The 243,793-nt window shown below is 40.7% G+C and overlaps 32 protein-coding genes and 1 long non-coding RNA gene across 40 annotated transcripts; 15 read left to right on the top strand and 18 right to left on the bottom strand.

Annotated features, from left to right (window-relative positions):
• Nucleotides 1-369: 369 nt before the first annotated feature.
• On the bottom strand, nucleotides 370-5,225 carry LOC135935649 (F-box only protein 33). The gene is made up of 6 exons (XM_065478135.1): nucleotides 4,744-5,225; nucleotides 4,065-4,457; nucleotides 3,409-3,529; nucleotides 3,164-3,347; nucleotides 2,977-3,113; nucleotides 370-2,880 (listed from the first exon to the last, which is right to left on the bottom strand). The coding sequence occupies exons 1-6, from the start codon at nucleotides 5,169-5,171 to the stop codon at nucleotides 2,746-2,748; spliced, it is 1,398 nt and encodes a 465-aa protein (XP_065334207.1). The 5' UTR covers nucleotides 5,172-5,225; the 3' UTR covers nucleotides 370-2,745.
• A 2,579-nt stretch (nucleotides 5,226-7,804) lies between these two features.
• Coq8 (ubiquinone biosynthesis protein COQ8, mitochondrial) lies at nucleotides 7,805-10,424 on the bottom strand. The gene is made up of 8 exons (XM_065479372.1): nucleotides 10,139-10,424; nucleotides 9,989-10,085; nucleotides 9,694-9,929; nucleotides 9,415-9,634; nucleotides 9,236-9,360; nucleotides 8,735-9,098; nucleotides 8,477-8,679; nucleotides 7,805-8,331 (listed from the first exon to the last, which is right to left on the bottom strand). Exons 1-8 carry the CDS (start codon nucleotides 10,325-10,327, stop codon nucleotides 7,906-7,908), a joined length of 1,860 nt encoding a protein of 619 aa, XP_065335444.1. The 5' UTR covers nucleotides 10,328-10,424; the 3' UTR covers nucleotides 7,805-7,905.
• A 616-nt stretch (nucleotides 10,425-11,040) lies between these two features.
• Nucleotides 11,041-29,481, bottom strand: CCHa2 (CCHamide-2). The gene is made up of 3 exons (XM_065480087.1): nucleotides 29,392-29,481; nucleotides 13,061-13,287; nucleotides 11,041-12,705 (listed from the first exon to the last, which is right to left on the bottom strand). Exons 1-3 carry the CDS (start codon nucleotides 29,465-29,467, stop codon nucleotides 12,643-12,645), a joined length of 366 nt encoding a protein of 121 aa, XP_065336159.1. The 5' UTR covers nucleotides 29,468-29,481; the 3' UTR covers nucleotides 11,041-12,642.
• Nucleotides 29,482-33,970: 4,489 nt separating this feature from the next.
• On the bottom strand, nucleotides 33,971-94,717 carry LOC135936244 (uncharacterized). The gene is made up of 3 exons (XR_010574298.1): nucleotides 94,591-94,717; nucleotides 36,051-36,156; nucleotides 33,971-35,963 (listed from the first exon to the last, which is right to left on the bottom strand). It is a non-coding gene; the product is annotated as an uncharacterized LOC135936244 (long non-coding RNA).
• Nucleotides 94,718-109,416: 14,699 nt separating this feature from the next.
• On the top strand, nucleotides 109,417-114,950 carry LOC135937323 (macrophage mannose receptor 1-like). The gene is made up of 27 exons (XM_065480474.1): nucleotides 109,417-109,458; nucleotides 109,511-109,632; nucleotides 109,690-109,732; nucleotides 109,793-110,340; nucleotides 110,396-110,429; nucleotides 110,489-110,556; nucleotides 110,612-110,714; nucleotides 110,768-111,006; nucleotides 111,063-111,119; nucleotides 111,172-111,205; nucleotides 111,260-111,327; nucleotides 111,727-111,829; nucleotides 111,885-112,141; nucleotides 112,199-112,292; nucleotides 112,346-112,510; nucleotides 112,563-112,807; nucleotides 112,881-112,937; nucleotides 112,997-113,030; nucleotides 113,085-113,152; nucleotides 113,210-113,318; nucleotides 113,375-113,486; nucleotides 113,539-113,677; nucleotides 113,728-113,778; nucleotides 113,921-113,954; nucleotides 114,011-114,069; nucleotides 114,129-114,231; nucleotides 114,284-114,950. The coding sequence occupies exons 2-27, from the start codon at nucleotides 109,588-109,590 to the stop codon at nucleotides 114,529-114,531; spliced, it is 3,117 nt and encodes a 1,038-aa protein (XP_065336546.1). The 5' UTR covers nucleotides 109,417-109,458; nucleotides 109,511-109,587; the 3' UTR covers nucleotides 114,532-114,950.
• A 5,614-nt stretch (nucleotides 114,951-120,564) lies between these two features.
• On the bottom strand, nucleotides 120,565-121,575 carry RpL23A (ribosomal protein L23A). The gene is made up of 3 exons (XM_065479537.1): nucleotides 121,251-121,575; nucleotides 121,067-121,194; nucleotides 120,565-120,878 (listed from the first exon to the last, which is right to left on the bottom strand). Exons 1-3 carry the CDS (start codon nucleotides 121,521-121,523, stop codon nucleotides 120,617-120,619), a joined length of 663 nt encoding a protein of 220 aa, XP_065335609.1. The 5' UTR covers nucleotides 121,524-121,575; the 3' UTR covers nucleotides 120,565-120,616.
• Nucleotides 121,576-122,136: 561 nt separating this feature from the next.
• Nucleotides 122,137-122,547, top strand: LOC135937558 (protein POLR1D-like). The gene is made up of 2 exons (XM_065480714.1): nucleotides 122,137-122,165; nucleotides 122,226-122,547. The coding sequence occupies exons 1-2, from the start codon at nucleotides 122,137-122,139 to the stop codon at nucleotides 122,545-122,547; spliced, it is 351 nt and encodes a 116-aa protein (XP_065336786.1).
• A 379-nt stretch (nucleotides 122,548-122,926) lies between these two features.
• LOC135937864 (uncharacterized abhydrolase domain-containing protein DDB_G0269086-like) lies at nucleotides 122,927-125,949 on the bottom strand. The gene is made up of 7 exons (XM_065481168.1): nucleotides 125,481-125,949; nucleotides 125,162-125,417; nucleotides 124,654-125,098; nucleotides 124,506-124,593; nucleotides 124,288-124,453; nucleotides 123,649-123,890; nucleotides 122,927-123,600 (listed from the first exon to the last, which is right to left on the bottom strand). The coding sequence occupies exons 1-7, from the start codon at nucleotides 125,606-125,608 to the stop codon at nucleotides 123,258-123,260; spliced, it is 1,668 nt and encodes a 555-aa protein (XP_065337240.1). The 5' UTR covers nucleotides 125,609-125,949; the 3' UTR covers nucleotides 122,927-123,257.
• A 333-nt stretch (nucleotides 125,950-126,282) lies between these two features.
• On the top strand, nucleotides 126,283-128,947 carry Vps45 (vacuolar protein sorting 45). Its single transcript, XM_065481166.1, has 11 exons — nucleotides 126,283-126,545; nucleotides 126,612-126,810; nucleotides 126,860-127,009; nucleotides 127,059-127,309; nucleotides 127,362-127,496; nucleotides 127,553-127,693; nucleotides 127,745-127,882; nucleotides 127,943-128,101; nucleotides 128,274-128,393; nucleotides 128,449-128,576; nucleotides 128,634-128,947. Exons 1-11 carry the CDS (start codon nucleotides 126,453-126,455, stop codon nucleotides 128,833-128,835), a joined length of 1,716 nt encoding a protein of 571 aa, XP_065337238.1. The 5' UTR covers nucleotides 126,283-126,452; the 3' UTR covers nucleotides 128,836-128,947.
• On the bottom strand, nucleotides 128,934-131,734 carry AsnRS (asparagine--tRNA ligase). Its single transcript, XM_065481167.1, has 11 exons — nucleotides 131,575-131,734; nucleotides 131,374-131,522; nucleotides 131,049-131,310; nucleotides 130,838-130,995; nucleotides 130,641-130,784; nucleotides 130,437-130,585; nucleotides 130,255-130,383; nucleotides 129,575-129,824; nucleotides 129,390-129,521; nucleotides 129,204-129,335; nucleotides 128,934-129,152 (listed from the first exon to the last, which is right to left on the bottom strand). Exons 1-11 carry the CDS (start codon nucleotides 131,609-131,611, stop codon nucleotides 129,021-129,023), a joined length of 1,674 nt encoding a protein of 557 aa, XP_065337239.1. The 5' UTR covers nucleotides 131,612-131,734; the 3' UTR covers nucleotides 128,934-129,020.
• Nucleotides 131,735-132,040: 306 nt separating this feature from the next.
• Strump (WASH complex subunit strump) lies at nucleotides 132,041-137,835 on the top strand. Its single transcript, XM_065481165.1, has 18 exons — nucleotides 132,041-132,194; nucleotides 132,432-132,599; nucleotides 132,653-132,758; nucleotides 132,811-133,002; nucleotides 133,062-133,261; nucleotides 133,317-133,542; nucleotides 133,595-133,735; nucleotides 134,374-134,661; nucleotides 134,716-134,833; nucleotides 134,889-135,005; nucleotides 135,053-135,288; nucleotides 135,343-135,594; nucleotides 135,643-135,825; nucleotides 135,935-136,191; nucleotides 136,244-136,506; nucleotides 136,559-136,742; nucleotides 136,792-137,169; nucleotides 137,467-137,835. The coding sequence occupies exons 2-18, from the start codon at nucleotides 132,478-132,480 to the stop codon at nucleotides 137,594-137,596; spliced, it is 3,393 nt and encodes a 1,130-aa protein (XP_065337237.1). The 5' UTR covers nucleotides 132,041-132,194; nucleotides 132,432-132,477; the 3' UTR covers nucleotides 137,597-137,835.
• LOC135937866 (retinal homeobox protein Rx-B-like) lies at nucleotides 137,743-141,963 on the bottom strand. 2 transcript variants are annotated; one of them, XM_065481169.1, is made up of 4 exons: nucleotides 141,463-141,963; nucleotides 140,904-141,096; nucleotides 140,642-140,841; nucleotides 137,743-139,424 (listed from the first exon to the last, which is right to left on the bottom strand). In XM_065481169.1, exons 1-4 carry the CDS (start codon nucleotides 141,737-141,739, stop codon nucleotides 138,937-138,939), a joined length of 1,158 nt encoding a protein of 385 aa, XP_065337241.1. In that variant the 5' UTR covers nucleotides 141,740-141,963; the 3' UTR covers nucleotides 137,743-138,936. The 2 variants fall into 2 exon arrangements, with proteins under 2 accessions (XP_065337241.1, XP_065337242.1); XM_065481170.1 differs by having other exon boundaries at nucleotides 140,904-141,006; nucleotides 141,463-141,959.
• Nucleotides 141,964-145,853: 3,890 nt separating this feature from the next.
• On the bottom strand, nucleotides 145,854-148,507 carry Rad17 (Rad17 checkpoint clamp loader component). 2 transcript variants are annotated; one of them, XM_065477955.1, is made up of 12 exons: nucleotides 148,309-148,507; nucleotides 148,036-148,251; nucleotides 147,826-147,982; nucleotides 147,591-147,774; nucleotides 147,428-147,541; nucleotides 147,035-147,375; nucleotides 146,805-146,983; nucleotides 146,397-146,542; nucleotides 146,231-146,340; nucleotides 146,124-146,175; nucleotides 146,027-146,071; nucleotides 145,854-145,965 (listed from the first exon to the last, which is right to left on the bottom strand). In XM_065477955.1, the coding sequence occupies exons 1-12, from the start codon at nucleotides 148,336-148,338 to the stop codon at nucleotides 145,923-145,925; spliced, it is 1,617 nt and encodes a 538-aa protein (XP_065334027.1). In that variant the 5' UTR covers nucleotides 148,339-148,507; the 3' UTR covers nucleotides 145,854-145,922. The 2 variants fall into 2 exon arrangements, with proteins under 2 accessions (XP_065334027.1, XP_065334028.1); XM_065477956.1 differs by having other exon boundaries at nucleotides 147,829-147,982; nucleotides 148,309-148,505.
• A 286-nt stretch (nucleotides 148,508-148,793) lies between these two features.
• Nucleotides 148,794-149,951, top strand: LOC135935543 (dnaJ homolog subfamily C member 30, mitochondrial). Its single transcript, XM_065477961.1, has 4 exons — nucleotides 148,794-149,009; nucleotides 149,075-149,349; nucleotides 149,404-149,634; nucleotides 149,689-149,951. The coding sequence occupies exons 2-4, from the start codon at nucleotides 149,086-149,088 to the stop codon at nucleotides 149,848-149,850; spliced, it is 657 nt and encodes a 218-aa protein (XP_065334033.1). The 5' UTR covers nucleotides 148,794-149,009; nucleotides 149,075-149,085; the 3' UTR covers nucleotides 149,851-149,951.
• A 142-nt stretch (nucleotides 149,952-150,093) lies between these two features.
• On the bottom strand, nucleotides 150,094-152,001 carry emei (transmembrane protein 161-like emei). The gene is made up of 6 exons (XM_065477958.1): nucleotides 151,823-152,001; nucleotides 151,344-151,763; nucleotides 151,069-151,280; nucleotides 150,900-151,016; nucleotides 150,461-150,849; nucleotides 150,094-150,348 (listed from the first exon to the last, which is right to left on the bottom strand). The coding sequence occupies exons 1-6, from the start codon at nucleotides 151,823-151,825 to the stop codon at nucleotides 150,158-150,160; spliced, it is 1,332 nt and encodes a 443-aa protein (XP_065334030.1). The 5' UTR covers nucleotides 151,826-152,001; the 3' UTR covers nucleotides 150,094-150,157.
• A 415-nt stretch (nucleotides 152,002-152,416) lies between these two features.
• Nucleotides 152,417-154,292, top strand: YL-1 (Vacuolar protein sorting-associated protein YL-1). Of its 2 annotated transcripts, none has more exons than XM_065477960.1 (7): nucleotides 152,417-152,675; nucleotides 152,740-152,866; nucleotides 152,926-153,076; nucleotides 153,130-153,321; nucleotides 153,381-153,545; nucleotides 153,606-153,750; nucleotides 153,808-154,292. In XM_065477960.1, the coding sequence occupies exons 1-7, from the start codon at nucleotides 152,542-152,544 to the stop codon at nucleotides 154,157-154,159; spliced, it is 1,266 nt and encodes a 421-aa protein (XP_065334032.1). In that variant the 5' UTR covers nucleotides 152,417-152,541; the 3' UTR covers nucleotides 154,160-154,292. The 2 variants fall into 2 exon arrangements, with proteins under 2 accessions (XP_065334032.1, XP_065334031.1); XM_065477959.1 differs by having other exon boundaries at nucleotides 152,418-152,675; nucleotides 153,796-154,292.
• A 682-nt stretch (nucleotides 154,293-154,974) lies between these two features.
• Nucleotides 154,975-162,443, top strand: drosha (ribonuclease 3 drosha). Its single transcript, XM_065477680.1, has 21 exons — nucleotides 154,975-155,141; nucleotides 155,574-155,991; nucleotides 156,103-156,213; nucleotides 156,265-156,483; nucleotides 156,537-156,763; nucleotides 156,814-156,971; nucleotides 157,293-157,460; nucleotides 157,519-157,708; nucleotides 157,769-157,885; nucleotides 157,942-158,085; nucleotides 158,140-158,290; nucleotides 158,342-158,683; nucleotides 159,495-159,607; nucleotides 159,670-160,022; nucleotides 160,079-160,222; nucleotides 160,572-160,784; nucleotides 160,839-161,000; nucleotides 161,287-161,447; nucleotides 161,505-161,650; nucleotides 161,703-161,811; nucleotides 162,167-162,443. The coding sequence occupies exons 2-21, from the start codon at nucleotides 155,576-155,578 to the stop codon at nucleotides 162,441-162,443; spliced, it is 3,921 nt and encodes a 1,306-aa protein (XP_065333752.1). The 5' UTR covers nucleotides 154,975-155,141; nucleotides 155,574-155,575.
• A 64-nt stretch (nucleotides 162,444-162,507) lies between these two features.
• On the bottom strand, nucleotides 162,508-163,629 carry LOC135935402 (uncharacterized). The gene is made up of 4 exons (XM_065477682.1): nucleotides 163,471-163,629; nucleotides 163,241-163,358; nucleotides 162,877-163,172; nucleotides 162,508-162,822 (listed from the first exon to the last, which is right to left on the bottom strand). The coding sequence occupies exons 1-4, from the start codon at nucleotides 163,472-163,474 to the stop codon at nucleotides 162,545-162,547; spliced, it is 696 nt and encodes a 231-aa protein (XP_065333754.1). The 5' UTR covers nucleotides 163,475-163,629; the 3' UTR covers nucleotides 162,508-162,544.
• A 264-nt stretch (nucleotides 163,630-163,893) lies between these two features.
• On the top strand, nucleotides 163,894-169,017 carry LOC135935400 (zinc finger protein with KRAB and SCAN domains 5-like). Its single transcript, XM_065477681.1, has 4 exons — nucleotides 163,894-164,039; nucleotides 165,122-165,346; nucleotides 166,962-167,431; nucleotides 168,205-169,017. Exons 1-4 carry the CDS (start codon nucleotides 164,031-164,033, stop codon nucleotides 168,617-168,619), a joined length of 1,119 nt encoding a protein of 372 aa, XP_065333753.1. The 5' UTR covers nucleotides 163,894-164,030; the 3' UTR covers nucleotides 168,620-169,017.
• Nucleotides 169,018-170,774: 1,757 nt separating this feature from the next.
• On the bottom strand, nucleotides 170,775-173,484 carry LOC135936407 (E3 ubiquitin-protein ligase MARCHF8-like). Its single transcript, XM_065479205.1, has 2 exons — nucleotides 173,262-173,484; nucleotides 170,775-173,189 (listed from the first exon to the last, which is right to left on the bottom strand). The coding sequence occupies exon 2, from the start codon at nucleotides 173,138-173,140 to the stop codon at nucleotides 172,448-172,450; it is 693 nt and encodes a 230-aa protein (XP_065335277.1). The 5' UTR covers nucleotides 173,141-173,189; nucleotides 173,262-173,484; the 3' UTR covers nucleotides 170,775-172,447.
• A 517-nt stretch (nucleotides 173,485-174,001) lies between these two features.
• Nucleotides 174,002-176,200, bottom strand: cbc (crowded by cid). Its single transcript, XM_065479688.1, has 7 exons — nucleotides 175,932-176,200; nucleotides 175,718-175,879; nucleotides 175,443-175,662; nucleotides 175,219-175,389; nucleotides 174,711-174,901; nucleotides 174,345-174,658; nucleotides 174,002-174,278 (listed from the first exon to the last, which is right to left on the bottom strand). The coding sequence occupies exons 1-7, from the start codon at nucleotides 176,046-176,048 to the stop codon at nucleotides 174,167-174,169; spliced, it is 1,287 nt and encodes a 428-aa protein (XP_065335760.1). The 5' UTR covers nucleotides 176,049-176,200; the 3' UTR covers nucleotides 174,002-174,166.
• Nucleotides 176,201-176,331: 131 nt separating this feature from the next.
• On the top strand, nucleotides 176,332-178,182 carry LOC135935662 (dynein axonemal assembly factor 1-like). Of its 3 annotated transcripts, none has more exons than XM_065478151.1 (9): nucleotides 176,332-176,491; nucleotides 176,589-176,689; nucleotides 176,783-177,004; nucleotides 177,055-177,197; nucleotides 177,263-177,343; nucleotides 177,394-177,458; nucleotides 177,523-177,608; nucleotides 177,662-177,756; nucleotides 177,806-178,182. In XM_065478151.1, the coding sequence occupies exons 1-9, from the start codon at nucleotides 176,457-176,459 to the stop codon at nucleotides 178,160-178,162; spliced, it is 1,185 nt and encodes a 394-aa protein (XP_065334223.1). In that variant the 5' UTR covers nucleotides 176,332-176,456; the 3' UTR covers nucleotides 178,163-178,182. The 3 variants fall into 3 exon arrangements, with proteins under 3 accessions (XP_065334223.1, XP_065334222.1, XP_065334221.1); XM_065478150.1 differs by having other exon boundaries at nucleotides 176,333-176,491; nucleotides 177,245-177,343; nucleotides 177,809-178,182; XM_065478149.1 differs by having other exon boundaries at nucleotides 176,333-176,491; nucleotides 177,245-177,343.
• Nucleotides 178,183-178,830: 648 nt separating this feature from the next.
• On the bottom strand, nucleotides 178,831-191,029 carry LOC135935661 (polyamine-transporting ATPase 13A3-like). Its single transcript, XM_065478148.1, has 16 exons — nucleotides 190,797-191,029; nucleotides 186,054-186,151; nucleotides 185,704-185,871; nucleotides 184,157-184,301; nucleotides 183,946-184,105; nucleotides 183,689-183,893; nucleotides 183,130-183,328; nucleotides 182,770-183,071; nucleotides 182,336-182,536; nucleotides 182,093-182,281; nucleotides 181,597-181,701; nucleotides 181,388-181,541; nucleotides 181,062-181,304; nucleotides 180,865-181,004; nucleotides 180,509-180,707; nucleotides 178,831-180,032 (listed from the first exon to the last, which is right to left on the bottom strand). Exons 1-16 carry the CDS (start codon nucleotides 190,843-190,845, stop codon nucleotides 179,032-179,034), a joined length of 3,558 nt encoding a protein of 1,185 aa, XP_065334220.1. The 5' UTR covers nucleotides 190,846-191,029; the 3' UTR covers nucleotides 178,831-179,031.
• A 2,449-nt stretch (nucleotides 191,030-193,478) lies between these two features.
• On the bottom strand, nucleotides 193,479-198,855 carry P5CDh1 (delta-1-Pyrroline-5-carboxylate dehydrogenase 1). The gene is made up of 10 exons (XM_065477631.1): nucleotides 198,642-198,855; nucleotides 197,958-198,037; nucleotides 197,763-197,896; nucleotides 197,447-197,709; nucleotides 197,223-197,394; nucleotides 196,980-197,167; nucleotides 195,541-195,763; nucleotides 195,115-195,482; nucleotides 194,521-194,639; nucleotides 193,479-194,455 (listed from the first exon to the last, which is right to left on the bottom strand). Exons 1-10 carry the CDS (start codon nucleotides 198,683-198,685, stop codon nucleotides 194,343-194,345), a joined length of 1,704 nt encoding a protein of 567 aa, XP_065333703.1. The 5' UTR covers nucleotides 198,686-198,855; the 3' UTR covers nucleotides 193,479-194,342.
• A 369-nt stretch (nucleotides 198,856-199,224) lies between these two features.
• Sec6 (Exocyst complex component Sec6) lies at nucleotides 199,225-202,461 on the top strand. Its single transcript, XM_065477630.1, has 11 exons — nucleotides 199,225-199,425; nucleotides 199,496-199,644; nucleotides 199,703-199,898; nucleotides 199,960-200,214; nucleotides 200,263-200,418; nucleotides 200,800-200,925; nucleotides 200,978-201,160; nucleotides 201,213-201,385; nucleotides 201,437-201,554; nucleotides 201,606-201,758; nucleotides 201,804-202,461. Exons 1-11 carry the CDS (start codon nucleotides 199,336-199,338, stop codon nucleotides 202,434-202,436), a joined length of 2,232 nt encoding a protein of 743 aa, XP_065333702.1. The 5' UTR covers nucleotides 199,225-199,335; the 3' UTR covers nucleotides 202,437-202,461.
• Nucleotides 202,462-203,363: 902 nt separating this feature from the next.
• On the top strand, nucleotides 203,364-205,171 carry LOC135936702 (gamma-aminobutyric acid receptor-associated protein). Its single transcript, XM_065479617.1, has 3 exons — nucleotides 203,364-203,578; nucleotides 204,075-204,272; nucleotides 204,624-205,171. Exons 1-3 carry the CDS (start codon nucleotides 203,489-203,491, stop codon nucleotides 204,687-204,689), a joined length of 354 nt encoding a protein of 117 aa, XP_065335689.1. The 5' UTR covers nucleotides 203,364-203,488; the 3' UTR covers nucleotides 204,690-205,171.
• Nucleotides 205,172-205,685: 514 nt separating this feature from the next.
• Nucleotides 205,686-206,864, top strand: Prosbeta3 (proteasome subunit beta type-3). The gene is made up of 5 exons (XM_065477909.1): nucleotides 205,686-205,796; nucleotides 205,984-206,100; nucleotides 206,158-206,333; nucleotides 206,389-206,661; nucleotides 206,722-206,864. Exons 1-5 carry the CDS (start codon nucleotides 205,794-205,796, stop codon nucleotides 206,768-206,770), a joined length of 618 nt encoding a protein of 205 aa, XP_065333981.1. The 5' UTR covers nucleotides 205,686-205,793; the 3' UTR covers nucleotides 206,771-206,864.
• A 205-nt stretch (nucleotides 206,865-207,069) lies between these two features.
• LOC135936107 (probable ATP-dependent RNA helicase DDX23) lies at nucleotides 207,070-210,781 on the bottom strand. Its single transcript, XM_065478798.1, has 10 exons — nucleotides 210,051-210,781; nucleotides 209,755-209,989; nucleotides 209,577-209,701; nucleotides 209,381-209,517; nucleotides 209,195-209,328; nucleotides 208,540-208,818; nucleotides 208,248-208,487; nucleotides 207,619-207,879; nucleotides 207,387-207,561; nucleotides 207,070-207,336 (listed from the first exon to the last, which is right to left on the bottom strand). The coding sequence occupies exons 1-10, from the start codon at nucleotides 210,605-210,607 to the stop codon at nucleotides 207,113-207,115; spliced, it is 2,367 nt and encodes a 788-aa protein (XP_065334870.1). The 5' UTR covers nucleotides 210,608-210,781; the 3' UTR covers nucleotides 207,070-207,112.
• A 1,614-nt stretch (nucleotides 210,782-212,395) lies between these two features.
• On the bottom strand, nucleotides 212,396-217,442 carry Cul2 (cullin 2). The gene is made up of 12 exons (XM_065478502.1): nucleotides 217,259-217,442; nucleotides 216,740-216,865; nucleotides 216,160-216,360; nucleotides 215,820-216,108; nucleotides 215,601-215,767; nucleotides 214,474-214,876; nucleotides 214,203-214,418; nucleotides 214,005-214,151; nucleotides 213,273-213,417; nucleotides 213,017-213,216; nucleotides 212,749-212,964; nucleotides 212,396-212,694 (listed from the first exon to the last, which is right to left on the bottom strand). The coding sequence occupies exons 2-12, from the start codon at nucleotides 216,856-216,858 to the stop codon at nucleotides 212,563-212,565; spliced, it is 2,235 nt and encodes a 744-aa protein (XP_065334574.1). The 5' UTR covers nucleotides 216,859-216,865; nucleotides 217,259-217,442; the 3' UTR covers nucleotides 212,396-212,562.
• Nucleotides 217,443-217,651: 209 nt separating this feature from the next.
• PolZ2 (DNA polymerase zeta subunit 2) lies at nucleotides 217,652-218,762 on the top strand. The gene is made up of 5 exons (XM_065478503.1): nucleotides 217,652-217,827; nucleotides 217,886-218,007; nucleotides 218,061-218,239; nucleotides 218,297-218,468; nucleotides 218,529-218,762. The coding sequence occupies exons 1-5, from the start codon at nucleotides 217,797-217,799 to the stop codon at nucleotides 218,727-218,729; spliced, it is 705 nt and encodes a 234-aa protein (XP_065334575.1). The 5' UTR covers nucleotides 217,652-217,796; the 3' UTR covers nucleotides 218,730-218,762.
• Nucleotides 218,763-219,531: 769 nt separating this feature from the next.
• Nucleotides 219,532-221,273, top strand: thoc7 (THO complex 7). The gene is made up of 4 exons (XM_065479119.1): nucleotides 219,532-219,709; nucleotides 220,260-220,386; nucleotides 220,446-220,752; nucleotides 220,803-221,273. Exons 1-4 carry the CDS (start codon nucleotides 219,697-219,699, stop codon nucleotides 221,025-221,027), a joined length of 672 nt encoding a protein of 223 aa, XP_065335191.1. The 5' UTR covers nucleotides 219,532-219,696; the 3' UTR covers nucleotides 221,028-221,273.
• LOC135936342 (alkaline phosphatase-like) lies at nucleotides 221,089-225,933 on the bottom strand. Of its 3 annotated transcripts, none has more exons than XM_065479114.1 (8): nucleotides 225,820-225,933; nucleotides 224,596-224,837; nucleotides 223,432-223,624; nucleotides 223,164-223,327; nucleotides 222,768-223,109; nucleotides 222,501-222,699; nucleotides 222,230-222,445; nucleotides 221,089-221,255 (listed from the first exon to the last, which is right to left on the bottom strand). In XM_065479114.1, the coding sequence occupies exons 1-8, from the start codon at nucleotides 225,878-225,880 to the stop codon at nucleotides 221,089-221,091; spliced, it is 1,584 nt and encodes a 527-aa protein (XP_065335186.1). In that variant the 5' UTR covers nucleotides 225,881-225,933. The 3 variants fall into 3 exon arrangements, with proteins under 3 accessions (XP_065335186.1, XP_065335188.1, XP_065335187.1); XM_065479116.1 differs by lacking the exon at nucleotides 221,089-221,255 and adding an exon at nucleotides 222,031-222,172; XM_065479115.1 differs by lacking the exon at nucleotides 221,089-221,255 and adding an exon at nucleotides 222,043-222,167.
• Nucleotides 225,934-231,539: 5,606 nt separating this feature from the next.
• LOC135937225 (uncharacterized) lies at nucleotides 231,540-241,448 on the top strand. The gene is made up of 5 exons (XM_065480335.1): nucleotides 231,540-231,995; nucleotides 238,914-239,230; nucleotides 239,804-240,115; nucleotides 240,507-240,764; nucleotides 240,921-241,448. Exons 1-5 carry the CDS (start codon nucleotides 231,575-231,577, stop codon nucleotides 241,101-241,103), a joined length of 1,491 nt encoding a protein of 496 aa, XP_065336407.1. The 5' UTR covers nucleotides 231,540-231,574; the 3' UTR covers nucleotides 241,104-241,448.
• The last annotated feature ends 2,345 nt before the right edge of the window (nucleotides 241,449-243,793 follow it).

Here is a 243,793-nt window from a genome sequence, read left to right as displayed (position 1 = left end):
AATTTTATTAGACCAACGGAATCGGCTATCTGGCATGATTCAACTTTGAAAGTACTGATTTTGGCACATCATGAAATTCCATTGCTATTTTAATTAGTTAAAATTCGGAGCCGATTTTCACACGGCGACATTGGTTAACTTGAGCTGTGTCACAATTTTCAAATAATTTTTTAAAAATACGATACAACAATTTTACAGCAAATTTATTTTGAGGACCAATAATAACAAAAGTAAAACAATTTATTGCGTTATAACCTTTTGTAACTTTGTGGATAATACCTTTTATTTCGTAAACTAGACACGCCGCAAAAGGTAAAAAATGATACCATATCAATTGAGGGTGTTTCTGCAATTAAAAAATACTTTCAGTACGCATCAGTTTACAAATTTTTTACCACTTCGAACAAAATTCGTTGAAGAAAAATACTACACGCCTTAATTGAACAAATTTACGATTTAAAGTTGCAACCAAATTTTTTGGCCTAAATCCAAGAGTCAAACTGGTCATCAAAAACAGTTCCTGACAGTCGACCTTTTGCTAACATTTTTGTGGATTTCAATTTTTCGAACTATCGATTTACAACTTTGCTTTACAACATATATATATATATATCAGTATGCGCGTAAGTAACTACATGAATTATTATACACTTTCCTGCTACAACAATAACATCTGCATTCCGTTAAATGTATTTTACAATTTCATTTCGTGTCGGAGACGAGTCGAAAGCATTTTTCACAACGTTTTCTCAGAACATGTGACGCTTTTCCAGAAATTTTCAATCTAGCCACACTTATTCGGTTACGTATTTTCTGCGAAAAACAAAAAGATAGCTCGCATATAAGTATCTTCAGAAAATCGTAATTTCAAGTTTTCGTTAGTTAAAAATATCAGAATATTTCCTTCCGAGCGGTCACAAATTTCCTCTATAAATTCTCAAATGTCATAAGCAGCGGCAATAAAATTGCAAGATTTTAAAAATTCTCCGCCTCGAAGATGACTCTCTCTGATTTCAAAAATAGTCGATTTCAATTTAGCGCGGTGTATTATTCAGCTATTAATTATTATTTGGTCTTATCACACACTTGATTTTTGTGTCAGGGGACTTGAATTCCTGCGCGTTCAAATGCTGGCTCGATCTTAAAATTACTTGTTATCTCAGTCGAGTTTTTATTTTTCCTAGCTGGTTGGTTTTCGCACAAACGACAACTCGCTTAAAACAGATACAGCACAACAAAGTCTTATGATAAAAAAGGCGTATGTATGTAACAGAGCTAGTGCGTAGAACGAATGTAACAGTAGCAGCACGGCTCATCTCCAAGTCTTGTAAAGTAAGATTGCAATATCACAGTGCGGTTCACAAAGATGGAATGGTTGAGGCTGCCTTGAGAGCCACGAAAAGCTGTGGGAGATGACCCGCGCTCGATAATTTGAGGTTACATAGTTTAAAATTAAACATACGCCGTTTGAGAGTGTGTGTTGTGTTGTGTGTAACAATTAATAAAACCAGACTGGCGACTGTGTCAGTTGTTGTGCAGCTTTTTCGGCCAGCAGTCCAGGCCAACTAGAACAGGAATGGCTCTACGAATCAGTCCCTCGCTTGTTCGCGTTCGCGCGCAGATTTCTGCGGTCGTAACATTCCCTTTGCTAGGAACATGTCTTGTTCTTCGACGACAAAAGGGCTTTGAAGTAGCATTGGAATTGTATTTTTGACAGTTTCAATCGATTCCTGAGGCTTGAATCAGGTCAGGACGTGCCGAAAATAATTTATAATGCTACTTTGGCGGGTATTGGTTTGAACCTAGCCAGCGACCAATCAGACCAGGGAGTTGCCCTCTCTGATTGGTTCCTGTGACCAGGTTCAAAAGAAAAACCGCCAAAGTAAAATAGGGTTTTAACATTTTCGTCGATTTTCGGCTTGTTTTGTTGACTTTCCGACCCGATTCGATCCTCAGGAATCGATTGACAGTGTCATTCCAAGTTTCATCACATTTTCAGCTTGAGTGTCTTGGCGAATCTCGATATTTGTGCAGAGATTTCTCGCTTCTAAATAGCTAATAAACGCAGGTCTAATTTTCTGCCTCCCCAAAAAGGATAAAATATTGATCACCTGATGTCGAGTTTGTTTAAAAATTAGAAGCAATCGAACAAGTTAAGAATAGATTAATAAAATAGATGAGCTATTTTGTGAATGTTTTTGCACCGTTTCTCTTTCTCATCTGGAATGTGAAAACTGGTTGACTCCAGCCGGGTTTAGTGTGTGCGCTGGCAACACGGTTTCTTTGTATAATTAAACTCTGTTAAATCGTTCTCAATCTTCACACCGACGGCCGGCGAGTACAATCGACTGACTATTTACCCTACGAAGTGTGCGCCTGGCTCGTGGTAATAAGTACCTTGAAAGTGACTAAGTTGGCAAGTCAGGGCGACGCAAATGTAAATTTCGCTCGGTGGTTGCAGTCTCTTTTAGCTCTCTCGCGCGTTACAAAACTAGGCTTCGCTTATTCTGAGCGGTTTGTATGTTAACTTAATCGTTGGGAGAGCCTCAGATATCACAGCTGGTGTTACTATCTTCACAATGGTTTGTTTCTTAGAGTTGTTGGCAATTTGCTTAGTGCGAACGCGACTAATAAAATCTCCGACGACCGCTTCTCTCTTGTTGCTCGTAGTTAGAAAAATAATTTGGCTTGATTCGTAAAACAACTAACGGCCTGATTCGCAAAGAGGTAATTCGAAAAGCTGTGTTAGTGCGGCTGCGTGCAGGCCAGCGCAAACTCGATGGCACTTTCCAGCGACGGGTTGACCAGAGCTGCCGGCATGTCTTTGTTTGACAGCGGCGCCCATTTTCGCTGCAACGAATCACTCACTTCCTCAACCAGCTGGAACAAAATAAAAAAATTATTCTTTCTGGCTTCAAAATGTAAACCAATCATCCTTTTTTAACTTCTTAAAATCAAGGAAGTAAAAATGAATACCTTGACTTTCGCATCATGCGGCGAGCCATCTGGAATTTCGTCAAAGAAAATGTTGCTCTCAGGAATGTCAAGGCGTTTCAAAAGTGCGCCTCTGAGTCGGGAGATAGCGATAATGTTGTCATCCAACAGATCATAACCTATAAACAAGCGATGAAATGCGTGCCTTTGACAATGCGAGCTTGAGTACCGATAACAACGAGCTCGCGCAAGTTGACACAACGCCAAGCGACCATAACCAGAGGATGCGGCTGCCCAAAGGAAATTTCAAGCGCGTCGAGAGGAGCATTTTCGTCCGCCACGTCGATCCACCAGAGGCTGGTCAGTTTTGACCAGTACCAGTCGTACAACAGATGCAACGCTTCTACACTGATCTGATGAATTAATTTTAAAAATTATTATTTTAAAATATATTAAATTCTCTAAGATACGCACCATCTCACAAAATAGAACTTTCAACTGGGTCAGTGGCATTGAAGGTTGCAGAAGACCAGAGGAAAGGAATTCAACCGCTTCGCAGGAGAATAACAAGCACAGCCGGAGTTCACAGTTTTCACTGTCAAATTTTGAATATTAAAGGAAATGTAGGTTTAAATAAAATAATTTTTTTGAGGGGAGTAGAATATTCTGAAAATCAGAATGCCGTTGGAATTTTTGAAGCAAGTCTTCCCGTTAAGCAGTCAAGCGCTATCAAAGAAAGCGGCAAACTTTGTTCACAACAATTCCAACGCCACCCTGACATTCAGCATTTGTATAACAAATTTAAAGGTTTTCCGACATTCATGAAAGCCATTAAAAATGAGTTTTGAAATTTTTGGAATCAGTCTCAGCGCTGGTCATCATGTGACGTCATCATTCCTCAGGGATGCGTCAATTTTACTAACTCAGCCATCATGCTTTTAAAACCTGAATGAACATCAGCGGCCATGACACTGATGACGTCACAACATGGCCGCTCCCTTAGTCTAGTGTTTAATGGCTCAACGCGGAGACCGATTCAAAAAATTCACACGTCACTCAGACTTTCAGAATTTTTAGCTTAAAATATCCAATTAAAATTTTTTCGACGCACATATCCTTTAAAAACTCACTTTTGTTTGCTGAAAGCTGTCCAGCTTTGGTTCGAAGGCGGCAGCAAGTCCTCGTCGACGCCATGCACGAACACATTCAGCACCCTGAGGTCCTTGCCCTGACCTGAGAGAGTTTGCAGCATCTTATCGGTCAAGTAGTCGTAGTCAAGACTAAGTTCGGTCAGGGCGGTGAACCTGGAGAAGTGACCTGGATCCAGGTCGTATATCTTGTAGACTTGAGGAATCGCTTTCAGGGTGTTGGCATGCAGGGTTCGCAGGTGTTTGCCGTGGCACACGGCCAGCACTTGCAACAGCTCGCTCAGGTACGGTGCCAGGTCCTCGAGACCGCCTAGGTTGACTAATTCGAGCCGCTTACTTTTTGAAATTATGCTTCGCAGAGGTTCCATTATTCGCCTGTTCAGAGCAGAAATAAACAGGAAATTACCGGAAAGTGTGCCACTCATTCTTTCTTTTTAATTAGTTTCACATCCATAAATAATTCTGCAACGCAAATACAGCGGTGTAACTCGATGACAAGCAGGAGAAAGTGCATACAACGTGTATCTATGTGCGCGAAATGAAATTCGCACCGCGCAGCAGATTTCTCCGAGAACAATGTTACAACTTTAAAAGATAACGCGTCATTGGCTAAAAAACGCAAAAACCACCCTGGAATGTCAATGTCGCGGCGAGAACGTACCTGTCGAGGAAGGTGGGCTGTCGATGGGGCACGAGTAGGCGACAGTACGAGGGGCGCAGGGCGATCGAGCGGAGTTGACAGCCCTTTTCAGCGAGCAGCAGCAGCAGGTCGGCCACAATTTCGGCCACGCCGTCCTTGGCCGAGTCGAATTCGGTGACTGCGTGGCGCAGTTTGTTGCCCCAGCAGCTGGCCAGGAAGATGCTGCGCTCGCAGCTATTCTGGTCGCCCGCGCGCACCCTGAGGGTGACCTTGGAGGGCGAGAACGACTGGTAAAACACCTGACGCCAGTGTCGACATGTCGCCGACGCACGCAGCTGGTCCGCCGTCGGCAACAGCAGGTAAATCTCGTGCAAAACGACGCTGGGCACCCGTTCCCATTGCCCAGCCATTTGTTTGTTGCCCAACTCCGCCGATTCTCGCCTGCTCATCTGCTGCTGGTGCTGACTGTCACTCGCAGAGTGACGTCACTAGCGAAACGAAAGCAGCGAGCGACGGTGCTGCTGCTGCACTTCTGCAACAGCTCGACTCAACTATTTTTGCATTCTGCATACCAATGCAGCGTGTTGAGACTAGTTCAGATGACGTTCAGAGCATGGACAAAATGCAGGTTATTTTATTTAAAAAATTTTAGCTCAGGTTTTTACTCTGTTAAATGATATAATGTGATGAGAACAATAAAAAATATAAAATAAGATTAAACAAGCTGATTTATCTTTTTCGTTTTTTCACTTTTTATCAATATTTTTTTCCATTTGGTTTTTGCGCTTGCGCTAACAGTATTCAAATTTAAAATTCTGTCAAGCCGTCCGCCAACCAGTCCCTCCTCCCTCCAGCCAGCTGGAGTAGTGTGAAGAGCGGAGAAACGCAGAAAGGTTGCCCCTTACGAGTGGAGGGAGAAGAGTGAATGATATATCGCCCACTCTTTCCCCCTCCAATTGCCTATTCCGCATGCAATCACATTAGAGTCCTTTAGGACTCTAAATTAAGGAGACTCTCCTTACTCTACTCTAAATCACATAAACATAACCAAGCAGCACACGTTGCATGGTTATGACGATTTTCGCGATAGAATTAAGGCTAATTGTCAATTTTTCCCGACTTTATTTGCCCATCCTGAATTTTACATATGTTGTTAGGGATGTTTCATAGTGTGTAACCTGAAATTTTGAGCAAAAAATTCGGGGGCATTTGTTGGGAAATCGCGATTTTCGAAAATTGAAAACTTCAGATAGTAAATCCGAAATATCAAGGTATCTTCGGTCCAGATTGGAATTTCGATGTGGTTTTTTCACCTCCAGGCGTAACTTTTCGAGTAGAACATGTTTGCCATTGATCAAAAATTTGTAGGTCAAAGGTCAAGGTCACAAATTCGCATGCCAAATGTTTGGTTAAAAATATCGCAAAATACGCCCCCTCGGATTTTTTTCATGAAAACGTAAAAAATGTAGCCCTGAATGCGTAGAATTGAATGGTGAAGAGAAATCGATGGGCACTCTCATAGATCGCGAGATATATTGAAATTAAGGATTCGTGTCGAGCGTCCGGCACGACGACAACATCATCCGCCGATTTTACTTTCGTAATTTACGTCGCAATTTGATCTGTAACCCCACATGTTATGCATATGATTACTTAGAAAAATAAACGAGCTTTCCAGTGGTGTGTTTAAAATTTTTCTTGGTCTCAAACTTTTCAAGTAATAGCGGCGCGCGAAAAGAAAATATAAAATTTTCAAATATTGACATTTTTGCAAATCTCAAAACTCGGGTTCTAATCATCAGAATTGCAAAAACTACCCACCGTTGAACTCGTCTCGACCTACCCTAACCAGCTAAAAGGTTTAGGAGTGCTTTTACCCCCTACCCCTAAGATGCTACACTTTTTTTACTTTTTTTTAAGGGGGGTTTAAGTATATAAACTTAGGGGTAGGGGGTAAAAGCACCCCTAAACCTTTTAGCTGGTTAGGGAAGGTCGAGACGAGTCCAACGGTGGGTAGTTTTTGCAATTCTGATTATTAGAACCCGAGTTTTGAGATTTGCAAAAATGTCAATATTTGAAAATTTTATATTTTCTTTTCGCGCGCCGCTATTACTTGAAAAGTTTGAGACCAAGAAAAATTTTAAACACACCACTGGAAAGCTCGTTTATTTTTCTAGGTAATCATATGCATAACATGTGGGGTTACAGATCAAATTGCGACGTAAATTACGAAAGTAAAATCGGCGGATGATGTTGTCGTCGTGCCGGACGCTCGACACGAATCCTTAAATTCAATATATCTCGCGATCTATGAGAGTGCCCATCGATTTCTCTTCACCATTCAATTCTACGCATTCAGGGCTACATTTTTTACGTTTTCATGAAAAAAATCCGAGGGGGCGTATTTTGCGATATTTTTAACCAAACATTTGGCATGCGAATTTGTGACCTTGACCTTTGACCTACAAATTTTTGATCAATGGCAAACATGTTCTACTCAAAAAGTTACGCCTGGAGGTGAAAAAACCACATCGAAATTCCAATCTGGACCGAAGATACCTTGATATTTCGGATTTACTATCTGAAGTTTTCAATTTTCGAAAATCGCGATTTCCCAACAAAAGCCCCCGAATTTTTTGCTCAAAATTTCAGGTTACACACTATGAAACATCCCTAACAACATATGTAAAATTCAGGATGGGCAAATAAAGTCGGAAAAAATTGACAATTAGCCTTAATCCTATCGCGAAAATCGTCTTATGTCAGATGGGGAATTCCTCCACTCTTCCAAGACAATCACTGCTATACTGTCTTCAGAATTCGCCGGCATCTCTGATTGTGAGGGATTTAACGTAGTAAAATATATTCAAAATGAACTTATAAATCTAATTTTCATGATATTTGTGATGACACACTTTTACTCTGCGTACTCTATATAATACTGGATGGTATACAAATTTTATTTTTACTACGAGAAAGTCCCAGAATTTAGGAATCAGGCGGGAAAATAGAAAAATGGTTCTAGATTTTCAACAAAATGTATCAGAGTATAAAAGAAATTCATAATAAAACGGTAAGAAAATGATTTTTATACAAATTTTTTTAATAAATCTACAGCACCAGTTTATCTCTATAATAAATTAAATATTATCACATATTATCGAAGCAAAACAAGTGGCTAAACTAGCCAAATCTGTAATCAAGCCAGACTCTCTGGAGCATTGGCCTGCAGGAAATAGCTACATTCAGTTTGGCGCACAGTAAAAACACACCAGACAGCTTTCTATGCAGCGAATAAATCTGCTCTGGCGGCGGACAGAGGCGGTGCGCCAACATGGTCGGCACTTGCGACTGAACTCGCCGGGTCGTGTTCTGCCGGCCGAAGTTGAAAGGCTCGTCCGACCGGAAAGTCTCCCCGAGAATCATGACCGTGTCCACGTGAGCGTTCTCCATGGCCTTCGACTCGTAGCCGGTGAGGAATCCCATCGCCTGGGACATTTTCAGCACGCCCTCGCGGTCTCCATCGGCTGCCGATTTGATAACCTGGATGTACATATCCATGAAGGCTTTGTCGTATTCTCTCGTGGCGCCAAAATCCAAGAGACACAGCTGGAAATTAATTATTGATTTAATCAGACAGGAGGAAATTCGATTTTTTTTTAAATTATCGAAAGGAGAGCAAGAAAATTATTAAATTTAAAATTGTATCTGCATATAATATGATAATATTAAAATAAACTGAGATTTTGATTACCCTTCCTGTGTCAGGATCATAGAAAAAGTTGGACCAGTTCGGGTCGGTCTGCATGTATCGAAACTCAAAGAGCTCCTTCAGGGTGAGTTCCATAATGAGCATTGCAATCCTCTTTCTCGTCTCTTCGTCCATATTTACGCACTGGTCAACCGGCACTCCACTTATCAGCTCACTGGTGAAAATTTGCTTCGTGCAGAGCTCATCTAAACCAATTGAACAATAAAAAACTGTTTAACATAATTTTAACAAACTCCCTACCAACAACATTCGGCACGACGTATTCAGGGTAAGGGGCCATCATTTCTCTGTAGCGCTTGGTGCACTGCGCCTCCCGCTCGTAGTCGACCTCCCAGGCCAGCTCCCTTTTAGCCACTTCCACCAAATTGTCAATGAACAAGCCTTCAGGGAAAATCTTCCACACTTTGAGAAGGGACACCAGGTTGTCGATGTCGCTTTCAATTCCCTTTGCTACGCCTGGATACTGGATTTTCATGGCCACGTCCGTGCCGTCGTGCAGGGTCGCCAGGTGCACTTGCCCAATAGAGGCGGCCGCGAAAGGTTTTGTTTCAAATGAGGCCACCTTAGAGCGCCAGTCAGACCCAAACTCAGACGCTAGCACTTTCTGCAAGGAAAAACAGGGCGTCGAAAGGATTCTGTGTTACTTTGTTTATAGAAAAATTAAAATTTGAACTATATATATTTATACCAAATTTTAACAAATGCGTAATTACAATTTTAATCTCTTAAAAATGTACTCACTTCAACTTGCCAGGTCGGCATGAAATCTGCAGACTGACGAACCCTTTCGAAGGCCTTTTGCAGTTGAGGGCTGATGATACTGTTGTCCTGAATGCTAAGAATTTGTCCAATCTTCAGAGCGGCTCCTGTTTAGTTAGCAAAATGATCCAATGATATTAATAGGAAATTTTCAAGGTCACCTCTGACTTTGCACAAAGTGTTGACGATTCTCTCAGCATTCGCCTCGCTGAGAAAGGAGCTGGCATCCAATACTGGACCACTTTTTTCAGCCAGGCCCAGAGCTCTTCTCGAAGCCTCAGCCACAGTGCCAACACCAAGACCGGCCGCCAGACTTCCAAAGGATATCAAGCGGCCGATGCGAGTCGACGGGACGGCTCGTTGTTTTGCGTTTTCACTCAGCTGCGAAAGAGGAAACTTTATTTTTTAACCACATTCAAAAATGAACCGAGTGTGTTTACCGTTGTTTTCACTTTTGGTTTAGTTTTGACCGATTGCTTTTGAATATTTGGAACTTTTGGTTCTTCCTCGACCGGTTTTGGTGGTGTTCTTTTCACAATTCGCTCATCTTTCTTGACTTCATTTTTCACTGGCGTAATTTTTTCAAACGACTCTTGAAACGTCCCAAACGGGTCATCCGGAATTTTAAAACCCTGCAGAGATTCCAAACTTTGAGCTGCACCCCCTGATGCAGTGTCTAAAATTTAATTTTTTGTTTTAGATTTATTTTGTAGTTCATTCCTGAAGAAAACCTACAAGGTTTTCCTGCGTAGTGCGAGGCCATCGCTCGGAGTCCTTCCACAACCATTTGAGACCTCTCTGCAGTCTCAACTGCAGCCTTGCCGATTCGATCCTGCATTGAATTTAAAATTATTTAGTGTCAATAAATTATGTAGATGTACATACCTGTAAATTTGGTGTTGAAACTGCCTCGGCCAGACATTGGCTCAGCTTCTTACCCTCCGTGTTCAAGAGGGCCCGAATGCTCGAGTTTTCCAGCCGGCGTGCACATTCGGCCTCTCCCAACTTGGCCGCCTCTTTGGCCACCAGCTGCAGGCCGCGCATCAAGGCGGCCACGTCTTTCCCCAACGCCATTGTCGCAGATTTCAGTCAATCTAAACCGCCGACCGCATTTTATTGTATCTTACGTAACAGAGTGCGACTGAACTCGACCTCGAAACTCGAAAGGCAGCCGTCAACACATTAACACATACAAGAAGAATACAGCTGATGACACGCCCCCCACGTGGGTCTAGGATTTTTATTAACTGTTGGACAGGGCTGCGCAGTCGGATTGTGTCTTTCCCATTAGGCTATATTAGCCCTGGTTTGCAGATTAATTGTTCTTAAACAGGTCTTTGGTGCTGGCATAAATAGAGCCACCGCCAAAAATCGTGCTCGATTTTTCAATTCTAAATTAGATTGCATAAGGGCCAAAAAAATATCAGTTTAGAAAAATAGGTGCATAATAATTATGATATTATATTAATTAAAATCAAATCTTGTTAATTAAAGCCTATATCTTCTTTCATATGTTAGAATTAATTTTAAATTTTTTTTGTATTTCTCTCTCTTTTTTTTAATTTACTTACCAGATGTCCCTGAGGCTGTTTTTCTACAGTTTTCAAAAGTTGTACTTAATTATCTTTTTCTATTTATTCCTTGTATATTATTAGATTAATTATTTGAGTGCAAAAAAGCTTTGAACTTATTATGCAACCTGAGCTACTGAGTCATCCCTTGAATTTATAAGTCAAAAGTTAAGAGAATAATTAAGGTATGAAGAAATCAATAAAACTTCAGATTGATTCACATCCACAATGAAGTTTAATATGATAAAGAATGACCAACCTCGATTTTATTTTGCGCTATTTAACATTATTATCCTGGACTATTTCAACATATTACACTATCATCATAATCACTATTTATTTATGTACGTTTATATCACGGGGTGTTTCTAAGGCTCTAAAAGAAGTGGCTACACTATTCCTCGACCAAACGCAACAAAAACGAAATCTCGTTCGGGAGCCGCGCACAGCGAGCAAAACAACGTCGGAATTTTGATCTGTAACCCCACTTATCATCATCATTTTCTTGGAAATTAAACCAGCTTTCCAGTAGTGTGCTTAACAAATTTTGTTGGCCTCAAACTTTCCAAATAATAGCGATCTCCGCGCAGAAAAATGTTAGATAAAAGGAATTTTTCAAATATCGTTATTATTGCAACGATTAAACTCGACCTCCCCTGACGAACTGGAAGGTTTAGGGGTGCCGACCCTCCACCCCTAAGTTGCTATACTTCGTCAACCCCAGCGATAAAAGTAAAAAAGCGGCGGAGGGCAAGCACCCCTTCAGCTCGTCAGGGGTGATCGCGTAGGTTTTGCAATTCTGATGGTTAATAGAACCCGAGACTTGGAGTTGAAAAAATATCGATATTTGAAAAAACTATTTTCAAAATTTTTTAATCACATCACTGGAAAGCTCGTTTAATTTTCCCAAACCAGCTCGTTGGCTCGCATTGCAAAAGTGGTTAGTTTAGTGACTCGAAATGCTCAAATTGCTCGACAGGCTGGGAGGCGCACCGGCGCCGACTCGCTACTTGCTGGTTTGCACCTTTCCAGCATGCGTGATTTGGCTTCACGGGACGAATGTCTAGATAGCGTTTCAATGCAGTCCTCGGTGCGGAGGCAAGTGGCCCTTGAGTGGGCCCTGCGCGCCCATGTTATCCGTTCGCGGTGTTATTGGCACCCGGGTTTCAGCATTCGTGCCAGTGCAGTGCGCGCCCTTCCCGGTCCTCGGACAGGGATAAAAAGAGCAAAAAAAATCACTGGAAAGCTCGTTTAATTTCCCAGAGCAGAAAATGATATTCATGGCATGTGGGATTACAGATCAAATTCCGACGTCGTTTTGCTCGCTGTGTGCGCGGCTCCTGAACGAGAACGGAATGTCGTTTTTGTTGCGTTTGGTCGAGGAAGAGCGTAGCTTTTGAATGCTACTAAATTCATGCAATTTCCGACGCCCAGCCGACCAATAATAAAGGATTTGACACCTTTGGCTCATTGGCCGAGTCTCCGTTGCTGATGTCACAGGCGGCACGCGTGGAAGGGAGAATAAAGTGCGACCCCTTTTAGAGCCTTACCCCGTGACGTTTATATATATCCAAGCAATACTTTGAATTTCAAATTTTGTGTGTGTATGTGTCGAACTACGAAACGATGAAAGGAATTTCGCATAGAGAGTGAAGGTAAACTCAATCCAAAGTCCCAGCCTTCATGGAAGCGATGTTTTGATTTTTCACTATAGGGGTTGATGAGAACGAACGGCAGACGCGTGGCCCGGATGGAAATCATGAGATGAGGTGTTGGGGTCACTCAAATAGAGTCGGTATGGTTTCTAGCGAGGGTTGATTATTTCTTGCGACGCTCCAGCACCGGAAGGCCGTCGGCTGACCGGGCTGCCACTGATTCAAACTGAAAAGAAAAATCTATTAGAAATTGAACAATTTCACGCAGTGCGAGGGACAGTAATTTTTATGCACGCATTATTGTGCAATATCGGCAGGAGAAAAAGCAATTTCCTACGCAAGACATGAGAGCAAAAGCCATTTCCACTGCACTGCTCTCCTTTGAACGGCGCAATTTCCTCGCAATGAATTTAGAACTCGGATTCCAGATTTGCCACTCCCAACGAAAGAGTAGTTTTCATGGATGCAGATCAAATATTAAAAAACATCCCTTGAAATTAATGTTTTAATTTTTGTCAAAACAAAAATTTAGATTGTTTAATTTTTCTTAACCAAGAGATTTTAATGCAAAAATTGTTTACCCATTGTCTGAGAGCAGGGGGCAACCTGTCGATGGCGATCAGAGGCTGCGCCCTTCGGAGGGTGGGCTCGCCGCGAGGTGGAAGTAAAGGTTGGAAGGAGTCAGGTCCAGCCGGATAGACGAACGTCTCGAGAGCGGGCAGCTCTGGCGGCATCTGCTCTCCGCCGCCGCCGTCTGAGCGCTTTCCGTGCCCGCCGAAGCATGAGTGACCAAAGGCAGAACAGCCTCCTGCAATCACAGAGATAAAAAATAAATTAATACAGAGGAATTTTAATTTATGAGTTGATTCTGATACATAAAATCGTGAAGGAAAAAAACAATTTGCAATAATCAAATTAGGATTGAGATAAACAATTAAATTTCAGATTTTGCTAATTAAATATCTCAAAAATTACACGGTTTTTATGTCAGTGATTTTCGCTTAATTTCAATTCTCCTTATCGCGAATATCCAATGGTGTGCGAATTATGAGCTTAAGTTCCCTATTTACTTGGCGAATTAAAAGTGGATCGATACAGGGCGACAGTTGACATATATTTGAATTGATCGATGCAATAAGCAGTTGATCGATAAACAATTTGTTCCACAATTTGCAATATTAAAAAAGGACCTTGCACACAGAGCACAAATTCAACTGTTTCAAATTTTCTCATAAATTTCCAGCGCTTGACCACATTTTCTTGGCAGATTTCGATTCCTCTTGTCGAGATCTGTCCAACGTTGTCCAAATGAAAATTTTTGGGGAAACTCTTTGTTTTGAAATAAAATCAAAATCATATTTCAAAAGTAGGGTGACAGTCCTTACCATTTGAAGAGTATGTGCTGACTTTTTTTTATTTTTAAAAAATATTTGAGGAAAAATGTATTAATCAGAATTTTTCAGTACTAATCAACTTTTTAATCTAAAAATTACTAGATACGAACTGGCCTTGAAAATTTTGAATGAAAATATAGCATCCAGCAGCACTTCAAATAAATGAGTGAAAATTTCAGTTTTCGGAGTTTTCGCAAAAATATATGTGTGGGAAGAAGGACAATGAAATAATAAACTCGTGCTGTAAAGTGCGCGCAAACAAAAACGACTATTTTTGGTTTTCATGGAGATGCGCACCGCACACACTCCATACAAAAAAGAAAGGCGAGTCATGCCGGGCCGGTTGCATACACGGATTAAAGGCAGGCGTTCTCCCCCCCCCCTCTCATATAAGAAACTTTTTGCTATCGCTAGCTTCAATTTTTGCTGTCAGCACCATTCTCTGTGGGCACAAAACGTAGCACAATCGATTGCAAACGTTTGCTTTTCTAAAAGCACACGCGTCTAATTGAAATGTCGGCTAATTGAACACAGAACACGCCGCGTTTCATTTATCAGACACAGATAAACAACTCGCGCGACGAGCGTTTGAATTTTTCACTGAGCAACAACAATAAAAGGCTGTGGGCGTTTGGCGTTTATTGCCAATGTGTTCTCTGCGTTATTTACTAATTCACTCACCGAAACGCTTCCTGTGCTGTGCGCTCTTCTGGTTCGCAAAATAATTAAAGGATTTATTAGTATCAATTCCCACGGAACTTACGAGGGCCAGCCAAACGCGGAAAGGTTAACAGCTCCAAAGGGGCCAAAGCTGAGCTCTTTTTCCTTGTACCGATAGAAATGCTTTCAAGGGCCTAACCTTGACAGAGGAGCCTCCTTTTTTCAATTTATTCAGGATATATGGAATATTAATGCTAATTTCACAGTTTGTGAATTTCAAACGATCGACTGTATTTTTGTTATTCAATGAGCACGAATTATGCAATCTTTATAAAGCCTAATAATACTCTTGAAACCATCTAAAACCACCTTAAAGTGATTAAAAATCCGTCCAACTTGTTCAGTTTGGCATCAACTTTGTCTTTTTACACGTTTTTTCATTAAAAATTAGGTATATTGACTATTTCACCATGGCAGCGATGAATTCCAGCAATCTTTTTTCCAATAATTGCTGTTCATTTTCTCCTTTGAGCCATGACCTAAGTCTAGACAATATTTTAGACCAATTGAAGGCGCAGAACCATATATTTGGCCAACTGTTGGCTTCATCCGAATTTGCACAGAAAAAAGTTTCATTTTTGCCAATATTGTGAGCACCAAATCTCGGGTTCTAAGAGCAAGAATTGCAAAAACTAGTAGTCGATCATCCCCATCCCCAAAACCCATCGGCTCTCTAGGGGAGGTGGAGTCGAGTCCAAAGAAGTTCAGTTTTTGTAATTCTGATGGTTTAAACCCGACATTTGGCGTTGACAATGTTGGTAAAAAATGTATAGTTTTTTGGTAATAAAGATTGAATACGAATATTCAAATTGAATTTTAAAGTTTTAGTTTAGCTCTTTATTCTCACAATTTGTCAAAGTACATTCATGTTATCACAGGTCAGTTTACAAATAGGAAAAAAGCATGTGAGAAAGGGCGACACTTCTGGGAAACAAGTTTCTAAGACTTTGTCCAGGAGGACATAGCCGAAGTGAGCCCAAAGTTTACCCTAACAATTATTCCAGTCCGTAACTAGTAAATAATGCTAGATTAAAGCTTAGGACTTGAGGTCCATATAAACATCCAAAGAGTGATCGCATTTGAGGGAAAAAATTGCATTCCCTGGTAAATAAAATCAGCAGGTCCGTTTTAATTGTTCTGTCCGCCTTTTAACTATGAGTTAACTATGAATTTTGATTATTTTTACTTTTAAAATAGAATCCCTTGAGGCTGCTTTTAATCCGCCGGCACTGCACGCCCCTTTTAGCTTTCAGCATAATTTATGTATTGCGCTGGGATTTATTACACTCCTCGGATGCTCTTTCCGACTGACTGACAGCAGGATATGTAATACATCGCTTTCCAATCTCTGGAGTTATTTTCATATCTATTCCGATCCAATCGCAAGTTCCGCCGCGCGAGAGCAAATGATGTAAAATATTAATTATTTTTTATGAAGGCGGCGTTTCAGCCGACGTATCTGATTTAGTGCAAACCGTGCTGAAAAATTCATCGCGCGCAAAGTGTGCCCCGACGTCAAGTGGGGCAAAGGACGGTGTTTTTTTTTTTAATGTTTCAACAAGCCAAGGCGTGCTCTTGTCTCTGATGGACAGACAAGGTACACCCGCCCGCGTTTCCAGCAGATGACCTTTTCTCTTTCTCTTTTGCTCTCATCGTCGCGAATTCTTGCGTTATAATTGCACGCTGCCAGCTTGCCAGGCAAAAAGTGGCAGGGCGGTGCAGGTTTGACAAGGAAAATAAAAATTATTACAAAAATAAATGCGTTAATTAGATCGAAATTTGGCCAAATTAAAATCTCTGCGATGAGAAAATGATAAATGACAAATTTTCGTCTAATTTCAAGATGGTAGAAAGGGAAATTTAATCTTTCCTCGGTTTTTCTTGAAACAATAATAAATATTTTTTTCAAGGAAACTCACAATTAATTTTTAAGGACCTCAAGAAAGTTTGTATTTAAAAATGTTTGCTCCAAGTTTGACTTTATAAATTCATCAACCACGCACAAGCATTTATAAACTGTTGCAAATAATAATAAGCACAGCCTCGAGTCAATTTTGAACTCCCCATATAGCTTGATTTTATTTTGCGTGTGTGCTGAATAATATTTAAGGTTTGCGCGTCCAAAAATATTATTTCGCCGACGAGCCCTTTGTTTGCGTTTCCCAATTTAGCCCTGCGGCTCTCTTTTGCACGCCGCGATTACATTCAGCGACGACGCGGAGGTAAATAATAATTCTCTGCTGTGATGAGGCAGAACGGCAGCCGCGAATTCTAATTGCAAAAGCGCGTGCGAGAAATTGTATATATATTTGCAACCTCATTATTTGATTAAAAAGGCTTTACTCTTCTACCTGGTGTGCGGAAAATTTGTTCGTTCAGCCAGAAAAGAGTAAATTGCACGGCTGACCACCCAGTGAGCGCCGTGAAAATGGAAACACGTCCCACAAGCTAAACATTTGCTTTTGAACCTCAGCATCCTCTTGCCCTGAGGCGAGTCGAAATGAAAAAATTTCATATTGCACATATATGCAGACCGCAAAAAAGAGAAGCGAGATCGATCCAGAATGTCCGTGGTCGTCCACACTCGCTCTGACTCCAGTTGCACACCAGGATTTTCTTTAAATGGAGCTTTAAAACTGCACAATGTCATTTTTTTAATTTTATAAATTCAAATTTTACTTTGGGAACCTTTTACCATTCGCATTGTTTTCAAAGGGATGAAATGAAGTCCAGAAATGAGTTTCTCGTGGTGAAAAACATATAAAACGACACCAAGAACACTCAGTTGAAACACCAAGTTAATCTATTCAAAATTTCCACCCCCAGGGGGCAGGGGTAGGTCTCACCCCCGACCACGACACTATTTTCATTCAAATTTGTGTTAAATCCGCTAAAAAATTGCCAAATAAAAATTCTCGATTTTTCAGGGCTCAAAAAACACGTTTTTTCTAATTTAACACAGATTTTCTCAAAAAAGACACTACAAATTTTAATCCATGTTTTCTCACGGGAGAAAATTTTAGTTAAAGTTTTCGAAACGTAAGAAGAGGAGCCTCCTTGCTCCTTGCTCGATTCTCGAGAGAAAATCTTGTTGGACTATCCGCAAGAGGTGAAAGGGGGGCTAATTACGCCTAACCACTTTTCACCCTCGTTGCCGACGACGCTCGAGTGACTCTCGCCTCTCGGATGCGCCGATTGTCGCGCGTAGGTGCACGCGCGCAGGGATGACCGCAGCAATTTGCCTTGATTGGCGGCTTCAACTCGATTACCCTCCGATTTCAAGCAGGTTTTTTACCTTTGGCAGAAGATTAGGAAAATAGGCCGAATAGAGTGCGTTTAAAAAAATACACTGGCTTCTTCCAGACAATAGATGTTTTTTTTAATATTTTGCTATAGATCAAGAAAAATTAATGAAAATTTGCAGGTCAATATCACAGAAGGGAACAGATATTTCCTAAATTGATAAAAATAAAAATCGTCCCATTTCTGGACACAACAATTACTCATTTTAAGGCCATCGAAAAATTAAAATATGTAGTCATATTTTAAATAATTTTTATCGGTTTTATCGGACTAATTTATGTTGTATCTTTTGCTCGACTTCGTGCAAATATTTTGTTCTCCAGCCCGTGACATTTTGCGAGAAATTACAAAATAACGAGTTTTCCTAATTAAACCTTTGGAACAATTATAGAAAAAAGCGTTCAATATTTGTTCGGAAAAACCAGTGCCCTAGGGGAGACTGAATCATCCACACGATGATCGCCCGCATAAATTGCGCGCTAATTGCGATTGGAAACTCATTCGCGTAAAAATACTCCCCCGCGCGCGTTTTGCCAAAAGTGTCGTTTTGCTCACTCTGCCGGACATTTCAATCAAAAGCCACCGCATGTATCTCGTATCTGCAACAATAATTAGGCATGGCCTTTTACGCGAGCGATCGCAAATAGAAATTGTCGGCGGGGCTTTTCGAGTCACGAGGCGCGGTGGCGGTTTTGGACCGCCCGTCGTGACTCGTGACATGCAAAGCAGAGCGAGAGACTTGATTATTTGCACGCGATTATTGTTTCCATCTCTGCACTCGCTGGTAATTGCGAACAAACATCAAGTGGCTCTGCGTGTTTGCACAAACTTGACGAGACCGTGGTCTATTTCTGCTGTTTTACGCTTTCATCTGTTTGCTCAGCGAGGGATTTCGACATATTGCAGATTGCATTTCAGTTTTTCGCTCCCGCTTTCCTGGTTTGCATTTGTTTTTCAGGAAAAGCCATTTCGTGAATAGTTAATCAAAGATACGAGCTAAGCACTTTTTTCTGCAGTGAACGCCGCTGAATCAATTTTTTTATAAGTGGAAAAGAAAAATGCCTGCACTTAATGTTCATAAATGTGTAAGCAGGCCACGAAAAAAGCTCTAATGAGATCAGGCAAATTTGAACGGTCAGCTAATTTTTCCGATCTCTGTTATCTTTTGGATCAGCATGCACTTAACAGTTTTACATTTTTTAGACCACACTTAAACGCATCGAAGTGAGTACAATGTTGGTGTAATATAAGAAGAGGTTAGTGCTTGGTACCTTTAAATAAAAATATTTTAAGTATTTTTTAAAGGTTTTAAGTTAATTATAAATCTAAATTATAACGCCATTCCTTAACTCTAAATTAATTTTTTAAATTGCAAAGTAAAAAAAAACATCATTTAAAAATGTTCCCAAGCATTTTTTGTTGTTTAGTAAGTTTAAAGGTGCATAATAAAGGACAACTAAAATAAAATTGGAAACTAAATTTTATAATATTACCTATTGTAAAATACATATAGTTTGCATTTTAATCAGTCTGAAAAAAAGAAATAGGTTCTTTGTTATTTCCGGGAAAAAAAATGAAAACACTTATCGTCAGTTATTGTTAAACCATTTTTTGAAAAATAATATGTAAAAAACACAGATTAATTTGCATATAATGTTTTAATAACCCTAATCGAGCATTATGTGTTGATGTGCATGGTGCTTCTTTTAATAAATAACAATACATTTGCCACGCGCTGGAATTATTCAGACTACACACAGTTTCATGTATCAAATTTCTGATGAGTGAGGCTATTCATTACCTTACAAGCCGGAAAAGTGCACGCGCGGCAGTTGATTAAACGCAGCCAATCGCGGGTTTTGCGGCTGAACGAGGGCATTTTGCGGCTTAGCCTCCGAACCGCAAATCTCAAATCATTTTGATAATGTTCTGCCTACTCTCATTCCGTTCGGAACACACGCAGCTATTTGCGAAAGTACAGGGGCAAATCACAAAGGTATACATATATATAAATAATTAATGGCTAATGGCCGCCAGCATTATCCTTTTGCGCGGTAGTTAAGTGAGCACGGGTGGATGCATATTCCGAAACGATTTACATCTCGTGTATCCAGCGAGTGCATCATCAAGTACGGAAAAGCGGCACAACTCAATGGCAGCTCGAATCAATCAAATCAAATTATACGCGCTCAACGATTTAAAGAGAGCGTGTGGATCACGAATTGCCCAAAACTGGCTAAAAATAGGTACGATTTGGTTTAAATGATATTAATAAACGTTTCTATTTATTTATATTGACTTATAAATAGGGTAGTTAATTTAAGTTGATCATCATCTTTTTTTCTGAGCCAAATCTAAATTGTTCCATTTTTGCCAATATTGTCAGCCCCAAATCTCGGGTTATAAGAATCAGAAATGCAAAAACTGCACACCGTTCGACTCGTCTCAACATTCCCTAGATAGCCAAATGGTTTTGAGGGTGATCAACCCTCATCCCCCTCTCACCCTGTGCATTGAAGTATCGATAAAAATCGCGTCGTTAGCACTTTCACAAACATACTCACTTAAATTAATAAAAACCTACCCCGAACTACCCCATTTTACCCTTTGTAGAGAAAGAGAGAAAAGGTAAAACCTAAAACACATGGGCTGTCTAAGGGAGCACATGAATTGTTATAGAATTACATAGATTTGAACGTCAAATAAAGTTATTATTATAATCACATTATTTTTTCTAAATTATGCATCCCTTGCTTAATTTTTTTATTAGTTTTTTTTTGCATTGCATACCTCTATTGTTTAAATTATTATCTATGCCCGGCATTGCTGCTGCGCACATACAGCCACAGGAGCACCGGCCTGTAACTCCACTAAAAGTAAGCCGGACTTGCATTAAACTTCATAAAATAAATATTATTTTTTGTTTAAAATATTTTTCTTTCTTCAGATCAGATTCCCCGGGGGTCGACTCCAAAGGCGAGAGTTATTAAAAAACCCGACTAAATTGCTCTGGAAAACAGTCCAAAAATAGTTGACTTTTTACAGAAACGCAAAAAGAGCGGGTTATTTGACTTAAGAGTTAAAGCTCTTCTATCGCAAAATACCAACACCAGTTTTTTATTGTAACTCGTGTGAAAACACCGGGCATATATATATAGGTTAACGATATGCGCAGTTTAGAACAGAATTTAACTTTCAATTCACGCTAAAAACGTTTGACTCCCAGTGGTCTTTAAAGCAGAAACGCTTTCAAAAATCCACAAAGTGTTGCCATTTGAGCCCATTAAAAATTCTGTCTCTTAATCACATTTTTAACATTTGAAAAGCTGTGGGCGCATTGCGTCAGTGTCCGGCGAAATAGCGCCCGCCGCGAGGGGAGGGATTACGCAAAAGTCGCAAAATCGACACTGCAGCCGCGGCAAGAAGAAGTTTTCTAATTACAAAGTTAACAAAAGTGACAAACAAACGCGGCGAGCCGGAAAAATCAAAAACACGACGAGAGAGAAAGAGAAATAATTATTACGAGAACGCCGCGCGAGTGCAATTACAAATTAATGGCTCATAAAGGGTGGCGGCGCCGCAATAATGCTTTCGATCGAGTGAGTGCCGATCAAATCTGAATGTTGTGAGCGAGCGAGTGACGTGTGTGTCGAATTTGCACTTTGCTTGGCGCCAATTTAAATGAACGGTGACGCGCGTAGGCGAGAAAGCAAGTTACCTCGTTCGCGCATGAAGACAATCAAAACTTCGCCCACAATTGAATGAAATCCGACTTAACTTGATTTCCAAAAGATATAAGCTCACTAACTAACACGAAATTGCTAGTTTGGAGACGTGGATTTGCAATATAGTTTCGATTTTCTTGCTGGATATGAAACACATTGCCAAAATTTAATTCATTACGTAGAGATAAAATCTTTAAGTCCTTCAAATGGATCGATACAGGACAAGCATTGAAAATTATTTGGATTGTTAGATGTAATAAGCAGTTGATCGATAAACAATTTGCGATATTCAAAAAAGGACCTTGCTACAGTAACAATTCCAATTTTTCAAACTTTATCCAAAATTTACAACACTTATGTTGACCACTATTTCTTGGCAGATTTCGATTTCTCTCGTCGAGATCTATTCAAAAATGTATGACACCTTTTGGGGAAACTCTTCGTTGAGAAATTAAATAGGATTTAGAATAAGGAGACAGTCCTGGCCATTTGAAAAGCATGCTAACTTTGCAGCCACTTTTCTCAAAAATTTACTCTGTAATTAACTTAAGTAAATTTTAGCTTCAACAATACTAAGGGATGAGTTCATACATTCGCAACAAGCATTTTCCGGGATTTAGCGGGATTCCTCTTTAAAAGCATGCCATTTCTGGAATTGCGACAAACTCATCAAGCAATTCTCCAAGTGATAAACCTTTGAAAAATGATGTGCCGTCTTTCCACTCTTCTTGGTGTTACAGTCGAGCAACAAAAGTACTCATACTTTATCACTTTAAAAATCCAGATAAACTTCAACAAATTGATATTTTTGTTAAAATTTTTAGAGAATTAATAAAGATAACTTCACACCTTCATCCAGAAGTCATTCGCTTGATTTTTATAATAACTATCTGAATTTCTGTAATAATTTTTTCCCTTTTTTTGCTGGCACCGTTCAAAAGAATCATTCGAGAAAATTAAAGATAGAGAATTAACACCACAATCATTCTCCCCTTTCGGGAATCCCGGCTGTTTGAATTGTCGCGCACTCAAGAAAAGGAGCACGACACGTGTATAGTGCGTTGCGAAACATCAAGTTTCTTGGTCTGAAATCTGCTCTCTCCGAAATGTTTGCACTACACTCTGCAGTTAGTGTTTTTTCCGAGAAGAGAAAGAAGCCGGCTAATGGAAAATGGAAAAAAGGAAGGCGGGGGTGCGAAGACTGACAGCACCGCTCGTTTTCGCCGTGACCGCGCCTTTGAAATATGAAAAATGGCCACTAAAAGACCGAATTTAACACACATCAACTGCACGCACGCAAAATTCAACCCCCGATATATTTCTGACAATTTTTAAAAGATTATGTCAAAATCAGAACAAATGAAATGTTTAAAATGTGATAAAACGGTGAAATATAATTATGCCACAAAAAAGCAGCTGCAAGTATTTAATTCCAATTTCTTTAGGAAATTCACGTATACTTAGGGCCGTGAAGATTCTATTTTTATTAAACAAAGAAACTATAAATTAAAAATAAATGTATTCCAAAACAATCGGCAACATTAGAAAAAACGATTAACACTGAAAATCCTAAAATAGCTTTCATTTTCAAGAAGGTTATGCAATTGAAATGTTGCTTATTTTCAGAAAATATCCTGATATTTTTATTTAAACTTAGTTTAGATGAATTTTCACAAGAAAATGTAGAACTATTTATAAAAATGCTACAGTTAATTTTTGTGGACAGTTGAATTATTTCTAATTTCATTTTTAGCGAAAATCACGGGTCGTAGGTTGACGGTTTCGGTGGTGTTAAGATAATCTGAAGTAATTAAAACCATCGATCAGTCTTAACTCAAAGAAACATTGTCAAAACTTTCATTTTTACGGGTTTTACGGAACATTTTGGGCGAATAACTCATATCAAAAGTTAAGGTGTGCTTTAAACTCCTCTCGTCAAGCCCGATCGAATGAACACCAACTCTGAGGTCACCGATCGAGGTCAAAGGTCATCAAGGCTCATTTTCCAAAAATTTTGGGTGTTTTTTACCAACCCCATAATTTTAAAAATCCGAAATGTCATTCAAAATTAATCTCAGGGTACGTGTGACCTTGTGTAAAAATTCGAGGTGGTTTTTGGTTTCATTTTCAAAAAATTAAATTTGAATCTCGAAAACTCAAATTTTGCAAATGTTGCGATCGCCAAATCTCGGGTTCAGAAGATCAGAAATGCAAAACTTGCCCACCGTTCGACTTGGCTTGACTTCCCCTAGCGATCTGTATAGTTTTTGGGATGCTCGCCCCTCAACCCTAAACCCCTATCGGCCATAATTTCATTGTTATTATTTTTTTATTATTCAACCGCACTAATGAACTGTTTTTCCTCTCTTCGCAAGGTGGTAGAGTCTCACAACGCAACCCGTCGGATGTATTTTTAGTCGAGACCCTTTTCAACGTCGTTTGCCTTGCCTTTTTGACAAAATTGCGGTGGTGTATTCTCCAAGGTGAGAGCATAAACAAGCAGTGAACTTCAAACACTGCGATATATTTCCATTGAGGTGGAGCGCTGAGCCCACACGAGAATCGACGAAGAAGAAGTTTCCGTTTAGTTCTAATTGTTGACCTTTGGATCAGCAGAGGACAACTTTCTAACTTGGCAAAGGGCTGTGAGCTATTTTCATCAATCACTTCACTATATATCGCTTTTGATTGGAATTGAATAACGACGCCTGTCGGAGTATCAATTTGTGCTAATTGGTGGTTTCGGGCGCGGAAGAACTCATGCCGGTGGGTTTGATTAGGAAAGGTGTATGTAGAAAGACCGCAAATCGGAATTCCGATCCGACTCCCTACGCGCTTTGTGAACTTCTCAATGGCAAATGTTTGCATCAGGAGACACCCATATAGCACACGTATTGTGTGCCGCTCGTTCCATTTGCCGCAGCTCGTGTATTTATTCACGCTCGCTTGCTCGCACGTTTCCAATCGCGCATTTATATCGCACGCACGGTCGCAAAGTGGTGGCGGGAAAAGCAGAAAAGACCGCGCCGAATTAATATTCTCGGCCGGCCCCTCGCTCCACCGGATCGCCTCATTTTATCTGAACGGAATTTGCCCAAAATTGGTCATGTGCAAAAATAATATATTTTGATGAGAGTTTAGTTCTTCTGCTGACAACCATCAGTGCTTTTTTCCACTCGAAAGAGTAAATAATCAATTTGCACGTGTCAACCGTTGGAAGGAAAAGTGTGACGGATTAAAAAAATCAGATAGGGGGTGAAATTATGGCCCGTGGGGGTGAGCACCCCGAAAATTATACAGCTCGCCAGGGGAAGTCAAGCCAAGTCGAACGGTGTGCAGTTTTTTAATTTCTGACCATTAGAACCCGAGATTTGGCGATCGCAACATTTGCAAAAATTTTAAAATTTGGGTTTTTCAAAATTTTAAACGACGCAAAATACCACCTAGAAATTTTTACACAAGTTCACACGTACCCTGAGACAACTTTTAAGGGGCGTTTCGGATTTTTAAAGTATGGCACTGATTTTCAAAATCCTAAAAAAACAAATGTTGGAAAATTACCTTTGACCTTGACCGATGACCTCAAATTTGGTGTGCATTCGATCGGACATGACGAGAGGAGTTCAGCGCACACCTTATTACTTTTAAATTTAGTTATTGTATTCTCAAAATTTAGTAAAAATATCCCGCAAAGCCCTCAGAAATGAAAGTCTTCGTCAGATTATCTTGACACTCCCGAAACCATCTTACGACCCGTGATTTACACTCTACTTGTTTATTTTTTAATTTGAAAATAATCGACTTTTCCACAGAAAACATAAAAAATGTGCGCAATTTTAATTCATCACAAAATTGCGAAGTAAGCGTTCCCGCTGGATTGCCTTCCGCCCTTCTGAAACGGGAGACAGTCCTGCTCTTTCAGTTTCAGACGCGAAAATACAAAATAAAAAGTGCGAGCGCGCGAGGAGGGGCTGCTCAATTGAGATTTATAGCGGGCAGGGGGCAGGTTGAGTCGATTGTTGAAATTGGCGTGGGATTTTCGGGCACAAAAGCGCTGCCGCTTTTTGTTTCGCCCTGCCGGTGTGCTGCCGCTGTCATTTTGCAATTTATGAAATGAGACTCAATTCAACAAATGGTGCCTGCCACCTGTTTGGCCTGCTTCTCTGTCTTTCAAACCTTGCAGCTTTTTCCCTCGCTCGTATAATATACTCTTTTTTGCTCGGATCTATCGCATGCTCTCGGGCGCTCGAGCATGGCTTGGGAAAACTCGGAAACGTATATGGGCATGAAAAAAGCATTGTATGCGCGTGCTGGCAGGTAAAAGGTGATAAAAAATTCCCACTCTTCATCTGTGGCGCTTCCATTAGGACGTATGGGCAATATTAACGATGTGCTGCATTTACAAAAGGGTATTGTTTTAATCTGTGATGATGCGCGCTTATCTACAATTTAACATCATGAATGCTGTGGTTACAGACTAAAAATATAGTGTGTGTTTTTATGAGTCTTTTAATGCCAATTGCTAATAGTTGTCGGGAATTAGGGGGATTTTTGCAAATCTCGAGTCGCTGTTAGAAATTTTGAAGTATCGAGAATTTATGAGTTGAAAGTTTAAATTCACTAATTGGCACGTAATTTCTTGAATCAAAAGTATCTCAAAATGTGCAGCCTCAGATTCTTTCTTGAAATAGCGTAAAATTTAGCCTCTAGTGTGCTGAACAAATGGTGAAAATATATCGGCGGGGCTCTTTAATTCAAGTTGCAAGTTCACACTGTCTCTTTATTGTAAAATTGCGATTTAAATCACAGTTTAGGGACTTTTACCTCAAAATTCACCAACTATTGAATAGATCGCGACGGGAGAATAATCGAAATCAAGCGAAAAAATCATTTAATTTTTCGACAAATTTGGCAAAATTTGAAATTTAACTGTTTCTTTGTTCCTGACTTCATTGTAGAGGTAAATTGTCCCTAAATTTCACAAAACAAAAGCTCAACGAACCACTTCTTGCTATTGCCAACAATGCAAAATTTCCGTAATTGTTGGCTTTACTTTAAAATTGAACATTTTGCGCAAAATTTGATTTTTTTCGACAGAGTCGAATTATTTAATCACACATAGACTCCAGTTTTTTCATCTACGGAATGTTTGTTAACAATAATAGACATATATGAATATAAATTTATTCCTATGGAGCTAATATTTTCCAGGAGATCAAATTCTATAATCTAATTAAAAATAATTGGTTAGGTTAATTTTTCCATTTTGTCCATATATTTGTTTTAATTTTAGTTGAAATTGTACTGATTCAAAAAGTTCGTAGTAAAGATTTTGGCCAAACTTGTTGATTTGAAGACTTCTTTTAATTATCAAATTAGTTATTTTAAACTGTAAAAATTGTCATGTCTTCCCAGTTATCAAAATTTGGTCCATTACAGGTCCAAAACTTTTAAAACTGCAATTTATGTTACAGTTTGGCATTGATTTAGAGCATTTATTGATAGAAAATGACCGCTGAAATTTGAAAGTTGTTATTTGCTAAATTAAAATCGTGTTTGGTTTATTGATTTGAGTCTATTTCTTAACTAAAGCGCACGTCAGTTATTTTCAGCTTTATATTAATTGTGCAATCTCAATCAATCCTCAAGATCGACATAAGCGTCCTTGCTAAAGTGGGATAGAAATAATATAATGCAATTTACAAATGTGATTCGTCTTGTTTTCGTCGCTTTGTTTTAAAATTAGGATAGACGAGATGATTAATTATAGTTGAAATGTCGACACTCGGGGTTAGTTGTTCCAAATTGTAATTAAAACGGACTTTATCCTCGTTTAATATTTCCCTCTGACAAGTTTCAGCGGTAAAGTTTTATTTGGTGGTCTGTCCAAATATTAAATAATTAAAAACAAAACTTTTCGGATTGAAATACCAAAGGAAGAAGTTTTTAACGCAACGAGACTAACTTAAAATCCGAAATTTTTCGTTTTGAATGTTGTATTAATATTATTATCAAATGATTAAAATTAATTGATGACGAAAGTTAAGATATTTGGGCTAATTTAAGCTTTTTTCTGCTCTAATAATTGGTTTTAATTTCCGGGCTTACATTCCGTACCAAAAAAATGTACTTCGAACTTCGAACTATCCGCACAAATTGGTTTCTAGCGCGTAGGCTCAGTTATCAGGTAAAATTATGACGAAACTTCAAAGTGCTCAGTTAGAGTTTGACCGCAATTATGTTTAACGATTTCAATCCAGAACGTGGTTTCCGAACGCTCAGTGGCAATCAAAATAAGGAAAATAGCATACCGCTTTTACGCCAAGCACAATTTGCCTGGTGAACAAACAAAAGCTGTATGCAAATTTTAGCAACACACACTTCTCTCGCCTGACGCGTTCATTAATCGAGCGAAATGTGTCGCATTTGTCCTTTTAAGGAGCTCTCCGGTTTGATTAAAATTTTGCGGAGAGCCAATTGATTTGAATAATATCGCGCGCGGGCAGAGTGAGTGTGTGTCGCGCTAATCAAATCACGCGCTTAGTAGCTGCACACTCATTCCCCGGCCGTCAGAGCTGTTTAACTGTCGAAATATTTGATGCGTTTTACGCACTACTTTGCCACCAGAGAATTTATTCAATCCAAAATGTGAATTTGCTGTTTGCAACAGGCGCGATTAACGTCACTTTTCCAATCGCTGGTCATTTGATTCAAAATCATTTTGAAAACAATTTTTTTTTTAAAATGTTGAATTCGAGTGCAAAAATTTAGGCAAATTCTAATTTTTAACAAGTTCTGGAGGAATATTCCTCTCCCAATTTCCCAGAAAATATTTAATTGTCCAAAATGAAGCTTGAGTTAATGCAACCCATCTTAGAAAAAATTAAAACTCTGCTTCTATTTGGAAAATTGTCATAATTTTGGTAGCAAAAAAACGATATTATTTTGCATGAATTTCCGGTAGTAAAAACCCTAATCTGGAAAAATGCCCTAATTGCTGGAGAAGAGCTGTGAGAGGATTGCAAATTAAGGCATATTATGATACTGTTCAGTTTCTCATTTTTCCCCACAAACTCTCTAATCTGTAGACAATATAGAACAAGCAGATCAGGAATGACGATCTCAAAGCATTAAAATTCGCTGCACGTGCTCTATGCAGAAGTAGAAACAAAAAAAGTTGTTCATACTTCGCTCTCGTATTTCTGATTATGTAACTTACAATAACGTGTCTAGAGGGTATTATTTACCCTACACCTACTCCGTCTCTAGTTACGCTTCATTGAATTCTCATCACATTATAGAAATATAAATCGTATGAGTGTGATTGTTGAATGCGCCTAGAAATAGCTTTACAATTTTCTACGAAATAGACTTATTCTCGATGCGTTTCTTTGGCACAGCAGCAGTCACCCTCCAAAATGCAAAACAAAAAATGATGCGTGGTATTTTTGTCCTGTTTCTGACGCAAATTGATAATACAATAGTCAATATTCGAATAGAAAGCGTCATGACTCATGACAAACGCTGGCAGACCTTTTTTTAAAATTAAAAAGGGTCGAAAGCAGATTGGATCGGTTTTTCATGCAACAGTTGAGAGCAAACTGAAAAAAATACCATTCACTAAAGAACCAATAATTTTTTTTTTATATATATTTTTTTAGTTCGTTTTTAACTCTCAATCGGAGGAAATATAATTTACATCAGGTAATGCCTTTTTCGGTGCATAAAGGTGCAATTTTTCAAATTGGAGAGGCAAAAATGTTCACTTACTTTTGGCAGTGGCCAAGGCGGCCACGGCCGCCAGCACCAGGAGAACGCGTGCGGCTAGACTGCTGGTGGAAGCCATCGGAGCAAGTGAGACCGCACGGCCGCCGGCGCTGCCTTAAAAGCCGCCTCCACCGCCCCCGAGCGCATGTCTCCACCGCCCCCGACGCACGCACGCCTCCTCACGCTCACTCATTCGTGATGAGCCGAGATCGCTGCTCTCAACCAACCTAATTGGGCATTTTGGAATGATCTGTTCCTTTGTCTACTATTGTTCTTGGTCAAAATATTTTGGCCGTTTCGGGAGAAGCATTATCTTCGGTTATATTTGGGAAAACACTCATCACAACCGTCAAGTGTGTTCAGTTTTTCCTCGGATAAAGCTTAGATTTTTTTAACAATTGAAATCTTGCCTTTTTTAAAATTAAAAAGCCAGACATTTTTATAATTTGCGGTAAATTAATAAATTAAACACTCACAAACACTTGAAAAATTGCTCGCACAGGGATGGGAATTTTGATGCGTCACAGTCCTCTAAACTTGGTAGCAGGCGGTCGTTCCAGGGCTTGCATACCCTGTATAAAAAGGGGCTTCGGCCGCAAAAGCGGTTCTCGCCGGGGGCAGCTGGAGGCGGGGATGAGCTGTGTTGTCCCCTCGCATCCAAGTAATAATGCCTATAGTTTCATATTGTATTAAAGGTGTAATAATTGCTAATTTATCTAATTCCCATTTATGAACTAAACTTCTACAACTTTAATATCCATATTTTGGAAAAAATGCATTCAAAATGCGCAAAATTTCGGAAACCAGCTAAAACAGTTTCTATGCGATGTAATTGGTTTGCCGAAAAAATGCGGGTTTTGCGATCCCTGTGTTCGTGTGGGTTTGCTATATAAGCATAAAATTTTAATTATTATGTTTGTTTATTCTCACCATATATAAATGTACATACATGTTAAAAAACAGTTTGCCAACAAATAAAAAAAGCAATATTTAATCCAAATTAAGAAAGTTAAGTTAGAGCCGAGAGAGGTGGTAACCACGGTAATAAAAGTTAAAAGTGCTTAAAAAAATTTTAAACATTGGTGGTTAGTGATTTCAAATTACTAGGCTAATTAACAAGTCTCAGATTTTTTTGTTTGGTTGTATTTTGAAAAAAATCGACTGCAAAATCTGTGTGTTTCGGTTTTTAATAAATATTTGCACTTCCAAATCTCAGCTTCCAGTTTTCAGATTTTCAAAACCCGCACAATGCTAGACTCGTCTCAACCTCCCCTAGATAGCCTGAGAAGTCTAAGGGTGCCAACCGTTCAACCCCCCTTTGTACCCTAAAAAACGTTTGTTTGCACCGTACATGAAGTTTATCCCCCTGGAACTCCTTCATTGCAACATGGAACGTGAAAATGATAGTCGAGCAAGATGCAGTTTCCGTAAATATTGCGGCTCTTGTAGACTGTGATTTTTGTTAGCTGTCGCACCTGTTATTGATTATGCTTATCTCCAAAAAAACACTTACTCAGCTTTTAATCATCAGATTTACAAACATTGCACAGGATCTCCCACAGATTTCGAAAACAATCAAAATATGTCAACCCATTTTCAACCCCATGAAGGTTACAGTTTATGGGGTGCAAAAAGGGGGTTGAAGGGTAGGCCCCCTCAGCCTTCTTCAGCTATCTAGGAAAGGAAAATAATATTCTAATGCTGTGCAGTTTTCGAAAATCTGATCGGTACAAGCTGAGATTTGAGCGTGAAAACATTTTTTTTTAAATCCTAAAAATTTTGTAGTTTTTATTTTTTTAATAAAAATTAGATCAAAACTCTCCAGATTTCCCAATTTTGACTTATCCAGCCCACAAGATGGCAATCTCAAAATTAAAAAATATTTTATTATTGTCAAATTTGAGTTCTATAACGAAAAATCGATTTCAGTGACCTTGACCTTTGGCCTACCACTTTGAGGTCGACAGGAATGTTGTCCTATTGATGAGACGAGCTCAACGGTGTCAAATTTTACGACCAACTTGAACCTATTTACAGAAAACTTTTAAATTCCAAAAATCGAAATTTAAGTGCCCGTAAAACCCGCAAATATGGAAAATTCAAGGATTTCTCAACGGCGATTTCGGTGAAATAGAGAATAGTGTGAGCAAAATAATTTTAATAAATTAATTCCCCTGCCAGAACTTTCCTGGAAATAATTTATTAAGACCGAGTATTTTAAATTTTACAATTGAACGAAACAATTGTACAGAATAAATAAAACTACTTTCTCTGTGTGCAAAAAGTTAACTGCGTATTTAGAAGTAAACCACTGGAAACGCCATTGAATTTCTCGCACAGCTTTCAACTGTCCCCTTGGGTCGGTGTGCGACTCGAATTCTCGCCGGCTTTAAAATGTGCTGTGCAGTGGTGGCTCAGTCCAATCACAAAAGGTCCAGGCAAAGTGGCCCTTCAGCGCGACTCCTGTTGCTCTCTTGGCGAGTGTCACAATGCCCATCAGCAACGTTGACCTGCCGAAAAAAAACTAAGAATTTCCCACCAGTGATTCCGTTTCAATCCCCCTGCTACAGTTTTTAGCAGAGTAAAAAATCCTCAGGGATTCAAAATATTTAAAATTTACAAAAACTCATACTCAAAAAATTATCTTGTTTCAAAAGTGAATTAAACAAAAAAGATATAAAATAAAATCCAGCGTTGTAAAAAGTTATTAATTTGTCAAGGGGGTAAACGTACCATTTTGGGAGTGGAGGGTAATCAACCCTCTTATAAACCCTTCAGCTGGTCAGAGGAGGTTAAGACGAGTCTAATGGTGGGTGGTTTTTGAAATTCTGACAGTTTGGACCCATATTCCGAATTTCAAATATTTGCAAAAGACATAAAGTCGAACAAATCGTGTTTTTCGAGTTTTGATAGCTCGAAAACAGGAAAAGAACTCAAATCAGAAATGCTCACGCATGTCGTAGGACAACTTTAATGCACACAAAAAATTCAAAATCCGAGCATATTTACGAAATTAAAAATTGAAACAAAAATTAACAGTGACCTTTGACCTTGACCTAAAAGGACATTAAATTTTGTGTTAGTTTAATCGGGCTCGGTGAGAGGAATCCAAAGCACACTATGTTTTTTGAAATCGCACCACGGGGAGATGAGTTACTGAGGTTTTTAAAACAACATTTTCCCGTAAAACCCGTAAAAATGAACAATTTGTCGAAATATATTTTTATGGCGCAAACCTATTAAAAAAACAAAATTTCTGGTGTACATTTCGTTTAGTTTGCTTGACCTCATGCCAATTTCATGAACTCAAAATGTAGAAAATAAATCTTTAACCTTTCAGCAAATCAAAATTAATTAATTTCCCCCCAGCATAAAGCGCCAGAAAATAAAATTTTATGTTTGTTCCGGCGAGCGTATTCATTCTCATCTGGTCGGAAATAATGTCTATTTTGTAATTTATGAGCGCGAGCTCAAATTTCCCGTGCTGTCTCTCTGTGTTATTGGCACACTCCAGTCGAGTGGGCAGACGAACAACAAACTTTCCTACCAAATAAAGCGAAAGAGGAAGACAAAAGTGTGTGAGCGGCTGCTTTGTCGATTGCAAATGCCACCGAGTGAACGCGTGCGGCGGCGTGCCGTAAATCCAGTCGGCTTTTTCTTGCCAAATTTGAATTCTAGAGCTGCTCGGGTATTACCTACTACGCACACTGGGCACATAAATAAAAACTTATATCCGCGTTCTAACGTCTCCCGATATACTGACACACATGTATTTTTAGGATAAATAAGTCGCTGTGACAGTTTTCGTTAAATAGGCGGTGTCTGAACAAACTTCAATTTATTAGCAGAATTGTTTCTTAATCTTGAAACCTCTGTTGAACAAATTGTTAGAAAATTTGTAACTGCCTTAATCGAATGATATGCCATTTTCATACTTTCAAAAGAGTTCGGAACATTCCCCATTTTCTCTCTGGGAAAATCAAATATACAGAAATATTATTTTTTAAGTTTGAATCAACATTTCAAACAGCTTTCCCGATAAATTGGGCAGGGGAAAATATGAAAAATGGCTCCCAGAATTTGAAAAGATTTTTGCTAAATAATAAAGCCAAACTCGTACCCCTGATGTAATTCTTCATTATACTTAAGGCCGAAAATATTTTCAGACTCTTGTTCGGAGGAAACTAGACGGTTTTTGAGACGTAATCAACACGTTTTCGGCTTCAATTTTATATTTTACCGATGTTCTCTCCTAAACGTTATTATTAATGTTATTTCCTTGACGAGCAGGGAGGCTCCAAAGGTACAAAAAATTAACGATTTAAAAAATACATTGTTGAGCTTACAGTGGATCATTTACCCTTTACTGGCAGGGACTTGAGTCAAAAGTTATAATAAGAACAATCTTTATTTTTGTCTTTTGGCATGTAAATAACTTAACAAAATAAATGTATCAAATCAAATACATATATCCAATTGCAAAACACAAACACATACATAGTTACATTTGCACAAGAAGAAAAACAGTAGTTGCTACAACTAGTTGTTGTTTATTGTTCATGACTCATTACATTTCCCCTAGTAACCACTCAATGCTGATTCAAAATTGAATCAAGGCTGACATTCAAGGGCGTCAAATCTGATTCAAGGTTGACGTCAAGATTGATTCAATATCTGGAATGGTCCTTTTTTTCTTTGATCCAGACTTGAATCAATCTTGAATTTCAAAGTCAGCCAAAAATTCCCCTTGCGGGTATTTCACTTTTTTCGCATTGTTTTTCGGTTAATCACGTTTTTAACTTAAGTTTGTTTTCCTTGACGTCAAGACCAAATCAACAAAGAATCAAGGCTGAATTTCAAAATTAAATCCATTGGTTCTATTCTTTCAAAATTCAATAAATATTTTATTCATTTCAAAACATAACATACATTTTAACTATAAATACACAGTTTTCTTTTTCATTGACCAGTTTTATTAACCGTTAGTGTTCGAAGCCGCCTATTGATGGCGAAACCAGAGACTTAAATATTAGTTTTTAGGCACTTCCGCTGCAATTTCAGACTCAATCTAGCTACCGTGCGTTCTTAATTAAATAAATGCTTTCTTTTGACGCGCTCAAAACGAAAATCGGTTAAGCCAATCGCCGTAGAAACGTGAAAAACTATTTTTTGAAATAAAAAAATGTTTTCTAACGTTCCTACGACGAACGGCTAGACTGATTTTAGTTTTCAGCACATCAAAAGTGAGCATAATTAATTAAGAATGCACGGTAGCTAGATTGAGTCTGAAATCGCAACGGATGTGCCTTAAAAATTAAAGTTTTAAGAAAGTCTATGGTTGCGCCATCCGTTGACGGCTTCGAACACCGGGTTTATACAACTAGTCAATTGAGATCTGCCAATTAAATTGAAGTATATAGCTACAATACTTTATATCACACCAAGTAAGCGTAATTAGCTTGAAAATGTTCCCTACAATTTTAACAGTTGCGAAAGTCTCATACAAATAGTTTTTAAGCTGTAAATAAATGGCACCAACAGTTAATTTTCATTTGAAAACACTTATTAGAATTATTCCTGCTATCATATGCATCCTGCTATTTAGATTTCTTTGGATGTATGCTGAAAGAAAATTCAGCCCAGCCAATCGCCGCAAACAGAATTGCCGGGAATGACTTTTTCATGGCAAAATATGTTTCTCGCGATGCTGTGTTGATTGGCTGGACTTATTTTGAGTTTCAACACTTACAAATAATTCATTTTACGAGCAGAATGCATAAGCAGCAGGATTGAGAACTTTATATCAGAAGTACACGGTTTTAGACAGTGGCGCGATCCGTTTACAGCTTCAAACACTTAATCTTTCGCAATTGGTTAATTCTTTAACAATAATTCACAGTAAAACAAAATTAAAAACACAATGATGAGATGTAATCATGAATATAATGAAATCTGAATGGCTCTAGCGTGGGAAACTAAGTCTGGATTATTTCATCTTGTAGTGATAATTAAAATATTTATGAAATATAAAAAGATTTTATGTTCATGTACAGTGAAGCAGCTGTTTCGGCTACCCAAATCAATATGGTAATGCGTATATTTGAATGTGTTTTAGAGGTGAAGTATACATGTTGAGAAGGAAGGCTGAAACTGCTGCTGTACAGTGTACGAGAAAACACTTCTTTCCTCACAGCATAGCTATTTGATTTACCTTATAAATTTCTTCAATTTGAACTGAACAATTTTACAAAATTGGGAAGCGAAAATTCACCATTTGCGGATGCCCTTGGTGTTCAAAGCCACCAGAGAGAGGATTGCTCCAGCATGTTTTTTTAAATGCTTTAATTATGCTTTGACTTGAGACTCAAGTCCTACTACTGTGCAATGTCCAACTGGCTGCTTAGAACACCAAGGGCTTACATAAATGGTGAACGTTCTTTTTCTTTTGCTCTTCCTGGCCTCGCTTCTGCATTCTTGTTCGGAAGACGAGCAGACCGCGCAGAAACATCTGTATTGGCTTCGGCTGCAACTCGTAGTGTCGTGCAGTGCCCTTGTGTCTCAGCATGCACTTGGTACTGTGGAGATAAAACATTTTAACCATCTAAATTATATTTCAATCTTAAAATTGCAAAATTATTACAATTTTACTGTGAAACACTTACCCATGACGTGCTGTCCTGCTTGTTAAATCTGGCCAAGTAGTAGATCTAGCTGCCCGGTGAACGTCCCTTGTTAAATTATTTATCTCTAGTTGTAGTTACATCAGACCTGTTAAAAAATTAATTAAAATTCAATTAAGCAGTTTTGTGATATTGGAGGTCGATTGGACGCGATTTTACAGCGTTGAAATTTTTAGGTGGCAGTCATATTATTTGCTTAAAGTGCTTGTTCTAAAAGATGGTGAAATTCCAAATTTGAAGCTCGGGAATGGGGGCGTTCCCTATTTTTTCGGTATCTAAAAAATACCCGAAAAACGAATTGTGTTAATGAATTCTAAACTGCAACTCTTGACTGCGTTAAGTTATCACCTTGAAATTTTCACTGCCCAACCTAGTTTTTGATCCTGAACAACTTTTGCATTCACAAAAAATTCGCAGGTGGAAGGTCAAGGTCACCTTTTGCGACCTTTTTTTGAAAATTCAAAATTAAGGGATGATAGCCCCTTCGATTTTTTTGGGGTTCAGGGCTGAAAAGTAGCCCGTGAAATTCTGCACAAGCACACCAAGTTTCATAGGTGCAATCGCGATAGTTTTGCTGCAATTCGAATTTGAAGTTTGAAAACCTGCTCGATGCCGCTTGACCGCGCATGCACTCATTGCACTCTGAGCGCCGAGTTCGCCTCTCGTTCGTCAAGATGATTTTTTTCGCATTTCTCTTGCTTAGAAACAGCAAGAGGGCCTAGGGTAGACCAAGGAAGGTTGAAATCGACCTTCAGGATTTATCCCTGACGTGACCCTGAGATTAAAAATTTCGAAAATTTCCAATTTCATCGAACTTGGTGTCTTTTTATAGGTTTTCACCACTATACAGCTCAAATTTACAGCCAAAACTGCCGAATGTAAATCCTGAAACCAGTTCTTGAAATAATTGTTGTATTAGCCATAAATCCAGACGTTAAAAATGGTCAAATTTTGAAATCTTTAATTTATTATAAGACTCTTCTTTTTTGTACACATTAAGTTCATATATTGAGTGTTAAAATTTAATTATCGTTTTTTTAATAAGTTAAAAAAATTTATTTAGAGCAATACCAAATAAATTAAATATTTAAAAAAATTTAAAAAGTAAGGAAACAAAATTTTTTAGTTTTTAAAATTAGCGTATTTGCCAGTGCATTTAATAACATTTTTTCATAGTATTAAGCATAAGATCCTTAATTATCAACACATATCATGAACATCATGTTTGCAAAATTGAAGTAATTTTCATAAATATAAGACTAAAAAATTTTGACCATTTTAACTCATTCACGTCTGGATTAATTGCTACCACAATTATTTCAAGAACCGGTTTCAGGATTTTCACTCGGCAGTTTTGGCTGTAAATTTGAGCTGTACAGTGGTGAAAACCTATAAAAAGACACCAAGTTCGATGAAATTGGAAATTTTCGATATTTCGGATCTCAGGGTCACGTCAGGGACAGATCCTAAAGGTCGATTTAAACCTTCCTTGGTCTACCCTAGGCCCTCTTGCTGTTTCTAAGCAAGAGAAATGCGAAAACAACTTGACGAACAAGAGGCGCACTCGCCGCTCAGAGTGCATGCGCGGTCAAGCGGCATCGAGCAGATTTTCAAACTTCAAATTCGAATTGCAGCAAAAACTATCGCGATTGCACCTATGAAACTTGATGTGCTAGTGCAGAATTTTACGGGCTACATTTCAGCCCTGAACCCCAAAAAAATCTAAAGGTTCTATCATCTCTCAATTTTGAATTTTCAAAAACAGGTCGCAAAAAGTGACCTTGACCTTTGACCTGCGAATTTTTTGTAAAAGCAAAAGTTGTTTAGGATCAAAAACTAGGTTGGGCAGTGAAAATTTCAAGGTGATAACTCAACGCAGTCAAGAGTTGCAGTTTACAATTCATTTCGTTTTTGGGGTATTTTTTAGATACCGAAAAAATAGTGAACGCCCCCATTCCCGAGCTTCAAATTTGGAATTTCACCATCTATTAGAACAACTACTTTAAGCAAATAATATGACTGCCACCTAATAATTTCAACGCTGAAAAATCGCGTCCAATCGACCTCCATTCTCACAAATAACTGCTGTTTTCTTTTTTTCACACATGTATGTGGGATAAAGCATGATAAAGGAAAACTCCTTATAAATTAAGTTAAATTTCTAAATATGCAGAAAAGCAGGAAACTGGTTGAAATGCTGGCACCCTATATGAAATATATTTTGTGGGAAAGAAAAAGGTTTCTTTAACAAATACTTCAAAAGTAATTATTATTTGATAAAAAATTATATTTTTTTAACTAATTTGCGAAAACTTTATCTCATATTTGGAATATTATATAGGATAGAATATTAAAGTTCATTGTACGTTAAAACATTAAATACTAACTCTACAAGATGGTACAATCAACATTAAAAATTTGTAATGATTCTATTTTTTAATTTCGAATTCAATTTCAAAAATTAAAAAAAATGAACTAATTTTATGAACCTGTCATTTTTGGGTCTTCAGGAAAGTTGTTCAATTTATAGTCCAGGCTCCAGACTGTGGACAAGTTGGTGTTTTCTCAAGAGGAGTTTTTAAGTCTAATTTAAGTCAGTCATAATTTAAAACCATACTGAAAAATATTAAATATTATTTAATTCAATCAGAAAATTTTCGAATAAGAATGAAAAATTAAAATTTAATGCTGATCGACCGATGAGATATCCTAATATCAATTAATATTTTATATAAAATAATCAACATTTTTTGAAATGTGAAATGGTCTGAAACCTGTCACTTAAGTAGGGGAAAAAATTAAATAATTTTTTCTAAGTGGTAACATAATTTTCAAAATTGTTTGTGAGGTATTATAGAAATAATAATAATAAAAACTTAACTTCAGTCGGTTGGCCAAACATGCAGTATCGATTAGTATGGAATATTATGATTCATGCACTCAATTCTATCAATTTTCAATGATCTTGTGACCTGTGACACTCCGAAAGCAAGTTTCGAAAGTGTTGGTTTTTTAAATTAATTTTTAGCAAGCCGGTTAGATCCAGATTTTGACCAGCTAAATTGGCAAAAAAATATCGGCTATTATTAGAAACTTAATTGCTAAAATTCTGGTAAGTTAAAAAGTTTCACCTGAAATTTTAAAAATTAAAGGCTATATTATTTGTTGCTTCTTGTAGCGAAATAATGGAAATTGAAGAAATTATTTACTTAACTATACTGCCATTTTCAATTCGGGTAGGGCGTTACGCGTAACGGGTTGGGCGTTACGCGTAACGGGTTGGGCGTTACGCGTAACGGGTTGGGCGTTACGCGTAATGGGTGGGGCGTTACGCGTAACGGGCTGGGCGTTACGCGTAACGGGTAGGGCGTTACGCGTAACGGGTAGGGCGTTACGCGTAACGGGTAGGGCGTTACGGACTGATTTAATGTCAAAGGTCTTAATGACGGATTTATTATGTTTAAAATCGATAAAATATTATGTATTTTTTCCATTTCTAAGCTAATTTTATTTAATTCTACTTGGTAATATGATGCGAATGACATGCGGTTAAATTTCTGATGAGATAAATATATTAGTTGTTGCTTCTTGTAGCGAAATAATGGAAATTGAAGAAATTATTTACTTAACAATACTGCCATTTTTAATTCGGGTAGGGCGTTACGCGTAACGGGTGGGGCGTTACGCGTAACGGGCTGGGCGTTACGCGTAACGGGTAGGGCGTTACGCGTAACGGGTAGGGCGTTACGCGTAACGGAATGGGCGTTACGCGTAACGGGCTGGGCGTTACGCGTAACGGGTAGGGCGTTACGCGTAACGGGTAGGGCGTTACGGACTGATTTAATGTCAAAAAGTCTTAATGACGGATTTATTATGTTTAAAATCGATAAAATATTATGTATTTTTTCCATTTCTAAGCTAATTTTATTTAATTCTACTTGGTAATATGATGCGAATGACATGCGGTTAAATTTCTGATGAGATAAATATATTAGTTGTTGCTTCTTGTAGCGAAATAATGGAAATTGAAGAAATTGTTTACTTAACAATACTGCCATTTTTAATTCGGGTAGGGCGTTACGCGTAACGGGTGGGGCGTTACGCGTAACGGGTAGGGCGTTACGCGTAACGGGTAGGGCGTTACGCGTAACGGGTAGGGCGTTACGCGTAACGGGTAGGGCGTTACGCGTAACGGGTAGGGCGTTACGCGTAACGGGTAGGGCGTTACGCGTAACGGGTTGGGCGTTACGGACTGATTTAATGTCAAAAAGTCTTAATGACGGATTTATTATGTTTAAAATCGATAAAATATTATGTATTTTTTCCATTTCTGAGCTTATTTTAATTAATTCTACTTGGTAATATGATGCGAATGACATGCGGTTAAATTTCTGATGAGATAAATATATTATTTGTTGCTTCTTGTAGCGAAATAATGGAAATTGAAGAAATTATTTACTTAACTATACTGCCATTTTCAATTCGGGTAGGGCGTTACGCGTAACGGGTTGGGCGTTACGCGTAACGGGTAGGGCGTTACGCGTAACGGGTAGGGCGTTACGGACTGATTTAATGTCAAAAAGTCTTAATGACGGATTTATTATGTTTAAAATCGATAAAATATTATGTATTTTTTCCATTTCTGAGCTTATTTTAATTAATTCTACTTGGTAATATGATGCGAATGACATGCGGTTAAATTTCTGATGAGATAAATATATTATTTGTTGCTTCTTGTAGCGAAATAATGGAAATTGAAGAAATTATTTACTTAACTATACTGCCATTTTCAATTCGGGTAGGGCGTTACGCGTAACGGGTTGGGCGTTACGCGTAACGGGTAGGGCGTTACGCGTAACGGGTAGGGCGTTACGGACTGATTTAATGTCAAAAAGTCTTAATGACGGATTTATTATGTTTAAAATCGATAAAATATTATGTATTTTTTCCATTTCTGAGCTTATTTTAATTAATTCTACTTGGTAATATGATGCGAATGACATGCGGTTAAATTTCTGATGAGATAAATATATTATTTGTTGCTTCTTGTAGCGAAATAATGGAAATTGAAGAAATTATTTACTTAACTATACTGCCATTTTCAATTCGGGTAGGGCGTTACGCGTAACGGGTTGGGCGTTACGCGTAACGGGTAGGGCGTTACGCGTAACGGGTAGGGCGTTACGGACTGATTTAATGTCAAAAAGTCTTAATGACGGATTTATTATGTTTAAAATCGATAAAATATTATGTATTTTTTCCATTTCTAAGCTAATTTTATTTAATTCTACTTGGTAATATGATGCGAATGACATGCGGTTAAATTTCTGATGAGATAAATATATTAGTTGTTGCTTCTTGTAGCGAAATAATGGAAATTGAAGAAATTATTTACTTAACAATACTGCCATTTTTAATTCGGGTAGGGCGTTACGCGTAACGGGTGGGGCGTTACGCGTAACGGGTAGGGCGTTACGCGTAACGGGTAGGGCGTTACGCGTAACGGGTAGGGCGTTACGCGTAACGGGTAGGGCGTTACGCGTAACGGGTAGGGCGTTACGCGTAACGGGTAGGGCGTTACGCGTAACGGGTTGGGCGTTACGGACTGATTTAATGTCAAAAAGTCTTAATGACGGATTTATTATGTTTAAAATCGATAAAATATTATGTATTTTTTCCATTTCTGAGCTTATTTTAATTAATTCTACTTGGTAATATGATGCGAATGACATGCGGTTAAATTTCTGATGAGATAAATATATTAGTTGTTGCTTCTTGTAGCGAAATAATGGAAATTGAAGAAATTATTTACTTAACTATACTGCCATTTTTCATTCGGGTAGGGCGTTACGCGTAACGGGTAGGGCGTTACGGACTGATTTAATGTCAAAAAGTCTTAATGACGGATTTATTATGTTTAAAATCGATAAAATATTATGTATTTTTTCCATTTCTGAGCTTATTTTAATTAATTCTACTTGGTAATATGATGCGAATGACATGCGGTTAAATTTCTGATGAGATAAATATATTATTTGTTGCTTCTTGTAGCGAAATAATGGAAATTGAAGAAATTATTTACTTAACTATACTGCCATTTTCAATTCGGGTAGGGCGTTACGCGTAACGGGTTGGGCGTTACGCGTAACGGGTTGGGCGTTACGCGTAATGGGTGGGGCGTTACGCGTAACGGGCTGGGCGTTACGCGTAACGGGTAGGGCGTTACGCGTAACGGGTAGGGCGTTACGCGTAACGGGTAGGGCGTTACGGACTGATTTAATGTCAAAAAGTCTTAATGACGGATTTATTATGTTTAAAATCGATAAAATATTATGTATTTTTTCCATTTCTAAGCTAATTTTATTTAATTCTACTTGGTAATATGATGCGAATGACATGCGGTTAAATTTCTGATGAGATAAATATATTAGTTGTTGCTTCTTGTAGCGAAATAATGGAAATTGAAGAAATTATTTACTTAACAATACTGCCATTTTTAATTCGGGTAGGGCGTTACGCGTAACGGGTGGGGCGTTACGCGTAACGGGTAGGGCGTTACGCGTAACGGGTAGGGCGTTACGCGTAACGGGTAGGGCGTTACGCGTAACGGGTAGGGCGTTACGCGTAACGGGTAGGGCGTTACGCGTAACGGGTAGGGCGTTACGCGTAACGGGTAGGGCGTTACGCGTAACGGGTAGGGCGTTACGCGTAACGGGTAGGGCGTTACGCGTAACGGGTTGGGCGTTACGGACTGATTTAATGTCAAAAAGTCTTAATGACGGATTTATTATGTTTAAAATCGATAAAATATTATGTATTTTTTCCATTTCTGAGATTATTTTAATTAATTCTACTTGGTAATATGATGCGAATGACATGCGGTTAAATTTCTGATGAGATAAATATATTATTTGTTGCTTCTTGTAGCGAAATATAGGAAATTGAAGAAATTATTTACTTAACTATACTGCCATTTTCAATTCGGGTAGGGCGTTACGCGTAACGGGTAGGGCGTTACGCGTAACGGGTTGGGCGTTACGCGTAACGGGTGGAGCGTTACGCGTAACGGGTGGGGCGTTACGCGTAACGGGTAGGGCGTTACGCGTAACGGGTAGGGCGTTACGCGTAACGGGTAGGGCGTTACGCGTAACGGGTAGGGCGTTACGCGTAACGGGTAGGGCGTTACGCGTAACGGGTAGGGCGTTACGCGTAACGGGTAGGGCGTTACGCGTAACGGGTAGGGCGTTACGGACTGATTTAATGTCAAAAAGTCTTATTGACGGATTTATTCTGATTAAAATCGATAAAATATTATGTATTTTTTCCATTTCTGGGCTTATTTTATTTAATTCTACTTGGTAATATTATGCAAATGACATGCGGTTAAATTTCTGATGAGATAAATATATTAGTTGTTGCTTCTTGTAGCGAAATAATGGAAATTGAAGAAATTATTTACTTAACTATACTGCCATTTTCAATTCGGGTAGGGCGTTACGCGTAACGGGTAGGGCGTTACGCGTAACGGGTAGAGCGTTACGCGTAACGGGTGGGGCGTTACGCGTAACGGGCTGGGCGTTACGCGTAACGGGTAGGGCGTTACGCGTAACGGGTAGGGCGTTACGCGTAACGGGTAGGGCGTTACGCGTAACGGGTAGGGCGTTACGCGTAACGGGTAGGGCGTTACGCGTAACGGGTAGGGCGTTACGGACTGATTTAATGTCAAAAAGTCTTAATGATGGATTTATTATGTTTAAAATCGATAAAATATTATGTATTTTTTCCATTTCTGGGCTTATTTTATTTTATTCTACTTGGTAATATTATGCGAATGACATGCGGTTAAATTTCTGATGAGATAAATATATTAGTTGTTGCTTCTTGTAGCGAAATAATGGAAATTGAAGATATTATTTACTTAACTATACTGCCATTTTTAATTCGGATAGGGCGTTACGCGTAACGGGTAGGGCGTTACGCGTAACGGGTAGGGCGTTACGCGTAACGGGTAGGGCGTTACGCGTAACGGGTAGGGCGTTACGGACTTATTTAATGTCAAAAAGTCTTAATGACGGATTTATTATGTTTAAAATCGATAAAATATTATGTATTTTTTCCATTTCTGAGCTTATTTTAATTAATTCTACTTGGTAATATGATGCGAATGACATGCGGTTAAATTTCTGATGAGATAAATATATTATTTGTTGCTTCTTGTAGCGAAATAATGGAAATTGAAGAAATTATTTACTTAACTATACTGCCATTTTCAATTCGGGTAGGGCGTTACGCGTAACGGGTTGGGCGTTACGCGTAACGGGTTGGGCGTTACGCGTAATGGGTGGGGCGTTACGCGTAACGGGCTGGGCGTTACGCGTAACGGGTAGGGCGTTACGCGTAACGGGTAGGGCGTTACGCGTAACGGGTAGGGCGTTACGGACTGATTTAATGTCAAAAAGTCTTAATGACGGATTTATTATGTTTAAAATCGATAAAATATTATGTATTTTTTCCATTTCTAAGCTAATTTTATTTAATTCTACTTGGTAATATGATGCGAATGACATGCGGTTAAATTTCTGATGAGATAAATATATTAGTTGTTGCTTCTTGTAGCGAAATAATGGAAATTGAAGAAATTATTTACTTAACAATACTGCCATTTTTAATTCGGGTAGGGCGTTACGCGTAACGGGTGGGGCGTTACGCGTAACGGGTAGGGCGTTACGCGTAACGGGTGGGGCGTTACGCGTAACGGGTAGGGCGTTACGCGTAACGGGTAGGGCGTTACGCGTAACGGGTAGGGCGTTACGCGTAACGGGTAGGGCGTTACGCGTAACGGGTAGGGCGTTACGCGTAACGGGTAGGGCGTTACGCGTAACGGGTAGGGCGTTACGCGTAACGGGTAGGGCGTTACGCGTAACGGGTAGGGCGTTACGCGTAACGGGTAGGGCGTTACGCGTAACGGGTTGGGCGTTACGGACTGATTTAATGTCAAAAAGTCTTAATGACGGATTTATTATGTTTAAAATCGATAAAATATTATGTATTTTTTCCATTTCTGAGCTTATTTTAATTAATTCTACTTGGTAATATGATGCGAATGACATGCGGTTAAATTTCTGATGAGATAAATATATTATTTGTTGCTTCTTGTAGCGAAATATAGGAAATTGAAGAAATTATTTACTTAACTATACTGCCATTTTCAATTCGGGTAGGGCGTTACGCGTAACGGGTAGGGCGTTACGCGTAACGGGTTGGGCGTTACGCGTAACGGGTGGAGCGTTACGCGTAACGGGTGGGGCGTTACGCGTAACGGGTAGGGCGTTACGCGTAACGGGTAGGGCGTTACGCGTAACGGGTAGGGCGTTACGCGTAACGGGTAGGGCGTTACGCGTAACGGGTAGGGCGTTACGCGTAACGGGTAGGGCGTTACGCGTAACGGGTAGGGCGTTACGCGTAACGGGTAGGGCGTTACGGACTGATTTAATGTCAAAAAGTCTTATTGACGGATTTATTCTGATTAAAATCGATAAAATATTATGTATTTTTTCCATTTCTGGGCTTATTTTATTTAATTCTACTTGGTAATATTATGCAAATGACATGCGGTTAAATTTCTGATGAGATAAATATATTAGTTGTTGCTTCTTGTAGCGAAATAATGGAAATTGAAGAAATTATTTACTTAACTATACTGCCATTTTCAATTCGGGTAGGGCGTTACGCGTAACGGGTAGGGCGTTACGCGTAACGGGTAGAGCGTTACGCGTAACGGGTGGGGCGTTACGCGTAACGGGCTGGGCGTTACGCGTAACGGGTAGGGCGTTACGCGTAACGGGTAGGGCGTTACGCGTAACGGGTAGGGCGTTACGCGTAACGGGTAGGGCGTTACGCGTAACGGGTAGGGCGTTACGCGTAACGGGTAGGGCGTTACGGACTGATTTAATGTCAAAAAGTCTTAATGATGGATTTATTATGTTTAAAATCGATAAAATATTATGTATTTTTTCCATTTCTGGGCTTATTTTATTTTATTCTACTTGGTAATATTATGCGAATGACATGCGGTTAAATTTCTGATGAGATAAATATATTAGTTGTTGCTTCTTGTAGCGAAATAATGGAAATTGAAGATATTATTTACTTAACTATACTGCCATTTTTAATTCGGATAGGGCGTTACGCGTAACGGGTAGGGCGTTACGCGTAACGGGTAGGGCGTTACGCGTAACGGGTAGGGCGTTACGCGTAACGGGTAGGGCGTTACGGACTTATTTAATGTCAAAAAGTCTTAATGACGGATTTATTATGTTTAAAATCGATAAAATATTATGTATTTTTTCCATTTCTGGGCTAATTTTATTTAATTCTACTTGGTAATATGATGCGAATGACATGCGGTTAAATTTCTGATGAGATAAATATATTAGTTGTTGCTTCTTGTAGCGAAATAATGGAAATTGAAGAAATTATTTACTTAACTATACTGCCATTTTTAATTCGGGTAGGGCGTTACGCGTAACGGGTGGGGCGTTACGCGTAACGGTTAGGGCGTTACGCGTAACGGGTAGGGCGTTACGCGTAACGGGTAGGGCGTTACGCGTAACGGGTAGGGCGTTACGCGTAACGGGTTGGGCGTTACGCGTAACGGGTAGGGCGTTACGCGTAACGGGTAGGGCGTTACGCGTAACGGGTAGGGCGTTACGCGTAACGGGTAGGGCGTTACGCGTATCGGGTAGGGCGTTACGCGTAACGGGTAGGGCGTTACGCGTAACGGGTTGGGCGTTACGCGTAACGGGTAGGGCGTTACGCGTAACGGGTAGGGCGTTACGCGTAACGGGTAGGGCGTTACGCGTAACGGGTAGGGCGTTACGCGTAACGGGTTGGGCGTTACGCGTAACGGGTAGGGCGTTACGCGTAACGGGTAGGGCGTTACGCGTAACGGGTAGGGCGTTACGCGTAACGGGTAGGGCGTTACGGACTGATTTAATGTCAAAAAGTCTTATTGACGGATTTATTCTGATTAAAATCGATAAAATATTATGTATTTTTTCCATTTCTGGGCTTATTTTATTTAATTCTACTTGGTAATATTATGCGAATGACATGCGGTTAAATTTCTGATGAGATAAATATATTAGTTGTTGCTTCTTGTAGCGAAATAATGGAAATTGAAGAAATTATTTACTTAACTATACTGCCATTTTTCATTCGGGTAGGGCGTTACGCGTAACGGGTAGGGCGTTACGGACTGATTTAATGTCAAAAAGTCTTAATGACGGATTTATTATGTTTAAAATCGATAAAATATTATGTATTTTTTCCATTTCTGAGCTTATTTTAATTAATTCTACTTGGTAATATGATGCGAATGACATGCGGTTAAATTTCTGATGAGATAAATATATTATTTGTTGCTTCTTGTAGCGAAATAATGGAAATTGAAGAAATTATTTACTTAACTATACTGCCATTTTAAATTCGGGTAGGGCGTTACGCGTAACGGGTGGGGCGTTACGCGTAACGGGTAGGGCGTTACGCGTAACGGGTAGGGCGTTACGCGTAACGGGTAGGGCGTTACGCGTAACGGGTAGAGCGTTACGCGTAACGGGTAGGGCGTTACGCGTAACGGGTAGGGCGTTACGGACTGATTTAATGTCAAAAAGTCTTAATGACGGATTTATTATGTTTAAAATCGATAAAATATTATGTATTTTTTCCATTTCTGGGCTAATTTTATTTAATTCTACTTGGTAATATAATGCGAATGACATGCGGTTAAATTTCTGATGAGATAAATATATTAGTTGTTGCTTCTTGTGGCGAAATAATGGAAATTGAAGAAATTATTTACTTAACTATACTGCCATTTTTAATTCGGGTAGGGCGTTATGCGTAACGGGTTGGGCGTTACGCGTAACGGGTGGGGCGTTACGCGTAACGGGTTGGGCGTTACGCGTAACGGGTTGAGCGTTACGCGTAGCGGGTGGGGCGTTACGGGTAACGGGCTGGCCGTTACGCGTAACGGGTAGGGCGTTACGCGTAACGGGTAGGGCGTTACGCGTAACGGGTAGGGCGTAACGGACTGATTAAATGTCAAAAAGTCTTAATGACGGATTTATTATGTTTAAAATCGATAAAATATTATGTATTTTTTCCATTTCTGGGCTAATTTTATTTAATTCTACTTGGTAATATAATGCGAATGACATGCGGTTAAATTTCTGATGAGATAAATATATTAGTTGTTGCTTCTTGTGGCGAAATAATGGAAATTGAAGAAATTATTTACTTAACTATACTGCCATTTTTCATTCGGGTAGGGCGTTACGCGTAACGGGTTGGGCGTTACGCGTAACGGGAAGGGCGTTACGCGTAACGGGTTGGGCGTTACGCGTAACGGGTGGGGCGTTACGCGTAACGGGTTGGGCGTTACGCGTAACGGGTTGGGCGTTACGCGTAACGGGTGGGGCGTTACGCGTAACGGGTTGGGCGTTACGCGTAACGGGTGGGGCGTTACGCGTAACGGGCTGGGCGTTACGCGTAACGGGTTGGGCGTTACGCGTAACGGGTGGGGCGTTACGCGTAACGGGTTGGGCGTTACGCGTAACGGGTTGGGCGTTACGCGTAACGAGTTGGGCGTTACGCGTAACGGGTGGGGCGTTACGCGTAACGGGCTGGGCGTTACGCGTAACGGGTTGGGCGTTACGCGTAACGGGTAGGGCGTTACGCGTAACGGGTAGGGCGTTACGCGTAACGGGTAGGGCGTTACGCGTAACGGGTAGGGCGTTACGCGTAACGGGTAGGGCGTTACGCGTAACGGGTAGGGCGTTACGGACTGATTTAATGTCAAAAAGTTATAATGACGGATTTATTATGTTTAAAATCGATAAAATATTATGTATTTTTTCCATTTCTGGGCTAATTTTATTTAATTCTACTTGGTAATATAATGCGAATGACATGCGGTTAAATTTCTGATGAGATAAATATATTAGTTGTTGCTTCTTGTGGCGAAATAATGGAAATTGAAGAAATTATTTACTTAACTATACTGCCATTTTTAATTCGGGTAGGGCGTTACGCGTAACGGGTTGGGCGTTACGCGTAACGGGTGGGGCGTTACGCGTAACGGGTGGGGCGTTACGCGTAACGGGTGGGGCGTTACGCGTAACGGGTTGGGCGTTACGCGTAACGGGTTGGGCGTTACGCGTAACGGGTGGGGCGTTACGCGTAACGGGCTGGGCGTTACGCGTAACGGGTAGGGCGTTACGGACTGATTTAATGTCAAAAAGTCTTAATGATGGATTTATTATGTTTAAAATCGATAAAATATTATGTATTTTTTCCATTTCTGGGCTTATTTTATTTAATTCTACTTGGTAATATTATGCGAATGACATGCGGTTAAATTTCTGATGAGATAAATATATTAGTTGTTGCTTCTTGTAGCGAAATAATGGAAATTGAAGATATTATTTACTTAACTATACTGCCATTTTTAATTCGGATAGGGCGTTACGCGTAACGGGTAGGGCGTTACGGACTGATTTAATGTCAAAAAGTCTTAATGACGGATTTATTATGTTTAAAATCGATAAAATATTATGTATTTTTTCCATTTCTGGGCTAATTTTTTATTAATTCTACTTGGTAATATGATGCGAATGACATGCGGTTAAATTTCTGATGAGATAAATATATTAGTTGTTGCTTCTTGTAGCGAAATAATGGAAATTGAAGAAATTATTTACTTAACTATACTGCCATTTTTCATTCGGATAGGGCGTTACGCGTAACGGGTTGGGCGTTACGCGTAATGGGTGGGGCGTTACGCGTAACGGGCTGGGCGTTACGCGTAACGGGTAGGGCGTTACGCGTAACGGGTAGGGCGTTACGCGTAACGGGTAGGGCGTTACGGACTGATTTAATGTCAAAAAGTCTTAATGACGGATTTATTATGTTTAAAATCGATAAAATATTATGTATTTTTTCCATTTCTAAGCTAATTTTATTTAATTCTACTTGGTAATATGATGCGAATGACATGCGGTTAAATTTCTGATGAGATAAATATATTAGTTGTTGCTTCTTGTAGCGAAATAATGGAAATTGAAGAAATTATTTACTTAACAATACTGCCATTTTTAATTCGGGTAGGGCGTTACGCGTAACGGGTGGGGCGTTACGCGTAACGGGTAGGGCGTTACGCGTAACGGGTAGGGCGTTACGCGTAACGGGTAGGGCGTTACGCGTAACGGGTAGGGCGTTACGCGTAACGGGTAGGGCGTTACGCGTAACGGGTAGGGCGTTACGCGTAACGGGTAGGGTGTTACGCGTAACGGGTAGGGCGTTACGCGTAACGGGTAGGGCGTTACGCGTAACGGGTAGGGCGTTACGCGTAACGGGTAGGGCGTTACGCGTAACGGGTTGGGCGTTACGGACTGATTTAATGTCAAAAAGTCTTAATGACGGATTTATTATGTTTAAAATCGATAAAATATTATGTATTTTTTCCATTTCTGAGCTTATTTTAATTAATTCTACTTGGTAATATGATGCGAATGACATGCGGTTAAATTTCTGATGAGATAAATATATTATTTGTTGCTTCTTGTATCGAAATATAGGAAATTGAAGAAATTATTTACTTAACTATACTGCCATTTTCAATTCGGGTAGGGCGTTACGCGTAACGGGTAGGGCGTTACGCGTAACAGGTTGGGCGTTACGCGTAACGGGTGGGGCGTTACGCGTAACGGGCTGGGCGTTACGCGTAACGGGTAGGGCGTTACGCGTAACGGGTAGGGCGTTACGCGTAACGGGTGGGGCGTTACGCGTAACGGGCTGGGCGTTACGCGTAACGGGTAGGGCGTTACGCGTAACGGGTAGGGCGTTACGCGTAACGGGTAGGGCGTTACGCGTAACGGGTAGGGCGTTACGCGTAACGGGTAGGGCGTTACGCGTAACGGGTAGGGCGTTACGGACTGATTTAATGTCAAAAAGTCTTAATGATGGATTTATTATGTTTAAAATCGATAAAATATTATGTATTTTTTCCATTTCTGGGCTTATTTTATTTAATTCTACTTGGTAATATTATGCGAATGACATGCGGTTAAATTTCTGATGAGATAAATATATTAGTTGTTGCTTCTTGTAGCGAAATAATGGAAATTGAAGATATTATTTACTTAACTATACTGCCATTTTTAATTCGGATAGGGCGTTACGCGTAACGGGTAGGGCGTTACGCGTAACGGGTAGGGCGTTACGGACTGATTTAATGTCAAAAAGTCTTAATGACGGATTTATTATGTTTAAAATCGATAAAATATTATGTATTTTTTCCATTTCTGGGCTAATTTTATTTAATTCTACTTGGTAATATGATGCGAATGACATGCGGTTAAATTTCTGATGAGATAAATATATTAGTTGTTGCTTCTTGTAGCGAAATAATGGAAATTGAAGAAATTATTTACTTAACTATACTGCCATTTTTCATTCGGGTAGGGCGTTACGCGTAACGGGTGGGGCGTTACGCGTAACGGGTAGGGCGTTACGCGTAACGGGTAGGGCGTTACGCGTAACGGGTAGGGCGTTACGCGTAACGGGTAGGGCGTTACGCGTAACGGGTAGGGCGTTACGCGTAACGGGTAGAGCGTTACGCGTAACGGGTAGGGCGTTACGCGTAACGGGTAGGGCGTTACGGACTGATTTAATGTCAAAAAGTCTTAATGACGGATTTATTATGTTTAAAATCGATAAAATATTATGTATTTTTTCCATTTCTGGGCTAATTTTATTTAATTCTACTTGGTAATATGATGCGAATGACATGCGGTTAAATTTCTGATGAGATAAATATATTAGTTGTTGCTTCTTGTAGCGAAATAATGGAAATTGAAGAAATTATTTACTTAACTATACTGCCATTTTCAATTCGGGTAGGGCGTTACGCGTAACGGGTAGGGCGTTACGCGTAACAGGTTGGGCGTTACGCGTAACGGGTGGGGCGTTACGCGTAACGGGCTGGGCGTTACGCGTAACGGGTAGGGCGTTACGCGTAACGGGTAGGGCGTTACGCGTAACGGGTGGGGCGTTACGCGTAACGGGCTGGGCGTTACGCGTAACGGGTAGGGCGTTACGCGTAACGGGTAGGGCGTTACGCGTAACGGGTAGGGCGTTACGCGTAACGGGTAGGGCGTTACGCGTAACGGGTAGGGCGTTACGCGTAACGGGTAGGGCGTTACGGACTGATTTAATGTCAAAAAGTCTTAATGATGGATTTATTATGTTTAAAATCGATAAAATATTATGTATTTTTTCCATTTCTGGGCTTATTTTATTTAATTCTACTTGGTAATATTATGCGAATGACATGCGGTTAAATTTCTGATGAGATAAATATATTAGTTGTTGCTTCTTGTAGCGAAATAATGGAAATTGAAGATATTATTTACTTAACTATACTGCCATTTTTAATTCGGATAGGGCGTTACGCGTAACGGGTAGGGCGTTACGCGTAACGGGTAGGGCGTTACGGACTGATTTAATGTCAAAAAGTCTTAATGATGGATTTATTATGTTTAAAATCGATAAAATATTATGTATTTTTTCCATTTCTGGGCTTATTTTATTTAATTCTACTTGGTAATATTATGCGAATGACATGCGGTTAAATTTCTGATGAGATAAATATATTAGTTGTTGCTTCTTGTAGCGAAATAATGGAAATTGAAGATATTATTTACTTAACTATACTGCCATTTTTAATTCGGATAGGGCGTTACGCGTAACGGGTAGGGCGTTACGGACTGATTTAATGTCAAAAAGTCTTAATGACGGATTTATTATGTTTAAAATCGATAAAATATTATGTATTTTTTCCATTTCTGGGCTAATTTTTTATTAATTCTACTTGGTAATATGATGCGAATGACATGCGGTTAAATTTCTGATGAGATAAATATATTAGTTGTTGCTTCTTGTAGCGAAATAATGGAAATTGAAGAAATTATTTACTTAACTATACTGCCATTTTTCATTCGGATAGGGCGTTACGCGTAACGGGTTGGGCGTTACGCGTAATGGGTGGGGCGTTACGCGTAACGGGCTGGGCGTTACGCGTAACGGGTAGGGCGTTACGCGTAACGGGTAGGGCGTTACGCGTAACGGGTAGGGCGTTACGGACTGATTTAATGTCAAAAAGTCTTAATGACGGATTTATTATGTTTAAAATCGATAAAATATTATGTATTTTTTCCATTTCTAAGCTAATTTTATTTAATTCTACTTGGTAATATGATGCGAATGACATGCGGTTAAATTTCTGATGAGATAAATATATTAGTTGTTGCTTCTTGTAGCGAAATAATGGAAATTGAAGAAATTATTTACTTAACAATACTGCCATTTTTAATTCGGGTAGGGCGTTACGCGTAACGGGTGGGGCGTTACGCGTAACGGGTAGGGCGTTACGCGTAACGGGTAGGGCGTTACGCGTAACGGGTAGGGCGTTACGCGTAACGGGTAGGGCGTTACGCGTAACGGGTAGGGCGTTACGCGTAACGGGTAGGGCGTTACGCGTAACGGGTAGGGTGTTACGCGTAACGGGTAGGGCGTTACGCGTAACGGGTAGGGCGTTACGCGTAACGGGTAGGGCGTTACGCGTAACGGGTAGGGCGTTACGCGTAACGGGTTGGGCGTTACGGACTGATTTAATGTCAAAAAGTCTTAATGACGGATTTATTATGTTTAAAATCGATAAAATATTATGTATTTTTTCCATTTCTGAGCTTATTTTAATTAATTCTACTTGGTAATATGATGCGAATGACATGCGGTTAAATTTCTGATGAGATAAATATATTATTTGTTGCTTCTTGTATCGAAATATAGGAAATTGAAGAAATTATTTACTTAACTATACTGCCATTTTCAATTCGGGTAGGGCGTTACGCGTAACGGGTAGGGCGTTACGCGTAACAGGTTGGGCGTTACGCGTAACGGGTGGGGCGTTACGCGTAACGGGCTGGGCGTTACGCGTAACGGGTAGGGCGTTACGCGTAACGGGTAGGGCGTTACGCGTAACGGGTGGGGCGTTACGCGTAACGGGCTGGGCGTTACGCGTAACGGGTAGGGCGTTACGCGTAACGGGTAGGGCGTTACGCGTAACGGGTAGGGCGTTACGCGTAACGGGTAGGGCGTTACGCGTAACGGGTAGGGCGTTACGCGTAACGGGTAGGGCGTTACGGACTGATTTAATGTCAAAAAGTCTTAATGATGGATTTATTATGTTTAAAATCGATAAAATATTATGTATTTTTTCCATTTCTGGGCTTATTTTATTTAATTCTACTTGGTAATATTATGCGAATGACATGCGGTTAAATTTCTGATGAGATAAATATATTAGTTGTTGCTTCTTGTAGCGAAATAATGGAAATTGAAGATATTATTTACTTAACTATACTGCCATTTTTAATTCGGATAGGGCGTTACGCGTAACGGGTAGGGCGTTACGCGTAACGGGTAGGGCGTTACGGACTGATTTAATGTCAAAAAGTCTTAATGACGGATTTATTATGTTTAAAATCGATAAAATATTATGTATTTTTTCCATTTCTAAGCTAATTTTATTTAATTCTACTTGGTAATATGATGCGAATGACATGCGGTTAAATTTCTGATGAGATAAATATATTAGTTGTTGCTTCTTGTAGCGAAATAATGGAAATTGAAGAAATTATTTACTTAACTATACTGCCATTTTTCATTCGGGTAGGGCGTTACGCGTAACGGGTGGGGCGTTACGCGTAACGGGTAGGGCGTTACGCGTAACGGGTAGGGCGTTACGCGTAACGGGTAGGGCGTTACGCGTAACGGGTAGGGCGTTACGCGTAACGGGTAGGGCGTTACGCGTAACGGGTAGAGCGTTACGCGTAACGGGTAGGGCGTTACGCGTAACGGGTAGGGCGTTACGGACTGATTTAATGTCAAAAAGTCTTAATGACGGATTTATTATGTTTAAAATCGATAAAATATTATGTATTTTTTCCATTTCTGGGCTAATTTTATTTAATTCTACTTGGTAATATGATGCGAATGACATGCGGTTAAATTTCTGATGAGATAAATATATTAGTTGTTGCTTCTTGTAGCGAAATAATGGAAATTGAAGAAATTATTTACTTAACTATACTGCCATTTTTCATTCGGGTAGGGCGTTACGCGTAACGGGTAGGGCGTTACGGACTGATTTAATGTCAAAAAGTCTTAATGACGGATTTATTATGTTTAAAATCGATAAAATATTATGTATTTTTTCCATTTCTGAGCTTATTTTAATTAATTCTACTTGGTAATATGATGCGAATGACATGCGGTTAAATTTCTGATGAGATAAATATATTATTTGTTGCTTCTTGTAGCGAAATAATGGAAATTGAAGAAATTATTTACTTAACTATACTGCCATTTTAAATTCGGGTAGGGCGTTACGCGTGACGGGTGGGGCGTTACGCGTAACGGGTAGGGCGTTACGCGTAACGGGTAGGGCGTTACGCGTAACGGGTAGGGCGTTACGCGTAACGGGTAGGGCGTTACGCGTAACGGGTAGGGCGTTACGCGTAACGGGTAGGGCGTTACGCGTAACGGGTAGGGCGTTACGCGTAACGGGTAGGGCGTTACGCGTAACGGGTAGGGCGTTACGCGTAACGGGTAGTGCGTTACGCGTAACGGGTAGGGCGTTACGCGTAACGGGTAGGGCGTTACGGACTGATTTAATGTCAAAAAGTCTTAATGACGGATTTATTATGTTTAAAATCGATAAAATATTATGTATTTTTTCCATTTCTGGGCTAATTTTATTTAATTCTACTTGGTAATATGATGCGAATGACATGCGGTTAAATTTCTGATGAGATAAATATATTAGTTGTTGCTTCTTGTAGCGAAATAATGGAAATTGAAGAAATTATTTACTTAACTATACTGCCATTTTTAATTCGGGTAGGGCGTTACGCGTAACGGGTGGGGCGTTACGCGTAACGGGTAGGGCGTTACGCGTAACGGGTAGGGCGTTACGCGTAACGGGTAGGGCGTTACGCGTAACGGGTAGGGCGTTACGCGTAACGGGTAGGGCGTTACGCGTAACGGGTAGGGCGTTACGCGTAACGGGTAGGGCGTTACGCGTAACGGGTAGGGCGTTACGGACTGATTTAATGTCAAAAAGTCTTAATGATGGATTTATTATGTTTAAAATCGATAAAATATTATGTATTTTTTCCATTTCTGGGCTTATTTTATTTAATTCTACTTGGTAATATTATGCGAATGACATGCGGTTAAATTTCTGATGAGATAAATATATTAGTTGTTGCTTCTTGTAGCGAAATAATGGAAATTGAAGATATTATTTACTTAACTATACTGCCATTTTTAATTCGGATAGGGCGTTACGCGTAACGGGTAGGGCGTTACGCGTAACGGGTAGGGCGTTACGCGTAACGGGTAGGGCGTTACGCGTAACGGGTAGGGCGTTACGGACTGATTTAATGTCAAAAAGTCTTAATGACGGATTTATTATGTTTAAAATCGATAAAATATTATGTATTTTTTCCATTTCTGGGCTTATTTTATTTAATTCTTCTTGGTAATATTATGCGAATGACATGCGGTTAAATTTCTGATGAGATAAATATATTAGTTGTTGCTTCTTGTAGCGAAATAATGGAAATTGAAGAAATTATTTACTTAACTATACTGCCATTTTTAATTCGGGTAGGGCGTTACGCGTAACGGGTGAGGCGTTACGCGTAACGGGTGAGGCGTTACGCGTAACGGGTAGGGCGTTACGCGTAACGGGTAGGGCGTTACGCGTAACGGGTAGGGCGTTACGCGTAACGGGTAGGACGTTACGCGTAACGGGTTGGGCGTTACGCGTAACGGGTAGGGCGTTACGCGTAACGGGTAGGGCGTTACGCGTAACGGGTAGGGCGTTACGCGTAACGGGTAGGGCGTTACGCGTAACGGGTAGGGCGTTACGCGTAACGGGTAGGGCGTTACGCGTAACGGGTAGGGCGTTACGCGTAACGGGTAGGGCGTGACGCGTATCGGGTAGGGCGTTACGCGTAACGGGTAGGGCGTTACGCGTAACGGGTTGGGCGTTACGCGTAACGGGTAGGGCGTTACGCGTAACGGGTAGGGCGTTACGGACTGATTTAATGTCAAAAAGTCTTATTGACGGGTTTATTCTGATTAAAATCGATAAAATATTATGTATTTTTTCCATTTCTGAGCTTATTTTAATTAATTCTACTTGGTAATATGATGCGAATGACATGCGGTTAAATTTCTGATGAGATAAATATATTATTTGTTGCTTCTTGTAGCGAAATAATGGAAATTGAAGAAATTATTTACTTAACAATACTGCCATTTTTAATTCGGGTAGTGCGTTACGCGTAACGGGTGGGGCGGTACGCGTAACGGGTAGGGCGTTACGCGTAACGGGTAGGGCGTTACGCGTAACGGGTAGGGCGTTACGCGTAACGGGTAGGGCGTTACGCGTAACGGGTAGGGCGTTACGCGTAACGGGTAGGGCGTTACGCGTAACGGGTAGGGCGTTACGCGTAACGGGTAGGGCGTTACGCGTAACGGGTAGGGCGTTACGCGTAACGGGTAGGACGTTACGCGTAACGGGTTGGGCGTTACGCGTAACGGGTAGGGCGTTACGCGTAACGGGTAGGGCGTTGCGCGTAACGGGTAGGGCGTTACGCGTAACGGGTAGGGCGTTACGCGTAACGGGTAGGGCGTTACGCGTAACGGGTGGGGCGTTACGCGTAACGGGTAGGGCGTTACGCGTAACGGGTAGGGCGTTACGCGTAACGGGTAGGGCGTTACGCGTAACGGGTAGGGCGTTACGCGTAACGGGTAGGACGTTACGCGTAACGGGTAGGGCGTTACGCGTAACGGGTAGGGCGTTACGCGTAACGGGTAGGGCGTTACGCGTAACGGGTAGGGCGTTACGGACTGATTTAATGTCAAAAAGTCTTAATGACGGATTTATTATGTTTAAAATCGATAAAATATTATGTATTTTTTCCATTTCTGGGCTAATTTTATTTAATTCTACTTGGTAATATAATGCGAATGACATGCGGTTAAATTTCTGATGAGATAAATATATTAGTTGTTGCTTCTTGTGGCGAAATAATGGAAATTGAAGAAATTATTTACTTAACTATACTGCCATTTTTCATTCGGGTAGGGCGTTACGCGTAACGGGTTGGGCGTTACGCGTAACGGGAAGGGCGTTACGCGTAACGGGTTGGGCGTTACGCGTAACGGGTGGGGCGTTACGCGTAACGGGTTGGGCGTTACGCGTAACGGGTTGGGCGTTACGCGTAACGGGTGGGGCGTTACGCGTAACGGGCTGGGCGTTACGCGTAACGGGTTGGGCGTTACGCGTAACGGGTGGGGCGTTACGCGTAACGGGTTGGGCGTTACGCGTAACGGGTTGGGCGTTACGCGTAACGGGTGGGGCGTTACGCGTAACGGGTTGGGCGTTACGCGTAACGGGTTGGGCGTTACGCGTAACGGGTAGGGCGTTACGCGTAACGGGTAGGGCGTTACGGACTGATTTAATGTCAAAAAGTCTTATTGACGGATTTATTCTGATTAAAATCGATAAAATATTATGTATTTTTTCCATTTCTGGGCTTATTTTATTTAATTCTACTTGGTAATATTATGCGAATGACATGCGGTTAAATTTCTGATGAGATAAATATATTAGTTGTTGCTTCTTGTAGCGAAATAATGGAAATTGAAGAAATTATTTACTTAACTATACTGCCATTTTTCATTCGGGTAGGGCGTTACGCGTAACGGGTAGGGCGTTACGCGTAACGGGTAGGGCGTTACGGACTGATTTAATGTCAAAAAGTCTTAATGACGGATTTATTATGTTTAAAATCGATAAAATATTATGTATTTTTTCCATTTCTGGGCTAATTTTATTTAATTCTACTTGGTAATATAATGCGAATGACATGCGGTTAAATTTCTGATGAGATAAATATATTAGTTGTTGCTTCTTGTGGCGAAATAATGGAAATTGAAGAAATTATTTACTTAACTATACTGCCATTTTTAATTCGGGTAGGGCGTTACGCGTAACGGGTTGGGCGTTACGCGTAACGGGTGGGGCGTTACGCGTAACGGGTTGGGCGTTACGCGTAACGGGTTGGGCGTTACGCGTAACGGGTGGGGCGTTACGCGTAACGGGCTGGGCTTTACGCGTAACGGGTAGGGCTTTACGCGTAACGGGTAGGGCGTTACGCGTAACGGGTAGGGCGTTACGGACTGATTTAATGTCAAAAAGTCTTAATGATGGATTTATTATGTTTAAAATCGATAAAATATTATGTATTTTTTCCATTTCTGGGCTTATTTTATTTAATTCTAATTGGTAATATTATGCGAATGACATGCGGTTAAATTTCTGATGAGATAAATATATTAGTTGTTGCTTCTTGTAGCGAAATAATGGAAATTGAAGATATTATTTACTTAACTATACTGCCATTTTTAATTCGGATAGGGCGTTACGCGTAACGGGTAGGGCGTTACGCGTAACGGGTAGGGCGTTACGCGTAACGGGTAGGGCGTTACGCGTAACGGGTGGGGCGTTACGCGTAACGGGTAGGGCGTTACGGACTGATTTAATGTCAAAAAGTCTTAATGACGGATTTATTATGTTTAAAATCGATAAAATATTATGTATTTTTTCCATTTCTGGGCTAATTTTATTTAATTCTACTTGGTAATATGATGCGAATGACATGCGGTTAAATTTCTGATGAGATAAATATATTAGTTGTTGCTTCTTGTAGCGAAATAATGGAAATTGAAGAAATTATTTACTTAACTATACTGCCATTTTAAATTCGGGTAGGGCGTTACGCGTAACGGGTGGGGCGTTACGCGTAACGGGTAGGGCGTTACGCGTAACGGGTAGGGCGTTACGCGTAACGGGTAGGGCGTTACGCGTAACGGGTAGGGCGTTACGCGTAACGGGTAGGGCGTTACGCGTAACGGGTAGGGCGTTACGCGTAACGGGTAGGGCGTTACGCGTAACGGGTAGGGCGTTACGCGTAACGGGTAGGGCGTTACGCGTAACGGGTAGAGCGTTACGCGTAACGGGTAGGGCGTTACGCGTAACGGGTAGGGCGTTACGGACTGATTTAATGTCAAAAAGTCTTAATGACGGATTTATTATGTTTAAAATCGATAAAATATTATGTATTTTTTCCATTTCTGGGCTTATTTTATTTAATTCTTCTTGGTAATATTATGCGAATGACATGCGGTTAAATTTCTGATGAGATAAATATATTAGTTGTTGCTTCTTGTAGCGAAATAATGGAAATTGAAGAAATTATTTACTTAACTATACTGCCATTTTTAATTCGGGTAGGGCGTTACGCGTAACGGGTGAGGCGTTACGCGTAACGGGTGAGGCGTTACGCGTAACGGGTAGGGCGTTACGCGTAACGGGTAGGGCGTTACGCGTAACGGGTAGGGCGTTACGCGTAACGGGTAGGACGTTACGCGTAACGGGTTGGGCGTTACGCGTAACGGGTAGGGCGTTACGCGTAACGGGTAGGGCGTTACGCGTAACGGGTAGGGCGTTACGCGTAACGGGTAGGGCGTTACGCGTAACGGGTAGGGCGTTACGCGTAACGGGTAGGGCGTTACGCGTAACGGGTAGGGCGTTACGCGTAACGGGTAGGGCGTTACGCGTGACGGGTGGGGCGTTACGCGTAACGGGTAGGGCGTTACGCGTAACGGGTAGGGCGTTACGCGTAACGGGTAGGGCGTTACGCGTAACGGGTAGGGCGTTACGCGTAACGGGTAGGGCGTTACGCGTAACGGGTAGGGCGTTACGCGTAACGGGTAGGGCGTTACGCGTAACGGGTAGGGCGTTACGCGTAACGGGTAGGGCGTTACGCGTAACGGGTAGTGCGTTACGCGTAACGGGTAGGGCGTTACGCGTAACGGGTAGGGCGTTACGGACTGATTTAATGTCAAAAAGTCTTAATGACGGATTTATTATGTTTAAAATCGATAAAATATTATGTATTTTTTCCATTTCTGGGCTAATTTTATTTAATTCTACTTGGTAATATGATGCGAATGACATGCGGTTAAATTTCTGATGAGATAAATATATTAGTTGTTGCTTCTTGTAGCGAAATAATGGAAATTGAAGAAATTATTTACTTAACTATACTGCCATTTTTAATTCGGGTAGGGCGTTACGCGTAACGGGTGGGGCGTTACGCGTAACGGGTAGGGCGTTACGCGTAACGGGTAGGGCGTTACGCGTAACGGGTAGGGCGTTACGCGTAACGGGTAGGGCGTTACGCGTAACGGGTAGGGCGTTACGCGTAACGGGTAGGGCGTTACGCGTAACGGGTAGGGCGTTACGCGTAACGGGTAGGGCGTTACGGACTGATTTAATGTCAAAAAGTCTTAATGATGGATTTATTATGTTTAAAATCGATAAAATATTATGTATTTTTTCCATTTCTGGGCTTATTTTATTTAATTCTACTTGGTAATATTATGCGAATGACATGCGGTTAAATTTCTGATGAGATAAATATATTAGTTGTTGCTTCTTGTAGCGAAATAATGGAAATTGAAGATATTATTTACTTAACTATACTGCCATTTTTAATTCGGATAGGGCGTTACGCGTAACGGGTAGGGCGTTACGCGTAACGGGTAGGGCGTTACGCGTAACGGGTAGGGCGTTACGCGTAACGGGTAGGGCGTTACGGACTGATTTAATGTCAAAAAGTCTTAATGACGGATTTATTATGTTTAAAATCGATAAAATATTATGTATTTTTTCCATTTCTGGGCTTATTTTATTTAATTCTTCTTGGTAATATTATGCGAATGACATGCGGTTAAATTTCTGATGAGATAAATATATTAGTTGTTGCTTCTTGTAGCGAAATAATGGAAATTGAAGAAATTATTTACTTAACTATACTGCCATTTTTAATTCGGGTAGGGCGTTACGCGTAACGGGTGAGGCGTTACGCGTAACGGGTGAGGCGTTACGCGTAACGGGTAGGGCGTTACGCGTAACGGGTAGGGCGTTACGCGTAACGGGTAGGGCGTTACGCGTAACGGGTAGGACGTTACGCGTAACGGGTTGGGCGTTACGCGTAACGGGTAGGGCGTTACGCGTAACGGGTAGGGCGTTACGCGTAACGGGTAGGGCGTTACGCGTAACGGGTAGGGCGTTACGCGTAACGGGTAGGGCGTTACGCGTAACGGGTAGGGCGTTACGCGTAACGGGTAGGGCGTTACGCGTAACGGGTAGGGCGTGACGCGTATCGGGTAGGGCGTTACGCGTAACGGGTAGGGCGTTACGCGTAACGGGTTGGGCGTTACGCGTAACGGGTAGGGCGTTACGCGTAACGGGTAGGGCGTTACGGACTGATTTAATGTCAAAAAGTCTTATTGACGGGTTTATTCTGATTAAAATCGATAAAATATTATGTATTTTTTCCATTTCTGAGCTTATTTTAATTAATTCTACTTGGTAATATGATGCGAATGACATGCGGTTAAATTTCTGATGAGATAAATATATTATTTGTTGCTTCTTGTAGCGAAATAATGGAAATTGAAGAAATTATTTACTTAACAATACTGCCATTTTTAATTCGGGTAGGGCGTTACGCGTAACGGGTGGGGCGGTACGCGTAACGGGTAGGGCGTTACGCGTAACGGGTAGGGCGTTACGCGTAACGGGTAGGGCGTTACGCGTAACGGGTAGGGCGTTACGCGTAACGGGTAGGGCGTTACGCGTAACGGGTAGGGCGTTACGCGTAACGGGTAGGGCGTTACGCGTAACGGGTAGGGCGTTACGCGTAACGGGTAGGGCGTTACGCGTAACGGGTAGGACGTTACGCGTAACGGGTTGGGCGTTACGCGTAACGGGTAGGGCGTTACGCGTAACGGGTAGGGCGTTGCGCGTAACGGGTAGGGCGTTACGCGTAACGGGTAGGGCGTTACGCGTAACGGGTAGGGCGTTACGCGTAACGGGTGGGGCGTTACGCGTAACGGGTAGGGCGTTACGCGTAACGGGTAGGGCGTTACGCGTAACGGGTAGGGCGTTACGCGTAACGGGTAGGACGTTACGCGTAACGGGTAGGGCGTTACGCGTAACGGGTAGGGCGTTACGCGTAACGGGTAGGGCGTTACGCGTAACGGGTAGGGCGTTACGGACTGATTTAATGTCAAAAAGTCTTAATGACGGATTTATTATGTTTAAAATCGATAAAATATTATGTATTTTTTCCATTTCTGGGCTAATTTTATTTAATTCTACTTGGTAATATAATGCGAATGACATGCGGTTAAATTTCTGATGAGATAAATATATTAGTTGTTGCTTCTTGTGGCGAAATAATGGAAATTGAAGAAATTATTTACTTAACTATACTGCCATTTTTCATTCGGGTAGGGCGTTACGCGTAACGGGTTGGGCGTTACGCGTAACGGGAAGGGCGTTACGCGTAACGGGTTGGGCGTTACGCGTAACGGGTGGGGCGTTACGCGTAACGGGTTGGGCGTTACGCGTAACGGGTTGGGCGTTACGCGTAACGGGTGGGGCGTTACGCGTAACGGGCTGGGCGTTACGCGTAACGGGTTGGGCGTTACGCGTAACGGGTGGGGCGTTACGCGTAACGGGTTGGGCGTTACGCGTAACGGGTTGGGCGTTACGCGTAACGGGTGGGGCGTTACGCGTAACGGGTTGGGCGTTACGCGTAACGGGTTGGGCGTTACGCGTAACGGGTAGGGCGTTACGCGTAACGGGTAGGGCGTTACGGACTGATTTAATGTCAAAAAGTCTTATTGACGGATTTATTCTGATTAAAATCGATAAAATATTATGTATTTTTTCCATTTCTGGGCTTATTTTATTTAATTCTACTTGGTAATATTATGCGAATGACATGCGGTTAAATTTCTGATGAGATAAATATATTAGTTGTTGCTTCTTGTAGCGAAATAATGGAAATTGAAGAAATTATTTACTTAACTATACTGCCATTTTTCATTCGGGTAGGGCGTTACGCGTAACGGGTAGGGCGTTACGCGTAACGGGTAGGGCGTTACGGACTGATTTAATGTCAAAAAGTCTTAATGACGGATTTATTATGTTTAAAATCGATAAAATATTATGTATTTTTTCCATTTCTGGGCTAATTTTATTTAATTCTACTTGGTAATATAATGCGAATGACATGCGGTTAAATTTCTGATGAGATAAATATATTAGTTGTTGCTTCTTGTGGCGAAATAATGGAAATTGAAGAAATTATTTACTTAACTATACTGCCATTTTTAATTCGGGTAGGGCGTTACGCGTAACGGGTTGGGCGTTACGCGTAACGGGTGGGGCGTTACGCGTAACGGGTTGGGCGTTACGCGTAACGGGTTGGGCGTTACGCGTAACGGGTGGGGCGTTACGCGTAACGGGCTGGGCTTTACGCGTAACGGGTAGGGCTTTACGCGTAACGGGTAGGGCGTTACGCGTAACGGGTAGGGCGTTACGGACTGATTTAATGTCAAAAAGTCTTAATGATGGATTTATTATGTTTAAAATCGATAAAATATTATGTATTTTTTCCATTTCTGGGCTTATTTTATTTAATTCTAATTGGTAATATTATGCGAATGACATGCGGTTAAATTTCTGATGAGATAAATATATTAGTTGTTGCTTCTTGTAGCGAAATAATGGAAATTGAAGATATTATTTACTTAACTATACTGCCATTTTTAATTCGGATAGGGCGTTACGCGTAACGGGTAGGGCGTTACGCGTAACGGGTAGGGCGTTACGCGTAACGGGTAGGGCGTTACGCGTAACGGGTGGGGCGTTACGCGTAACGGGTAGGGCGTTACGGACTGATTTAATGTCAAAAAGTCTTAATGACGGATTTATTATGTTTAAAATCGATAAAATATTATGTATTTTTTCCATTTCTGGGCTAATTTTATTTAATTCTACTTGGTAATATGATGCGAATGACATGCGGTTAAATTTCTGATGAGATAAATATATTAGTTGTTGCTTCTTGTAGCGAAATAATGGAAATTGAAGAAATTATTTACTTAACTATACTGCCATTTTAAATTCGGGTAGGGCGTTACGCGTAACGGGTGGGGCGTTACGCGTAACGGGTAGGGCGTTACGCGTAACGGGTAGGGCGTTACGCGTAACGGGTAGGGCGTTACGCGTAACGGGTAGGGCGTTACGCGTAACGGGTAGGGCGTTACGCGTAACGGGTAGGGCGTTACGCGTAACGGGTAGGGCGTTACGCGTAACGGGTAGGGCGTTACGCGTAACGGGTAGGGCGTTACGCGTAACGGGTAGAGCGTTACGCGTAACGGGTAGGGCGTTACGCGTAACGGGTAGGGCGTTACGGACTGATTTAATGTCAAAAAGTCTTAATGACGGATTTATTATGTTTAAAATCGATAAAATATTATGTATTTTTTCCATTTCTGGGCTAATTTTATTTAATTCTACTTGGTAATATGATGCGAATGACATGCGGTTAAATTTCTGATGAGATAAATATATTAGTTGTTGCTTCTTGTAGCGAAATAATGGAAATTGAAGAAATTATTTACTTAACTATACTGCCATTTTTCATTCGGGTAGGGCGTTACGCGTAACGGGTAGGGCGTTACGGACTGATTTAATGTCAAAAAGTCTTAATGACGGATTTATTATGTTTAAAATCGATAAAATATTATGTATTTTTTCCATTTCTGAGCTTATTTTAATTAATTCTACTTGGTAATATGATGCGAATGACATGCGGTTAAATTTCTGATGAGATAAATATATTATTTGTTGCTTCTTGTAGCGAAATAATGGAAATTGAAGAAATTATTTACTTAACTATACTGCCATTTTAAATTCGGGTAGGGCGTTACGCGTAACGGTTGGGGCGTTACGCGTAACGGGTAGGGCGTTACGCGTAACGGGTAGGGCGTTACGCGTAACGGGTAGGGCGTTACGCGTAACGGGTAGGGCGTTACGCGTAACGGGTAGGGCGTTACGCGTAACGGGTAGGGCGTTACGCGTAACGGGTAGGGCGTTACGCGTAACGGGTAGGGCGTTACGCGTAACGGGTAGTGCGTTACGCGTAACGGGTAGGGCGTTACGCGTAACGGGTAGGGCGTTACGGACTGATTTAATGTCAAAAAGTCTTAATGACGGATTTATTATGTTTAAAATCGATAAAATATTATGTATTTTTTCCATTTCTGGGCTAATTTTATTTAATTCTACTTGGTAATATGATGCGAATGACATGCGGTTAAATTTCTGATGAGATAAATATATTAGTTGTTGCTTCTTGTAGCGAAATAATGGAAATTGAAGAAATTATTTACTTAACTATACTGCCATTTTTAATTCGGGTAGGGCGTTACGCGTAACGGGTGGGGCGTTACGCGTAACGGGTAGGGCGTTACGCGTAACGGGTAGGGCGTTACGCGTAACGGGTAGGGCGTTACGCGTAACGGGTAGGGCGTTACGCGTAACGGGTAGGGCGTTACGCGTAACGGGTAGGGCGTTACGCGTAACGGGTAGGGCGTTACGCGTAACGGGTAGGGCGTTACGGACTGATTTAATGTCAAAAAGTCTTAATGACGGATTTATTATGTTTAAAATCGATAAAATATTATGTATTTTTTCCATTTCTGGGCTTATTTTATTTAATTCTACTTGGTAATATTATGCGAATGACATGCGGTTAAATTTCTGATGAGATAAATATATTAGTTGTTGCTTCTTGTAGCGAAATAATGGAAATTGAAGAAATTATTTACTTAACTATACTGCCATTTTTCATTCGGGTAGGGCGTTACGCGTAACGGGTAGGGCGTTACGGACTGATTTAATGTCAAAAAGTCTTAATGACGGATTTATTATGTTTAAAATCGATAAAATATTATGTATTTTTTCCATTTCTGAGCTTATTTTAATTAATTCTACTTGGTAATATGATGCGAATGACATGCGGTTAAATTTCTGATGAGATAAATATATTATTTGTTGCTTCTTGTAGCGAAATAATGGAAATTGAAGAAATTATTTACTTAACTATACTGCCATTTTAAATTCGGGTAGGGCGTTACGCGTAACGGTTGGGGCGTTACGCGTAACGGGTAGGGCGTTACGCGTAACGGGTAGGGCGTTACGCGTAACGGGTAGGGCGTTACGCGTAACGGGTAGGGCGTTACGCGTAACGGGTAGGGCGTTACGCGTAACGGGTAGGGCGTTACGCGTAACGGGTAGGGCGTTACGCGTAACGGGTAGGGCGTTACGCGTAACGGGTAGTGCGTTACGCGTAACGGGTAGGGCGTTACGCGTAACGGGTAGGGCGTTACGGACTGATTTAATGTCAAAAAGTCTTAATGACGGATTTATTATGTTTAAAATCGATAAAATATTATGTATTTTTTCCATTTCTGGGCTAATTTTATTTAATTCTACTTGGTAATATGATGCGAATGACATGCGGTTAAATTTCTGATGAGATAAATATATTAGTTGTTGCTTCTTGTAGCGAAATAATGGAAATTGAAGAAATTATTTACTTAACTATACTGCCATTTTTAATTCGGGTAGGGCGTTACGCGTAACGGGTGGGGCGTTACGCGTAACGGGTAGGGCGTTACGCGTAACGGGTAGGGCGTTACGCGTAACGGGTAGGGCGTTACGCGTAACGGGTAGGGCGTTACGCGTAACGGGTAGGGCGTTACGCGTAACGGGTAGGGCGTTACGCGTAACGGGTAGGGCGTTACGCGTAACGGGTAGGGCGTTACGGACTGATTTAATGTCAAAAAGTCTTAATGACGGATTTATTATGTTTAAAATCGATAAAATATTATGTATTTTTTCCATTTCTGGGCTTATTTTATTTAATTCTACTTGGTAATATTATGCGAATGACATGCGGTTAAATTTCTGATGAGATAAATATATTAGTTGTTGCTTCTTGTAGCGAAATAATGGAAATTGAAGAAATTATTTACTTTACTATACTGCCATTTTTAATTCGGGTAGGGCGTTACGCGTAACGGGTGAGGCGTTACGCGTAACGGGTAGGGCGTTACGCGTAACGGGTAGGGCGTTACGCGTAACGGGTAGGGCGTTACGCGTAACGGGTAGGGCGTTACGCGTAACGGGTAGGGCGTTACGCGTAACGGGTAGGGCGTTACGCGTAACGGGTAGGGCGTGACGCGTATCGGGTAGGGCGTTACGCGTAACGGGTAGGGCGTTACGCGTAACGGGTTGGGCGTTACGCGTAACGGGTAGGGCGTTACGCGTAACGGGTGGGGCGTTACGCGTAACGGGTGGGGCGTTACGCGTAACGGGTAGGGCGTTACGGACTGATTTAATGTCAAAAAGTCTTATTGACGGATTTATTCTGATTAAAATCGATAAAATATTATGTATTTTTTCCATTTCTGGGCTTATTTTATTTAATTCTACTTGGTAATATTATGCGAATGACATGCGGTTAAATTTCTGATGAGATAAATATATTAGTTGTTGCTTCTTGTAGCGAAATAATGGAAATTGAAGAAATTATTTACTTAACTATACTGCCATTTTTCATTCGGGTAGGGCGTTACGCGTAACGGGTAGGGCGTTACGGACTGATTTAATGTCAAAAAGTCTTAATGACGGATTTATTATGTTTAAAATCGATAAAATATTATGTATTTTTTCCATTTCTGAGCTTATTTTAATTAATTCTACTTGGTAATAATATGCGAATGACATGCGGTTAAATTTCTGATGAGATAAATATATTAGTTGTTGCTTCTTGTAGCGAAATAATGGAAATTGAAGAAATAATTTACTTAACTATACTGCCATTTTTAATTCGGGTAGGGCGTTACGCGTAACGGGTGGGGCGTTACGCGTAACGGGTAGGGCGTTACGCGTAACAGGTAGGGCGTTACGCGTAACGGGTAGGGCTTTACGCGTAACGGGTAGGGCGTTACGCGTAACGGGTAGGGCGTTACGCGTAACGGATAGAGCGTTACGCGTAACGGGTAGGGCGTTACGCGTAACGGGTAGGGCGTTACGCGTAACGGGTAGGGCGTTACGCGTAACGGGTAGGGCGTTACGCGTAACGGGTAGGGCGTTACGCGTAACGGGTAGGGCGTGACGCGTATCGGGTAGGGCGTTACGCGTAACGGGTAGGGCGTTACGCGTAACGGGCTGGGCGGTACGCGTAACGGGTAGGGCGTTACGCGTAACGGGTAGGGCGTTACGCGTAACGGGTAGGGCGTTACGCGTAACGGGTAGGGCGTTACGCGTAACGGGTAGGGCGTTACGGACTGATTTAATGTCAAAAAGTCTTAATGACGGATTTATTATGTTTAAAATCGATAAAATATTATGTATTTTTTCCATTTCTGGGCTAATTTTATTTAATTCTACTTGGTAATATAATGCGAATGACATGCGGTTAAATTTCTGATGAGATAAATATATTAGTTGTTGCTTCTTGTGGCGAAATAATGGAAATTGAAGAAATTATTTACTTAACTATACTGCCATTTTTAATTCGGGTAGGGCGTTACGCGTAACGGGTTGGGCGTTACGCGTAACGGGTGGGGCGTTACGCGTAACGGGTTGGGCGTTACGCGTAACGGGTTGGGCGTTACGCGTAACGGGTTGGGCGTTACGCGTAACGGGTGGGGCGTTACGCGTAACGGGCTGGGCGTTACGCGTAACGGGTAGGGCGTTACGCGTAACGGGTAGGGCGTTACGCGTAACGGGTAGGGCGTTACGCGTAACGGGTAGGGCGTTACGGACTGATTTAATGTCAAAAAGTCTTAATGACGGATTTATTATGTTTAAAATCGATAAAATATTATGTATTTTTTCCATTTCTGGGCTAATTTTATTTAATTCTACTTGGTAATATAATTCGAATGACATGCGGTTAAATTTCTGATGAGATAAATATATTAGTTGTTGCTTCTTGTGGCGAAATAATGGAAATTGAAGAAATTATTTACTTAACTATACTGCCATTTTTAATTCGGGTAGGGCGTTACGCGTAACGGGTGGAGCGTTACGCGTAACGGGTAGGGCGTTACGCGTAACGGGTAGGGCGTTACGCTTAACGGGTAGGGCGTTACGCGTAACGGGTAGGGCGTTACGCGTAACGGGTAGGGCGTTACGCGTAACGGGTTGGGCGTTACGCGTAACGGGTAGGGCGTTACGGACTGATTTAATGTCAAAAAGTCTTAATGACGGATTTATTATGTTTAAAATCGATAAAATATTATGTATTTTTTCCATTTCTGGGCTAATTTTATTTAATTCTACTTGGTAATATAATGCGAATGACATGCGGTTAAATTTCTGATGAGATAAATATATTAGTTGTTGCTTCTTGTGGCGAAATAATGGAAATTGAAGAAATTATTTACTTAACTATACTGCCATTTTTAATTCGGGTAGGGCGTTACGCGTAACGGGCTGGGCGTTACGCGTAACGGGTAGGGCGTTACGCGTAACGGGTAGGGCTTTACGCGTAACGGGTAGGGCGTTACGCGTAACGGGTAGGGCGTTACGCGTAACGGATAGAGCGTTACGCGTAACGGGTAGGGCGTTACGCGTAACGGGTAGGGCGTTACGCGTAACGGGTAGGGCGTTACGCGTAACGGGTAGGGCGTTACGCGTAACGGGTAGGGCGTTACGCGTAACGGGTAGGGCGTGACGCGTATCGGGTAGGGCGTTACGCGTAACGGGTAGGGCGTTACGCGTAACGGGCTGGGCGGTACGCGTAACGGGTAGGGCGTTACGCGTAACGGGTAGGGCGTTACTTGTAACGGGTAGGGCGTTACGCGTAACGGGTAGGGCGTTACGGACTGATTTAATGTCAAAAAGTCTTAATGACGGATTTATTATGTTTAAAATCGATAAAATATTATGTATTTTTTCCATTTCTGGGCTAATTTTATTTAATTCTACTTGGTAATATAATGCGAATGACATGCGGTTAAATTTCTGATGAGATAAATATATTAGTTGTTGCTTCTTGTGGCGAAATAATGGAAATTGAAGAAATTATTTACTTAACTATACTGCCATTTTTAATTCGGGTAGGGCGTTACGCGTAACGGGTTGGGCGTTACGCGTAACGGGTGGGGCGTTACGCGTAACGGGTTGGGCGTTACGCGTAACGGGTTGGGCGTTACGCGTAACGGGTTGGGCGTTACGCGTAACGGGTGGGGCGTTACGCGTAACGGGCTGGGCGTTACGCGTAACGGGTAGGGCGTTACGCGTAACGGGTAGGGCGTTACGCGTAACGGGTAGGGCGTTACGCGTAACGGGTAGGGCGTTACGGACTGATTTAATGTCAAAAAGTCTTAATGACGGATTTATTATGTTTAAAATCGATAACGCGTAACGGGTTGGGCGTTACGCGTAACGGGTGGGGCGTTACGCGTAACGGGTTGGGCGTTACGCGTAACGGGTTGGGCGTTACGCGTAACGGGTTGGGCGTTACGCGTAACGGGTGGGGCGTTACGCGTAACGGGTAGGGCGTTACGGACTGATTTAATGTCAAAAAGTCTTAATGACGGATTTATTATGTTTAAAATCGATAAAATATTATGTATTTTTTCCATTTCTGGGCTAATTTTATTTAATTCTACTTGGTAATATAATGCGAATGACATGCGGTTAAATTTCTGGTGAGATAAATATATTAGTTGTTGCTTCTTGTGGCGAAATAATGGAAATTGAAGAAATTATTTACTTAACTATACTGCCATTTTTAATTCGGGTAGGGCGTTACGCGTAACGGGTTGGGCGTTACGCGTAACGGGTGGGGCGTTACGCGTAACGGGTTGGGCGTTACGCGTAACGGGTTGAGCGTTACGCGTAGCGGGTGGGGCGTTACGCGTAACGGGCTGGGCGTTACGCGTAACGGGTGGGGCGTTACGCGTAACGGGTTGGGCGTTACGCGTAACGGGTGGGGCGTTACGCGTAACGGGTTGGGCGTTACGCGTAACGGGTTGAGCGTTACGCGTAGCGGGTGGGGCGTTACGCGTAACGGGCTGGGCGTTACGCGTAACGGGTAGGGCGTTACGCGTAACGGGTAGGGCGTTACGCGTAACGGGTAGGGCGTTACGCGTAACGGGTAGGGCGTTACGCGTAACGGGTAGGGCGTTACGGACTGATTTAATGTCAAAAAGTCTTAATGACGGATTTATTATGTTTAAAATCGATAAAATATTATGTATTTTTTCCGTTTCTGGGCTAATTTTATTTAATTCTACTTGGTAATATAATGCGAATGACATGCGGTTAAATTTCTGATTAGATAAATATATTAGTTGTTGCTTCTTGTAGCGAAATAATGGAAATTGAAGAAATTATTTACTTAACTATACTGCCATTTTTAATTCGGGTAGGGCGTTACGCGTAACGGGTTGGGCGTTACGCGTAACGGGTGGAGCGTTACGCGTAACGGGTTGGGCGTTACGCGTAACGGGTTGGGCGTTACGCGTAACGGGTAGGGCGCTTCGCGTAACGGGAAGGGCGTTACGCGTAACGGGTTGGGCGTTACGCGTAACGGGTGGGGCGTTACGCGTAACGGGTTTGGCGTTACGCGTAACGGGTTGGGCGTTACGCGTAATGGGTGGGGCGTTACGCGTAACGGGCTGGGCGTTACGCGTAACGGGTAGGGCGTTACGCGTAACGGGTAGGGCGTTACGCGTAACGGGTAGGGCGTTACGCGTAACGGGTAGGACGTTACGGACTGATTTAATGTCAAAAAGTCTTAATGATGGATTTATTATGTTTAAAATCGATAATATATTATGTATTTTTTCCATTTCTGAGCTTATTTTAATTAATTCTACTTGGTAATATGATGCGAATGACATGCGGTTAAATTTCTGATGAGATAAATATATTATTTGTTGCTTCTTGTAGCGAAATAATGGAAATTGAAGAAATTATTTACTTAACTATACTGCCATTTTTAATTCGGGTAGGGCGTTACGCGTGACGGGTGGGGCGTTACGCGTAACGGGTAGGGCGTTACGCGTAACGGGTAGGGCGTTACGCGTAACAGGTAGGGCGTTACGCGTAACGGGTAGGGCTTTACGCGTAACGGATAGAGCGTTACGCGTAACGGGTAGGGCGTTACGCGTAACGGGTAGGGCGTTACGCGTAACGGGTTGGGCGTTACGCGTAACGGGTTGGGCGTTACGCGTAACGGGTTGGGCGTTACGCGTAACGGGTTGGGCGTTACGCGTAACGGGTGGGGCGTTACGCGTAACGGGCTGGGCGTTACGCGTAATTGGTAGGGCGTTACGCGTAACGGGTAGGGCGTTACGCGTAACGGGTAGGGCGTTACGGACTGATTTAATGTCAAAAAGTCTTAATGACGGATTTATTATGTTTAAAATCGATAAAATATTATGTATTTTTTCCATTTCTGGTCTAATTTTATTTAATTCTACTTGGTAATATAATGCGAATGACATGCGGTTAAATTTCTGATGAGATAAATATATTAGTTGTTGCTTCTTGTGGCGAAATAATGGAAATTGAAGAAATTATTTACTTAACTATACTGCCATTTTTAATTCGGGTAGGGCGTTACGCGTAACGGGTGGGGCGTTACGCGTAACGGGTAGGGCGTTACGCGTAACGGGTAGGGCGTTACGCTTAACGGGTAGGGCGTTACGCGTAACGGGTAGGGCGTTACGCGTAACGGGTAGGGCGTTACGCGTAACGGGTTGGGCGTTACGCGTAACGGGTAGGGCGTTACGGACTGATTTAATGTCAAAAAGTCTTAATGACGGATTTATTATGTTTAAAATCGATAAAATATTATGTATTTTTTCCATTTCTGGGCTAATTTTATTTAATTCTACTTGGTAATATAATGCGAATGACATGCGGTTAAATTTCTGATGAGATAAATATATTAGTTGTTGCTTCTTGTGGCGAAATAATGGAAATTGAAGAAATTATTTACTTAACTATACTGCCATTTTTAATTCGGGTAGGGCGTTACGCGTAACGGGTTGGGCGTTACGCGTAACGGGTGGGGCGTTACGCGTAACGGGTTGGGCGTTACGCGTAACGGGTTGAGCGTTACGCGTAGCGGGTGGGGCGTTACGCGTAACGGGCTGGGCGTTACGCGTAACGGGTGGGGCGTTACGCGTAACGGGTTGGGCGTTACGCGTAACGGGTGGGGCGTTACGCGTAACGGGTTGGGCGTTACGCTTAACGGGTTGAGCGTTACGCGTAGCGGGTGGGGCGTTACGCGTAACGGGCTGGGCGTTACGCGTAACGGGTAGGGCGTTACGCGTAACGGGTAGGGCGTTACGCGTAACGGGTAGGGCGTTACGGACTGATTTAATGTCAAAAAGTCTTAATGATGGATTTATTATGTTTAAAATCGATAAAATATTATGTATTTTTTCCATTTCTGGGCTTATTTTATTTAATTCTACTTGGTAATATTATGCGAATGACATGCGGTTAAATTTCTGATGAGATAAATATATTAGTTGTTGCTTCTTGTAGCGAAATAATGGAAATTGAAGATATTATTTACTTAACTATACTGCCATTTTTAATTCGGATAGGGCGTTACGCGTAACGGGTAGGGCGTTACGCGTAACGGGTAGGGCGTTACGCGTAACGGGTAGGGCGTTACGCGTAACGGGTAGGGCGTTACGCGTAACGGGTAGGGCGTTACGCGTAACGGGTAGGGCGTTACGCGTAACGGGTTGGGCGTTACGCGTAACGTGTAGGGCGTTACGCGTAACGGGTAGGGCGTTACGGACTGATTTAATGTCAGAAAGTCTTAATGACGGATTTATTCTGATTAAAATCGATAAAATATTATGTATTTTTTCCATTTCTGGGCTTATTTTATTTAATTCTACTTGGTAATAATATGCGAATGACATGCGGTTAAATTTCTGATGAGATAAATATATTAGTTGTTGCTTCTTGTAGCGAAATAATGGAAATTGAAGAAATAATTTACTTAACTATACTGCCATTTTTAATTCGGGTAGGGCGTTACGCGTAACGGGTGGGGCGTTACGCGTAACGGGTAGGGCGTTACGCGTAACAGGTGGGGCGTTACGCGTAACGGGTAGGGCTTTACGCGTAACGGGTAGGGCGTTACGCGTAACGGGTAGGGCGTTACGCGTAACGGATAGAGCGTTACGCGTAACGGGTAGGGCGTTACGCGTAACGGGTAGGGCGTTACGCGTAACGGGTTGGGCGTTACGCGTAACGGGTGGGGCGTTACGCGTAACGGGTTGGGCGTTACGCGTAACGGGTTGGGCGTTACGCGTAACGGGTGGGGCGTTACGCGTAACGGGCTGGGCGGTACGCGTAACGGGTAGGGCGTTACGCGTAACGGGTAGGGCGTTACGCGTAACGGGTAGGGCGTTACGCGTAACGGGTAGGGCGTTACGGACTGATTTAATGTCAAAAAGTCTTAATGACGGATTTATTATGTTTAAAATCGATAAAATATTATGTATTTTTTCCATTTCTGGGCTAATTTTATTTAATTCTACTTGGTAATATAATGCGAATGACATGCGGTTAAATTTCTGATGAGATAAATATATTAGTTGTTGCTTCTTGTGGCGAAATAATGGAAATTGAAGAAATTATTTACTTAACTATACTGCCATTTTTAATTCGGGTAGGGCATTACGCGTAACGGGTTGGGCGTTACGCGTAACGGGTGGGGCGTTACGCGTAACGGGTTGGGCGTTACGCGTAACGGGTTGGGCGTTACGCGTAACGGGTGGGGCGTTACGCGTAACGGGCTGGGCGTTACGCGTAACGGGTTGGGCGTTACGCGTAACGGGTAGGGCGTTACGCGTAACGGGTAGGGCGTTACGGACTGATTTAATGTCAAAAAGTCTTAATGACGGATTTATTATGTTTAAAATCGATAAAATATTATGTATTTTTTCCATTTCTGGGCTAATTTTATTTAATTCTACTTGGTAATATAATGCGAATGACATGCGGTTAAATTTCTGATGAGATAAATATATTAGTTGTTGCTTCTTGTGGCGAAATAATGGAAATTGAAGAAATTATTTACTTAACTATACTGCCATTTTTAATTCGGGTAGGGCGTTACGCGTAACGGGTTGGGCGTTACGCGTAACGGGTTGGGCGTTACGCGTAACGGGTAGGGCGCTTCGCGTAACGGGAAGGGCGTTACGCGTAACGGGTTGGGCGTTACGCGTAACGGGTGGGGCGTTACGCGTAACGGGTTGGGCGTTACGCGTAACGGGTTGGGCGTTACGCGTAACGGGTGGGGCGTTACGCGTAACGGGCTGGGCGTTACGCGTAACGGGTAGGGCGTTACGCGTAACGGGTAGGGCGTTACGCGTAACGGGTAGGGCGTTACGCGTAACGGGTAGGACGTTACGGACTGATTTAATGTCAAAAAGTCTTAATGATGGATTTATTATGTTTAAAATCGATAATATATTATGTATTTTTTCCATTTCTGAGCTTATTTTAATTAATTCTACTTGGTAATATGATGCGAATGACATGCGGTTAAATTTCTGATGAGATAAATATATTATTTGTTGCTTCTTGTAGCGAAATAATGGAAATTGAAGAAATTATTTACTTAACTATACTGCCATTTTTAATTCGGGTAGGGCGTTACGCGTGACGGGTGGGGCGTTACGCGTAACGGGTAGGGCGTTACGCGTAACGGGTAGGGCGTTACGCGTAACAGGTAGGGCGTTACGCGTAACGGGTAGGGCTTTACGCGTAACGGATAGAGCGTTACGCGTAACGGGTAGGGCGTTACGCGTAACGGGTAGGGCGTTACGCGTAACGGGTTGGGCGTTACGCGTAACGGGTTGGGCGTTACGCGTAACGGGTGGGGCGTTACGCGTAACGGGCTGGGCGTTACGCGTAACGGGTAGGGCGTTACGCGTGACGGGTGGGGCGTTACGCGTAACGGGTAGGGCGTTACGCGTAACGGGTAGGGCGTTACGCGTAACAGGTTGGGCGTTACGCGTAACGGGTAGGGCTTTACGCGTAACGGATAGAGCGTTACGCGTAACGGGTAGGGCGTTACGCGTAACGGGTAGGGCGTTACGCGTAACGGGTTGGGCGTTACGCGTAACGGGTTGGGCGTTACGCGTAACGGGTTGGGCGTTACGCGTAACGGGTTGGGCGTTACGCGTAACGGGTGGGGCGTTACGCGTAACGGGCTGGGCGTTACGCGTAACGGGTAGGGCGTTACGCGTAACGGGTAGGGCGTTACGCGTAACGGGTAGGGCGTTACGGACTGATTTAATGTCAAAAAGTCTTAATGACGGATTTATTATGTTTAAAATCGATAAAATATTATGTATTTTTTCCGTTTCTGGGCTAATTTTATTTAATTCTACTTGGTAATATAATGCGAATGACATGCGGTTAAATTTCTGATTAGATAAATATATTAGTTGTTGCTTCTTGTAGCGAAATAATGGAAATTGAAGAAATTATTTACTTAACTATACTGCCATTTTTAATTCGGGTAGGGCGTTACGCGTAACAGGTAGGGCGTTACGCGTAACGGGTAGGGCTTTACGCGTAACGGATAGAGCGTTACGCGTAACGGGTAGGGCGTTACGCGTAACGGGTAGGGCGTTACGCGTAACGGGTTGGGCGTTACGCGTAACGGGTTGGGCGTTACGCGTAACGGGTGGGGCGTTACGCGTAACGGGCTGGGCGTTACGCGTAACGGGTAGGGCGTTACGCGTGACGGGTGGGGCGTTACGCGTAACGGGTAGGGCGTTACGCGTAACGGGTAGGGCGTTACGCGTAACAGGTAGGGCGTTACGCGTAACGGGTAGGGCTTTACGCGTAACGGATAGAGCGTTACGCGTAACGGGTAGGGCGTTACGCGTAACGGGTAGGGCGTTACGCGTAACGGGTTGGGCGTTACGCGTAACGGGTTGGGCGTTACGCGTAACGGGTTGGGCGTTACGCGTAACGGGTTGGGCGTTACGCGTAACGGGTGGGGCGTTACGCGTAACGGGCTGGGCGTTACGCGTAACGGGTAGGGCGTTACGCGTAACGGGTAGGGCGTTACGCGTAACGGGTAGGGCGTTACGGACTGATTTAATGTCAAAAAGTCTTAATGACGGATTTATTATGTTTAAAATCGATAAAATATTATGTATTTTTTCCATTTCTGGGCTAATTTTATTTAATTCTACTTGGTAATATAATGCGAATGACATGCGGTTAAATTTCTGATGAGATAAATATATTAGTTGTTGCTTCTTGTGGCGAAATAATGGAAATTGAAGAAATTATTTACTTAACTATACTGCCATTTTTAATTCGGGTAGGGCGTTACGCGTAACGGGTGGGGCGTTACGCGTAACGGGTAGGGCGTTACGCGTAACGGGTAGGGCGTTACGCTTAACGGGTAGGGCGTTACGCGTAACGGGTAGGGCGTTACGCGTAACGGGTAGGGCGTTACGCGTAACGGGTAGGGCGTTACGCGTAACGGGTTGGGCGTTACGCGTAACGGGTAGGGCGTTACGGACTGATTTAATGTCAAAAAGTCTTAATGACGGATTTATTATGTTTAAAATCGATAAAATATTATGTATTTTTTCCATTTCTGGGCTAATTTTATTTAATTCTACTTGGTAATATAATGCGAATGACATGCGGTTAAATTTCTGATGAGATAAATATATTAGTTGTTGCTTCTTGTGGCGAAATAATGGAAATTGAAGAATTTATTTACTTAACTATACTGCCATTTTTAATTCGGGTAGGGCGTTACGCGTAACGGGTTGGGCGTTACGCGTAACGGGTGGGGCGTTACGCGTAACGGGTTGGGCGTTACGCGTAACGGGTTGAGCGTTACGCTTAGCGGGTGGGGCGTTACGCGTAACGGGCTGGGCGTTACGCGTAACGGGTGGGGCGTTACGCGTAACGGGTTGGGCGTTACGCGTAACGGGTGGGGCGTTACGCGTAACGGGTTGGGCGTTACGCGTAACGGGTTGAGCGTTACGCGTAGCGGGTGGGGCGTTACGCGTAACGGGCTGGGCGTTACGCGTAACGGGTAGGGCGTTACGCGTAACGGGTAGGGCGTTACGCGTAACGGGTAGGGCGTTACGGACTGATTTAATGTCAAAAAGTCTTAATGACGGATTTATTATGTTTAAAATCGATAAAATATTATGTATTTTTTCCGTTTCTGGGCTAATTTTATTTAATTCTACTTGGTAATATAATGCGAATGACATGCGGTTAAATTTCTGATTAGATAAATATATTAGTTGTTGCTTCTTGTAGCGAAATAATGGAAATTGAAGAAATTATTTACTTAACTATACTGCCATTTTTAATTCGGGTAGGGCGTTACGCGTAACGGGTTGGGCGTTACGCGTAACGGGTGGGGCGTTACGCGTAACGGGTTGGGCGTTACGCGTAACGGGTTGGGCGTTACGCGTAACGGGTGGGGCGTTACGCGTAACGGGCTGGGCGTTACGCGTAACGGGTAGGGCGTTACGCGTAACGGGTAGGGCGTTACGCGTAACGGGTAGGGCGTTACGGACTGATTTAATGTCAAAAAGTCTTAATGACGGATTTATTATGTTTAAAATCGATAAAATATTATGTATTTTTTCCATTTCCAGAAATAATTTACTTAACTATACTGCCATTTTTAATTCGGGTAGGGCGTTACGCGTAACGGGTGGAGCGTTACGCGTAACGGGTAGGGCGTTACGCGTAACAGGTAGGGCGTTACGCGTAACGGGTAGGGCTTTACGCGTAACGGGTAGGGCGTTACGCGTAACGGGTAGGGCGTTACGCGTAACGGATAGAGCGTTACGCGTAACGGGTAGGGCGTTACGCGTAACGGGTAGGGCGTTACGCGTAACGGGTTGGGCGTTACGCGTAACGGGTGGGGCGTTACGCGTAACGGGTTGGGCGTTACGCGTAACGGGTGGGGCGTTACGCGTAACGGGTTGGGCGTTACGCGTAACGGGTGGGGCGTTACGCGTAACGGGCTGGGCGGTACGCGTAACGGGTAGGGCGTTACGCGTAACGGGTAGAGCGTTACGCGTAACGGGTAGGGCGTTACGCGTAACGGGTAGGGCGTTACGGACTGATTTAATGTCAAAAAGTCTTAATGACGGATTTATTATGTTTAAAATCGATAAAATATTATGTATTTTTTTCATTTCTGAGCTTATTTTAATTAATTCTACTTGGTAATATGATGCGAATGACATGCGGTTAAATTTCTGATGAGATAAATATATTAGTTGTTGCTTCTTGTGGCGAAATAATGGAAATTGAAGAAATTCTTTACTTAACTATACTGCCATTTTTAATTCGGGTAGGGCGATACGCGTAACGGGTAGGGCGTTACGCGTAACGGGTTGGGCGTTACGCGTAACGGGTGGGGCGTTACGCGTAACGGGTTGGGCGTTACGCGTAACAGGTTGGGCGTTACGCGTAACGGGTGGGGCGTTACGCGTAACGGGCTGGGCGTTACGCGTAACGGGTAGGGCGTTACGCGTAACGGGTAGGGCGTTACGCGTAACGGGTAGGGCGTTACGGACTGATTTAATGTCAAAAAGTCTTAATGATGGATTTATTATGTTTAAAATCGATAAAATATTATGTATTTTTTCCATTTCTGGGCTTATTTTATTTAATTCTACTTGGTAATATTATGCGAATGACATGCGGTTAAATTTCTGATGAGATAAATATATTAGTTGTTGCTTCTTGTAGCGAAATAATGGAAATTGAAGATATTATTTACTTAACTATACTGCCATTTTTAATTCGGAAAGGGCGTTACGCGTAACGGGTAGGGCGTTACGCGTAACGGGTAGGGCGTTACGCGTAACGGGTAGGGCGTTACGCGTAACGGGTAGGGCGTTACGCGTAACGGGTACAGCGTTACGCGTAACGGGTGGGGCGTTACGCGTAACGGGTAGGGCGTTACGGACTGATTTAATGTCAAAAAGTCTTAATGACGGATTTATTATGTTTAAAATCGATAAAATATTATGTATTTTTTCCATTTCTGAGCTTATTTTAATTAATTCTACTTGGTAATATGATGCGAATGACATGCGGTTAAATTTCTGATGAGATAAATATATTAGTTGTTGCTTCTTGTGGCGAAATAATGGAAATTGAAGAAATTCTTTACTTAACTATACTGCCATTTTTAATTCGGGTAGGGCGATACGCGTAACGGGTAGGGCGTTACGCGTAACGGGTTGGGCGTTACGCGTAACGGGTGGGGCGTTACGCGTAACGGGTTGGGCGTTACACGTAACAGGTTGAGCGTTACGCGTAACGGGTGGGGCGTTACGCGTAACGGGCTGGGCGTTACGCGTAACGGGTAGGGCGTTACGCGTAACAGGTAGGGCGTTACGCGTAACGGGTAGGGCAGTACGGACTGATTTAATGTCAAAAAGTCTTCATGACGGATTTATTATGTTTAAAATCGATAAAATATTATGTATTTTTTCCATTTCTGGGCTTATTTTATTTAATTCTACTTGGTAATATTATGCGAATGACATGCGGTTAAATTTCTGATGAGATAAATATATTAGTTGTTGCTTCTTGTAGCGAAATAATGGAAATTGAAGATATTATTTACTTAACTATACTGCCATTTTTAATTCGGATAGGGCGTTACGCGTAACGGGTAGGGCGTTACGCGTAACGGGTAGGGCGTTACGCGTAACGGGTAGGGCGTTGCGCGTAACGGGTAGGGCGTTACGCGTAACGGGTAGGGCGTTACGCGTAACGGGTAAGGCGTTACGCGTAACGGGTAGGGCGTTACGGACTGATTTAATGTCAAAAAGTCTTAATGACGGATTTATTCTGATTAAAATCGATAAAATATTATGTATTTTTTCCATTTCTGGGCTTATTTTATTTAATTCTACTTGGTAATATTATGCGAATGACATGCGGTTAAATTTCTGATGAGATAAATATATTAGTTGTTGCTTCTTGTGGCGAAATAATGGAAATTGAAGAAATTCTTTACTTAACTATACTGCCATTTTTAATTCGGGTAGGGCGTTACGCGTAACGGGTGGGGCGTTACGCGTAACGGGTAGGGCGTTACGCGTAACGGGAAGGGCGTTACGCGTAACGGGTTGGGCGTTACTTGTAACGGGTGGGGCGTTACGCGTAACGGGTTGGGCGTTACGCGTAACGGGTTGGGCGTTACGCGTAACGGGTGGGGCGTTACGCGTAACGGGCTGGGCGTTACGCGTAACGGGTAGGGCGTTACGCGTAACGGGTAGGGCGTTACGCGTAACGGGTAGGGCGTTACGCGTAACGGGTAGGGCGTTACGGACTGATTTAATGTCAAAAAGTCTTAATGATGGATTTATTATGTTTAAAATCGATAAAATATTATGTATTTTTTCCATTTCTGGGCTTATTTTATTTAATTCTACTTGGTAATATTATGCGAATGACATGCGGTTAAATTTCTGATGAGATAAATATATTAGTTGTTGCTTCTTGTAGCGAAATAATGGAAATTGAAGATATTATTTACTTAACTATACTGCCATTTTTAATTCGGATAGGGCGTTTCGCGTAACGGGTAGGGCGTTACGCGTAACGGGTAGGGCGTTACGCGTAACGGGTAGGGCGTTACGCGTAACGGGTTGGGCGTTACGGACTGATTTAATGTCAAAAAGTCTTAATGACGGATTTATTCTGATTAAAATCGATAAAATATTATGTATTTTTTCCATTTCTGGGCTTATTTTATTTTATTCTACTTGGTAATATTATGCGAATGACATGCGGTTAAATTTCTGATGAGATAAATATATTAGTTGTTGCTTCTTGTAGCGAAATAATGGAAATTGAAGATATTATTTACTTAACTATACTGCCATTTTTAATTCGGAAAGGGCGTTACGCGTAACGGGTAGGGCGTTACGCGTAACGGGTAGGGCGTTACGCGTAACGGGTAGGGCGTTACGCGTAACGGGTAGAGCGTTACGCGTAACGGGTAGGGCGTTACGCGTAACGGGTAGGGCGTTACGGACTGATTTAATGTCAAAAAGTCTTAATGACGGATTTATTATGTTTAAAATCGTTAAAATATTATGTATTTTTTCCATTTCTGAGCTTATTTTAATTAATTCTACTTGGTAATATGATGCGAATGACATGCGGTTAAATTTCTGATGAGATAAATATATTAGTTGTTGCTTCTTGTGGCGAAATAATGGAAATTGAAGAAATTCTTTACTTAACTATACTGCCATTTTTAATTCGGGTAGGGCGATACGCGTAACGGGTAGGGCGTTACGCGTAACGGGTTGGGCGTTAAGCGTAACGGGTGGGGCGTTACGCGTAACGGGTTGGGCGTTACGCGTAACAGGTTGGGCGTTACGCGTAACGGTTAGGGGGTTACGCGTAACGGGTAGGGCGTTACGCGTAACGGTTAGGGCGTTACGCGTAACGGTTAGGGCGTTACGCGTAACGGGTAGAGCGTTACGCGTAACGGGTAGGGCGTTACGCGTAACGGGTAGGGCGTTACGCGTAACGGGTAGAGCGTTACGCGTAACGGGTAGGGCGTTACGGACTGATTTAATGTCAAAAAGTCTTAATGACGGATTTATTATGTTTAAAATCGATAAAATATTATGTATTTTTTCCATTTCTGAGCTTATTTTAATTAATTCTACTTGGTAATATGATGCGAATGACATGCGGTTAAATTTCTGATGAGATAAATATATTATTTGTTGCTTCTTGTAGCGAAATATTGGAAATTGAAGAAATTATTTACTTAACTATACTGCCATTTTTAATTCGAGTAGGGCGTTACGCGTAACGGGTGGGGCGTTACGCGTAACGGGTAGGGCGTTACGCGTAACGGGTAGGGCGTTTCGCGAAACGGGTAGGGCGTTACGCGTAACGGGTAGAGCGTTACGCGTAACGGGTAGGGCGTTACGCGTAACGGGTAGGGCGTTACGCGTAACGGGCTGGGCGTTACGCGTAACGGGTAGGGCGTTACGCGTAACGGGTAGGGCGTTACGGACTGATTTAATGTCAAAAAGTCTTAATGACGGATTTATTCTGATTAAAATCGATAAAATATTATGTATTTTTTCCATTTCTGGGCTTATTTTATTTAATTCTACTTGGTAATATTATGTGAATGACATGCGGTTAAGTTTCTGATGAGATAAATATATTAGTTGTTGCTTCTTGTGGCGAAATAATGGAAATTGAAGAAATTATTTACTTAACTATACTGCCATTTTTAATTCGGGTAGGGCGTTACGCGTAACGGGTATGGCGTTACGCGTAACGGGTTGGGCGTTACGCGTAACGGGTAGGGCGTTACGCGTAACGGGTAGGGCGTTACGCGTAACGGGTAGGGCGTTACGCGTAACGGGTAGGGCGTTACGCGTAACGGGTAGGGCGTTACGCGTAACGGGTTGGGCGTTACGCGTAACGGGTAGGGCGTTACGCGTAACGGGTAGGGCGTTACGCGTAACGGGTAGGGCGTTACGCGTAACGGGTAGCTCGTTACGGACTGATTTAATGTCAAAAAGTCTTAATGACGGATTTATTCTGATTAAAATCGATAAAATATTATGTATTTTTTCCATTTCTGGGCTTATTTTATTTAATTCTACTTGGTAATATTATGCGAATGACATGCGGTTAAATTTCTGATGAGATAAATATATTAGTTGTTGCTTCTTGTAGCGAAATAATGGAAATTGAAGAAATTATTTACTTAACTATACTGCCATTTTTCATTCGGGTAGGGCGTTACGCGTAACGGGTAGGGCGTTACGCGTAACGGGTAGGGCGTTACGCGTAACAGGTAGGGCGTTACGCGTAACGGGTAGGGCGTTACGGACTGATTTAATGTCAAAAAGTCTTAATGACGGATTTATTATGTTTAAAATCGATAAAATATTATGTATTTTTTCCATTTCTGAGCTTATTTTAATTAATTCTACTTGGTAATATGATGCGAATGACATGCGGTTAAATTTCTGATGAGATAAATATATTATTTGTTGCTTCTTGTAGCGAAATAATGGAAATTGAAGAAATTATTTACTTAACTATACTGCCATTTTTAATTCGGGTAGGGCGTTACGCGTAACGGGTGGGGCGTTACGCGTAACGGGTGGGGCGTTACGCGTAACGGGTAGGGCGTTACGCGTAACGGGTAGGGCGTTACGCGTAACGGGTAGGGCGTTACGCGTAACGGGTAGGGCGTTACGCGTAACGGTTAGGGCGTTACGCGTAACGGTTAAGGGGTTACGCGTAACGGGTAGGGCGTTACGCGTAACGGTTAGGGCGTTACGCGTAACGGTTAGGGCGTTACGCGTAACGGGTAGAGCGTTACGCGTAACGGGTAGGGCGTTACGCGTAACGGGTAGGGCGTTACGCGTAACGGGTAGAGCGTTACGCGTAACGGGTAGGGCGTTACGGACTGATTTAATGTCAAAAAGTCTTAATGACGGATTTATTATGTTTAAAATCGATAAAATATTATGTATTTTTTCCATTTCTGAGCTTATTTTAATTAATTCTACTTGGTAATATGATGCGAATGACATGCGGTTAAATTTCTGATGAGATAAATATATTATTTGTTGCTTCTTGTAGCGAAATATTGGAAATTGAAGAAATTATTTACTTAACTATACTGCCATTTTTAATTCGAGTAGGGCGTTACGCGTAACGGGTGGGGCGTTACGCGTAACGGGTAGGGCGTTACGCGTAACGGGTAGGGCGTTTCGCGAAACGGGTAGGGCGTTACGCGTAACGGGTAGAGCGTTACGCGTAACGGGTAGGGCGTTACGCGTAACGGGTAGGGCGTTACGCGTAACGGGCTGGGCGTTACGCGTAACGGGTAGGGCGTTACGCGTAACGGGTAGGGCGTTACGCGTAACGGGTAGGGCGTTACGGACTGATTTAATGTCAAAAAGTCTTAATGACGGATTTATTCTGATTAAAATCGATAAAATATTATGTATTTTTTCCATTTCTGGGCTTATTTTATTTAATTCTACTTGGTAATATTATGTGAATGACATGCGGTTAAGTTTCTGATGAGATAAATATATTAGTTGTTGCTTCTTGTGGCGAAATAATGGAAATTGAAGAAATTATTTACTTAACTATACTGCCATTTTTAATTCGGGTAGGGCGTTACGCGTAACGGGTATGGCGTTACGCGTAACGGGTTGGGCGTTACGCGTAACGGGTAGGGCGTTACGCGTAACGGGTAGGGCGTTACGCGTAACGGGTAGGGCGTTACGCGTAACGGGTAGGGCGTTACGCGTAACGGGTTGGGCGTTACGCGTAACGGGTAGGGCGTTACGCGTAACGGGTAGGGCGTTACGCGTAACGGGTAGGGCGTTACGCGTAACGGGTAGCTCGTTACGGACTGATTTAATGTCAAAAAGTCTTAATGACGGATTTATTCTGATTAAAATCGATAAAATATTATGTATTTTTTCCATTTCTGGGCTTATTTTATTTAATTCTACTTGGTAATATTATGCGAATGACATGCGGTTAAATTTCTGATGAGATAAATATATTAGTTGTTGCTTCTTGTAGCGAAATAATGGAAATTGAAGAAATTATTTACTTAACTATACTGCCATTTTTCATTCGGGTAGGGCGTTACGCGTAACGGGTAGGGCGTTACGCGTAACGGGTAGGGCGTTACGCGTAACGGGTAGGGCGTTACGCGTAACGGGTAGGGCGTTACGCGTATCGGGTAGGGCGTTACGCGTAACGGGTAGGGCGTTACGGACTGATTTAATGTCAAAAAGTCTTAATGACGGAATTATTATGTTTAAAATCGATAAAATATTATGTATTTTTTCCATTTCTGAGCTTATTTTAATTAATTCTACTTGGTAATATGATGCGAATGACATGCGGTTAAATTTCTGATGAGATAAATATATTATTTGTTGCTTCTTGTAGCGAAATATTGGAAATTGAAGAAATTATTTACTTAACTATACTGCCATTTTTAATTCGAGTAGGGCGTTACGCGTAACGGGTGGGGCGTTACGCGTAACGGGTAGGGCGTTACGCGTAACGGGTAGGGCGTTTCGCGAAACGGGTAGGGCGTTACGCGTAACGGGTAGAGCGTTACGCGTAACGGGTAGGGCGTTACGCGTAACGGGTAGGGCGTTACGCGTAACGGGCTGGGCGTTACGCGTAACGGGTAGGGCGTTACGCGTAACGGGTAGGGCGTTACGGACTGATTTAATGTCAAAAAGTCTTAATGACGGATTTATTCTGATTAAAATCGATAAAATATTATGTATTTTTTCCATTTCTGGGCTTATTTTATTTAATTCTACTTGGTAATATTATGTGAATGACATGCGGTTAAGTTTCTGATGAGATAAATATATTAGTTGTTGCTTCTTGTGGCGAAATAATGGAAATTGAAGAAATTATTTACTTAACTATACTGCCATTTTTAATTCGGGTAGGGCGTTACGCGTAACGGGTATGGCGTTACGCGTAACGGGTTGGGCGTTACGCGTAACGGGTAGGGCGTTACGCGTAACGGGTAGGGCGTTACGCGTAACGGGTAGGGCGTTACGCGTAACGGGTAGGGCGTTACGCGTAACGGGTAGGGCGTTACGCGTAACGGGTTGGGCGTTACGCGTAACGGGTAGGGCGTTACGCGTAACGGGTAGGGCGTTACGCGTAACGGGTAGGGCGTTACGCGTAACGGGTAGCTCGTTACGGACTGATTTAATGTCAAAAAGTCTTAATGACGGATTTATTCTGATTAAAATCGATAAAATATTATGTATTTTTTCCATTTCTGGGCTTATTTTATTTAATTCTACTTGGTAATATTATGCGAATGACATGCGGTTAAATTTCTGATGAGATAAATATATTAGTTGTTGCTTCTTGTAGCGAAATAATGGAAATTGAAGAAATTATTTACTTAACTATACTGCCATTTTTCATTCGGGTAGGGCGTTACGCGTAACGGGTAGGGCGTTACGCGTAACGGGTAGGGCGTTACGCGTAACGGGTAGGGCGTTACGGACTGATTTAATGTCAAAAAGTCTTAATGACGGATTTATTATGTTTAAAATCGATAAAATATTATGTATTTTTTCCATTTCTGAGCTTATTTTAATTAATTCTACTTGGTAATATGATGCGAATGACATGCGGTTAAATTTCTGATGAGATAAATATATTATTTGTTGCTTCTTGTAGCGAAATAATGGAAATTGAAGAAATTATTTACTTAACTATACTGCCATTTTTAATTCGGGTAGGGCGTTACGCGTAACGGGTGGGGCGTTACGCGTAACGGGTGGGGCGTTACGCGTAATGGGTAGGGCGTTACGCGTAACGGGTAGGGCGTTACGCGTAACGGGTAGGGCGTTACGCGTAACGGTTAGGGCGTAACGCGTAACGGTTAAGGGGTTACGCGTAACGGGTAGGGCGTTACGCGTAACGGTTAGGGCGTTACGCGTAACGGTTAGGGCGTTACGCGTAACGGGTAGAGCGTTACGCGTAACGGGTAGGGCGTTACGCGTAACGGGTAGGGCGTTACGCGTAACGGGTAGAGCGTTACGCGTAACGGGTAGGGCGTTACGGACTGATTTAATGTCAAAAAGTCTTAATGACGGATTTATTATGTTTAAAATCGATAAAATATTATGTATTTTTTCCATTTCTGAGCTTATTTTAATTAATTCTACTTGGTAATATGATGCGAATGACATGCGGTTAAATTTCTGATGAGATAAATATATTATTTGTTGCTTCTTGTAGCGAAATATTGGAAATTGAAGAAATTATTTACTTAACTATACTGCCATTTTTAATTCGAGTAGGGCGTTACGCGTAACGGGTGGGGCGTTACGCGTAACGGGTAGGGCGTTACGCGTAACGGGTAGGGCGTTTCGCGAAACGGGTAGGGCGTTACGCGTAACGGGTAGAGCGTTACGCGTAACGGGTAGGGCGTTACGCGTAACGGGTAGGGCGTTACGCGTAACGGGCTGGGCGTTACGCGTAACGGGTAGGGCGTTACGCGTAACGGGTAGGGCGTTACGCGTAACGGGTAGGGCGTTACGGACTGATTTAATGTCAAAAAGTCTTAATGACGGATTTATTCTGATTAAAATCGATAAAATATTATGTATTTTTTCCATTTCTGGGCTTATTTTATTTAATTCTACTTGGTAATATTATGTGAATGACATGCGGTTAAGTTTCTGATGAGATAAATATATTAGTTGTTGCTTCTTGTGGCGAAATAATGGAAATTGAAGAAATTATTTACTTAACTATACTGCCATTTTTAATTCGGGTAGGGCGTTACGCGTAACGGGTATGGCGTTACGCGTAACGGGTTGGGCGTTACGCGTAACGGGTAGGGCGTTACGCGTAACGGGTAGGGCGTTACGCGTAACGGGTAGGGCGTTACGCGTAACGGGTAGGGCGTTACGCGTAACGGGTTGGGCGTTACGCGTAACGGGTGGGGCGTTACGCGTAACGGGTAGGGCGTTACGCGTAACGGGTAGGGCGTTACGCGTAACGGGTAGCTCGTTACGGACTGATTTAATGTCAAAAAGTCTTAATGACGGATTTATTCTGATTAAAATCGATAAAATATTATGTATTTTTTCCATTTCTGGGCTTATTTTATTTAATTCTACTTGGTAATATTATGCGAATGACATGCGGTTAAATTTCTGATGAGATAAATATATTAGTTGTTGCTTCTTGTAGCGAAATAATGGAAATTGAAGAAATTATTTACTTAACTATACTGCCATTTTTCATTCGGGTAGGGCGTTACGCGTAACGGGTAGGGCGTTACGCGTAACGGGTAGGGCGTTACGCGTAACGGGTAGGGCGTTACGCGTAACGGGTAGGGCGTTACGCGTATCGGGTAGGGCGTTACGCGTAACGGGTAGGGCGTTACGGACTGATTTAATGTCAAAAAGTCTTAATGATGGATTTATTATGTTTAAAATCGATAAAATATTATGTATTTTTTCCATTTCTGGGCTTATTTTATTTAATTCTACTTGGTAATATTATGCGAATGACATGCGGTTAAATTTCTGATGAGATAAATATATTAGTTGTTGCTTCTTGTAGCGAAATAATGGAAATTGAAGATATTATTTACTTAACTATACTGCCATTTTTAATTCGGATAGGGCGTTACGCGTAACGGGTAGGGCGTTACGCGTAACGGGTAGGGCGTTACGCGTAACGGGTAGGGCGTTACGCGTAACAGGTTGGGCGTTACGCGTAACGGGTAGGGCGTTACGCGTAACGGGTAGGGCGTTACGCGTAACGGGTAGGGCGTTACGCGTAACGGGTAGGGCGTTACGCGTAACGGGTAGGGCGTTACGCGTAACGGGTAGGGCGTTACGGACTGATTTAATGTCAAAAAGTCTTAATGACGGATTTATTATGTTTAAAATCGATAAAATATTATGTATTTTTTCCATTTCTGAGCTTATTTTAATTAATTCTACTTGGTAATATGATGCGAATGACATGCGGTTAAATTTCTGATGAGATAAATATATTATTTGTTGCTTCTTGTAGCGAAATAATGGAAATTGAAGAAATTATTTACTTAACTATACTGCCATTTTTAATTCGGGTAGGGCGTTACGCGTAACGGGTGGGGCGTTACGCGTAACGGGTAGGGCGTGACGCGTAACGGGTAGGGCGTTACGCGTAACGGGTAGGGCGTTACGCGTAACGGTTAGGGCGTTACGCGTAACGGTTAGGGCGTTACGCGTAACGGGTAGAGCGTTACGCGTAACGGGTAGGGCGTTACGCGTAACGGGTAGGGCGTTACGCGTAACGGGTAGAGCGTTACGCGTAACGGGTAGGGCGTTGCGCGTAACGGGTAGGGCGTTACGCGTAACGGGTAGGGCGTTACGCGTAACGGGTAGGGCGTTACGCGTAACGGGTAGGGCGTTACGCGTAACGGTTAGGGCGTTACGCGTAACGGGTAGGGCGTTACGGACTGATTTAATGTCAAAAAGTCTTAATGACGGATTTATTATGTTTAAAATCGATAAAATATTATGTATTTTTTCCATTTTTGAGCTTATTTTAATTAATTCTACTTGGTAATATGATGCGAATGACATGCGGTTAAATTTCTGATGAGATAAATATATTATTTGTTGCTTCTTGTAGCGAAATAATGGAAATTGAAGAAATTATTTACTTAACTATACTGCCATTTTTAATTCGGGTAGGGCGTTACGCGTAACGGGTGGGGCGTTACGCGTAACGGGTAGGGCGTTACGCGTAACGGGTAGGGCGTTACGCGAAACGGGTAGGGCGTTACGCGTAACGGGTAGAGCGTTACGCGTAACGGGTAGGGCGTTACGCGTAACGGGTAGGGCGTTACGCGTAACGGGCTGGGCGTTACGCGTAACGGGTAGGGCGTTACGCGTAACGGGTAGGGCGTTACGGACTGATTTAATGTCAAAAAGTCTTAATGACGGATTTATTCTGATTAAAATCGATAAAATATTATGTATTTTTTCCATTTCTGGGCTTATTTTATTTAATTCTACTTGGTAATATTATGCGAATGACATGCGGTTAAATTTCTGATGAGATAAATATATTAGTTGTTGCTTCTTGTAGCGAAATAATGGAAATTGAAGAAATTATTTACTTAACTATACTGCCATTTTTCATTCGGGTAGGGCGTTACGCGTAACGGGTAGGGCGTTACGCGTAACGGGTAGGGCGTTACGCGTAACGGGTAGGGCGTTACGCGTAACGGGTAGGGCGTTACGCGTATCGGGTAGGGCGTTACGCGTAACGGGTAGGGCGTTACGGACTGATTTAATGTCAAAAAGTCTTAATGATGGATTTATTATGTTTAAAATCGATAAAATATTATGTATTTTTTCCATTTCTGGGCTTATTTTATTTAATTCTACTTGGTAATATTATGCGAATGACATGCGGTTAAATTTCTGATGAGATAAATATATTAGTTGTTGCTTCTTGTAGCGAAATAATGGAAATTGAAGATATTATTTACTTAACTATACTGCCATTTTTAATTCGGATAGGGCGTTACGCGTAACGGGTAGGGCGTTACGCGTAACGGGTAGGGCGTTACGCGTAACGGGTAGGGCGTTACGCGTAACAGGTTGGGCGTTACGCGTAACGGGTAGGGCGTTACGCGTAACGGGTAGGGCGTTACGCGTAACGGGTAGGGCGTTACGCGTAACGGGTAGGGCGTTACGCGTAACGGGTAGGGCGTTACGCGTAACGGGTAGGGCGTTACGGACTGATTTAATGTCAAAAAGTCTTAATGACGGATTTATTATGTTTAAAATCGATAAAATATTATGTATTTTTTCCATTTCTGAGCTTATTTTAATTAATTCTACTTGGTAATATGATGCGAATGACATGCGGTTAAATTTCTGATGAGATAAATATATTATTTGTTGCTTCTTGTAGCGAAATAATGGAAATTGAAGAAATTATTTACTTAACTATACTGCCATTTTTAATTCGGGTAGGGCGTTACGCGTAACGGGTGGGGCGTTACGCGTAACGGGTAGGGCGTGACGCGTAACGAGTAGGGCGTTACGCGTAACGGGTAGGGCGTTACGCGTAACGGTTAGGGCGTTACGCGTAACGGTTAGGGCGTTACGCGTAACGGGTAGAGCGTTACGCGTAACGGGTAGGGCGTTACGCGTAACGGGTAGGGCGTTACGCGTAACGGGTAGAGCGTTACGCGTAACGGGTAGGGCGTTACGCGTAACGGGTAGGGCGTTACGCGTAACGGGTAGGGCGTTACGCGTAACGGGTAGGGCGTTACGCGTAACGGGTAGGGCGTTACGCGTAACGGTTAGGGCGTTACGCGTAACGGGTAGGGCGTTACGGACTGATTTAATGTCAAAAAGTCTTAATGACGGATTTATTATGTTTAAAATCGATAAAATATTATGTATTTTTTCCATTTTTGAGCTTATTTTAATTAATTCTACTTGGTAATATGATGCGAATGACATGCGGTTAAATTTCTGATGAGATAAATATATTATTTGTTGCTTCTTGTAGCGAAATAATGGAAATTGAAGAAATTATTTACTTAACTATACTGCCATTTTTAATTCGGGTAGGGCGTTACGCGTAACGGGTGGGGCGTTACGCGTAACGGGTAGGGCGTTACGCGTAACGGGTAGGGCGTTACGCGAAACGGGTAGGGCGTTACGCGTAACGGGTAGAGCGTTACGCGTAACGGGTAGGGCGTTACGCGTAACGGGTAGGGCGTTACGCGTAACGGGCTGGGCGTTACGCGTAACGGGTAGGGCGTTACGCGTAACGGGTAGGGCGTTACGGACTGATTTAATGTCAAAAAGTCTTAATGACGGATTTATTCTGATTAAAATCGATAAAATATTATGTATTTTTTCCATTTCTGGGCTTATTTTATTTAATTCTACTTGGTAATATTATGTGAATGACATGCGGTTAAGTTTCTGATGAGATAAATATATTAGTTGTTGCTTCTTGTGGCGAAATAATGGAAATTGAAGAAATTATTTACTTAACTATACTGCCATTTTTAATTCGGGTAGGGCGTTACGCGTAACGGGTTGGGCGTTACGCGTAACGGGTAGGGCGTTACGCGTAACGGGTAGGGCGTTACGCGTAACGGGTAGGGCGTTACGCGTAACGGGTAGGGCGTTACGCGTAACGGGTTGGGCGTTACGCGTAACGGGTAGGGCGTTACGCGTAACGGGTAGGGCGTTACGCGTAAAGGGTAGGGCGTTACGCGTAACGGGTAGCTCGTTACGGACTGATTTAATGTCAAAAAGTCTTAATGACGGATTTATTCTGATTAAAATCGATAAAATATTATGTATTTTTTCCATTTCTGGGCTTATTTTATTTAATTCTACTTGGTAATATTATGCGAATGACATGCGGTTAAATTTCTGATGAGATAAATATATTAGTTGTTGCTTCTTGTAGCGAAATAATGGAAATTGAAGAAATTATTTACTTATTTCCAACTTAAAAAATTTTTAAATTGAACTGTTTTTGCAGGAAAAAATTTATCATAGCCATAAATACATCCAACTTAGAAAAGCCGAAAATTTAAGCTAGTAAAATATCTGGTTTTAACTTTTAGAAACACATCAAGAACTGGCTGGTCAACCAGTGTCCAAAAAGTTCCAAATTTTGATTAAAATCTGGAACTCTGGGAACTGGCTGATGTTCGCTGTTAAGGAAAATTAATTTTATTATTAAATATATTACCTTATTGAAGGCTGCACAGCAAACATTTTCTTTCCAGCCGTCCATCTGGGTGCCCGAAAACAGATCAAAGCTGATGCAATCAGCATCAAAAGGATTCTTCTTTTCCTCTTGGAAAAAGGCTCCTCCTATAACGGAAAAACAACAACAACAAATTATATCATGCATGTATACATTTTACAAAAATTCATTATGAATAAACAACCGACACAAATAAGAGTAAAAACTACAAACATTAAATGTACGTGTCTTAAAAATGAACTCTTTAGCCAAAATTATGGACAAAAACTAATTTTTGAGACGTGATGCAACACCAGAACGAATGATATTGGAAAATTACATCGCCTATTTAATGTTTAAGTTGATAAAAACGACAAAAACAAGCAGAAATTGAAATTTTTGAGCTTGTGTTTTTTGGTACTAAACCAAAACAAACCAAACTCTGCGCGTATTACCCGTATACCCCCGCGACCAAATTCATGTAAAATCAAAGCCCTTACCTTGTACGACATCCATCATCCGATTTAGGGTCTGTTATGCAGTTGATCTGTCACAAAAACCACTTAAAACAAAGGAGATAAACATCCGCGGCCGCCAGACATGAAGATGATGCAATCCAAACCAGCTGTTGCGTTGGCTGGCAGCGCGAGCGACAGTGGCGACAGTGCGACGAGCGCGCGAGGCAATAAGCGAGAGCGCGCGATGGCGCTAAGTCCACACACTTTACACACACTCAAGGGAGAAATAATTACAAGTCCGCGGAAAAATTAAATTCACCTCGAATTAATTGGAAATGTGTTTACATTTGATTTTTTGCTCACGTGAACAGATTATTTAACATCGCAAAAATATTTCAAGACTGATTCAAGCCTAAAGCAGATCTGAATCAGACTTGAATAAGTTGAATAAATTGGGGTAGCAAACCCTTCTCCCCCCAATTTTTGATTTGGGCAATTTCAACGATTTTAAGAAATTTTCTTGAAAATAATTTTTCTTCTATTTTAAATCAACCTTGATCAAATTTGATTCAGTCTTGACGTGTCAAGAGTGCTATTATCAGCAAAGCACTTCATTTAACTTAGTTAGTGATAATGAATTCGGTCATTTTGAAGCTCATTAAATAATTTCCAAACATGAGTTTTTTCAAAAAGACCATAATATCACGATTGTTGAAGTTCAAGACCAATTCAAGAATGCTTCAAAATCGCACTTGCCGTTACCTGACCAAAACAAAAATTGTCAAATTTGGTAGCCATGAACGAGATTTTAACTTCCCAAAAAGAATTTCATCAAAATGAGCAACTTTTACCCTTCTTGAATTTCAACAGCAAATCAAATGACTCTTGATCAACCTTGATGGTTACTAGGGTCGTACAATTAAAGCAATAATTAAATTACATGAACAAAGGCAAAAAACTCTTGTATACAAAAAAGTTCTCATTGTCAGCAGTCAGCACAGTAAAATTCCAATTATTGTTACTCTCGCAATCAACCCTTCAACCATTTGATCCTATCAATAAAAAGTGTAAAAAATCAATGTGCAGGAGATTACAAAAGAAGATGAAAAATTCATGATAGATAGCGAATATTTTGAGATGCAATTTATAAAAATTTTCAGTTTAAGTTGAAGGGTTGGTTAGGGAGACGTCTGAACTGGGACCCACCCAACCCACTGAAAACGGGTGACAAAGAAAGCATCATTTTTATTCTTTTTGCATGACAAATTTCTTTAAAAATTAAAACTGGCCTAAATTTCCACCAGCGAAGCAAAATCATGCATTAATTTACAGATTTTGAGTTAATTTAGACGATTTATACTGTTTTTAGATGCTTTAGACGATTTTAAGTTTGGTTCAAATGGCTTAAAATTGCATAATTCGTGCTCATAAGATGGTCCCGCAACGATTGGAAGCTCTGGATCTGGACAGATATCTGGAAAACTGTAACAAATAACGGAAAGATTTCCTATTTTACTAATATCTTATTTTAAACTCTGTATAATCCTATAATAAGGAAATAACATTTTTCGGATTAAAAGGTGGTATAGTGTGTTCTCTTTTATGAAGCGTGGAATTCTTCAATCGGAAAAAACGGATTTTTTCAATGTGATCACTGGATTTCCTGGAGAGCATCGCAAAAGCTATTTATATTGCCAGCCTGGAACGAAGTAGATGTCAATAACTCTCCTGCATTCAATGCTAACAGGTTCAAAGGCGTGACGCTCGAGTGATTAGTGTCAAATATGCGCCTCGTTTAGAAATAAGTCAATTACAGCAGCGATCGGTGATCGGTGCTTTGCAAAAGCAGGATTAATTAAAGAGGACGCGAAGGAAACAAGGCCGGGGCGCATTCCTCGCCCCTTTGTGCGCTTTGCGAATCCCAGAGGCGTCATGCCAAGCGTAAAAAATCGTGTCGGCCGAAGCCACTTTTTAATTTCTCTGCCTGTGTATTTGCATAAAAAAGCCTTTCCTCTCGCTCTCTCGGGCGCAGATTCAAATTCAATTAAGCGTATAGCTAAAACACCAGCGGGTCGTGGGCGACCCTTCAATGCAACCCGCAGAGCCAGCTTTTAATTTTTGCCCACAATGCGTGCCGTGTACCCCCCCCCCCCCGAACTGATCATTTCTCTCCCTACGTCACCATCAAACTTTAATTCCCTCGCAACCATTCATCTCCGCACGTATTCTTATATTTTTAGCTGCTTTCACTCTTCACTCCCTGTAATCCACGTCCGACCCACTGCCCACTACACTATGACGCAAGAAAATCTGCAGGGTCGTTAATTATAAACGAGTTTGCTTCGCCCTCATATCTTCATGGTGTTCATGAAATTTTGGAACCACCTAACAGTGGTTAAAAACCGTCTAAAGTTCAGTTTGGCATTTAAAACTTGAATTTCTATTTAAAAATAAATAATAAAAGACTCTTTGTGTTTTTTCCTATGAACCATAGCCTAGGTAAAATTTTTTTGACCAATTGAACTCCCTGAATCATTACTATTAATAGCTTTTCAATATTTTTAGACTCAACCTATGGTGACAAAATCTGTTGCATTTTTGCCAATATTGTGAGCACCAAATCTCGGGTTCTAACTATCAGATTTGCACATACTGCACACTTTTCAACTTGTCCCAACCTCCCAAAGACATTAGAAGGGTTTTTAGGGTGGTCACTCTCATCCCCCCTTCCTCTATTCCTTTTGTAAAAACGATAAAAATCACGTTGCTTTGCACTTTCAACAAACTTACTTACTGCGATCACATAAATCTCTTAAATTCTTACAAATCTACCTCAAACTACCCCTTTTTTCCATTTTTAGAGACGGAAAAGGTTAAATATCGAAAAATCCGAGAAGATTTGTGCCAATCAATTTTTACTACTAATATATTGTCACTGCCTAATCTCGGGTTCTAACAGTCAGAACTGCAAAAACTGCAAACCTTTCGACTCGTCACATTCTCCCCTAGATAGCCAAAGGGTGATTAACCCCCCTTTCACCCCATGCATTGCAGTATAACGATTAAAATCGCGTCGCTTTTGGCACTTTCAGCAAAAATTTTCACTGATCACCAAACTCTCTTAAATTAACAAAAATCTTCCCCAAACCACCACCTTTTACCTTTTACTTTGGCTCAGCATATGCGCTATTTTTATCTGAACGAGCAGCTAACTGCAAGTGAAAATTTTAAGAAAAAGTTATTCAAGCGCGTTCTCGCTCCAGTACATTTTCGCCCCTCGGGCCTCATCAGCTTTGACGGCTGCAAAACAAAATCCATTTTAATTTATCATTTCTTCTGTTTTTCAACCGAATGCCATATTTAGCAAACAGATTTGTTGAGCCGAATGCAGCCTTTTTTGAAAAACATTTTAGCTAAAACTTGTTTTCCAAAATAAAATTAAAGGTATCAGAGTCCAACAAATAGAATGCCTGTTACGCCGAGCGGCTAGACTTTTTTCAAGATATCCTTCCAAGCACTTGCATTCTGGGGTTGAGAGAGAGGGATGATAGGGTGATTGATCAGATTAAATTTGAGTCATTTTTAATTGCATGCACGCTCCATTAGTCACGTCATTATTTATTTTGCTTCCAACATGCAAAAAAAGACATTTTTTCCAATTTTGATGGGGCTGCAATAAGGGGTTAACACTCTTTTAAGCTATCAAGTAATCAACAAAAAATTAATGTTATTACCGTTTGAGTGTGCAAAAAGGGGATTGCAAAAGGTTGGCACCATTTGACTATTTTTGTTATCTATATGTGAGGTTGAGAAGAGTGGTTTTTGAAAATCTGACCGCTGATATTTAGGCGTCAGAGCATTTTCTTAAACCTTAAATGCACTTTTTTATATATAAAAAAATCTAAGGCAGATTTTGACGTGTACTATTTTGTTGAGTTCTACAAATTTTTAGTTGGTATAAACCTCTTCTCATGATTTACAGATTTCTTTAAATTGATATTGTATTATAACCAATCTTGACGACAGTTCAAAAGTCAACTGTAAATATTACGGCCTTATGAATTAAAGAAATTATTGAAATTGAAATTGGATCGTTTTACTACATAATTATGCGAGGTTTGCAATATCTTAAATAAAAAATAAATTCAATGCACATATATTTTTTTAAAAGTATATATTTATTTAGAAAACTTTATGACGAAAAAAATTTTCTGTGCTCATATGATGGCTTAAATAATGAACATAAACTCAACTAAAAATCGTCAGCGAAATGATTCCCAGAACAAAACTTCCGGTTAATCCAGTGAATTCATTTCCGCAGCGTTGTGATGCTTCTGTGGCTTCCATATTTGAAAAAGTTCTCCTGGTTTCAACTGGCAATTTTCACAATTGTTGAATTTATCTGGAAAAGTAGTTGAGGTATGGTAACATAGATTATTTGTTCGTTAAAAATGTGTGATTGCAGCTACCATCTTTACCTATTTAAAAATTATCGTTTTCCGTTGTATAAATAAAATTTGTTTAATGACAAAATTCAATACCAATAAAATTAATTAAGAAAAATACATTTGAAATAATTCTTAATCGACATAAGCAGTCCACAACCTCCCGCGCGAATTTAGCCTTCAAGCATAAAAAATTAGAGAAAAATTTCCTAGTTGGACTAGAAAATTTTGCATTTAGTTGCATGGTCAAGCGAAATTTAAAAATTTATAGGAGATCAAAAATTTCACTTCCATTATTATAGCTTAAATATAATCCAAGTAAATATTTCAGAATTATAACAAAAGGTATGCAATGGCCCACCAAGAAATTGGACAGGTTGGGCCGAGTCAGACGAGTCGAGTCAAGTTGGACCAGTTGTGGACGGTTCCAATCCGGTAATAAAACTCGCGTACTTGTCCTGTCCTTCATAAGGACGAGTCAAGTCGAGACGAGTGTAGGACATTTGAAAACATTGATGGTTTTAATTCAAGATTTTTGTAATTTGAGGGTGGCAAAGTGGTCCTTTTGAATAGTAGTTTAAATTTCAACTATTGAAAAGGTGGATATCCTTAAACTTAAAAGTGGTTGGGACGAACGCGTCGAGTCGAGTCAAGTCCAGTTTAGGACATTTTGAGCGATACCACTTTGGGACGAGTCAAGTCGAGACCAGTTTTAGACATTTGTAAAAAATTAATGGTTTTAATTCAAGATTTTTTAATTTGGGGGTGGCAAAGTGGTCCTTTTGAGTAGTAATTTAAATTTCAATTATTGAAAAGGTGGATATCCTTAAATTTAAAAGTGGTTGGGACGAACGCGTCGAGTCGAGTCAAGTCCAGTTTAGGACATTTTGAGCGATACCACTTCGGGACGAGTCAAGTCGAGACCAGTTTCAGACATTTCAAAAATTTAGTGGTTTAAAATTTAAAATTTTAAAATCTGAGGGTAACAATGTGGTCCTTATTATTTTTACTTTAAAAACTGCGTTTGACATTGAAATATGAATTCTATTTTGGTAACTTTCCCTTGTTTTCAAACTGGTTCATATACATATTTTAAAACTTTATTGACGAAAGGACAAATCCCTTTATTGACAATAATCGACATATTTGAAACTACCAATCTTTAAAGAGGAATGGTTGTGAATTTCCCCGGAAAATCCTTTAACCCTTTAATCGATTTTTAGCAGTTCGGTACGCGGACGGCGGTCGCGCGGGTGCCGTTTTGCGACCTCCTGCGTCGAGCGCCGACCCTCGCAACCATCCGCGACCCCTCGGGGGTTGTTGACATGTGTGCCAGGATGCTTGCGGAGGTAATCAGCGCCGCACCGTAGCGTCGTGCGACGCGCACGCGGTGCCCGAAGTGGCGTGCGCGCGTCGTTATAGTGCAGCACTTGGAAAATTTCGAGCCGTATGCCGCGGTCGCGCGCACGCACTTTCACGACCTCCTGCGTCGAGCGCCAACCCTCGCAACCACCCGCGATCTCTCGGAGGTTGTTTATATGTGTGCTAGGAAGCTTGCGGAGGTAATCAGCGCCGCACCGTAGCGTCTTGCGACGCGCACGCGGTGCTCAAAGTTGCGTGCGCGCGTCGTTATAGTGCGGCACTTGGAAAATTTCGAGCCGTGTGCCGCGGTCGCGCGCACGCACTTTCGCGACCTCCTGCGTCGAGCGTCGACCCTTTCAACCACCCGCGACCCCTCGGGGGTGGGTTCACATGTGTGCCAGGATGATCGCGGACGCGGTCGGCGCCGCACCGAAGCGTCGTGCGACGCGCACGCGGTGCCCGAAGTGGCGTGCGCGCGTCGTTATAGTGCGGCACTTAATAAATTTCGAGCTGCATCTTCGCATTGGGCCCATAGCAAAAGGTCGTCTCACGCGGTTATTGTTATTAAATTTTCAAAATAAATTCACGCATGGAATCTTCAGTAATTTTAGATCTAACAAAATCGTGCTCGCAAATAATATTCCTTTATTAATTCCATGAATTTAATTAAGAGCTATTAAAACCAAACAAATTGTTTACTATACAACTAACACCTTTTTTGCTTTTTAAGCCCCAGAATTAAACGGTATAGAACTAATTCCAATAAATTCAATTTAAAATCATAATTACTTATAACAAAATATAAATTGTTTAATCTTATTTTATCCTACCGAGAAACGGGCCAATTTGTAAAAGGTCTGGTTATAAAGGACAAAAAGGGGCTAAAAATAGGATTTTTAGGAATTTTCAGCCTGCTCGCGGTTGCGGCGGCTGCACACCATGCACATGCATGCACGCGCTTGCATGGTATGCCTGCAGTGTGCTGCTGCCTGCCTCTGTTATGGAGCGGGGGAGAGGGCGGCAGGCAGCAACCCAACGGCCAACGGCAGGACTGGCGAAGAATTCCTTCATCGCCTTACGCGTCAACGGCCGTTCGACCGTTCAAAGTTTAATCAATTAGTAATGGACAACGGACGCCGCAACTCGAGAGGACAGTGGACAAAGTCAAGGATAGGGCGTCCCGTGGTTCGAACGGATTGCCTGGATCCTGCGATCAATTGGGTAAGTGTTGTTCATGTTTGTTAATTTATCTATCTACATAAAATAGATTATCGTCAAAAGAAATCCAACAAGATTATGCGCTATTGCTTATGAAAGAATAATTACAGTTTCCGGGTTTCCGCCGCGTTACACACATTATTATCTAGCCCGTTCTAATGAGAATCCCATTAATATAAAAATATGGCTGGCGAAAACTGTGCAAGTCGCAGCGAAAAGTGTAATTCTTCCACAACCTTTTAGCCCTTTTAGTACATTATGCTGACGATAATTTTTTGTAGTAAATTCTTAAATAATTATAATGCACAGTTATGTATTATTATTTGCTCGCGTTTACGTACACAATGTATGTAAGGCAAAGTTACAGATTCTGCCGGGTTACAAATCTCGCCAGTTCTTATGAAAATCCAAATATTTAATTAAAGTTATGGGTGGCAAAAACTGTAACTCGGCGGTTGGTAAATGTAATTTTTCCATACATACAAAACCTTTTACCGATTTCACACTCGACGTGAGAAACTATTCCACCAAGCGTGTGATACTCGTCTCCGACAGTTTTCTCAATAATTTGAACCCTCCCAAGGGTTCAAGTGCGGAGTGAATAAATCTCCAATTCGGAAAGCTGAGCATCATACTGGTAAGATACGCACGCACTTTTCAGAGTCCCGCAGATTTCTTACGATTCCATCGAGTCTGTTAAAGCTACCCAGACGACGCGGGCCCAGGGGGTACATGAGTTGCACCCCCAAACCCTTCTGGGGCGACTTAACCCTTGGTCACCCCTGAACTCGAAAAACGTGCCAAATTCCAGTATGAGAAGACGAGGCCTGCTGCTACTCACCCTGATCTGCGCGGCGCTTTTTCGTCTACCAAAACACGACTTCCTGCGGCGCCAACAACGACTGCAGGACCCGAGGACAATCGCCAACCCCTACACTATCCACTTCGCCTCCATCGGAGTTACCCAGGGTGTAAGGTTGTCCAGTTGGGTGAGTGTTACCCTGGTACACGGAAGGAATAACCACTGCCACATTTTGAACATTTGCCGCTTTCTCACAACGCGTGATAAGTGCAGCATTCGCTCAGCAGTGGCAGCCGTAGGCAGAAGTCTCACGATTTTCGCCCTCCTCTGCGGTGACATAAATGTCCTGCCTGGCCCTCTGCAGGTGCAATGCATTTACTGCAACAGAGTCGGCCGAAGAAATGCGGTAAAAATTTCTTGCGGTAGCTGCCAGAACAAATTCCATCGGACATGTCTCGCCAAGCACGCCAAGTTGAGCGACAAAGAGCTGAATTCCTATCGCAAAAAAAATAACTTTATATGTTGGAGCTGCACACTGCCTGATCTAAATGACTCATATTGGAGCCTCCCTCCGCCACCCCCAAATCCCCCTCGAGTTCAAATTTTGCCGCGCCGAGCCGACAAGAACGCCATCTCGTTTCTGACCTTCAATGCTCGCAGCCTGAAAGACCGCAATAAAGCCGCCGATATTCTCGCCCTGCTCGACACTCATTCCCCCGATCTTTGCGCGGTAAACGAGTCATGGCTCACCCCCGACGTCCACAACCATGAGGTGCTGCCACGCGAGTTCGTTGTACTGCGCAAGGACCGCTTGGGGGGTCGGCGCCCTGCGGGAGGCGTTTTGCTTGCGATTCGCCCTTTTCTGCAGCCAAAAAGGCTCGAACATCTCGAGGGGCGCGCGGAGGTGGTGTGGGCCCAAATAAGAGTCAATGATTTAAAGCTGCTTGTGGGGTCGGGATATCGACGCCCGAATGCTGACGATGCCTACAACAACGACCTGATGCACTCCCTTGACCTTGCAGCAGCTGTAAAAAACAATTTTGATGGCAGTTTTTTAATGGGTGATTTTAACTTGGACGTCAACTGGGAATCAACGCCGCCTCTTGCTCGAACCGCCGTCGCCGTAAATTTCGTCGATGCTTTTGCCAGCATGGGGTTGTCCCAGCTAGTTAAATCCCCCACAAGAACGACTGCCACAACGTCTACGACTCTTGACCTTTTCCTTTCCGACGTTCCACCAATAGTTGCGTCCACCGAGGTTGTCCCCGGCGTCAGTGATCACGAAGCAGTAAAATCAACCCTTTCACTCGCGACTATTCGCCCCCTCTCTGCACCCCGCGAGGTCTACGACTTTCGCAAAGCAAACTGGACAGCGATGAACGACGCCCTCCTGCAGCGCCTGCAGGTCGTCTTAGCTTTTAATGACGTTACAGAGAGCTGGGAAAACTGGAAAAGGATCGTTTTTGAGTGTGCCGGGGAACACATTCCAAAAAAGCGGGTCGGAGGCAGAACCAAGAAATGTCTTCAACCGTGGATGAATAAACAAATTAAGATGCTGATTCGAATTCGCGAACATATGTTTAGGCAGTGGTTAAATAATAAAAGTGACAATACGAGGCAGGTTTTCCTTGCGGCGAGGCGAGCAGCGCAAGCAGCGCTGAGAGCAGCAAGGGATAGTTGGCTGTGGAAACTAGGTAAAGGGCGCGACGGCAGCAAAGATTTCTGGCGCTACATTCACTCAAAAACAAAAATCCCCCTCGACGGTGCGAGCTTCGAGTGCAATGGTCGAACTATCACCGACCCTCAAGAGGTGGCAGGCAAATTTAGTGATGTGTTCAAGACAAATTTCTCCAACGCCAGAAATATTTTTCCATTCCTGAGGCGGGCGGCACACGACTCGAATTCCACAGCCAAGAAACTATGCGATACAAACTGCACACCGGCTGTAATACACAATCTCTTGCAGCAGACAAAAGCAAATGCGGCGCCGGGCCCAGACCAAGTGCCGGCCGCAATATTGCGTAACTGTGCGGCATCACTCAGCGTTAGCCTAAGTTACATCTTCAATAAGTCTCTCGAGCAAGCTATCCTTCCCATTGACTGGAAAACTGCTGCAGTTACCCCGATCCCAAAAGACGGCTCAAAAGATGACATGGAGAACTATCGCCCGATAAGCATTACTTCGTTAGTGGGAAAGACACTCGAGAGATTTGTTCGCAACGAAATGGTCAAGTTTTTGGACGAGGAAAAAATTATTCCAAATTGCCAGCACGGCTTTAGAGCGAAGCGCAGCTGCAACACTTTGCTCACAGGCACGATCGAGGACTGGACGGCGACCCTCGACGAGAAAAGTGGCGATCACATCATCGCTGCTTTCTTAGACTGGAGCAAAGCCTTTGACAAAGTAAACCACGTGCGGCTGACTTCGAAGCTTCAGCATTATCGCATCCAAGGGCGGTTGCTAAACTGGCTCGAAAATTTCTTAACAGGCCGAACGCAGTGTGTGCAGTACCGCGGTGCGCGCTCCGGGCCAACGGAAGTCACCTCGGGCGTCATCCAGGGCAGCGTTCTTGGTCCGTTGCTTTTCAACGTCTTTGTCGCAGACCTGCCCGACGCCATGCGAAGCTGCACCCTGGTGCAATACGCCGACGACGCGACCATCTACAAGAAGATAGCAAGCCAAGAAGATGCGGACGAGTTTCAGGATGATTTAAATAACATTGACATTTGGTGTGCAAATAATGGCATGGAGATGAATTCAAGAAAGTGCAAAGTCATGGATATTACGCGAGCGCGGCTTCCCCTGCATTTCGAATACACTCTCGGTGACGCGCCCCTCCAGTATGTGGAATCCCATCGGCTACTCGGCGTGTACATTGCGCGCGACCTCCGCTGGAGCGTACACTCGGACATCGTGCGAGCGAAAGCAGCGCAGCGGCTCAGTTTCGCGGCGCGAAATCTACGTGGGTGCACGCCGCGCGTAAAAAGAATTGCGTACTTGACTATGGTGAGGCCAGTGATGACCTTTGGCCTCCCCGCCTGGCACCCGACGACGCAGGAAAACATCAACAAATTGAGCAGAGTGCAAAACAGGGCGATGCACTTTGCGTACGGCAAAATCCTGCCGGAACCAAGGCTGCAAAACGTGATGCCTTTCAACATGTACCTGCGGCACACAGACCTCGTCTTCTTCCAAAGGTGCCAGAGCGGCCAGACAGACTTTGACGCGAGAGCGAGAATCATCCAAGGGCGCGCACTGCGAGGCGACAGCATGGCGCATCCCCGCCTCCAGCCGCCCCCAGCAAGAACCGCTTTCGGCCGAAGCGCCTTTTCTTACAGGGTGTGTAAGCCCTGGAACGACCTGCCACCGAGTTTAAAGGACTGCGACGCACCGAAATTCCCCTCGTTGTGTGAGCAGTTCTTGTGGTGCAATTTTTAAAGTGTTAGTGATCGTAACAATATTAATTTAACGGCACGTGACATCGACGGATCAATATTTTGTTTCGGGCGATTATGCAGTTACTGCTTGTCACTTTATGCCATTGTTCACAAAATTTTTAAATTGACTGTAATTGATATACGTAGAACAATAAACAACTATAATAATAACTCACTCCTTCATACACATATGTAATCATAAATAAAAATTTAATGATTGATTGTTGTTTTATGTATCATGCAATTATGAACTTGATAAAATAATATGAAAATGAACAGGTTTGCATTTTGCATTTGCTTACCACCAACATTATAATATTCGTAATATTAGTTTTTTTTCTTAAATGTAAAATTGCAGTCAAAATAAATTAATGTTCCTTGGACTATTTTTAATTGCTCACATATATGGCCCTTCCTCTGTTACGAATTGACATTATTTTAAATAAATGTTTTCCATTTAAACTAAACCCTATTGATTTATTTATCGATACTTTTCCATTTTTCAGTTGTTAAATAACCAGAATGATGAGGAGCAGCAACCTGTTGCGGTAGGTGGACCCTTAGGAATTGGGCTTGGCCTTCAGGAAGCTGACCAAATCGCTCGAGACCAGACGCACAGAAGACCTCAACCCTCATCCCTCATCAAAGACTAATTATTGTAAGCTGCAAGAAGTGAAGTGAGTGCGACGCAGGTGTGAGTTTCAAAAATTAGAGGTCCATCGTATTTGGGAAATATTTGGTTTCCTGTGAATTCCCAGGAAATTAATTTAGACAATGCCATTGGTAGAACATGACATAAAGAATTGAAGGTGGTATTAGGAGAATAATTTTAGCCTGGGTGAACATAACTATTTGTATGTTTATTTTTATATGTATGGTTTTAAATAATTTTTTAGGTTTATTATCCTATATTTTCAAGTATGAGTCTTTTAAGTTTTACCTGGAGTCTATCTTTACCTGTATGAAAAGCTTTAATATTTTATGGCTGCATTAATAATACTCAACACATATTCCCACATTTCATGCCTCAGGGCACTCCGGGAGTGCTAATACCATTATTTATGGTTTTGTATTGAAACAATTAGTAAAATGTAATTCAACCACAAACATTAGCTGTTCAATTTTCTGCTAATATAATTATAGGACATTTATTGATAATTTTAATGGGTAATACTGGCCTTAGAAGTTTCATAGTATCTCTTTTGATTTTGGGTCAGATTGGTTAATTAATTCCCTGGAAATTCGGATCCCGAGCTGAAGTATAAGCGGTTATATGAGAATCGGGCCAGGCTCAGGTATTATTTTCGGGACAGGAATCCCGATGAGCAGCTCCAGGGCTGAAGCAAAGCCGCCGTGGATATAAGGGATATAAACAATCATAAACATATCCGACATATCCATGAAAATATGCGGATTCGATCTCCAAATTTTGGATGTCTATTTAAGGGTTTTTTTGGCATCAAATTTTTAAGGAGAAACTTATGTTTGCCTAAAAGTACTTGTAAAATAGATCGAGAAATGCCAGGTTTGAAACTCAGGAATGGTGGACGCGGTCTAAGAGCTACAGTCCACCTTTCATTCACAGATAACTCGATTTTCGGGGATTTTAGAAATAACGAATAAATTATAGGGATTCTCGAGCTTCAAACCTGGAATTTCACCATCTTTTTAAGCAATCAGTTTTTTCCAATTTATTAAGCAACTTTAAGTGGCAAGAAAAATTCCCCCGCCAAGAAATAATCAAAATTTTATTGATTCCCTCCCCTGGTGCATGTTATCAAATTTAGCCATCTTGCAGGCAGTTTCATGCGAATTTTGAAATTTGATGGGCGATAAGTACATTGGACGGGATTTTCAGCGTGGAAATATTTTCTTGCCACTAATAGTTGCTTAATAAATTGGAAAAAACCTGATGGTTTATAAAAATGGTGAAATTTCAGGTTTGATGCTCGATTGCTCGGGAATCCCTATTTATTCGTTATTTAAAAATCCCCGAAAATCGAGTTATCTATGAATGAAAGGTGGACTGTAACTCTTAGACTGCGTCCCCCATTCCTGAGTTTCAAACCTGGAATTTCTCGATCCATTTTATAAGTACTTTTAAGCAAACATAATTGTCACCTTAAAATTTTGATGCCAAAATATCCCGTCCTATCGACTTTAAAAATTTGAAGTTCGAATTCGCCTGGAACTGCTCATCGGGATTCCTGTCCCGAAAAAAATACCCGATCCTAGCCCGATTCTCATATGACTGCTTAATATTTCTGCTCAGGATCCAAATTTCCTGGGAATTCCCGGATAACCAAAAATTTCTCGATCTCAATGGACGCTCTATTAAGTGTCATACAGTAGAATGTTACCCCTGGCGCCAGTGTATTGCCGGCGTCGAAATCTAAGGACTGATGAATTTAAAACCGTTTTATAACGAATGAGGAATTTAAAAGAATTGTTTTAAGAATAATCCAGTGATGATATGCGATGACACACGATAACTTAATATATAAATAATATTTATGTAGGGCTGTGGTATGAACCTGCTGATGGGTCTTTGAAAACAGTAAGAAATAAATATGATGAAATTTCAGTAATACTAATGAGCTCATTTCATTTTGCTATTTTACCTAATTTTTTTTAAGGTTGGGCGAAATTTGTGCAAAGACCAAGCTTAAGAAAGGCATTTTTTCTGGCTAGGTCTTTGGACAAGTTACATCCGTTCCCAGATAAGAGCCTAAAATAGGCCTAGCAGGGCTGCAAGGCCCAGCTGGGCCGCGGGGGGCCGTGCGGTCCCAAAGGGTGTAAAACCCGTCCCACTCGTCTCGACCAAATCCCGTCCCACTCGTCTCGACCAAATCCCGTCCCACTCGTCTCGGCCAAAACTTGACTCGTCCGTCTCGACGGTAATAAAAGACGTCATAAAAGCGGTCAGAATAGAAGTCTCCAGGACCAGTGGACGAGTCACGTCTATGACGTCCAAAGGACGTCTCTTTTCTTGGTGGGGGATATCTTTGATTGCTCCATTGATAGCGCTATGCACTTTAATAGTCACAGTCAGTAATTAATATTCTTTAAAAATTGCGGGTTTCAAAATGTCCTTTTTAGGCAGAGACGACTGCCAATCCTTCTAGGGTGCAAATTAAAATCATTAGAGGTCATTTTTATTCGTGAAGTTTTTTCCTGATGATTTTCAAGATTTATTTCAGTCCGAAAAACTCGGCCCCGCAGAATACTAATTAAGAAATGCTGTTCATCTTTTCTTCATCGGTGCAATGTAACAACAATGGCAATAACTCAACCCGACACAAAATCAACTGCAGAATCACGTGTAACGTTTTCTGAAATGTTAAATTTTATATTTTAACTGAATTTTCCTTTGGAACAGACAACTAATGCCATTCAATTATCTTCCTCTGTTCAAGACACAAGTGATATCATGCTTTATATAAATTGATTAAGAACTAAACTTAACAAAATTGAAATCTCAGTTCCACCAACCATTCCCGAAGAAAGAACGACAGCAGGCGTGGTGGAAGAGGTCACCACGCTTTCGTCTGGAGCCGATACTCTACAATCAGAGCCTTTAACTTTTCAAAAATTAACAACAGCTACAACTACCAATGGTGTTGAATCCTCAACAGATCCAACCAAAATTCTACAAACAACTCTTGGGCTGGCATCTACTGATACTACCACCACAGTAGAATCCGTAGAATCCATCGTAACAACAGCCAACACTCAAACGCCAAGTGTGGCATTGCCGACAGCCCCATCAGTTGAATTGCAATCAACTACAAAAGTGGCGACGACGCTAACAACAACCCTTAATATGATATCCACCGCGACAGCCACTAGAACGACAACAAAAACCCCTATGACATCATCCACGGTGACGGCCACGACTATAATATCGAAAACAACCAATACGCCGACTACAACTACGACAGCCACTGTAATGTCAATAACAACTACGACAACGACGACGACAACAACTACAACAGTGCCACCATGCATACCTTTCACCTGCAAACCAGACGTCAGACTTAAATGTTAGAAAAATTTCCTTTCCATATATTTTGTTGCAATTCTAGGCTGCGAAACTTGACGCAAAAGGACTGGTGGCATGTAAGTTTAAATTTTAAATGCAGCAAAACATGTTTTATTTCATTTTTTTAACTTTAAAGCAAACGCGGTGACCAACGGAGTTTTAAGACCTGCATGCGATCGTCTTTACCTGTTCAGCACAGATAAAGTTAACTTTCTAAATTAATTTTTAAATACACAAATTTATAATTTCAAATTAAAAGAAAGCATGGGCCGACGCGGCGAGCCAATGTTGCACTTATGGTATGTCATTAATTACTGTAGAATCGTGGCAACGTCTCTCTTGCATTTCCGACCTGATGAATAGTGAGTGTCCAAACATATAATCATGCCATCCGGTTTCTAGTTTAAAAAATTAGGTGGCGATGGCTTCGGACTGGCGGGGGAGTATCTGACTTCCTTGAGTGATTACCAGAAAGAAGGTTCGTACGTTTGGTGCAACGGAAACAACACGGTGCTTGGGAACCTGACGTGGAACACTGGCGAACCGAGCGGACAAGAGGAAGATTGTGGATCAGTCAAAATCGGGCCTGGTCCATTGAAAAGCAACGTCATCAATGATGTTAACTGTGCCTCCACTGTAAATTATATCTGCGAAGTAAATTTGATTTTTTTTTCTAAACAAAAAAGGTCAGATAAAACGAATGAATTTAGGTGCCTGTAACAACAACAACCAAGCCACCTTGCCTCAACTACACGTGCGAGAAAAAGGTATATTTTGGTGCCCCGCTTTTATAACTGAAACCTTATACGGATCTAACAGGCCACTTATCTCGACACAAACGACTTCATCGACCGTAAAATAATTTATTATAAAAATATATTATATAGCATTATACTTCTGCTCGCAGCATCTAAGCCTATCGAAGGAAAATTACGACTTGCGTGTGATAGAATGTATTTCTTTAGTGACACTCAGGTAATTTCAATCAACATCAAAACTAATTTAATCTGGAGCGTTGAGAAAAATGTCTCTACTGTAGGTTTCTTCCCAGACATAAAAGGGAACTTTTCGAACGCGAATTTCTCTGTTGTTTTATTTCCCGCGTTCATGGTTTCGACTTATTGTTGTAAATCAACTCGTGCGCTTTCGTTTGACCCCAATTGAGACGCGGATGGCTTCAGTAATTTTGACACAGAGCCACTAACGAAAACTTATTTAACATGGGAAAAGATAGGGGAGCGTGGATCTGCGCAGTGCGAACGCGCGTCGGTCCGCTAATAAACGTGACTGTGAATACAAGGACTTTATTTGAAATGACTGCTTATGCGTATTTTCAGTTGGATGAATATGATATTCAAAATCATAATTTTACAGAAAAACTGGCAGGAAGCCGCTTCAGAATGCTGTTCGCGTAACATGCAGCTGTTGAGCATTGAAGACGCGAGGGAAATTATGTGCTTGGGCACAATGCTAGCCAGTAAGAACAATCCAAAGTAAAACCTATACTTGCGTGGATATACAATTTAAAATAGGATCAAATTATGGCGGATTTGGTGGCACGTGGTGGACGGCGGGCAGTGACGAGTTCCACGAAGGCCACTTTACCTGGTGCACGGCAAACACGGCAAAGAATGTATCCTCGGATTTTAAATTTGGTGCAGGCGAGCCTAACAACGCGGGCGGAAATGAAAATTGCATAGAGATGGTCGTGGGTGGAGGCACGCCACCAGCAAATATTTATTTTAATGATAGACCGTGTGTCACCTACCGCGCCAAATATGTTTGCGAGGTAAAGCAAAAGAGTCTGAATCAAACTTGTAACCATTTTTAATGGTTATAATTCAAGACTTTCTCTCCGTCTTGTCCCTTCCCTCAATGTCCGACGTCTGTTCCTTGTCAAACTGACGCTGCAAAACTCGAAAACTCCAAAAAGTGGAAAAGTATAGGATTACAGTAGTTTTGAAGAACTCATTTAAAAATATCGATTAAAAAGGCAACTCCGACGGCGTATTTAGATCAGCCTGCGGCTCTCAGTATTTCATTTCCAAGGTAGGAAAAAGCAGAAATGATGCCGAGACTGAATGTTGCAAGTACGGCATGAAGCTGATGAGCATAGAGTCATTTCAAGAATTGGCATGCATTGCTGATATGAACAAAGGTATCAATTTTCAATTATTTCATCAACACATCACTCGCAAAGGTATTTCTAGCCGAGTTCAAGAACACCGGCGACCGTTTTTGGACTTCTGGAGTTAATGCAGGATTTGGTTGCGAATTTAAACATGGATTTTGCGGCACTAAATCACTGCTGTATCAAAATTTTTCCAATTGGTTCCCAAACGAACCATCGAGCCCTCTAGACGAGCGTTGCGTCGAAGTGAAGCTGGAATATGACCCGAAATTGATATACATCAATGACCTCTCGTGCACTGAATCAAGATATTTCATATGCGAGGTAGCTTTTGGTTCTCGCGGCTGAAACCTCTCTGTAATTATAGTATTAATTCATATTCAATTTTTCCAAAAAGGGAAACCAACCGGAATGCGCTCCTACATGCCCTAGCAAATCAACATGTGTCAAAGACGTACGGCACATTATGAGATTTTCAGTACTGCAATATAATATAAATGTTTTTCTATTTAGAATTCTCTTTTTAACTTGAAAGGAGAGCTTTTGAGTGAGAAAGCCTCGTCTGTTTCGAATTGCGTTTTTTACTGATGCTAATTTATAGACACAGCAAGCTATGGACGATGGGCCACTGGAAGTGAAAAGACTTATCTTTATGCCACTAGTAACAAGGTTCAGCTTACAATATAGATAATATAATTTCTTTTGATTATATGAACTCTTGTATAGTTATCTTGGACAAACGCCTACATTATGTGTTGCAAATTAGGAATGGATTTAGTTTCCGTGGAAACCGATTCGGAAATGAAGGCCATCTTCGACCTGAATAATAATGATGGCAGGAACAAAATAATAACATTTAAAGCTATAATTTAATTAAATGTCATTTTGCAGCGTTGCTTAAGTACAATACCGAGTTTTGGACGAGTGGAACCCAACTAGATTGCAATTTTCACTACACATACTGCTCCTCCGGCACCACTTTCTACAGAAACGACACTAAATGGTGCAAATTACACTTAAAAATGAGTGCTGCTTTTTAAGTTAGGCGTTAACAGGAAATCTGGCGAGCCAAACAATATAAACGAACAGCAGTGGTGCGTGCTTTCTCATTTCGGACCCTCAGCTACGTACGGCATAAGTCAAGCATGGCTAGCAGATGAAACTTGCACCGATTCGCTTGGTTACATTTGCGAGGTATTTTTTGGCATATTGTAGAATTTGTATCACTTTAAATTGATTTTCAGATGCCCTCAAAACCATGCACTTCAGCAACGTGCTACGATTATGACTGCGCTGTTGATCTACTCTTTTATTTTTATTTTTAGATTCAAATTTTTTGGTTTATTACGGATCAGCAGGGCAACTGTGCCCCATACATCCACATCCAGAACTTAACAAAAATAAAAATAAATTGAATTGCTTACGTTCTATTAAAAGCCTGCGAAAGCTAGCCAAGTGACAGCAATGACGGGTATGAAGTGTATTTTAAGGCGCATATTTATTATAAAATTTAAAAAAAATATTCAGGGCCTGATGGGAAGTTTCAAACGTTTTGTGGGAAAAAATACTTCTACCATAAGGATACGGTGAGATATTAATTATTTTTTTAACATAAAACTAAATGCAAACATTTTAAATCGCATAGAAAAATTATAAAGACGCCTTTTATGAATGTTGCAAATTCGGGATGAAACTCGTTTCCGTCGAGACGAACGCAGAGCGTGAATGCATTCACAACGGATTCAAATGTAATATGAAACTACACGATCTCTAAATTATAAATATAATGCTTTGGATCAGCTGCTGGATGGGGAACTGGTGCCGTGTGGACTTCAGGCACCTTTGATGGAATTGGTTGTGTTCGCTCTGCCGGCTGGTGTCCAGACGGAACATTGATTAGCAAGGATATTCCTTGGGGATCAGGGGAGCCCAATTTTCCCTATGTTGAAAGCTGCGTGAATCTCTACGTCAATGGTGGAGATGCTGCGACTACTTTTCTCAATGACCTGGGATGTGGTGTCGCTATTCGTTTTCTTTGCGAAGCATAAATTCTTTATTATAAGTTTGATAGTTGAAATTAATGCTTAGAAATTATATTCGAAGCCAAAACTAGCAACTTATGTCGTTTCAGATTGTTTGATGGGTCAAAAAATAAAAATAAACTAAAATCATTTATCTACATAGAACTCTGGTTAATTGTCATATTAGACAGATTTTTTAATAATTTTAACTAACTTTGACAAAAATTGCAATGCAACACGATACCTTTTTATTTATGTAACACAGGTGTGTCATCAAATAAAAAAAATATTTGGGATTCTTTAAAACCAAATAAGCCATTGAGGCATATTATATAATATGGTTGCTTTCTCACTGCAGCCTTAATATTTGTCACATGGTTAAGATATTTTCTAGGGATGTGTATGAAAGTATGATAATTAAAGTTCAATACTTATTCAACCCCTAACTCACCCTCTATGATTTTTCGACAGAAAACGGGAAATTACACTTCTTTTAGGTCGAAATCAACTTTCAGTTTAACTATTATCAGGGGTTGTTCATATTTCCGGGCATATCACACCTCAAAACAAACCCCTTTTCAACCCCCAAACTCAAGCAAATACCGAACCAAGCGGAAAAACTCCTGTTCGAAAAATTTTTGGACAATATTTGTTATGGAAATAGAAGTCCACCTTGCGTAGGTCACATTTCGTTAACAATTTTTTCAAATTATTCCTGAGAATCTTTTATTTTACTTTTTAACTTCCTAAAACATATTCCTTGGTTGGTCAAATTGAAATTTTAATGCCATTTTATTGTATTCATTTCATGATTTGTCTTCAAGAAATAATACTATCAAAATCGAAAGTCTTCTGGTCTATGAATTGAAATGGACAATTATTCAATTTTTAATAATAAAATACAAACCAAACAAGCTAACTAAATTGCCCTAAAATATACTAGAACGCGCAGCCCCATTAATTAAGCTTCCGAGAATATTGTTTTTATGACCGTGCGTCAGTTGGATCGAACCTTTCTCATTATTATTGAATTAAAACAGAAACCAACGTCCACTGCAAAACTCCTGTGGTTACGCTGCCATTTCCCAGTCGACATTCAAACAATTTGTTACAAAAAAGGTTAAATTTGTGATTTGATTTGAAATTCGGTCATGAAATGATCAAAATTTAAAATAATCTACAAAAAAGACAGCGATGCCCTTATGTATTTTTTGTCGTCGACGACCACACACGTTACTATTGCATTTTTGTTCCCCCCCCCCCTATCTATCTCCTTTCCGCTAAAACGCGCAAGTTAATTTTGGCTCGGCTGCAAGCAAACCCGCTGAGTGTTCTTATTCTTAAAGGGCTCACGCGTGCGGTGGATCGAGTTTGGCTGGACGAACAAAAGAGACAAGCAAACCGAAAAACAACAGTCACGTAAGCGGCTGAAAAGAAACGCGCGCGCGTCCAGATATAGGGTTCACTTGTAATTCTGCAACGAGAGCGAGTAAATAACGAGGCGGTGGCGGCAGCGGCGATAACGTTTCAAATATGCTCGCAGATCGAGTGTCGAGGCGCGTGTGTTTCTTATAAAGGGATTATGCGATGCGGGTGGAAGTAAAGAGGCCGCCTCGCCTCCCTGGTGAATAATATGGAATTGGTAATGATCAAGTAATTGACGGCAAAAGTCACTTGGGCGTTGACGTGAACACGTGTTTGCTTCTGCCTATTTGCATTGAATTTGTCAAGCAACCACGATGTTGATTTGCATGAATGTGTGTGAAAGGGGTAGGGAAATGATCAGGACACTGCAGCAGTCAATCATCGCCTCTGCGCCCACGGATTTCCTAGTTTGTTTAGGACTGCGTTGGTTTAGTTTGTAATAATTAAATGCTTTGCCTTCACCAACCCCAAGTGTCTAAAATTAAAAATTCAGAGCAAATTTTAAAATGCAGAGAGCTAGTTTAAATTTATTTTTAATATTTTATTACAAAAGAAACCCGCCTCCTAACATACAGGGTGGTCGGGTTGTTTAAAAGCTTCAAAGGGAGGGTGTTCAGAAACTGTCTGAGTTTTTATGACTGAATTTTGAGTGGTCACTTCGCTGTGCTTGCAAGAGAAAGTTTCCTATCAATTGGAAAAATGTTACGGAAATTGTTTTCTAGACCCAATGTGAAGAAATATTATTGATAAGAATTCAATGAAATTTAATTAATTTAAAATCAGTTGAATAAAAATGTTTTAAATACAAAATTAATTATATTGAACATTCCTTCCACCGGCGGAAGTTGAGTTTTGGCTGTTAAAACGTCTATTGCGTCTTACCAATTCTAATTTTTTTAAATCATCCTCTATTCAAAACAGGAGTGTAAAATTTTCATTGAAACAGTTGAAAAATTGCAATGATTTAAATTATTCACTTTTCGACAAGGGGAATGAATGAGGGTTGAGGGGTGAGCACCCCAAAAACCATTCAGCTCACTAGGGGAAGTCAAGCCAAATCGAACGGTGTACAGTTTTTGCATTTCTGACCCTTAGAACCCGAGATTTGGCGCTCGAAACATTTGCAAAAATTCGAGTTTTTTGAAATTAAAATTCCAATTTCTTGGAAACGAAGCCAAACCACGCCTTGTAAGTTTCACACAAGTTCAGACGTACCCTAAGACCACTTTTGAGGGGCGTTTCGTATGTATAAAAATTTTCAAAATCCCAAAAACACCCTGAAATTTTCGAAAATGAGCCGTGGTGACCTTTGACCTTGACCGATGAATTTGGTGTTCATTCGATCGGGCTCGAAGAGAGGAGTTCATTGCACACCTTAAATTTGTAATTTGCACCGATAAAAAATTTGCAAACTAATCACCCCCAAAAATGATAATTTTGACGTGTTTTTTTCAGTTTCTCTTTTAGTTCAGAAAACTGCTTGTGGGATTTTCGCTCACAATTATACTCAGCATTTTTTCTACGAATGGATGCTAATCTACTTGGAGATAAGGCCAACACAAGCGTGCATCGAATATTGTATTTCCGACAAGTGCATGCGCAAGCATAATAAAATTATCGCGTGGTCAACACCTGAAACAACAGCTCGTCGCTCTCAAAACGCGCGCGAGATAACGCGCCGCGCTGCACGATGAGAGCAGGAAAGATCGAGCAAATTAACCGTTACCGCGTGCATAATTGATTAATTAGTACTGCATGTTTATCAAAGGCAAATAAAATGCAAATATGGCTTCGTTTACTAACTTCCTGCAACTCGTCGCAAAAGATGGAATCGAGTTATTTTGTGCTAATACTGTAGCTGCAAATTTCATAAATTTTTAATTCGGTTTAATTTAACTTTGGCTCCAAGGATCAAACTTGCAATGAGAAGTCGCAGGCTGGTGATTTAAATAAAATATTTGAGTGAGAGGAACCGTTACGTTTTAGATTTTACCGAATTTCTCAAATTATTAAACGGTATATTTGTCAGCTTTTTTTCGCTTTATTCCTCCTGGCGTAATAAACAGTGCTTTTAATTAAAGAGACAGCCGTGATCTACTAATTTAAAAACGACAATCTGGAGAAATTATAGTTGTCTCCCAAGTAAATCTGTATATCCCTTTTAATCCTTTTATATCTGACTGTTGATAAATCATAATAATTACACGCGAACCGGTAGATTTGCTACCTTCCTTTGCTCTTTCAATTTTCGCGAAGCTTTCTAAGAAGTTGCTTTTGGTGCCAGCAATAACTCATTGTCGCCGAGTGCGGTTCCGTGTTTACCACCCCCGCGCGAGCTATGCAATCCATTTTAGTTTTCAAGTTTTACTCCAGACAGTTGTGTAATTATTCTTCAGTGGATTCTATTTCAAAGTGAAGAGGTTGGAAAAGCGATATTCTTCTATACAACTACTATTTATTAAATAACATGGCCTAGTTTTCATACCGAGAAGAGAATATATTAAATTTTTGTTGTTAAATACGTCCTACTGTTACATTACAATAAGTAACAGCAGATAATAACGGCTAATAATAAACTCTCTCGCTCGAGAGAGCGCCTGCAGTTTGAGCAATTATGCAACCCGCGCGGCTTCCGTGTCTGGCGGGTTTGCCGTGTTGCCGACCGTGTGTGCTCAAAACTGTATGTACTTCAATGGCCTTTTTCTCTGTTCCCTTCCTATTAGAATATTCTATTCTATGCTCTACTTCCTAATTGGCAATATAACTAATAGCAAACTAATTGAAATAGACTACCAGCACATTTAGACAAATTATTGACAATACGTGGTATAGCTAAACATTCTAGATTTTTTTAATTCTCATAGTTTGGTATTGGTTTAATAATAGAACAGGAATCACCAGTAGCTGTGAATAGTCAATTATTTTCCTCTTTGAATAATTGTTTCGAAATTTTCCTTTCTTGAAATTAATTAATTAATTTAACCAGCCCGTTTTGGCTCGCATTGTTAAGGCATTCTCAGGAGTGTCAAAGCAATGGGAGGTATTTGAGCAGTTCGGAGATCTAATACTGGCTACCCAATGTCAGAAATGGCAAATAAAAAGTGGTTAGTTTACTGACTCGAAATGCTCAAATTTCTCAACGGGCTGGGAGGCGACTCGCTACTTGCTGGTTTGCACCTTTCCAGCATGCGTGATTTGGCTTCACGGGACAAAAAATGTCTAGCGTCTCAATGCAGTCCTCGGTGCGGAGGCCAGTGGCCCTTGAGTGGGCCTGGTGCGCCCATGTTGTCCGTTCGCGGTGTTATTGGGACCCGGGTTTCAGCATTCGTGCTAGTGCAGTCGCGCCCTTCCCGGTCCTCCAGTCCTCGGACAGGGATAAAAAAGAGCAAAAAATCTATTGAATTACGAAATGCTGTTTTCCCCTTACAATTCGACGACTTAGATTTTGGCGGGAATATGATATTGAAATCGTGTTTTGTAGAACACAACCCATTTTAAGCGGAAAATGTTTGATCCAACAAAATTTGAGATTTACAGTGAATAATCCTCATTAGTAATGAATGATTCAAAATCAGTGATAATTTAATTACGTGATGAAATTTTAAAATCCACTTAACATGACGAATCGATAAGTGGGTCAATGGTTTTCCTTTTTTGGAAAAAAATACCACCTAATTTTTAGATATTGGCCGGGAAATTTGGAACGGTTCAAGATAACGCTTTAAAAATTGAGCTGACTAACAGGTCATGTAGCTCCATTTTCGTCATTAAGAAAAAATCACATTCCATTTTTTTAAATTCTTTAATTAACCTGACGGGTCGAGAGCTTTGATCTGTTTCATTTAACGTCTTTACAAGCCAACTTTCAGCTAAACTAAACAAGTACTGTAAATTTGTAGGTTTATATATATCTGAAAATCTAAATAAATCGTCAAAATCACGTTCAAAACGTGGAACCTAAGGAGTTCATGTTATAAAAATGAAAATTTGATCGAAAATTAGAAAACTAAATACTCACAGAGGTAATTTTGAAATAAATATATTTAATTTGATTTCAAAATTTAAATTTTAGCACTGTTAAGTGGCTGTGTTCGTCCTCGCAGCCCTTGGATCAGCAGTAATTTTCAATTTAAATTATTCTCAATGTATAGACGGTAAAAAAAGTTTATAAAATAGATTACAAATATTATCTGATAAATTAGAACATTTTTAACCACTTCCAAAAATTAAATTAGCTTATTCCTGAATATATTTATTAATTCAACCTGCAAGTTTAACAGTCGATGGTGATTTTGCTACAAAAACGCCATCATATAAGGCAAAAGCCTATCTTTGCTAAATTGCTAAGCTGCAACATCAACTAAAATTTAAAAATTTTGCATGAATTTTGCTTGGTTAAAATTACCTTGAATATTGCGCTGCGACAGACTGCTTAAAACCACTCCTCAAAAGTAGGCGTATTAAATTCCTTTGATAAAATATTGAAACCTCTTATATAGATACCTAATGGTTGACTAATTCATTTAAAAAATGAAAATAAATCTTATCCTCCCAGAGTTTTTGATTCCTGTTGGTTAAAATATGACCTCAGATAATTTTAAAATGCTAGTGTACGTCTCATGAAAACAATAAAGCTGTGAGAAAAAAATGGATTTATTCGAAGGGACAAAACAAGTTGGGTCATAATTTAGATGATGCCAATCTTGTTGGCTTCGTCCAACGCATCGTAGTCTCTGGCCAACTTGACGTACGCCTTCTTCTTACCATCGGGCCTGATCAAGGTGTTGACCTTAGCCACGTTGATCTTGTACAACTTCTTAACTGCAGCCTTGACGTGGTGCTTGTTCGCCTTGGTGTGCACCAAGAAGACCAAAGTATTGCTGTCCTCAATCTTCTTCATGGCAGCTTCAGTGGTCAAAGGGTACTTGATCACATTGAAAGCGTCCATTCTGTTGGCAAATGATGCGAACTTTATACATTTGTACAGAATAAACAGCCAAAATATGTTCATGGCGTGACGCCATGCTTCAGTTCGTGTTATATTGTTGTTTTCATTTCGTTAAATCAAAGAGATTCCCACACAGAAATTCATCATTAGAACAGAGGAATTTATCCAATTATTTAAATATCAACACACCTGTCTCTCCTGGGCACCGATTTCCTGGGATATTTGGGGTTGCGGGGTGGCCGGAAGGTGTGTGGCCTGTGGAACTTGACGGAGGTCCTGATTTTCCTCACCCGCGTGCCGAATGCTCCCTTAATAACCTGCATTTGATGACAGAAATAGATAATCCGGAAGCTCCACATTGTGAAAAACCAACCTTGGTCTGCACTTTCTTTGCCTTGTTGATGGCAGCCTTCTTCGAAGCCGTTTTGGACTTGGCTTTCGCCGCATCTTTCTTCGGCTTGTCGGCCTTCTTCACTGCTGGCTTGGCAGGCTTGGCTGCGGGCTTGGCGGCGGGCTTGGCCGATTTCTTCTCAACCTTGCCATCCTTGGTTCCCTTTTCCTTCGCAGGAGCTGCCGGCTTTTTCTTCTCCTCGGCTTTGCTGGAGCCGGCGGCCGCGGGCTTCGGTGCTGTCTTTTTTGGAGCCATTTTAAGAAGAACGACTCTCTGCGACACGTGTGGTGTGGCAGATTCGGAAGAGCTGGGCAGAGCTAAGAGCTTTCTCAACAGTCTCCGCTTTTCGAAACAGCAGTGTACCAACAGAACTTGATACTTCTGAGCACAATGAGCTCTTTGGTAATTAATTAAAATTCAGTTGGCAGCTCTGTGGTGTTGGATGTAACACAGCTACACAAGCAAACGCTATGCAGCCACTTGTGAGTAGCAGGTCGAGCGCTATAGTCGACCAATCAGACACCATCAAAGGAAAATCTTTCCAGCTGCGACGATAAGGTAAGCTCTCTCATTGGCAAATGTCAGCCTCTGATTGGCTGAAAGCCGCGCTCGCCGCGCTTCGTTGAAGTCTCTGCGAATTTCTAAGTCACAAGAACGAGCACGCCCACGCCATTATTAATTCTGATTGTGAGCACGGTAGCAGGCAGAGGTAAGGAGATAGGCAGAGGTTTGTTTTCATAACAAAAATAAAGGATGCAACAACATATATTCTGCGGTAATTGAATTAAAAATTTATCAGATTTTCAACTTCACAAGAGAATGCAGCGTTTGGCTCACCATTAATATTCTTTTGAAGCTAAAATACACCATGGCAGATGATGAAGTGGAATTGGAGAAGTGAGAAATTTAAATTTTTGATGAAATTTTATTTCCACACCTAATTTGTGGATTTTGCAGGCGTGCAGTCGCGGAGCTGCTACGTGAAGCCACGTTGGGCGCTGCCAGAGCTTCTGAAGTTGGGCCTTCAGGTTGGAAAAAATGCCCTTTGATGAAAACCAACAAGCGCTTCCTCACGAACACCATTGTGCAGCATATTGGTGCCAACAGAGTGATTTCTAAAAGGAAACGTGAATCTTCAAGGAACAGGAAATCTCGTTCCCCTGAGAGAAAATCTTCAAAACACAGAGAAAAATCTGAGCGGGATAAAAGTGCTCGAGACAGTTCCAGACGTGAAGACTGTGATAAAGACAAAAGCAAGAAGTACAAAAGAGATGGTTGATGTAAATTTAACGTCATGGAGCAGTATTCTTTGTAAATTGTAAATAAAACTCATCAAGTCAAATTATTGTGTTATCTTTATTTGGCATCATCGCGTGATACAAAAATGTTAGAACATGTAATACAAATTACAAAAATATATTTGTCTTCTTCTTGAAATGAGCTGATCCGTAAATCTTGTTTAAGGCACTGAAATTGACCTGGAAAGGAACCTAGATACTTACACTCAGGGATGCTGCAGAGTGCAGTTATTTCCAAAACGGCATAGTCCACTCAAAAACCCAGGACATACTGCTTGGTTAGGATCCCAGTTACCATTTGCTTTGTTCCTGCAAATATGTGATAGTTAAAAATTGAATTCGCTAATTGATCCGCGCATGCCTGACGTGATCGAGAGGACTCTGGTAAGAGAGTGGGCCATTGGCCAAAGCGTCTAAGACGTTGAGTTGGTCCTCAAGCGCCTTAACTTCGTTGTCTCCGCGCGCGTGAGAGCACGCTTCACGAATCAAGGAGCAGCCAGCGCGTAGACGAGCTGCCTCCAAACTAGCTTCGCTCACAGACTTTTGCAACACTTTTTCCTGAAATGAAACAGTTAGGTTTGTCCGATACGCAACATTATTGATGGGAATTTCTTTCTGAGCTCGTTATCATATTTTGCGCATTTTTACCAGTGGGGAAAAAGGAATATTGTGCAACAGACAGCGATAAGCTTTATGGAAATGTCTCTAATTTAAATTCGGAAGGTGAATTTTGATTTTTTTTTCGCTGGATGAAATATAAATCCTTGAAAAGAAGCAGCGGAAATGGACTTCTTGCCTCAGATATCAGTTGATGCAGTTTGAGCGTGTAAGTTTGGTGCTGTTTGGAGGAAGCAGCGGCAGCTGCCTCTACCTCCGCAAGTCGGCGGCGCAACATTTCAGCTTCCTGCTCCAGTTGCGCACGCTGACCACCAGCTGCAGCAGCAACTGCCTGCGCTTCCTGCTGGTCGCTCAGGTTTTTGTCCAAGTCTCTGCGCAGGGATGCAAGTCGCTCTTCCTGCTCTTTGCTCTTCTCTCTGCGGACCTATGTGATAGACAAATAGAATTGCAAATTGAAGACTCACATGAATTTTTCCTGGTCAGCTTCCAAGGCTCGCAGTTGCTTGATTCTCTCCTCTTCGGTGAGGAGCGGAAGAGACTGCGCCAGCGCGTTTAACGAGGGTAGCTGCAGTTCACTATTGGCTTTGGCTTTGTCCAGCTTCTCTTGGGTCGCGTGTTGCAGTCTTTTCTGTCGCAATTCTTCTTTCCTTTTGAGCAATGCCTTCAGACGCAGGTACTCAGCTTGCTTGCTTTTTGAAAGCACCGACTAAAAACAAAATACATTGTTTGATTTATTTTTAGCTCCAAAGGAACTCTGAAAACGGTGGTTTTTCCAACTCGACTTCAAAGAAATTGAAGGTTTTTTTAAATTGATTAGATATCTCAGCTCGATTAAAAAGGGTAAAAAAGAGAAAAAGAAAAAAATTACTTTTGTTTAGCACTATCACACTTCATGTTTAAAATATTGTCAGCTGCCAATGAAATGGCCAGCCACCGGGAAAAATTCGGCTAAGCTGGTCCTGCCAGCCAATGCTTGAAATCTCGAGGCTGAGACCTCTGAAAATAGTCAACTATTTCCCAAAAACCGTCTTATTTTCAAAAGAATACTAGATTGGTGGTCCTTGTAAATATTACAAAACATTTGATGCAAAAAATCGGTTTACCAATGGATGATTAAGAGGAACTTGTTTAGCTGGCGACTTTTGGTTCCTGCCGCCTGCAGTCTTCTTTGGTGGGGAAGCTACCTTTTTTTTCTTCTCCTCCGCAGTTTCCCTGATCTTCTTCAACATTTGATCAATGTTCCCAGCAACGTTGTTTTGATCTTTTTCACTATTTAAATTCAATTAAAATAAAACCTTTCAAGTAAAATCGAACAGCTAACCTCCCTGATTCTGAATCACTTGAGTCTGGTCCTATAGATATGATAAATCTTCCATTAGTGTGGGAACTAGTTTGCTCGGTCACAGCATCTAAAATTTAAATAAAAGATAATTGTGGTAATTATATTAAAAGTTACTGCAAATCCTAACTTTTTGGCTTATCACTGTTATTGGCTACAGTTTCTGGGACCTGGACTTCATTATTTGTACTCTCGGTCTCATTCTCCTTGTCTTCAGAAGACTTTTTGATTTGCTTTAACAGACTAAGTCGGAGAGCTTCCTCGTCCTCGTCTGTTTCTGGATCACAGACTGCAGGGCTTGGCGGGCTCGGTGCCGGTGAGGTGGTCGAGTCCAAATCATCCACCGGCGTCAGAGGACAAGTCGGGCTGTAAGGCTCATCTGGATTTGATTTCCGTTGTTTTTTCTTGTTCTTCCCGCCCCACTTGGCCTCGAGACTGCTTTTCAAAGCATCAAGTCGCAGCTGCGTCAGCTCCTTTTCAGTTTCTTCCATCTCTGCTGAATTGTCCTTTCCTGTCTCCTCATCGTCAATTTGCACCACTTCAAACGTCTTTGGCGGTACCTCCAGCACCTGGATCTGAAAAAACATTACATTATGTGGAATGCGAAAACAACATGGCTGCAAATTAAATTATCATACTTCATCTTCCTGAGGAATTTCTGCAGAAGCAGACTCGGCTGGCGGAGTAGACACGGCTGGCGGAGGCGTACTTTTCTCAGCTGCTTGCAACCGACGACGAGTTTTGGCAATTTGAGTGTCGATATGTTCCCTATATTCGTTATCATCGCTCGGGCGGCGTTTTCTGCTTCGAGGAGGTTGCTCTCTTCGACTCGAATGCGGCCTTTTTATCTTGTGAGACCGAACTGACCGATGATTTTTTGAAGGCGGCGAAATCCTGAAAACGGGCTTTGGAACGTTACAAGAGGAATCGACCTGAGTATTGAGATCATGGCCATGCCTGCGATGCTTAGAACGGTTCCTAGAGCGACGATTTCCCTCCTCTTCCGAGTCACGTATTTCGCCCTCTTCAGCGCTGTCGGTTGAAGTTACGTCGCTCATGGTCTTCGGGTCGTAGATGTTGCCCATGCGGTTCAAACTATTGCGACCACTTAAATATTCTCCTACAATCTAACTGTGGGTTCACGAAATATGCATCAAGTTGTTATCAGTCGCAACAGCGCTTTCAGCAAAAGGCGAGTCAACCTTGTGTGCCACCTTTTACTAAAGGTTCACCCAACACTTACATGTTTAACGGAATGTATTTACACTTAAGAGTAATTTCGCGACATTAATTTGTGTTTCTTCACCATCTGCATCTGTTAAACTAAACTAAATCGTTGCACTAAAAATAATACTAAAACGTGAGAATTGAGAAATCTTTCCAATAAGCTGTGTTGCGTACTTTCGACGTTTGGAGTGAGGTGAGAGGTGATGCGTGTAAGGAGTGAGGACTGTTAGGTGATGTGTGCTGTTCGGAGTTGCGCGCCGCCATTTTAAAATACTTGTAAACGCTTGTAAAAGTGTGGCACACAGCATTTCTCAACTCGCACACTTTAACTTTTATTTAACCTGCATAAATTATTAATTTAAATACAGTTCATAATAATCTCCATCTGTTGAGCAAACAAAAACCGTGAAGATCATCTGGTTAACGCAAAATTAATTTGAACTCCTTCTCAACTCCTGTCTGTACTCCCATCTCACGTACACATTCAAGGGGCGTGCCGTGTGGTTCTCATATTATTTCGTATCCCTTATCCCCAAATCGTGGGCGTAGCTATGTGTAGTTGAAAATTTACAATTATTTTCTTTTGAGAAATAAAAAAATCGACGATAAGTCGAGCTGTCACTTTTCTGTCGTTATAACACAATTAATTTACTGTTAGCAAAGTTTCAATTTGCAATCTGTTCCGTGGGCTTGTTTGTCAAAATGAATATTTTGCAAGCGGTTCGGTCTTACATCTCCAAAATGTGTGAGGAGTCCGGTCCAGGGATGAAATTGCTCTTGATGGACAAAGATACAGTGAGAATTGAGAATCTTATTGTTAGTGTTTTTTTCAATTTTTGGCTAATCTTTTTATAATTACAGACAAGCATTGTCAGCATGGCATACAGCCAGTCGGAAATCCTGCAAAAAGAAGTGTTTCTTTTCGAAAGAATCGACGTTGCAAGCAATCAGGAGCACATGAAACACCTGAAGTGCATTGTCTTCGTTCGACCGTCAAGTGAAAACATTGCCTACCTAGCCAAAGAATTACAAGAGCCTAAATATGGCGTTTATTATTTATGTACGTTTTATTTATATTCATTACGATATCAATCGATGTGTACTTGTAGATTTCAGTAACATTCTCTCGAAGGCTGATCTTAAAAAGCTAGCCGAGTCTGATGTGATGGAGTCAGTCAGAGAGGTGCAAGAATTCTACGCAGATTACATTCCGCTCTCGCCGTTTCTTTATTCATTGAATATTAAAGGAGCTACAGAAGGTATTCATTCGACTACCTTTAAAAACAAGTAATAATATTTATATTACAGGTCTCCAATGGCGTTCATATAATTTGTTGAGGAGCGCTCAGGGAATCACCTCTCTGTTGCTGTCTTTGAAGAGGAACCCTTTCATCAGGTTTCAGGCAAACTCTGATTTGTCCAGGAGATTGGCTGATAAGGTTCGAGAAATCCTGTCAAAGGAGTCGGCCCTCTTTGAGTTCAGGAACGAAACCGACTCTGCCACGATTTTGCTAATTTTGGACCGGCGCGAGGATGCTGTCACGCCCCTTCTTCTGCAGGTTCAAATTTAATTTAATTTGTCGCTTTTTTCTGAAGATTTAAATTGTTCAGTGGACGTATCAAGCGATGGTACACGAATTATTGACCATCACAAACAATCGGGTTAGTTTGGCAAACGTGCCAGGCGTGTCTGATGAACTCAAAGAGGTCGTTTTGTCTGCTGAAAATGACGAGTTTTACGCGCAGGTAATTTAAAGTCGAGTTCTATTTTGCCTTGTATCTGCATTGAAATTCATTCACAGGCCCAGTACAACAACTTTGGGGAAACTGGACAGAAAATTAAGAACCTGATGGAGGAGTTCCAGAAAAAGGCGAAGAGCACACAGAGAGTTGAAAGCATTTCCGACATGAAAACTTTCGTGGAGGCTTATCCACAGTTTAAGGTTGGTTCTTGAATGCTAAATATGGAATTGTACTAAAGTTGATGGCTTTAGAAAATGTCAGGAACTGTGGCCAAACACGTAACCGTTGTCGGAGAGCTGTCATCGAAAGTAGGAAAGCATCAGCTGATGGAGGTGTCTGTTGCTGAGCAGGAAATCACTTGCAGGAATGATCACGCGCAACACCTAAATGTACAGAAATGAAATTAAGGTTCAATTAGACCAATAATAATAATAATATTATTATTTCAGAGTGTGAAGCAGTTGATAGCGAACAGTTCGATCCGCGACGAGGATGCACTTCGGCTTGTCATGCTGTACGCTCTCAAGTACGAAAAGCACAGCAACAATGCACTTGTTAATTTGATGGAAGCGCTCAAAAAGCGAGGGATTGAGGAACAGAAGTGCAAGGTCAATCATTTTTTTCTAAAATCTTGTTCTTGCGATTCAAAAATCTGACCAAAATGTCTTTTAATCAGGGTTTGTAGATGTGTTCATCTAAATTTTTCCACAGCAGGCTTTTTTTGGCAAAAAACAGCATTTTTTTAACAAATTATCTTATTTTAATGCATAAATGTTTCAGTTGGTTTACAACTTGCTCGAGTTTGGAGGTCAACATGCTCGCCAATGCGACCTGTTTGGCACCCAGATGGACGTGACAGATGTCAACAACGTCAAGAATATCGTTACCAGAAAACTAAAAGTAAATGAGTTGACAGATAAATAATCAAATCCACAATAATTCAATTTTCCTCTAGGGATTGAAAGGAGTGGATAACGTCTTCACGCAGCACAACCCCCTTTTGAAAGATACACTTGAGGATTTAATCAAAGGAAGACTGAGAGACACTTTGTTCCCCTATCTAGGAAGCAGCACCATGAGGAAGTAATGAGTTTCATAATTTGGATAATAGCTCAATTTTGATATTTATCATAATTTCAGGGCCCAAGACGTGGTTGTATTTATTGTTGGCGGGGTGACTTACGAAGAATCTTGCCTGGTCAACCAAATGAACAAGGAGCTCTCCGGGGCCCGAATTATTTTGGGTGGCACCACAATGTTGAATTCCGCTGCCTTCATGGATGAAGTGCAGATTGCCACACAGGGCATCCCAAACAGAAGGACGCGATCAAAATTTAGATAAAACAGCAGCTAGTTGTCTAATTAATAATTCCAACCTCATGCTAATCATTCGTCTATTGTGATTTATTATTAAATATTCGTTTATTAAAAGATAACTAATCTTTTTCATGAGACGGTCAAGTTTATTTAAATTCCATTATAAATTAAACAATTCCCAAGGGAGAAGCAAGATTTTGCAACTTGAATTTAGGGCTTGCAACGCTCAAGGAAGCGTGGATACAGGCACACTTCTCTGATGTGGTATCTGTTGAGCAGCCAGCACAAGAAGCGTTCGAGACCGAGGCCATATCCACCATGAGGGCAGGAACCAAACTTTCTCTACAAATTGGCGATGAGATTGGATTGACAAAAATCAAGGGATGTTTTTACCTGGTCAATGTACCAGTAGTAAGGAGTTGGATCAATTCCTTCACGTTTGTAGCCATCGAGCAGCTCCTGCGTATCCCAAGAACGCATGGAACCTCCGATAATTTCACCAACACCAGGCAGGAGGACATCAACCTTAGGTCCAACAAATGTTAGCTTTAAATTGGAGGAGAAATTAATAAAAATTACAGATTCGGTTAGTCGCTTGTCTTCTGGGCACTTGGCCATGTAGAAAGACTTGATTTCGGCGGGGAACCGGCAGAGCATAATAGGCTCGTTGATGGCGTCTGTCATTTTTCGCTCAGGCATTTCAGGAATGTCCTAGAGAAAAAAACATCAATAACTGAGGTAAGCCAACAATAATTTAAAATTACCTCTCCAAACTCATAGAACGAACCGTCCTCCTTGGTAATGTTGTTAGCTTTAAGGTACTCGATGGCTTCCGAGTAGTTCATCCTGCGGAAGGGCTTCTTTGGCTGCTTGAAGTCAGGGTTCAGCTCCTTCACCATGTATCCGAAAGGCGAGTCAAGCACTCGTTGGACGACGTCGCAAACCAGGTCTTCCAGGCGGTCCAGCATCTCCTCAAAAGTGATAAACGGACACTCACCCTCAATGTGAGTGTACCTAAAAACGTTACAACATAATATATTTGTAATATTTGTTTAATAACTTCGTTTATGTAAAAAATTACTATGAAAATATAACCAAATTTTAAAAACATGTCGGTCCTGAGTACCATGATGGCTTCCAAAGGGTAAATTTGCATTATATTCTGGAAGCTCTTGAATTTGCCGTTCCAACAGTGATTGAACCAATAACGTGCCCATCAGGGCATGATTTATTAGCTGTTTGTATAGTCTAATATGACTTCAGCGGTGACCCAAAGCATGCTCCATGGGTAAAATTAAACTTAAATGAAATTTGGATTTTCCCACCATTCACTTGAACTAAAAAAGCCTTTGACCTTTTGTTCCCTTCTGTTTCTTTGATAAGTTGCATTTGATCTCAAATTTTTAATTGGAAAACCCCACGAAAAGCAACAAAAATAAATTACTCTGCAAGGTGGCGTCTTGTCCTGCTCTGCTCGGCACGGTAGCTTTGTGCAATGCTAAAGACATCTCCCATGGCAGGAAGAACGGTTTCCAAGTAGAGCTGCGAGCTCTGGGTCAGGTATGCGTCCTCACTAAAAAAAATAAATTCAGTAAAGCCCACAAGTTGAATTTCTTTTGATAGTACCCAAAGTAGTTAAGAGTGAAAAGGGTAGCGCCGCCCTCAACCTGAGTCTGCACCAGGGTGGGTGGCGTCACCTCGAAGTAGCCCCTGTCGAAGTAGTGGGAGCGGAAGGCTTGCATAACAATCGAACGCATTTTCAGGATCATCGCAGTCTGTTGAAATTAAAATTAAATTAATGACGCAATCTTAGAAATTATTGCGTATTACATTTTCTCCTCTTATCATGATGTGCCTGTTATCAAGCTGAACATCAGGATGCGAATCCTCATTGAGAATTGCATCAGCTCCACCAGGGGGAGCATCTCCAATCAGCTCCCAGAAGTCAACCTGGAGTTCGTGACCACCGGGGGCCTGCAAATTTCATGATTTATGAATAATTCAATGTTTAATTTCAAACAACCCACATTTTTTCCCTCAGGCACCACCTGAAGGGTGCCATAAAGCAAAACTGAGGCCTCAGTTGAAAGGGTCAGAGCATTGTAGGTCTGGCAAAGCAGGTCGTTGAGCACGCACTGAAGGTAGCCAGTGCCATCTCTCAGGGTGATGAACATTAAGGATTTACCTGATTAAGAAGAAAAATTAGATTAAGAAATTTCAATTCAATTTTGATTCAACCTTGACGTCTAAGTCGGTGAACCCATCCATAAATCTTGACCCTTGAACCCCTGTACTTTTCACACGCTTGGATTTTGGTTTTTATAGCCACTGGCAAAGATGCATCTTCTTTCAGAGTAATCTTCTTGGCTTCCTCCAGGTTCTTGTTTCTCTTATCAGCATCTTCCTCTTCCCTCTTAGCCTTGTCGTTGGATTTGTGCTGCTCTCGAACCCAATTCTTCTGGTTTTTCTTCAACTGGGTTTTTGACGCCGGCTCGAATTTCTAAATTCAAATCAATACATACATATGTACATACAATTTCAAAAAATAATTATTCAAATTTACCTTTTCCGCATCCTTTCCGTCAACATAAATAACAGGGAACGGCTCTTTCCCAGCATGATGCATGGCCCGGAGGATTGTTTTGAAGGGCTTGCCCTCGGTGCCGTCACCCGCATCGTCATTGCCGGTCTTGTCCGACGTGTAAATTTCAGCTGAAAATGTTGGTTTAGAAACGCAAATTATTGCTAGACCAATCATCCTTACTCAGAGACATTTTCTTCAAGTCCTCTTCTACTGGCATTACTACACTTTCAGACACGCGGCACCGACTATGTAATCAAAAAACTTCGCCAATGCGGTAGATTCCTAGATTCTGATGTAATCCGGAGAGTTCGTGATTCGTGGTCGTGCACCTCTATTTTTCTATCATGCAGTAGTCGTGCTCAGTGTTGCCAACATGACTTTTCAAAAGAAATTTTTGTCGTTGTCGCTTTCTCTTTTACCATTACTGTTGTTAGTTTTTGTCATTAAATTAAAATTTAATAGAAACAGAATAAAATAATATTTGGTATTGAATGTTGAATCCATTATGTATGATATTTGATAATTCTCATAATTCTAAACAACGTTAGCACAGTCACTATCTGTTCCAGTTGGCAAAATTGATTATTTCTATTAAAGCCCATCCCCCCTAAAAACCCAACCACTCCCATCTCTCTCACCTGACCTGCACCCGACTAGTGACAGGAAAGAACGAAAACACTAGTGTTTTGAGACTACATTCGAACAAAATCGTTGGGTTTGGATTGACAGTTGCCTGATCCTGGTGCCCTGGTTGAGGCCTTGATAAGCCTGCTGGATTCTTGCAATTACGTTTTTTCATGGTATGCAATACATATCTTTTATTATGTTATTAGAGGAACTCATTGTTTTCTTGTCATGTTTACGATGCAGGGATAATGGACCTTCATATGTATCATACGTCTAATTATCAATATTTAATTTAATTGAATTAATATTATTTATTTTATTTAAAAATTCTATATAAAATACACAATGGCTCATCATGATCTTTTATTTATTATCTATCATTTATTTAATTTTATTTCTTTTTATTCTAGGGTGCCTTGAAAAATATTCGTTGTTGAAGAAAGGACATCATTCAAGATGACAGAATTTTTGTCTGGCAACAGCCCTTGCGAACGATTTGTTTTGGGTCTCGTTTCAAGAGGAAACTATATCATAGCTGAGCTCTTGCGTGTCAAAGAGACGATTCCAGAAGAATTTAAGTATAAAAATTTCAATAGATTTGTCTTCAGGTGGTTATTCTATTTTTTCTTAGAACTGTGCCAAAGAAAAGGCAACCACAGAGCTTTGCAGATGTCATTTTTGACTTCAGCTACTTCAAAAATGCTGACGATATTGAGAAAAAACTGGAGAATAATTCGGTTTGACAAGCAATTTTGTTACATGCCCAAAAAACGAAAGTTTTAATTTCAGCGCCTGCAAGAACTAGACGCTCTGCTTCGGGAACGACACACAGTCACCTTGCAGAGCTGCTACGTAGTTTTGGAAGAAATCCACAAATACGCAATCGACCTGAACCAGCTGGTTGCAGACCTGGAAGGTGGCAAGTTTCTCCAGCAAAGTCTAGAGTCGATGATGACTGGAAACGAGAGCAAGCAGCTGATGGTATTTGTTTTGTAAATTTCAATTTATTTCATTTGAAATTTCACCCACTTGCATTTCAGTGTGAAGCCTTGTATTTGTACGGCGTCATGCTGATAGTTTGCGAAACTCACATTCCTGGAAGCGTAAGGGAAAAGCTGCTAGTCAGCTGCTACCGATACAACGCTCAAAATGCCAAGTCTTCCGGCACCTCGCTCGACGACGTTTACAAACTGATGCGATCTTGCAGTTCCACGAGCCACTTCCATGAAGACCTCTTCATGTTAGGACCTTATTGATCAGCAACAGGCTGAATTTAAATTTTATTCGCATCTCAGGAGGGTTCCTTTGAATGATGACTATGTGGAGCAAGTGCTCGACTGTCTTCGTACGGACGACATTTACCACCAAGTGGTCGCCTACCCCCTTCCGCAGCATCGCAGTGCTGCTCTGGCCACGCAGGCTGCCATGCTTTACGTTTGCCTCTACTTTTGTCCCACGGTGCTGCACAACCAGGTTCCCAAAATGAGGGAAATCGTCGATAAATACTTTCCCGACAATTGGGTATGATAATTATTGAAAGGGAGAAAAAGTGGCTCTTAAAATACTTTTGCAGGTTATAAACGTGTACATGGGATTGACTGCAAACCTGGCGGAGGCGTGGGAGCCTTACAAAGCGGCCATTGCCGCGCTTTCCAACACGCTGGACTCTTCCAACCTTAGGGATTACTCATCGAGGAGGCACGAAAAGCTCAAGGTTAGTTTCAAAGAGACCAAATGTCTAATCTCTCCGTGGTGCAATTTCGTGAATAAGATTTCCTTTTTTTGGAATCTTCTTACTGAGCCCGTTCAAACAAACATCAATGTTGATGCTGTAGGTCAAAGGTTAAAGGTTTTTTCATTTTGGTTTAAAATTAAAATTTCAGGAATGAGCTCACGATTTTCGAATTTGGAAAATTTCCCTAATCACTTGTGAACCCGAGTGAATATTTTAAGAGTGAGTTTCCTAATTGATTTTTGAGAAAATTTGCAAGAGAACTTGAAAAACGCGATTTATTTGTTTTTGCGCCTTTGAATTGCGGGTTCTAATTATCAGAATTGCAAAAACTACCATCCATTAGACTCATCTTGACCTCCCCTGCCTAGCTAAAGGGTTTAGGAGTGTTAAAAAACTTGTAAAAAATTCTACTCAATTCTAGTACATAGAAACACGTATTTCAAGGTTTTCATGTTCACCAAAAAGGATTAAATTGATAATAAGAATTTTATGGTTCTTTGTGATGAGATTGAGTTAAAAGCAAAATTCGCATAATTTTAAAGGAAAAAATTGCCGTTCTTGCTTTCTTAAATTATCAAACTAAACGCAGTGCATTAAAAAGACAATTATTTTTGTAGAAAATCCTTCACCAGAGCAAGCAGATGCTGCTCGAAGGCTACTTGAACGAGGAATTTGTCCTGAGCCATGTGACCAATGTGATAGCTTTGTTGAGAGAGTGCAACATTACGTTGCGCTGGTACATGCTGCATTCGGCTGGCCTGTCGCCAGCCGCTGAGAGCAACAAAAGGAGCAAGCACGCCCAAGACCTGATGATGCAAGATTCAAAATTTAACGCCAAAGACATATTCCAGCTTTTGCTCAACACCTCGCAACTTGAATTAAAGATTAAAGAATTTTTCAAGCAGGTATAACGTCAATTTCATGTAAAATGAACGAATGAAAGTATTATTCTCATACAGTTGCTGAAAGAAAAGTCAGTAAAGTGGACTGCGCACCGACTGGAGTCTCAAGAACGACTACAAGAGTTGTCAGATTTATTTTCAGGCACTAAAGCTCTCCCGAAAGTCAACAAAAATGGTATTAAACTGCAACATTTCATCTATATATTTTAATTAAACTAAAACACGGGCAGAGAGTCTGCAAAACTGGTTTGCCGAAACAGCCTCCACTATTGAATCGTTGGATATTGAAGAGAAAACGTCAAAAAATAAAATCTTCAACCTCGTTCAAGCTTTGGAAGAAGTGCAAGGTATATTTTCTGAGATTGTCCAATTCCAAATTTAATTTTTGTTTTAGTTTTCCATCAGCTGGACAGCACAGTAGAAGTGCGGCAGTGTCTGGAGGACACCAGAAACCTGCTCAAAAGAATGCTGAGATTGTCAACCGTGAAGGAGGAGTGGCTGATCGCGCTGCAGATTATTGGCGACTTCAATTACGCCTGGGTCATAATCGGCAGCTACACCGCAATGATGCAGAATGGAATCAAAGAGGACCCCCTGCTTGTCGGCAGACTCAGATCCATCTTCATCAAAGTGATTACCTACTCTTTTCACAAGAGTTAAATTAAATAATTTCCTTTTTTTCAGCTCTCTTCAGCGATGGAAACGCCTCTGATAAGAATAAATGAATCGGGCAGCCAGGACCTGCTGCAAGTGTCCCAGTTTTATTCAGGCCTGTTAGTAGCCTACGTGGGAAGGGTGCTGCACGTGATTCCGCAAATGACTTTCACGCTGATGGCCAGAATCATCGACTTGCAAACCAACACCCTTGTCGAGTTGCCAACAAGACTGGACAAAGACGCGCTGAAAACTTACGCCCAATTGAATACTAGATACGAGGTTCGTCTGATTTATGTTAACTGGGCTCGAAATTAATTTGCATTTCAGGTGGCTAAGCTGACTAACTCCGTAAGTGAGTTTGCTGAGGGAATTTTGACCATGAAGAGCACGCTCATGGGCATTTTGCGGGTTGATCCAAAGAAGATTTTCGAAGACGGCATTCGGAGAGAGCTGGTGACTCATGTTGCAGACACTTTGGACCAAATTTTGGTGTTTAATCCAAAAACAAAAGTGAGTTTATCTATGGGGCAACACCTCCACACAACTCATGCCACTTAAACGATTTTATGAAAGAAAAATTTATAATATTCACAGTCCTCGTCATTTACTTTGTTTTTAGGGAGATCTTGAGTCAAAACTGAATTCACTGGGCAAAGCGATGGATGGATATCAAAGATCGCTGGGCTACATGCAAGACTACGTGCGAATGAACGGTGTCCAGATTTGGCAAGAGGAAATGTCCAAGCTGTTCGCCTACAGTTTGGAGCAAGAGTGCGCCGAAATCAACTCTTCCTTCTCTCCTAAAACCGTGTCACCGAATTCGGTTAATTTCATTGGTCGATTAACAAGAGAACTGATCAGAGTATCAGATCCAAAGTAGGATTTAATTTTAATCTTTATTCCAAATTTATTATTAATTAATTTTTAGAACTACTTTTTACTCTGGTGATAAGGACGCCTGGTGCGATTCCAAGACGAAAGCAGAAGTGATGAACTCGAAAACCTTCCTGGCCATTTTCAACTCGATTGGAGTTTGGGGTTTGTCAAGCGTAGACAAGGTGCTTGGCCACATGATTGCAGCTGAGCTGAATTTCTTCCTGCACAACGTCTACAACGAACTCTTGCAGGACCGAACTAACCTAGAGCTCTTTGGAAAAATTTCAAAAACGCTCTACTCCTCGGAGCTCATAGGTTGGTGTCTTGTTCGTGTAATAAAATCCGTGATTTTAACTCCTGCATTTAGTTAACCCAATGAGTGCGTATCCGCAACTGGCCATGCGCCTGCAGAAAACGATGCCAACCTTAACAGAGTCCGCCCTGAAAATCGGCCAAATGCAGATGATCAAGAAGAGTATTTCGTGCCAGCTCAAAATCTCTATTCACTACAACGCGCAACAACTGAACAACGTCCTCAAAGCATTCAATGAGTAATATAACTGCACCACATTAGAATAAAATTCTAAAATTTATTTCCAGTTGCTTGCTGACTGAAATCAAAGCGCATTACGTAGATCCAAGGAGGGCAGCTCATCCAAAAGAAAACGGCGATTTGCTTCCCGAGCTGACCACCTACTTGGAGTGGATCGGGGAAACGGAGCCGGCCCTGAAAATCTACACTGCCTCGCGCAGCATTCCATATTTGTCCCTCTTGATGTTCCTGCTAACCATTTCTCAAATCAACAAGATCAACTTTCCCAAAAACGGGGATTCGCCGTCAGTGAGCGGCGGAATTGACGGCTCGATTTTCACCTTGGGCGTGCACACGGTTTTGCACCACTTCCACTCCAACGTCTACGAGCAGTTTTCCAATTACTTCAGTCAAGCCATTAATTCCTACTTCAGTGCCAATTTGCAGTGAGTTGCTAAATATTTATCAGATTGGATTTTCTTAGTACGTGAGACTGTTTTACTGGAAAATCAGGGAGAATCACCCTCATGGAGCTTATTTAATTGAGGTTATCTCGAGTTCTAATGACGCTAAAACATCAAACTTTGTGCCTCCAACAACTTAGTAAACTTAACCCTATTTTTTCTATTAAGATTAAATTTTGGCCCAATTTGTTTTCAACGCGTCAAAATTAGCCTCTTTAATATTTTCCTAAATTTGAGGCAAAATTGTTTTGTCACAATTCCTTTTGTTTTGTGTTGCAGAAACAACCTGAAAACCGGAAGCATCCCTCAGGACATAACAAACTGTGTTGCCTTCCTGGACAAGATCTGCTTGCTGAACGGGTCAGAGCAGAAAACTGCGATTTCAGAGGTCATTCTTAGTCAGCCTTAGAGTGAAATGCTCTCTATAATGTTGCCTGCTGGGTCATTCAAACAGGTATTAAATTATTAAAAAGACTGCGGTGCGTTGAGAGGGTACAATCAAAATCCAATTTATACTTTTATATTTTGTCGATTATAAAAAATATTTGCTTGAGATGAATTTCAAACATCACAACTCTTTATTGAATGTACAGTGGCGCTAGATTTAATCAAAGAAAAAATAAAAATGCACTCTAATTCCGTTTGAAATGGCTAGTCTACAGATTAAAACCTTAGCAAATTACAAAATAGAAGTTCCCTCGCTAGATAATTCCTTCCGTCCGCAAGCATGGCGCAAAATGCCTCCCTCGAAAACATCCCGGTCGAAAACCTCTACATTCAACGGACAGATTTCAGGGTTGTACTGGGCTTATACATTTTTGCAAAAAAAAAATACTTGGAATCTTGAAAAAATTGGCGAGCCTCGTTCATAATGAGCCCAACAATAATTTGTGTTTTCTCTTACTGATATCCTGCAGTTTGAATTTAAAAGATATTTTTCGTTAGTCGCAGTTTTCAACTTTAATTCTAACGTTTATCTGATTAATCAAATTACACGCAGGCTTTTTAATTCAGAGACTACGAAATCTAGAGCAAAAATCATAGCAAATTCGGAAAGTTAATTTGCAATTTTAAAAAAATTATCTGCGAATAAATTTCCCAGAAAAGTTGATTCAATCCTACCAGAAACAAATTGAGCTTGATTTTATGGTATTTAGAAAATAATTAAAACTCTAACACAAGCCACGTGATTTTCCCTAAACATTAAAATCCCGAACTTTTTTAAAATTACGAGAATTTCACAACATCACTTAATTCGTTTCGATGAGCATATATATTACAAAAATTTTAAGTTTATTGTAATCCAACCACATTTCAAGAAAATAGGGTAGTCTTAAATTTCATAAAGAATTTCCATTTGATATTATGGGAGCTATTCCTGGGGAAAATTGTCATCTCTATTGAGTGGTAGCGGAAAACACCATAATCTTCGGATTGAAAGGTGTGCTCTTTATTGTTTCAGAATTTATCCTGCTGGAAAGCAAAAACACCAAGCCCTTCAAATTTTAACTCTTTCGATTTTTTAATATTTGCTCATGACTTCGACTGAAAAATAAAAAAATAAAAATCCGGTCTAGAAATTAAAAAAAAAAACTGATAGTAAAATGCAACCCTGAAAAAACACGTCCGCATTTGAACAACTCTCGCGGAGATTTCAACTGTGGATTTTTGTCCGGGGTCACTGGGCCGCGCAAGGCAACCGTGGCGCGTTGTGTCGTGTGTGTCACTTGTTAATCTGCAGCGAGTCCATCAATTGGGAAAAGGGGGCAGGCCGACGTAGGGGGCGTCGGGGGCGGCGTTGTCGACGACCTTGCCAGGGTCGTTGTGCAGCGAGTCGTCAGGGTGTTCGAACTCCTGCCGCTCGTCGTGCTGCATCAGCTCCTCCTGGTAGTCGACGCCCTCCTGCGAGCCGGGCTGGCCGTAGTCGGCGCCGCCGGGGTTGCCACTCGCGGGCATGGCGTACTCGGAGGGGGTGCGCATGCTGGGCAGCGCCGCCGACAGCAGGAACGTGTCGTGCATCGAGTAGGGCGCCGGGTAGCCGCCCACCGTGCCGCCGGCCGAGCCGCCGAAGTTGAACGAGTACGGCTGGTTGTTCGGCGGACTCGGCTCGTAGCTCGGCGCCCCGCTCGTCGACGACACCGATGCGCCGCTGCTGCTGTACGACCACGACTCCGGCACCGTCGCCGACGCGTTGAACGCACCGAAGTTGGGCGCCAGGATCGAACCCGTGCTCGGGGCTGAAATCAAACGATTAATATTATTGCTATTAGACTACATTTAGGTACAGGCACTCTGATTTTGGTCAAAATTTGTCGAGGTGTTTCCCTAGCAGCAGGGTTTGCCAATTTTTTCATGCGCTAAAAAACAGCCAGAAACGATATTTTCGCTTTTTTCGCTTTTTTCGCTTTTTCCTGATTTTTGATTCTTTAACGTTGCATTGATTAATTGAATAATTTACGTGTTGATTTCGTCAAATTCCAATTAATCAATACAACGTTATAATTCAATATCACAAGGAAACCAAACAATCATAGCATTAAAAAACAAAAGAAATGTTCCTTCTTGCAAAAAACCACCAGATTTTGGTGTTATTTTTAGTTTTTGAGAAATTCCCACTTAGAAATTTTTTGCTCTTCTTTTTTTCAAAACCTACCTAGCAGAACTTCGGCTTTTAGGCTAAAATTCCAAAAGGTTCCTCTTTAACATGGGCTCAAGGTTTGCGAAAGTCCCGTAGTGTTTGAAGCTGCCAATAGATGGCGCCAGCAGTTACTTCCGCTTTTAATTCGGTTTAATGCTTATTCTACTCTTAAAAGTTTTCTTTTGATTGCGCTGAAATCCCGTGTCTGCGGCAATTGGCTGAACCAAATTTTTGATTGAGCACATCAAAAGAAATCTTTTTAATTGTAGGATTGAGTCGCAGCGGAAGTAGTGCCTTTTAAAATCGTAAGTATACGGTGGCGCCGTCTGTTGGCGACTTCAAACATATGGTGAATTGCAACTTGCCCACGATGACCAACTTCGTAGGTCAAAGGTCAAGGTCACTAAAATAAGGTCAACGTTTTCAAAAAATCCGTTCAAAATGTTTAAATTTGAGAAAAAGCCACATTACATTTAATTTAAATTAAAATCTATTAATTGATGCATAGTTTTAAAAACCAAGAACAATTGCAATCATAGTTTTTTATGATGTAATTAATAAGGTTTAAATTTTCTGAAAAATTAATCTTTTTTCATTAGTTTTATTTTTTGATTTTCATTCCTCTCGTCAGTGTATGAATTTTCAGGAAAAATTTCCAATATTGTGAAATAAATCGTGATTTTACTCAAGGAAGACCATGCTTGATTAGCAAGTCGATTTTCTCAGAAATTAAAACCTGGGAAATTTTTACCTCTTTCCCGATTTTCAGAGAATTTTTGAGGCAAAAATTACTTTTCCGAATTCTGCAGCACTTACTTGCATTGTTGAGATATTGCGTCTTTCTCGGGGGCTCCCTCTTGCGCCACTTGGCTCTCCTATTCTGGAACCACACTTGAACGCGTGATTCGCTCAGGTTGAGCTTCAGTGCCAACTCCTCCCTGGCGAAGACGTCAGGGTAAGGCGCCCTTTCGAAAGCTCTCTCTAGCTCCTCGAGCTGATAAGCCGTGAATGTGGTTCTGCGCGGAAAACAAATTTTATTCACATTTACAAACATTTTAGAAAAATCGACTGGACTCACCTAGTCTTTTTCTTCTTCACTCCGTTCGCGTCGACGTTTTTCTTGCTCTTCGAGTCGGACTTTTTGCTCGACACGTCGGCCCCGCACGAGAACGATAGCTTATCTGGAAATTTTAACTCCTGCGAATGAACGGGTATGCAACGCGCTCGGCAACCTTGTGCAACAGGTTGCAGGTGTGAAATTTCCGTGGAAACTTGAACAGGAGATTTTCAACGATTTATTTTTTATTAATTTCGTTTATTTTTTTGTCATGGGTGAAGCTAAACATATTTAAATCAAAGCGTCGTCAGAATTTTTTGGAATTGGCGTCAAGTGCTGGACAAAAAGAGCGGCCATATTGCAACGTTATCAGTGCCATGGCTGCTCATGTTCAGGATTAATTAATTGATCCTTGCCGATTGTTTGTTTTAAATGAGAAAATCCGAAATTGAGCAGTGATGTCCGCTCTCTGCTTTGTCTAGCAGGCTAAATATTCCGACTCGAATCTGATTTTTAGAATTTATTTAGCTTCACTTTAAAAAGAAAATTACCAAATAATTTACTTAAACGTTGGACTAACCTGAGTTATTGGTGCTCTCGATCCTGGAGGTGGGGGCGGGAGGCGGCTTCACCTTGAGGTCGGGCACGGAAAGGTGGTCGTTCGGCGACGACTCGAGCTTGAACATTTCGGCCTGCGTGAGGCCGAGCACGACATTGATGGAATGGAAGTTGGCCACCCTCGCGGCGGCGGCGGCATTGGCCTTGAGGCCGCCTCCGACCCCACAGGTGCCGCCGCCGCCGCCGCCTCCGGCGATGGGCGCGAAGTCTGGGAAGTCGTCGAACGGGCCGGCGTCCATGGCGATGGCTAAATTGGCTCAATCGGTGATTAGTGCAGTGCGCAAGGCCTCTCTTATTTGTACTTGTTGAATTAATTCGAACGATGAGAGAAGATATCCAGCGCCGGGCCCGTCCGTAGTCAATTTAAAAGAAGCTCAATTAAATCAACGCGCGGCGCGTAATCAAAATTGATGCAACCAAACTCGCCGCTCTATTAGCACTTAAATTCAGGTTAATAACTGGAAATAGATTCCATCCTGCATCCAATTTATTAACGTCCCAGCTCCGCCCTCGCCCGCTCCTCCGGGGGCGGCGCCGCCGCCGCCGCCTCGTCCAATGTCAGGCCCGGCCGCCAGTGCGCAGAGCTGCAAGGACAAAGTCTGATTCGCTCTGCTGGCGCAACTACTCATCCCAGGATATTTGCTCTGTCCGGGGATATTTGTTCATAAAAATAAATAGCAACAATGAAGAGAAGGAAAATGCGAAAATTGGAATTTATTTGTCCGAAGAAAATATTTTTCTTGCCAGGGCCGGTTGGTTAAATTTTTCTAAAACATTGTCACTATTAAATTTCCTCTAAATGTTATTAAAAACTGTTCATTTTTGTCAGTTTTAAAGATCATAGTTGATATAATTTTGGAACTCGCTCGAAATTTAAAAAAAAATCCATAATTTAAAATCGTTACAGTAAAACTGTTAAAAATATTACATGATTTAAATGAATGTATAACGGTGAATTGTTTTATGAAAAACTGAATAAATTGTCGTTTTTTTTTTGCACAAAATATTTTCAAAAAGTCAACAATTTTTGTTAAATTTCGCACGTACTCTGGAATTTCTAGCAAACAAATTTTTCTCATATTAAATTTATGAAATCATAAGAAAATGACTTACAAATTTAGTTTAAAAAACACCAGTGGTCCTTTGGGAACTTAATAAGAATATTTTAGTTGGAACTGATGTGGGATAATTAATTTTAAATTCTGACCGCAAACATTAACTTTACAAGGGCCGAAAACCTTCAAAAAGACACCAAACTCGATTTTATTATTTGGCTTTTGAACCCTGAAAGATGCAATTTTCCTCAAATGGTCTAATTTAATTATCTAGTCAGTGTTCTAAATTTGACACGAAATATCAACGTTTGGCACATTTTCATTCTCGGCTAAGCGGCTTCAAGTCGGTTTTTAAATTTCAAATACAAATGAAACTTTTGCAAAATTTCCCTAGCTAAATTTTTGCACTGAAACCTTGAAAAAATCAAATTCCATCTAGAGATAATATAATTTCCTAAAAATGTTAGGACAAAAATTGTGAAAAAAAACTATTAAGAAATTGATCCATATTATATTTGCTCTCGTCTGCGCGTCTGCAGCCCTTGAAAAGCGGCCGGGCGTGTTGCACGAAGCCGCGGCTAGGGTCGTCAGCTTAATTGACTCCAATTGAACCCAATCTAGTCCAATTGAAGGTCTGCGTTGCCAATTTTCCTCCAGCATTTTCTCCGATACAGCGATGGATCCGAAAATCCGCGAAAATCTGCATCAACACACAAATTTTTATTCAGAATTGTGCAGACACGCGTCTGATCTGTACTTTTGTGTCCAGCGCGCAGCATCTGGCGTGGGAAGTCTGTCAAGGGTGACCGCGTAAAAGGCAGCGGCACACGCATTTTGGCCGCGTGGCACTGGCAGCCGAGCGAGAAGTGCTGGTACACATTATTTATAATAAGGAAACGCTCGCACGTTTTTTTTCTGAAGCCACGAGCAGGGGTGACGATTTCTCAACGCTATATGGAAGCAATTATTGAATTGTGTCTGCACAGACGTCTCGAAATTAAATTAGATGTTTTGTTGTTGTCAAATTTGATAATTTTTGCAAATTGATTTGGATTTAAAAAAATATTGAACGAAATTTGTTGGAAGGGTTGCCTAAGCAACGATAAATACTGTATCAGATCAAAATTCATAATATTGCCTCAAAGTTAGCGGGGTTTTTAAGAGGGAAATTTTCCTTTTTCTGCTAGAAAATTTAAAATCCTAAGTAGCCAACATTTGGGCCCTACACGTATAAACAAAAATCCAAAATTTGTTTTACGGTTGTTTCTCTTTTTTGAGAAAATCGAATCCAAAGTGGAGAAACGTTTTTTTCTCACCCTAATGTTCATTTCACTACGGAAAACTCAAATCTGGACTTCCTTTGAGCATAATACCAATGGTAAACCACCCATTTCCCTATTCCCTATCTCAAAAGATCACCCGTGCACAAAGATGACGTTAATTTTGAAATAAGGGAGGATTAAAATGAAACCCTTTTTATTCGTGTCCATTCTGCACAACCCACAAATAATATCATTTAAAAATCAAAAACAAGTTTTCGATTAAAGTGGATCGATACAGGGTGACAATTGAAAATAAATAGAATTTTCATGCAAAAGAAGCAGTTCGTTGATCAATTATTTTTTTTTCTACAATTTTCAGAAACTGTTGCGCTGTAAATTTTGTCCAAAATTTACAGCGCTTGACCGCATTTTCTTGGCAGATTTCGATTCCTCTCGTCGAGATCTGTCCAACAGCGTATGAAACCTTTGAGGGAAACTCTTTGTTGTGAAATTAGATCAGAATTCAAGTAAGGAAACATTCCTCACCATATGAAAAGCATGCTAACTTTGCAGTCGATTTTCTAAAAAAAAATTAGAGTCAATAGTATTCAACTATGATTTCTAAGGGATAAGTTCGTGCATTGGCAACAAGCATTTTCTTGGATTTAGCAGTATCAACCCTCTTTAAACAATTAATGTGTTTAAAAAATAATTCGAATAAAAATATTCACTAAGAATAATTAATTTTCCACTTTTCCCTGTGCCTCTCGAAGCGCAGGAGTAACGCACACGTCGCTCACTTTTCAGTGAGTATTTCTACCCTCATGGGGGCGCGCGTACGTTGGTTTGAGGGTGCGAACGCGAACGCCAGCCACCCCTTGGTGATGGCATGGGGGGCACGTGGCGCGCTGGCTGATTGTTTGACGCCGTGTGGAGCGATGCGGGCACTTTCGCCTCCTCTCGAGCTGACCACACTGGTCACATTGTCTCACTTTCCCCATTATTTATCAAGATGCGGCGCATGCATCATCAAAAAGCCATGTATATAATTTATGCCCCGGCTGCTGCCGTGAATTTGTTGAGCCGCGGCAGGGAGGCGCGGGCTCGCATAGTGGCGCATTATAAAATAAAATGTGTACGAATACGGTGCGTGGGAAACGTAATTGAATGCGCTGCAACCAGCACTTTATAGCTCTTGTAATTACTGGCACGATTTAAAATTTTTACCAATTGAGACGCTCATGATAATAAATTTGTCTGCACTATATTCTCATAAGTGAAAAGAGCAAATTAATAAAAAAAGCCAAAATGATTTTATGTTTGAAAATTAGGGAAACATTTGCCAGCCTACCGTTTAAGTTTCTGAGTTAAGACTCAAAAGTTTGCATGCTACATGCTAATCAAGCATTGTCTCTCCTTTGTAAAACCACGATTTATTTTGCAATTTAGAGAAATTTAGAGCATAATTCATGCACTATTGGATTGATTGCGACGAGAGCGATCGAAATCAAGTGAAAAAATATTTAAATTATTCGAGAAATTTGGTTTTTGAAAAATCTGAAATTATTGTTTATCAAAATATCTTAAATAATTTCCTCCGTTGTATAAATGTGTTTAATGAGAATCGATACTGTCAAAATCTGAAAAATCGTTGTTCTCGATGCATAACTAATCCCGGACAATAAGGAGTAAATGAAAGCCAAAATTAAACTTGGTAATTTTTTAGAATAGTCACTGCAGTTAGCACTCATTTCAAATGGTGGGGACACAAAGACTTACAACTTACACCGTTAATTATATTTCGATGAAATAATAAGGAGTCAAAATATGCTTGCCAAGAAAAATATGTCTAATTGTTGTAGATTTGGGTGAAATAAATTGGCCAACTTTTTAATCTTAATCAAAGCAAGACTTCCAGCCGATTTTTTCAGAAATTTGAACGGAAAACTGCAAAATATTTTAGCTCTCCCAGATTTCAGAGAATATTAAGTTTTAAAAATTCAGTAATGATCCAATTTAAAAGAAGAAAAAAACGATTTTGGTTCGTGATGAAGAAAACAAGTTTTATTTTACTTATATACACAGGCTGATTCTTTGTGATCTTTTCAGTCACTATCAATCTCCACGATTTTGAACTCCGCATCAATCCTAAAATATACAGTACATTGTAAATAAAAATGTTCAATATTAAATTTGAACTTGCACTCACTCATTCCCATTTTGGGAAAGTCGATTTGGAGGCACACTCGGTTTCCTGACAGCCAAAACATCAGTAAAAGAATTTTAATTTAAAAATATTGACTTACAGAAAAACATGAGATCTATCGAGAGGTAGTTTATTTACAACAGACGTTTGCGCTGCAAAAAATTGTTAAAAATAAAGATTTTAGAATTCAGTGACAATAGAATATACCATAGCTGAGGCCATGGGGTTGGATCAATGCAGCAAACGGCAAGAGTTCAGAGAGGAGGGCACTACTAGAGGCGTTGCTGAAAGGGAAAGTCCTCCTTGCATCCAAACTCCTAGAAAATTTCATAATTAATCTAATTATTATTTAACCTTTGATTAAGACACGTACAATTCTTTGAAACCAGCTTCCGCTTGGATGTACTTTGGTTTGCGGTGGCTTTTGAAGAACGATGCTCGATTTTTGTCTCTCTTTATGGACATGATGCCGCGTGAGGCAACGTGCAGCCCTGTTATGGCCAGTGAAGGTCTGTCAAACTGCAATTAATGGAAATTTAAAACGCGCATATGAATGTAAGGAATTTGCGAGATTTAATTTTCCAAAACTCGCTCTCAGTACGCTGAACGGCTCAGAAAAAAAAAATAATTTTACCGAGGGGTTTGAAATTTCAGCTATTTAGGGGGTGCAGGGGAAGCATCCCCTAAACAAAATAGATCAGAATATATGGTAATAGAGCCAAATAAACTTTTTATTAATTTTTTTTTTTTTTGGTTCAAGAGCGAGTTTCTTTTTTCTAACCGAATTTGCCAAGAGGCGAGAGGCCAGCTCCAGGTTTTCGGCGCATTTTGCTGCTGCCTGAATGTCTGGCATGAAGTCCAGATAATTCTCCTGCAAGAATCCAGTAAACATTTCCGATTTGTCCGTCACCTTTTCAACAATTTGACTCGGAGACGTTTTCAACGCTCCATTATCCTCTCCTGCAAATCACAAATTAACAAAAAACTAGCACAAATTCAATAGAACCCTACTTTTGGCATAAAGGGCTTTGCTTATCACATGAAAGAAGTCATCAGGAGCGTCACGCCCGCCAATTTTGGCCAGTTGCTTCTGCTGCCCCTGCTCGTCTAGCCTCCGCTTTTTCTTCTCTGGCGATTTTTGTTGGCTTTTGCCTTTCACAGCGTCCGCAGCTCCTTTGGTGAAACCTCTGAGACAGGCGAACTGAAGCGTGTTGATGGCTGACCTGAGGTCTCCGCAGCTTGACTGGCAGATGCTCTCGATTATGTCTTTTGCGTTCAAATTCGATGGCGCTTCTTTCGCCGAAATGTCGCAGAGGACTTTCTTCAACAGCGTCGGCGCCATCGGATTGAATCTGGATTTGTATATTATTTGCTTACTATCCAACAAGAAGGTGTTTTAATTACGTGAAAACATCAATGCCATACTGCCTGATGAGATTTTCAGGAATGAGCTTGTTGAACACACTGTCTTCTCCGGTAATCATCACCAAAGGACACTTTCCAATCTGAGAAAATTCCCTAAAATTACAGGTTAATTTCCATTGAAACTAATTTGAACATTATTTACTCTAGAATTTCATGCAATGGTGTAGGATCTCGGAGAAAACTTGCAGGCCAGTCTTCGACCAAAATTACTTTCTTGCTTCCCGTCAAAGAAAATAAACTGCGAAAGCGGCTTCCTTTGATCACAAAATCTCTGAACATCTGTCTGTCACTTTTGTAGCAATCAAATTCTTTGTTTCCAGGAAAATCTGGGAAATCCGATCAAATTTAGGTGTACATTCTATATATGGGCAACTAACTACCATTTTCTTCACTGAAGACTTTAAAGTTGCTGAAATTGCTTGGTGTGATCCACTCCGTGACGTCAATTCCCAGATTTTTGGCACAAACCTTCACTGTAGTACTTTTTCCACTGCCAGCTGGACCTTTCACGAGGGAAAACTTAGGGACCTCCGGCTTAGAAAGAATTCTAAATTAAAATTCAACCGTCACTGTTTACTAAAAATTACCTGGATTAATGCTAGTTGAAGCCAGTCATAGACACTCTCAACCTTCTTCTTGTGCACAGCCAGGTTACCCACAGATTTAGGGCAGTATTTTTCGACCCAGGGAATTTCATTTGAGTTTGATTTAATTCGAGGGGTTGGTTGGGAACTATCCTGCCGGTGCTTTTTGGCCGAAGGTGCGGAGCCCGAGGGGATATCCCCAAATGAAGGCACTACCCACTGAAACATAAAAAATTCTTCAATGTAAGAACTCAACCAACGGTCAAACCAACCAACCTTTGACAGTTTTCCCTTGTCCTGGGACATGATGTCAACCAATGTGATAGTGATTGTTGCACAAAATAAGAAAAACTTTTCAACATTCAATAAAAAAAGGTCTTCGTGCTTTTGAGGAATAGAATTTTTGGCCTTCTCGCTGCTTGCTGCTTTCGCTTTCAAAACTGCTCAAGTGCACAGCTCACTGCCTGCACTAGTGCATAGTGCAGTAAGACTGATGGTGAATCGACCAATAAGATCACGGGAATGAAACAACTATAAACATTGCGGGTTGATAGAAAGGAGTAGAGGCAAATTCTTCAAAACTCAATGCAATAACCGAAATAACGCAACAACTATCTATAATCTAATTCAAAATTAAAGATTTAAGTTAAGTTTGTTTATATTTTTAAAACCTACTTGCACACAAATACAAAAAGTGCGAAAGTTTTTAAAAATTTACCAACTCCTTATCAAACCACTTCTTTTCATTGTTTTGTTCCGAACTGATCGATCGAGACAGCTGATTTTCACTGGCAGTCTGGCAATGTTATTCTTTTGCTGCAGGAAAAGGACAGGAACAGATTAATGCCATTTAATCAGTTTACACTTACTGCCCGCTGTATATTTTGCCAATTTGACCTGATACAAGCGTTCATAGGCATTTTGACGAGTTGCAGAAATGAATAGATTTCGCACCTGACATCACCACACACACAGAAGTACATCATCTATAATTCATAATTAGGGCACCAAACTTTAATATTATATAAATGATACTTTCCAGAAAACACCATTATGCAAGTAAACGCAAAGACTTTGGCGGCGTGGAGCTGTCACCAGTGCGTTTTACCGAGGAAATTATTCAGTCAAACGCAGAGGATGATCGCTTCTAGCGCTGGCAAGAAAACCCACTACGATTCCTTAGGGGTTGCGCCCACTGCGTCCCAGGGCGAAATCAAGAATGCATATTATAAGCTGTCCAAAGTTTACCACCCAGATCGCAACAAAGGGAGTCAAGAGGCAGCTGACAAATTTAGGCAAATTACAGAAGCTTATGAGGTGTCTTGTGCTTGATTTTCTTTCGCCTAATATTTAACTAATAATTTTTTGTAGACTGTAGGAAATGTACAGAAAAGAAGAATGTATGACAAAGGAGGACTATTTGAAACGCATGTCGATATGCAAGAAACAGAAGAGCAAAAGTCCGTTTCCAAATTTTACAAGTCGAGAGGGATGACTTATACGGGTAAAACTCCCATCTACGATTTTGACGAATGGTCCAGAGAGCACTATGGGAGGACATTCGCCAGAAGAGAAAAAGCCAAAGAACGGCACCAATCAAAAGTAATTGCAATTCAAAAAATTTCACTTTAAGATTGTTTAATATTTTATTTTCAGATTAATTTAAACATGAATGTGAGAGATCACAACGAGTCACTGACGTTTATGCTTCTTGTGGCATTTTCGGCTATGATTTTTGGCGGCTTGTTGGGCATGAGTGGAAAGGAGGACATTGACCGAGTTTCAGATAAACAGAAGCACAACAATAAAAAGGGATGATGTGCGTAGATTGTTTTAGATCTATAAGCTGGTTGCTGGCACAACCAGATTCCTGAAGTTAATTTAATTGTTGATAAATAGAAAAAATTAAAACTAACAAACCTTATTTTTTTACTGGTGACCTCCATATCGATAAATATTTTAAAACTCCTTAAATTCCCAAAATAGCTAAGAGGGCATCAAGAAATATTTGCATTAAAATCAAATGGAGATATTTCGCATTTAAATTAAACAGATCGTAACTTACCGAATTTTGGTAATTTTTAATAACACAAACAATTGAACACTAGCAATGGCGAATGTCAGTCTAGATTCGTCCAAAGTAGGACTGGTATGCAACACCTAAACACACTGATGAAAACCAGGTGAATATGCACCACCAGGTTGCGAATCCAAATAATCCCCTGAAGACGTCGGTGGTAAAAATCATGCTGAGGCCCTCACTTCCTCCTCCAGTGATCGGGCACTCGGGGTCAACTCCGGTCCATGAAAGACCCCCTGAGAAACAGATATTCGATGTAAATAAAACGATACTTTTTCATAGAATTACTATAAAGCAGTCAGAAAAAAATGCAATCATGACAGCAAAAAAAATGAAAAGAAATCTCACCTAAGGTTTTGTAGACTAGGCTTGTGAAAAGAATGAGAAGAATTGGTGCCAGGTACTGGAGGGCGACGACACACAGGTAGTAAAATACAGCTGCCACCTTCTGCTGTAACTCTTTATTGGTGATCCTGCCTGCCTCCTTTTTCTGCTCCTCGAGACGCAGGTGGGCCATGTTGAGATACGCTTGGAGGTAAATGGGCATGAGCGAGACCCGCAGAGCCACGGCGGCCATGATGCACCACAAGCGGAAAGACTCAAATGCAGCCTCTGAAAAATGTTTAGGGACGAGAACATCCCGGCAGATTGGCCGAATCCACAGGACGACCAGAATAAAGGGCGCGATGAAACTAAAATTCATCAAGGCACGCAAAATTGGCCTCTCCTCGCAGTACCTATTGCAGGAAATTAAATTCTGCATCATGAATTACTGAAAAATCCTCACTTTAAAGAGTCTTTGTGCATTTTCGCCATTCTAAGTCCTGGGAAAATGTATAAAGCGCCGATCACGGAACACCACACAGCCAGGCAAAGCTTCAGAATGAGCTTTGAAGCAGGTCCCCTTTATCGAAACAATTAATAAAAAATTTCAGTCGAAATCAATCTCATCATACTGTGTCTCCATGCCCTGATAACTGAGCCACTGAGAGGCTCCACTTTGAAACGAGGTATAGGCCTTCTCCAGGCCGAGCTCCAGCCTCTTCTCATCGAGAATGAGCACCACCATTGCTACCAGAAGGTACGCTGAAGCAGCGACGATGCAGATCGATCTTTCTCCGAGACTTTCTTCTCCTTTGAAATACTGAAGGGCCAGCTGAGCCAAGATCTGAAAAATAAATAAATTATTGCATTCCATTTTAAATTAATTCATTATTTTCTTTCCGCCCACCTTGAAGGCAAACGCGACAACCAGCAGACACCACAAGACCGACAGCCTGGCCTCGTCCTGCGGACCGGTGAAAAGCTGAACGACCTCGGACAGAATGACAACGAAGCCAGCGTGAATGGCAAAGTCAAACAGCCATTGGTATTCAGAGTAATATCGGAGGTGCACCACGTCCAGCGCGCTCACCGGCGCCTTCTCCAGCTGCAGGTCGAGGTTGCGAGGCACGTGGAACGTGTCGGAGGACTCGCCCTTTTTCTTCTTGGGCACTCCTGCCAGTCCTCGCAGCTCCTGGTCCGTGGGGTACAGAAAGCGGACGAGACCCGTGCTGCACAGGAGCCACCGTCCCAGCGAGTAGTGCGGCCCCAGTTTCTGCAAAACTGAGGCCACAGCCATCGTAATGACCAGTTGTGCGCCTAACACCGCCTACGGATTAAAATTTGTTTCAAAAAATTTGGCTCATTTTACAAATTTTGGACACTTACCATGTGCGGCAGGCTATTTTTACCACTGAGCTGTATAATAGAGTGGACCGTCAGAACTGTGCTGGTGCTGGTTGTAGGCGTGTTACTGGAGTAAACAGTGTTGCCAACATGCCAAAACTTGAAAACACTGTGATATGTGCCAAAAACGATGCTTTCAGGATTAGATTTTTGTCTTGTTTTTAGTTCCACGTTTCATACGGCTTTATTGGTTCGCTGTTTATAATTTCATTTTCATTTTTGCTACTCAGAATCACCCAGAATAGCGATTGAAAACACTTCTAGCCGTGTTTGTGCTGCCGCTTTTATTGTTGGTGAAATAAAACCAATAAATAATATTATTTATTATGAAATTGTACTAATAATATTATTTATTGGAATTATTGTTGATTGAAAAACAATTGTTAATTCACTATTGAAAATTGATGTTTGAGAAAATCATATCCTTAATGAATGGCTGCTAGCTTTTAGCTTTTTCCCCTTTTTTCATTATGCATGCTTAAGAGTACGAATACGCGGTTAAATTCAAATAACGCGCATCCTCAGTTTTACCTATAGTTTTAAAATTCATCAGATGGCGCTAAACTCGTTCAGCCAAAATCAGAAAATAAACAAACTGGAAAAAGAAGACGAATTCTGTCAGAAATCATAAACCGAAGCGTAAAGTTTAGTGTCATAGATTATTTAAAAAAATTGTCATCCGACAACGGCAAGAAGGAACCATGGCCGCATCAAGAGAGAAACGATCAAATGCTGGCACTCGCATGTCCAAACTTCTTGACGAAGAGGAGGAAGATGAATTTTACAAAAATACTTACGGTGGATTCGAGGATGCTGAAAATGACCAGGAATACAAGTAAGTATTTTATTGAATTGTGTAAGTTCTTTCCAGCATTAATCTACTGTTAATTCTTTTGCAGATCGGAAGACTCGGGCGATGATGATGTTGATTCAGACTTCAGCATTGACGAAAATGACGAGGTTATTTCAGACCATGAGGATGATAAGCCAAAGAGGGCAAAGCGGCTTGTTACTAGAGCGTACAAGGTCTGTTATATTGGATTAAAAATCGCTCATTTATTATTTAGCTCGTTTTATAATTCCAGGAGCCTAAGAAGGTTACCAAAAAAGAAACCGCTGATGTTACTGACAAGCCATTTCCTTTCAATATTCCCGATGACCAAGCGGGGCCATCAAATTCAACCCCAGTCAAAAAGCCTGTTGTCAAGAAGCAATTGAGTGCACCTTCTAAATCAGGTTCGTGTATTTAATTAATATAAATAATTTTCTCTATTCTGAAAATATTCTAGAGAGAAAATCGTGCAGAAAATCAACAGCTGCGAAGTCGGCAGAGCTGAGGAAAAGGGTAAAACAAAGGGATGAGGAATATCAGAGAAGGAGGAAAAAGATGAAACTGAAAGAGAAAAAGGAAGAGCCCATGACGCAGGAGGAGCTTCTCGAAGAAGCAAAGGCTACCGAGAGGGAAAACATTGCCTCACTAGGTAACCCCAAACAAAAGCCTGACTTTGTATCAGCAATTTATTTTGTTCTTTCTTTCCAGAGCAATTCCAATTGATGGAGCTTGAGAAGAAGAAAATCAGACCTGTTAAGAAGACCTTCAAGGGTCCCATGATCAGGTATCATTCTTTTGCCGCACCTTTGATCGAGGAACTGCCCAGCAGTGAAAACCAGACCATCGACGTCGACGACACCATGGTTTCCATTGGTAAAAGATACACGAAATAAACAATAAAACTTGGACTAAACACTTCTGAAAATATCTCAGATGAGCCCAAAGAGCCAGAGATCACACCAAATGACAAGAAGTGTGAACGAACGCTGATAACCTTTCCAGACGAAGCAACATTAAAATCGCTCTTCCCGCAAGAAAAGCGACCTATCAGGCAGCCCAGATTGTGTCCATTTGCGAGGTAAATTATTTATTTGTAAGAGAAAAAACTTTAAATATTTTACAGAAACAATAAAAGGACCATCGCCCGATACTACGACCCTGTGGTCAGGCTGCCCTACTCGAACGTGGTCAGTTTTCGCATTCTGAGGAGCACCTACGAGAGCAAACTGGAGTCGATGGGAGACAGAGCAGACCCTGAAGTGGCGTCGTGGATCGCGTGGCGCAAGAAGCAGCAGGAGCTGCGCACCCTGGTGGCCAAGAAGCTGCAGCAGATCGTGACGAATATTAGGCCCCAGCCTCAGCCCCAGACCGACCAGACTGCTGGGCCAAGCTCGTCTGCCAGCACCCCAACCATAATTCGCACAGCTGGACAGACTATTCTCTCTGGGGCACCAACAAGACCCACAATATTGATTCCTAAGCAATAGTGAATTGTATGAGATGAGCAGAGATTGAATTTTCATTTGTGTCGAAGTTTTCCTTTGTAAATTTGATGGAGATGTCCAGAAAATAGATTGAACATTAATTTTTATTAAAGCAATAAGATTGTGGTAAAAATGAGTTCAAATTATTTCATTGCAAATTAGTAGAGATCACCTAAAATTTAAGGTTACATAAAGACAACGCGTCCCTTGGTTATTGGACATTATTAAAGATAGAAAAGCTGGCAATGGAAAATTTTCCAATTTTAAAGTGGCAATAATTGAACTTAAAAGTTAATTGTATATGTATGAGGATGGAAAAATTGATCAAATTGTTATTTTGAACACTGAATCAAATCAAAAACTATTATCGGATTTTTCCAAATTTCTCAAAAAATAAAACGGGTTGAAATTGATTTCTTGCTTGATTTTTATTCCTCTCGTCGCGATTTATCTAATGAAGTTCGAATTATGAGCAAAATTTTCCTCCTCGCGGGATAATCCATGATTTACAATAAGAATTCTCACCACTTGATGAGCATGCAAAAATATGAGCCGATTTTCTCATAAATATTAACTGAAATTCGGGATCCAGCATTAAATTTTTTAATAAAAAATTTGATTTTCCTCAACTCAATCTGATGAAATTAACACAAATTTGAAGGAGAGGGTGAATTTTATTCCGAATCTCTGTGAGTCTCCCTCAAATTGTAATTTGAATTTCGCGGTTCAATAGAAGATAAACAAACCGGCTATTTTTCGTCTCTGCCCTCCTCCGCGCATCTCTCTCTGCATGCAGAAACACATGATATTTCGAAGTTAGGACTTAGGAGAAGTGTACCAGGATAAAAGCAACCATAAAATTGTATAATTTGCCGAGATGCAAATATTTGAATAGTCGCTACTCAACTGCAAACAGTTGAAACATACGAAAAAGATGGAAATTTCGCGAACGAGCTGAAATATTAGAAAAAACTATCAGGCCCAGGTGAGCATTGAAAATCATAAATATTAGGAAGAATAAAGGGAAGTAAATAATATTGTATCTACCCCACATTGCGCGAAGAGAGGAATCGAAATAAAGCGAAATAATCATTAGTAAACCATTTAGTTTTACGAGAAATTTAGCAAAAAACTGATAATATTGTATTATTTCTTGGTCCTATTTTGATTTTTGCTCCTTATTGTGATAAAAAATGTTCAATCTACTTTCTGATGTCAACATTTCAAACTGTAAATTATTTCATTGGTTTGTCTATATATCTAAAAGTAAAATATCGATCAACTTACATAATCAATCTTCTGTTGAGGAAATGTTCAGAGGCAAATTCAAGATCAGAAAATCATGATTTTACCAATATTGATAAAAACTCTGTGTAATATTTTCACTAATATTGCAATATTATTTTTTAATTTTCAGAAATGTCTTACCCTGACGGCCAAAGCAATGAGTACTGGCCCTACTGCAGTGGCGACACTCCACCACCGGCGCCGTCACAGTCCTATTTGGTTCAAACTACCCAGAGGGTCGAGTACTTTCCGAGCAACAGCAGAAGCGAGCAGAATCGCTTCACCGAGGTGCATCACTACACGACTGTCAGCACCTCTTACGGTGCTTACCCAGGAACACCTCCAAACTTTTCAGTTCCTCCACCGGGCTACCCAGCAATCAATCAAGCTCCCCCATCGATGAGCTCAACGGGTGTCAAAAGAAAATCCGACCTTGAGGTGGATGGCTACAAAGTTAGCGCAGAAAGGGCAGAGAAGATCATGAAGATGCTCCTGAAGCCAGATCTTGAAAAGTCGCCCCCTCGGAGGAGCTCTTACTCTCGTGAAAGGTCTCTTTGTTTAATTTGGCAGTCAAATGTTAATTTTTTTACATTCTTTATCGTTTTTCCTCCTAAAAAACGTATTTCTATTTCAATAAAAAGGACAATATTAATTTTTAGGTCATCTCACGAGTACAAAAGGCGCAGAAGTCGTAGTCCTCGCTCTAACAGAGGTCGAAGTCCTCAGCCCAGACGCAGAAGCCCAGATAATTGGAGCAGTTCTAGAAGAAGGTGGGAATTCCAGCACTTATCAGAATTTATAAAATTAATCTTTTTGTGCAGGAGCCCAGACAGGAGGACACCGAGCAGCAGCAGCTCCAGGTCGAGGTACTCTCGGCGAGTCACTCCTGAAAGAGATCGGAGGTCTTCCAGCAACAGGCCGAAGGAAAGGCCCGTGGGACGAGTGCATCCGTACGGAAGTCAATCTGTGCCTGCGAACAAGCAAGATCAGAACCGGAACAAAAAGGAAACAGATATTCCCAAAGAGGCAGGGGAGGAGCGGTAGAAGGAGACAAATTTGTAGATTGATATTTAATTTAAATTGAATGCTTTAGAAATGGAGATAATGCTTCAAAAGGTGCTGAAAAGTACTTGTACGTCAGTTCCACGCCGTTTGAACAGTACTACAAGTACATTCGAGGAGTGTTCCAACCCACTCAGCGCCAGCTTGATTTGTGCAAGCAGTTCGAGGAGGAACTGATACAACGGGGAAAGAAAACCAGGGCTAGCAAGCCCGCCTATCCTCCTCTGCAACGGAAGCAAAAGCTACACATTCACAAATGTGACTTATCAATTTTAGCTCTGGTCATCTTAACATTTTATTTTGAACAGGTTGCCAAGAAGATGACTGTGATAGTTCAGAAAGTGAGGATGACGATGACGATGGAAGCTCTGAAGACGAGGGAGAGTGCAGCTTGAGAGAGCTGGAGCACAAGAAGAAACATCCTGACCGACTGCATGCGGAATTGTGGTTCAATGATGCTGGGGAGGTAAGGAATCGCTTTATTATGAGTATTTCCAGGTGAAAAAGCGCTGAAAATATCGGATAAAATTGAAAATTTTGAATATTAACAATAGCAAGGCCCTTTTTTAAGATTGCTAATTATATGTAACAAATTTTTTTATCAATCTAATGCTTATTGCATCCAACAATTCAAATAATTTTCAATTTTCGATCCAGTTTAACCTCTTTGAATCCTAGCAATGAAATAAAAAATTACCCATCAATCGATTTGTCTCGTCAAGGGGATTTTTATACCAAAAAACATCACGGTTAAACATAATTAGCATTTTTTAACTATTTTTTGCAGATGAATGATGGGCCCCTGTGCAGGTGCAGCATGCGTTCCAGACGGTCAGGCATTCGCCATGGGATCTACGCCGGTGAGGAGCCATTACCCGCGTGCAATCCTGACTCGAACAATGCTGAACGACTGTATCACTACAGAATAACTATTTCTCCTCCTACCAATTTCCTGGTAATAATGATAATAATAATTATCAAGAAATCAAATAATTTAAATTAATTCATTTCAGACAAAACTGCCCACTGTGATCAGTCATGATGGGCACGAGTACTTATTCGAAGGGTTTTCCATGCTCTCGCACTATCCTGTGGGCAACCTGCCTGTTTGCAAAGTCATCAGATTCAATTTCGAGTACACGATCGAGTATATCGAGGAAGATATGCCGTACAATTTCACCATGCGTGAACTTGACCTGTTTTGTAAGCATTTTTGGAATGTCATGAATTTTAATCAAATGAGTTATTTCTCTTTTATTGCAGACCAATATTTATTTGTCGAGATGTTGGAACTGGTCGATTTCAACATGAAGGCGCACAATGATCCTGACGGCTGTCCTCGATTCCACTTCTTCCCTAGATTCGTGCGAGAGTTGCCTGGTAACGTATTTAAACTACTATCTTTAAATAGGAGTACAGCTTATATAAATTTGCAGAGAACGGGATTTCTCTCCTGTGCATGAGTGAGGTTATGAAATATCTGTTGGATAAAAACCGGCCGCTCGTAAATGAAGAAGATTTGCTGGAATATTTGAATAAATCTCAAACCGAGTGGCTCAATGTTGCAGACGAAGTCAAAGGTATAACTGATTTCTTTAATAAAAAATATATCGAAATAACTCATGATTTTATAGGAATGATCGTGACCAACCCTGGTTTGAAGCCTAGTTCTATTCGAGTGGACCAACTGGACAGGGAAAAGATCAAGAAGGACTTCCTCACCTACCCAGAAATCGTTCACTTTGGAATTCGCCCGCCGCAGCTGAGCTACGCCGGAAACGCAGAGTATTTATTTGTCTTGAATCTAGTCCTAAAATTGCAGCAATTAGATTTTAGATATAATCGGGAGTGGCGAGAATATGTCAAGCTGCGTCACCTGATTGCAAACTCTCCCAAGCCGTCGTCTGAGGAGAAGTACAACCTGAAAGTAAAAGAGGACCGTCTGCAGGAAATGCGAATGCAGAACAAGATGAAGCGAGATGTCACCGTCGCCGTTTCTGCCGAGGGTTTCTATCGCACTGGAATCATGGCGGACATCGTGCAGCACGCCATGGTCCTTCCAGTGCTTGTTTGCCACCTGCGCTTCCACAAGTCGGTCGACCAGTTAGAGAAGATCATTAACTACCAGTTTAAAAACCGATACCTTCTGCAGCTTGCGTTGACCCATCCATCATACAGGTGAATAATAACGATCAGATGAATGGCTTAATTTTAGTAAAGAGAAAACCATTTTTGCACAATACGCACCACGAGAAAAGAAAAAACGGATTTTTTTTTATTAATTACACGCGAAAAATATGAAAATTGGATTCCAGACCATCGGCAATCCATTGCGTGCGTTAGATTCGGTAAAACACTTTAAAGTTTGCTCCGTTTGGAAAAAATCGTGGGGTTAATAAATCTTAAAAATTCAAAAATGGTTCGAGTTTGAAAAACAGCACACGGGCGGACGCTCCTTACGGAGGGGCATCGATTGGTATTATAATCAGCACCGTCAGGACCACAGGGCCCGCCTGGGCCCTGAAAACAAAAAATATAAATATCACAAATCTCGGCTCCTATATGGGTTGAAAATACAAAGCTATTCAGACTCACCTTAAAAGTCTGCGTGTTGTAGGCCTCATTGCCGCCGCCTGCCCCCTAAATCTCCGCTATTTTAAAGTCTAGTTTAATTTTTGTTATTCACCTACAGGCCGGAATTAGTTTCTGGCTGAGAAGTACGCCTCCCCGCGAATAAACGCGTCGTTTGCTCAGGATTTCCGCTAAAATTCGCAACTTGCTTTGATATACATATAGGGGATGAAATTTTTAAGCTCCGCATTTGTACATGAAACTTTTCCTTTGAAAATGTTTGATTTTGTGAGATTAAACATGGACCACCAGTTGAAATTATTGTTCATTTTGACTCTCGGAAATTTAATTAAATATTTTGTATTAGGTAGTTTTTTTTAAATTCATGTAGTGATTGACATTATAAATTAATTTGCAGGGAAAATTTTGGAACTAACCCAGATCACGCCAGGAATTCCCTGACCAATTGTGGAATTCGTCAGCCTGAATATGGAGACCGTAGGATCCATTATCAAAACACTAGAAAAAGAGGTGATATAATTGAATTGCTGCAAACCGTTTTCCTGACTAATTTATTTATTTCTGACACACAGGCATCAAAACGTTGATTAGTATCATGTCCCTGCCGGGGCGGAAAGCCGAAACAGAATCAAACATCACGCACAATGAGCGTCTCGAGTTCCTTGGCGACGCCGTCGTTGAATTCGTGTCTTCCATTCACTTGTTCTTCATGTTTCCTGATTTGGAGGAAGGTGGTCTGGCCACTTACCGAGCTGCAATCGTGCAAAACCAGCACCTGGCCCTTCTGGCCAAGACCCTGCACCTGGAGGAGTACATGCTGTACGCGCACGGCTCCGACCTCTGCCACGATCTCGAGCTTCGCCACGCCATGGCCAACTGCTTCGAAGCCCTGATGGGCGCCCTTTACCTCGACGGTGGCATCGATGTAATGATGAAATAATTTTGTGTCTCTGTTTGTATTGAAACGGGGTTTCTTTTAAGATTGCCGATCGGGTGTTTTCCGAGACGTTCTTCAAGGGAGACGGCGTTCTTGCCAACGTTTGGATCAGGTATCCAAAACACCCGCTGCAGCAGGAGGAACCTAGCGGAGATCGGCACTGGGTGCCGAAACACTTGACTTTACAGGTGTGCTTTATTTGCCCAGTAAAAATAGATTTTTTTTAAAATTGATCGATTTTTGTGAAAATTTGGCCCAGCTAATTACCCAAATTCGAATGTAAATTATAAATTTTGACTTTTTGAGGTCATGGTTGGGGTCTGAGACCTACCCCATGTTCCCCCGGGAGTGCAATTTTTTATTTAAATTAGGTTTTGGTCATAACTGAGCAATCTTGGTGTCGTTTCGTTTGTTTTCACCATGAAAAACTCAATTCTGGACTTGATTTCATGATATCTCACTTCCTTTGGTAGTAATAACAACGAAAACACTCACTCAAAAATGCTGCTAACCAATTTTAATATTTTGTTGTTTCAGAAACTTGTCAAATTTGAAGAGGACCACATTGGCATTCCTTTCAACCACATTCGTTTACTCGCCCGAGCTTTCACAGACAGAAGCATCGGATACAATAATATCACTCTGGGATCTAATCAAAGACTGGAATTTCTTGGTGATACAGTGCTGCAACTTATTGCTTCCAACTACTTGTATAAGCATTTCCCTAACCACCATGAAGGCCATCTTTCGGTAATTTTGATTCTTTTTATATTTTGTCATATATGTGTTAATCTTTGTTTTTAGCTCTTGCGAAGTTCTCTGGTCAACAATCGTACTCAGGCACGAGTCTGTGACGACATAGGACTCACTGAGTTTGCCATTTACTCTAATCCTAAATCGGAGTTGAAAACCAAAGACAGGGCTGATCTCCTGGAAGCGCTGCTAGGCGCTCTCTACGTCGACAAAGTTAGTGATTTAAAAATTAAATCACCGCTATATTTCAATATTGCCAAATTTCAATTTTTATCTTCAATCATCACTTAAATTGCAGGCCGAAAATTGAAAAATCCGTTTTTCACTGCGATTGTACGATTGTAGATTGTTTTGACATTACTGACCTTTATTCCTAATATTATAAAAATTACTGCCGATTTATTTTTGAAAAAATAAAAAATTATTTAACTAATTTTTCTAAACACCACAAACAAGAAAAGATTTTTCTGGTTAAAATAATATTCCTGACAATTGACAGAATTTGGAATACTGCACCACCTTCTGCAACGTGTGCTTCTTCCCACGCCTGCGCCAGTTCATTTTGAACCAAGACTGGAACGATCCTAAGTCAAAACTTCAGCAGTGTTGTCTGACACTACGCACAATGGACGGCAAGGAACCTGACATTCCTTACTACAAGTAAACCTGTCACTGAGATTTTAAAACCTAATCAATAATGGTTTTCCAAATAAACAGAGTCGTCCAGTGCATTGGGCCAACCAATACCAGGGTTTACACGGTGGCTGTGTACTTCCGAGACGAAAGGTTGGCCACTGCAGAAGGGCACAGCATCCAACAAGCTGAGATGAATGCAGCAAAGAAGGCTTTGCTCAAATATGAATGTAAATTGGCGCGATTTGTACATTTATCTGCCATTTAATTATTATTTTGCAGCGATTTTCCCTCAAATCAGCCATCAGAAAATGGTTCTTCAGCGGACCCTGACCAAAAAGAAACCACGACAGTATCGAGCCAAGGATAACGAAGCTGAACAGTCAGACAAGTAATTTGGAGTCTTAAAATTTTACTATTTAAGGTTAATTTTTAAGAAAATGTATATTTTTATTAATTCTGACAGTCAGATTGGCATGGCATCAACTGCCTTTTTAGCTATCCCCAGAAAAAGGGCGGCTTTTTTGCGACGTCATCAGTGTCCTGGCTGTTAAGGATTGTTCTTGCTAGTTGTTTTCAATGGTCTTTTTTAATTTATAGACGCACCCAGATCATTGATGATCCCACCAACTGGCCGCAATCATTGTCCGAAAAACAGCTTTCTTTCCACCTTCAAATAATCAAAAAATTAAATCTAGGTGTCATCTAATTTATTGTATTTATCTAATTTATTCTTGAATCACCAGGAATGTCAAAGAGAATGATGCCGCAACTGGAGGCAAGAAGAAAAACGCGAAGAAAAAGAAAACAAAAGCGGACATCATTGAAGAGTCAAGCGCAACGGCTGTTCCGTGTCCAACCCTGAGCTCTCTGCTGATGACCAAGAGCGTCAAAGAGGAGAGACCCGTGTTAAATACGGACATCGACTTTTCGCTCAGCAGCAGCGACAATGACGTCGACACGCAGCAGAAGCTCAAGAAAGTCTTCACCCTTTCGGAGGGTGAATGTTCCAGCAGTGAATAGTTGTTGTTATTATTCATTTCCATTTTCAAATAGTAGTTGTTCTTGTGAATTAAACTTTTAATAATTATCCACTGTCGATGGTAAAAAATTGTCGTTTTTATTCACGGTCTGAGAAGTTTACCCACTCTTTGCCGGAAATGCGGAATGTAGCTCAAGGTTGGGGCCTCTGCTATCAGTCGATGTTTCAGCGGCCGCAGCTTTGGTTTGTACTTGTAAGGGTCAGGTATTTCTTGCGTGCCTTCAGTGGTCAGCAGGAAGTGTTTGCTGGATGAAGCGTGATTCAATGGAAGTCTGCAGAGTCGGCACATGCTTTGGCCCGCTGGGCTCGACAGCAATGGTTGCGGCAGAAGGCGGCTGTTCAGCTGGTACTCATGTTGGCCTAAAATATAATGAATAAATAGTTTGTCTCTATGGGGTCATTTGGGGCAATTACATGTGTGTGAAGGGTCTTCATCACTTTTCACTGTCCGATTTTTGGCACGAAAGGCTTTCACGTTCTTTAATTCAACCGACGAACAGCTCATTCTCTTTCGAACACCAGCGTCTGACGTTTTCTTCTTAGAACAACACTTTCTTCTAAATTTCTTAATTGTTGGATTTTCAGGAGTTTTCTGTTTGTTCCTAGGGTTTAAAATAGCTCTGGCGATTTGCCCTTCGTCTCTCAAACCTTTCATGAAGTTCGACACTGGAGAGTAGTCGATGGTGAATTTTAAAGGTGCACATTTCGGCCTGAAAGTAATTAATATCATAATAATGGCTTAGAGAAACTGGAATGAAAATATCTATAATATATGTACTTTTCAATCGATGTGGTCGTTGAACCAGGAAATGTTATGCTTTTTAATATCCTTTTCGTGATAATCCTTCCTTCTTCTGGTCTTCTACTTAATCCACTCGTCGCTCTTCTTGGAGAAGCTGTTAAAGTTTAAAGCATTATTGGCAGTTGATCAGCAACAAAAATAAATTTTTAACAATTTTGACACAATTTCTACAGTTATTTTTATGATCATATGTATGAATTACTTACACATTTTTCTGGTGAAGATTACTACATAAGGCCGAAACTGTCTGAATTTCCTAAATCATCACCATCACCACTGTTTATTTTCAAATATTATTTTCAAGGTCATGCATATTGTGTGATTTCATTGGCTTTTATTCAATGCTCTTTACGTCTTTCCTTCCTATTCGCGCTCTTTCCTGTTCCTTTTCTATCGGTTACGATCGGTTGAGTTCGTGACCCAGTTCATTCGTAAATTATACAAATTAATTTTATCTTGACTTTATGATTTTAATATTAAATTAAACAATTTCTTGTTAATAATTTTTCATTTGATTTTCACAGTAAAACCATACATTTCCGTTGGAAATAAACAAAAAAAATAAAATTTTAGCAAATCTGCTACTCTCTGATTGGCTGGTGAAACGGTTGAGGCTATCGGCCGGCCGAAGTCACAAGTCGATCGCAGCGCCTCTACGTATAAACAACATTCAACTATGGCAGCGTTCTCTTCCTTATTGAAGTTTTAATGGTGGCCGTGACTGGAAACAGTCCTGTTTTCAAGCAGTCTGTATGGTGATTTGTAAATGAACGAGGTAAGGAATCTGGCTTTTCCTAGTGTCATTCGATGCATAATTTTCCACTCTATTAATCTGGAGGAGAACGCGGCATTGTGCTCATATAAATTCGACTTTATTCGCAAAGCATTGTTCGCGTCTCACCTACCTGTTACCAGAACTGCCCAGTAACTTTACTGCTTGGTAACAGACTCACATCAAACGGTTTACTAATATTATTCTACCAACCACAGTTTTCAGTCAAATTTTTATGATTTTTAATTATTTTTTTTGCGAGATTTTATCAATTTGGTACGATTTCTCTGAAATGAACTCTTTTCCGTGAATTTTATGCTTTGCACAGTACGCATGTGTGTAGTGCACGTTGCAAACCTTCGGTATCGACAGGCGCTATTCATTGAGCACGCTTATTTGTTTGTTTTTGAATGGAAAACTATGTTTTTCTTTGATCACGACCTTCTGTTGGGTTTTTATTTTGAGGATTTGAACGGAAAAATGTTTTTTTTAGTTGGATTTTGCTATGGAAATATCAGAAACCACAATGGTAGTCCCAAAAAATTCGGAATGACCCTCACGTTGTTGCGTCTTTTGCGAAATTGGAGTTATTTCATCAAATAAAATCCCCTTCCTAAATTTCGACTTTTAATTTAAGCTAATTTCTTACGAAATTTTTGCCTTTACTTGAAATATTATCTAAAAATTAGGAAAAAGCTTATAATTCCCATTTTGCCGTTTAAATTTTTGAGAAAATCGGCTGATAAAGCGGCGAGAAGTGGCTCCCTACTGTAAAATAACGAATTCTTACACAATTTAGGGAATTTTTCCTCATAGCTATCGTGCCGTTGGATAGATCGCGACGAGATGGATCGAAATCAAGCAAAAAAAAATCGAAAAATTTGGCAAAATCTGAAATTCTTCGGTCCTGATTTTAGAGATAAACTGTTGCCAAATTTCTCAAAAAATTTAGACATCTTGATACAAAGTCAAAAAATCGCTAGTTCTTAATTGTTGATCTGTAAAGTTGTTTTTAACCGCAAATTAAAGATCTAAACAGTTTGCACGCAATTTTTTAAAAGTCACGTTTTTTTATTTCTTTAAAGGGGTCCACGATGGATTACACCACCATTGGTGGCCTACCCTTCCAGGGAAATACGCTGCCACCAATGCATCAGTTCAACAAGTACTCTGACTCATTGCTCGGAACGCAAGGAACGGCAGTTATGGTGGCAACTGTGGGGCCTGACGGTGGCTACCAGTACGTGATGGGACCGCCAGAACAGAGTCCACCTAGAATAACACAGCTCACCGCAGCCCCTAGCCTTCAGGTAAACCACTTGTTATTGAAAAAATTCCTCCCCCACTACTCGTCCCATTGAAATACCAAACAATGGATTTCGATCATTCTTGTTTATGCTCTTTCTGTTGAAGAAAAAACATTACAATGGTCAGCACCTGTCCTGTAGAATTTTGTGGAATGTTGCGAGCGTGTTGTAGAGATGAATGAGTTCAAAGGGTTAAATTTCAGGATTGTCAGGCTGCTTTCCCTGTTAAATTTCAGGGAAAATTTACTTATGCCTCTTGGATCTTACTAAATTGAGATTATCGCGAATTTTAAAGAAGCTAGAACATCAAATGACGCATGCATATCTAAACTCCAAATAACTTTTTAAATTCACCAGTTGCATAAACCCTAAATGTTCAAAGCCGCCAACAGATGGCGCCACCGTAGACTTTCGATTTTAAGGCACTTCCGCTGCGATTTCAGACTCAATCTAGCTACTGTGCATTCTTCAATTAATTTGCTAATTTTTGACGTGCTGAAAACCAAAATCGGTTCAGCCAATCGCCGTAGAATCGTGAAAAACTATTTTTTGAAATAAAAACATCTTTTCCAACGTTTCTACGGCGAATGGCTGAACCGATATTGGTTTTCAGCACGTCAAAAAAAGCAAATTAATTAAAAAAAGCAAAATTGCTAGATTGAGTCTGAAAACGCAGCGGAAATGCCTTAAAACCGCGTAAAACAAATTTTTTAAGAAAGTCTGTGGTTGCGCCATCTGTTGGCGGCTTCAATAACTAAGGGTTTATGCAACTGGTCAATTAGAAAATAATTTAAGGAAATTCTCAAATTTGAGTAATTTTCTAGTTTATTAAATTTTGAAGAAAAGCTGAAAAACAGCCTTGTAATTTTTATCCAAGTCAAGGAAGAAATATTGCCTCAAGTGTATGAAACGTGCCAAGAAATTTTCAGCAGGGTCAAAGGATGAGTTCAGGGTACAGTTCGAAAAAGTCAAATTGCACGATCGGTTGATTTGTACCCTCGAAACCTGCTCTGAGGTCAGAGAAGATCAACAGAACAGGTCTCAAATCGAACCCTGGCGTCAGGGTAGCCGTCGAGCAATTGTTATTCGTAGCCACTTTAGCGATGCCTGACGGGCTCTGTATTGATTCGATCTGCAAGATCTGCACACCGTTAAAACGATCAAGTCAAGAGCTTTCAGAGTAATATGTTTAATTCGACCCATTTAAAGTCATCAGGGATGAGATTGTGGGCTCATCAGGGTGTTCCCTGAGCACCCTGATGGCCTTTAAAGGGTCAAATTATACAGATTCTGAAAGCTCTCGACATTGGTGAGTAAATCTTGCTGGTAACCAATACAGAGCCCGCCAGGCAGTGCTGAAATCGACTGCTTGAGGACTACCCTAAAGCCAGGGTTCAAGTTAAGGCCTGTTCGGTTGGTAACACGAAGCCGCCCTGTTTTTCAACCTTTGACCCTCTGTATCTAAAAAACTAAAATTCCCCACCCTGTAAATTCCATGGCATTTTATCCCAGACTCAGTTTAAAGAAGAAATCGCTGACAGTTGAAACAAAGCCAGCCCTCGCAAATCCTCGATTATTTTTCCTCCAAAGTTCACAAGCAGCGCTGTCCCTCTTGCAGGTATCGCCAAGCAAATACGCCATGATGTGGGACAGCGGGTCAGCAGTGCCCGTTCTGACGTCAATCGAACCGGCCAAGCTGATGGTGCCTCACCAGGCCACGTGGCGCATCGAGTACGACGGCTCTTACGAAGTGTCCAAACTTGGGCCAATTAAGGAGGAGGAAAAGCCTCTGGAAGAAAAGTTGTGGCACGACTCGCAAATGCAACCCCAGTACACTGATCTCGGCCCGGCGCATCAGCTCACCAGCCAGCACCTGATGATGGACACGGTCAACTTAAACCAAATTGAGATGAAAACGGAGGTGACAGAAACCTTCGACCAGGTCAACTCAAAGAAACGACGCCCCCGCAAGGCCAAGGTCAAGGTGAAGAAGCCCAGGTACCGACCCGGCGACATTAGAATCACCGTTGCCCCTGATGGAAGCCAATTGTTCAGCTGCCCTGAGTGCAGCCTCGGCTATCCTGAGAGGTAATTATTCTCATTTTTGGCTCTATGATGTGTTTGTGACAGCAAATTAAAATTTGTTGTGGACATTTCTGAAAATCGGAGATGTGTTGAAGTTTGTTATTATTATTAGTATCGGCTATCGTGTAGGACAACGAGAGCGACCATTTTATGACGTCATCGATTCTCAGGATACGCCAATTTTTAAAGTAACTGCTAGATTTACTTACAAATCAGCGGCCATGACACTGATGGCGTCACAAAATGGGCACATTCTTTCCAATGCTTCATGGCTAACGCGGTAACGGAGTTTTAAAATTTTCAGAACTTGAGTTGAAGACAAAAAGATAACTAAAAATTTATAACATAATATATATTTCTTATTTATTTTATGGGTTACCAATGGCAAGCTGAAGATTTGGCCGCCAGAATGAAACGATCAACGCCATATTGGATTATTAAAGTTAATTTTTGGTTACATTCTTCATTTCCGGAAACCAAAATGTTTGTTTAAAAATTTATACACAGATTTGCAACTAAATTGCGTGAATTGTTTCAAAAAGGTTTGACTGTCTTAAATCACCAATAATTTACTCTCAAATTCACCCAAACAATTTCTTATATTCACAAAATGGTGGAAAGGTTCACTATTACGAGTGCCTGTAAAATCGTTTTTTTTTTCAAACCATTATTCTAGTTTTTTTTTATAAATTAAAAAATCGTGTCAAGGGTTCCCGTAAGAAATTCTGTTTTTGCCTGCCTGTCTGACATTACGTTCCATCTCCATTTTGTTTCAGACAAGCTCTGGAGGTGCACATGAGCACGCACAAGCAGGAGCGGCGCTTCCGGTGCGACACGTGCGGCGCCACCCTGAAGCGCAAAGAGCATCTGGACCAACACATGCGCGGCCACTCGACCGAGCGACCGTTCGTCTGCGATATTTGCAAAAAGGGCTTCAAGCGCAACGAGCACCTGACGCGGCACCAGGCGGTGCACTCTGGTGACAAGAACTTCGCGTGCCTCTTGTGCGACAGGCGGTTCGCGCGCAAGGACCACTTGACCAAGCACACGCAGACGCACACCAAGAAGGCCAAGAGCGAGATAGCCGTGCAGCAGCAGCAGCAGCAGCAGCAGGAACCAGAGGAGCTGCGGTTGCAGGAGCAGAGCCTCTCTCCTATCCTGATGATGACCAGTAATGTGCTCGTCGGCTAGCCAGGGATGGGCTAAAAGTACTTCTTTTTTGAAAAAGGAACCGAAAATAGTACTTCGGGACATTATCAGGGTTGCCATAAAAACTCGCATTTTGTTTTAAAAAAAAAAAATGCAGTGCAGTGGTTAAAAACGGTTTTTTTATTTTTACCAGTTTCTTGCAGGCAATGTTTGCACCTCAATTATTTTTCTCATGACTTGGAGTCAATAAATTGTCTGAGATAAATTTATGGAGAAATTGCGGTAGTATTTTGACCATTCAAATTTTAGCAAATTTTAGATTTTCACAGGAGAAAAATGGAATAAATTCATTTCTCGCAATTCTTGCGCAAGAAATTGGTGAAATTTGATTGGTACTAACCGTTAAAACCAGTGGTGAAAAAAACCGGGTGGTAAGCAAATGGAACCCTGGGACCTTTGAAAAGTACGCCTTTTTACCTGCTTTTAACGGCTTCCCTTGGAAGTACACGATCATAGCAGGTGCTTTCAGCGTACTTTCGAAAAGTACAACCACCCATCCCTCGGCTAGTCAGGGCCAAGCCAAGCGGCAAGCACTGATCACAAACACGCTCATTTTTATGTACATACTATTTTTTAAGATGTTTTTTTACGGTGCGACGAAAATTTTATCTTATAGGAAACATGGATCTCTTGCCCGTTTAACTTTAAGCAAGATTTTATACTGTGCATTTGTATTGTATTTTAGTCTTGTAGGATTTGTCGGATTTAAGGGAAGTGCCTTTGGAACAAAGATTGTGTGATGATGATGATGAATCTATCTATCTCGTAACCGTTTGCACCTAAAGCTATTCCAGAAGTGCCATTAATATCAAACATTTTGATGAATTTTGGTCTCACAAATTTCATGCCAGATGCGAAGGATCTTTAAAATGGCGGTACAAATTTTAACCAGCTCACCAAGTTTACAACGTGATCTCATTGAATATAATTTTGTACGCAATTTAGTGCATATCCTCCACCAGAACGTTTCGCTCGTGCCGCGAGGATTCCCGGATCTCCCTTTGTCTCTCTAAGAAGGAAACTGGCATTTTTAAAGTATTAATAATATCCCTCACATCACAAATAAACAGATCATTCGAGAGCTAAGAACTGAACTTTTTTCATTGCTGACGAGTGTCTTATAGACTTAAAACGTAGATTCAGATTTTTCTAGGATTTTTACACTGAAGAGTTGCAATTTTTGCAAAGAAAAACTAAAAATCGCCACATTTCGCCTAAGTCGTAGGCATCACTAAACCATTAGAACTTATTTGCAAGTAAATTTTTAAATCCCGGCCGCTGCTCATTCAATTATTTGGAACGGGTTTCATATTCTCAAAGTAATAAACACACTCAAAGAACAATTGTACACGTCTCGAGAGATTTTGGATTTTGTGAATGAATGTGGTGAGACGAATTTAGATTACAGCCGTAGTAATTTATTATGTAGCATAAGTTGTTTGTTGTATGGAAAAATTCAAAGATCACAACTACCTCCAGTATGCAGCTATTCACATTCGATGATTGAATTTTCAATTCTTTTCATTTATTTTCCCCGCGCATTATGCTGATTTGTATTTCGTTCCTATTTTGTGTGTTTTTGTAGTAGTTTGGAATTAGTTTTCTGCTAATAAAAAATTTAAATTCCAATATGTCTTCCTTCATTCCACAGCTCAAAAGTTGCTCACCCAATGAAATTTACGAAATTTACACATTATGTATTTTAAGAAATTCATTTTTGACGGCACTTATCGGTTCCTGAGAGCTGAATTATGTCAGAGAGCCGAATCTATTAGTCATCAATTCGATACGACGTGCCTAAAATCTTCGCATACTTGGAAAACCGTAACTTTAGCTAGAACTAATTTAACGCAAGCAGAAGCCAGAGGAAGCGATACAAGGCATAAGGCCACTGACACCCACCGCTGTGGCGCTGCTGTCTGGATCTCAGGCTGGCGTTCCTTACGGCCAATCCAGAGAAGTGAAGCGGTTTGCTAATTACGGCTGTGTGGTGGACGTAGGCTTAAATATTAAAAAAAAATTTAAACCAGTGAACCGCTCGCTACTCTGATTGGTTCTTTTCATACTCTGAGAGGTTTACAGAACAAAAGATTTTTTTCGCTTATGGAATAAGCTTTTGCAAATAAATTTCCACAAATCAAATCCAGCGTGTTTCTTTATTCCGCAACTCAAAAGTACAGGTATAAAATTAAGTTGCTCACCGAACAAGCACGAATTCTTAACAATCGAGGAAAAGTGTTGTAACAAGTCACTCACTGAAAAATTCACTATCAGATTTCTCGAGGAACTGTGCTTGTCATTTTCTTCATTTTTTTTATTTACGCTGTCTAAGAAGATTTTCGTCGAGAAGAGGAACTCAAGAAATAAAATATGTATAATTCATAATTAAATAATTTGTTCTTTGGTCGACTTTTTCACGAAGAAGCACCAAGAAGATAAATGTGGATTGTTTTGTTCATCAAGGAAAAAGTTGGTAATTTTATCACATTTTTGACTAAATTCTACAACAATGTTCAACGTACAATTAATCCGCAGAGGAAAATATAGTTTTCAAGCCTCTCTTTTTATCCATTAAATACGAGTTTTACAATTACATTAGTCTCCAACATATCACTTCCATTCTACGATTTCAAAAAGGAAACTGACTGGCATGGCCTCAGTTTACTTGAGCATTAGACGACAATTTCCATTTTGATATAATATAGAAAAATTCTAAAATGTCAGTCAGCTTACCTCAGATGTACAAATGGCACGAACAACTAATTCTTTTTTTTTCTTAAGTTCATTCGGTCGGCAAAAGAAAAAAGTACAGTCAAGAATTATTACAGACAGTTTGTTATTCTGCAAAAGAGAAATTTAAGTAAATAAATAACAGGAAGGCTTGGACCAGAACAATGAATAATTATTTCCGTAGCTAATCGGTTAAAGGACATTTGAATGTCAAAAAAATTAATTTTCAATGTAAGAAAATCTGAATGCCATTGGTACTTTTGGAATCAGCCTCTGTACAAGCACTGGACAAAGAGAGCGGCCATTGTATGATGTCGTCAGTTTCATGGCCGCTTATGTTTGGTTTAAAGTATCATTGTATCGATTCCTGAGGGTCGAAATAGGTTATAGTTATAGTTTTAAAAATCTTTTACTGAGACGGTTTTTGGCGTGAACCTATGAGAACGCCGGGACCATTCAGAGTTGTCCAGATCGAGACAGCAGCGCCACGACAGCGACAGTCAGCGGAAGCGATTCAAGGCTAACCAGCCTTGTCGCAGTGGCGCTGCTGTCTCAGTCAGGCCAATCAGAGATAATCTTTCCCTTCTTCTTCTTTGATTGGTTGCTGGCGTTCTTAATCCAAAAACCGCAAAAGTGACGGTTTTTTGCGTTTCTAGTGTCTTCCTGACCCTCAGGAATCGATTTGCACTGCCACAAGTGAAATTCGACCAAACATCAGCGGCCTTGACACTGATGACGTCACTATCTGTCCAGCGCTCGCCAATTCGAAAGGTTCCAACAGTATTTCCAGTTTCACAAATGAAATTAAAAAATTTCAACATTCAAAATCCCTTAAGTACAACTGTGGTTACCGCAATTATTACGCATTGATTAGATACACACGTCCATCGCTACATCAACACTCATCAAGTACATAGACAACATTATGCCAGGTGCTTCCTTCGCCCTTTTTCACATTGGTCACAACCTTAGAAGAACCAGAACAAAAAAACGAAGTATAGAGCACCGAAATTACACTCGCACCGAGATCGAAATGCTCGAAAAAATCGAAGGGGCCGTCGAAGGTGGTGGAGAGGCCGCTCACGCTCTGCTGGCGACGTCCGGAGGGCCGACCGGCACGTGCTGGACGATGTTGATGGGGTGGAGGGGGGTGCCGAGGTCGCCCTGTTCGAGGAGGCTGCTGGCCTCGCACGGCGGCAGTGGCTCCACCATCACCGAGGAGAGGCTGATGGCGCCCGGCGGCTTCTCGGGCGCGTCCTGGATGTGGATGACCCTGTTGAAGGCCCGCCAGCGCTGGCACAGGCGCAGGTACGATTTGCACTGAATGTACATGAAAACAATGCCACCCATGAAGCCGATGGCCACCACCACCAGTTTGGTCCAGAAGGGCCAGTCGAGCGTGCCCTTGCGTACCTCGTCGGCGGTGCGGTCGACCAGCACGTAGAGCGACCACACGACGCAGGCCAGGGTGACCGAGTGGAAGGCGACGCTGCAGAGCAATCGACGCCGCTCCACCGGCGACATGTCCAGCGACTCCCACTTGGAGAACGGCTTCACCTTGCTCTGCATCACGAACTGGAACTTGCACAGCTCGCAGCTGCGGATGTCCGAAGACTTGATCCACTGCTGCAGACACGCCTGGTGCACGTAACGCAGCGAGCCCGCGCAGTAGCAGGGTGCGATCAGCGGCGCGTCCGGCTCGCCCTCGCAGTGGCAGATGCGGCACATCTCGGCGCTGCTGGACGAAATCGTCGAGCACTGCGACACGTTCATCTCGCCGATTGAGCAAGTGCGAGACCTAAATAGCAGCAATGGCAGCGACCTGAAATCATTTCAGCCCGTTAGAACCACAGTGTGACGCCGTGTTGCGTCCTTTCGGAGCGTTAATTCTCACCCTGGCGGCTCAGACTGCGGGGGGCACGCGGCAGTCGATGCTCGAAATCGAAATTCGACTCATTTTCGACACTCAAGCGACCACCCACTTACTTTAGTTCGTGACAGCCATTGATGTGTTAGCTCTCTGTGTGCTGTGTGCCTCTAGGTTAAAGAAGTGTGTAAGGTAAGGAGTGGACGTGACGACGACATTTTTGTTCTGGGATTTGAAATGCAAACAAACTCCCACCACTGAAGAACATTGCTTTGATCATAGCGTTGAAAGTTTTAAGCCGGTGGTGGGGATTTGTTTAATTTCGTGTTTCAGAACTATAATGTCGGCTTCACGTCCACTCCTTTTTAAACCCTCCTTATTTGCTTTTTTCGTTCGCCATGCACTGCGGCCATTTTCGCGCTCAAAAGATGGCGGGAAAGAGGTACATTTCGATTTTACGGTGAATTCTGAGAATTTCAGACATGATTTCGATTAAGATACTTGACTTCTATTTAAATTCTAGAGGTAAGAGTCTTAAAGAATGAATTTTTCCTTCAAAAATTTTGAACAAGTGGCAAGAAGTGTCGCATCCACTAGAAAGTTTAAAATTGCAAAACATATGATCGCGACGTGCGCGCCTCTCAGGGTCGACCTTGATAAATTCTTTCAAGCCATTAATCAGAACGCGTTTTATTGCACATTTTTTCTAATTACACACTCTCAATGAAATTAAAAGGAAAGGGGCGTTGCAAATAATCTAATTGATAAACAACTTTCAAAATTATTTAATTTACAAGAACTAGTCTTGAAGCGACACATCATACAAACACACTTTTACGCAGTCACAGTCACTAAACTGTTCACGAGGTTTTCATCTCTTGCACAGGTTTGAAGGACACTTATTTCAGCGAAGTCCCCCAAACCGCTTACTTTCAGTGGCTATCCATGAACTGGATTTCAGACAGCAGCAGCAGGGTCTGTGGCAGAGGTCGTGGCTGTGGGGACAACACAGTCATTGTCTGTCTGTCCATGTCAACTTCGGTTCTGGAAATAAGACCAAGAAAAAATATGAGAAATGCATAGATTAATTTAAAATAAAATAAAAGTTACACGCAAACGAATCCGGCCACGTTGGTCCTGATGACATCCTCTTCGACGCCCGTGGCAAAACTGACGGCTAGCAAGTGGTTGAGGACAGACATTCCTGGAGTGACCTGCACCAGCTTGGTCATGTTATCCTCAGCTTTCATGCCGAGCGGCATGCAAGAATCAGGTAACGACGGAGCGCCGATTTTGTAGATCCTCACGTCTGAGAACTTGACGTCGAACGAATGGGGGTAAAGGTTGGTCTTGGTGCCGTAAAAGTACTCGCGCACCCTGGCGTCCCTCGAATCGATTCGAGACTTGCTTGTCCTCTCCACGACCTAGAGGGATTTTTATTTAGCTAAGGGAGAGTTTAAAAAGGACTACACTTACTCCTCCACTCTTTGGCAAGAAGACGGTCCGCACGCTGTCGGGCATGTCACGGACCAATTCATTGTAAAGCCTTTCCTGGTCCAAAACAAGAATGACGTCGGCCTCAAAGGCTTGGGCAATGTGAAGGATCTGGTGGTAACCGTCGCCTTTGACCCAGCCGCAAGTGTTGATGATTGCTCCAGAGTGGTTAGCTGTGTTGAATAAAAAATTTCGTCAGAATCGAGTTTCTCCACACGAATTAAAAAAAAATTCTAATTGGTCAGAAAAGGTTGGAGATAATTAATTCTAACTGTGTGGCCTGATTATTAGGTCATGTAGCTCCATTTTGGTTGTTCAGAAAAAATTAATTTGTATATTTGGGAAATTTAGATTACTTTTATTTTTAAATGAGTCCAAATAATACCTCAAAGAAACTTTTGTTTAACGTAAAGTAAATTTAAATTCTGAAATTTGAATAATATTCTTTGCTAAAAACTCAACAAAACTTGAAACTTTCTTTCCTGTCTACCTTTTTTGTTGGACCTCATGCGATCCATCGTGACTTCTCCCAGACTGGTGACTACAGTATTATAGAGAGCTGTATTGGCGCCAGGATTGTTGTGTCCGTAGTGGTACACAAGCGGCGCCAGTTGCGAGAACCCTTCGTCCACCCCTGAAGGTCTTTCAACTAACAGGGCACCTAAAACTCGAGTTAGTCGGATTTTAATTTCAAAGTGATTCTACTGTTTTTACCAATGGTGCCAGGAACGGAGATCTGTCCTTGCCCGACGTCGAGGTCTACAAAAATCGGCCTTCGGGTGGCCCTTACGGCGTAGTTGAGCAGAATTTTGCACAGCGTTGATTTTCCAACGTCCGTAGGGCCCACGATCATGGCGATGGGTCCTCTCTTCCCCTCAGCCTCTGAATTTTTCCTCACCTCTTCCAGGGCAGCGTGTACATTCAAATACATGACCTGATGAATAACATCGATAAAGACTGGTCATTCAATTTTTATTAGTCAATTTTACCATCGGCGTTTCTTTAGCAACGTAGGCTACGTCCGTTTTGCCTTTCAGTTCTAATGTGCAACCGTGCCATGTGAAAACAGCCACCTTAGCGCCGGAACAGAAAAAGTACTGCTTGTCCTTCACCAGTTCGGTCCCAAAGATCTCAGCGTGCCCCGATTTCAGCTGCAAAACAAACACGTTTCAGCAGGGACAAAACTTTGTTCAAAAAACACACCTCCAACACAACTTTTTCCGATTTGTTATCCGGATTTTCTACTTCGAATCTCAACTCGGTATCCGGCTCGAGTTTGAATTCCTGCTCCGACGAATCCTTTGGCTTGGCGTCCGTCATCCTGACTGCTAGCCGGTCAGCAAATTATGAGAAATCCGCTAAGACCAACAGCAGCACAAAAGCAGAGTATGTGCACTAACAAAAATCACAATTCAGAGGAAATTCTGGATTCTGACTGACACAGAAAGCTATTAGTTGAGAATCTGTTGAGTGTCTCGTGCTTGTACCTTAAACTGATAAACAAACCAATCAGGAGCGGGGAAAACATCCGCAGTGATTTTTTGGTGCTGTGGTGCTGCCATCTGTAGTGTAAAATGAGAGGGAGGATTTTGGTTGTTCGTAGCGGGAATTAAAGCTATGACTTAAGACTTTATAGGTTTCCATGGAAACGTTTGGTGCATATTATATATATAAGACACGGGTAGAAAATTATACATAGCAGTATTTCGATTGTTGTCAAACGGAAAAATGAATAAAGCCAAAGCACCTGTCTGCGCTCCAGAGTAAGTATAAATAATAAACTCTTTGCGATCTATTCTTGTTGATTATGACGAAGTTATTGAATTATGTCTTTTTAAATTATTATAATTTTCGTTTTAGCGGCAAGATAACTAAAGATTACCTTTACAAAGTATGCAGCTATGGCGATGGGATGTATTCTGTACCACATTTAAATAACATTCTTTATTTGCACTACCAAGGTAATATAAAAAATACACGCGAGAATCACATTAAAGTTTCCTGGACCGATAAAGTAAATTCTGAGCTTTTGATTCATGTAATTTTTGAAATAGGTATCAGGCAAATTGAAAATTTGGACGATTACACCAACCTGAAGTGTCTTTACTTGCAAAACAATGTGATCAGAAAAATAGAAAATCTGGGAAATCTCAAGCAGATGACTCAGCTCTTTCTCAATGAAAACTGCATCGAAAAAATTGAGAATTTAGAGCATTGCCAGCAGCTGGATAAAATTGATCTCAGCAAAAATAAGATCCAGGCCGCTGAAAATCTGAGTAAGAATTTTTTACTCCTTGCCGCAACTCTTTTAATTTTAATATATTAGGCTGCCTGAAAAACCTGACCAGTTTGGATTTGAGCTACAACAGCCTGGAAAAGGTCGAAGACATTTCTCACCTTGCCGAGTGCGCTTCTCTGACACTGCTTCGACTCTCGCACAACAAATTAGCCGATCCTGATATTATAAACGTGAATTTCTCAGTTTTAAAAAATGGAAATTTGATTTTTTTATTCAGGTTCTCTCGAAACTGGAGAAAATGAGAGCTTTGTTCCTGGATGGCAATCCAATTTTAGGCGTGATTCCAAACTACAGGAAAACCGTCATTCTGGCGTTTGTAAGATTTGCCCATTTAAATTTTCGTAAATTTTTTTGTGTTTTTTTTAGCCAGAATTGTGCTACCTTGATGGAAGACCTGTTCAAGACGAGGAGAGGAAGTTGGCTGAGGCGTGGTACAATAATTCAAAAAAATTTATTGTGATTTTGAACTTATTTAAATTTGATTTTCAATAAAAGGAATGAGGGTGGACAAAGTGCTGAAGAAGCTCTCAAGATCGAATGGAAGCTGCAAAAGGAGCAGGATTTGAAAGAACTGCATTTGAGTAAATCAAAATTAATTAAAAAATATTAAACATAAAAATAATTTAAAAAATAGAGATGTACGAGAGAATGAAACAGCGATATCCAGAACTTTACAAAGAGACCGAAAGCGAAGACTTGAATGACGAAGACTTTGGGCAGTCAGAAATGGTACAAATAATTTTAAAAATGTAAAAAAACTATATGCTCATAAAAACAGAAGGAGGTAATCCCGATCAAAATGCCATGGCAGCGCACTAGGCCAACTGTTTTGAATGACCACGCACGAAAGCTCGTCGAAGAAATCGAGTGGAAAGATGTGGAAGAGCAAATTCCAGATTTTGAGGAAATGCCTCAAATCGAGAATTCAGATGGTGAAGCGACAGTTGAACAGCCGCAGTGCATTCTGGAGTATATTCATCAGTTGGGGAAAGAGAAAACCGCCGAAGTCAAGATTCAGGAGCAGGGCTTTGAGAATTTGCCAGAGGAGCTGCACTATTCGCTCGATGAAAGAATGGAAATTTGGCAGAACTTCATGACTGGCACATCCGACGAATCGGCAGAAGATTGCGAATAGATTTTGTTTGCGTTTGAGAAGATTTTTCATTCCTGTCCTATCCAGATTTTTTGTGGCACTGCCCAAAATAGATAAAATTCTTTTTTTTTCAATGTCCTGATGTAGCAATATTTCCAAGAATTTTTTTTGTAAGTTTACAATTTACTGCTGCTAGTAAGCTTCAGTCACCACCAATTGGGCGATATTAGGCGAAAATGACAAGAGTCAGCCGCCACCTAAAATCCCGCAGCTGGGGCTTGAAGGTGGAATTGAATTTCTGGAAATATTTTCTGTTAATTTATCTTCTACTTTCTGTATTTAAATGTTTTACATAAATCAGTTTTTTGAAATTTTTAACAATTTTGCAGTAAAATTGCTCTCATAGTCAACAAACGTGTGCTATGAGCTATAATGAAAATTCCATTTTAAATTTGTTATAAACATGAAAAACACGATTTTGGACTTTGCATGTTTTGAAAATATTGCGAACTTAAAATGTTGGGGTTTTAACTTGCAAAAACTTCACGCCATATTACTTGTCTCGACCTCCCCTGACCGACCAGCTGAAGAGTTATGGGGTGCTCACTCTTCACCCCTAAATGTCTGTTTTTCAAGGAAAAAATTCTAGTCCTGTTGGGAAAACAGGGAAACGAGGAAATTCCGTTTTTCTATCTTTAAATACACTCTAATTATATTGCATTGGTAAAAAATATTCCTTTTTTATTATGAAGTTATAATTTATAGTAAATTCCTCAGGTATCATAAGTTTAAATGTGCTTTTCTAAACTTTGGCAGCAGAAATAATTATAATAATTGTAAATCAGCATGTGGGCAATTATAGCTTCTTGATAAATGCACGGCAAAGTTCTCGTTCGTTTCTCACTCACTCGCTAATTCACGGGCGAAGGCAAATTGTTGGTTTCCCTCAGCACAGTCATGTGCACGTGAGGTTTGGCGTCGTCGACCGCCGTTTGCGGCTCGGCCACCTCGAGTTTGGCGGACAGGACAGGCCACTTGGTGTCTTCGTCCATCTCCTTCATGACACAATCGAATGACCTCTCTGCAGACTTGACTTTGGTCTGCACGACGCCCTCGACCAGCAACTCCTCCAAGAAGAAGCTGAGGAAAAACCCGACGGCGCCTAACACGATGACGTAGAGTCTGAATCTGATATCCGGCGGCATGATTAGTTCGAGGAGTGCGACGAGCCACTCGGCCGGCCACACGGTGATGTAGACGCACATACTGGTCAGCAGGACGATGGAAGCGGAGAGCCAGTAGTTGGTCCAGATCCTCTCTCGGTACGGCGGCCCTTTGGAGAAGACGATGCTCATCTGGATGTACTGGAACAGCGAGCCGGCGAACACAGCGTAGTTTTCGGAGCAGGCGTAGTCGTTCGAGTTTTGCGGCGCGTGCGGCTTGAACCACGGCTGGTGCTGCACCAGGGCGAAGATGGCCAATTGCAGACACACGTTGAGCAGCATCTGGGACACGAGCGACACCATCGGCACGGCCGAGATGAGGTTCGTGATGGGCGGCTCGGCGGAAATGGCGCCTTTGTAGGCCATCGTGTTGCCGAAGAAGCCGACGAAAGCCAGCGACAGGAAGATGTCAATGTAGAGGAACTGGAAGTCGGTCAGGTTGCTGTCGATCGAGTACAGGATCATCACCGACACGAACTGCGTCAGGCTGTACGCCGCCATGAACTTGAACACGCCGAACGACGTCACGATTGCGCCCCGGCCCTCCTTGATCACCATCGGCACGCACGCGATGTTCGCCTCTTTGTACGTGAACGACGCCGCCACCGACGCCTCCGCGTCCGACAGGGAAATGCCCACGTGCGCCGCCTTCAAAGCGCCGCAGTCGTTCGCGCCGTCTCCGCACATGGCTGCAAAAACAATTGATTACCAAAGATAGTCGAGCATTTAAATTAACCCCTTTAACAAATGGGTGTTTCCAAGAGAGATTTGTAATGGCCTTCAATTTCCTTTTTTCACCACCTTCATAATTTGTTAGTGTGGTTTTAGGTTGCTATATAGAGGTGTTGAAAAGACCAAATTTTACAGAAAAATTTAAAAGACCGTTTAACAAGGAAATCAATCACCCTGAGGTCAGATATGACCATAAGAATAGATAAGAAATTGAACCCTAGCGTCAGGATAGCCTTAGAACGATCAAATCGTTCAATTCCCATGTGTGGACACCTTAAAGACGCCTGACGGGCTCTGTATTGGTTCAAAATTTAAGATCTGCACACCGTTGGAACTTGGAACGGCCAAGCTTTCAGAACATGCTCAATTTTACCCTGGTGTGGCTATTCGATTTAAGTTATTTTAATTTTCTGCAAAAGCAAGATGAACTTACCGACATAGTATCCAAGTTCCTGGAAGTGTCCGACCAGCTGCTGCTTCTGGTCAGGGCTCATTCTGGCAAAGACGGCGCCTCTTACAATCAGTCTGGGGATAAGTTCTGGGAAAGAATCCCTGATAATACTCCAAGTGGTGCCGTTCATGGCGAACGCGTATGGCTGCAGGCGGCACTCGCCAGAACCATTAACAGATTTCTAAAATTCAATAAAGACACGATTTAATTAATTAATTGGTCCCATACCCTCAGAATGGGCGACATGAACACCCTCTGCATCCACATGCAATAAAAGGCCCGAGTTTGCTGATTTTGATTTCAGAGTAAAATTTAGATCCGAGGACAAAGCAACGCACCTCGTGGTCTTGTGATGTGAAGTAAATTTTCGGTGGATGGTCGGCAGTCGCTTCGACGCTTTGCACATCGATGACGTGCTCCCCTTCGGCAATCATTCCGCACTCACGGGCCACACTAACAGCAGTGAGAATGTTGTCCCCTGTAAAGCATAATTTTAAATTCCTTGAGATGAAAAATGAATTGATTAAATCCTCACCAGTGACCATGACCATTTTGACTTTGGCCCTGTGCAGAATGGCAATGTTGTCGGCCGTTTCAGGCTTGAGTCTGTTTTCCAGAATGATGAGCCCGCCGAAGGTGAGATTCTTTTCGACCTCCTCCCTGGGCAGCCTCTGCACCGCTGGGTAGCTCAAGCCAGTCAAAGTTTTCCAGCCGATTGCGATTATTCTGTAGCCCTCTTTTGAATACTGCATCAGCACGGAATGGAAGTTTTCAGGAACTGCACACAAGAATTACCATTGAAATATCACAATTTCTTTAGATTTTATTTCAATGCCTACAATCATCAAATACAAAAAATACCTGTTTCTGGAATGGACAGCGAAGAAATTTTCTCAGGCGATCCTTTGCTCACAACAAAGACTTCTTTGTGTCCCAAAGTACGCGTTATCACAGACATTCTTTGAAGGCTCGACGAAAACTGAAACTGCTGGATAATTCCCACTTGTTTTTTATTCTGCAAAATTTCAGTTTTTAAAAACAATTCAAAATTTAAAGAATAAAAAACTCACAAAATCAGATTCAGGCGACTTGACAACCGTGGGGACGATATTGTCGTATTTGGACGCATCGTCAATATCTGGCTCCTCAAACTGCCACTTACTAAACTCAAACGTCTGGTTTGATAGAAAACATGACATGAGATTAAATTTTAAAAAAATTAAAAATTAAATTTTGGTCAAAGGGTGTTTCCACAAGAGATCTTTGTATCTCAAAAACTGAAAATTTCTAATTATGTTAAGCCCACTCAGGGCAAAATTGTATCCTATGTTCAAAATAAAAATTAAATAGTAAATGTTTTAGACATTCAAAATTTAATAATAATTTAAACAATTACCCAAATTTGGAAAATTCCTAAACATCTTATTCAAATTTAAAGTTTGTAGGCTGCCTAAATGGGCACCTTTTGGCGCAAAGTTTCCAATGTTCTATCATCATTATAACGCCAAAGATTTTCCAGAAGAAATTCACATGGAAACACCCAAGAGTCAAAAAAGGGAGGCTTACTTTTAAATCCAAAGGGTCTCCCATGATCTCATTATTAATGAGCGTGAGAGACTGGCAAGCAGCCATAGCTAGCGGCAGGTTGGAGGACGCTTTCAGTTCACCAGCATCGTGGCAGGGATCAGTGAACTGTCCGTTTTCTACAGGAAGAACTCCCCACATGTCGAGGCCGTCCTCGGTTAGGGTACCAGTCTGTAATTAATTACTTTAGAGATTGAAAATAAAATGAATAATATTAACGCAGACCTTATCAAAGCACACGCAGTTAATGGAGCCGGCAACATTGATCTCCTGGGAGTTAATACAAAATATCTTGTCCTCCTGCAGTCTAGTCTGAGCATTTAATCGAGCCACCGTCATGGCAGCAGGCAATGCAGGAGGTACGGTGATGGTCACAATGTCCAGCGCTTTGATAACGATATCAGTCCATGGAGCACCTTTGATAATCTGCGGAAAAGACACAAGACACTTAATAAATTGAATCCATATGGGCAGAGTTGTACATTTAAAATTAAAAAATAGTATAACTAATTTTGCGAAAATACTCACTAGGGCAGAGACACCAAATTTGAGTTTGTCAGGTTCGAAAATATATAAAACGACACCTATATAGCAAATTTAAATATTTTAAGGCCTGTATTGGCCTTAAATGCATCCCTCCCGTCGAAAATTAAAATTACCTTCAACACAATGGTGTAAACGAGTCCAAAACTAGCAACAAAGGCGAGGAAGAGGAGGAATTTCAAGAGATCACTGTCGAATTTGAAGTCGACGGGCGGCGGGTACAAAATCGATCGGACCAACTCTCCTTTGGCGGTCATGAAACTGGTGTTGGTGACGACGGCGAGCACCATCTCGCCGCCATAGTACCGTGTCTGGATGACCTGAGTGCCGCAGTAGAGCGTGTGGTGCGCCTTCTCCCTCTTGTCCAGCTGCTTGTAGTTGGCCACCAGCGACGTTTTCGTCACCGGCACACTTTCGCCTATTTACAATTGAAATTCGTGTCACACCAACCGCATGTATGCATTTTTCTCTATTACCAGTCAGCATGCTTTCGTTGACGATGCAGGTGCCGCGAAGCAAAACGGCGTCGCACTGCATCACGCAGCCGTGCGACGGAATCACCAGCACGTCGCCTGGCACCAGTTGCGTCGTCGGAATGTGTTCTGTTTTCGAGTCGGGACGCAGCACTTGCGCTCTGTCCACCGAGTGAACGGTGCTGTGTAGATTCCTCTGGTTCTGAAAATATAAACCAACTGTTTAGAGTTTTTTTAATAAATAATAAAGCATGAATTTGCCGATAAGTATATTCAAGCATTTATTTTTTGTAAATTAAAATTAATTGATTAATTCAGCAAGACAATTCGGCCAACAAATAAAAATTGCAATTTTTATCAATTGATACAATTTTTTTGCTCGCGCAGAGATGTATTTTTTTTAAAGATTTTAAGCGCAACTAAATTTAATCTTAAGTGAGCAAAACGGGAATATTTAAATCGTCATTTCCGTTAAATCATAATCAATTAAAAGATATATACGTCCTGACACAGATCTAATTGTATCCCGAATATATCGTACAATTATATAACTGAATTTTACCCTGTAGGTCTGGATGACGTTGGACGAAATTCCGTAGACTGACATGATGATGATGGCGATTGTGTAGTAGTAGTAGCTTTCACATAACCAAACAGTGAGCGAAAATACTTGAAAGAAGTAAATAGGGTTGAGTATTTCCAGCAGGATGAGCGTTCCGACACCCTGGAGGGGCACGTTGATTTCGTTTTGCCCATACACTATGGATCTGTTGGCCCATGGACATTAAAATTTGAAACCCGGAGTTTCGAACGGCTTACCTCAGTCTCTGGTTATTTTCTGTCAAGCCCTGGGGGTCGTTTTTCACGTTTTGCATGTCGTCCGACGTGTCCAGGCCGCAAATCGCGATGAACAGCTGCCGGTCGTCGTCCCAAATGAATTTCTCTCGTTTGAAGTTGAGCAGCCGCACGATTTCCAATTCTGGAAACACGATCTATTGGTACCAATTCGGCAAATTAGCGTGTGTCTGACCTCTGAAGCATCCGTCGTCAAAGTAAAGTGGCAGCTTTTCGCTGCACTCGGCGGTCTGGTATCTGTCGCTGGACAGCACGTCCCTCGCCGAGAGAACCTCGATCTTTTTCACGGCGTGGGACTTTTTCTTTTTCTGGTATGTTTCCTGAAATGCGCAGCAAAATATTTATGTTAAATGTTGATCTCAATTAACAAAATGAAATGTAAAATGAGTAAATTCAAATTAATTTTTTTAATGTTTCGAAAAGCATATCTTTATTAAAATTTCAAAAAGAAATGGTTTCCGTAATGGTTTGCTAGATGTAATTATTTAAAAAAAAATCAAAAGTTGTCGAATTTTAATAAATGTTCAACATTTATGGAATCTGCTCAAGCGAGACGAATTGAATGATGTGCAATTTCTATCTTTTCCGAGATTTTTAAAAATCTTTCCAACGTAAAAATGCTCTGGGAAAATCGCGCGCAGTAATGGAACGGCTTGTTGTAGTTTTTTTTATTTTTCCAACATATTTTCCATAAAATCAAGCTTAATTATAGCAATTCCAATTTTTTATTATTGGAAAATACGAAGGATTTTTAAAACGACTTATCTGGGAATTCGGGGAAGTAACATCGGATTTCAAATAACTTTTTACATTTTTGAATCTGCTCATCGAGACGTCATTTTCATACTTTTGGAAAATTTTGGGAATGATCCTATTATGTTCTGGGAAAATCAATGGCAGAAATGTAACGTAAAGTTTTAATTTAACGCAAAAACAATCTTTATTTAGTATATTTCAATTTTTCCGCAAAAATAATGGTTTTTTGGGAAATCGGGGAGAATTATGCTGGAAATTTCAAATTTCGTTAGCTTTCAGAATTGGCACAGATTTTATTCTCTTTGCACTCAAAAGCCACTCGAATTATAATTCCTAATACCTCACTAAATTTGATTTTTTAAATATTTTGTCAATAAATTGCATATATACTGTAATATTGTTTAGAAAAGTGGCTACCAAGTTAGCATGCTTTTCAAATGGTGAGGACTGTTTCCCTACTTAAAATCTGATTTTATTTCACAAAAAAAGTTTCCCTAAAAAGTTTCATACGCTTTTGGACAGATCTCGACGAGAGAAATCAAAATCGGCCAAGAAAATGTGGTCAAGCGCTGTATATTTTTGAGATAATTTTAATTTTCACTTTTGCTTTTTGTTTATTTCAAATTGTAGAACAAATTTTTTATTGATCAACTGCTTATTGCATCCAAATATTAAAAAAAAATCAATTGCCCCACTATATCGATCCACTTATAAATATGACCAAGGCCGATGCATTTCCTTCTGATAGAAAAATGGGAAAAATGCATACATCCAATTGTGAATCAAGGGCGAATTATATTACGTATTTGAGTTTATCGCAAACAGTTTATTCAGGAAGCGCAAAAGCAACGCAAGCTTGTTGAAATTTCAGACTCACTCGTGCGATAAAATCGGCGTGCAACTCCTACTGAATCACGCACGGTTTTGTAGAAATAATTTGAAAAATTTGCAAATAAATAAACTCACGATGACGAGGACGGATCCAGCCTTCCTCAGGTGGCATTTGGAATGCGTGCAGACGAGCATCCAGTGGGGACACCAGTGGAACAGCAGGCGCAACAGTCCGCCGCTCAGAAGGATCAAGAGCCACGTGAAGAAAATTTTGCACGCATTTCGCTGGTAGCCAATCACTTCCTGTCGAAAAATTGTAAAACAAAAAAATTGTGAGTAGTACGATTAGACGAGGGTGGCGTCACCGGATGGAAAAGAGTGGGACACTTGGCACTAATGACACAAATCGAGAGCGCAAGGGCTGTTAAGTAACGATGAATCACGGCTCGCATGCGGATTAGCTCGACACTAAGTAGTGCTCTTACCACGTCGTAGTCGTCGCCCCTGCTCGTTGTCAGGTGAGACGAGGTGGCTGGTTGGGAAAACTCCCTGTGGCTGAACTCCGAAATGGTCGTCCCCCCATCTGCAATTGAAATAAAAAGAAAAATTGAATTATTAAGCTGTTGAGGCTCGAGTACCCATAGTGTTCAGACAGATGTAGTTGTAATTCATATTGGCCATGCTTTTTGAGAAGAGCGAAATAAATGTGAGTGAGAGCTGTGTGCACTAGACTAACGCCTGTGCTAGAATGTCTGGACTGGACTGGAGCACTTGATCTCTCGGCGTAACCTTGCTGCCTCGGCACCGAAGATTAGCCAATGTTTACTGTTTGTGTCTTTAGTCCATTGATTTACATGACGGAATGAAAAATAGAAAGCGAGAGGTGATAATTTTGCCCATCCGCCGGCATTTTACTTCTAAATTATTATTTGTTTTTTTCGCGCTGGAATTATTAAAATATTTTAATGTTAATTCAAATATAAGATTTTAAAAAATGCTGATTTTGAAGGAACCTTTTTGATTTCAACTCAAATTGAGATATATTAATAAATAAAAATGCGTTGTAAATCTTAGAGGCTTGAATTGAATTATTGGCGCTACTTTTAATTTTTAATTTTACAATTCTATTTATTATTTTTTTTTTAAGACCAATGCTAGACCAACATTTTTGTATGTTCTAATCGATTCCTGAGGGGGGGGGGTATTTATTGTTCCGGTAGGAAATTGTTTTGTGACGTGCGAGCAGACGCGCAAAGCAAAACGCACGTGCGTTAGTTTTGCATCGTGCCTCTGCTCGCACGTTTTTACATTGTGAACATTATTTACCCTACCCTTTTCCGACTTTTCGACCCTCACAATATGGCCGGTCTCTTTGTTCCGACGGCCGATTATTCCAAAAACTCCAACGGTACTCTGATTTTTTTCACCATTTTCCAACATAACACGCAAAATAATATTTTTGCGTAAATGTCCTTCAAGGAGCAAAAGGTAAATAAGAATAGACTGCTGGGAAAAAAAAGTGTCTTGGTATTGTTAAAATAACGTGACCATTTTCCTGACAATGAGGAAAGTTCGCTGGCTCTGCAGCTGTACACATTGTTCACCTCGACCGCTGTTTGTGTTGTTTAGTCTGGCTGGAGCGGAAACAAACGAGGTAAATGCTCCAGTGTCACAATATACCCTCGACATCGTCATCCCTGCCAAATGCTCGGAGCGAAAAATATGCGGGGAAGTGAGAAAAACACGTTTTGTCAGCGGCATTAGCACATTTAGCTGGCTCATTGAGCTATTGGCTTGTACCTTTTCCGTCTCTTTCTACTCTATGCACTGCAGGGCGGAATAAATTGACCCAAATCCAGACACGAGTGCTCGGTCGTATACTTAATTAAGCAAGTCTCTTTTCGCTAGTGAGTTATTGAGAATGACAGTGCATATTAAAGCAGCGCCAATGACGAGAGGGAGCGAACGTGTCTCTGGCCAGGTATGAGGTTAAGGACCTCGACAATAATAAATAAAAGCTCGGTTGCAACCAAAGAGAGAGAGAGGGAGAGATGATGCATAATAACACATTGCAATGGCGATTTATCCGCATTGTTTTGCTGATTTAAGATTTCAGCCATTTGAATGATTGTCAATCATAATTTTTTTAGTACTATGTATATGCAAAAACATTTCTGTTGTGACGAATATCATGAATTGTATTTTGATTGTCTGGTCTCAAAGGGAACCTGGCCAGATGGCTGTAGACTTCTACCACAATTTGAATTTAATTGAGACGGATTTGAAATGTGCATGTTTGATGCTGACGGCAGCCAATATGAAATTTGAATGCGTTATATTAAGTATGAATACTGGTTTTCGAACTCCAACCCCATATAAGAACAATTACAATGATTTTTCTTAAAGACCGAATTTGATTAAGTTTCTGAGCCCACCAATTGATTCTTGAGGGTCAAATTTAGGTGAAGTAGGTATTTTATGCGACCAAAAAGTAGAGCGTGACGCGCGTAACACAAAGTATAACTTTTTTACCGCCAAAACAATATTAACCAATATGCTAGAACTGCGCATGCGTCAGAGATGGCTGGATCTGACAAATAAGAAGTCATTCGTACAGGCGGTCTTTCTGCAAGTGCTCAAACCAGCTCTGACGAGTCTTACGCATGCGCAGTTCTCGCATATAGGTTCATGTTGTTTTAGCGGTAAAAAAAGTTCTACTTGTGCTACGCACGTCCTGCTGGTCGAAAAAAATACCCAATACCCACTTTACCTAATTCGACTTACAAGAATCGATTGGTGTGCTCAGAAACTTCGTCAAAGACGGTCTTTAAATAGACTCTGAGTCACTTTTAACTTTCCGGAAAATGTCCTAGATTTTAGACTTTGCCAGGAAATTGGCTTATAGCTCCTTAAAAGCACCAGATAACGTTTTCAAACTTTCTACAATGAGGTAATTTAGCTTAAGTTTTGTAATTAAAATAAAAAATCAATTCACTTAATTTTTACTGAGACATTATTAGAAATATTTGTTAAAAGTAGGAAATTTATCAGCTTTCGGAAGGTTTTTGCTCTACAATTAACCCTCCAGAACGTCAAAAATGACAGATCAATCGATTTGCCTCATTAAACAGTGTCTACAAAAAAAAGCAAATGTATTTTACTTAAAATCACCAAAAAATTGAGTTTCTACCATCCCTTCTCATAGTACACATATCAAGAAAGGCTGTACATGAATTCTTTACAAACACGTCGAATCCTAACAGTTTCCTTGTAGATGGGAGGAGCAAATTTAAGTAGAGATGACGAGAAGGAAATAATTATTTACTTTGAGAGTGTGATGGATTGAGAATAATTGTGCTTTATCACGTTGTTGAGCCAGAGATGCAGTTTTTGCAGGTGATTTTGCAACTTATTGCTTCATGGAGAGGATAAACTTGAATTCGACTGAGAGCATTGCACTTTTACTCAAAATTTATGTGTTCGAAGCCAGCGGTTACACTAGGTTTGCACTGATTTTGCAACGATTTAAGACTGAGCATTCCGCTCTTTAAATGATTTCTTTTGATGGGCTTAAAACAAAAATCAATCCAGCCAATAAACGCAGACACGTCGCGGGAAAGATTTTTTATTTCAATTTCTTTCTGTTTATTTTTTTAAGATTTATTACATTTAAATTCATCGTTACTACAAAATGGCAGCAATCATTACTTCAGGGGACTTGTGTGTCAAAAATTATAATTGTTTAAATTCAGCAATTTATTTTTTATTTCACGTTTCTAAGGCGATTATGGCTGAACCAATTTTGGTTTTCAGAGCATAAAAAGAAAGCATAATAAGTGAATAATGCACAGCAGCAGGATATATTGAGTTTTAAATCTCAACGGAAGTGCCTTAAAAATCGGAAGTAAACGGTGGCGCCATCTGTTGGCGGCTTTGTACACTGCTCAGAGATTCCGCATATTATGGTGAATTGCGATTTTTTTGTTCATATTTTAAAATTCATCGCATTGCTTGAAACAAAACGTCAAAACACGTCTGATTTAGCAGTCCCCGTGTCGTTATGATGCCTTTTCTTTATACTTTTAATCAGCCCTTATCAAATCTTGTAATCCTCCTGGTTTTGTTCAATTTAAAATGGACTCAAAAAGATGATTTATTGTCCATTTACCTTGTATTTCAACACCATTTCCAAAACCTTCAATAAGCTAACAACACTTTTAAAACTGACGACCGCAATCCCTGTATCCTAAAATCCTTGCGTCAGAGATTTAATGAGTTGACAATATTATAGTCTTTTTCTTCATTGAAAAAAAGGTTTCTCGTAATTAGAGAAAATTAAAAACATGCAACAAGCCGTCAGATAGGAAGTGGCAAGTGGCTGTCCCGCTCAAGCCCGCAGGAGACGATATACAATGTGTGTTTTTAAAAGGTTCCTATTACAACAACAAACTCCCCAAAGAACGACCTTGGGAAAATTCACAACAAAAGGCGAGCAGATGGGAGAGCAAATCTGTGTGCGTTGGTGGCGTCGATTTGAACAGAAAATTCCAAAGACAAATAGTTTCTTTTCCTGGCATGCTTCTTCTTTTGAGACAGTCGACGGTGTCACAAAACTGTCTGCAGCGGGAAACCCCGTGAGTGCGGCCGCGAATTTGAGGATTAAGCAGGAAAATAAAAATTAAAACCGCCAGAGTCGAGACTGAGATAATGAGCACTGTCTACCCACAAGCCCTGTGCTGCTCTGTCATCACGCCCAATCTCTGATTTAATTATTTGTTTATTTCAGACGCAAAAAGCAGACGAGATGCGTAAACAAGGATTAAATGTGTGGGTGTTACTTTTCCTAGAACATTTTGTAATGCTCATTCGCGATAGTCGCGTCGTCACAAGCTGATAAGCTCTAGGTTCCAAATTTAAAAATTGGCACAAGATAAGCTCACTCACACGTAGAGTTGACTAATTCAAAAGAACTAACTCTTTTGTATTTTAATTTAATGTGATTTATCTGATTCTTCCCTGCCCATCTTTATTAATTAAAATACGAATTGATTCAAGCCGATTAAAGTCATTAAGTCTGAGTGAAAGTGACGGATAAATTGATTAAAGAGGATTATGTACCACGCTTACAGCGTAGCGCACGAGGCTGGCGCAACCGTGTTGAAACGAAACGAGATGCACTAAATAACCCTAAAGTCGAATCACATGCGTGGTAAAATGTCTGTACTCACGGATGAACTGCTGTTCGGCAGAGTCGACGACTCGGTTTCCACGCGGCATTTCGTCCTTGCTGGCGGGGTGGCTCGTCCAGCAACGACTCAGCCAAGCACCATGCGTGAGGAATCGGTTGTCGACCACCTGGCACCTCGGGCCTGCTCAGACTGAAACGCTCAACTGGAAAATGAACTTCCGAGGCCACAGCAGCAGCAGCAGCAGCAACCAGCCAGCCAAAGCCAACACAGCCTGCTCTTTATCGCAGCGGCGAGTGGGGCTTTGCTCTCAGAATTCGTGGCGGGGGGACAAGCACAAGCGGCCGTCGCAAGAGGCAAGAGGGGACACCATGAATGTCTTTTCCTTTTTTGCGGCAATTTAGTTCATTATATATGTGGAGCAGTAAATACGTATCTGTAATCAGAGAGATAATTATAATTTATGTTTTTAAACAAATTAAATAAAAATAATTGGTACGCACCTTGAAAAATCAAATTGATGCACTTCCCGCAGGCGTCGATATAATATAATATCAAATAAAAAATTCTAGCTGAAATAAACCAATTATTTGTCTACCACATCCTAAGGAAATCCGTTTAACAAGCTAGTCACTTCGAATATTTAATCATCTTTAAACATCAAACAAGAATTTCAAACTACAAACGCACTAACTCTTGTTTTTGTTACGTGAGTGCTTGAGATGACATGAGTTTTGTAATTAAATTTCTGTGTAACCGCGTTGAACAAGATTACTTTTATTCCTAGAATGAAATGGAGTAACACGAAAAACCAAATACAATTTTTAAAACACTTCAAGAATTTATATCTCAAAAATATTTATTTATTCCTGATGGTCGAATTAGTTTTGTCAGCATAATCGCACTCTCTCGACAGATCGACACAAAACGTGCTGAAAATCGGCAAGAACACAAAACTCAAACATATTGATCGGTGAACCATTTTCGGATGATTTTGTGGGGGTTGGGGTTAGGTAGCTGACAAGAACGTTTAAATACTATCAATTGCTTCAGCGAATTTTTGAATGATAAACTTGGCTGAAGGTGCCACAAGATCGCTTGCAAAAGATCGAGACAGCAGCGCCACAGCAACAATAACTTGCGAAAGGCCACTTCACTTGCTGTGGCACTGCTGTCTCGATCTTATATATGCCAGCGATCTTGTGGCACCTTCAGCCAAGTTCATCATTCAAAAATTCGCTCAAGCAATTAACGGTATTTGAACGTTCTTGTCAGCTACCTAACCCCAACCCCCACAAAATCATCCGAAAATGGTTCACCGATCAATATGTTTGAGTGTGGCGAGACTTGTAGGTTAAGAAAACAAGAATGACTCTTCCGTTTTCTGATAAGGCTAGATAAAAAATTCATAAGGGTGCCGCTGCCGCTTTTCGCTTTTTGAAACTAATTGACAGGCGCCAACTTCTTTTTCCGTGTCACGGCCGAATTATTTTGGTAAAGCGATTGGAGAACTCATAGCGAAATAATTTTGGCATGACCTGTTTTCGCGGTTGAATACATGTGAGTCGAGTTCCGGTATATAAGGCCAAGCCTCTGTATTTAATCAAGAGAGAAAACATATAAATTACAAACGATGCAAATTAATCAATGACTATAGGGTCAGAGATTATTCATTCATTAATATGATTCAGCAGCGCAAATCTTCCCGATCAGAATTAATAAATGGTTGGAAATAAATTAAACCAAAATATAAAATTCCAGCTTTTCCCGAAAATTACAAAAAAAAACGAAAATAAAGAGAGCTGGTCAAATGCTCACTTGAGAACAAATCTTTGCTAAGCCATTTTCATTTTTCAGAGACAAAGAATCATATTTGCATATTTGTAAAAAAAAATTGAAGAATTTTATTTTATTACTAACTGATTATTGCGAGAGTAAATAAACTAACACATAAATAATTAATTACCGGCGATTAATCAGAGAAGTTCTCTGATTTAGGTTTGCCGAATATCGAGACAGCAGCGCCACAGTGGAAGTGAGTCAAGCTACCAAGTAGTCCAGCCAGCAGCACAGACTTCCGCTGGCGGTTGCAGTGGCACTGCTGTCTGGATCTACCCAATTTTCACTGATTGGTCGCCAATATTCTAGTGATTAGGTTCAAACCAAAAAAACGCCAAAGTAACGGGTTTAACGTTTTTCGGCATGTTTTGTCGAACTGCCGACTGATTGATTCTGCTGTCTACCTTGATTTGACCCTCAGGAATCGGTTGACATCGTCAAAAATTAAATTCCAGTGCTACTTCAAAACATTTATTAAGTTTTCAGCGTTACGTTTCCCTGGGATTTCTGTTAGTATAAATTTTATTTAATAAGACCGATTGTAAACTAATGATTCATATTTATATTTTTACTCCTTAGGGTAATTTAAAAAAAAACTACCTGTCCATTCTAATATATTATATAGACAGCAATATGTTGTTTTCGTTGAGTTTTTAAATTGCTATAACACCAAGGTCGGTTTTAAATTAAATATTTATAAACGTGAGTTTGCACATTTTAAGAAGCAACACGTCAACAAATTTTGACAAACGCAGGACGGAAAAATTTAGCTGAAAGGAAACTCACGTCACAATTTAATTCACGCTTGACATTCGGCGGCCTTCTGCCTGGCGGCGCATGAAATTGATAGAGGTTTAAATTATATCGTACAAAATAAAAGGCTCGTTGCATTTTTCCAGCTTGCAGGTTTACTTTTTTACCGAGTTCACCGTACAATATATACGAGATAAGATTCGTGATTCTTCAATTGCATTTTTTATACACTTAATGTTCTGTTGCGACCACTCTTATTCGACATTAAGCAAGGTTAACATATCACAAAGGAAACACAAGAGTTAAAATGACTTATACAATCATATATAACAGACGAAAATTTAACCCTTCGAGTGATCGTGAAGTAAATGCATGTCATTAGATGGAAAAAAATGGCAAGATGAGTGTGGGGAAGCAATCAATAAGAGTTTGTTTGTAAGAACTACTAAGGCAAACATCATTACAACTTTTGTAATACCATTTTAGTAATACATTTTATATTGTCATCATTTTGCTGCACTTTTCGGCAGTGAATTTTGTTTCACACAATCATGGTGTCGGAAGTGAGTCGTAATACATTCCAATTTTAAATTTGAAGGCAAGAAATGAGCAGAGTACAAAAATAATTTGACAAGATTTAAAAAAATACGAAGGTCCTAATAGCGACGAGAAAAAAATACAAAACGTGAAATCACATTAATCAATAGATTTCGACCAGTAAAAAATTATAATACCCCTGTGATTAATTAAAATAATACTGCAAGAGTTAATACTTAAGTACTTCCGGCACCAAATGCACTTTGATTCGTGAAAGAATTGCGTGACCAGGTAACACTATTTCACACAGTTAAACAAATGGCCAGGGATTCCACTAGACATTTTCGTATTATATTTTTTCTTTTTTGTTTCTTCTACCAAGGGCACAACCTAACACTTTGGACTCTGCACCAAATTATAGGGGGTGAAATAGCAAAACAAAAATCGTAGTAGAGGCGTTTAATCCATGTAGGGGTACCTCCATTCCCTGAGGGGAACAAACGTTTCTTTAATGGACTGAGGAGATGCCCAGCGGAGGACATAGTGCGGACCTCCAGCCTTGTCATTCGTTCCTGAGAATGAGAATTGCGGCGTGGTCAGGTGAGGCCACAAAATATGCTAGAGCGACTGTACTCACCAGAGAGACGACCGCCACCGAAAGGCTGCTGACCGACCACCGAGCCGGTCGATTTGTCATTGATGTAGAAGTTGCCGGCTGTGTACTTCAGGTCTTCCACAGCTGACTTCAGGAAGCTCCTGCAATTAAAATTAAAAAATTGTGTTTAGGTTAAAGAGCATGGACTTAAAAAATAAAAAAATTCTAAACAGCGTTTTTGTATTTCCGAAAAAAAAAATTTTTTTTGGACGTGTTAGTTCCATATTTTGTTGAGTTTTAAATGGTTAATCGTAGCGCAAAAAATAAACACATACTGAAAGCTGATAATATTCCCTATGTTGAAAAATTTCCTTGAATTATATTTGATTTGCGTTTATATGATAAATAATTGTTTTTTCTCACTGACATGACCTGGCAGTCAGTTCAGAAACTTTTAAAACATCATCTCAAATCGTTGAAACGTTTAAAAACCTAGGTAATTTTCTGCGAAGTCGAAAATGACATTAACCAATCGATTCATCTATAAATATTTTAAAAACCTCCAAATGTGTTTACTATTAAACAATATGATATTTCTCCAAAACTAAATCAAACTGAAATTTTCATTAAACTTACTCGTCTTGAGCAAAAACCGCTCCAGTCAGTGCGTAGGATGTAGTTTCACTGACAAGCTCCAGAGTGGAATCGACCTTGTTGTCAGGGTATACGTAAATGGAAAGCACAGGGCCGAAGATTTCCTCGCTCATGATGCGGTGCTTGGGGTCGTTTGATTGGATGATGGTGGGCTGAACGAAGTAACCCACGCTGTCGTCATAATGTCCGCCACCCAGAATTTTCAGTGCAGACGAATTCTTGGCCTTGTCAATGTAGCTTTTGATTCTTTTGAACGCCTTCTCGTCGATGACTGCCGACATGAATGAGTCGAATTCCGTCACCGGGCCAACTTTCAGTTTATCTCTCTCGGCAAGCAGTCCTTCTTTAATCTGCAATATTTTTTTTCCAAATGAGCCAAAAGGTGGTTTGATAATTTGGCTTGATCACCTTTGGCCAGAGGGACTCAGAGACGTACATCCTTGAGCAGGCCGAGCACTTCTGACCGCAGTACTCAAACGCAGACCTGATGGTGCCCATGACAACCGACTCGGCGTCTGCAGACGGATGGACAAAGTGGTAGTTCTTTCCACCACACTCACCAATGAGCCTTGGGAAGTTTTTGTACAAGTTGATGTTCTTTCCCACCTGGGCCCAAAGCCGGTTGAATGTTCTGCAAGGGAATAAAAATATTGTAAAAATTTAAATCACTGTCAGGAGTCTGGAGACACAAATAATAGGTTTGAAATAAACATCATCAACGCCCTTAAAATTGCCTATGGTGTGTTGCTCCAAGTGTTTATCACATGCCTAGACATTTTTAGGGTGGAGGGGGAGAAACCAGTAGTTTTTTAGATACCCAGGTTAAAAAGTTTGAAAAATCGGCATTGTCTGTGTCTGATAAATAGTAATAAATTAGAAATAGGATTTTTCTGACGCAAGTACCCTACTAGTAGTCATCCTTGAGATCAGACAAGTCCATTAAAAACCAAAACTAGAGCCATTCTATTAGGAGTCGCGCGGCTTAGTGGCCTGACGCGCGTGCGGCCTGCACAGATCCACATCCCAATTTTTTCCCGTGTTAAATGAGTTTCCGTTATCGGCTCTGTGTCCAAATTACTTTAGCCACCCGCGTCTCAATTGGTGTCAAACGAAAGCGAACGAGTTGATCTACAACATAAGTCAAAACCAGGACAGCGGGAAATAAAAAAAAAACAGAGAAGTGCTCGTTCGAAAAGTGCTCCTTTTTGTCTGGGAAGAAAGCTACAGTTTGGGCAGGCGACAGTAGATATCGGCGCATGCCCAGCAAGAGCAGTGAAGCACACAGTGAAGTTCGAGCAATCACGTGCCTCAATCCTGCCATCTCGTTGTCTAATAGCAGGCACCAACTTTACTGCTTGGAGGGAGTTGAAGGGAAAAGCCAAGGGATGCGTGCCTTCTCTTAGCCAATGAGATGAAGTCACGTGACCGCTCGAACTGCGTGCTGGGTATAAGCAGATGTCTCTACTGTCGCCTGCAAAAGCTGTAGCTTTCTTCCCAGACTGAACGCGACTTTCTCGGTTGTTTTGTTTCCCGCGTTCATGGTTTCGACTTATGTTGTAGATCAACTTGTGCGTTATAGTTTGACACCAATTGAGACGCGGATGACTCCAGTAATTTTGACAAAGAGCCAATAACAAAAACTCATTTAACATGGGAAAAGATAGGGACGTGGATCTGGGTCTGGGTAGGCCACACGCGCGTCGGGCCGCTAAGCCGCGCGACTCTGAACATAAGGACTCATATATGACCCCAAAAACACCAAAAAATTGCAGACCATATTAAATCTTTCCTGGAAACACCCATTATGCATGAAATGCAAGAATTAACGCATATGAGATGATACATACGGTACAGAGCCAGTGAAGTTGATGCCCGCGAGATTTGGAGAGGCGGTGATAGTGTCACCAAAGACAGGTCCATCAGCAGGCACAAAGTTGACTACCCCTGAAGGTAGGCCTGCCTCCCTGCATATTTTGTAAATGATGTAATTGGACAGCAGAGCAGTGTCTGACGGCTTCCAAACAACTCCGTTGCCCTTCAATGATTGACATGAATGATAGATATATTCTATTCAACAGTGGATTGTTTACCATTAGAGCGGGAGTGTAGGCGAGATTGCCTCCAATTGCAGTGAAGTTGAATGGAGAGACGGCTGCGATGAAGCCTTCAATGCCTCGGTATCGCATGGAGTTCTTAGTCACGCTCGCGTTCTCACTGATAGGCTGATAATGAAGCAACTCCTTTGCAAAATAAGCATTGAATCTGTAATTTGAAAGCTATTAAAGAGAGCTTACTTAGGAAACAATTCAATTACCTGAAAAAGTCTATCAACTCGGCAGCAGAATCAATTTCCGCCTGCACTGCAGTCTTTCCCTGTCCCAGCATGGTGGCAGCATTCAGTTCCATGCGATATTTGCCGGCCATCAGATCGGCAGCTTTGGTCCAAATGGCCAGTCTTTCGTTCAGTGGCGTTCGATCCCATTTTTTCTGCGCTTCGGTTGCGACATTCGTGGCCTTCTTCACGTCCTCCTTCGACGCGTAGTAGAATTTCGCGATCTTCTTCTTGTGATCATGCGGCTATTGAGACAGCCGATGAGTTGGTCGTAAAATTTAAATTAAAATATTAATACCATCGGCTGGTACTGCACATCTGAATTTTTAATCTCCTTGTCACCGATGATGATGGGCACCTCTTGACATTGCGAGGACAGTTTGTCCAGAGCTGCCTGCAGCTCTTTTCTTTCCTTGCTTCCCTTCAAGTACTCTGCACGACAATTTTGCAATGAAAAAAAAACCTTCTCCAAAATACGAATTGATTTTTTTACCAAGAATTGGCTCATTTTGTACTCCGCTGGGGTCGGCCTTAGGAATGTTGACAACTGAGCCAACAGATCGCTTTGACACTCTGAAAGAACGATAAAAATGAATCTGAGCTTGAGGTTTTTAGTATAATTATGACTTTATTGAGCTTTTTCTTATTTCCTGCGCATTTAAATTGACAAAAAGGCCCGACAAATTAAATTTACGCACAAGCAAGAAAATCAATGACCGTCATGGACCATTGACGAGCCCTGCCTTTAAAATATAAATTTATTCGCACTTAATACCCTGCTTGAAAAACAGGTATTTCTTCTCTCGATCAATATTGTATGGTATATATTACAATTTCAAAATTAAGATTTAAATCGACCTTGAGAATTTAATTCCTCGTGAGAGCTGAAAAAATCCATATCGTTAGAAAAAATCGTTGGTTTTTTCATCAATAATAGAACAGGTACATACTCATGAAATTAATTTGTGAGTTCAAACCAACAGCAGAAATTTTCAAATTCAAGATAACAGGGCTTGAATCTTGAATGCCCAAGGGCAGAATGTCACGACACGACACTGAAAAATCCTGTGTAATCTCCACACAGCCGTGTGTTCCAAAAACAAAAACATACGATTTACGTAAACTCTACAGAACACTACTTAATTTTAGCTTTGAAAAAATCTATGCAGCTTCTTACCTGACGATTTGGCTGACAAGAGACAAGTTCGCGTACTTCAGCATGATTGATTCCACTCGATACCGTCACCACAACTCTTCGTTCAAATCGGCGATTTCAATCTGTTAAATGATGCCGAAACTCCTAAAATTTTGGACGAGCCTCCATTCACCTGGCGTAATGAAAGAGCTCTGCTCATCAGCTCGACTCTGCTGTTCTTGCTGCTTGTACCCTGCGCATGTCAAGAAGAAATGTCATTCGATTGGGCTTGACTGCTGTTGCTACCAACTGCTACCAACCTATGCGGACGCTCATTGATGCAGCCGTCGCTAAATTCTTATCTGATTGGCGACAGACCTTTTAAATTCTCAGAATAATTTTATTATGGATATTTTTGCAAAAACAATTCGAGATTTACAAGAAGAAGGGTTTATTTATTTCATCTGCTGAAGGGGTAAATAAAAATTATCAGTTAAATTCAACACGAATAGCAAAATAGATATTAAATTACATTTTATAAACTTTGAAGGGATACGCCCACTTCAATGCACACTCGCTACGCCCACATTTTCTTTGTTTAGGCCTGGGCCTGAGGGTGTGCTGTGTGTTGTTTTGGGTGTGAGAGAGGGGTGTCATTGATACTGTAGAGTTACTTGAGTTAAATTAAGTATCTAATGACGATTTACCAGATTTAACTCTAGTCTCGATTTCAACCATGGATTTCGATAATTTGGAGATTAAAGCCAAGGAGGATGCCAAAAAGAGAGTCCAGCAGCTGTTGCAAAGAGTTGATCAGCTTGAAAAGGTATATAGTTATACATACATATACTTTTCCCCCTTTTTGATGAGATATATTAAATATTTTAATTGAATAGGTTGACCAATACAAAAGAAGGGTGGAAAGGAAAAAAGCATCGGTTGAATCTATGCTAAAAACGGCGATGCAGAGCCAACTGGACGGTGTTCGTGTCGGACTGAACCAGCTCCAAGTTTCGTTGAAAGATGTGCAAGAGATAAAAGAAAAGTAAACAGCATTAAATTTCAATGATATTTTTTACTACATAGCTTTCATAACATTTCAGTCTGAAATCGCTTGAAGACTTTTTCGGTGTTGTGCCTGAGCTGAGCAATAAATTACAGGAAGTTCGTGAAGAAAACATGCGACACTCTCAGTATGTGACAGCAATGGAAAACTTGAAGCACATTTTCACTGTTCCTGAGAGTGTCGAGAGGACGAAGCAGTGGATCAATGAAGGAAAACTTCTCCACGCTCACCAAGTATGATATAAATTTTGTATTCCTCCTGCTGAGCCAAATGTATTTTATTCATGTTTATTAGAGCCTCGCTGACTTGGAGAATTCTCGAGACGATCTGCTATTTGAGCTGCACAAGCTTCCAAACCAAGACCCGCTTGATACGAGAATGCTGAAGGAGTACTTTGACGAGGTCAACAACCTGTCCATATATTTTTCAAAGCAAATCAAGTTGATCATCGGCCGGACGTTGAACACTGTGAGAAAAGAGCCAACTGTGATAGTCACTGCTTTGAGAATCATCGAACGAGAGGAGAAAGCAGACGCGGAAGCGCAAGAGGTAATTTATTTCTTTTCTAACAGCGTTGATTAAATTTCTTTGCAACAGAGGTTTGGGAGAAGTGGCTTCATGCCGCCAGGTAGACCTAAAAATTGGAAGAAGATGGCAATGGACGTGCTGGACGACGGGGTTGCTCAAAGAGTCGAAGGCACCCAGACAAATGACCGATCAGAGGATAAAATGTGGCTTGTGAAGCATTTTGAGGTAAATTTCAATCATTTTGGCAGAATATGAGGATATTAACTAGAGGGTGGGTCCGCTGTTGTCAAGGGTTTGGTGAAATTTGGTGGAGGTGAGTGGTCAGCCCTAAAATTTAAAGTCCGGATTTCAATCATTGTTTACAGGGGCTCAAAATTGGCCAAATTTTTCAGGGAATTGTAGCAACTCTAGTTAGAGTAAAGATAAATTGGTATAAAAGGTGTCAAAAAAGATCTCATTGGAGAGAAAATCGATTCCCAGACTAAAAACCGCCATAATCAGTTTTCAAATTTTCTGGTGTCGAATTTTAGCTGCCTAAACTAATTCAAACCTCCAGAATCGATTGATCCGGGCAATATTTAAATTATAAAAAATTAATAATTTCAGCTCAACCGCATGTTGATTTCTGAAGATTTGCAAGTTGTCAAGGACCTGTGTGTGCCGTGCTTCCCACCGCACTACAACATACTAAACGTCTTCGTGGAAATGTACCACAATGCCTTGTCTCGACACGTAAGAGGAAACAACTACTCTAACAAAATTAAAAATAATCTCTCATAATCAGCTGATGAACATTTCAAGAAATGGACTGGTTGGAAACGAGTACATAACTTTCCTAAATTGGGTCTTGCATACTTACAACGGGCCAGAGCTGATGATGAATCCAGAACTGAACATAAACACGTCATCATTGAAACCATTGCTGACAAGCGAGGAGGTTACCGACCTTGAAAATCAGTACCTCAAGGTTTAAAATAAAATTTTAAATGAAACAGGCCCTTGAAAAATATTGTTTATAGATTCTGGAGGCCAATTTCATTGAATGGATGAATAGGACCTTGGAGACAGAGAAACAGGAGTGGCAAAAGATTTCTCCACCAGAGACCAATGACGATCAATATTTTATAACTCATGCGCCTCTAATTATCTCGAGTATGGTTACGGAAAACTTGAAATTGGCTCACTCAACAAGGTTTCTTCAATTTTAATTAATTTTTGACACTCGAATTACCTTTAAAATCAGTCAACAGTTGACATTCAAGGCTGTTCAGCTGAGCATCATGCAAGTGACTCGGTTTGGAAATATCTACAGAGATGCAATTATCCTCTTCAAGACCAGCCACTTTGAAGACAGAAAACAGGCAAATTCGCATTGATTCACGTTCCTCAGCTTTTAACCGAGTTAATTCTAGAACCCGTACTTCACCAACCACATGATTAAAATCGTCAACAACTGCCTGGCGTTCGAGGAAATGGCAAACCAAATTAAACTGGAGCACTGGAAGCCTGGAATCCACGACATGATGGCTGCTCAAAGCTTCGAAACCCTCAGGATCACGTTCCAAGTAATAATTTCCCTTTGTTTTGTAAAATTGATTAATTCTGTGCAGAATTTGCGTCGTGAGTCGGCGCGGTATTTGCTGGAAGAAGCGTTTCTCGACTTGGAGCCGCACTTCCAAGAGTGTGTCACGGCGAAATGGATAGGCAACAGCTCAGCCGTGGAGACGATTCGCGTCACGTTGGAGGACTACATCAGCGATTACAGGCATCTGAAGCCTGAAAATTTCGAAATCGCTATAACTGAGTGCATGAACACCGTGGCCAAAAAGTACATCACAAGCATGCTGCTGAAGAAGATGACGTTCAAGACGAGTGATGATCGCAAAGAGGGGGCGAACCAAATCAAGAACGAGGCGGAAATATTGCAAAAGTTTTTCATGAGAACCGCTCCAGAAATCGCCAGCGAAAACGAATGTATTGAAGCCATCAAGCAGCTGGCGGATGTGCTGGAAAATGAGGACTCTGAAATGCTCTCGCTAGACCTTCATGCGCTTGTGGAAAAATATCCTGATGTAACAGAGGAACATTTGATTCAGCTGTTGTTGCTGAGAGGTGATGTTTCCAAGTCTGAAGCCAGAGAAATGGCAACTTTTGCGCTTTCCAGCCGCAAAGAAAAAGATGGCAAGCATTCCAAAACAATTTTCTCCCTGGTCAAAGGAATTCAAGTTAGTTACTTTTTGTGATGGACATTGTTTCATTATAATATATATATATATATATATATATATATATATATATATATATATATATATATATATATATATATATATATATATATCATTATATCATTGTTATTATTTGGTAATATAGACTCAAAATAAATACACGTTAAATACAAAAACTGTTATTCTTAATCTTCTCTCAACTTATGTGTTTCATTTTCTTGGGTTTCTTATTTAAGTGGAGTGTAATATAAATTTCATAATTTTGATTCATTGCATTTACATCTGAAATAGAAAATATTTATGGATGAGATATATGTAATGGTGTAAAGGTTGTGTTTTATATGATACCTTCAATAATTTAGATTCAAAATGGTAGCATTACTGTACTATATGTTTAAGCAGAGGGTTTTTTATTATATTTTCTATTTTGTGGAAAAAGTTTGTCTCCCATCCATCATAATATACAGTCAATAAAATTAAAAAAGGTGTTGTTAAAAATCTTATTATATATTTAATTTGTGTTCTGAATTCAGTGTGTCTCTCGTATTTTAAATTTTAAACCATGGGCAGTTGACGAATGAACAAAACTTGGATCCAATGTTTCCCGCGCTATTCCAACAAAAATTATGTGTTACATTACACGAAATTTCCCCACAGCTGCAGTGAACTGATTGGCCGATTTTGTTGTCATGTGAAAATGACGTCAATGCGGGAGAAGGTTGCCAAAACATTAATGTTTTCAACCCTATGGTTGAACCTTTTGCCATGTTTAAGAATAAAATTCACTTTTCAACAACACTTATTTTAGATTCATTGAGCCATTTTATCTATTTAAGGCTGATACTTCCGCCTTAAACCCTGTTTCTTACGAATCTATTTGACCTGGCGTGTTCTTTTTCCGTGTTGTGGGTATCTCTCCGCCGTCAGCACCGAGCAAACCGAGCGAGCTACAACTTACTAGCATCTGATTGTGAGCCAAAGCACCAGCAGTCAGCCACTTGCATTGAGCATTACGACGCAGTTGAGAACTTGCCTTTATACAGACCTTTTAGAAGTTTGACTCGATCAAAATGAAGTTCCAATACAAGGAGGAGCATGTCTTCGAGAAGAGGAAGGCCGAGGGCGAAAAAATCCGTCGAAAATACCCTGACAGAGTGCCCGTAAGTTGAACACTTTAGAGCTGCTTGGCCGTGACGAAGTGCATTGCATACATACCTGATCGATTTCAGTGCACGACGTAATTATAATATATTTCCTGCTTCTGCCACTCGTTCTCATGCAAATCAGTCATTTTGTTTATTTATTTCATCTCAATTTCGGGTTCGCTTCAGCTGTATTTTGGTGCTGAAGAGTCAAAAATGTTGCGTCACGCGGGAGATAATTTTAACTCCTTGATCGCAGAAACAGAAACTCGATTGTCAGCTGTGCTCGTTATGGTCGCTTTTACTATCAAGGCCTCCGCGACACACGTACATATTTTGCAAGCTGAACATGACCGAGAAATGAATTAGGCACATTCCAGATAAGATTAATCCACTTTGACTCTAGATTTATTGTTTTTAATTTCAGTTTAACTTGTTTTTGTTCAAGCCTTATTAGAAAATCAAATGTATGTTTTGCTTAGAAACTCTAATAAGCTTTATCTCGTTAATTAAGGTGATCGTGGAAAAAGCGCCGAGAGCGCGCATCGGTGACCTTGACAAGAAGAAGTACCTGGTTCCTTCTGACCTGACTGTCGGACAATTCTACTTCCTGATCAGGAAGAGAATCCATTTGCGTCCTGAGGATGCCCTCTTCTTCTTCGTCAACAATGTTATCCCCCCGACCAGTGCAACCATGGGATCCCTGTACCAGGTAATTTCTTATTTTGCTGGCTAATTAAATTGTGAAAAAATTAAATGCTTAAATTGCGCTTGGCATACACACGCAAGATCTTTTTAAAAAATAAATAAACATGGTAAAATTACAGTTTCTGCCAGGTTACATATTTCGACAGTTCTTATAAGAGCCCCATAATTATAAAAGTAAGGTTGGCGAAAACTGTAATATTTCCATTTAAATTGAAGCAGCTTTATTTTTTACTGGATGAAAAATTGCTATGTCAGTTAAAGCACTGTCACCTTGCTTAATATTAAATTATCACTTTTTATATGAATGCAATTGCTAGTAAATCGTCTTAAAACTTACTTATAATTTTGGTTTCAGGAGCACCACGAAGAAGACTTCTTCCTTTACATCGCTTACAGTGATGAGAATGTGTACGGTCATTGATCTGGTGTGCTAATAATTACGAACGGACACCTGCGAATTAACATTTTATCTCATTTCATTTTGTGATGTAACACCTATATATGTTACTGATTATGACTTCTTTTAAACTTACTCCGCACTGATCGATCCATGTTGTCACCTCTTCTTGTTGCTTCCTCAAGCCCTTGTAAAGTCAAACTTTTTATTACGACAGACTTTATATAAAGTAGGATTAGCAACACGTTAGTGAACATACGATATTGTAACTTTTGTGTTTTGATATAGATTTATGTTTCCATGCTCCATAACATTAGGATGGACAGTTCGACTTAAGACCAAAATGATTGTAAATGTTGTATGACAGACAATTGGTAGGAACTCCTTCAATTTTATGGGATCATTCATACTATTATTTCAAATAACTAGATTTAATCAAATATTCAAAAATCCATAAAAATGTATAAAATGAGTTGATACAGGAAATAAAAAAAATAGATTAAGTATTTTAAGTCTTTCATTTATAATTTTAACAAAACGCATGTTATTTCAGCAAAGGATATTGGTTTATTTCGTTGCGAAGGGAAATTATTGGGATTAGCAGTAGTTGATCAATTTCTTAAATAATAGTTATCTGATCCCTTCAGTGTATGCTATAATGAATTCGGGAACAAGTAACAGGTAAATTCCAGCATTTACCAAATTTCTTGAAACATTAAACCTTATATTATCAACTATTTTTCGCTTGATTTGGTAATCTAACCAACGAGCTGCGAATTTTTAGAAACATAAATCCCGTAAATCGTGATTTTACAAAAAGGAGTCAATTTGATGATCGCCGCTTAATCAGCAAGCAAACTTATGCGCCAACTTTCTCAATAATTAATCGGCAACCTTGGAAATTTTAGCTCTTTTCCAATTATTAAAGGTAAAAGGTAAAATGAATTTATTCATCACAAGATTGCATGGAAGAACCTGTCATGTTGGCTAATCTGTTAAAAATAACTCTGCCTGCTAATCTAATAACCCTGTTAAGTTGGCATAGTGAATTGGCTGACAACAAATTTGTCAGTCATCGTGGGCAGAGCTGTGATTTGATTGATTTTGAAGAATTTTGAGGGCTGAAAAATGGTAAGAATATGATATAAATGATCATTAAGTTCTCTTTTATAAACTGCGCGTATCAAAATTGCTTCGTAGCCATTTAAAAACGGAAAAATTCATTACCAAGCCGCCGCGAATCGAAGTGACTCTCGTACCGGCAAATTTCCATTTTACTACTATTCCATCAATTTATTGAATTCGAATTTCTTTCCAGTCCATCTTAACCTACAATGGTGGTGCCATTGTGGCCATGAAGGGCGATAACTGCGTGGCAATAGCGTCCGACCTGCGGTTCGGAGTGCAAGCTCAGACTCTAGCCCTGGACTTTGAGGTTTGTTATTTCACAAGTTAAAATTTTCCAAATTGATCAACCACCTCATTACTGCAGAAAGTATTTCCAATGGGTCCTCACCTGTACCTTGGCCTCCCTGGACTGGCCACCGACACCCTGACAGTGAGAGACCGCCTGAAATTCCGTCTGAACCTGTACGAACTGCGCGAAAGCAGGAAAATCCACCCAAAGACTTTTTCAGCTCTGGTTTCAAACATGCTCTACGAAAGAAGGTAGTTTTGGCATTTAAACGAAATCGTGAATCTCCAATAATAAATTCAATCACAGATTCGGCCCCTATTTTGTTGAGCCGGTGATCGCTGGTTTGGATCCTGTCACTTTTGAGCCCTATGTGTGCAACATGGATCTGATTGGTTGCATCAACGAGCCAGAAGACTTTGTCGTGGCTGGATCTTGCACGGAGCAGCTGTACGGCATGTGCGAAGCGCTTTGGGAACCAAATTTGAAGCCTGACGACCTCTTCGAGACCTGCTCTCAGGCTATCGTCAATGCGTTCGACCGCGATGCCGTTTCTGGTTGGGGAGCTATTGTCCACATCATGTAATGAGCAGTAATTGTGTGCAATCGGTTTAATATTAATTATTTTTCCTTGTGTTTCAGTGAAAAGGACAAGATCACATCTCGCAAGATCAAGACGAGAATGGACTAGATCCTCCCCTCTGTATTGCTCTGGTTAATTTGTTTTTTTTCTTTATAAACTTACTTGGTTTAATAATTAATAAATCGGAACCATACATATTTAATATACATCTTTCTTCAACTGGTTCAAATTTTTCAAAAATATTCTAATTTATTTTTCTCTTAAAATATAAATCATACAAGAATAAAATGAGTAAATTTCTCCAGCTAAACTTATTTTAAAACAATTTTGAGATTTTCTTCAACTTTATAAAATATCTCAAGATTAGTAAAAACGAAAAATATGCTTTAAAATAATAATTCTGGATCTCCTAAGCAGCAATTTATTAGAATTCTTTCAAACAAAGAAAAATCAGGCGAAAATCTTTTCTTCCCTCCTCTTTTTGGTGACCACCGTGCCAGGCTTGTGCATGGCTTCAGGGTGGTTCATCAGCTCAGGCGGACAGGTAGACACAGGACTCGACATGATAGTTTGCTTGAGATCGTAGAACAGTGCCGAGTCGTCTTTGGTGAGGAATGAGATGGCGATACCTGTTTTACCAGCTCGACCGGTTCGTCCAATACGATGGGTGTAATCTAACAAAAGCCAATTGAAATCTAATAATAAGAATGATTATAAACATTACCTTCAATGCTCTTGGCCATATCGTAATTGATGACGAGAGACACGTCCTTAATGTCGATACCGCGACCAGCCACATCTGTTGCCACCAAAATGTCCTTGCTTCCTCCCTTAAGACTGGCCAACGCGTACTCTCTCTGCTCCTGGCCTTTTCCACCGTGCAACGTGCATGCATTGTACTGGAAAACGATTGAGAATTTTATTTTTTTTAAACAAATTAATAAACTGGCACTTACTCCAAGTTTCTCAAGACCCTTGGCCAAGAAGTCGGCACCCTTCTTTTGATTGACGAAAATGATGATCGGCGGCTCGACTCCCTTGTTGAGGATGTCCAGCAACTTTTTCTTCTTGTCGTTCTCGGACACCAAGTACACGATCTGTTCCGTGCGTTCCGTAGGTTTTCCTGCAGATCCAATGTAGACCACCGCTGGTCTTCTCAGGTAGGTGCGAGCCAGTCTTTCAACAGCCGCAGGCATAGTTGCGGTGAACATGACAGTCTGTCGAGAGAAAGAGAGAGAGAGAGACATTGCAGTTAGTTTCTATAAAACCGACAGCCCTCGAGGGAAAAAAATGTAGGAATTTGTATGGTCAGAATTAGAGTTCTCAGCCAGCCGCGCCAGCTGGCAAATTTTGGGTCGCAAGGGCAGCCGCCTGCCACCGTGAATGTGACTAAGCTGCGCCAAACACCGTTGAAAAAGGGCCTACTGCCGACGCTGGGCAAAAAATTTGGCTAACCGGTCCCACCAGCCACTGCATTAGCTCTCGTGGCTGAGAACTCTATTTTTTCTTTTAAAATTTCGTTAAGATACAGCCTGTGTCCGATGTATGTAAATATTTTTTAAATTCAAAAATAGTTAATATTTACCTGACGGTACTTATGCTTAGAGAAAAAATTCTGCATCAGTTTCTTTTCATCTTCAGCATCCTCGTTGTCCGGCTTCTGATTTGTAACCGGCATGTATTCGAGGATCTTCTGCACTTCCCCCTCAAAACCCATGTCAATCATTCTGTCGGCCTCGTCGAGGACAATGTAGGTGCACTGGCTCAACACCAAGTAACGATTCTCCAAGACATCTATCAAACGACCTGGAGTGGCGATGACAATCTAAATTTATTTAGGTTACAAAATGGCCTTGAATCCTAGCGGTTTTTCATACCTCGCAACCTAGACGCAGTTTGAACCCTTGGTCCTCCCTGGAGAGACCTCCGACCACCACCACGGTCCTGATTCCAAGAGGAGTGCCAAACTTGAGGGTTTCCTCTTCAATTTGTTGCGCCAACTCACGCGTCGGAGCCAAAATAATGGCGTACGGACCTTGGTCAGCATCTTCGATGCGTTCGATTTTCGGCAAAGATTGGATCCACATGAGCAACGGGATGAGGAATGCTAACGTTTTGCCAGAACCGGTTTCCGCAACACCAATGATGTCTCGATTCTGTTCATTTTATTTAAAGGAAACATGTTAGTTGAAAAACATTTTTGACAGTTCTGAAAATCAAGGGTACAGTTGGGATTCTTTGATAGGGCTGTAGCGTTAGGCGCTGGAAATAGGCCATTTTGTGACGTCATAAGAGTCATGGCCGGTGATGTTCAGTACGCACACTTTGTTGTTTGGTTCAAAATGAGAATTTAAAAACTAAATGCTGAGCAATGATTACATCACAAAGTGACCACTCTCTTTGTCCAGTAAAAAGACAATTCAAATGTTTAAAAAAATGACTGATATCCCGAATATTTAAATTTGAGCATTTAAATTATTTATCAACATTTTGGAAGTCCTTTAACAATTTTTTTAGCAATTTGCTACAAACCTGGAGACCTATGGGGATTGCCTGACGCTGGATCGGAGTCGGATCCTTGTAACCGACTTCGTCGATAATATCGAGGATCTCCTCAGGCACACCAGACTCCCTCCAGCCGCGAATTGGATTTGGAATCCTTCCTCCTGCAAATCAATTCGTTAATTCTGTCAATTCGGATTAATAGAAAAAAGTAACCTTTTATGGTTATATTGTAATCCTCGCGGAAAATACGCCAATCTCGCTCTGTCATCTCATCCCTTGCTTTCTCAGTCCAGTGACGGTCATCCCATTTTTGCTTGTCTTCCTTCCGCTTTAGCTTCTTCAATCGGGTGCTGAGAAGATTCGACCATTAAAAATCAATCAGCGTTTATAATCCAGCACAAACACTCACACTTCTTGTTCCTTTTCTGCTTCCGTTCGCCTCTTTTCCAGCAGCTCGCCGTAAAACTTTGACTGGTCTTTTTTCTGCGCCTTGATGTCGATACCAGCAACGTGACCTCTTCCGTAAAATTGAACCTGGTAACGAGATTTAGTTCATTCTGTTTCTGGGAGCCAAATTTTAAAATTACCTGGTGTTTTTCTTTATAGATAGGATTGTAATCTGTGGACGTGTCCTCGCCAGCATCCCAATCGAACACAAATTTGCGGTCGTTTAGGCGGCGCACCCTCCTCTTCTTTTTAACTAGACCAAGATACCTTTCCTTGATGGCCTCTCCTTCCTTCTCCTTGTCTTTTACGACCGTAGGCTCGCCCTCGCGCTCTGTTTTCTCAGGGTCCCTGGCTCTCTCTGGTCGCGGAGGTCTCCTACATTAAAAACACAAGTTATTTATTTTAAATTGTTGGAAGTATTTATTATGAAACAAACCTGAATTCACGTTCTCGATCGTCTCTGCGGTGCTCTTCGAAGGCCTTTGCAGCCTCCCTCTGGAACTCCATACGTTTTCTACGCTCTTCTTCCTGCTGCTTGCGCTGCTCCTCGACCTCCTGCTGCCGTTTCCTCATCGCCTCAGCCATCCTCTCCTCCTTGGTCAAGAACTTGGGCTTGCTCTTAGCCTCCTCCTCGGCCTTCTTCTTGGCCAGCAGCTCCTCCAGTGACAAAGGCTCCTTCTTGACCACTGGTTTCACATCCTCCGGCTCTTGCTTGGCAAGCGAATCGGAAGATTCCTCTTTAGACTTGCCATCGGTCGGACTTCGCGACCTTTCTTTCGGCTTCTCGTCCTTTCCTTTCGACTTTGAAGAGCTCCCATAGCGGTCCTTTTCCCGCGACCGACTTCTGGAGCGTGACCTGCGTCTTTCTCGCCGTTCTTTGTCTCGTTCTCTGGCACGATCCTTTTCGCGCTCTCGGTCTCTGTCCCTTTCTCTGTCCTTAGTTCCTCGGTCTCGTTCCCTGCTGCGGCTTCGCCTCTTTTTGTCTGACGGCATGACTGTTTCAATCCAGCAGAAAAATGTGCGACTTCCTGATGCTCTATTGTGGAGACTATACGTATATGTACGGATATATCTAGATGAGCCGTTGTTTGATGTTTACCCTTTCGAAGAACAGATTGTTTGCGTGACAGATCTGTTTGTTTTTGTTTCTGATCTTCAAGGTGTCCTTAAAATTGAACACAGCTAATGCGCATCAGTGCTGCCAACGAGAACGAGACGTGATTGGCGGCCTAGTAGTACAGTGTGCGATGCCCAATCATAGCACAGTGAAGCATAATGGTGCGAATATGCGTAACTCTTTGAAATTGTAAAATTCTCAGGATAAAAGAATATTTTTTGCTCGTGTTTATTTTTTTTCTTTGAACTGCTCAATTCTAGCATGAAATAAAACACTAAAAATGGCGATTGCTTACCTTTGCCTTTTTTCTTATTGCTAACGCATTTTACCTGCCATGAACGTTAAATAACTCCTAAGGTCTCTCTAGTCTCTATTATCGCTATTTTATCTATAAAAAGTCCCATAATACATTATCATTGTATAGGGTTCGTAAAAAATCGCATTTTTCCGGGAAAACCCCACTGCCTTGCTAAAAACTGTTTTATCTAGGTTTTTTGCAATTTTGCGCATTTTTCCGAAACACAACATATATATATATATATATATATATATATATATATATATATATATATATATATATATATATATATATATATATATATATATATGCTTTTTCTTTTTTAAAAGATTAAAAATTTTCATGATGGATGACCAAAAATAGGGGCTTTTATAAAACCAGTACAAAAGCCTCTGCGGTTTCACCAAAAGACCGAAAATTTTAACACGGGCCACACGACATCATAATTTTCCAAAATTTCTTATCTTTTGGTGTGAAAAGTGATTTTTGGGGTTAAATTTGGGAAAATGCGGAAAACCCCAAAACTGTGGTGGTTATATTCCAGCCTTATACCACAAAAATAAAATAATATGGTAAATTTTTGCGCATTGAAAAATTGGCGCTGGGCGAGACTGATTTGTGAGTTGTCTCGATTTTTTTACTATTGAAAATGATATATTTAATGGAAAAATATTGCAAGTCCAGCCAATTCAGGACGAATTTTCGATTCACGAGTCGAATTGACTGCGACTGGAGTGTCTAGAAGTGGAGGAGATCGAGTGGTATGCTACATTTTCATGGAAAGGCTTTTTTGGACCTTGCTGGAATAATAGGCATTTTTTGCTGCTTCCGGAATATACGTTGCCAATTTTCCTCATAAAAATTCATATCGTGCATTCATTCTAGAAATGTCTAAAATAAAATAAATTAATTAATACATTATATGTAATAAAAATGGAAAACTAAAAATTTTCCTCCCCCCCCCCCCCCCCCCACAAAAAAATCCAATTAATTTATGGAAATAATGACGAAAAAAGAGAAGGTCAGCAGCTGTACAAACTGCGCAATTTACCCAATTGTCACAGAATCAATTTGAATAATGTCTGAAATAAGGAGAAAAAATACGGCCGTTTGGTGAAATGAGTTAATAAGGATCATACAAAAGCAAAAGAAGAAACTTCCAAAAGTCTGGCGGCTCTCCCGCCTCACTCATGAAATGTATAATTTCGTTTTTGCAGCCAGGCAGCCTAGAACTGACCTAGAGCGACTGCAGTTTGCTCACTAACACTTGCGGCGTGAGGAAAGCCGCAAAAATTAAAAATGCCGAAGTGAATTTTTTGATACCAGTCTGGTCATGTGTCATCAAATTAATAAAAAAGACAAATAATCTTGGCATCCACTTGTGTATATTTTAAAAAAGGCTCAGACAACTCATATTTAATTTGATCCTACAGTACATTGGGGCTTACACAGTTCGAGTTAAATGAGACAATTCCTTAGGCACAGAACAACTCCTTTATAGCCATACAAGAGTGGAATAAAATCATTCCAGCTTTAAGCAATGTAACTGTAGTAGTCAGTAGTGTTTTGTGTCCTTTCCAAGTACTGCTTCTCAATAAGCGACTCAATGCTCTTCTTAATCATGGTGATGGAGGGTGTGAACGTACCATTATTTTGGGCCAACACCTGTCGAAGAAAAATGATTAATATTAGAAAATCACAAACTTACGTTAACTTTACCTGAGTGATTAATTCATTGTGTCTGAGCGACTTTCTTGCCTTCATGATGCGAACGATCGCCGCCTGCAAGTACAATTTGCGGTCGTCGTCGACGGCGCTCATCGTCTGCTCAGATTCCTGAGGCAGCTCGCGCTGGATGACGTTGGATATTTTGAACTTTGTACGTTTGTTGGTGTAGTTCATGTTCAGAGTCAACTGACTCTCAGGGCCGATGGTCTGGTGAAGTTATTCATGAATTGATTATCGTTAATTTCAAGAGTGCACATACCTCGGTGTCTGAAGTGAGGAACTTGCATTCAACTAAACTGGCGATGTGCCTGCTTAGGGTGTCGTCGGGCATGGACAGGGCCTCTCTGATCTCGCTGTAGGGAACAGTGTTCGGCTTGGAAAACAGCAGCAGGATCGCCATTTGATAGGTATTCATTGTGATGAAGTAAGTCTTCTTTAGGTAGTTGAGGCGAAGTTCACCTGATAATTCAATTATTAGAAAATTATAAAAAGCAGGGGGAATTGATTAGACGTACATTGGCACAAGTAGTGGATCCAAGTCAGCTTGCGGCCGTTAAACCTCGTGTGGTAATAACTCTCAAACTTCTGCACTGCATTTTCCAGTTCAGAAGGCAGCGTGATTGGTGATGAATTGTAGTTGTGAACAGGCCAGGCAGCTGTCTAGAAGGTGGATTGGGGATTGGAATTATTTTTTTACACGTTTCATGAGATTTCGTTAGCGGCTCTGTGTAAAAATTACAGAATCCAGCCGCGTTGATGTCAAACGAAAGCGCACAAGTTGATCTACAACATAAGTCGAAACCATGACCGTGGGAAAAATTCGCGTTCAAAAAGTGCCCCTTTTTGTCTGGGAAGAAAGCTACAGTTTGGGCAGGCGACACTAGAGGCATCTGACTGCTAGATATTCGTGAGCTTCACTGTTTTTACTGAGTATGAGCAGATGTCTCTAGTATCGCCTGCTCCAGCTGTAGCTTTCTTCCCAGACACTTTTAGAACGCGAATTACCTGGTTAGTTTATTTCCCGCGGTCACGGTTCCGGCTTGTATGTTGTAGATCAACTCGTTCGCATTCGTTTGTCACCAATAGAGACGCGGATGGCTCCAGTAATTTTGGCACGGAGCAGCTAGCGAAAATTCATTAAACATGGGAAAGATAGGGACGAGGATCTGCGCAGGGGGACCGCGCGTCAGTCTGCCCATCCGCGCGACTCTATTTCTAAATACCCATTCATTTTCCATCAAATTTACCTGTAGAACGTTGACAGAAAAATTGATGCCCAGCACATCGCCTGCTTTCGATAGCGAGATGAGGAATTGAGCGTTCAGATCGCTAGACACATTTATGTCGGTGAACATTCGGTGCAGCTTGCTGGTAAACTCGTAGCCACACGCTTGCTGCAAATTTAATTTAGTATCGTTTTCAACTGAGCAAAGCAAACAGTCCACCTTCAATCTGTTGATCATATTTTCCTCCAGATCCATTGAATAACTCATCTGCTGGATCAAGCGTTTGGCCAGCATGCGAGAGTAGAACTTTTGAAATACGTCCTTGTCGTCGACGTATTTGAATATTGTGATTGAGTGACCCAGTTTCTCCTCCACTTCGTTTTCCGTGATTCCCTTGGCGGTTTTGCGTAGCAACGAGTCGCAATGCTTTGCCAACTGGAAATAATTGCGAATGAGCAACACAGATGCGGAAATTTAAATAAATTAATACCATCTCAGGGGACTTGCAGGGGCTTCTCGGAGTGGCTTTGTGGTTGATAACGTTAGTGCACGCTTTGTCAAGAGCGCCCACAAAAGACTGGTCGTCCCTGAACACTTCTCTGATGAGGTCCCTGTATTTCTTGTGCACACCCAGCATATTTTCCACGAACTGTGTGTGCACGTTCTCCCCAGACAGATTGGAAATGCTCTCGAGACCCTTCTTTTGAATGTGCTCCTGCACTGTGGAAATCAAGTGGTTCATGTGCTGCGGCAGAGGCTTTAGCAGGATGTACAGGTTGGCCAGTTCACTCTTTCGCTCTCCCTCGACCATTCCTTCGCACTCGCTCAGCAGCCGGTCTTTGTGGTCCTCGACAAAGTGCTCCTCGAATGTACTGCGCACTTTTTCGTAGGAACTGGAATTTGAAAATCTTTGGTATAAAATTTGTTTACATTGCACCTTAAAAAATTGTGGATTTATTTGTAACTAAGAAATTGTCCCGCTTATTATTGAAAAAAGTAGTTGGTCCTAATAATACAAAATTCGTCTGATAGTTAAAATAACAAATTGTCCAGCAGATTTAAAACAGGTCTGTTAACGTTTAAGTTGAAATGAATTTTTGCTAACCGAAAATATTCTACAAAATACCAAATATTTGAAAAGCAATTTTAGAAAATGCCAAATATTTCTTTGTAATACACAAGTTGTATAAGCCCTTAGTGACCGAAGCCGTCAACAGATGACGCCACCGTATACAGCCGCAACTAATTTTATTTCATTGCACTTCCGCTGCTATTTCAAACTCAACCCTGACACTGTGCATTGTCTACTTTTCTTTTGACGTGCTAAAAACCAAAATCCGTTAAGCCAATCGCAGCAGAATAAAAACTATTTATTCAAATATAACATATTTTCCAACGTTCCTACGGCAAATGACTGGAGTGGTTTTGGTTTTCAGCATGTCAAAATAAAACATGTTGAGTAAAGAATGCACAGTGGCAAGATTGAGTCTGAAATCGCAGCGGAAGTGTCTTAAAATTGAATTTTTAAGAAAGCATATGGCGTCACCATCTGTTGGTGGCTTCGAACTCTAAGGGCTTATACAACTGCCATTTTTCTAGCTTTGAAACGTAACTGACGTCTTGTAAAGGAAGCGACTGCATCTTTTGTTTTCCTCCTCCAGTTTCTGTATGACCCTTTCCATGTACTCGGCAATGTCGTACTCTTGGAGCATCCTGCTGGCTTCTCTTTTGTAATATTCCGCGCTGGCGTCCAGGAAGGGCTTCTCAAAGATTTCTTCATACAACTAAACAGAAATTTTAGTTACAAAATAGTATAAAAAATAAAAATGAATTAACCTGTTGCTGCATCTTCAGCTTGTACTCCTCAACGCAGACAAACGAGTTAATCACGCCTTGCATGATGGAGGTCATTTGGAAGGAGGCAGTGCCATCTCTGTCCTTCTGTATTCCTTCCAGCAGCAAACTGACAATTTCAGTAACCAAGGGTATTACCATTTCGTCCTTCCAAACGGACAGGCCCAGCTCTCCGATTTCCATTTGCTCCACCTGCTGAAGAGATGTGTCGACAAACCGCATGTCGGTATCTCCAAATTTGGATTTTCGGATGTGTTGCGTGTTTAAGTACCTGAAATAAGGTGGCTTAGACTTGTTTAACCTTAACGAAAAATCTAAATACATGTAAAGAAGATGAAGATACTGGCATCCCTCCTTATAGACGTTCCAGAAGTCGTTGTAAGCTTTCAGCATGTCAACCCCTTTGTGTTGTTTAACCACCTGCAGCAGATCCCTGACGTGGGTCTCGAGGAATATCTGCGTCTTGTCGTACAAAGGATCGGCCAGGATTTCCGGTTGGGCCACGCACAAAGCATACACGTGACTGTTAATCAAATTGAGAGGTCATTTCAAACAAGACATGAAACAAAACAAAAAAATTAATCTTTTTTTAAGAATACAAATAATAATGCCTTTAAAATAAGGCACGGAAAGAACAAAAGATTATTTCACAAGGACACGCAACAGTATTTTGTGAACAGAAGCAAACCTCGTGGATGTATTTATTTTATATACAGCAAATAACGATGAGGCTAAATTTATGTATTTGTTTAATCCTGACTGAAGGGCAAAGCTCTAGATAGACAAAATAATTTTTTATTTTACTGTCTATTTTTCTTGCCAGTTATACAGTAATAAATAATATTATGTATTTTGTACATTTGGATTCCACGAAATAAAATCATAGGGAAAACATTGCTCACCCAAATCCTTCATTCCAGTCCGTCTTCTGCACATTTCCTAATTTGATAACACCTTGCACGGTGGGCTCCAACATGGCCCACATTTGGGCGAAATCCACTGGCTTCGGTTGTAGCGACATGGCGGTTCTGGAAACACGTTGTCCACAACTTCTTTATAGAGTCACGCTTTACAAAACTTCAACCAGTGCGTTATAACCGAAAACCGTCGGGTATTGAGCAATTTCGTGAATAAATTGAATTCTCACACCTCGACGTCTCACGTCTGTTAAGTTCGACGCATTAATTTGTCTTGCATAAAAACCAAATTAGGACCAAACAACGCTTTCAACGCATGCGACGCTGTTTTCGCTGTTCCGTATAGAGATTTTCCAGGAATTCCAGGTTCTTACCATATAAAATGAATAGTTACAATGCCAAGACCTTCTAACTAGTAAGCTTATACAATCATGGCCAGCACCAAGAGTTGTTTGTGTTGAAACAAAGCAAGCTTGACCAGCTGCGATAATTTCGCCAGCTCACCTTTCACTCCGCTCTTCTCTAGTGCCTCAGCTTTTGCTCAATTTCAGCAGCTCCCTCGAACGCTTCGCATCCACCGAAACGAACGTGTAACAGTCGCAGCAAGGAAAATAATTCGAATTTTAAGCTTTGATTTGAACGGCGACTACGACTAACATCGAAGCACAGTTGTTCCGAGATCTAGGTAGCGAAATGTGATGCGCATGGCCGCATGCTAGATGCTACATACATATTTGTTTTAGTTTCAAAATTGGCCATACTGTGTCGCCTGCGTACGAGTGCAGCTGCAGTTGCAGCAAGGAGGGTAAAATATGAGGAGAGGAGGTCTAGGAGGAATCAGGGTTTATGAATGTATAGTAAAAACCTCCTCAGTAAAGGAAAGAGATGGGGTAGTTTAATAATGTATAACCATGCTCAACTTTGGCGATTCTGAACAAAATTGGCCCTAACTCCTAATAAATTGCTTGAAGTGGAAATAACCTAGTTTTATTATCTTGTTCTTCTCTTCTCACACCATACTGCTAGAGCTTGAATTGCAAAAATGTTTCAAAACAACAAAACTTCAACTTCTGGTTAGTCGTGCATTTTTCAACTCAAATTTCAGTCAATGACAAAATGCTCATGTTACAGATCCATGCACAGGGAGGCTTCTCGAATTCTTCGAAATCTGCATCAATCAACTCTTATATCTCAACAAAATTTATCCAAATGGAGTATTTACCAAGAAACAAAAATATGGTGTCCCTATTAATGTAAGCTCAATTAATTTAAAATTATTTCTTAAATAACTCAAATTTATTTTCAGTCATGTGACCATCCCCTGCTAAGAGACTATGTAAAAAAATGTCTGCTGACAGCACAAGATTTGTTGAAAAATGGAGAACTGAGTAAATTAGTCGTAGTTTTTATTTCTCAAGATGGAAAACCGCTGAGGAGGATTTGCTTTGACCTAGAAAGAGTACAGCTGCAGGCAGCGATGTGCAAGTATGTTAAATCATCTCCCTAGTATCGCAATCAGATGAGAAAAAAATTATTTTGCAGAGACAACTTGACTAGGCTCGAACTTCAGCTCAGAGATGCTCTCTTGAGACTTTCAGTTTGTGATAGGCAGCTGCCTCCAATACCTGAAGGATGCACTTTTAAAATTTTACTCGAAACCTCCGAAGATAGTTACTTAAAAATGTGCCAAAGCTGTTCAACAAAGGCCCAGTATGTAAGTCATGCGTCGTGTAGCTCATATATTTGACAGCTGATTTAACTTGTGTGTTTGTAGGAATTTCTATGGGTGCAATCCAAAGAAAGAAGCCATGAAAATTATCTCGTTCCCATTTCATCAGTCGAATGCGCTAATTGTGACTTCCAAATTTTTGCTCAAGAAGAAAAGAAAGACTCAGATATGCTTTCAACTTCAGATTTCCCGAATATTGAAGCCGGTGGGAGCACGGTCTTGTCTGATGTATCAGAAGAGTATTAGCTTTTTTGTGAATAAAAAACATAATTATTTTTTTACATAAATTTCAACCTTTTTTGTCGGATTTCCATTTGAGTTGGGAATTTTTGACCAGTATTAATAAAATATCAAAGGCCAGATTCGTGCGACGCATAATATCGGAGAATGCAGTTAAAATTATTTAGACGGAAAATCCTCGCCGCTGATTGACGCAAATTGTCAGCAACTCGGATTTACTTTCACATGTTTGTGTTGCGTCGGTCAATCTCAGCGTCGAGGTCAAGGATTTTTCTTTCTGTTAATGTTTATTACCATGTTAAATTTTTTTGAGTCAACTTTTAATGTGTTTGTGCGGTTATAAAATCGCGATAGACCAACTTTTTAACTGCAACTAGACACGCTAGACACCAATCAGTTGCACGCGCATCACAGTAGCAGGATTAGAATATACACGAGAGCTAGAGGGTTCTTTGTTTGGGAAAAAAGCGTTTGGCGACTTTTCTTGAGAGTGCTTATCTCCGCTTAAGGTTGAATTTCTGGCGGGTCTAGAAAAATGCCCCCCCTGCTTCTCGCTCTTCATTAAAATATTTCGTTTCGGTAGCGCCAGCAGCTTCTAATAAAAACGGAATTTCCTGACTTGCATACCGTGATTCTCGTAAATATTCGATTTATATTTTGGTTGCTTTTCGATTTCTCCAGTTTTCGCATGCTCTAGGTCTTGACTAGTCTCGCGGCATCTTTGTTTAAAAAAATGCAACGATTCGTGCTGATTGGTGGAATAAGCCACTGAGAAGGGGGTGTGGTCTGGCTACAAACAATAACAAAACTACTTGCTGTTGGTGCAAAATCGGAATCTGAAATCAGAATCTGCGCTTAGAGTACTAACATTAGAGGACCTTGGACGACTGGACGTTTTTCAAACTGAAACGATTATTATTACATATCTTTAGACGCCAATCGTGCTAGGCATTGGCATTAAATATTTCAAAAAATGATCGCGGAAGGTGAGTTTCACTCATGTATGGAAAAGCTAGAGTTTCTGCCGGGTTACACATACACATCTCACCAGTTATTATGAGAATCCCATGTCAAACTAGGGGTGGCGAAAACTGTAACTCGGTGGCGAAAACTGTAATATTTCCATATTGCATTTCTCATGAACATCTATGATGTATGTATATTATTTCCTTGTTGATTTGAAATCCTCAAAGCTATACAGATATTACTTATTCTAATAAAAGTTTCAGGCATAATACACGACACGAAGCCCTATTTCATGAACAGAAAATTTTCGGGTCTATTTATGTAGTAAAGACGTAAAGCTTAAGATTTTTCAGAAATAATGGTGCTTTGATTAATAAATAATTGTAAATAAAAATGATTTTTCATAACTTAACCAAAACATATCAGCAAAATTGTGAAATTCCCACTAAATAGCTTTGATATTTGCGATTATCTTTATTTCCTTGCACTGATTACTTGATATTTTGCCATTCGATTCAAAATATTACCATTTCATTCTAAAAAAAAACGATTGAATATCCATATTTTCAGAGGAAGTAATCAAACGGCGGCTTCTGATCGACGGAGATGGAACTGGAGATGACAGGCGCATTAATCTGCTGCTGCGATCGTTTTTAAAATGGTGCAATAGTCCAGGAACTGCTGAGGAGGACAACACGTAAGCACAAAAGAACTCAATAATAAATGAATGGTCTAAAACAAATTAAAAAATTGCAGAGCACTGAACAGAATGCTTCTGCAGCTGTCGCAAAGCGAACTGGCTTCGGAAAAATTTCTGCTCGGCTCGCACACGAGCAATGCGGAACTCAACAGCTACGAAGAGCTAAACGATATCATCAAAACCAGAGTGGAAAGTGCCAAGAAGGAAATCGAGGAGGCGAAAGAATCGTTCAAGGCTGCCAAGGAGGTCAGGAAGAATCGAGTGCAGTACAACGTCCTGGCTAAGGTCATCAAAGAGCAGCCAGACAGAAAAGAGACCTTGAAGAATTTGGACGAAATCAAGGCTGAGCTGGCTGATTTAGAGGTAATGAGTATTGTCGCCTTTTTACACCAGTTATTGATTTGCTTACTCAGGACAAGCGGAGGGAAATAGAGGAAAAGCTGGACATGCGTCGCAAACGATTGCACTTGCTTAACGTGGCCATTCACGACTTCATTGAGGATGCCAATGAAATCAAGCAGCAAATAGACTCGAACGAAGCAGCCTCTGCAGACATGACCGCGGACAGTATCGACCTCCTCATTGAACCCTTTGATCTGGAGGACGTCGATGACAATGCGATGAGTGTTGATCCTTGATGAAACAATTTGGTGAGACGCGACTGTGACCAAATGCTAGTATATTAAAAAACACAAATTTTTACATAAGTAAAGACACAAAGCTTAAAATTAACATGGATAGTTGGCTCGTGTAACAATTTGCCCAATTCTCTGTGTCCTTATAAGTTCCGATTTTCGCTGCATATCCTATGACGTGTGCGACGAAGTTCTGCGCATGCACCGCGTGAAATAAATGAGACCATGGCCCTTAAAATAAATACAAAATTATTTCTTGTGATCCTCAAGGCACTTGAATTTTATTTTTGACCGTGCCAAACGAATCCTGAGGGTCAGATTATTATTGGCAGCTAAAATATTCGGTCAAAAGTTTTACACGACGTTGCTTTAGCGGTTTTTCGCTTGAAACCTGCTACCAACTAGAGAAGGGAGCGGTTTTTCCTGATTGGCCAGATCAAGACAGCAGCGCCACAACGATATAGAGCTTAGCAAAGAGAGGCGTAGATCTGTGCGCATGCGCATTGGTCCTCTCTTACCCTATGATAAATGAGTTTTTGCTGGCGGCTCTGTGTCGGAATAATTTCTGAAGCCGTAATTAGTGTCAATCGAAAGAGCACGAATTAATCTACAACATTAGCCGGAACTACAATAAAGTGGCCGAGAAAATCACGTTTAGAAAGTGCCCTTTTTGTGAAGGAAAAGAATGATGCAGCAACAGCAGGCGATAGTGGAGACATCTGTTTGTACCCATCGAGAGCAGAGAAGCACACACACAGTTCACGTGAGCCAATCTAGGCATCTCATTGGCTAGTACGGACTGCTAGGGGGGAAGGGAGAAACGAGTGCATGCCTGCTCTTGTCCAATGAGATGTCGGGATTGAGTCACGTGACTGCATCTTCTGCACTTCACTGCTCTCGCTGAGTAAGAGCAGATGTTTCCACTGTCGCGTGCTGTTGCTGCATCATTCTTTTCCTTCATGAAGAGAAGGGCAATTATTTCTCGTTGTGGCATTATTGTTAGCTGTCATTGTTCCGGCTTATGTTGTAGCAGCTAGACTGACACGCTTCCGCTGGTTGTCACAGTGGCGCTGCTGTCTCGATCTGGCCAATCCCTTCTCTGATTGGTCGCCGGTGCAAAAGCAACGGTATTACGTTTATTGGCTGCCCTTCATAGGAATCGATTAGCCCTGTCAAAAATGAAATTCCAGTAGTTATATATTCACCTATTGCGTAAACCGTGACTTCTCCTCCGCCGTGATTCGCTTCGTCGTGAAGGAAAGTCGCTTGATGCTGGTATTTGAAGTCCGTCAAGTCTTCCTTTGACGGGTCAGTCCGAGTCACGTGTGTTTCGTTGAACGGAAAATATTTAATATCCGTGCCAGAAGCGTAAGTCAGAGTTGTGAAGTTTAATCCGTCTGCTTTTGATCTTTGGGCAATGCCTGAAAATCAGGATATATCAATCGATCAGTATAAATTAGGCTTTTAATTAGAAACCTAGAATATCTGATCCGCGATCAGGGTATCCATTTATCGACAAGGAATGAGTGTGGTCTGCCGTGACGATGACCAAGGTGTCGGAAAGGTGCAACATCTTCAAAGATTCTTCGACAGCCTTGTCGAGAGCGACCGTTTCGTCCAAAGCTCGTCTAGCAGTGCCGCGGTGGTGGGCTTGATCAATCAATCCACCCTCAATCTATGCAAAAATTCAGAATTAATATTAATTTTACTACGCGCAGTTTTTGCAATTATTTTTTAATCTACCACCAACACAAATCCATTTTCTCCCTTCTGCAAGATTTGAATCGCAGCCGCTGACATTTCCGCCAGGGTTGGAGTGACCTCGGGGTCGATTTCGTGATCGTATTTCATAAATCCGTTGGCGAAAACGCCAAGCAGATAGTCCGTGCGGCTAAAATCGATTTCAGCCAGTCCCTTGCTGGTTGACACGACCTTATAAGAGTCTTCCTGGGACTTCTTCCTGATTTCCCACTCATTAATCAGGTCCCTGCCGTCCTTTCTTTGGCAGGCCCAGGTGTCGATCGGGTCATAAGCAGTAATGGTGATGTTGCTCGTCAAACATTGTCTCCCGCCGCCCATTATGACCTGAAATACATGCGTCACCTGAGGGGTTTCTTCATGAAGAGTGGATATTTTTACATTAATGGACTTGCCAGGCTCATCTTCAATGAGCTGCCGAGCAATGTCCTTGCATTTTTCTGCCCCTTGGGGCATTTTCGACTCGCATTCCCAGCTTCGATGGGCACAATGTGCGTACAATGCGGCGGGGGTGGCGTGTGTTACTCGAGTGTTGGTCACAAATCCTTAAAGATTTCTTTAACATTATAAATTGCAGCTTTTTGCAAAGAAAATAAATTAGCATGAATTGTCACCACTTTGGGGCCAGAAAAAATAATTTTAAATTAACCTGTTCGTTTTCCGGCGTCTTGTGCCCATTTTAAGATGGAATGAACGTGGAAGGCAGGATCGAGCGAGGATTCGCAATCTCCTAGTTTAACGTTTGCGTCCACTCCAACAGTTTTAAAGTTAGTTTTCACTCCGCAAAACAATGCCGTCGCAGTGCCTGCCGAGTCTGGTACCTGTTTGTCCACGTTGTAGGTCTAAAAAATCAAATTGTTAAATTCAGTTAGTGGACTGTTTAATTTAACGGATTATGGAAGATTTTATTTACGAGTAATGAAAGAAAATAATTGAATTAACCATCCTGGAAAAAGTTATAAAGTTGGATTTTTTAATATTTTTCCCTAAATTTAATTATAAAGAGTTCAAATTTTAAATGAATCGTAATTCTGGTAATTTCAAGAGAGTTTTGGATGATGAAGAGTTTTTTAAACGTTTTGTTCTGATTTTGTATACCTTCATGTTCTTAAACATCAATTATAATTCGATTTTAAAGGTCTTCAATATTTTATAATTTATTATTTCTAATAAACAAGTGGCTTGCGCCCCTTGGGCATTTCGGGCAACCGTCTGTCGAGGCGGCGAAATTTACCAAGAGACTCAAATATAAGCGACCGGCGGCGGCAAAACCGCAAAAAAACAGTCCGAGGCCGGATCTCAGGTCGCACGACCTGAGGAAGATCGGTGAAAAATTCGTTGCCGAGTATCGCCAAATGTGCTCAAAACTACTGAATACGTAAGCATTAAAAACCGACCTGGGAGTGGATATCAGGTTGCGAGGTACCCTGAAAATGTATTTCGAATAACGCAGGTCAAAGCCCCGTCCGAGATCTATCCTATGAGAGGTCGTGGTCGATGATCGATCGAGCGGCCGAATTTTAACAATAAGAAAACCATTTTCGCACGAGAACGTTTCAAGTCGCGCGAAGTGAAAATATGGGAAAAAAATAAATTAAACAATTTGTATGAGCGTGAAAAATCTGAAAATCGGGTTCCAGACCGGCGGCCAATGCCTTTGTATCTATTATATAACGCTTTGAATGGGAACCCCTAGTTTGTGCGACTCAGAGCTTGAAAAGGGTTTAGATTCAAATTTTGTTTATTACGGATCAGCAGGGCAACAGGGTTTAGGCTTCAGCGGTTTGTGTTTGAATGTAAGTTATTTGTTTACCTTCAAAAGCGCTACATGAGGAAACCTTTCAAAACGCAGAAACATTGATTCCGGGGTCTCCTGGGGGTTGTTTCTGCCGGTGGTCCGATGTTGCTCTTTGTAAATGCGAGAAGCGGTTATAGTGTTCGGTCCCATGCCGTCTCCCACGAAAAGCACCACGTTGTGGGCCCTCTGGAGATTTTGCCGCATGTGGAGCCCTGTGACAAGCTCTTGGCGGGCAACCTTATTCCAAAACGCCGCATCTACAAAGCGTGTTAAATCCAACCGTCAAACAAAATAAAGGGCTTCCTGTGTGTCTTCTGTTCAAAGAAAATATTACATCCGTTTGTAAATGCTATATTTATGGCTTATTTGACACTTTTTACCAATTGGACATGGGAATATTCTTGTTGGTTTATTAGAAACTATGGGAACCGACAAAGATTTTGCCCAAAAATGCTTTTTCGTGTTGGATTTTAAAGGGGTTGTCAAAATTGTTTGCAAGTTTATCCTGAAAAATATAGCTACAGCAAGAAATGATTAGTATTTTCCAGGCGGTAGATTTTTTACTAAAATTTATGTCGAATTAAAAAAATCTTACAGGTCATAATTATGCTCAGAACGTTAATTTTCTAGGCGTCACTGAAAAATGTACAATGATGAATTTTGGATTTATTTAAACAAAAAACATCAAGCTTAATTAATGAGTGGCTTTTTTGTAATTTTAATTGTTTTTGGGCTTTTCATGAAGAGCTTAATTTAAATTGGGAGGGAATTTTGTTATTTGTTAAAAGTTGAGATTTTATTTCCGAAAAACAGACAACTGAAATGGTGTGCAGTGCACCACGTTTCAGAATTAAAAATAACGATATTACTCGGTACATTTCAGAATTTAGAAAAAATTCTCTTACCCAATATTACTCGGTAAAATTAAGAAAACTGAAATGGGGTGCAATGCACCCCGTTTAAGTCTTGTCAATTTTCCGCCCTCTTTATCTCTTGGCTAGGAAAAGTTCATGGTGATTTTCTATTAGAAAACTCCTCAATTTTTCTCGATTTCGTATAAAAATTGAATTGAATTCCTCTAATTTTTATTTTTCAAATATTATAAAGGTTTCCTAATAAACTTTCAGAGTTAAAACGTATATAGGCCGACGCTTCAGCGACAAGATGGCTTGTAATTTTTTCGAATTATCTTATATGATTAAAAAAAATCTATTAAAGAGACATTATATATTTTCTTACCTTCGATTGCAGTCGCTTTTGTGATCAAAATTAAAATTCCAGTAGCAAAGTAACACGCCATTTTAGAGAGGTATGAATTTAAACAGTTAAGAGCGAAATGAAGCAGCTTCTGAGTAGAAGCTAGTCGCGTATATAATAACTATACTTGAAATTGCGGGAAGGAAAAACGCATGCGCGCCAAGAAATAATTATTTATTCAATACGCTTGCGGTTAGCACGAGTTATTATCAGTTGAAAGGCCTCATAAAGTATAATATGTCCAACCGATAACATCTGCCACACACAGATATTATATATTTAAATTATATAAGATGAGTTTAAATTTCAATTGGTATTTTAAAAGTACGTTGAAAAGCTTGATTATTTATTTTTTCTTTAATTAAAATGGCCATTTAGAACATCTTTGCTATCCCACTTGAATTTTGACTGCTTCAGCTATCTATAGTGGAGGTCACGACGAGTCTAACGGTGAGCGGTTTGGTTATTCTGACGGTTTGAAGCCGAGATATGTTTAAAAGAACGTTTTCTTTTGGAGACACCGACAAAATCTCGGGTTCTAACTATCCCATTTACAAAATTTGATATCATTTTACTCATTTTCGTATCCCATGACGAATTGAAGTGGTTTTACAGTAATAATTACTCAATTCTGTTCTGCAGAATAACAAAAAAAAAATTAAAAACACGTTTTTATGGAGCAAAAAGGGGATGAAGGGGTGGCACCCTTAAAATTACTTTTGCTATCTAGGGGATGTTAAGACGAGTCTATTGGTGTGCGGTTTTTCCAAATCTGACTTCTAGAAGCTGAGATTTTGGCGTGCAAACATTGAAACCCTGAAAAAATCACCAATTTTGTAGTTTTTATTTAAATAAATATATTATATTGTTGTTTATCCCTCCTCGACAAGTCATACAAGCATATAAATAAAATCTTAATTCGTCAATAATTTACATAGGGAAGAATGGGCTGACAGACACTAGCATTTAATGCAAAAACGATCAATAATAATATATCTCACGCCGCGCTGAGCCCTACTATCACTTAATTGTACATCACATAATGTTGCCACAAGTGCTCTCTTCAAAGTGCAGAAAAATCTTTCACGCAGCAGTCTTTAAGTGTTGGTGGCAGGTCATTCGATGGCCTAACCACTCGAAAAGAGAAGGATTTTTGGCCGAAAACACTCCTCACTTGTGGTGGCTGCAGCCTTGGGTGATTGCTTCTTGCATCGGTATCGGCATCGGCGCGCAATTGGCGGCCCACGGTGATTCTGGCCCGCGCATCAAAATCAATTGCCCCGCTTTGGCACCATTTATTAAAAAAGAATTGAGACAAGAGGCCGCTCGACAGGATCTCGACGAGAGGAATCGGAATATGCCAAGAAATTATGTTCAAGCGCTGTAAATTTTGGAGAAAATTGGCAAAATTTGAATTTTTGGTGTAGGAAGGTCCTTTTTTATTATTGCAAATTGTTTACGGCATCCAACAATTTAAATAAATTTCACTTGTTGCCCAGTATCATTCCACTTTAAGAGAAGAAGGGCCGATTAGGATACATTGGTCACGCTCAATTTAAAGAGATCACTGTCACAAATGAAAAATGCAAACTAAACACCTTTGGCGGTGCAGTAGAAACCGTTAGGCCTTGTTTCTTTCCCTCCGGACTTAAAGAAAAGCAGGCCGCCTCTTTTGATGTCTGTAACAAATTGAAAGCAGCGCATTCCAGTTCAAGGTGGAAAAAGATTTCAACCCTCTAAGTAACTTATAACCATGAAATGGCGCACTCTTAACCTTTGTGTTTGCGCGGATGGTTTATTGATTATTGTGTTTGCTACAGCTAATCCGGCCTGAATGAAAAGTATAAACAAGCCGCGTGTCCATTCATGCTATTCAATAATTGTCCGTGAGATGTTTACCGAGCGATGACCGTAAAAAATCGCGGCGTCTTTGAGCAAATAAGCCCCCCCACAATCACGTTTTTCGTTTATGTCAGGAAATAATTTTCCGCATTAGTTTGATTTTCTACCTCATACACAATTACACCTCAGGTAATTAATTAGAGCTGTTCACTGGTATTCCTAATAAGGAAATAAATTTATCAAAGGGATGTTCCATTTTCCAAACTAAGTAGTGTGCTTGTTGTTTTTATAAAATAATTTTCAATAATATTTTTAGAATTTTTAGAAAAATGTTAATTTTTCACAATCCTGGTGCCGAAATTGGGCACGCCTATGGCTTCCAAAGGGTCAAGTTGAACTTATTCTGGAAGCTCTTAACTTGGTCGTTCCAACACAGTGTGCAGATGTTGCAAATCGAACCAATACAGAGCCCATCAGGCGTCAGTAAAGTAGCTAATAAAAAAGCGAATTTAATTTTATCAATCACTCAAAGGCTACCCTGACGCCAGGGTTAGAATTTTTCCCTGTCATGGTGTTCTTAACTGACCTCAGGGCTGGTTTCTTGGGTAAAAATCTACCGATCGTGCAATTTTTATTTTCTTTAAATTTACCCTAAACTAAATAATGCCCTCTTTTAACCCTTGACCCATTTTCACTCGAAAACTGAGATTAACATTATCTTGAAAACTTCTAGGCATGTTACCCACACTCAGGACAACATGCAATCCTTTATTTGGAATTAATAAAAAAAATTGTGTTTGAGATATTCAAATATTAAGAACGTTAACTAAAAAATAACTCGAATTTTTAAAATTCCAAAAAATAAGATTTAAAAATTGTAGGCTGTCTAATTGGGCACCTTTTGGCACAAAGTTAAATGTTCTATAGCTTCAGTAGAACTCGATATATTCTCATTTTTGTGAACGCCAAGATTTCACCCTAAAATTCCCAGGAAAATGGCATTAAATTTTTTGACATCTAATTATTACAAAAATTTAAACACTCTTTGCACGTTCAGTTAACATAACTAAGATATAAAATCACTATGTAATAGCATTTCCTGAATTTTTATAAAATGTCAACAAAACAATTAATGCATTATTATGACTTTTTGAATAAACAAGACTAATTAACTTTGTGCACAACGTGCCGAGGGCAGGAAATAACAATAAAAGCGGGGAATTAGACACGCGATATAATAGTAATTAGCATTGAAAGCCTTTGATCAGTCTTGCAGCGAGACTAATTAATTTTTTTCCTGCTGAGCGGCGTGCGTCTTAAGATGTGAAGATGCCGCTTTTCAGCGCCAAAAGTGCACCCCCAAAAATGGGGGAAAAAAGGGCTGCCAAACATGCTCGGAGGCTGCTATGGCTGCGTCGTCTTCTTCGCATCGTCTTAGCTGGTCCAGAAGAAAAAAGAAACCCCCTCCTCTCACAACAGCGCAGCTTTTATAGTGTGTGTGTGTCGGCTTCCTTTGAAGTTTCAGGTGCTGCTTATTCCTAATAGCCTTGCCTGCATGCACACAACACACGCGGATCATCTCTCGCCGACCACGCCCCTGATAATCACGAGCCATGCAACCAGATACACACACACACACACACACAGAAAGGAACTAATAGAATTTTCATGTGTGTGCACTCCATCGATCGCTACCCCTTTTCAATTGATTTTATTCCCCTGCCTGCACCAAGGTTCGAATTTGTGGTTTTGCTACTCTCGTCAAGCAGAAGAGCAACCGTCAAATTGATTATTATACCGGATATTGATGGATGAATCAACAAATCGCTGCTTCCTTGAAAGCAGACTAACTATAAGGAATCTCCGTATACCTTCCGAGAAATTATAATAGTATTTTCTTAGTTTGCTGCAGACATGAAATTAGAAGAAATTTTTACTGTGCTTTATATGGAGGCAACTCTTAGAAATTGATTTTTAGGTTATTTTGGAATTTTATTTGCCTATCCTTGACGAGACGAATCGACCGATATTTTTTGCAATTTTAACTATTTCTCGATATGTATACGTTGACTCACAACCCAGTAAACAAGCTGGTGATTGGTCAATGGATTGGAATATTTAAAAAAATGTTGTTTACTGTGTTTTTAAGATATTTGAAATAATAATACAATTTAATTAGCATTAAAAACGTTTTGTTTGCCAAATATGACTGCAATGTATAAAAATTAAGTCGGTTTTCAGAGTGTAAAATATTACCCATCAATCTATTAATCTCGTAAAGCAAAAATCATCATGGTTTTTAAATCAATTTTCAAGTTTTCCCATAGCCTGTATTTCTGCAATGAAATTTCTCTAAAATTTTGGAATTTTCGTCTATTTTTATTTCGTTAAGCCAAATCTCTCATACCCTGGAATTAATTTTTGAGTGTCATTGTTGTAATCGAGATTAATTTAAATGCAGCTTCCTCGATGGTTTTATTAATTAATGGTTTATCAAACGCAAAATATGCGTGCAACACTCTACATCAAAAGGTTAATCAATTTTTACAAATTTTCGCTGCTTCTCTCAAACTTTTGGATAAGATATTTTTCACAAGTCTCGCCACAGAATTTCCTCGGAGGTTTTATTTTTTCCGTATTTCTAAAGGGAAAGACGGTGGCTTCGGTTATGTAGAAAACAAAATACCAAAAGCTCAGCAGAGCAAGAAATTGACAAAAAGAGACACATGCGATGGACCGGAAATTGGAAGACGCAGCAAGGCATAAAAACAATTTTATTTAAAATTTCAAGTGTCGTTTTCTAGTGTTTTTGTATTGTTATTATATTTTACCTAAAATTCATCCATAAAATGAAGCAAAAGTTCCAATTTTCCGCGCCTCCGTAATTTCAACAAATTTCAAACTGGCTTAATACTTTAAAATGTGGTCAGATTTCGATAAACTTGACATTTTTTTAATCTGCTCAGCGAGACGAATCGAATGATGTGCTATTTTCATACTCTTGCAAGGGTTTGGCAATTTTTCTAAATTTTCCATCAGAAAGGTGCTCTTGGAAAATCACCTGCATAAATTTTACGTCTTGTATTCTCTAGTTTTAGTTTTTTCTACTGTGGTTTTCATAAAATCATGCTTTATTAATTTAGAACTTTCTGTGGGTGGCATACGTCTTGCTGGAAATACAAGCTAACTTTTAAAACAGCTTTTTGATAAATTGGCGAGAGGAAATTTTGAGGTAGTCGGATTTTACATTTTTGCAATTTTAATATTTGTTCTGGAAAAATCGAGTGCAGAAATGCTTTATTTCATGCCGGGATATACGAGTCAAAGAGCTTTACCGGGAAATCGGGTAATGGTAACCATAAAATATTTATATTACAAATTTCTTCAGCTCTCCGAATTTGCCACGAATTAAAAAAATCAGGCAACCGAGTGAGTTAAAAAATCTGAGAGACAAAAGTGATGTTAAGCGAAAAATCAAAAAGTGCCTTATAAACAATTAAATCGAACTCTTATCGACCATAATACTGCATTAATTTCATGATAATGTGTACACGACTGTATTAAATTATGCTGCCTTGTGCAGCTATGTATAAGCGCCAGCCGTTAATTCTTCGGAATTGGCTGGACTTCCAAAGATTACAAATAAATATTCTTCTTTAAAAAAAAAAGTTAATTTTGATAAAAAGAAAATTCGGCTTTGCTTAGCCAATCGAACGGAGCAATCAGCGCGGACAGATCGGTTGAGCAGAAGTGGAGGCGGGCCGAAGGAAATAGAGACCTGGAAGGAGGGGGGTGGTTGCTGCTGAGTGCTTAAAGAGCGCGATCCGGGCGGTGCATCCCTCACACTCGCGCCAGCACCGCTACCGCGAACTGCTAAATCACGCAAGAAATAGAAATGAAGTCCTCACGCACAATTTTCGCGCTGATTTTGACGGTGGTGGCTGCGGCCGTGGGCTATCCGGACCGCCACAACAACGTGAAAAAATGGGCCGAGGACTCGTGGCGGATGTTCCAGGTGGCCGCCAGGAGGGATCTGGAGGCCGCGTCCGAGAATTTCGGAGTGCACGACGTCAACACGACCTTACTCATCAGCACCAAGGGACACAGCGAATGCCGCGTTTACGTCGCCATCGCCGACCCCTGGGAAACCTTGTCCGTCGTCTTTCCGGACAGGTACATGCCCGTCAGCGACCTGCACGGCATCCTCCTGCTCGACCCCTTCCCGAAGGCCTACTTCGGACACCCTGTGCTCATTTTCTTCATAGAGCGAGCATCTCAGCAGCTGTGCGACGAGAGGAAAGGCCATTACTTACACGGTGAGATATTTAATATTTCTCTTTATGTCGATCAACTCGGGGAAATTAAACAGAGGACAGAAAAATAATTATATGAGGAAAATTTGTGCTTTTAGCCAATTTTAAGACAGAAAATTTGTGCTTTTAGACTCTCAAATATTTGTCTCTGAGATTCCAATCGACAAATTAGCGCAAATAATGCAATTTTAAGCCAGTTTAATCACGTCAAGACAGTCTAAAAGTGTCTTATCCGCCCCGGGACCCCACCTTACAGCCCTGCGTCGAATGGTGTCGCAGAGCGAGCTGTGCAAACTGTAAAACAGTTCCTGAAGAAGACGCAAAACCAGAAGTGGGAAGCGAAGTTGGACAGTTTAGAGGCGTCTAAAATTAAATTTAACATGTTCTAGGTCAGCTAAAACTCCATGAATTTCATTTTTAAAAGAATATCTTTGCCTAAAAAGTATTTCAGTCGACGAGTTTTTTGTTTTCCTATTTATAGACCTGTTGACAACATGTCTTCCTCTTTTGGTATTAATTTTTAATTTGTTTTCCACTAAAAAAGTTTAAAAATTATCTAAAACCATCTAATTTGCACGTAAAATGGCTAAGAGCAGTTTCAAAAATCCAGACACTTCGGGTTAATGAGTTGGAATAAAATTACTTTGCTGGAATCTGTGGAAAATGCACATGACTCTCCTGTGAAAATTACAAAAAATTTAGGGCGCCAATTTTTCCAGAAAATTAAACAGCATATGGGCTGTGATTTTTTTGACTGTGTTTTCTACCTTCCAAACGTTTCGGTACCATCAAATGAGCCTTTTGACAATATTAAATCGTCCAAACACCAAAGAAAATATTTATTTTCGCGCAAAAATTTTTCCCCTAATGGTCCAACAATAATAATAAAAAAAACGTTAAGCTTTAACAGCCCTAAAAAAATAAATAAAATATTAATATTTCTCTTCTCAAATGTGCTCTTTTGTCGGCACAAAGAAGGATAAAAAAGCAGAATCGTGTGTCATCTCTCAGCAATTTTTCCCTATATTTCAAAGGATAACGAGCTCAAAGCCGCTTATCGAGAAAGCAATTAAAAGGTGCGCGATCACCGTTTGAGGTGTCAAATGTTTACCCACAGCAGTGCAGCAGGAAAACAGAAGCTCGATCATGCACACACAGCTTCCTCCTGCTTTTCTAGATAAAAAAATAATAATCTCGTACTCGTCAGATTCAATAAGAGATATAACTCCACCGCAAAACGTCGGTGAAAAATGATTGGCCACAAATATTTGCGTTTCTGTCGTCGGCCTTTCCTTCTTTACCTGATTTTCCAAAGTCTCTGAAGTTAGCCGCCCTGGAATGCATTCATATATATATTATCTGCATGCTCGGATGCGTTTCGTTTCTCGCACTCATGCACCCAATAAGTTGCTGGTACTCTCGAGGAATATTTTTCGGACCACCAAACGTGCTTTGAAGAAACACGCCGGTCTATCATAGGGTTCAAAAATTGTTGCAATAGCTGTAAATTTGTTGACAAAGAGGCAGAATAAGTGGAAAAGCACCCTTTGTAAATGCCGAGATGTGAAATCTCTTTGATTTACCCGCTTTGAAATTTTCTTTTTACCAGCATCCATCGACCACAACTATCTATAAACCTAAAAGGGTCTCTAGCACTCAAATTGATTTTTTTTCAAAGTTAATATTGCCGAAATCGACTAAAAAGAACTTGTTTTGAAATTTAACAATTTAAGACACTAAAAATAAAAGCAGGATTTATTTGAAACATTTTTAATTGAAATTCCTATATGCTCCGAAGGTTATTAATCCTTGAATAGGAAAAGTTTAAAAAACAAATAATATAATTGACGAGACAAGTCGATCGGTGGGTCATTTTTTCATTAAATTTCCTGAAAAGTCTTTAAATTTTTCGAATATTGCCGAGAAATTGGCAACATGATGCTTTGAACATTTCTGAGCTGACGAAACCAGGTAAATTTTTTTTAAATTTTCCTAAAAAAAGGCTTAAATTGTAGTGTTTTAGGGAAATAAAATAATAATACAATAAAATTCGGGTCAAAAGTGGAAGTTTCATACAACAAGTAAAAACTTACAAAGCTCTGGCAAATTTCATTTTTTTCGGAGCATCAAATTAAAGTCATTGATCGATTTGTCTTGTTGGAGAAATGTCTTAAAACCAAATTACAGCTACACTGACCTAAAACTATATTTTTATATCAATTTTGAAAATTTGTAAAACATTTTAGCGTTAAATTTGTTTAATTCCCGTTTGCGTGGATGTGATGCAATGCCTATAACCCGTCGTAAAAAATTGTTAAAAATAGGAAATTATTTTGTTGAAGGGGGAAATTGTCTATTCACAGCCAGGAATTTAATTTTAAAAGTCTCTTTATGCAAATTATTTTCTGATTACGCAAGCGAATAGAAGAATTACACCTTTTAAAAACTTTGAAACTCGGAGGTTATCTTCTGCCATAAAAAATTATTTTTCGTTTTCTTGGGCACAAGCCCATTCTGAAAATCCTGACCATTAGTCAGTTAGTTTTACCTGTAACAAATTGTGAAATTCTGTACAAAGACCAATTTGACTTGTACGAAAAATTCCGGCTAATGAAAAGAAGCAGGGGAAACGCACACGTGCAGAGTAATTAAAATTTAGGAAATCTCTGGTGATTACTCCATAATAAAGCAGCAAAACACTTAAATAGAATGTGGGAAGGGAATGCTGCGTCGCGCATGTCACGGTTTTGTTTGTCCGAGAAGAATTCAGAAAATGCGACAGTTTTCGAGTTCGCATTAAAGCGATTTAAGTGCGCAGGCCGTAAAACGTGAAGAGTCCCGAGAAACGAAGATGTCGCGAAATCAGAGCATGTCACGCCTCGAATCGAATTTCGGCCGAGAGAAAGAGAGAATTCTGTCCGACAATCGCGGAGCAGCGATCTCTGTGAGTGAGCCGCGCGTTTTCTGGGAAGGATGCTTCAGGTGCCACGAGCCACCGCGCCTTTGATCTTTGCCGCTGCTTCTCCTCTCCCGCGCGCTCGCGCGCCTCCTTTTCGTGCGTGTAGGCAACAAGCAAGACACGCAAGTACGTCGGCTCAGCATAATTTTTTTCAAAGCCGCCCCGCGCGCACACACACTCGAGAGATCAAAGCAAAGGGTTGCATTTTGTCGCCGCGGACAATTCGCACCTCTCACGCTCTCTCATTGGCAAATTGTGCAGCACCCGCAGCCGCCAAATTATCACACGCTGCGTCACGTTTCCCTTTGATCTCGTAAAAGGACCTATTTTCCCTCTGCGCACACGTGTTTTCCTGCTAAATCTAAAAATTACTAACAAGGAGGACAAATCTACTGATCCGAAAAAATGGGAGATGAAATTTTTCTTATTAATTTAAACAAAATTTAAACGAATTAATTATAGCTCATTATCAGCTGCTCTGATTGTGAGTGCTTGATCTAAAATCTTTTCAAATTCGGAAAGCTGATGAAATTTGTAATTATTTGCATATGCTGAAAAAATATTATCCCGGAAAGGCCATTTGAATTTTTGATTGCTGTTTAGCAACCAAAGATTTCCTATAAAAAAAATTCCCTGGCTGCAAATAACAAAAAAAATAGTAACAAAGTCTTCAATTGTCCATCCTTTTGTCAAACTAATTAGATCTTTTTTATTTTGAGATGAAAAATAGGTTCTGTACAAAGCCAGGACATAAAAATCGACCGCACCGATCGATTTTTCTCTTTAAACGTTGACAAATGAACCAAAATTAATTTAATTAGAGCAAAAACTGTATCTTGAAAGGTCCGTAAATCGCCAAAATCATCAAATTCCTGGGGATTACTACCCTTGAAATACAAATTGAGTGAAAATATATATTTTTAGGCTTACAAGTAAAATGCCAAAAATCAGTAATTAGTTAAAAAATAATTTAGTCAATTTCAAATTACTTTGGAACACAAAAAAATGATTTTAATAAAATTCCCCGCATACAAAAATTGAAAAAAAACGGAGAGAATCGAGTGCGCCTTATTTGCATATGGTCGGTGTTAACTTATTGTCATGTGCTTTTGCGTTGTATAAATAACGAGCAGCGCGGCGGGCGCGTTTCACTCACTCTGCTATATAAAGACATTACAGATCGCATTCACGCGTACTAAATTGCCAGCCATTCACTTCCTTTGCGGCGCAGCGGCTCCTTTGATAAGCCGCGCTGCTGATTGATCTCCATTACGTTATAGTTTTCCCTTCGTATTAAAAGCATTTCCATATTAAAATAACTCTTGCGCGCATCAAAGCAAATTTCAACATCGCGCATCTGCTCCCACAATTCGTGGCCATTTCATATATTTGGTTTCAAGTACTGATAAAATGAAAATTGTTGAGTAAAAATTGATTCAGAGCAAACGAGAGTAATTAATTGATTGATTTGTAGATTTGCAAGCGTTGGTGTTTAAATTTAAATGACGATTTTTCCAACTCGTGCGGGACAATCAAGTTGAACGTCAAATAGACTTCAGATTGTATTTTTTTCGGGGGTGGAAAACACCACAATAAGAAAGACACCAATGATGACGGTTGAATTCTGCGAAATTTAATAATTAACCAAAACTCACCCCCTGAATGAGGGGGTTGATTTCCTCCCCCTCAAAAACTCATAAATATTCAACTAATTTTAAGTTACAAAATCTGACCGAAAAAAAAGTGTGAAAATAGCGAAATTGCAATTAAAGTATAATTTTGAGGCGAAAAAACACGAATTTCAAAATTCAAATTAGTATTAGAATTTCTCAAAAATACGGAAAACCCGTGCCACTAATTTTTTTACATGTTTTTTTTTCTTATTAAATGATGCTCATTTTGGTGATCTCAAAAATTAAATTTTTGTTCCCTTCGATACGCAGTAATTATTTGAAATCTTGGGTCAAAATTTAGTGACCTTAACCTTTGACCAACACACGTGGCGAATTTGTTCGGCGTTTAATGTAGATCATTTTAGACACCTCTTTGTATCAATTTATGTTTGCTCTAATTATAGTCATTGCAGTTCCCTGAAAAAAACAACCTTTTTAAAAATTGACCAACCTTTAGCCCCTTTAAAACAAACAAAATTTGGAATTCTGACCTAAAATTTTAGGGCATTAAATTTAATCAAAATCCGAGACCCTTTCGGATTTTGAAGAACCTTTTACCCCAAAAAACAAGTTTGAAAGGCAGAAAAAAAATTGTTGGATGGGCTCCTGAGTGGAAACTGCGACGCGCTGTGTACTCAGTAAAAGCTCTAAAAAAATATGCCTTGAAGAAGCCGTTTTCCAATTAAAAAAAATAAAATTTCCAAAAATCCGTGAGAACAAAGGCGAGGAAAATCGGCGCGGCTGACCGCACACTTTTGTGATAAATTGGCCTGAAAAGCGGCCGGTCGGCGGGCAGGCGGCGGCGGCATTGTGGAGCAACATTTAAGTGTATTAATGCAATATAAATTGAGGTGCTGTGGGGCAGAAGGAGCCGGCCGACATGCACGGCTCCTCTCAATCTCGCGGCATCTGGTGGCAGGCAGGCGGCAGGCGGCTCCTCTGTTGGCGGCGAACTTCAAAGGCAGCCTCACGCCAAGCGCGCCGATTTAAGAGGTTCCGCTCATTAGCCGCAGAGGTGACATCTTACTGACTGACGAACCTCAGCCTCTCTTTTTCTGCTCGCCGGCCCACGGACGGCCAGGCCACTTTTCGCCCGGCCCTTGTTTTATACTTTTATTATCCACATATGATGCACTACCGGATTACGCGCCGCGCTCTGCAACCTCTGCTCCTTTTTCAAACAATATGTGAGCTTTTGCAACCATTACTCCGTATACTCCAGGTTAACCGGAAAATTTCTTGTGTTGTGTGTTAAGCAAAGGCCTTTATTTCTAAACTGAGCTTTTCAGGTAAATTAAATTAATAGGGTATGGGACTACAAGAGAAAATCTGGTGAGAATGGTGGTGTTTCCATTCAATTGCCACCTCATAAATTGTGTCAAAATTTAAACAGTAGAATTAATAAATTCAACAATATCAATCAGTTTTTTTTAATTTTTCAAAGGGGTTGAAATTTATAAATTTAGGGGGTGGAGGTATAGCACCCTTATAAATCCTTCAGCTGATCAGGGGAGGTTGAGATGAGTCTAATGATGCGCAGTTTTTGCAATTCCCATAATTAGATCCCGAGATTTGGCAGTGGCAATGTTAGCAAAAAACTTTTGATTTTTGCCAACATTCCAATCGCTAAATCTCAGATTCTAACGATCAGAATTGCAAAAACTGCACACTGTTCTGCTCGTCTTAACCTCCCCTAGATAGCCAGTGGAATTTGGGGCAGATTTTTTAATTGAAGAGAGCTTTGATCAGTGAATAAGTTTGCTGAAAGTGCAAAACGACGTGATTTTTATCGTTGCATGGGTGGAAGGGGGATGAGGGTTTATCACCCTCTAAACCCATTGGCTATCTAGGGTAGGTTGAGACGAGTCTAACGGTAGTTAATTTTTGCAATTGTAACGGTCAGAACCCGGGATTTTTTAGATGCACAAATTAATAAAAATTCATGTTTTTCGAATTTTAAATCGGATTACTCAAAAACTATAAATCAATCCACTCTGAAATTTTCACATTAGCTCACACATGCTATGGGACAACTTTTAAGCACATTTTAAAAATTCCAAAATCCTTATTAAAATTTTATGACCGAGGACATCAAATTTGTATCAGTTCGGTCGGGCTCGACGAGAGCAATCTAAATCACGCCTTATTTTTTAAACTGCTTGACGGGAAAATGAGATACAGGCATCTCAAAATTGAAAAACAAAATGAAAATTTTGCTGAGATATTTTTATTACTGATTTAATCTCACACGAACCCTTATTAATTCGAAATTCGGCATTAAATTTACAGGCAAACGTCTGTGTATATACGTGAAGAACAATAACCGGTGCATCGAGATGAAACGGAACAAGTTTCCCTTCGACCGAAGCACGGACATCGACTGCGCGTTAAACTTCATTCCGCTGGTGGAAGGCAGGGAGGCGGGCAAGCAGAAACTGACCTGTCGCGAGAACATCGGCAACTTCTACACCCATTGCCCTGTGCTGCGAGACGCCGAGGACAATCGCAGTGTGTACTGCGACAAGGTCCGTTACAACACGCAGCACTGCAACGTCGCGGAAGAGGCCGCCGAGGCCAACTGCAGCATCTGGCAGAGATGTGACCACGTGAGTGTCATTTTATTTTAATTTAATTTCCCTTTTTTTATTCAAGTTAGCAAATTTGAACATATCTCGAGTTCTAATGAAGCTAGAACATTGAATTTTATGCCAAAAGATGTTTATTTAAATGGCCAACAACTTTTATATTTGCAAAAAGTGTATTGGAATTTTCAAAATGGCTTCTTTAATTATTTTGCAAGAAAGAAAGTGAATTCAACGGGCCTAGAAATTTTCAGGAGGGCGAAACCTTCAGTTTTCAAGGTTGAAGCTTAAAATAATGCGTTTTTAAGAAAATAAAAATTGCGTTGTGACCCTCGGAAAATAATTTGGGTCACCACTGAGGTCAGTTAAGACCATTAGAACAGCTAAGGAAGTGTACCCTGGCGTCAGGGTACCCCTCATCATTAAAATCAAAATTTTATCTTTTAACTTTTCCGACGTCTGACGCCGACGGGCTCTGTATTAGTTCAATCTTTATCAATTTAATCAATTTGACCCTTTGGAAGCCATCAGGGTGCTCAGGAATCACCCTGAAAATTTGCAAAAATGATTAAATTGAAACAATTAATTTTATTTCAGGCCATTATACTTTCTGGGGGATGGAATCGCCAGCTGAGCGAATACCAAAGCTATCAGAACGTCAAGAAAATGCATAAAATGTTCAAACACATCGGCTTCGGAGAAAACATCAAGATCTTCTACGCAAACGGCGAGGCGAGCACACAAGAGATGCCCCGCATGTATTCGTCCATCTTGAAGGAAAGCTTCAAAAAGTACCTGCGGACACTATGCAACACCAAGCCTTGCGTTGAAACCCTGGTTATCTACCTGAACAGCCCGACCTTGCCGAACGGAAATTCGCTGCTCTGGGACGCGGATAACAACGGAGTAGTGAGTTAAAAATTTTATTCATTGAATTTTCAGATTCACAAAAAACTCTTTCAGTTTTTCTCGGAATATCAAAATGAACTTCCGATTAATTTTTCTCATCAAATATTGTCTAAATTTAGAGGTCTCTCAGTCGCGAATTTTCAGGCCATTTTCACCGGCTGTTGGCGCGGTTGACAATATTTTAAACGTCATGCTTAACGAAAGACATTTTTTTTCTCCTGCGCTTTTTAATTTATTTTGACCCTTTTTCACCGGCGGCTTCACACGACCCAAAATTTGTTAAAAGCGGCTGGCTGATTGTGAGACCTTAATCTAAACTGTGTTTTTAAATCGACTATTTTCTTCAAAATTCCGTAAATAACTAAATTTTATTATTTTTTTGCGGTGATAGGCCAGTTTTGAGGAGCAGTTCACGGTGGACGAGATGCTGAGCAGCCTGCAGGACTGCTCGGCGAATCAAGTCGTCTTGTTGGTGGACCAGAGCTATTCTGGCGTTTTCACCATGAAACAATCGAAAAACCGTAAACTGCGCTCGAACGTGATCATCGTCACGAGCACGTCGGAACGGCAGGCTGCCTTTGGCAGTGACTTCAGTGAACACTGGAGCCTGAAAGGACTCGAGGAGAAATGCATCAACGAGATTTACGACGTAAGTGCAACCTGATTGGATTTCTTGGTGTTTTTTTTTATTTTTTTATTCTGAAAAAATGTATCGTTATATATTTTCTGTGGAATTTGGGGGGGGGGGGGAAACATTAAATGCAATCCCATTATTAACATTTTCCTATTTTTTTTTTGCTTTCAGGAATACATCAATGTTTCGAGGACGGAGGATATGACCTCGCTACTGCTAGACACGGGGAGTGGAGCCTCGCACAGGCTCACGCTGACTGGGGGTTCTTGCAGTAATAACTCTTGGGAAATAAATCCCTCGAAGGGCTGCGAGAACCTCTCTTCCCATTACCTCTGGAGGGATTACAAAATTTAAATACTGTTCCCACTTTTCAAATAAGCTCGACCCCGCAGCCCTTTAAATGCGTCAAAAAAGCCTGAAGAGTACAAAAAGACAATTATTGTTATTATTCTATATTGTGTAGTGAACGTTTTTTCCCCAAAAATGACAAAAGCGTGCATCAAGTGTGGAACTCCAGTGAAAGTGAGCAAATTGTTGTAAAAATTTAATAGATCTCATGAGGATTATTTTGTAAGTTAACAAAATTGACCACAAATAAAAGCCAACAATACAGTTATCCCTCATGAAATGCACTTTTGTAGAGTGTTTATTTTACGAAGCACAAACAGAGACGTTTTGTTGATAAATAAAAAATTGTACAAAATGTAAAAACAATGAAAATAAATGTAAGAGTTAATAAATAATTAAAGGCATATTTTAATTTAATAAAATCAAAAATATCCAAAATAGGTTTTTTTAAATTTTGAATAAAACAATTGTTGGCCAGATATGCACAGAGATAAAATATTGCAAACTGAATTTAAATTAGTTGTTAGCATTCTTCATTATTTAGCTTAAATTTTGGAAACCCTATAGTTAGTTTTGTTTCTGCCATTCAGTTGGTTTTGGACTCTTATTAATTATTATATGAGCCTAATTCGTTAAATACTTCCTTTTATAAAAAATTGATAAATAGAACTGAAAAAATCAAGCCTAAATAACTTGGCAATATAACCAAAAATTTTTAATTTTTTCCAACATTGTTATCGCCTGCCTAATCTCTGGTTCTATGAGTCAGAATTGCAAAAACTGCACACCGTTCAACTCGTCTAAACATCCCCTATAGATAGCCGATGGGTGTTTTGGGGCTGCGGATGATCTTTCACCAATCCCAATTCGCCTTTTTTTCTACCTCCGTTGCAGTAAAAAATTCAAATAAATTTTTATTTCTGCTATTTTTAACCTTTTCACCTTCTTTTAATGGTAAAGGGCTTTGTTTAGAGTAGATTTTATTATTTTAAGAGAGTTTTGAGCAGTGAATAAGCTCGCAGAAAGTACAAGCAACGCGATTTTTATCGTTACATCAATGCATGGGGTGGAAGGGGGATGAGGGTCGATCACCCTAAAAATCCTTTAGCTGTCTTAGGGGACGTTAAGAAGAGTCGAACGGTGTGCAATATTTACAATTATGATGGTTAGAAAACGAGATTAGGCCCTGGCAATATTACCAGAAAATGAAAAACTTTCAATCTTTTCAAAACATTTTCATCGCCAAATCTTGAGTTTGCCAACGGAATTAAAAAAAAACAGCCCAGCATTCGACTACATAGCCGATGGACTTTGCATGGCGGTGATCTAATCGCACCCACCAACCCAAATACGCCTCTTTTTCTAACTCCGTGTAGTTGAATTGCGATGAACCATAACAGTTTTTAGAAATTAAATAAACCTGCTTATCCTTAAAATTAAGGATTGATGCTGACTGTCTTTTTAAGGAGTAAAATTTAAAATTTTCAGACAATAAAATAACAAATTTCGAATATTTTCATACTAAATCAATTTTATAATTCATATTTTATTTTTACAAGTTTGTAAGTGTAAATTGCAAAAAAGTGCGAGTATCAGGAAGCATTCAGCGCGCTCGGAGAGATTAAAAAGGCAGAGAAGAAGCGAGGTAGCAGCGAGGCAATACAAACACCCGCTAACCGGGACAATAATCAGCGCGCAACATCAAAGGCGCCGCCGTGCCCACGGCTCCGACAATAGAGGTGGGATATTATCTTATATTACGTCTGTGTTGCCTGATGATTTTTATATTATGTATTTCTGCTCTCTCTCTCTCTCTCTCTCTCTCTCTCTCTCTCTCTCTCTCTCTCTCTCTCTCTCTCTCTCTCTCTCTCATTCTCTCTCGCTCTGCGGCAGAAAGAGAGAGAGAGAGGGTTAATTCACCGCGCGCGTGGATCGAGTTACAAACTACGCAGGAAAAATCCAGGAATTTAAACAGACGAGCAGGAAGATGCCAAGTTAAATCGCATTATTTATTGTGACTCGAAGGTTTATATACTAGTTGACATTATCCGCGTGTGTAAAATAATTTAGCCTGCTTGAGAATCGTACGTCTCATCAGCTGCGAAAATACAGTTATGACGGGCCTACACCGATTTATCTTCCTTTTTTTTGAAGGCCTCTTAAAGGGGTACAATATTAATCATAATTTGCTGGAAATCTAGAGGAATAATGGGCTAAAATTAATAATTCCTTAGATGGAATCGATGGAATGAAAATTTCCATTTTATTTTTCCTATTTTTTCATTATTTTAATGCGTTTGATACCAGCCTAGTCTCATTCCATAGAATTGGAATTTTAGGAAAATTTTAATTAAAATCCCTGTTAATTCCTAATGCATTTAAATTTAAGGGTGAAATATTGAATTGCAACTCTAATGAAAAGACACTGAGCTGAGTATAATACTTTCACTCTTTTGCTTGTTTATTTTGAAACGGAGCGACCTTAAAAAAGGGAACCCATACATCAAGCAGGCTGCTGCGCTTCTCTCCAAAGGTAGATCAAAGGAGCCGACCTTTTGATCGCCGCGCACTCATTTTGTGCTGTTCATATTACATATTCACCGCACCAGATTGCAGAGATGGGGTTCGTTTTTTTCTCCTCCTTAATTCTGCACCCCTTCTTTCCCGATTGTAAAAAATATGAGTGACAGTTTAAA

The sequence above is a fragment of the Cloeon dipterum genome, chromosome 2, assembly GCF_949628265.1.
Source record: "Cloeon dipterum chromosome 2, ieCloDipt1.1, whole genome shotgun sequence".
Classification (NCBI taxonomy): Eukaryota; Metazoa; Arthropoda; class Insecta; order Ephemeroptera; family Baetidae; genus Cloeon; species Cloeon dipterum.
The sequence above is the reverse complement of the archived record's forward strand: the minus strand, read 5'-3'. Positions and strand labels throughout refer to the sequence as shown.

Bases quoted from the DNA above. Each gene is read 5' to 3' on its own strand.
- LOC135935649 (XM_065478135.1), bottom strand. From the start codon at position 5,171: ATGAGCAGGCGAGAATCGGCGGAGTTGGGCAACAAACAAATGGCTGGG. The intron at 4,458-4,743 runs GTACGTTCTCGC...TGCTCTGAACAG, and splicing joins CAGCCCACCTTCCTCGACAG to GCGAATAATGGAACCTCTGC. The intron at 3,114-3,163 runs GTACTCAAGCTC...GCTTGTTTATAG, and splicing joins GCGCGAGCTCGTTGTTATCG to GTTATGATCTGTTGGATGAC.
- Coq8 (XM_065479372.1), bottom strand. From the start codon at position 10,327: ATGGCGTTGGGGAAAGACGTGGCCGCCTTGATGCGCGGCCTGCAGCTG. The intron at 9,930-9,988 runs GTAGGTTTTCTT...ATTAAATTTTAG, and splicing joins GCACTACGCAGGAAAACCTT to ACACTGCATCAGGGGGTGCA. The intron at 9,635-9,693 runs GTAAACACACTC...CCTCTTTCGCAG, and splicing joins AACCAAAAGTGAAAACAACG to CTGAGTGAAAACGCAAAACA.
- CCHa2 (XM_065480087.1), bottom strand. From the start codon at position 29,467: ATGGCTTCCACCAGCAGTCTAGCCGCACGCGTTCTCCTGGTGCTGGCG. The intron at 13,288-29,391 runs GTAAGTGAACAT...CTGTGATTGCAG, and splicing joins CGCCTTGGCCACTGCCAAAA to GAGGCTGTTCTGCCTTTGGT. The intron at 12,706-13,060 runs GTAAACAATTTT...TTTTCTTTTCAG, and splicing joins CCCCTGCTCTCAGACAATGG to TTTGAATCAGTGGCAGCCCG.
- LOC135937323 (XM_065480474.1), top strand. From the start codon at position 109,588: ATGGCAATAACTCAACCCGACACAAAATCAACTGCAGAATCACGT. The intron at 112,808-112,880 runs GTAGCTTTTGGT...TTTTCCAAAAAG, and splicing joins CAAGATATTTCATATGCGAG to GGAAACCAACCGGAATGCGC. The intron at 112,938-112,996 runs GTACGGCACATT...TTTTCTATTTAG, and splicing joins AATCAACATGTGTCAAAGAC to AATTCTCTTTTTAACTTGAA.
- RpL23A (XM_065479537.1), bottom strand. From the start codon at position 121,523: ATGGCTCCAAAAAAGACAGCACCGAAGCCCGCGGCCGCCGGCTCCAGC. The intron at 121,195-121,250 runs GTTGGTTTTTCA...CATCAAATGCAG, and splicing joins CAAAGAAAGTGCAGACCAAG to GTTATTAAGGGAGCATTCGG. The intron at 120,879-121,066 runs GTGTGTTGATAT...ATTTGCCAACAG, and splicing joins TCGGTGCCCAGGAGAGACAG to AATGGACGCTTTCAATGTGA.
- LOC135937558 (XM_065480714.1), top strand. From the start codon at position 122,137: ATGGCAGATGATGAAGTGGAATTGGAGAA. The intron at 122,166-122,225 runs GTGAGAAATTTA...TGGATTTTGCAG, and splicing joins GATGAAGTGGAATTGGAGAA to GCGTGCAGTCGCGGAGCTGC.
- LOC135937864 (XM_065481168.1), bottom strand. From the start codon at position 125,608: ATGGGCAACATCTACGACCCGAAGACCATGAGCGACGTAACTTCAACC. The intron at 124,454-124,505 runs GTTAGCTGTTCG...GAATTTAAATAG, and splicing joins AGTGATTCAGAATCAGGGAG to TGAAAAAGATCAAAACAACG. The intron at 123,601-123,648 runs GTGAGTCTTCAA...ATAGGTCCGCAG, and splicing joins GCTGACCAGGAAAAATTCAT to AGAGAAGAGCAAAGAGCAGG.
- Vps45 (XM_065481166.1), top strand. From the start codon at position 126,453: ATGAATATTTTGCAAGCGGTTCGGTCTTACATCTCCAAAATGTGTGAG. The intron at 127,883-127,942 runs GTACAGAAATGA...TTATTATTTCAG, and splicing joins ATCACGCGCAACACCTAAAT to AGTGTGAAGCAGTTGATAGC. The intron at 128,577-128,633 runs GTAATGAGTTTC...TCATAATTTCAG, and splicing joins GGAAGCAGCACCATGAGGAA to GGCCCAAGACGTGGTTGTAT.
- AsnRS (XM_065481167.1), bottom strand. From the start codon at position 131,611: ATGCCAGTAGAAGAGGACTTGAAGAAAATGTCTCTGA. The intron at 131,523-131,574 runs GTAAGGATGATT...CAACATTTTCAG, and splicing joins CTTGAAGAAAATGTCTCTGA to CTGAAATTTACACGTCGGAC. The intron at 129,522-129,574 runs GTAATTTTAAAT...TTTTTTCTCTAG, and splicing joins CGTTCTATGAGTTTGGAGAG to GACATTCCTGAAATGCCTGA.
- Strump (XM_065481165.1), top strand. From the start codon at position 132,478: ATGACAGAATTTTTGTCTGGCAACAGCCCTTGCGAACGATTTGTTTTG. The intron at 132,600-132,652 runs GTATAAAAATTT...ATTTTTTCTTAG, and splicing joins ACGATTCCAGAAGAATTTAA to AACTGTGCCAAAGAAAAGGC. The intron at 133,003-133,061 runs GTATTTGTTTTG...CTTGCATTTCAG, and splicing joins ACGAGAGCAAGCAGCTGATG to TGTGAAGCCTTGTATTTGTA.
- LOC135937866 (XM_065481169.1), bottom strand. From the start codon at position 141,739: ATGGACGCCGGCCCGTTCGACGACTTCCCAGACTTCGCGCCCATCGCC. The intron at 141,097-141,462 runs GTTAGTCCAACG...CTCCTGTTCAAG, and splicing joins CGAGAGCACCAATAACTCAG to TTTCCACGGAAATTTCACAC. The intron at 140,842-140,903 runs GTGAGTCCAGTC...TTTTCCGCGCAG, and splicing joins GTGAAGAAGAAAAAGACTAG to AACCACATTCACGGCTTATC.
- Rad17 (XM_065477955.1), bottom strand. From the start codon at position 148,338: ATGTCCCAGGACAAGGGAAAACTGTCAAAG. The intron at 147,983-148,035 runs GTAATTTTTAGT...ATTCTTTCTAAG, and splicing joins TTCAACTAGCATTAATCCAG to CCGGAGGTCCCTAAGTTTTC. The intron at 147,775-147,825 runs GTTAGTTGCCCA...CGGATTTCCCAG, and splicing joins CTTCAGTGAAGAAAATGGTA to ATTTTCCTGGAAACAAAGAA.
- LOC135935543 (XM_065477961.1), top strand. From the start codon at position 149,086: ATGCAAGTAAACGCAAAGACTTTGGCGGCGTGGAGCTGTCACCAGTGC. The intron at 149,350-149,403 runs GTGTCTTGTGCT...AATTTTTTGTAG, and splicing joins AAATTACAGAAGCTTATGAG to ACTGTAGGAAATGTACAGAA. The intron at 149,635-149,688 runs GTAATTGCAATT...TTTTATTTTCAG, and splicing joins AAGAACGGCACCAATCAAAA to ATTAATTTAAACATGAATGT.
- emei (XM_065477958.1), bottom strand. The intron at 151,281-151,343 runs GTGGGCGGAAAG...TTTATTTTTCAG, and splicing joins TTGTCGCGTTTGCCTTCAAG to ATCTTGGCTCAGCTGGCCCT. The intron at 150,349-150,460 runs GTGAGATTTCTT...TCTGTTTCTCAG, and splicing joins CCTAGTCTACAAAACCTTAG to GGGGTCTTTCATGGACCGGA.
- YL-1 (XM_065477959.1), top strand. From the start codon at position 152,542: ATGGCCGCATCAAGAGAGAAACGATCAAATGCTGGCACTCGCATGTCC. The intron at 152,867-152,925 runs GTCTGTTATATT...TTATAATTCCAG, and splicing joins TTGTTACTAGAGCGTACAAG to GAGCCTAAGAAGGTTACCAA. The intron at 153,751-153,795 runs GTAAATTATTTA...AATATTTTACAG, and splicing joins AGATTGTGTCCATTTGCGAG to AAACAATAAAAGGACCATCG.
- drosha (XM_065477680.1), top strand. From the start codon at position 155,576: ATGTCTTACCCTGACGGCCAAAGCAATGAGTACTGGCCCTACTGCAGT. The intron at 156,764-156,813 runs GTGACTTATCAA...TATTTTGAACAG, and splicing joins AAAGCTACACATTCACAAAT to GTTGCCAAGAAGATGACTGT. The intron at 160,023-160,078 runs GTAATGATGAAA...GTTTCTTTTAAG, and splicing joins ACCTCGACGGTGGCATCGAT to ATTGCCGATCGGGTGTTTTC.
- LOC135935402 (XM_065477682.1), bottom strand. The intron at 163,173-163,240 runs GTACATATATTA...AATTACTTTCAG, and splicing joins ACGACCACATCGATTGAAAA to GCCGAAATGTGCACCTTTAA. The intron at 162,823-162,876 runs GTAATTGCCCCA...ATTATATTTTAG, and splicing joins TGAAGACCCTTCACACACAT to GCCAACATGAGTACCAGCTG.
- LOC135935400 (XM_065477681.1), top strand. The intron at 165,347-166,961 runs GTAAACCACTTG...TCCCTCTTGCAG, and splicing joins CCGCAGCCCCTAGCCTTCAG to GTATCGCCAAGCAAATACGC. The intron at 167,432-168,204 runs GTAATTATTCTC...ATTTTGTTTCAG, and splicing joins AGCCTCGGCTATCCTGAGAG to ACAAGCTCTGGAGGTGCACA.
- LOC135936407 (XM_065479205.1), bottom strand. From the start codon at position 173,140: ATGAACGTGTCGCAGTGCTCGACGATTTCGTCCAGCAGCGCCGAGATG.
- cbc (XM_065479688.1), bottom strand. From the start codon at position 176,048: ATGACGGACGCCAAGCCAAAGGATTCGTCGGAGCAGGAATTCAAACTC. The intron at 175,880-175,931 runs GTGTGTTTTTTG...TTTGTTTTGCAG, and splicing joins CGGAAAAAGTTGTGTTGGAG to CTGAAATCGGGGCACGCTGA. The intron at 174,902-175,218 runs GTAGACAGGAAA...TATTCAACACAG, and splicing joins CATGAGGTCCAACAAAAAAG to CTAACCACTCTGGAGCAATC.
- LOC135935662 (XM_065478149.1), top strand. From the start codon at position 176,457: ATGAATAAAGCCAAAGCACCTGTCTGCGCTCCAGA. The intron at 177,005-177,054 runs GTAAGAATTTTT...TTAATATATTAG, and splicing joins CCAGGCCGCTGAAAATCTGA to GCTGCCTGAAAAACCTGACC. The intron at 177,344-177,393 runs GTAAGATTTGCC...TGTTTTTTTTAG, and splicing joins AAACCGTCATTCTGGCGTTT to CCAGAATTGTGCTACCTTGA.
- LOC135935661 (XM_065478148.1), bottom strand. From the start codon at position 190,845: ATGCCGCGTGGAAACCGAGTCGTCGACTCTGCCGAACAGCAGTTCATC. The intron at 182,282-182,335 runs GTCTGCGTTAAT...AATTAATTACAG, and splicing joins ACTGCGTGTGCTTTGATAAG to ACTGGTACCCTAACCGAGGA. The intron at 181,305-181,387 runs GTATTTTTTGTA...TCTTGTGTGCAG, and splicing joins GCTGTCCATTCCAGAAACAG to TTCCTGAAAACTTCCATTCC.
- P5CDh1 (XM_065477631.1), bottom strand. From the start codon at position 198,685: ATGCTGAAGTACGCGAACTTGTCTCTTGTCAGCCAAATCGTCAG. The intron at 197,168-197,222 runs GTAAACAATCCA...CAATCATTGAAG, and splicing joins CCTACACTCCCGCTCTAATG to GGCAACGGAGTTGTTTGGAA. The intron at 194,456-194,520 runs GTGAGTACAGTC...TCTCATTCTCAG, and splicing joins CGGTGGCGGTCGTCTCTCTG to GAACGAATGACAAGGCTGGA.
- Sec6 (XM_065477630.1), top strand. From the start codon at position 199,336: ATGGATTTCGATAATTTGGAGATTAAAGCCAAGGAGGATGCCAAAAAG. The intron at 199,426-199,495 runs GTATATAGTTAT...TTAATTGAATAG, and splicing joins GAGTTGATCAGCTTGAAAAG to GTTGACCAATACAAAAGAAG. The intron at 199,899-199,959 runs GTATGATATAAA...CATGTTTATTAG, and splicing joins AACTTCTCCACGCTCACCAA to AGCCTCGCTGACTTGGAGAA.
- LOC135936702 (XM_065479617.1), top strand. From the start codon at position 203,489: ATGAAGTTCCAATACAAGGAGGAGCATGTCTTCGAGAAGAGGAAGGCC. The intron at 203,579-204,074 runs GTAAGTTGAACA...TCGTTAATTAAG, and splicing joins AATACCCTGACAGAGTGCCC to GTGATCGTGGAAAAAGCGCC. The intron at 204,273-204,623 runs GTAATTTCTTAT...TTTTGGTTTCAG, and splicing joins CCATGGGATCCCTGTACCAG to GAGCACCACGAAGAAGACTT.
- Prosbeta3 (XM_065477909.1), top strand. The intron at 206,334-206,388 runs GTAGTTTTGGCA...ATTCAATCACAG, and splicing joins AACATGCTCTACGAAAGAAG to ATTCGGCCCCTATTTTGTTG. The intron at 206,662-206,721 runs GTAATGAGCAGT...CTTGTGTTTCAG, and splicing joins GGAGCTATTGTCCACATCAT to TGAAAAGGACAAGATCACAT.
- LOC135936107 (XM_065478798.1), bottom strand. From the start codon at position 210,607: ATGCCGTCAGACAAAAAGAGGCGAAGCCGCAGCAGGGAACGAGACCGA. The intron at 208,488-208,539 runs GTATGAAAAACC...AAATAAATTTAG, and splicing joins AACTGCGTCTAGGTTGCGAG to ATTGTCATCGCCACTCCAGG. The intron at 207,880-208,247 runs GTAAATATTAAC...TTCTCTCGACAG, and splicing joins CTAAGCATAAGTACCGTCAG to ACTGTCATGTTCACCGCAAC.
- Cul2 (XM_065478502.1), bottom strand. From the start codon at position 216,858: ATGTCGCTACAACCGAAGCCAGTGGATTTCGCCCAAATGTGGGCCATG. The intron at 216,109-216,159 runs GTATTTAGATTT...ACCTTATTTCAG, and splicing joins TATCTTCATCTTCTTTACAT to GTACTTAAACACGCAACACA. The intron at 213,418-214,004 runs GTAAATTTGATG...TCCACCTTCTAG, and splicing joins TTTCTGTCAACGTTCTACAG to ACAGCTGCCTGGCCTGTTCA.
- PolZ2 (XM_065478503.1), top strand. From the start codon at position 217,797: ATGTTTCAAAACAACAAAACTTCAACTTCTG. The intron at 218,008-218,060 runs GTAAGCTCAATT...ATTTATTTTCAG, and splicing joins AATATGGTGTCCCTATTAAT to TCATGTGACCATCCCCTGCT. The intron at 218,469-218,528 runs GTAAGTCATGCG...GTGTGTTTGTAG, and splicing joins GTTCAACAAAGGCCCAGTAT to GAATTTCTATGGGTGCAATC.
- thoc7 (XM_065479119.1), top strand. The intron at 220,387-220,445 runs GTAAGCACAAAA...AAAAAATTGCAG, and splicing joins ACTGCTGAGGAGGACAACAC to AGCACTGAACAGAATGCTTC. The intron at 220,753-220,802 runs GTAATGAGTATT...TTGCTTACTCAG, and splicing joins CTGAGCTGGCTGATTTAGAG to GACAAGCGGAGGGAAATAGA.
- LOC135936342 (XM_065479114.1), bottom strand. From the start codon at position 225,880: ATGGCGTGTTACTTTGCTACTGGAATTTTAATTTTGATCACAAAAGCG. The intron at 223,625-224,595 runs GTAAACAAATAA...TTGATTTTTTAG, and splicing joins CTCATGTAGCGCTTTTGAAG to ACCTACAACGTGGACAAACA. The intron at 223,328-223,431 runs GTTAATTTAAAA...GAAATCTTTAAG, and splicing joins AGACGCCGGAAAACGAACAG to GATTTGTGACCAACACTCGA.
- LOC135937225 (XM_065480335.1), top strand. From the start codon at position 231,575: ATGAAGTCCTCACGCACAATTTTCGCGCTGATTTTGACGGTGGTGGCT. The intron at 231,996-238,913 runs GTGAGATATTTA...TTAAATTTACAG, and splicing joins GAAAGGCCATTACTTACACG to GCAAACGTCTGTGTATATAC. The intron at 240,116-240,506 runs GTGAGTTAAAAA...TTGCGGTGATAG, and splicing joins ACGCGGATAACAACGGAGTA to GCCAGTTTTGAGGAGCAGTT.